At 39.5% G+C, this 281,117-nt stretch overlaps 14 protein-coding genes and 1 long non-coding RNA gene across 19 annotated transcripts; 6 read left to right on the top strand and 9 right to left on the bottom strand.

The window, feature by feature from the left end:
• Positions 1 to 3,601: 3,601 nt before the first annotated feature.
• Positions 3,602 to 35,893, bottom strand: LOC110958960 (potassium voltage-gated channel subfamily H member 5-like). Its single transcript, XM_022205699.2, is given in 13 exon segments — positions 3,602 to 7,953; positions 7,955 to 8,601; positions 13,695 to 13,891; positions 15,050 to 15,302; positions 16,899 to 17,098; positions 26,022 to 26,451; positions 27,153 to 27,245; positions 27,371 to 27,763; positions 28,156 to 28,271; positions 31,869 to 31,997; positions 32,137 to 32,243; positions 32,855 to 32,978; positions 35,779 to 35,893. Coding segments are annotated over 13 exon segments (3,210 nt in total). The 5' UTR covers positions 35,852 to 35,893; the 3' UTR covers positions 3,602 to 7,505.
• A 2,484-nt stretch (positions 35,894 to 38,377) lies between these two features.
• On the top strand, positions 38,378 to 53,212 carry LOC110958948 (sphingosine-1-phosphate phosphatase 1-like). Its single transcript, XM_022205686.2, is given in 4 exon segments — positions 38,378 to 39,329; positions 39,332 to 39,453; positions 45,387 to 45,476; positions 50,462 to 53,212. Coding segments are annotated over 4 exon segments (1,293 nt in total). The 5' UTR covers positions 38,378 to 38,800; the 3' UTR covers positions 51,014 to 53,212.
• Positions 53,213 to 54,112: 900 nt separating this feature from the next.
• abcd4 (ATP-binding cassette, sub-family D (ALD), member 4) lies at positions 54,113 to 77,052 on the top strand. Of its 2 annotated transcripts, XM_022205688.2 has the most exons (19): positions 54,113 to 54,480; positions 56,378 to 56,496; positions 56,753 to 56,880; positions 61,617 to 61,756; positions 63,077 to 63,193; positions 63,714 to 63,839; positions 64,246 to 64,296; positions 65,073 to 65,167; positions 65,848 to 65,969; positions 66,561 to 66,652; positions 66,765 to 66,854; positions 67,056 to 67,261; positions 69,135 to 69,226; positions 69,356 to 69,392; positions 74,000 to 74,049; positions 74,155 to 74,207; positions 74,284 to 74,360; positions 74,509 to 74,624; positions 76,528 to 77,052. In XM_022205688.2, the coding sequence occupies exons 1-19, from the start codon at positions 54,440 to 54,442 to the stop codon at positions 76,627 to 76,629; spliced, it is 1,854 nt and encodes a 617-aa protein (XP_022061380.2). In that variant the 5' UTR covers positions 54,113 to 54,439; the 3' UTR covers positions 76,630 to 77,052. The 2 variants fall into 2 exon arrangements, with proteins under 2 accessions (XP_022061380.2, XP_022061381.2); XM_022205689.2 differs by lacking the exon at positions 54,113 to 54,480 and having other exon boundaries at positions 56,379 to 56,496; positions 56,758 to 56,880.
• LOC110958949 (acetyl-coenzyme A synthetase 2-like, mitochondrial) lies at positions 76,941 to 106,212 on the bottom strand. The gene is made up of 14 exons (XM_022205687.2): positions 105,785 to 106,212; positions 104,068 to 104,164; positions 103,800 to 103,999; positions 101,877 to 102,052; positions 100,779 to 100,931; positions 99,208 to 99,355; positions 97,684 to 97,821; positions 94,802 to 94,894; positions 88,373 to 88,485; positions 86,453 to 86,579; positions 86,208 to 86,335; positions 77,632 to 77,695; positions 77,419 to 77,540; positions 76,941 to 77,330 (listed from the first exon to the last, which is right to left on the bottom strand). The coding sequence occupies exons 1-14, from the start codon at positions 106,089 to 106,091 to the stop codon at positions 77,166 to 77,168; spliced, it is 2,031 nt and encodes a 676-aa protein (XP_022061379.2). The 5' UTR covers positions 106,092 to 106,212; the 3' UTR covers positions 76,941 to 77,165.
• A 2,256-nt stretch (positions 106,213 to 108,468) lies between these two features.
• LOC110958959 (visual system homeobox 2-like) lies at positions 108,469 to 129,869 on the bottom strand. The gene is made up of 9 exons (XM_022205698.2): positions 129,587 to 129,869; positions 128,006 to 128,089; positions 126,363 to 126,563; positions 122,735 to 122,864; positions 117,948 to 118,545; positions 117,288 to 117,375; positions 116,051 to 116,174; positions 111,859 to 112,039; positions 108,469 to 110,281 (listed from the first exon to the last, which is right to left on the bottom strand). The coding sequence occupies exons 5-9, from the start codon at positions 118,375 to 118,377 to the stop codon at positions 109,938 to 109,940; spliced, it is 1,167 nt and encodes a 388-aa protein (XP_022061390.2). The 5' UTR covers positions 118,378 to 118,545; positions 122,735 to 122,864; positions 126,363 to 126,563; positions 128,006 to 128,089; positions 129,587 to 129,869; the 3' UTR covers positions 108,469 to 109,937.
• Positions 129,870 to 139,698: 9,829 nt separating this feature from the next.
• Positions 139,699 to 143,335, bottom strand: eif2b2 (eukaryotic translation initiation factor 2B, subunit 2 beta). The gene is made up of 8 exons (XM_022205690.2): positions 143,057 to 143,335; positions 142,122 to 142,242; positions 140,796 to 140,947; positions 140,536 to 140,699; positions 140,352 to 140,447; positions 140,143 to 140,280; positions 140,001 to 140,067; positions 139,699 to 139,895 (listed from the first exon to the last, which is right to left on the bottom strand). Exons 1-8 carry the CDS (start codon positions 143,226 to 143,228, stop codon positions 139,738 to 139,740), a joined length of 1,068 nt encoding a protein of 355 aa, XP_022061382.1. The 5' UTR covers positions 143,229 to 143,335; the 3' UTR covers positions 139,699 to 139,737.
• A 2,802-nt stretch (positions 143,336 to 146,137) lies between these two features.
• Positions 146,138 to 153,538, bottom strand: tmed10 (transmembrane p24 trafficking protein 10). Its single transcript, XM_022205691.2, has 5 exons — positions 153,298 to 153,538; positions 152,311 to 152,431; positions 151,439 to 151,512; positions 148,624 to 148,750; positions 146,138 to 147,570 (listed from the first exon to the last, which is right to left on the bottom strand). Exons 1-5 carry the CDS (start codon positions 153,481 to 153,483, stop codon positions 147,449 to 147,451), a joined length of 630 nt encoding a protein of 209 aa, XP_022061383.1. The 5' UTR covers positions 153,484 to 153,538; the 3' UTR covers positions 146,138 to 147,448.
• A 9,433-nt stretch (positions 153,539 to 162,971) lies between these two features.
• Positions 162,972 to 165,397, bottom strand: LOC110958954 (protein c-Fos-like). Its single transcript, XM_022205692.2, has 4 exons — positions 165,084 to 165,397; positions 164,531 to 164,749; positions 164,310 to 164,417; positions 162,972 to 164,194 (listed from the first exon to the last, which is right to left on the bottom strand). Exons 1-4 carry the CDS (start codon positions 165,210 to 165,212, stop codon positions 163,532 to 163,534), a joined length of 1,119 nt encoding a protein of 372 aa, XP_022061384.1. The 5' UTR covers positions 165,213 to 165,397; the 3' UTR covers positions 162,972 to 163,531.
• A 5,008-nt stretch (positions 165,398 to 170,405) lies between these two features.
• On the top strand, positions 170,406 to 173,452 carry LOC110958956 (protein c-Fos-like). Of its 2 annotated transcripts, none has more exons than XM_022205694.2 (4): positions 170,406 to 170,702; positions 171,137 to 171,331; positions 171,891 to 171,998; positions 172,148 to 173,452. In XM_022205694.2, exons 1-4 carry the CDS (start codon positions 170,574 to 170,576, stop codon positions 172,850 to 172,852), a joined length of 1,137 nt encoding a protein of 378 aa, XP_022061386.1. In that variant the 5' UTR covers positions 170,406 to 170,573; the 3' UTR covers positions 172,853 to 173,452. The 2 variants fall into 2 exon arrangements, with proteins under 2 accessions (XP_022061386.1, XP_022061387.1); XM_022205695.2 differs by lacking the exon at positions 170,406 to 170,702 and adding an exon at positions 170,719 to 171,054.
• Positions 173,453 to 175,540: 2,088 nt separating this feature from the next.
• Positions 175,541 to 186,273, bottom strand: LOC110952371 (uncharacterized). The gene is made up of 3 exons (XR_007947468.1): positions 186,183 to 186,273; positions 183,117 to 183,226; positions 175,541 to 180,361 (listed from the first exon to the last, which is right to left on the bottom strand). It is a non-coding gene; the product is annotated as an uncharacterized LOC110952371 (long non-coding RNA).
• Positions 186,274 to 186,335: 62 nt separating this feature from the next.
• On the top strand, positions 186,336 to 197,103 carry LOC110952370 (jun dimerization protein 2-like). Its single transcript, XM_022195884.2, has 5 exons — positions 186,336 to 186,483; positions 187,820 to 187,872; positions 194,936 to 195,153; positions 195,932 to 196,036; positions 196,181 to 197,103. Exons 3-5 carry the CDS (start codon positions 194,959 to 194,961, stop codon positions 196,370 to 196,372), a joined length of 492 nt encoding a protein of 163 aa, XP_022051576.1. The 5' UTR covers positions 186,336 to 186,483; positions 187,820 to 187,872; positions 194,936 to 194,958; the 3' UTR covers positions 196,373 to 197,103.
• A 4,324-nt stretch (positions 197,104 to 201,427) lies between these two features.
• LOC127530401 (leucine-rich repeat-containing protein 74A-like) lies at positions 201,428 to 207,711 on the top strand. The gene is made up of 13 exons (XM_051937060.1): positions 201,428 to 201,567; positions 201,602 to 201,806; positions 202,357 to 202,464; positions 202,626 to 202,719; positions 202,843 to 202,892; positions 203,009 to 203,090; positions 204,128 to 204,204; positions 204,300 to 204,494; positions 204,570 to 204,665; positions 204,747 to 204,875; positions 205,923 to 206,027; positions 206,174 to 206,386; positions 207,685 to 207,711. The coding sequence occupies exons 1-13, from the start codon at positions 201,428 to 201,430 to the stop codon at positions 207,709 to 207,711; spliced, it is 1,521 nt and encodes a 506-aa protein (XP_051793020.1).
• Positions 207,712 to 211,326: 3,615 nt separating this feature from the next.
• On the bottom strand, positions 211,327 to 222,957 carry LOC110952372 (dihydrolipoyllysine-residue succinyltransferase component of 2-oxoglutarate dehydrogenase complex, mitochondrial-like). The gene is made up of 15 exons (XM_022195885.2): positions 222,787 to 222,957; positions 218,239 to 218,272; positions 217,990 to 218,032; positions 217,331 to 217,395; positions 217,173 to 217,247; positions 217,035 to 217,090; positions 216,850 to 216,958; positions 214,689 to 214,838; positions 214,148 to 214,209; positions 213,951 to 214,048; positions 213,708 to 213,838; positions 213,511 to 213,584; positions 213,347 to 213,430; positions 213,087 to 213,254; positions 211,327 to 212,449 (listed from the first exon to the last, which is right to left on the bottom strand). The coding sequence occupies exons 1-15, from the start codon at positions 222,847 to 222,849 to the stop codon at positions 212,315 to 212,317; spliced, it is 1,347 nt and encodes a 448-aa protein (XP_022051577.1). The 5' UTR covers positions 222,850 to 222,957; the 3' UTR covers positions 211,327 to 212,314.
• A 108-nt stretch (positions 222,958 to 223,065) lies between these two features.
• On the top strand, positions 223,066 to 233,604 carry LOC110952375 (prospero homeobox protein 2-like). Its single transcript, XM_051960626.1, is given in 5 exon segments — positions 223,066 to 225,177; positions 226,177 to 226,278; positions 227,671 to 227,865; positions 233,283 to 233,375; positions 233,377 to 233,604. Coding segments are annotated over 5 exon segments (1,734 nt in total). The 5' UTR covers positions 223,066 to 223,926; the 3' UTR covers positions 233,470 to 233,604.
• A 259-nt stretch (positions 233,605 to 233,863) lies between these two features.
• On the bottom strand, positions 233,864 to 264,076 carry ylpm1 (YLP motif containing 1). Of its 3 annotated transcripts, XM_022195886.2 has the most exons (23): positions 263,200 to 264,076; positions 259,826 to 260,035; positions 258,899 to 258,937; positions 257,538 to 257,726; positions 256,907 to 257,421; positions 254,039 to 256,717; positions 252,941 to 253,064; positions 251,876 to 252,014; positions 251,706 to 251,795; positions 251,438 to 251,615; positions 251,306 to 251,329; positions 251,007 to 251,197; positions 250,727 to 250,881; positions 250,574 to 250,636; positions 250,271 to 250,390; positions 249,984 to 250,160; positions 249,814 to 249,897; positions 249,626 to 249,709; positions 249,460 to 249,534; positions 239,952 to 240,003; positions 237,068 to 237,189; positions 236,396 to 236,580; positions 233,864 to 235,888 (listed from the first exon to the last, which is right to left on the bottom strand). In XM_022195886.2, exons 1-22 carry the CDS (start codon positions 263,773 to 263,775, stop codon positions 236,434 to 236,436), a joined length of 6,033 nt encoding a protein of 2,010 aa, XP_022051578.1. In that variant the 5' UTR covers positions 263,776 to 264,076; the 3' UTR covers positions 233,864 to 235,888; positions 236,396 to 236,433. The 3 variants fall into 3 exon arrangements, with proteins under 3 accessions (XP_022051578.1, XP_022051579.1, XP_022051580.1); XM_022195887.2 differs by lacking the exon at positions 251,306 to 251,329; XM_022195888.2 differs by lacking the exon at positions 258,899 to 258,937.
• Between the last annotated feature and the right edge of the window lie 17,041 nt (positions 264,077 to 281,117).

The following is a 281,117-nucleotide window of genomic DNA, read 5'->3' as shown; positions in this document are numbered from 1 at the left end:
CTGTTATGTAAAACTGGTAAGCTCAACGACAGAATCCTGAGGGCAGTTAAGTGACAGATATTGTGCAAGAACAGCACTATATACAACCCTGTCAATTTCCACTTCTTAGAATGCTTACTGACAACCATCACACCTAAAATAAGAAATAATATTCTGTACTTTTCTCAGCTGTAAACCATAAACATCATAGGGTTCTGTATACTAATCAGTCTAAATCAAAATGAGTACTACCCAATAACAGTGAACAACAACAATCTGTACCATTGATGTACCCCTCATAAAGACGTTTTGAGATTTATGCGCTGTTATTTGAGTCCAGACTAAATGACAGAAATCCACAACAGCAATTTTATTTCAGGACTCTGTTATTAAATGTCAGAACAATCCATGTGACTCTAAAAACTCAACAGCTTTACAAACTCTAAGACTAAACTCTCCACAAGGATCCAAAATAAGTTTGACTTCTACATGAGAGCTTTAGTTATTTTTCATCTACTTCCTGAAACGTTTGGTCAGTAACAAAGACAAAACTAATATTCTCATCTGAACTAAAGACAGACTTTGTGATTTTTCTTCTCACATATTGTGTTGGTTGTAAATTTCCTCTTTCAATAAATACCCTCCTAACCCCCTTGGAAACCAGCGTTGTCCTGTTTTTGTGTCGCTCTTTGGCAACCCCAGACAGCCAGTCGTAATGTTTTTTGAGCAACACACCGTACTGTGACGTTTTTTACAGTGAAGGTTCTACTATGGAACCAGTTTTGACATGTTCAGTGCGTTCTTTGTGTGAAAACTCTGTTAACTTTCTGCTTCGACTTTAAACTAATTTCCTTCACTAAGCCAGCCTCTGGACTTCCAGTAAGCTGTGTTCCTATTGGGCTGTCCAGGTGGCTGCCTTGGTGTAATCAGGAACACCTGAGCAGCTCAGTGTCTTCCTGCTTTATGTCTGCAGTCAAACATTTCCTCTGCTTCTCTTCACTAAACTGTGTTTGTCTCCGTTGCTTTAGGCGTTGGCTTGCAGCTTCCAGCAGTAAAATCCTCTTTAATGTCTTTCTTGGTGTGTTTTTAGGGCTTTGTACTGGATAGTTGTCTTGGTAATGTGGTTCATTTGCCAGAGTTAGCACATGGTGCTAATGTGTGCAGTGATTAGTGGTTTGGTGCAGCTGAGTTGGTCTTTATCTTGGCTGTAGTGAGTCTTTAGAGGTTTTTGAACCACATATCATACATGACAATTTAGGTAGCATCCTATCATTTTGCGCTTTTGAACCACATAATAATCTATGGTTTTGTTTTTTTTTGCTGACATGCTATACTATGAACTCCAGGCCATACTATGTTATTCTTGAAAAGTATACTATACTTTGACATTTTCTGAACTACATCCTATACTATGGCATTATACACACAGTCCTTTGGTTACATGTTGATTTATATTCTAGATTTTTTTCTGTTTTGTTTTTTGACACCGTTGACACCCACCTGAGGGAGACACTGCCTGAGATCTCCAGGCTGCTTGGTCGTGGTCTTTCTGGCCCTGCTGGAGAACATCTTCATCATCTACATCTTCTTTTGAAGAGGCCCTCAGATGCTGCAACCTCTGACCTTAAGGAGGAACTGCTGCTTTCCCTCTGTAATGAGACATGTCCTAACTGATAAATATTTTTTTATATATTAAAATAGCTGCACTTCCTTTGTATATTTGGTCATTTCTTATGTTGCTACTGTTTCACTGCAATTATATTTCAATAATATCACTTCAAATATAGATAACTGAAAAGTAAAAAAACTGGCTCTGAAATACTCAATGAACTGATACGTCATCTAGTGTTAAACTCATTAAGAATTCTCAAATAACATAAAATGGAACTGACTGAGCTGTACTCATTAAATCGAGATCGTCAAGCCCAAATGAAAAATTAATCCATGTTCTACATTACAGACAACAGCGTCCATGAAGTGACCGGAAGTTAGCCGACCTAGCGGAAGTGTTAATGAGGTCTGCTCTGGCACGAATCATTACCGTCACACATGTAGCTTTGAAAATAAATCCTGTCCAAGACACAGAGCTGTAGCTCCGTTTCAGTGTGAGCTCTAATGTTTCTCTGTGTAACTGTGTCTGACTTCCTCTGATAAAACCCTCCTGTTCACACGGAGCTGCGGCCACAGATATATGTCAGGGTAGAGACTGCGATTTGGTAGAGTTGGAGTTTCTACCAGTAGAGTTTGCGATTGTAATCTCTACCAGTAGAAACTCCAATCCTACCAGTAGAGATGGAACTTTAAATCTGACCCCTGCCCTGACCCCTGACCCTAACCTTAACTAACCCTGACCTTTAAATCTGACCCCTGCCCTGACACCTGACCCTAACCTAAAAGTCTAACCTTAGCCCTGACAAATCTCTACTGGTAGGATTGGAGTTTCTACTGGTAGAAACTCCAATCCTACCAAATCGCAGTCTCTACCTGACATATATATCTATCTACGGATTCATAGTCTGGTCCGATGCAGTCTCGATGATGACGTTCACGAGTACGTGAGAACACAATTACGGACAGTTACGTATGAGAAACGGCCACAGTCTTCTTACCGCAAAGGTACAAAGCTGCTCCTCTTCTCCTCCGGCATCAGGAAACGTCTTCAAAGCTTCTTTAAATCCAAACGAAATACAATCAGAAGATCAAACTAACATCATTGATGCATTCAGGTGCAGTCGGACAATAAAGTTGCGTTCAGGAGCGTCGGAATCGGAAGTATCAGTAATGTAAAATTCCAACGAAAATTTTGGGGGCACACGGGGTGGCCAATCAGATCACACTGTTAACACACTGATCAGACACACAACTGATGATCTAGAAAAGAGCTCATCTGGTGCATTAGAAACAGAGTTTCATGGTTTTCAGTTTATTTTGCCTGTTTGAATTTGCAGTTTACTGTAATTCCAATTGTTTCTAATACACGGCATGAACCTTGACCAATATTCATGGTCAAATTTATTAATTGTGATGCATGAAAGGGAAAAACCTACAAGTAGCGTAATTACAGCTCTTTCCAGTCCTTAAACTCTGTTGTGACAGATTTTACACCTGGAAGTAATTTCATTCCAGGTTGTAGTCTCCTCCAGTGTTGACCCTTTAGGCATGAAGCTAATTTAGATCTTCCATGTGATATTTTACTGTTGTATTTACATGTTGATTTAGGATTAGGCTGAATTAGGCTATGTACGTAAATCACGGTGGCGGCAGCATCATGATGTGAGACATGGTGGTGGCAGCATCTTGATGTGAAGCATGGCTTAGGCATCATCATGACTTTTTATAGACATTGTACATGTTTATTGTCTGTCTCCGCTGTTGACTACTCAATAAAAGTATATTTTAGAACTAAAACTTTTTTAAATTAAGGTGTAACAACCATGCTATAATAAACGGTATAGCTCCGCAACTTTGACTCTAACACGGAAACTCTTCATGTTTACAACTACTACAATCACTCACCTGCATGAATAAAAGATAACTGTCGTTTTCATAGCTTCTAATTTACATAAAGACAGACTTTTGTGTTATGTAACAAAAGACACTAAACAACAGATGGTGAGCAGGCATCAGTTTTCATTATTCATTTCACAGTTGACAGGTTCCCTCGGACGCATGCGAGGTCATTTTTAGATCTAACGTAAAATAGATGTGCTACTCAGTCACATGCTTACATCCTTACAGTTAAGAAGAGTCGCAGTCACACAGAAAACTAACACTTTTATCCAAACATATGAAGATTCTTCTGTTTGCATCACAGAGTTTAGTGCCGTTTCATTTAGATTTGCATAGCGGTGTGTAGAAACCCACCATTTAAAATACACTGTGCTCTAAAAACATGATATGCATTACTACTATCTACACATACTGAAATAAATATTAATATTAAATAAATATACCTGAGCAAGAGGTAAACTTACATGAAGGAATATGCATTGAGTTTGTTGCAATTACCTGCTGAAATATCCTAGTTCGAGGGAAAGAAATCATTTAAGGAAGAAAAGATAACAAGTCATATTAAACTGCATTGCTATTCCTATTTTCGTGCATCGGAAGTTTAGTTTCTTAACCGTTCATAAAAGAGAAAACGACTCAAAGGAGAAAATATTATCCTCAACAGTTAAACTACAAAACAAAGAGTCGATCGTCTTTCATCTAAACAACTCTCAGTGAGGCTTTACTATTGTAAGCACGTGTAGATACCTGACAATTAATAAGTCTATGTAAGATAAAGGGAGTCACAAGTTTGATATTTGGAAATCTGTGCAATATTATAAGTTTTCTCAGAGACACCAGCAAGTGAAAGTTGTTTAACCCTTATGTGGTGCTTGGTTCTCTGGGACCCATTTTCAATATTTATTAAAGGAAAATGATGCATATATTGCATGCACATATTACATATGTGGTGTTCAAGCTTTTTTGACCTGATGGTAATAAAAAAAACAGGAATTGTGGGTGAAAGCAAATGTAAACACTGTTTAAAAAAAAAAGAGAAAAAGATCTGCTGTGTGCCATTACTCAGTCTTCTTTCTACCTGGGCCTTCTGTTATTGAGTGTGTGTCTTTCCATAAATGTACCTCGTGTTTCATAGTTTGAACAGAACCTTCTCCACCATGTTATTGCCGTCACCCATTGATCAAATTCTAACATTGTACTTTAATTGATGTAAATGGTCAATTTTAGCACATATGCTGTCTATAGTCACGAAGAAAAGTTGACATACTCTTGCAAAGGTCATGTAAGTCATGACAGTCTTGAGTTTCCGACAACTCCTGTAACTTTGTCACAAAAACAGTCATGTGATTGAATACAGCATTTGAGTGGATCCACTCATCGGCCACAAAGACTACGGTAGGAATGTCTGAGGAGCTCAGCAAAGCTCTGAAAAAAGCAAATCATTGACGTGACCAAGACAGGAATGTCCCTTGAAACTATTTCAAAGCAGCTACTGTCCTAAAATTGACTGGACGAACAATTGAAGGGTTTAGAAGCAGAGTGGTCTAACCTACTTTCTGTAGTTTTTGAGACAAATGATTTAAAATTTTGTGTTTTCATGAATGGTCTAACATTCCACTGTGACGCTATACTTGGGTTGTGGGTTAGACTACTTTGTCACTAAAATCTAGACCATAAAATATTACAAAAATGACATAAAACTCAGTTTTGTTGTGGGTAAGACCACTCTGTTTCTAACCCCCTCAACTGTTTGTAACAATGAAGTGAATGATTCAGTCGTGTCACTGCCATGATCAGGTAGAAAACACTAACTATCACCTGCTGCTGAAAGATAATTGGTCACGATGGTCAAGAATCAAAGAATCACCAAAAAGCAGATATGCAATGAATTAGAAGCTGTTGGAACACTGGTGTGTCCACAGTAAAATGTGTTTTATGCTGTGAACTGAGAGGCTACTGTGTAAGAAAAAAGCCCTTAATCCAGAAGCAGCACATTAAGGTTCCACTAAAGGTCGCTGTTGATCACATAGATGAAGAAAAGGCTTTCTGGAGGAAAGTTCTTCAGTGAGAGGAAACAAAAATTGAGCTACTTGGTGACAATGACCAGAAATCAGTTTGGAGGAGAGTGAATGATGACTAACCCAACTGTCAAGCATGGTGGAGGCAGTATTATACTATACTATATTGTGGAACTGGTGCTTTACACAAAATAAATGGAATAATGAAGAGGGAGGATTACCTCCACATTGTTCAGGAAAACCTGGAACCATCAGCCAGATGGTGGGTCTTGGACACAGTTGAGTTTCAACAAGACAATGACCCCAAGCACACATCAAACATGGCAAAGAAATGACTAAATCTGGTTAGGATTATGGTTTTAGACTGGTCTATCTAAAGTCCTGACCTAAACCCCATCAAGGACCCATAGACTGTGATGAAAAAACAAGTTCTGTCAAGAAGAGTGGTCAAAGATAGAAACAGAAGCTTGTGGTTGGCTACCAGAAGAGCCTGGTTGAGGTGAAATGACAAAAGGACATTTAACTAACTATTAGCATTGCTGTATGTACAAGGGCGTCAGTTTGTTTTTAAAAGTGGGGGGGATGGAGACCACAGCACTTTGAGAAAATGTCGAAGAACGGCGGCAAATGCTACAAGCTGGGCTCGAACTCACAATCACCACACCAAAGGCAGAGGCACAACCTGCTGAGCTATCAGTACATGCAGGTGAAATGGTCTGTGTGCCGCTATAATACTAATTCTCCCGGGCCGAAATTTGCCCCTGCATGCCTCTGGTCGGAGCTTCCACTTGGCACGGGCGCAAATTTAGCATCTGCGCGTTTTTTTTTGACCTCACGAAGGTGTGCTGCATGTCTGTGCAACTCTCGGCCAGTGCGGATGGTGCGTTCAGGAGCGTCGGAATTTTCTATACTGCTGAAAATAAACTGGGTTTACAACGGTTTACATGTGAAGAATTTGAATGTGTTGGAGACAAAATGACCCCTGACAAAAAGTGGGGGGGACACGTCCCCACCGTCCCCCCCTAAACTGACGCCTATGTGTATGTATATTTTTGACCCAGCAGATTTGGTCATATATCCAGAAAGACTGTAATAAATCTATGGAAGAACCAAAATACATGATTGTTTTAGTGACAAGATACATGTTTCAATGATTAATTGGGAACTCAAGACTGTCAGGGTATACATGGCCTTTACAAGAGTAAAGAAACCTTTGTTTATGAGAGTATATTGCTTGTAATTGACATAAGTAATTTTATATAAATTCTCATGAGTGTAGTATTTTGAAAGCCTATTTAAGTATGGTGACTAGCACCCCCGACTTTGGCATGGAAAATCAATGGTTCAAATCCCAGTCAGGGTACAGTTGTCCAATGAGGACTCTTGGGCAAAGTCCTTAGAGCTGCCCCATCTACCGACCTTATATCTACTCTCAGATGTATGTCGCTTTGGATCAAACAGTCTGCAAAATGAAAATGTAAACTGTAAATTGTATGACCCGTAAACCTTGGTGGTTAGCACCAAAAACAACACAGAAAGGTTCAAAGTAAAAGCTGCTAACTGACATAAAAAAAAAAAATTTTAAAAAAAAATCAAAGTTAAGGAAGAGAATGACAGGTTAACAAAAAATAGAAAATATACAACTTGATCTGAATGTTTTCCTCAGGCTGACATGTTTCAACAAGCACCTTCATCAGAGCATCATCATTTAGAGTTATAGTCTTACTTTGACTTCATCTAACTTCCTGGCAGCAATACTGTCTGTATTGTTTTTACTGTTCTAAGTTGTTCCTTCTCGGCGTTCTCACATGTAGAACACACAAGACCATCAGGGCGCCTCACAATCAAAAACTATTAGAAAACTCCTGGGTTTTGTCGTGCTAGTTTGACATGAGAGAACTTCTGCATGCAGTCAAGAGTTTAGCGCAGCAGGACATGCACGATGCTTCTTTAAATCAGTTTCTGTTCTTAAATAGATCCATTATTTAATCGATCAATTCAAAAAGGCCCATCGTCTGTTTTTGGTGTTTCAGGCCTTGTGGCAGTGTCTGGACTCTTCACTCTGGCTTTTGGTGAAGAAGTCGGAGGCAGCGACAGTCTTCGTTTTACCGACAGCAGCCGGAGGATTTCGCTTACTTGTGACTCGAGCAGCGACAGTCGACTGCTCAGTATCTGAATGTCTCCTTTCAGCTCCAGCTTGGCTTCATGCAGCGTCGTTTGAAGCAGCGCTTGTTCAGAAACCGGCTGCACGAAGGAGTGTTTGAGGGACACCTCGCTGTAAACCCCCAGACTGTGCTCGAACAGATTCCTCTCCAATGGGCTCTTCTCCATCGGGCTTCGCTCAAAGGAGCTTCTTGAATCTCCCGCCCGGTCGATGCGGAGGTCGCTCTTGGTGATGCCGCTGTCACAGGAGTCAGTCTTGTGCATGGCGCTGGTTTCCTCTCCTGCCCCGTTGCCCGCCCTCATTGCCTCCCAAGTCTCCACCTTCCTCCATCTCCTGGATCTTGTTGGTGGCTGCAAACAGTTCTGAGGACTGGGATCCCTTCGGCCAGCCTTCTGCTTTCGGTGTCGGCTTTTCTTGCACCACAGCAGGACGTGGAGGCTCAGCAGACGTGGCGCTCCTGAACTTTGCCCAACCTCTGCCAACTCTGGGAACACCACCTGCAGCTCCGTCTGAACCTCCACCGCTGCTCTTTGCAGGACTGTTGGCCTTCTGGTGAGGCTGACTCTCTACAGAAGGCCTCGATATCGACTCCACTGCTTCTTGTATGCTGCTTTGCTCTGACTTCTCAGCTGGTGGAGTCGTGTTGCTTCCTCCACCTCCACCTCCACCTCCTCCGTTACTGTACTGCTGCTGAGAAGCTGCAGGCTGAGTGTAAGAGTTTGATTCGGGGTGATGGTGGTGCTGTGGTTCCACCTGCACACAGTTGTGATCGAAGTAAGCTTGAGACTCCCCCGGTGTCTGGGCTTCTCTCTGCTGCCTGAACTTCTGGAACAGCTTGCGAACAGGATGGTCGTCAGGAATGGAGAGCGTCACCTCGCTCCTCTGGCGCTCCTGCTCCCGCTTCACATCGGCGATCTTTCTGAAGATTACCTGCAAGAAGGAAAGTCTGAGCATGAGGATGGTGATGTGGGAGATTCACACAAAAGTCACATCTGAACTACAGCAGCTGTACTTCACTTATTGCACACACTGCAGAGCTCTACTTGCATGAAACAGAATGCACACATATGGTATAATATGGCTTTAAGGTGTGGATAACCTTCCAGAGTTGCTATGCGTCTTAAAATATTTACGACTTGAAAGCAGCAGTGCACGAGGGAAACCGTTAATGGAGCAATAATTCGCCAATGGAGCGATATCCAGGCTCTGAGACGCACTGAAATCCCACTGAAGACAAAGCAACTAATGCTGACCAACCTCCTTGTTGCTCTAAATGAATTAAAGTTTATTTAAGGTTAGCTTAATTGAAAAAAAAAAAAACCTGCTTTTCTTTAAAAAATAAGGACATTTCTAAGTGGCCCCAAACTTTTGAACAGTCGTGTAGATTTGACTGGATGGTGTGACGATCTCACAACACATATTTAAGTTTCTTAGTTTAATCTTAACCCATAAGAACCCACGGTGACACCAGTGTAACAAGCACTTTGAGTGCCCCCGTCTCTTCCTTGCAAAGCTTTATGTCTGACCTTAACTCATTAAGTCCTTTAAGGAAAAATTGGTCTGGTTTCTTATGGGTTAATCCAAACTTGGCAGAGCTTCAGGCCAAACAGTTTGTCCCCAAAAAGCTCCAGGGGCCTTTTTATTTCCTGCACATGCAAGCAGAGATTAATACGTCACAGTAAAAGAGGGCTGGGAGTAAATTCTAAAGCTATGCAGGCATGAACAGCCTCTAAAGTCACTGATATTAATAATGGATGGTTTTATTTTCAGTGAATGCGTTTTAAGTAAGTGCCATGAATCTTTCAGCGTTCGGCCACAATTTGCCTTGAAATTGTTTAGATTCAGAGCTGCTTCTCTGGGGTGGTGTGAAAAAATCAGTACATATGATTACATAAGGCTTCTGGATGAGAGATTAAAATAACAGTATATGATTATCTTTATCATCTAAAATATTATAAAACATTATAAACCAGTTAGATTGTGTATGGACCTGTATGTTTGAGGTCATACTACATCATGAGTCTCATTAACTGCCTCAAAAGTTCATATTTCAATTCAAGCGTCTCTCAGATCTGCTGCCTCAGACGTATTCCTAATGAGCCAGTCCTGAACAAAGAACACAGCATGTACTGGAATGACTTTTGAAGGGAGACTCCATTAAGAATTAATGTAATGTTGATCTCAAAGGATAATATTGTGGCAATATAGAAGCAGCTTACTGTCAATGTTTTAATGGGATGAATATGTATGGCCCAGAGAAGCTCCATGAAATATTAATTAGAGCTTTAGTTTGAGCTGGAGAATAGTTTTGATGACTTTTTCTGATTCTCTGTAACGGCCTCTTTCTTAACTTTGTTCTAAATTCTGACTATCATTGGTGGAAACATACAGGAAGTGTCCACGTGTTGATCATTTAAGGCAGTCAGTCAGCATGGATCAGTGATGGAATTCATTCCTACTCTCTATATATCAACACAGATTTCAGCATTGTGCACGTTTCAAAAATGTTTAAAAACTATGATATTTACCCCCAAAATAACTGAAAGAAATCTCATAAAATACATTCACTTCCAATAATAAAAATATAGTTTCTAGCTATAATTTTACATGAGATCAAATATATTTTTGGCTTTTTAATGTTTAACCAAGGATATTTAAGATAGATAGAATTATTTAATTATATTTAATTTTTCTGTTTATTGTCAATATTGGTTTCTAATTATATATACACTATAAAACATTATACTCTGAAATTGTCTGGGTGACACTAAACCTTTGCACAGTAGTGTGTGTGTATACATATATTTAATCTTATATTATCTATGTACAAAATCTACATACCCATTTTTAGAATTAAAAAATGTATATTTATATTAATACTAAACCTTTTATGTAAAATCTATTTTCTTTAAAAATAGAACTTCACCGTTACAGCTTTAATGTTGTTTTACATTAGACATCTGACTTCACAGTCTTTTGTAATTTCATTGATATTCTGTATATTTTAAAAATACAATACATTAGCTTTAGTGATTTTCTTCTTTTTTCCCCACAGTTTGTGATCAATGATAACCAGACAGTGCTTTGTTTTTTTTCTGTTCTCTCCCATACAGTCGGACCTTTTCCTGTAAATGCTGATGGCCTGAAGAACATCGATTCTCATCATCGTAACCTTTAACTACATGTAAGTCAACCCTCTCTGTCCACTCACTGAGGCTCTTTTCTTTTCTCCACCATGAGATGCTGCTGCACATCATATATATATATATATATATATATATATATATATACACACACGTGGACAAAATTGTTGGTACCCCTCAGTTAAAGAAGGAAAAACCCACAATTCTCACTGACATCACTTGAAACTCACAAAAGTAACAATAAATAAAAATTTATTGAAAATTAAATAATCAAAATCAGCCATCACTTTTGAATTGTTGATTAACATAATTATTTAAAAAAACAAACTAATGAAATAGGGCTGGACAAAAATGATGGTACCCATAACTTAATATTTTGTTGCACAACCTTTTGAGGCAATCACTGCAATGAAACGATTTCTGTATTTGTCAATGAGCGTTCTGCAGCTGTCAACAGGTATTTTGGCCCACTCCTCATGAGCAAACAGCTCCAATTGTCTCAGGTTTGATGGGTGTCTTCTCCAAATGGCATGTTTCAGCTCCTTCCACATATGTTCAATGGGATTCAGATCTGGGCTCATAGAAGGCCACTTTAGAATAGTCCAACGCTTTTCTCTCAGCCATTCTTGGGTGTTTTTGGCTGTGTGTTTTGGATCGTTGTCCTGTTGGAAGACCCATGACCTGCGACTGAGACCAAGCTTTCTGACACTAGGCAGCACATTTCTCTCCAGAATGCCTTGATAGTCTTCAGATTTCATCGTACCTTGCACACTTTCAAGACACCCTGTGCCAGATGCAGCAAAGCAGCCCCAAAACATTACTGAGCCTCCTCCATGTTTCACCGTAGGGACAGTGTTCTTTTCTTCGTATGCTTGGTTTTTGAGTCTATGAACATAGAGTTGATGTGCCTTACCAAAAAGCTCCAGTTTGGTCTCATCTGTCCAAAGGACATTCTCCCAGAAGCTTTGTGGCTTGTCAACATGCATTTTTGCAAATTCCAGTCTGGCTTTTTTATGAGTTTTTTTCAGCAGTGGTGTCCTCCTTGGTCGTCTCCCATGAAGTCCACTTTGGCTCAAACAACCACGAATGGTGCGATCTGACACTGATGTACCTTGGCCTTGGAGTTCACCTTTAATTTCTTTGGAGGTTGCTCTTTGGATACAATTCCAACGATCCGTCTCTTCAATTTGTCATCAATTTTCCTCTTGCGGCCACGTCCAGGGAGGTTGGCTACTGTCCCGTGGGTCTTGAACTTCTGAATAATATGAGCCACTGTTGTCACAGGAACTTCAAGCTGTTTAGAGATGGTCTTATAGCCTTTACCTTTAAGATGTTTGTCTATCATTTTTTTTCGGATGTCCTGGGACAATTCTCTCCTTCGCTTTCTGTTGTCCATGTTCAGTGTGGTACACACCTTTTCACCAAACAGCAGGGTGACTACTTGTCTCCTTTTAAATAGGCAGACTGACTGATTATGAGTTTGGAAACACCTGTGATGTCAATTAAATGACACACCTGAGTTAATCATGTCACTCTGGTCAAATAGTTTTCAATCTTTTATAGAGGTACCATCATTTTTGTCCAGGCCTGTTTCATTAGTTTGTTTTTTTAAATAATTATGTTAATCAACAATTCAAAAGTAATGGCTGTTTTTGATTATTTAATTTTCAATAAATTTTTATTTATTGTTACTTTTGTGAGTTTCAAGTGATTTCAGTGAGAATTGTGGGTTTTTCCTTCTTTAACTGAGGGGTACCAACAATTTTGTCCACGTGTGTATATATATATATATATATATATATATATATATATATATCTCCTCTCTGCCCTCGTCTTCACCTCTAATATAAATCGCTGTCGCTGCCCTTCTTATCTTTATAACAGTCACCTTATCAGCACATTGTAAAGCCAATGAGCTCTTCTATAATTAATGCTTTGAATGCTGGCTCTCTGCATCCCATTCTTATCACTGTCAGCCTTATAAGTATCATGAACCCTCTGTATGTAATCTTGTTTGTTTTGCACATATATGCTGCATGTATGTTCAGACCGATGCATGCTGGCCTCGAGGGTTTCTTCTTCTGAGCTGCTTCTCAAAAATGAGTCTTAGTGTTTACTTCTGGGGCTCTCGACTCAATTTCAATAGTTTAATTTCATTCCAGTCGGTGCTATATAGATAAAATGTAATTGGACTGAATTAAACTATCACATATGATTACACTTTATAGCACCAAATAGGAATATTTTAAATAACAGAATGTTTTTGTATGAGATTGTGTGTGTTGAACCAAATTTGGCTTCACAGCACAAGTTTGTAAAATATTTAAATGTCATATATGTGTGAGTTAATTATTGATTTCATTGGTTTAGATGACATTCAACACCAACTACAGAGATTTGATTGGCTAAATGGCAGCTTCAAAGTGGTTACAATGTAAAGTGTTTAAACAGTTTGGACTTAGCTTTGGTTAGAAATAAACAACACAAGTTTACACAAGTTGCTGAATTAGAAATACCTCCATTTGTCTTCTACTGGATTCCAACCATTTTTACTACTTTGTTTTCATCCAAAACGTAGACCCTTTTATAAGAACAGCAGCAGAAAGTAGCTAAAGTGTGTCTACTCATACATTGTATTTAGAAATACAACTGAGGTTTGGTTAGGTTGTGATAAACTTATGGATTAAGTATTTCATTTATCAAGTAGGTTTCAATTACCTGTCTGTATTTTCTGAACTCCACCCCATTTTGCAGCTTCCTGAACTAAAATATTCAAATACATCTTTAAATAATAATTTCTTAATTTCACTTGTTTTAAGTTCAAACCAGACGATGTGTTTTACATCACCAAGTGGAAATAAAGATTTAGGTTTTTTTTACCCGTTTCCGTAGGTTACAGGTGAGGATGAGGTTGCGGGAGAACGAGTTGGCGAATGCTGTGTAAAACTCCAGAACCCTCATCAGAGCTTCTCTCCTGATGACGTGCAGATCGCAGTAAGTCAGAGCTCGGACATTGGCGCAGGCTCGAGCCAGCGTGGTTTCTTTCCAGAACACGTCTCCAAACACGTCACCTTTACCTAGATGTCAACATTTTGTGTAGAAACAGATTTTAAACAAGGGTGTCAGATTCTTTGACATAAGCGTCTAATGTGTCCGGTAGAAGTCACATTTGAGGGGTTTAGAAGCAGAGTGGTCTAACCCACAAGAAATTAAAGTTACGTATAATTTCTGGACTATTTTATAGTCTAGATTGTCGTGGCAAAGTGGTCTAAACCACAACCTAAATATAGTATTACAGTGGTGCTTCCAATGTCAGACCATTCTTGAAAACACACATACTTGAACCCATTTCTCTCCAAAACTGTAGACAATGACCAATCTGCTGCCAAACCCCTCACTTGTTTACACAGATGATGTTGGGATCTGTAGCTGCTTTGAAATGGTTCCAAGTGACTTTTATGACTTGGCCAAGTCAATGAGTTGCTTTTTCAGATCTTTGCTGAGCTCCTCAGACTTTGTGTAGTCTTTGTGGCCAATGAGTGGATTATTGGAATTAGCTCAGAGGAGTCAGCAGCTGTAATCAATGACACGACTGTTTTTGTGACAAAGATGCATGTGTTTTAAAGATTTCATCATAGCTAATTCAGAATTGCAGGAGTTGTTGGAAACTCAAGACTTTGAACCCATCCATCAGGTGACTTAGGGTGAAGACAGGGGACAGTCTATCACAGGGCTACATATACAGATGAACAATCACACTCACATTCACACCTACAGGCAATTTAGAGTCACCAATTAACCTCAGCATGTTGTTGGACTGTGGGAGGAAGCCGGGGAACCCAGAGAAAACTCACACATGAACAGGGAGAACATGCAAACTCCATGCAGAAAGACGCAAACCGGGGGATCTTCTACCTGCAAGGTGACAATGCTGACTACCAAGCCACTGTGCCTGACCAGCCCAACTTTGAACCCGTTTTTCTCAAAAACTACAGAAAGTGAGTTCAACCACTTTGTTTCTAAACCCTTCATTTGGTCTAAAACATTTGGTAAACTCTGTGAACTAGAAGTGAATACTTGTTATCACTTTATCAGTAGAAAGTGTGTTAAGGACAATATTAATGGCTTGACTAGAAAGTCTTTGCACTGAAACAACCTTTACTCCAGTTTCATCACTGCCGAAAGACTCTGATAAAACCTGGCAGGTACATTTTCATAATACTGCTCTACGTTACCTAGTATGGCGATGACCTCATCATCCTGGATGACCTCGAGTGAACCCGAGACGACGAAGCAGAGCGTGTCGACACTCTCTCCGATGTGAAAGATGAGGTCTCCGGGAGCACAGTGGGTGGTCTGAAACTCCACAGCCAGGGAGCGCAGGCAGCCATCACTGGCCAGACGAAACGCCGGGTGGTCATTGAACACCTGCCTGTTGAGGTGGACGCAGATGTCGGCTCGCATGTCTTTAGGACAAATGGAGAGAACCTGAGAGGGAAGGAGAGATTTCATAGGAAAGGCTTACCGTATCAGTGAAAGAGGTTAGGATCTTAATACAGACAACACTATATAAAAATATACTTGCAGAGATGCAAAACTTGCTGTGAGACGAGCAACCTGTCACCATAATCACTTTGTACAGGCAAAACTGCATGATCTTTAAATTCCAGATTAGAGGCCATGAATACAATGATCTGAATCTCAGACATTGGAACAAACAGAGTCTCTGATTACATCTGTTTTACTTCACAACACACATTTGCATTGCAGCAAACGAACAACTGAGATAAATACGAGCCAAAGGTAGCGTTACACCGAAGTGGTTTCAGGTAAATATATTTACAGGAACAGGTTGACTTGCTTCCTTTCATGTCGACATGTCAGCTATCAGATTAGAGCCAGCAGTTAGTTAGCTTAGCTTAGCATAGACACTGGAAACAGACACAAATAGCTGGTCAGACTGATACAGAACCTATAGAGGAACCTAGAAATACAACATTATAGGTAATCATCCTGAAAAATCTTGCTTATAAAGTACTAGCTACAAAATATAAAATATTGAAGTAGCAGGAAGGACAAGAAGGACAAAAAGTTAGAATGTAGCACAATCCAAGGTGGCGTTCAACTGGAGAATGTAAACAAAGTTGTTTTATAGCTCCGCTCTCCAACTAGTTACACATAACTAGTTCTGACGTAACGACAAAACACCGTAGGTCAAGGATGTTGTAAACCAAGGACCCCCTGTCAGGACATTTCCAAGTGACGATAAACTTCTAAACAGTAGTGTACATATAGTTTATATGCCATTTTTATACTTTTTGCACAGATTAAACAAAAAATGTAAAAGGTTTTATTAGATTTTATTACCTTTAGACAGTCAGTTTTCCCTCGTTTTAAGTGGCTTTCTATTTACCATGCAGACAGAGCATGACATCGATCTTCTCATCAAGTTCTCGGCACAAAAGCGAGTAAGCCTACGTCTCAAAATGTCAGCTATTGTTTAGGCGATTTAAAAAGCCTTGAAATCCCAGCAACTGATGATGTAATTATAGACGTACTCATCGGTTCAAGCTTTACTATCAGTTTGTGGTCACCTTGCTCTGCAGTAAATTATGACCCAGCAACAATCCCGTGATTACAGTCTCACCTTCCAGAGCAGGTGTACAAGGTTTCAGTGAACCTGACTTCATTTTGACCTTTGAAGCTGATTATTGTTGGCATCAGCCGAACGGTTTGTCAGCGACACCTTCACGTTATTTATGATTCTGTTAAAAATAAGCGTTCTTCCTTTTTGTCAACTTGGTCAGATTAACTTTGGACTTGAAACACAGGTGTACACTATACTCAGAATGCTGCAATAACTATAATAACATACAATCTTACCCAATAAAAGGTCATATAGAGGTCTGTGCGACAGTTTTGATTCTTATTATTGTGCACTTTTAACAGGCAGGCGTCCGGTGTCTTCAACTACCAATTTTGATGCTTAAACCTCTTTCTGCATAAATCATTAACACTTTAAGGTTTTCTCTCACAACCGGGACTTTAAATAAACTGTCAGTAACATGCTACCACTAAAGATACCCTATCAGTGTCGATGCCCTTCGACATGGCCCAGGTGGAGACGATGAAGTCCATGACCCTCTCGCTCAGACCTTTGGGGACCTGATAAAGCTTGAGGAAGTCGCGCACATTGTTGAGCATCTCGTGGTAGCGGTTGGTGTTGGTGTACATCTGCTGGAAGATGGTGGTGACGTTTCCAAAGATGGTTGCGTATAGAAGCGCTGAAACAGAGAGATGAAAGCAAAGTCAGGTAAAAAGTGGTTAAAAACAGACAGCTGTACTGTAATGGAGAACGAATGTACCCAACAACATGATTAGGAGGAACATATTTTACTTTTTTTAAAGGTTTTGATTTTTTAGAAGGTTTGAAATGGTTTTAGGTGAAAATTATGCTAATGGAATTTGTATTGTTATCCCGCCAATGAACAGAGATATTTGACAATCGATGTATGTTTGTCCGTCTGTCTGTCTGTCTGTCTGTTAGCAACATTACTCAAAAAGGGACAAACGGATTTGGATGAAACTTTTAGGGAAGGTCAGAAATGACACAAGGACCAAGTGATCAGATTTTAGCAGTGATGCGGTTTATAGTCTGGATCCACGGATTTGTTAAAGGTTTCTGTTTCATTGTGAGATAGCAGCACGGTGTCACTGTAACCATGACAACAAGTTGATTACAATCCTACTGCAAGTCCACCGCTGTGAACTTATCACTTGGAACAGGGTAAATCTGGACTCAGACCACATGACCATCTTTCATTGCTCCACAGTCCAATTTTTATGCTAACTAGCAACCTTTTCTTTCTGATTAGCCTCACTGATGAGTAGCTTTCTTAGAGCTACAGCCGTTTAGTCCAAATTCCTTGAGTTCCCTTCACATTGTGCATGTAGAAATGTTGTTACGTTCACTATTGAACAGCCATGAGTTCTGATGTTGATTTCCTACGATAATCTAAGAGTTTGTTCCAACCACATTTGTTTCTCAAAGATGATGGTTCTCCACTGTCCTTCAGGTTTTAATAGTGCGTTGGACAGTTCCTAACCTGATTTTAGTAGTTTCAGAAATCTCCTTAGTCGTTTTCTTTGCTTGATGCAGGTCAATAATTTGACCCTTCTGAAACAGATTAACATCTTTTCCATGAGCACAGGATGGTTGTTTAATAAATGAGAAGCTCCTCATTGCATCAGCTAGAGTTGAATAAGTTGTTTCATCACTGCAGTTATTGTCCAATGGAAGGCTTTTATCTATTTGCTCAGTTAAATCCAAGGGGCAATTCTTTTTTTTGCACAGGCAGTGTGTCATTTCTGTAATATTTTATGATCTAGACTTTAGTGACAAAGTGATCTAACCCACAACCCAAATATAGTGTTACAGTGGAATGTTAGACCATTCTTAAAAAAACACAAATCTTTGAATCCATTTTTCTCAAAAACTACGGAAAGTGCGTTAGACCACTTTGCTTCCAAACCCTTCATTTATATGTAGATGATATGATACGATACGATAAATGATGAGTCCCACTCTGCAGAAGCTGGACAGAAGAAAAATATTCCAGCATGATGACGATTAAAACACCCAGCCAAAATAACACAAGAGTTTCTAAGTAAGAAAAACTAAAAACTACAACTTGTGAGTTGCCTGACTGGAATCCAGCAGAACACTTCTGTGGTGTTTCACAGATGAAGGCAGAGCAACAAAAGCCCTCGAGCAAAGAGCAGCTGAAAAACAATTGTCTCTGAAGAATGGCACAACATTGGAATCCTCCACGCTGAGGACGATTGGCTCTGTCACCAAAAACAGAGGTGGACATGCAAGATTTGAAAACAATAAAAGGTCTGAATCTCACATTACAAATAAGATTCATATCTTGTAAAAAAAAATAAAAAATTGCAGAAATTAAATGTTAAGTTACTTGTGTATAGTATATATCTGGAATCTGTTCTTTTGAAATATTTGACAGTAGATTTCTACAATTCTTTACGGTATTTAAATCAGTAAAAACAATATGAGGTTAAAATCTCACTTTTTTGAAACATTTTTTCACAAATATTCCGTTTTGTTAAATTGAAGATATCTTGTAAAAAAAAAAAAATCACAGAAATTAAATGTTACCCTTAAAAAAAATCTAAACCTGTGCCGTATGTATCAGTAATTTGTTCTTTTGAAATATTTGACCGTAGAATTATACATTTTTTGTGGTATTTAAATCAGCAAATAAACAATAAATGGTTTGAATCTCACTTTTTTAAAAAGTTGTTTTACAAATATTCCCATTTTGTTAAATTAAAAACAATATCTTTTAAAAAGTCACAGAAATTAAATATTAAATTACACAACATTACCCTTAAAAACAATTAAAACCTGTGTGGAATATATCAGTTTTTACAGTATTTAAATCCACAGAAAAATAATAAAGGGTTTGACTCACTTTTTTTCAAACAGTTATTTATTTTAAATATCATTTGAATGAAAAATATGCATTTTTAATATAGTAAATCTTAGCTGGTTATTTTACACAAATACCTGCTTAACGTAATTATGTGAATTATCTGACAGTTAAATAAATGTATGCACTAATGCTGTGTATTCTACAGCGTGTTCTCACAGTCATTACACACTGAGAGGTCTTTATAATATAATTCATAATGCACACTTCCTCAGCGCTGTGCCGCACTGACCTCAAAGAGTCAGTCAGTATCTCTTAGTGTGAAGTTTTACCCACTCAAGGGGAAAAGCATCGTCTCCAGTCGTCACAGCAGGATCCCAGAGGTTAGGATACATATCTAACGTGATGTCTCATTGTCAATTTACTACACTGGACCCTGCAGGCAAACGCTCCCTTTCCTCTCCTTCCCCTCTCATAATTACTGTATCCGTGGAAGGAGATGTATCGGCCGGGACCGAGTGTGACGCCTCTTTGTGACGGACTGATCTCCCTGATCGAGGCACCATCAGACTAATGGGTGTTTACTTTGGGGAAGTACGAACCTTGAAGCGCGACTGTCAGTTTCTGTGTCCTCAGTGGTTTAATTGCACCACTTTACATGCTGTTTTAGAGGAACGGGCCAGAGGTCGGCGCACAGAGCCGAGTTCAGCCGGAGTTACTCCCTCTATCTGCACCGAGCGATGAAAATAACACTGCAGGCTGGAGTAAAAATAGATCTTTCTATTTTGGTGAAACAGTGCGATTTAAACGAGGATCACGTGACTTATCGTTCCACACACCACTGATGTAACTTCACAAAAACAAACTATAAAAAAAAAAAAAACTGGGATTTTTTTTCAGAGAGAGTGGATGAAAATGTTTTTATGAATTGAACTTTAGAGCTCATTTTATTGGTTAAAGTTGCTCTATATTAGCTAAAATTGATCATATTTGTTAATGTTGCTCGATATTAGTGACAGTTGCTCTAAAATTCAAATCAAAGTTGTTTTATATTCATAAATTCCTCCATTTCAGTTACAGTTGCTCTAAATAAGTTAAAATTGCTCTATACCGGCACTAAAAAGACATTATTTTTAAGCTCTCTTGAATCCTAGTCATGGCTGTACTGTAGTTTATATTGAGCCAACAATGACCAAAAATGTTACAGGAGTAAAAAGACAGAAACTGATTAAAGTTTCTCCTGTCCTGCTTTGATGGTATCTCACGTGTCTTTAATGTGTGCTGTAAGTCTGTTTTAATCTATCACACATACTGACTGAAATCCATCCATCCATCCATTCTCTATACACCGCTTTATCCTCACTAGGGTCGCTGGAGTCTATCCCAGCTGACTTGGGCGAAGGCAGGGGACATCCTGGACAGGTCGCCAGTCTGTCGCAGGGCTACATATACAGACAAACAATCACACTCACATTCACACCTACGGGCAATTTAGAGTGATCAATTAACCTCAGCATATTTTTGGACTGTGGGAGGAAGCCGGAGTACCCGGAGAAAACCCACGCATGCACAGGGAGAACATGCAAACTCCATGCAGAAAGATCCCAGGACCACCCCGGGATTTGAACCAGGGATCTTCTTGTTGCAAAAGTGCTAACCATTACCCCACTGTGCCCCCTGACTGAAATCGTAAAATTAAATTGTAATGACTAAACATATGCAAAAAGAAAAACCAAAAGGCAAATTGATCATCTCTAATGTCAGACAAACTGTTTGTTCCTAAATGCTAATGCTAAGCTACGCTAACCCACTGCTGCCTGGCCGTGGTTCCAGATATGAGGATATTAGCAGTATAACTTTAGGAAAAGGAAAGAAGCAGTTTTCCCAACAGGACAAATACTTCCTTTAAGTCTTCATTATCAGAATACTGTGTATATATAGACATTAATTCTGAAAGCATTAAAAAACTATTTCTCTACAAATTTGACATATAGAGTTTATCGTTATAATTACTGTTATTACTTTCATTTTGCAGTTGATAGAAGCATCCTTGCTCCTCATTAAATTACAGCTAGTTCTATAAATGACTATTGAAGCAGTGTGTAGTGTTACACAACCAAACTACACATGCTGAGATCTGCAGACATTTCTGAGTTACACAAGACTTTATACTTTCATCTTGAGCTAATTCACGCATTAATAACTGTAACTCAAAGCCACAGAACATGCAGAATTCAACTGTTTTCACTGCATGTGCTGAAGATTTAAATCTACCAGTTTATGAGATGAAAGCAGAAGTGTATCCCGAGTGTTTTGTATTCAGCGCAAGCCAGAACATTTATTTCTCAGTTTGAGCAGATTATTAAAAGCAGAGAAGAGCAGTAAATCATTTGAGTGTGACTGAATTAACCCGTAGACGATGCTTCTGTGATGTGATGTCCAACCTTCAGACAGACACTCACACAGCAGGCTGTGATGGGCGCCCAACATGTCACTTTTTATTATCCACTGAGCACAGTCCTGAATCCTCCACCAAGTGTTGAGGCTGCAGCTAAATTTGAATTACACGACCGGTTGGAAGACCAGGAAATGTTGTCTGTGGATTACTTTAACCCTGCTCACGATAGAGATTCATTTGTCTTAATAAATGCCAAATTCTATCATTAACAAAACAGGGTTTTAAGGGTTTGGAAGCAGAGTGGTCTAACCCACTTTCTGTAATTTTTAAGTAAAATGGGTTCAAAGTTTTGTGTTTTCAAGAATGGTCCAACATTGGAAGAGCCACTGTAAAGCTATATTTGGTTTGTGCGTTAGACCACTTTACCACTAAAATCTAGACCATAAAATATTACAGAAATTATAATAAACTCAGATTTTGGTGGGTTAGACCACTCTGCTCTTAACTCCCTTAAATGGTGGTTCGCTGTGTTTGAGCCCAATCAGAATTAGTTTTATTTAGGTTCCACTCATACATGCACAGATCCTTTTACATCGAGACTGTAAAGATGGGAGGTTCTTGATTTAAATTAATGTGAGTTTGTCAGATATAAACTCGAGACCTGACCTGAACTGGTGAGTTTCAAGAAGAGGAACAAAAACCAAAGATGCTTGCATCGACTGCAGTTTAAAAATAAAAAATAATGATGACCATTATGTCAAATTTATAGTGGAACTGTGTTTTTAAACTTTCAGAATAAATGCCTACATAAATTAAATGTTTGTTTTGTATTAAACAGATCACACTTTTCTTCAAATGTTACTTGCTCATTTCCACAAACATCAACAGTGTCTTAAAGTCGCATCTTCTTCAAAATAAAAGCTCCATAGACCTAAAAAATAAAAATCTTCATGCCATTAACTGCATCAAAATGAATTCAAGTGTGAGTTAATCACAAGACATGAACCAGAAATAAAATTATGTAGCTAAATGCTTCAAGCTCATCTAAATGTAAAACCAGCCACGTATTGATATTGTTATTCTGCATTTCTGCAGAAGATCCTCCAACATCTTCACCATATGTTTCTCCACTAGCAGCTGTTAAATAGCCAGCAGGACTGTGAGCAGCACATTATCTTGAATAGCGTGCAAGTAAGTGCATCCAGATTGTTTAATCTCCTGCAAGATTGTACTGGCGTGTTATGAACGGATGAACGAAGGAGATGAAAAAAAGCATCAAAGGACGTATGCTTTGTTTGGTGCAGAGCAGCGAGGAATTGAAAGGCTTCTATCGGCGTGCAACTGTTGTTCAGATATATTACACCTGCAGTACAAATGATGCTGCTGCATATGTTTCACCTCCTGCTGCTGTTATAAACTCAGACCTTCTGTTGTTTAGTCAAAGCCAAATATATCCACAAATGGCTCATTTACAGTCTGACTGTAAAAAAGAAATGTCAATTATTTATACGGAGCTGTTATTCAGAAACTGATCTAAATTCTGTAGCATTAACTTAATGGACATAATGACTAAAACACCACTACGAGTGAAATAACACTGGACAGTAACAGCAGCATATGTCACAGTCACTGTGGTAAAACAACCATCTTTTCTGTTAAATGGAGAAAGCACGAGCATGACTCTGATGAAGTTCTTAAAAAAAAAAAATTTATGAATCAGTGTTTCAGCTCATATCGCCTCTGTATTCGACACTATTATGAAAAGTCTAATTTTACTGAAAAATAATTTGCATTTTACAGCAGTTTTTTGTTTGTAAAATTGCATGAATTAACGCCAGCCAGTTGTTTTCAGTATTATGCCAATAATGCAAAATTCCATTTATTTTATTTCTTTAAAAAAAAAAAGACTATATTATCCATACTTTATGTTCCTATTTTATTCAATTCCATACATTAATGCAAATTGAAAAAATATACATCTGTAACTAAATATCTAACCTAAAGGTTTAGGTGCATACTATCAGTTCAGTGTTTTTCCTCATAATTTTAATGTAAATATTTTTATTTGTATATACATGTCTGCTTCTAGGTCTACTTTTTTACACTAAGCTAACATTAGCTGTTAGCTTAGTGTTTTAGCAGTCAGAACAACTCTAGCTGGGGTTAGCTGTTAGCCGTTAGCTTGGTGTTTTAGCGGTCAGACCAACTCTAGCTGGGGTTAGCTGTTAGCCGTTTGCTTGGTGTTTTAGCGGTCAGACCAACTATAGCTGGGGTTAGCTGTTAGCCGTTTGCTTGGTGTTTTAGCGGTCAGACCAACTCTAGCTGGGGTTAGCTGTTAGCTGTTAGCTTGGTGTTTTAGCGGTCAGACCAACTCTCGCTGGGTTAGCTGTTCGCTTGCTGTTGTACCGGTCAAAACAAGTTTGGTTAGCTATGGTTTGGCAAATCTTTTTTATTATGTCCAACATAATGCGTAGACTCTTGAGAGTATAAAGATGCATTTCCTCCAAGGCTGAATCTTTCGTATATATTCATTAAAGCTGCTGTCCGGAGTTTCCATTTGTTTTCAATTTATGTATCATTTTTTAACAAAGCTTAAATGTGTTAGTCTAGTTCGATACTATAATATAAAGTTAGTATAACGCGATATGAAAATTTATTCCTGAGCTCCGCCTTCCTCTCATAGACCCCCATGTTATTCCAAAAAGCGCCGATCGCTGCCGACCAATTAAGTTCGAGCTTCAGCTTTGTCATGCTGTCAATCAACAGTTACGCGCACAGCAAGCAAGCCCATGCAGAGGTGGGCGAGCTACGCACTACGCAACCGCGCACATTTGTTTTGCTTGTGGAGGAGAGAGCATCAGGGATCAGCAACTTCCAGAAAAGTTAGCAATCCCACGGCTTGTCAGGCCAAGAGACTGCAGGACGTTTTTTGGCCCGTGGTCGGGGAGCGACGCGAGCACCCCGAGCCTGACGGGGCTCGGGCATCTAAACGAAGCCGTCAGGCTTCGTTTAGATGCCCGACCTCTGGAGGAAGATGTTGGGGCGTCTGGGACATACTCTTCGTCAGAGGAGTCATGCAATTCTGAACTCTAGATAGAAATAAATAAACAATGTAACACATATACACGCGTAAATGCACTAAGTTTGATAAACAACGTCATCGAGAGGGATACACGAGTGTAATCACATATTGAAACTTTACTCGTTCGTCCTAGCAGATTCATGTTATTTATATTTTTGGTATTAGGACAAGTTAGACTCAATACAGCATTCTAATGTAATTCCTTTATTATTTACTAAATGTAGAAGAGTGGAAAACAGCAAAACAGGCAAGATGCAGCACTCTGGGCACTCCTCTCAGGTACTGCGCACGTGCACAAATAAAGGGGCGAAATCAGAGGGAGGGAGGGAGGGAGGGAGGGACCAACAGTGTTTTAGGAGATGCTGCGATTCAAACTCCGGACAGCAGCTTTAAGAGAATTAAATCTTTATCCTGAGCAGATATTATCACTTTTGCTGATGGAGCTGGAGATATTTTTGCACTTTGTCCCTAAGACATTTACTTAAGGTCTTTATTTATTTAAACAAAATTCTTTTAAGTTTGCAATTTCAATTATTTGTGAATAATTGGTCGTAAATTTTCACTTCCAAAAAAATAATACAGGGGTTTTGGAATCAATAGCGAACACTTTATAAAAGGTGTTTATCACAATAATTTGTAAAGTGAATGCATTTCAATGCAGAACTTTTATGTCTATCCAGTTACTGAAGCTGTTTTCTCCAGCAAAACATATAATAAAAATGTCTGTAAATATATTGTTTTTGCACTTTATTTGACTTGAATAAAATTTTTTTGTTTGCCAAACATTGCTTCCAGTCATTTGACCATTTTAAAAAGATATTCTTCATTGTTTACTTCACGTGGAGCTGCTGCTCTGTTGCCTTCCCCTCACATTAACTCGGGCTGTGAAGGTTGCGCTGAATGTCCATTGAAGAGGAACAACAGTGGTCACTTTGATTTAAGATGTTTTGAAAAGCTTCCCTCCCACTTTTCACTTGACAAGTTAAAGTGATAAATTTGGGTTTACAGCTTTGGCTATCTGTATTACACGTCTCTATGCGGCTTTAATGTCTTTATAATATCTTCATTTGCTGCTCAATTGACAATCACTAACACCAGCAACTGTAAATATGATGCTGTTAAACGGTTATGTAATTCCAGACCTATTAGATTTGTTATCACTTCAGCTGCAGCTTCAATGCAAAATGCATTCAAAGAAGACTTTAAAGATTCCTTCAACCTTTAGATGAATTCTTAGACGATTCTGGAACTATACTGGAGGGTGATTGAGTACTTACAGCCCACCATCATCATCGCCACAGAGAAAATCTTCTCTCCATCTGTCGTTGGAGCAATGTTGCCAAATCCGATGGTGGTGAGACTCGTCATGGTGAAGTAAAGAGAAGAAATGTACAGAGTGTCCTTGTTGGGTCCTCCTTCCCACTGGCCCGAACCGCTGGCATTGTAGCGGTAAGGAGTGCCGATGCTTATGGCCAGCTGGTAGAGCCAGCTGTCAGTCTTTATGGTGTTGGTGTTCTCATCGATGACCTCATAGTCCCCGATGCTGTACCAGATGCAGGCGAGCCAGTGGGCCACCAGGCCGAAGACGCAAACCAGCAGAACCAGGACGGCGGCTCCGTACTCCAGGTAGTGGTCCAACTTACGGGCAACTCGACCCAGACGAAGCAGACGGATCACTTTCAGGGAGCTGAAGAGGCTGCTGAGACCCTGAAGAAGGAGATGAAAATACAATTTTAGATTGCAGAGGTGACCATCTTTTAACAGTTCACAGTGAAGAAAAGTTCAGACAGCTCGGAGAGTTTGTGCTCTGACTACTTAGTTATCTGTGTTTCCTGAAAAGCTGCCACATTCATTTAAAACACATGCACCAGCCACTTAATTAGGTACACCTGTTCCATAGCTTGTTAACACAACTAACTAATCAGCCAATCACATGGCAGCAACTCAGTGCATTTATTCATGTAGACGTGGTCAAGACAACTTGCCCAAATTCAAATCAAGCATAAGAATGGGGAAGAAATGGGGTTTAAGTGACTTTAAACATATATTTTTTCCTTTCAAATAAGAAAATATCTGTAAAATAATAATATTTTTTGCTAATGTAAACACAATAAATAAAATAGTGTGATTTTATAGTTAAACATTGTAAAGAACACAAAGCTTTTTGTAAAAAAAAATATAGATTTTTGATGTGGACATTATTGATAGGTTTACATTTTTGAAAGGCTAACATGTAAGTCAATTCTTTTTTCAGTGACTTTGCTAGATATCATCTGTAATTTAGCAAACCAGGGAAAATCTGTAAAGTAACTATTAAAAAAGCCTAAAACTGTTTAAAAAATCTTTTAGTTTTACAGTGTAAAGTTAGAGTTACAGCAGCTTTATTAGAAAGACATGGATTTACTTACTGGGAGAACAGAGTCTTCGATCCGTGTGCTGTTTCTGTGGAAATTTGAAGAGTCACGAAGATGACTTGCTGAAGAGGTGTGAGTGAGGACGTCCTTCATAAATTTAAAAAAAAAAAGATGTGACGTTTGCGTGCAGTGTGCTCAGGCCATTGTAGCAAGAAATCCATCTCAAATGAAAAGAAGAAGGTTGTCTATATAAGCAGCAATAGCGTTCTCACCTCGTCCACATGTTCAAAGGCGTTGATGATGTCGTAGGGCAGGCAGGACAACAGGTCGATGACGAACCACGTCTTCATGTAGTTCATCCTGATCAGCTTGGCATCTGATATCACCTCTCCGGATGGACCCACAAAGGTGGTGTGGAAGTTGAGCACGATGTCTATGAGAAAGATGACGTCGACCACGCTGTCCACAACCAGCCAGGCCAAGTTGTTCTGCTTGGTCTTGAAGGAGACATTGTAGGGCACCATGATGGCCGTGTAGAAGGTGAGGATGAGGATGACCCAGTCCCATGTGGTCTTGAAGGTGCAGTAGTGGAGGATGATGTGTGGAGGAGTTTTAGGTGCTTCCTGTTTGTACTGAGGCAGGATGTCTGATCCCAGCTGGAGAGCCTTTAATTGAGAGAGAAGGCAAGCATAGAATCATGTATGAACTGCCTCCAGACAGACTTTAGATCTTCTACCTTTCAACCACTTTACTGGTTTAACTTTACGCCAATCAGCTACAATGTTAAAATGTTGATTTGACCTCCAAATTTCCTAGACCCCATTCTGATCCAGCATCAACAGGATGCAGTGGAACAAGTTTGATTCTCATAGGCTCCACTGCACAACTCAGAGTATCCAAAGAATCCACTGCCAATGTCCTGGTACCAGACTCCATAAGACACCCTAAGGTCCTCTGGTCCAGTCCCAGTGGTTCATAGCATTTTTGAGCACAGGTGGTTTTAATGTTGTGTTTAAGTAGATGCACAGATTCTGATTCAGACCTGGGCACTGCTCACCTCGGCCAGCCTGGACGGCTTGTGGCTAACCTCAGTCTTGTTCAGCGGAGCCAACTGCTGCACCACATTGCGATTGTTGGTCAGAGCTCGAGTCAGTCTGGCAAACTTTGTCCATCCTGACAACAGATAGAGACGACGATCATATGGAGACACACAACACAACATGGCATCCATCTTAGGCTTTTACAGACAGATAGTGGGATTTGATTTGCAGTATAATCAATTTCTTAAGTCAAGCTTCAGTTCAATATTCCATTTAATTGATTTTATACGTGATGGATTATTACCACCATGAGATACCATCAAAGGCGGGATTGTCACACAGTAAGGAAGGCAAAAGTTTCTAAATCCCCACCCTCACCCCAACTGGTCGAGGCAGATGGCTACCCTCCCTGAGCCTGGTTCTGCTGAAGGCCTTTTTTTTTGTCCTTCCTGGTAAATGGGGCATTTTTGGCTGATCCCCACTGTTATCAAGTGCTTGCTCAAAGGGAACCCAAAGGAAATTGAGGGTTTGTTAGGTTCTCTGTTTAAAATTAGTCAGATCTTTACTATGTAAAGTGCTATGAGACGACATATGTTGTGAATTGCCGCTATATAATTGACTGTCACTTTGTTGTAACATTTGATTGAACTGAATTAAAACTACAGATACAACAGTTTAAACCTGCATCAGACACAATGAGTGAGATGCATATATCTGAAATTGCAGTCTTGTCGTTTTGCTAATTGTGTTGTTTCAAATTTCAGTTAATTGTTCAGTCCTACTTCCATCCATTCTTTCACAAAAATGAAGCAAAATTGAATAGAAAAGTCTAATTTGCAATGTTACTCCATTTTTCCCATAAAGAAGTTGTAGCAAGTCGTCAGCAAAAGGTTGGAGCAAAATTCTGACAATATTACTATTAGAAGTTCCTCTCAACATGGTGACCCGCAGATAGTTTTTAAAAAAAATACTTATCAATAAATCCAGACTTAAACTGCATTTCTGTATTAAAAAGAAGTCTACAAGTACAGTTAAAGTCTCCCAAAGCTCATCTCTGTGTATCAAAGTTTTGTATTTTTAAATTTTTTTCAGTGGAAATGATCCCTTCTTGCTTCAAATGGCTTCAGACTGTGAAGATCTACCCTCTACAACTCACTGCAGCTCCAGCACACCAGCTCCAGTATGACTCTGCTCAAAAACTATGAAAAAAATTGATTAATTCAGCATGACATTTTTAAATGGGAAACCGATTCTGAAAAGATTAATGATTGGCAGGACAGGTTCCTTAGGGTTGTTAAATGTGGTTGTTTTTTTTTCTGAGACTTTCATCAGTACAGTGCAGTTTCAATATGGAATAGCTCAACCGTTTGCTCACGGTGGGTCTTCTAGCATAAAAAAAAACATCATGCGGACTTGTAAACAGGGTAAAAAACAACTGTTTGATTTACACCAGAGAGGGTCTTGCATGCATGTTGTAATAGATATAAATTCTATGTCAACTACACGATGTGGCATCTGTAAGACACAATGCACGACACGGTCCAGCAGCTCCTTCGTAATGATGGTGCTACAGCTCATGAACATGGTGTTTTAGTCTTTACTGTAATTTCCTGTCTTTTCTTGCAGTATTTTCATACATATACTTTCCCTATATGGTCTGACTGCCTCTGTTTGATGTATATAAAAGTCTCAGTGCCACATTTAACCCTCGGGGAACATCGACCCACGGAGACCAACGTTCACTGACCCGAACACACAACACCTGGACAGTTGTATGTTACACACCAGGAAACAAACGTCTGTTCAGTCACAGTCACTGTACTCCAGACTTTTGGTTGCATTTCGCCCTCCATTGTCCTTTATCCTCATGGTGGGAATTTTTGAGAGAAGTCCAAACATTTTAGTATAAAATGCAACAAATAACTAGATACAGTTGAAGACAAATTTATTTGCCCTCCGATGAAATTTTTTTTCAAAATTTTCCCAAGTGCATTTTTAACAGAGCAGAAGATTTTCAGCATAGCACTTCTAAACATAATAGTTTTGTTCAGAAAGCATAATTTGATTGTTTTTCCAAAACTTCGTTAAGGTTTCCAGCTGTCACGTGAGAAAGCATCAAGCCAAAAACAAAAGAAAGCAGTTTAGATTTGAGAAAAAGAATTGTTGATGCTTACAAAGCAGGAGAAGGGTGTACAAAGTTAGCACTGCGTTTCCAAGTGTCAATGGAAGAAATGGAGCGAGAAGTATCATCAAGAAATTCAAAAAGAGCCACATAGTACAGAACAAGTCTGGCAGAGGTAGGAAGTGAAAGATTTCAAAGATTCTGGAAAGAAAACCTGTGAGAGATGTGTCTACAGATGCTAGAACAACCACCGAAACACTAGTTAATGGCTCAGCCATGTGTCAGAGAGACCATCAGTACAGCCCTGCTCAGAAATAATGAAATAACAGTGAAATAGTTTTATTTCTGTGTGCAAAGTAAAACAATGTAAGTATCCCAAATTAAACTAGGATGTTTGGAAAAGCTGTGTAAAAAATTCCTTGATCTGTTTGTTACATCCTCTGCCAGTCATGTGGTTGGTAATAGACTTTGTAGAGCCTCTGTGTGTTGGGATGACTTGTGGAGATTATATTGTTTACAGCTGGCTGAAGACTGAGCTCCAGATCCCACCTGGCAGTCATCAGGAGTGATTGGCCTGGAGCTCCAGACCTGCTCTCAGCCCTGGTTCTCCACACCTCCCGAACCGTTGGATTGGTCCACCACCACAACTCCTCCTCCCACAAGATCCCAACTATCGCCACTCCTGTGATATAAATCTGCAACCAAACTTTCAGGCGGGGCCGCTGGGATTTAATGTAACCACTTTGCCCTGGTGCTTCTTGAGTTGTTGTGTTCTGTGTGGTCGATAGGTTCCGTAGCCACTGAGGGGTGGCTAAATGGACATTAGAGCAACTGTTAGCGTCTGCTAGTTTGATGAGGAGCAATCAGTCTTGGTGAAGACTGTAGCTCCTGCTAGCAGCCCACTAACTTGGTGAGAAGCTACTTGTGTCTTTGTATATTGTGTCTTGTTAGGAAATGTGTTTTGAGGCACCAGTTTTAGTTGGTTAATTATGTGAATTCTGCACTAATTTGTTTTAGCTTCTGTTGTTTGTGGTTGATGTTGCTACAAGGGGTCCTCAGCTTACGTCAGAATTCTGTTCCTGGCTCTTAACAGGGAATTGTAATAAAGAGTGTCAGCTTAGCTTTCAGGGAGGGCTGGTGATGGTCACACGCATGCACTAAATAATAAGATATTTGGCTGCAAGACTCAAATATGCATTAATCTCATAAAGTGTTGACACCCCTTCCATGGAGTTAAACAATGAGAATAAATGCAGACAAAAAAAAAGAATTCTGTTCCTGCGGTGCAACATAAGTCGATTTTCACTGTAAATCGAAACTCGTACTGTCCTATGCGTCCCCTGTGTATAACATTCCAATGTGGTGTACAACTGTCAAAAACAAAACTGTCTTCCTCTTATAGCGCCACGTGATGACGTATTCATCCACTCTGCTTGCCAACTAGTTTCATGTAACCAGTTCCAACATAACGATGAAACACAGGTCAAGGACGTCGTAAACTGAGGACCCCCTGTACTGTGTTTAGGCTTCGCTAAGGAGTTTAGTTGTTTTGTTTTTTTTAAGAAGGGGGCTAATAATTTTGTCTTCCACCGTAGGATGAACTCTCACCTTTGGTTGCTTCGTCCTCGATCGGCTGTTTGAAAAGCGTGATGTCCCTGAAGGTGCAGAGGAAAAGCACCACCTTGTCGTTCTCGTTTCTGATTGGGGCGACCTGCATGTAAAGCCATATCGGTGTTCCTGTAGGAAACAATACAAAATAAGAGTCGCGGACTAATAGAAAATGTAAAAGAAACAAATAGTACCAGAGTAATTATTACTTTACTCAACAGTTGATGACTTTTTTGATTAAATTATATGATTGAAAAGTGACACTCACTATTTTTGGTATAGAGAAGCACCTCGTAGAAGTTTGACTCGTAGCTGTCAAAGGTTTGTCTGATGCTGTCTATAGTCTGCTTATCCGTCAGATCACCGTACATGAAACTGCAAAGGAAAATATAATAAATAAATTAACACAACCGGAACATGGAAATCAGGACTCACATTTTCTTGAGATCACAACCAAATTTTTTATTTTATTTTTGGGACTGTCTTTGTCAAATTTGACCACTTAAATCATTTTGGATTTTAGAAAAAATCATTTCAATGCTCTAATTCAAGATCCCCAAATAAAGGAGATAAGAATCTGATAAAACTGGGTTAATGAAGGGTTTGGAAGGAGAATGGTCAAACACTCCCTCTGTCAGTTTGGAGATAAATGGGTTCATAGTTGTGTGTTTTGAAGAATGGTCTAATATTCCACTGTAAGGTTTTATTTGGATTGTGGGTTAGACCACTTTGCCACTGAAGTCTAGACCATAAAATATTACAGAAATTACACACAACTCAATTGGGATTTTTTTTGTTGTTGGTTAGACCACTCTGCTTCTAACCTCCTCAAATGATCTTTACAATTTTCATTTATTGATGCACTCAAGTTTCAGCGAAAAACATTCTTGATGCCGACACCTGAGCCATTGGACCACTAAAGCAATCCAAAGTAAAGCTGAACCCCTCCACTGCACCTTCACATCCAAGTCCAAACTGCGTCTTACTTGCATGTGCTGCTCCTGTGCATGACCTCGGCTCTGTGGTATCCAGACAGCTTGCAGAATCCATCGTTGCTGTAAACAACCGGCCACTGCACGATCTGTGCGTTTCCCAAAAGGAAGCTGGTTTCTGGGACAAAGCAAAACGACAGACATAAAAAACAAGACAGTGAGGAGCAGAACTGCACCTCTTGAGAAACCTCCCATTACAACTGTAACCTCACTGAACTTGGAATGATGTTTTAGTTATGTTGAGTTTTTACGTTAGTATCCAATGCTACTGAGCAACAAAAAAAAAAACTTGTCATATATGCATCATATATTATTTTAATTGCCACATATTTTATAATGGAAACAAAAAGCAAAAAGCATCAATAATTAAAGCAGCAGTAAACAGTGGTAATCAGATAAAATGTTTATGTTCCACCTTTAATGCAAATTAAATATTGATGAGGAGCTGAAAAAGTTCTTCAGTTTTACAGCAGTTTGAGGGAAGCTGCAGTCTTAAAACGACATTTTCTGCTAATTAAATCGCACAGTGCACACAAAAACCACCAAACTTGTGTTATCTGGAGCCTAATGCTTCAGTCTCTGATACGTTTGTGTTATAACTATAAAGTTGTACTACTGTTAAAAAGTTTGGGGTCACTTAGAAATGTTCTTATTTTTGAAAGAAAAGCAATTTTTTTCAATGAAGATAACATTAAATGAATCAGAACTACAGGCTAGACATTGTTAATGTGGTAAATGACTATTCTAGCTAGAAAATCTTTACTGGAATATCTCCATAGGGGTACAGAGGAACATTTCCAGCAACCATCACTCCTGTGTTCTAATGCTACATTGTGTTAGCTAATAGTGTTGAAAGGCTCATTGATGGTTAGAAAACCCTTGTGCAGTTACACTTAACAAAAATATAAAGGCAACACTTTTGTTTTTGCTCCCATTTTTTATGAGATGAGCTCAAAGATCTAAAACTTTTTCCACATACACGATATCACCATTTCTTTCAAACATTGTTCACAAATCTGTCTAAATCTGTGATAGTGAGCACTTCTCCTTTGCTGAGATAATCCATCCCACCTCACAGGTGTGCCATATCAAGATGCTGATTAGACACCATGATTAGTGCACAGGTGTGCCTTAGACTGCCCACAGTAAAAGGACACTCTGAAAGGGGCAGTTTTATCACACAGCACAATGCCACAGATGTGGCAAGATTTGAGAGAGCATGCAGTTGGCATGCTGACAGCAGGAATGTCAACCAGAGCTGTTGCTCATGTATTGAATGTTCATTTCTCTTCCATAAGCCGTCTCCAAAGGAGTTTCAGAGAATTTGGCAGCACATCCGACCAGCCTCACAACCCAAATACACTGTATTTGGGTTGTGGGTTAGACCACTTTGCCACTAAAATCTAGACCATAAAATATTACAGAAATGATATAGAACTCAGTTCAGATTTTTGGTGTGTTGGATCACTCTACTTCGAACCCTCTGATCAACTTGAAAATCTTCACACTGATTTCGTAGCCGTTCAGATTAGTGTCACTGAAGATATGACAATATAAAAATACATCAGTTTTTCCATGCAAATAAAGAACTTTTTGGCTTCATTCATTAAGTGTTTTTTTGTGAGTGCAGATTGTTAAACACTGCAGGGATGAAACCTACTTTGAAAAACTCTGGAAACAAACTGCTGAACAATACAAGACTGACCCAGAACCAAAGGGAACAAGAGGCTGGATGGACATCGTGTTACGTCTCAACTAGGTCGTTGTCCGGAGAGGAACAAGGACACTTTTGACATAAGAGTCTTACGTATTACCCTTATTAAGCCGTATATGAGCTGCTCTATCAAGCTGAAAAGGAAAATTATTGAGGAAATGTGAGCAGCCTGGAGGCCCTAATGAAAACTGTTTGTCTGCACGCGAGAAGTTAAGACAATAATAAATAAACCTCAGATTATTCACAGATCAGAACTGTTTAGAAGATGATGAATAATAGCTTTACATCCATTTATAGCTGCAATTAAAACCTCTCAGACTCACACGCCCATGCAGACAAGAAGAACTTTTAACAACATGACTGAAGAGGTTTGCTGAGATGTGTTGCTTTCTGAAAAATGCTCTACCCAGTGGGACACTAAACAGAGGTAAAATACCACAAAAAGCAGCTGTGTCGACATAAATAAATCACAATTATACATCCTCTTATAGAAACGGGCTGCAAATCTATTCTTTGGAAGACTGCATGCCACCATATTTACTGTCCCAATGTCTATAAGGGCTGAAATATTGCAGAAAATATAAAATAATGAATAAAATGTACCTGAAATGTCACCAAAGAGGCACCGGGCATCAAATATGGAGCTTGCTAAAATAAAAAATATTAATCTGACTCTGGCCTGTATGAAATTTTTGCAACATTTGCTGTATTTTTAATGTTATTTATGACTTTATCGTGCCATTAAAAGACTTGCATTACACTTCATTTTATTTTCTGACACACCTTACATTAAATTTCCAAGAATTATCCATCCAATAAAGTGCATTTATCCTTGAAAGAGTGGCCCTTTAATCAGCATAATTAATAATATCTGAAATTAATGGTCTTCAGTTTCACCTAATGATCAAATAGTTTCTCTTCCATAAAACCAGACTGCTGGTTTCTACAGATATTAGCAGAAAAAAAAGGCATTTCTTTCAGAATATCACAGGAACACGCTGTTACACATCTCAGCCTTATTACATAATTCATCATCTAAACACACTGTCAGGTAAAACTTACAAAACAAGTCTTTGCTGATTCAGTTTTCCATGAAAACGCACCAAAACAACATTTTGAGGCTACTTTAGCATCTACAATAACATGCATTTTATAATTAAATTGCATCACTTAATTATTATTTCCACCTGGGGTTAAAACTCACCGCTGGAGCGCCGGACGATGTTTTCCAGGAAGGTGTTCTGCGGAGCCACCAGCCCTCTCTTGCCCCCATGCATCCTGGAGGATCCGGACGGAGCTCGGTGCTGTTCGGTGTTTGGTGTCCTCTCTGCGGTCTGAGCGACGGGACCACGGGGGTCAAGCTCACAGCAACGACTCACCGAGTGTCCGGAAGGAGATTTTAGAAATAAAAGCCCCAGTGTGGCTCCAAGTGCAAAGAGATAGATAGATAGATAGATAGATAGATAGATAGATAGATAGATAGATAGATAGATAGATAGATAGAACTCAATTAATTAACTTTTTTGCAGTGAAAATTACATACAGGAATGCAAATGTACATAAAAAACTATATGTAGAATCACAGAGCCAAACACTTCCTTGTCTGTTTAATATCACTAAGGATTTCTAATTTTAGAAAAATGTTTACAATTTTATCTCTAAATTAAACGGAAATATGAATGGATGAATGAATGGAGGAATGGATGAATGAATGATGAATAAAACAAAAAATGAAAAGCCAAATTCCCCAATTATCAAATCAAAAATACAATTTTCATTTTAATGTATTTTTGCATTAGATATCTGAATTTACTGGAGTTTTTGTAATTTAAAAGATGTTTTGTCCATTTTAAATGCATTTTTAATTTTCTATCTATCTATCTATCTATCTATCTATCTATCTATCTATCTATCTATCTATCTATCTATCTATCTATCTATCTATCTATCTATCTATCTATCTATCTATCTATCTATCTATCTAATATATATTAGATGTATATATCTAATATTAGACTACCATTGTTTTCTTCAACTTCTTGTTCATTTTAAAGCCTGATACAACTAAAGGTACATTTGTTTAAACAAATATAATGATGACAACAAAAATAGCTCATAAGAATTTAATTTAAGAGCTCATATCTAGACATTTTCCATGGCTTTCTTGATAATAACCAAAATCATTTAAGTTCTTACACCAAAAGCTATGGCATTGTTCTGCCAAAAACAGCTTTTAGGATTTGATGTTTTCTTTTCTGTCTGTTTTAGTCCCGTGATCCACACAGGAGTTAGTACCTCATTGTTTAACCATTGACTCTGATTACTGCAGACATGTGCCTCTTCATGCTCTCCACCAGCTTCTGACATTGTTCTGCTGTCAGCCCATTCCTGTTGCATAAATTCAGACAAATCTGCTTTGTTTTTGGGCTTGTTTGTCTCCCTTTTACCTTTAATGATTTTCCACAGGTTTTCAGTTGGATTTAGATCTGGTGATTGAGCAAGGCATAGCTCCCATGTTCTGGGAACTATTCAGGCTTTAACTGATCTTGCCGTGTGGTAAGGGGCATTCAGTGAATGACAAAGGAGTTGTCAGTTTGTTAAACACTAATATATTTGGACAAAACATTGGACTGGAGGATAAACAATGATCAACATTTAATAAACCCAACAACTAATCAATGAATTGACAGTTAAAATAATAGTTACTGCCGTAGTCAGCTGTCGCATGTTTACAGATGACAAACAAGAGAAAAAGAAATACTTTTATTTTGTAGGAAACTCAATTGATTTCCAAGCATCATCACCAGTTATTTCCTCTTACTTCACAGACGGTGCCTGGCCTGAAATTCCTGCGGGATTTGCCTGGAGTTGGAGTTTGGGATTTATTTATATTTATTATTATTTATATAATGTAAGACAGTGAACTATTTTCCTTTCCTTTTTTATAATTGAGACTGAAAAATGTCTGAATACAAGTTTAAAAAAACTTGAGATAATATAACTTGGAGGTGCCATTTGGAATTTTATTCAGTATTAATTTGTGTATTTCTGGCTTAGTGGTGTAGAAAAATATTTACAGTTTTGTCTATTAAATTGAACGAAAATATTTGCAAAAAAAAGAAAAGAAAAAAAGACTAATTTACAAATGATCAAATCAAATAAAAAATGAAATGTTAATTTTAATTTATTTTATGAGATTTTTGAATTCATTGTAATTTTTTGTATTTTTAAATACAGTTTAAATTTAAATTTATATTCCTGTAGAATAACTTAATGTGGTTAAGTTCTGAGAAATACAAATAAGGAAAAAAAAACAACAACATTAAAGCAAACAAAAAACGTATAAATAATAATAATAATTAAATAAATAGGCTTTTCCAAAAACTCATTTTATAAATTTCACGGGACTATTATCACCTATTACCACGTCTATTTAGTTTAGGATTTATTTCGGTGCCATGTCACTTCATTCCATAGGAATATTTTTTTAAAACATTCTTTCTATTCTATTCTATTCTGTTCTATTTTTGTTTGTTTATTAAACTCTGAATTGGACCGCTTTCCAAATTCCATTTATATGGAATTCTTTTGTATTCAGTGTTGAATAAACAAATGTAAAAATGAAATGAAATAAATCCTGGAATAAGGAAATAAGGTGATATGTTAATAAATAACTGCAAAAATGTATTAAATATGTTTATTTTTTTAAAAGAAGGGAGTTTGTCAAATGACGACTTTTATTTATTTCGTTTAATTTTCTGATGCCACATTTATTCATTTCAGGATTTATTCCACAGTCATGTTCCTCCGCGTGTCCAACAGGGGGCGGAGCTCGGACATTTTCGGCATTAATGGACTAACATTAGGACACGCGAAGAAGAAGGTGGCGCCATAGAGGAAGCAGAAGAAGAAGTGGACTGAGCTGAAGAATAACGGCCTGACGCAGTTCGTGGGTGTCCGTCTGAATTAGTGCTTCAAACCGTGAAGTAATGGTTAACTGTGACGGACTTTGGATGCTGCCGAGCATAACTTCCACGCTGCTGTGCAAGGTCGGTGTTTTGAGCGCAGATATCAGGTAGTGAAGCGTCGCTCCGTCACTTTTATCCCGTCGACCGGAATGCCACGGCCGCCGAGCCGCTCCTCCGCTTAGCTTCCTCTATGATGAGCTCCGTTTACTGACGGACCAGCGCTGTGTGTTTTAAACGCCTTTTAAGCATTTTAAAGTCATGGCGAACGTCTTTCTGAAGTCGTTCGTACAGATGTGTAATTATCTCCAGGACCCCCGCCTTGTAGCGAGGTTCCAGCACTTCTGCGGCATCAGAGGGACATTCCCGGACAGAACGGCCAAGCCGGAGCCGGACAGTGGACCCTCGGAGCTGCGGAGGAGGCTCCAGAGCTCGGAGGCTGGAGTCGGGAACGGAGCAGCCGGAGTTGCCGCCGCACCGCAGGTTAACGGGATGCAGGGCGACGACACCGTCGGGCCCGACGCTCCATCAGACACCGCCAGAGCCAAACCCCTCCGGAGGAACTCCCTAACCGGGGACGGGGGTCAGGAGTTCCTGGTCCACAACAAGTTCCTCTTCTACCTGTTCACTTTCGGGACTGAGCTGGGCAACGAGATGTTCTTCATCGTCTTCTTCCCCTTCCTCTTCTGGAACATCGACGCCCTGGTCAGCCGCAGACTCATCGTGGTCTGGGCCTGGAACCTGTTCGTGGGTCAGTCCACTAAGGACATGGTGCGCTGGTCCCGGCCGGCCTCCCCCCGGTGGTGAAGGTGGAGGTCTTCTACAACTCCGAGTACAGCATGCCCTCCACCCACGCCATGACGGGCACAGCCATCCCCTTCTGTCTGTTCATGCTGACCTACGGACGGTGGCAGGTGAGCAGCTTTTCGAACGAAGCATCAGGTGTCACATGCAGGTCAAAACAAAGTCCTGAAAAGTGTGTATACTCAGGTTATGTATACTACTGTTCAAAAGTTTGGGGTCATCCAGGCAATCTAAAATTTTCCATGTAAAATCACAATTTTATCCATGTGCTAACATGGTTTTCTGATCATCAGTTAGCCTTTCAACACCATTAGCTAACACAATGTAGCATTAGAACACAGGAGTGATGGTTGCTGGAAATGCTCCTCTGTACCCCTATGGAGATTTTCCATTAAAAAGTCTGCTAGAATAGTCATTTATGACATTAACAATGTCAAGACTGTATTTCTGATTGATTTATTGTTACATTCCATGACATTTCTTAGTGACCCCAAACTTTTTAACGGTATGTATACTCACTAGGGCTGGTTTAACTGAACCTCAGACCCTCAAAGGCCCTAAATGTTCCAGGTTTGATGATTGGTCATAATGGTAGTTTGATCAGTTGATTATAATGTCCAATTTTCACAGGCTCCAGGTTCTATAATGTGAAGGTTTGCTTCTTTTCTTGGTCTGTTTTGATATTTAACAGGAGGTTATTGGGTAATAACATGAAGCTTCCACACTAAAATCAAGAATGTGTTTTCAAATACACAAATAAGGCATTATCTCCTCAAATATGCATTAAGTTGCATTTTCAAAGCAGTAATCTGAACACCACATAAAACCAGGTTTAAAGTTTTTGTTTCTTTTTTGTTAAGAATGTTAGAGGCCAAGGTTTTTACAAAAGGGGATCACTTTGTGTCCTTACTAACAGTCAGAAAAAAAAACACTTTTTTTTTGCCATGTATTGAGGCATAAGATGTTCTAAAAATCTGGCTATCAATGAAAACCTCTCTGTACAGCCTTTCAGAATATAGGCATAGACTAGGAAAGTGGAGATTTCTGACTGTCTTAAACTGTATATATTATAACTGAAATTTATATTTGCAGATACATAGGATGTAGTAAAATAAACACCTAAATGTGTATTTAAAAAAGACGTCATAGTATTGAAATAGAACAAAATGTCAAAGTTGACCAGTTCAACTTTGTGTCTGTTGTAATTCATTAAACATCCTTTGTATCTCGTATACTAAACAAACCTTCTGAATGTCAGAAATACTGATATTTTTCATCTTGTTCATGATTACAGACCACATGGTAAATGTGTCTATATTGGCACAGTTTGGTTTTAGCTGTCGCGTCAGTGGTTTTACTTCCTGTTCAGGTTCCTGTCGTCCTCCCTGTGTGACGGTCACACTTTTGCCACTATCTCATGTGATAAAGGTCCATCACATGTTGCAAATCTGTCACACAGATGATACTGAACTGGAGCAAGACTTTTAAGAAACCACTTTGCAAATCAAATCACTGTCTACCCCCAAAATTTCCCCCCCAAATTGTTCAGCCCACAAACTCGCCGGCTTCCTGCACTCCAGGGGGAGTTGACGTTTGAGATTCTGAAACGCAACAGGATGCATTAAAGGAACTGAGGGTTAGAAGGTTGCACAGCTCATTTTTAGCCACAGGAATCCTCACAGTGTTAGAAGCACAGCGTTGAACTGGAAAATACCAAATACCAAAAGTCTACACTCCTGTCCTTCATATCGCCTCGGATTTTAGAGATCTTGTCTTGACATACAGGATATGAAAACACTTTAATTACCTACAGTCTCCGATATTCAAGGGCCCCAAAAAGACACTTTTTTCCTTTCATTTTGTGTCTGTAAAGGTAAAAGGCTGCTTTAAAAACACCAGAGTGGAAGAAACACTCAGTACATGACCTAATAAAGTGTAGAAAGCATGTTTTTCTCCAGAGCCTCTCAGTGTCACGGAGGGGCAGGGGGTCAGTCTGGCCAAAGGAATGAAGAAGAAATGACTCCTTTTTAAATCCTACTTAATCCTCGGAGCCTTTTATCAGGGACGACGGCTCAGACTGAAAAATAGCAAAAACATAAAAGCGTACAAGGTTCAAGCCGACACTTGCAGCTGTTGCGCCTCAAACAAGACAACACACATTCCTCAGTTTAAGCGGACAGACCGGGTTTGCCAGAGAGGGACAGGTAAACAAAGACTGTGTTCTGCATTGTCTGAGCGGGTTAAGGAAGTAGCGATTATGACTAATGGGAGGAGAAAGTTTTGAAGTTTATTTGTGTGTGTGTGTGTGTGTGTGTGTGTGTGTGTGTGTGTGTGTGTGTGTGTGTGTGTGTGTGTGTGTGTGTGTGTGTGTGTGTGTGTGTGTGTGTGTGTGTGTGTGTCACAATCGGAGAAAGTGGGTTGGGAAGATCTGTTAAGACGGTTAAACTGTTTTCCACCACAAAGCATCACAACGTACGATGAATATAGATGGAAAGAGTACGAAATCTACATGCTTTTAATGCATGAAACATCAGTGAAAACAGGTACAGATGTGTAATAAGGCTGTGAAATATACCAATATGTGGGTCATTTCAGAATTGGAGCACATTTTACATCAAATATTAAATAATTCATGTACAAAATACTAAAACATGCAGCTGTGTAAATGTACTTTCCCTGACACCAAATCTAAAAGAACTAGAAGAAAAGAATGCTTGAAAATGTTTTTTAAATACCAAATAAGTCTGGAGTTCCCCCTAAAATGCCATTTTTCTCTTGTCCCAACCCTCTGATGACCAAATTGAATTTCAAATAAAACTGTTAAAATTAAATTTAAATCTTCTTTTTTGGTATTATTTTTTTCATTGATCTCTCTTGTAATCGTGGGGATTTTTTTAAATCAACATAATATTTTAAATAATAACTATTATGCATGCAACATGTGTCCCACAACAACACTGTTAGCATAACCTTTTTATCTGATAAAAGAAGAAGAAAACAGCGAATCACAGGAAACGCTGGAATTAACATCATCAAACAGTTTACCTAAAGAATAAGTAGAACAAAGCTATGTCCTCTCTTATATTTTTCATCTTTTCATCACATCGTCAGCCTTGATTGAATGTCTCACTCTGCCTCATATTATCAGGATCAGACTCATTCTTTGGACTGTTTTCCATCAGTCAGTTTGTCCTCTTGGTCAGCAGTGACAGCTAGCTAAATATCTAGCTTCTACTGCTGAGAAAAAGGTCACATTAGCATGGATTAGCAACCCTGTTACTGTGATCAGAGTAGGGTTAGCAAACAAGAAATAAAACATGGAATAAAAAAGGTAGCATTGATGTGTAAGCTGAGCCTATCAAGCCTTTGATAGTTTATTACCTATTGTTGATGAATATGGAGCAGAAAATTTAACAGAGAAATTTTGTTTTTCAGAAATCTTGACGCCCAAATGTCCTCCAATTCTGGAATAAATCATACAGCCTGCCCTTCACTGTGACTAAATTACACTGCATTTTTCAAACTTGGTGCCTCTTTTTTGACGAGACGTCTTCACAAATTACAGTTAATAACGACCTAATAGTTTTAGTTTGATGGTGAATAAGAGCAAAATTTTACCCCCCCCCTTCATGAATTGATAAATGCAGTAGAACCAACCCATTCTGAATTAATGACTCACTAACATCAGTGTTTGAGAGTGTTGTTTGTTTTTTCTTAACCTACAAATATGCATAACAGAAATAACATCTTTGATAAGAAGCTCTGGTCCTTCATGGTGAACCTGCCAAACACTGGGACTGACATAACCTCCCAATAGATGAAATGATCAGCAGTTTGGGAGATAAAGCGATGAACAAAGATACTGCTTCCTCGTTCATTTATTTTCTGATGAAGTCATCGACAGCGACAGATAACAGAACTGACAGGGAGGATGTGTTGTCTACTGGGGACAGAAAAGTGACACACCGAGAGGCTGGAAGAAAGAAATTCTGTCTTTACTGACTTGGATCAAGGCTTTGAACAAATACGGGCAGCTGTCTGAACTGCCTGAACCTTCTTGGTGTTATCAGGTTTCTTGCGGCGTCATGACTTTGAGGCTAAAAGAGCTGAAACTGTGGCGAAAAAGAGATTGCAAGAGGTTAAAAAAGGAGATAAGATGTAGGTCATAAACTACTTTCAAGGCAGGAGGAAGCTTCAAAGGGATCCCAGTGGTAAAAAAACAGCATTAGCTAGTTTAGATCTTTGGCTCGGAGGATGTCGGTCGGACATTCGGTCAGCAGATATCGATAGATGACTGTAGTGGTTCTGTGACCTTTGCTCTAGTGCTAAAAAGTAGCCGACATTAAACGTCTCAGCACATATTAGACGGATTTCCGTGAAATTTCATCCCCCTCAGGATAAACTATAATCAAATTTGCCAAACCCAACCTTTCACCCAGACCACAGTGTTACATTTCCAAAAACTAACACTCCCACACGCTTCAGTTGAGTCTTGTGCCGTGCAGCTCAGTGAAACCCGAGATTTGTAATCAGGATAAAAAATATCTGCTAAACACTGTTGTCATAGTGGACATGCTGATGTTTGCATTTAACTTGATGCACTGCGGTGCCAAAGTACAGACTGACAGAGCTCTGCATAGCTGGGGGCTAGGTTTGTTTTCACAGTGACCTTTGCATGAATTCTTTCAAGGTAAAAGTTTACTATCCACTCACTGCCTGCTAGTCAGAGCGGTTTCAGAAAGGAGCATTAAGGTGTTCAGATTGTTGTACATTAATTCAAATATTAATCCCCTATTGTTGCCTTGTGGTCACTCTCTGCAGGATATTAGAGAAGTATTACCCATTTATGGTGGAACAAACCTTTACAAGTAGTAGTACTTGGACAAAAAGTCGTCTTTAAAGTGGAACAAACCTTCACAAGTAGTAATACCTGAATAGAATGTAGTATTTAGGGTGGAACAAACCTTTACAACTAGTAGTACTTGGACAAAAAGTCATCTTTAAAGTGGAACAAACCTTCACAAGTAGTAATACCTGGATAGAATGTAGTATTTAGGGTGGAACAAACCTTTACAACTAGTAGTACTTGGACAAAAGGTCGTCTTTAAAGTGGAACAAACCTTCACAAGTAGTAATACCTGGATAGAATGTAGTATTTACGGTGGAACAAACCTTCAAAACTTGTAGTACTTGGACAAAAAGTCGTCTTTAAAGTGGAACAAACCTTCACAAGTAGTAATACCTGGATAGAATGTAGTATTTAGGGTGGAACAAACCTTTACAACTAGTAGTACTTGGACAAAAAGTCGTCTTTAAAGTGGAACAAACCTTCACAAGTAGTAATACCTGGATAGAATGTAGTATTTACGGTGGAACAAACCTTCAAAACTTGTAGTACTTGGACAAAAAGTCGTCTTTAAAGTGGAACAAACCTTCACAAGTAGTAATATCTGGATAGAATGTAGTATTTAGGGTGGAACAAACCTTTACAACTAGTAGTACTTGGACAAAAAGTCGTCTTTAAAGTGGAACAAACCTTCACAAGTAGTAATACCTGGATAGAATGTAGTATTTAGGGTGGAACAAACCTTTACAACTAGTAGTACTTGGACAAAAAGTCGTCTTTAAAGTGGAACAAACCTTCACAAGTAGTAATACCTGGATAGAATGTAGAGCTTACCATGGAACAAACCTTCAAAACTTGTAGTACTTGGACAGAGTGTAGTATTTGGAGTAGAACAAACCTTTTAAAACTTTTAGCACTTGGACAAAATGTAGTATTTAGGGTGGAAGAATACTTCAAAACTACTAGTGCTTGGGCAGAATGTAGTATTTTGAAGGCTGCATTAAGGTGTTCGGATTGTTTTCGATAAATTATTAATCCCCTCTTGTTGCCTTGTGGTCGCTCTCAACAGGATGTTAGAAGAGTATTACCCATCCTCAGCAAGTTTCTCTGTGTGATTTTTATTTTACGGTCTTGTGTCTTTCGAGCACCTTTCTAAAATGATGTGTGCTAACTTTTTCATGCCCTTCTCTCTTCTAGTACCCTTTCCTCTTCGGCTTCAGCGTGGCTCTTAGCTGGAGTGTCCTGGTCTGTGTCAGCCGGGTCTACATGGGAATGCATTCTGTTCTGGTAAGAAGATTTAATAATTCATATAAAATAAATGTCCTCTCACAGATATGAACTCGGCTCATAAATATAAACTGACTATTCAAATCATCTGGACTAGGGATGTCAAACATGCGGCCCTCCAGAGGGTCCAATCCGACTTTGTAAAGTGTAAAAATTACAGAGAAGACATTAAATGCAGATTGTAAATTTGTGAAACTATAAATTTAAAATAATTCCTAGCCCATGACGAGTTGTTTTCATCGTTAAATAAGATACTAGGCAGTGTTTCCTGCCGATTAAAAACAAAAAAAAAAAAAGAAATTTGAAGGAGCGGCAGCTGGGATTCAGCAGCGGAACCCCTGCTAGATTGTTCATTGTTCTTTTGCTGTTTTGTGTCTTGTTTTTGAAATTTTTTGTCTTGTTTTTATTTTTTTTGTCTTTTTTTGGTCCGACTTTTGTCTCATGTTTTTGTCGTTCTGTTTCTCATTTTTGTCGTTTTGTGCTTCTTTTTGTCTCGCTTGTTTTTTTTGTCTGATTTTTGCCATTTTGTGTTTTACTTTGTTTTTTTGTCTCATTTTTTGTCGCTTTGTAACTTTTTTGTCAAATTTTTGTCTTTTCTTGTTTTGTGTCAAGTCGTTTGTCTCATTTCGTTTCTCTCTTTGTCTTTCAGTGTCTTGTTTTTGCCATTTTGTGTCTCGTTTTTGTAATATTTTGTCTTATTTTTGGTCTTTTTTGTCTGATTTGTTGTCATTTTGATCATAAAGTAAAACACTATATCACTCAGTTCCAGACACGTGTTGCTAAATGTTTCGTGTCTTTGTAGACACTCTGTGATCTGTAAGTTGTAATGTGTAAATAATAAACTGAGGCATAATGCTGTTGAAATTTCACTTATGTTTCTTATGAAATGTCCGGTTGATGTTTTACAAAAACATAGTTCATGAAATACGAACATTTTCAGAATGTACCTTTTTGCACTAACACAAAGGAAAAATTCAGAATTGTGGTTATTTATAGGTTATTATGCTCTGATTTTCCTGTTCCTGCCCACTTGAGATGAAATTGGGCTGAATGTGGGACCTGAACTAAGATGAGTTTGACACCTCTGTCCTGGACCTTTTACCTCTTGTCGCATTTATCTTGTTCTCTTGGAAACTTTGGGGAAGTGAACTGAGCTTCTGGTGTCATTGATACTGACTTCACATGCACCTTAAATATACCTGCTGTGGTTTCTACTTTCATACAGGACAGTTCAAATAGTCTCAGGTTTCACTTTTAAAGCCACCTGCACATACTTCAGATATTTCTGAGTGGACACATTCCTGTGGGAGGAGCTGTTAGACCAGTTGTGAGCATCCAGATGCTGGACTGAGATTGGATTTGAGAATTGGCTCCAAAAGTCTGAAGTTTTCTTTTTAACTCTGCTCACCGGTGACTAAATAAATGTCACTCCAGATGGCTTGAGATAAAATTCAGGAAACCAGATAAGAGATGCTACAGTTGTGCTTTCTTTGTCTGGCTCTGTGTTACTGCCACTAACATTTATCCACATTAACACAGATGCAGACTTTTACTAAGTTTTTCTGCCTATTTTGCCACATTACAGTTGACTCAAGTAATGTGACTGCTGTTTCTCTGACACATTGAGATTCACTTCCTCTAAAAAACCCAGCAGTCTATCGCCACCTTCCTGTGCTGATTTCACATGTTTAAAAAGAAAACATAGCAACTGAATTAAAGCACGTGATAATTACGAATTTATTTGTCTTTATAGACAGAGATGGGCATTGGTGATGAGTGAGTGAAAATACTAATACCACACTGTTAAATACAGGAAAATGTCTCCAGTGATTGTTACAAATACTACAATAGTCAAGTCAAATTTATTTTTAAAGCATATTTTAAGCAACAGGAGTTGAACCAAAGTGCTGTACTGGTAGTACTTGGACAGAATGTAGTATTTAGGGTGGAACAAACCTTCAAAACTAGTAATACTTGGACAGAATGTAGTATTTAGGGTGGAACAAACCTTCAACACAAGTAATACTTGGACAGAATGTTGTATTTAGGGTGGAACAAACCTTCAAAACTAGTAGTACTTGGACAGAATGTAGTATTTAGGGTGGAACAAACCTTCAAAACTAGTAATACTTGGACAGAATGTAGTATTTAGGGTGGAACAAACCTTCAAAACTAGTAGTACTTGGACAGAATGTTGTATTTAGGGTGGAACAAACCTTCAAAACTAGTAGTACTTGGACAGAATGTAGTATTTAGGGTGGAACAAACCTTCAAAACTAGTAATACTTGGACAGAATGTAGTATTTAGGGTGGAACAAACCTTCAAAACTAGTAATACTTGGACAGAATGTTGTATTTAGGGTGGAACAAACCTTCAAAACTGGTAGTACTTGGACAGAATGTAGTATTTAGGGTGGAACAAACCTTCAAAACTAGTAATACTTGGACAGAATGTAGTATTTAGGGTGGAACAAACCTTCAAAACTAGTAATACTTGGACAGAATGTTGTATTTAGGGTGGAACAAACCTTCAAAACTGGTAGTACTTGGACAGAATGTTGTATTTAGGGTGGAACAAACCTTCAAAACTAGTAGTACTTGGACAGAATGTTGTATTTAGGGTGGAACAAACCTTCAAATCTACTAATGCTCGGACAGAATGTTGTGTTTAGGGTGGAACAAACCTTTGTAACTAGTAGTACTTGGACAGAATGTTGTGTTTTGGGTGGAACAAACCTTTGTAACTAGTAGTACTTGGACAGAATGTTGTGTTTTGGGTGGAACAAACCTTATGAAGGTTAAATAAATAGCAAACCATAACACATGAACACAGTGACTATTAAAGTATATTAATAAAAATACAAGAAACATTAACCGAGAGGTTTCTACAGTCTCAGCAGTTGCTACGTGAGCTGCTGTCTAATACTGGATATCATTAGATTATTGTTGCTCATGCATTAATGTAAAAGCAGCATTTTACTGTTGAATCAAAAAAAAGAAACGTACGTTGTTTTTTTTAGCCATTTACATCCCCATAAATGGATGTTGTTGGCTTGGTTTATTTCTCCCAGTGTTAGTTTGAAATGGAGGAAATTGAGGGCGTGTTCTTGTTTTTATGCCAAACTGCTGTGCTTTCGATAAACGTAACAAACCCACCTTTTACCGATTGGCTAGAAGGTCTTAGGGACTTGGAAAAGATGTTTAGATCATTCCTGACTGCGTACTGCCGTAGTTTCAGGATATTTCCACGCTTGTGTAATATAGTAACACATGTAACTGACCCCTTTTGATAACACACATAGGAACTTAAAATTTATGATTCCAAGAATGTTGGATGAGCGCAGAGCCGATAAACAATTGAAACCAGCAGATAAGGTTAGATTAGAGTGACTTTCAGCTGGTGACCTTCAGCTCTTATCGGGTGATACTGTTTATGTGGTGCATCCTCCAATAGTAACACCTGTTCACCAGTCAGCCGATGGCGTGATTACTAGGAACTTTTTTAACCTACCAGGAAAACTGCAGCTCAAGTGGTGGAAAGTGTCGTCTGGCACCTCCTTGTGGGCAGCAGCAAACAAAGGCTTATCTTCTTGTTTGTTTGTTTGATGTAGAAACTGTTGCTAAAAGAGTTTGTGCTCAACTTTTATTATCGACAATGCTAGAGTACATAAAGCAGGGGTGTCAAACGCGCGGCCCAAAACCGGCCCACCAGAGGGACGGCATTAACGATCAGAAGACATTAACTGCAAATTGTAAAACTGTAAATTTACAAATAATTAGACCATGACGAGTTCTTTTGATCGTGAAGTAAAATGCTAGATTGTTCATTGTTCTTTTGTTGTTCTGTGTCTCATTTTTGTCATTTTGTCTTGTTTTTTTCTCTTTTTGTTGTCCAACTTTTGTCATTTGTTTCATGTTTTTGTCGTTTTGTTTCTCGTTTTTGTCTCGTTTGTGCTTTTTGTCTTTATTTTTGTCGTTTTGTGTCTTGCTTTGTTCATTGTTTTGCGTTTCCTTTTTATCTCGCTTGTGGTGTTTGTCTACTTTTTTGTCACTTTTGGTCTCGTTTGTGTCATTTGTGTAACTTTTTGTCTCTTTTTTTGTCGCTTTAACTTTTTTTGCCTAATTTTTTGTTTCGGTTTATGTCGTTTATCTCATTTTTTCATTTTGTGTCTCGTTTTTGTTGTATTTTCTTTTTTTTTGTCTGACTTTTGTCGTTTTGGTCATAAAGTACAATACTGCATCATTCACCTCCAGATAGCTGTGACTAAATGTTTTGTTTCTTTGTAGACACTCTCTGATCTGTAGGTTGTAATGTGTAAATGATAAACTGAGGGATAATGTTGCTGGAATTGAACTTATTTTTCTTAATAAATTTCAGGTTGTTCATGATGTTTTGTAAAAATATATTTCTTTATATGTGAACATTTTCAGAACGTACATTTTTATTGCACTAAAACAAAGGGATTATCTGGAGTTGTGTTATTTGTCGGTTTTTATGCTCTGATTTACTGGTCACTTGAGATCAAATTGGGCTGAATGTGGCCCCTGAACTAAAATGAGTTTGACACCTTTTTGACACAGAGCATCATCAGCTGAAAATGTGTTTTGTGAGAGTGAAAGTAAATCAAAGAAAGTTCTTTGTCTTTACTTAATGCTACTTGAACTGGGTTTTGTTGCATTTCTACTTCTGGTTTAAAACATTTTATTCGGGAAATAAAACTCAGACAGAAACATAAAAACTCAAACTACCAGACTAGAAAACAGTTTTTCATTTAGTTTCATCTTCATTGGGGGAAAAAAATGCATTTCTTTCAAAAATAAGGACATTTTTAAGTGACCCCAAACTTTTCAACAGTAGTGTATTTATATCTTTAGAGTATTTTATCTGTATGTGGTTTGCCTTTTTCTGTTAGTCTTTTCTAATCACCAATTGAAATTTCCTCAGGTGAAGACATAATGACAGTAAAGATTCTTGGTTCTTGCAGGAGGTGATCACCGGCTTCCTGTACACCCTCCTCATTCTCGCCTTCTTCCAGCCAATCCTGGGCAAGATCGACAACTACTACATGACGGACCACTACGCCCCGCTAGTGATTATCGTGTCACACGTGAGCCTGGGACTCGTGGCTTTCTCTCTGGATTCTTGGAGCACCTCTCGGGGCGACACGGCTCAGGCTCTGGGCACCGGGGCCGGAGCCGCTCTGGGCACCCACGCGAACTATCAGCTGGGGCTCCTGCTGGACGCGCCGCTGTCCTCGCTTCCTCTGACGTTGCCCCCGCTGGGCGTCGGCATGGTGCTGCGCTCCCTGCTGCGCTTCTTCATCGGGGTCGCCGTCATCCTCGTCACGAGAATGGTCATGAAAGCGGCGACTATTCCGTTCCTGTGCCGACTGTTCGGGCTGCCCTCGGACGACGTGAGGCAGGCGAGGCAGCACATGAGAGTCGAGCTGCCGTACCGTTACATCGTCTACAGTGTTGTGGGTTTTGTTTGTGTCAGCTTTGTGCCTCTCCTCTTTAGGATCTTAAACCTCGCCTAAGTGTTGTGTGCAAACTGTCATGTCCTGCTGACGTGTAAACCGACGTGGTGAAGGCCGACGGCGCTCGGAAACGCGCTGCTTGTTTTGACACAAGACGAAGACTCGGTTTCTGCATGATAGAAGCAGTTTTAAAGGATATATCCGATGATATTATATATTTTTAAATTTAGTAAATCCCATCAGAAGACCAAATCTAACAGTGAACTGATCTTAACCCTCCTGTTGTCCTCATTTACGGACACCAAAAATATTATTTCCTTGTCTGAAAAAAATTCCCGAAATTTCTGAAAGTTTGCAAAACCTTCAGGAAGAAAATTCCAATAATTCCTTAAAAGTTTCCCTTAAGTTTTATTTTTTTTAAATCCCCCAAATTTGGCAAGAAAATGAGTAGAAATCTTCCAAAAAACCTAAAAACATCTAAAGTGATTACATGCATGTCAGTAAAACTTCTATTATTTTCTTTAAGAACATTCACATAAAAATCAACCAAAATCCAGCGAAATTCGCTGGATTTTGGTTGATTTTTATGTGAATGTTCTTAAAGAAATGTTTTTAACATTCAAAGATTTCCCCAAAATGTTGAAAATGTGGACATCAGAAGTTTCACTGTGAATTTTGTTTTTTTCCCCCCCACATTTTCAAACTTTAAACCGGGTCAGTTTTGACCTGCAGGACAACATGAGGGTTAATTATTGTTTCTGTTGCCAAAGCCTGATGTAGCTTATCCAAAAACTATTTAAAAACAAATAAATGAGCAGCACTGGGTCATCAGAAGTCTAATTTATTTCAGCCAAATCCCACATAGGCAATTGTGCTGCTATGAATGCATCACAAGTGTTTATACATCCATCCATCCATTCTCTCTATACACCACTTTTTCCTCACTAGGGTTGCGGGGGGTGCTGGAACCTATCCCAGCTATTTTTTGGACTGTGGGAGGAAGCCCACGCATGCACAGGGAGAACATGCAAACTCCATGCAGAAAGCTCCCAGGCCCACCCCGGAATTCGAACCGGGGATCTTCTTGCTGCAAGGCGAAAGTGCTAACCACTACTCCACTGTGCAGCCCACAAGTGTTTAGTATGTATTAATCTGTGGCTAAAAAAAAAAAAGTTCAGTGCACTCTTTTGGATAAAAACTATGGTGCCCACCTGTTTTTAGAAACGTCTTTTCTTTTTATAGATAAATGAAAGTATTTATTTGCGTCCAGTTTTAAAGATCTGACAGCTTCAAGCAGAGCGCTGGAGGTTGGAGAAGTATTAAAACAGATCATGGCGTTGTCGGTTTTGGCCTTTTCATGGGATTTCTTGACCGAACACATCGAGTATCGCCTGCCTTATCTTTTTAGATCCACCTGTGGTCGACACATTTAAGTGTTAAACTGGAACTCTGCGGATATTAAATCTATCGGATGTACTGTATTGATGCTTGTATTCATCAATAAGGAATTTATTGTACATTTTCATCAGATTATACAGTAACATGTCATTGAGGAGTTTCATGCTCTAAAAATAAACCAAGTCGCTTCACTTCTCATCTGTTGCCGTGTTTAAATCGAAAGCAGCCTGGAAGCAATAAAAATACTCAAAGTATTTAAGGTGTCAGGATAGTTGAGGACCTTTATTTAAATGCTGAAGACGTTTGTAACTTGAAGCAGGTCTGTTGTGTCGTGGCTGTTTTCTACATTACCATAGTCAGCATTATCTTGTCGCCTCTCTTTTGTATATTTTCTTGTGCCACAAAATTGTTAATTTGTAATTTTGGCCCAAATGTAAGTTAAGTGCTCTGTGGAAATGGTCTTTTGAAGGTAGGGAATTAAGAAAAACAAGTATTTTTGATAAATTATTTTACCATTGTAACGAGCTGAATTGTCGCTCTAGAAGAAAAGATCTGAATACATATTGTTTGTATTTTATTACTATGAATTCCAGAGACGTCACAGCGTTCCTGACAGTGTGTAAAAACATTAGAACTTGTCCGATTGTTGTAACTGTTTGTAATCTGTTGTATTGTTTTGAAAATTATTAACTGAATTATTGAAGTCGGAGTGTTAACGGCCCAACTTATGAACATCATGAGAACTTCTAGGGCTATTTATAGGTCTGCTATTGCCATCAATTATCCCATCTTTTTTTTCTGTTATGCAAGAACTGTGCGATTAAAAACATATGGAAACAAAAAAATAAAATGTTAACAAAACTGTTGCTCTGTGTTTTTTGCAAGGAAATATCACAGAGAATAATTCACTGATTAGTTTGTGTTCTGATTTATGTACAATATCAGTCTAAAGTTTGGACACACCTTCTCATTCAATGTTGTTTTCTTTATTTTTTGTAGATACATTGTAGATGCATACAGAAGACATCCAAACTCTGAAGCAAGATTGATGGAATTATGTAGCAAACAAACAATTGTGAAATAACTCTAAATATGTTTTATATTTTGGCCTTCTCTCAGTGAGCTTCACGAGGTAGTCACCTGAAATGGTTTTCACTTCACAGGTGTCCCTTGTTGAGGTTAATTCGTGGAATTTCTTGCCTTCTTTATGAAGTTGGGACCGTCAGTTGTGTTGTACAGAAGTCAGGTTGACAACTGTTAGAATCCATATTATGGCAAGAACCAATCAGCTCAGTAAAAATAAACAGCAGTCCATCATTACTTTAAGAACTGAAGGTCAGTCAGTCCGGAAAATTTCAAAATCTTTGAATGTATCCCTAAGTGCAGTTGCAAAAACCATCAAGCACTACAACGAAACATGAGGACCACCCCAGGAAAGGAAGACCAAGAGTCACCCCTGCTGCTGAGGATAAGTTCATCTGAGTCACCAGCCTCAGAAATAAGTTAACAGCAGCTCGGATTAGAGCCCAGATAAATGCCACACAGAGTTCTAATTTGTTCAGAGGAGACTGAACCAATCAGGCCTTTATGGTCAAATAGCTACTAAGAAAAAGCAACAAGCAGAAGAGGTTTTTTAGAGAGAAGAAACACCAGGAATGGACATTAGACCAGTGGAAATCTGCGCTTTTGGTCTGAGGCCGGATTTGAGGTTTTTGGTTTATTTTGAAAAACGGGGCTTTTATTTTTGAAAGCCGAGCGTAACCGGAAAACCCGTGAGTTAGTAGTTTTACTGTCGCAGACCAAAACGTTCAACTGCTGGCGGTGACAGAGCAGCGAAACAGGAGGACAGGACACGATGCTGGATTTATTCAACATTTAAACCACTTAATGCAGCTTTAAACGAGATGTTATTTCAGCTAAACTAGCTAAAACTCCGTTGCTAACCGGGAAAGCTGTCGACCTGCTGGTGACTCTTTGAGTTAGTTAGAGCGAAGCCTGCTAGCTTACCCTGCTGGATGACATTAGCTTACATGAAATATAAACAAACAACTAAGTTTTACTAAGGGGGAACATTAATCTCCCGAGCAGATGCCTCTTCCGGAGAAGTCAAACAGCAGAGGGACGAAAAGGTGAAACTGACGCTCACAAACACATAAACTTGTAAAATCCCAGTAGCAACCAGTACAGTAGGAGTTTCTGTAGGTTTACTGCCAATAAAAGTTAAGTAGATGTTTGCTGGTAACTGTGGTTATAATAACATGATACCTAAACAGATACTGGATTGTACTGCATGTGCTTAAAAGTTTGTGAAACCTGTAGATTTTTAAATATTTTCTGCATAAATATGACCATCAGATTTCATACAAACCCTAAAAGTTGATTTTGATTCAGATATTTATTTCGAATATGTACAGAGTTAGAATAATTTAGGAGGTTTTCTCAGTCTCATCTACAGATTTTACTCTTTGCAGCATCATTTTTTAGACATTTTGCAACATTTGATCATTTTGGCTTAATTTTCAAGTTATTTTGGAGACATATTGACTATTTTAGGACACGTTTCAAGTCATTTGACGGCCATTTTTGAGATATTTTGCAAAATTTTTGTCATTTTATTAAAATTTCACATTATTCTGGAGACATTTTGCGTCTTTTTGGACACATTTCAAGAAATTTGAGGACAATTTCTGTCATTTTGGCAACACTTTTTAGTAATATTAATGTTTTTTTGTAATTCTAGCAAAGTTTTAGTTGTTTTAGGCATTTTGGAGATCAATTCAGGTTTTCTTAATATGTCATTAACAGGCTTTACTTTTTGCAGGAGCAGTATTCTGTCTATACTGTGCTTCCTATACAAATTTTTGAGTCATTTTGCAAAATGTTTGTCATTTTAGCAAAATTCCCTGTTATTCTAGAGACATTTTGAGTCTTTTTGGACACATTTCGAGTAATTTGAAGACAATTTTTGTTATTTTGGCAACATTTTTGAGTAATATTAACAAATTTTTGTAATTCTTGCAAAGTTTTAAATAGTTTTTGGGCAATATTTGAGTCATTTTATACTAGTTACAGTCATTCTGGAGATCTTCTTAGTCTGCCATCAGCATGTTTTACTTCTCTGCAGCAACATTTATTTTAGAAAAATGCAAAATTTGATCATTTTGGCTCAGTTTTCAAGTTATTTTGGAGACATTCTGACTATTCTAGGGCACGTTTCAAGTCATGTGAGAACCATTTTTGAGATTTTTTCAAAATTTGTGTCGTTTTAGTAAAATTTTCACATTATTCCGAAGACATTTTAAGTGTTTTTGGACACGTTCCAATAAATTTGAGGACAACTTTGGAGTCATTTTAGCAACATTTTTGAGTAATATTAATGCATTTTTGGAATTCTGGCAAAGTTTTAAGTTGTTTTAGGCAATGTTTGAGTCCTTTTGGAGATCATTTTACATGCATTTTTGTATTTTTCTGCATAAATATGACCATTATATATTAATGCAAACCCTGAGAGTTGATGAAGAGAATGAGACAAAAATATTGTCCTGTTATCCTATCATATAGCTGGCATCAGCAGATCTGTGTTTTCTCACAGATTTTATTTTCAGTAACAATCACTCATCAGTAGCTGCACAATAAACTTTCACACACTGTATTGGCAGTTTTGTCTTTAAACTTTATGCATTGATGTTACGGTGTAAGAACGTGTACTAATGCAAAAAAAGATGTAAAAAATCATCATAAATTCAGGGTGTTTGAATGCATTCATGCAGCTCATGACATGAGAAGAGAGTCAGGTGTGACAAACATTAGGCAGAATTTTAAAAACTGTTATTTAAGTTAACGCATTCTGTGCTTATTTTTAGTCACTCTGAGGTCAATTTGCTTTCTTTGTACTCTTTGCAAAGTGTTCAGTAAGCCTCCAACTGGACTGAAAATCACTGAGGCGACTCCTTTTCTTCTTCTCCGGTGTGTAGAATAAATTAGAACACACTTTCATCTCTTGCTGTCTTTTTCTCCATATCTCAGGCTACAACTAGACTGGAGGTTTGTCCAGAGGTTCTGCAGCATCCAGAAGGTTCTGTTCCCATCATGGAGCAGTCAGAGTGTCTTGATGTTTGGTACGCTGCTTTGCGTCACTCTGACAGGTAATGGCTGCAAACACTCTTCATACAATAGGGGAAATACCAAAGCAAAAAGAGGAATTAAATTGCTGCAACCAAACTCGCTTTGAGCTTCACGTCTCTCGTCAGATCTCATTGTGATTAGAATTTAAACGCTGCACTTCTTGGTGACCTTTAGCTCAGAGTGTTGCCTCATTTCCCCCTCATGTGGTTTTACAAGTTTCTGTTTGAACTGTCTCCTTACAGAGCAATGTGCTAACACGTCTTTTTCTACCATCAGAGCAGCTGATCATTTACCAAGTGGGCATCCTCCCCAGTCACTTCTACAATGTGCTGGGAGACAAAAACTACTCCGGCTTCAAGAATCTGTTGGGCACGGCCATGGTGCTGATTGTGGTCAACTCCACGGTAAGTCGATGTCACAACTCAGCCTGGTCATTTTTCAAACAAAATAAGATCATATACACGGATCTCAATTTTACAACTTTGCTGAATGTGGAAATTTTTAAATAAGTTTTACTCTCCGTGCATGTCCACACTCAGCTGAAGTGCTGCTCAACAACCTTCAGAATTGTCTATATTTTTGCATAAATGTGGTCTAAAACATTACCAGATTTTCATAAAAGTCCTACAAGTAGATAAAGAGACCCAAATTAAACCATCCATCGCTTTAAATGTTAGACCGTTCTTGAAAACACAAAACTTTGAATCCATTTTTCTCTAAAACTACAGCAAATGGGTTAGACCACTCTGCTTCCAAACCCTTCAGCTGTATAGATGACTATGGGATCTATAGTTGATTTGAAATGACTGTGAGTGACTTTCCTGATCTTTGCTGAGCTCCTCAGTCTTTGTGGCTGATGGGTGGATCAAGTTGGCCTTAATTAAATTAGCTCAGAGGAGTCAGCAACCGTGGTCAATCACATGACTGCTTTTGTGACAATGATGCATGTGTTTTAAAGATTTCATCATAGAAAATTCTGAATGATAGGATGGATCCATCCATCATCTACACACCACTTAATCCTCTGTAGGGGCTGGAGTCTATCCCAGCTGACTTAGGGTGAAATCAGGGGACACTCTGGACAGATCACCAGTCTGTCATAGGACTACACACAGACAAACAATCACACTCACATTCACACCTACAGACAATTTAGAGTAACCAATTAACCTCAGCATGTTTTTGGACTGTGGGAGGAAGCTGGAGAACCTGGAGGAACCCACTCATGCACAGGGAGAACATGCAGACTCCATGCAGAAAGATCAGGGGCCTCATTTATAAAACATTGCGTAGGATCCATACTAAAGTTTGCATACGCCGAAAATACGAAAAGGGCGTATGCCCCTCGCCCCTGATTTATAAAACTTTGCGTAAGCACAGCTGCATGCAATTTCTTGATAAATCACACACCAGCTGGAAGATTGCACAGGTGGATCCACCTCACATTCCGCCCACAACACACCCACATTTTACCATGAATGGTCAATGCAAAGTAACTCATGAATGTATCTGTATATAAATAAGCTGCTGATCCACGGCATTCACGCAGCGCCGGCCGGCAGTCTTTTCACTGCTGTGCGTCAGGATGAATGAGTCATGTGTTGACCCAGGCCACCCTGCCACTAAATTTGTTATGATCATGTCCGATGTACAAATAATTTGCACACTGATTGAATGTGCATTTTTTCGGTTCACATAGAGAAATTCATCTTCACTCGGGAGTTGTGGTGTGAAGCATGTGTGCCTGCGTGCCTGTACAGGGCTGATTAATGGTTGGACGCTCATCCCATTCGGCCGCATATGGATAAATAAACAAAATTCTTTACTTTTTTTTTTTGCCTTTTTACTGTGAGAGTTGCAGTGAAGAGTGACAGGAAATGGGGAGAAGAGTAGGGGGAAGACATGCATAAAAGTGCCGCGGGCAGGAACCGAACCCGAGCCACTGCATCGGAGACCACCCCTACAAATGGATGAGCCATACAGGCGCCGGGTGATCAGTAAACAAAATTATTTAATAAAGATCACCGCACCGGCCCCAGATACCGGCCCTTCAGTCAAACGACCGAATGAAATAACGTTCAATCAGCTCCTGTTAATATATGAACATAGTTCTGCAAATACAGTCGTCGGCCGAATGGCGCACTATATGAACAACTACAACAATGAGGGTTTATGATTATCCGGCTCTACAAGTCTAATATGTGATAAGAATAAAGGTTTGAGATCAATCTGGTTTTAATTCATCACTTCACCCTCCGGCACTGCCGTTCCCTCCGTCTCCAAAATGTGCTTAAGCAAGCATCAAAGTTGGCGCACCGGTGCGCACATTCTCACGCCAAGTTTTTTTTAGAAATCACAACGAACACAGCGTACGCCACTTTCTACACAAAGTTTGTGATTTACGCCCTGTTTTGTACGTAAAGAAGCATCAAGAATCAAGGTTGGTGCGCCGGTGCGCACATTCTCACGCCAAGTTTGTTTTTATAAATCACAACCTTTGCGTAGAAAGTGGCATACGCCACTTTCTAGCCCTGTTTTGTGCGTACGCAAGCTTTATAAATGAGGCCCCAGGACGTGAACCGGGATCTTCTATCTTCAAGGCGACGGTGCTAACCACCAATCCACTCTGCAGCCCCAAATTTAAACCATTGAGACAAAAAAATCACATTTAATTTTGCATGGAATCCTTTAATAATGCATATCTGTGAGCAGCAAAAGTATGTGAATCTGCATGATTCACTCATAGTTTAAAGGTGAATCGGAGTCACATGTCTCCAGTCAATAAGATGACAGTCAGGAGTGAGTGGGCGCTCTGTTCTGTTTAAAGAGCAAAGGTCTAAGTCTGCATCATGGCACAAACAAAGGAGATTTCTGAAGACCTCAAGAAAACAGATGTTGATGTTTGTGTAACCGGTGACTTCTCTTTTCTGCCTTGTATTCTGAGTAACTCAGCCGATATGATATGTAGAACTTTTTTTGGAGACGATCTCCGTTTATTACAGCCCTTTGCAGTCGATAAAAAAGACCCACAAAATCCTCCGTCACACAACGCTTGTATTCCTACAGGAATTAAACTATATTAGAATGGCAAAGTAAACGTATAAGTAGAATTGTATAACATTAAAAACACAAATTACAGCTGCACAACTTCTCTCAGAACACATAAACAAAAGGGGAGATGTAAAGCGGGAAAAAGTAAAGTACAGGATGGCGTGGGGTGGTTAAAAGTGTATGTAAGGGTACAAGGACCCCCCCCCCCCCCCTATAATTGTGTAATTATAGCAATAAACATAATAACAAAAGAGCAATAAACTGAAATACATATGGTTTATTATATTTTATTAATGCCATAATGCATATGTGTTTAATCCACAACCACACCACTGTTACACTTGTCAGGTTAGAAAAGATAACAAAATCCTCTCTAAAGACTTTGGACTCCACCAGTCTACAGTAGGACTGTGTACAAATGGAGGAAAATTAACACCTCAAGATCTTTACTTCATACAGTGCAAAAGAAAAGCATTTCACCAGAAGTTAAGATACGAAATCGCTAAATTTGTGCAAGAAAAATGTGGAAACAGTCCGTCAGCGAAGAGTTAAGATGTAGGTCCATATCTCATTGTGTTAAGACATTCCATAAATTTCCCAAAAAAAGACGACTGAGACTAATGGCTAATCACAAAGAGAGACTAAATTAAACTAGAGCAGACTGAGAAGCACAGAAATAAAAGCCAAGCTGAGTGCCAAGGGCTACTGGACAAATGTTATGAGACAAAACACAACTTTTTGGTTTAAATGAGAAGCGTTGTGTTTGGAGAAAGGAGAACACTACATTCCTGTACGTTTGTTGCATTTTGGGAGTCATTGAACGATCAATTCTGAGTTATACCAGAGAAGTTTAAAGAAAAAAGTGATAAGACCCTGAGTCCAGTGGCGTCAATAGGCCTATTTTAGGGGGCTTCAGGGTGGGCCTGGGATCTTTCTGCATGGAGTTTGCATGTTCTCCCTGTGCATGCGTGGGTTTTCTCCGGGTACTCCAGCTTCCTCCCACAGTCCAAAAATATGCTGAGGTTAATTGGTTACTCTAAATTGTCCGTAGGTGTGAATGTGAGTGTGATTGTGTGTCTGTATATGTAGCCCTGTGACAGACTGGTGACCTGTCCAGGGTGTCCCCTGCCATGGCCTGAGTCAGCTGGGATAGACTCCAGCACCCCCCTTGACCCTAGTGAGGATAAAGCGGTGTATAGAGAATGGATGGATGGATGTTCATGTCCATCTAATCATTATTTGGTTCTGTACAGCTGTTCTATACAGAGCAATGGGCTAAAATCTACCCCAGGGCTGATTCTGCAAACATAAAGTTACAGTTACTGGTGTAAGTTTTTCAATATTTATTAGTAGTCTTCAATAAATAAATGACCAAATGTAATATTTTTGTCTTATTTGTTTCTCTTTTTCTACTTTTTTGGACATTTGGTGAAAATTTGATCATGTTTTATATCCCATTAGTACAAAAATATGGCAAATTCTGAAGGCATCACAAACTTTGAAGCACCACTGTTCTCCTCTTATCACTTTGCCTTGTGTACAGCTCGCCTTCTAATCAGTCATTCATCAAAAATATTGATCATTTTTGAAACTGTTGTTGACAACGTTGCAGCAGTGTTGTTCTTACTGTCATTAAGACAAAATGATTTATTGTAAATACAATGTACAACAGTGCTTTTGTCACATTGTATCTAGATTCTGACAGATGTGCTCTTAAACAATCTAAATCCAAATAAGTTAAACACACGGTTAACTTATATTTTACTGCGTCACGTTTGTTCTGGATTGCTGTTATAATCTGAGCCACTTTACAAGGTCAGCCTGACATGTTCATTTTATAGCTTCACACACTTGACCTGACCTCTTCTGTGTTCTTGGATTTTGAACCTTCAAAACTGCAGCGTGTCGCAGTAAAAAGAGTTTCTCTGAGGAACTCGACGTTCTGCGTTCAGTTTATTTCACCACGTTGCTTTTTTAAATCGACATCTTCCTCAGAAATTTGCCGTTTACTGTCTTGCTGCTGCTGCTTTGTGTCTCTAATACGCAGTTTCTTCCTCCCTCTTTGTGTTTCTATATTTCTTTCTCACAGCTGAAAAGTGTTGACCAGTACATTTGCAATCAGATGTATGTTAGCTGGAGAAAGACGCTGACTGAGAGCCTCCATTCGGCCTATTTCCAGGGCAGAGTCTATTACACACTCAATGTACTCAGAGAGGACATAGACAACCCGTAAGCAAACATGATTTTCTAATTTGTAATCTTTCTCTTTTTTTGAATGTTGACACAAATGATATTACAGTTTCTATGTATTTATTGTGTTTAAGTGTACAAATGCAGAATGCACAGGGGCCACATTCAGCCCAATTTAATCTCAAATGGCCGGTAAAATCACAGCATAATAACCTATAAATAACCACAACTCCAAATTTTTCTGTTGTTTTAGTGCAAAAAAGTTCACATTTAAGGGATTATCTTTTTTTTTTTACAAAGCCTTATGAAGTTTCTTCAGAAAAATGAATTCAATTTCAACCACATTATGCCTCAGTTTATCATTTACACATTACAACTTGCAGATCAGTGTCTACAAATGTGCAAAACATTATTATATGAATGATATATTGTTTTACTTTGTGATTAAAATGACAAAAGTCAGACAAAAAAGACAAAAAATAACAAATGCAAAACTAAATGTTACATAAAAGACACGCAAAACGACCAAAAGTGAGACAAACAACAAGAAACAAAACAATATAGAGATAAAAAATGCACAGCGACAAAAAAAAGGACAGTTGACAAAAATTTAGATAAATGACACAAAGACAAAAATTGTCAAAAGTGAGAAACAAAGTGACAAAAAACAGACAACACAAGCGAGGAAAAAAACAACAAAACGACAAAAACGCTGCACAAAACAACAAATAAAGTAAAACACAAAATGACAAAAATCAGACAAAAAACACAAGTGAGACAGAAAGGAGACGACAAAAACGAGAAACAAAATGACAAAAATCAGACAAAAAACAACAAAAACACGCAAAATATTACAAAAATGACAAAAGCGAGAAACAAAGTGACAAAAATGAAGCAAATGACAAAAATCAGACAAAAAACAGCAAAAACAAGACAAAATATTACAAAAATGAGACACAAAATGACAAAAGGGAGAAACAAAGTGACAAAAAAAATAAAACAAATGACAAAAATCAGACCAAAAAAAAGCAAAAACCGACAAAAACAAGGCAAAAATATTACTGAAATGACACACAAATTGACTAAAGAACAATGAGCGATCTAATATTTTATTTTATGATCAAAACAGCTTGTCATGATTTAGAAATTATTTTAACTTTGCAGCTTTACAGATTTACAGTTTGCAGTTAGTGGAGTTTTTGCACTGTACAAAGTCATGCTGCGGGCCGGATTGGACCCTCTGGTGAGCCAATTTTGACCCGCGGATCGCATGTTTGACACCCCTGCTTTAGAGTATGTAATATAACTAAAAAGTGGAGTAGTTGATTGTCTTTGTGTTTGTCTGTGTGCTGCCTGCAGAGACCAGCGGATCAGTCAGGATGCAGAGAGGCTGTGCAAGCAGATGAGCACGATGGCGAGTCGCTTGATCGTCTCTCCGTTTACTCTGACTTATTACACCTATCACTGCTTTCAGAGGTGAGCTGGTTGTCCGGCAACATGTGATGAACTTTAACACGTCCCAGCTTGACGACATGAACGGAGGACTCTGAAAACTGAAGATAAAGCATCATCAGAGACATACAGTATAGAGTAGGATGATGCTCCGTCGAGGTGTCACGCTTTTACAGACACATTTTCCAATGTTTGTGCTTTAGGGAAGCACTGATACTTTAAAACTCTTCCATTTTACACACATTTATTCCTTTAGCTCTTTGTCTGTATGAGAATAAAGAGGCCTCTTGTCTTTATGGAAATCAGGAAAACAGGAAGGCCACACAGTTCCTATGTGACCGTTCCAACTCAAAAGGTTTGCTCTAACTCTGCTGGAGTCTAAAAAAATGTATCAAATTTTAGCATCAACTGTAGCAGCTGTCGCTCTGTATTGTATTACTGTGTACATTGAAGTGTTTCATTTAATTGAAATTCATTTGTAGTGTTACTGTATTTTAATTCCTTATGTAACAAACTCTGAATCATCTTTGTGTTTGCTTTGCAGCACCGGCTGGATCGGTCCTCTGAGTATCTTTGGTTATTTCGTGGTCGGGACCGTTGCCAATAAAACCCTCATGGGACCGATTGTGTCGACTCTGTTTGAGCAAGAAAAACTGGAGGGAGACTTCAGGTGAGTGCAGCACATGTACATACGGTGTGTCGAGTGATACAAACACACAAATGTCACACGGACTGCCGTAAATGGTCGCGTTTCCCTCAGACTTTAAGACTTTTAGTTTCTGAGAGTTTAGCCGTTTTTTCCAACTTTGTTTGTTATTAATCTTTCCAGTGTTTACTGTCAAGGAAACCAGTCCTTTGTCAAGAGGAAGTGCCTGGAGACTTTGGCGCAATGCCTTTAGCCTTCTAAATAACACAGGATATGCGTCAGCTCGCAGTTTAGTCATTTCCTCAAGAAGAATCTGTCACTTGTTAAACATTGTGTGGTTGTATCGATGGGAAAGAAGTTTGAGTTTAAATCTTGCACTGTTTGAAAGTGAAAACACATTTTGAATGAAGTATTTTTTTCTTACACTCAGATTCAAGCACATGCAAATCCGTGTCAATGCAGAGTCTGCAGCCTTTTACAGGTGAGGAACAAGATCCACTGTCTTTACTCGGAACAAGTTTGTATTTTTTCACTAACATTTTTATTTATTTTTATACAAATACACAAACCAACAAAGAAAAACAAACAAAGCAACTGAACAGAGCAGCAGCAGAGAATCTACATCATGATTTTCCTCTTGCTCCCAACGTTTCCATTTTGAGTCCTGTATTCTGAACATTTAGTCCATTTTTTGTCCATTTGTGCTTCCTGTAGTCTCAGTTTGTGAGTTTGTTTTTCTATTATGCAAATTTCCTCAATAATTTTCAACCTTTGGTCTTTTGTTGATGGTCCTGTTTTCCCCCCATTATGACTTGTTTACATGCCACTACCAGCATTTTCACTAAATATCCACCATTTCCCAACACAGTCTCTTCAGAGAAATTGCAAAGATAAAGCACACTGCAGCTCAAAGGGATCTTATAACCCATTATTTGTTCCCAAAACACAGTTATTTTCTGACATTTCCATAAAACGTGAGTGATCAGCATCACATTCTCCACACTCTGGCCCACATTTCTGTCGATGTAACATTTTATTTTTCATCTTTGGTATAATAAAAAAGCGTACAGGAAGAAGTTTTTATCCTTTGTTTTACAATATCATGAGCTTTATAACATAAGCAGAGGTTGCTGCACTGGTCAGGTTAGAGAGTTTACATATTCATAGAAAGCTTCAACAGAAACTCCACATTCCTGTAGCTAAAACACTGTTTGACTTGTCCAGATAATCACAAAAAACAGCTGTCTCTGCTTTTAGAGCTGGTAAAGTGGAGCACATGAGGACGGACAGAAGACTGCAGACTCTGCTTCAGACGCAAAAACGTCTCATAAACAAGGAGCTGTGGCTTTATAGTAAGAAAACCTCGACACGCATCGACACTTCTGCATTGATCAGCCACAACATTAACACTTCATGGATCGTGCTTGTACCAGTACAGAAATCTGATCGAATCCACATTAAACCCATCGAAGCGCAGAGGTTGGTCTACAGTGGTCCACATGCAAAGAAGCTCACTAAAATCTTTTTTTTTTTCACATTTTAACACAGAAAATAATAGTTTTACCAATCACAAAAACAGATCCATCTCTTCAAAACATAATTTTTTAAAATTTGTGAAATCATTATTTTTTATGTTAAAATGTAAAAAAAAAAAAAGATTTTATTTTTTCTTATTTATTTTTATTTATTGTACATATTTTTTTAAATTAAACAATGTAATCTTTTTCACATTTTAACAGAAAATAATGGTTTTACAAATTAAAAATTAGGTTTTAAAGAGATGGATCTGGTTTAATGTGGTCTAAATGCAATAAAAAACAGTGAAATCCCCCCTTTTATTGTTTTTTTTTTTCCATTCTCACAAACAGAATAACAGTTTTACTGAAAGGTTAAATCATCTTCCATCTCGTCTAGTTCGTTCACGTTTTCCCGTCGGTGGTTTTAATGTTGTGGCTGATCGGTGTATATTAATCATTGACCATCCTGTTTCTCTAAACTTCTACACTGAGACCTCTGACTGCCTTTCTCTTAGTTGGGGTGAACACCTTCGACTACCTCGGAGGTTTTCTCAGCTACATCATCATCTCCATTCCCATCTTTACTGGTGTTTATGATGGTCTGACTCCTGGTGAACTCAGTGCACTCATCAGTAAGGTACGCATGTTTTGTTCTTTCTCTTTTCTTACTGAAATACACCTCTTTCTTTACATATAAAAGGTACATCTGTTTAAAATGTTGCCTGGCAGGTTTGAGCTTTGATTTTCATACAGAGGTGACAAACAAACAGAATCAAAAAAACATCATCATACAAGCTAGACATGAAATTACAAACATAAAATGATAGTATATTAACCTAAATGCATGTATAGTATGTGCTTATGTTAGGTTTTTACTCAGAGTTTCGCTGAAAGATGAAATCTGTCACAGAATAGCTGCCAAAATTAGAATTTTTGTTCCTGTTTTACCCACTAGGTGGCATCAAAGGTCTTTTTCTCCTGACAAATGACAAAACTCAGAGTGCAAAAGCCTGTTGTTAGACAGATATTTAACTTCTTAAGGTCTTCTGAGGTATTATTAAGCTTCACAACTCCACAATTTATACACAGACAGGTCTGTTTAGTATTGATTTTATGCTGCCCGGTGTAGTCCGTGTTGTTTTGCATTCAGACGCTCCTTTATTTTAAAATGATCTCGCCTCTTATTTCCTCTGTGCTCGGTGTTCTCCCTCTCCCTGTTCATATTCAGAATGCCTTTGTGTGCATCTACTTGATAAATGGCTTCACGCAGCTAATAGACCTGTCAACGACTCTGTCAGATGTGGCCGGATACACCCACAGGTATCAGGCTGCATGCTTAAATTCACCTCCGGGAGGACAAATGATGACAGCCGGGTTTGTGCATGCCATCCACCTTTCTATCACCGGCTCTGTGTGTGTGTGTTGTGGCCAGGATCGGGGAGCTGAGGGAGGTGATGGATGACATCCTACGCAAGCAGTGCAACTACGACCCTGCGTCAGGGGAAAGCTACGACTTTGACAGGTTTGTGTGAGCACTTTCACATCAATCTCTGCTGCAGGGAAACGTACAGTGAAGCTGATTTAGGCTGCATGTTAAGAGAATTCATTAAATTACATTCAGCAGAAAGACAGCAAAGAGCAAGAGGGTTGTAAATGAGGATGTTTATACCAAAGTCTTTCATCCTCTGCGTGTTTTTTTTATGTATGTTATCTCTCCACACAGTGACTTTAACATCCACGGAGGCCCTACAGACACTGCCTTCATCCTGGACGGTCTTTCCTACAAATCTCCTTATTCAGATCAGCTGCTGGTGGAAGATCTGAGTCTGAAAATCAGCCAGGGAACTCATCTTCTGGTGGTGGGGAACACGGGCACCGGCAAGACGTCACTGCTGAGAGTCCTTAACCGTCTGTGGGAGGCCGACAGCGGTGAGAAAGCAGCAGCACTGTTCCCTTCAAAAGAGTCGATTTGATGTGAATTCACAAATGACAGGACAGGCCTAATCAAAAGACCCCAGACAAAATGGAATTTTGGCGTTTTTTAACATAGAAAACATGTAAAGAGAAAAGATACGTGTCCACAGTATCCAAACGAACAATTTAGAAGAAAAAACTGAGAAAAGGCCCAAACACTGTGGGGTTCCCTTAAAACAGGGGTGTCAAACTCATTTTAGTTCAGGGGCCACATTCAGCCCAATTTGATCTCAAGTGACCAGTAAATCAGAGCATAATGACCTATAAATAACTACAACTCTGAATTTTTCCTTTGTTAAAATAAAGTACATTCTGAAAATGTTCACATTTAAGGAATTATCTTTTACAAAACACCATCAGCAACCTGAAAGTTCTATAGAAAAATAAGTTCAATTTCAGCAATATTAAACCTCAGTTTATCATTTACACATCACAACTTACAGATCAGAGTGTTTACAACGACACAAAACATTCAGTCACAGGTATCTGGAACTGAATGATACGGTATTTTATTTAATGATCAAAACCACAAAAGTTGGGGAAAAAAAGACGACAATATATTACAAAAACGAGACACAAAATGACAAAAAAATGAGACAAACGACACGAAACAAAATAAGAGACAAAAAAAATAGACTAAAGTTACAAAGCGACAAAAAAATTGACAAATGATGCAAAAATGAGAAAAGAGAGACACAAAATGACCAATAAGTAGACAAACAGCACAAGCGAGGCAAAAAGGAAACGCACAATGACAAAAATGAGTCACAAATGACAAAAACGTGAGACAAACGACAAAAGTCAGACAAAAACTCAAAACAAGATAAAATATGACAAAAATGAAACACAAAAGAACAATGAGCGGTCTAGTATTTTACTCTATGATGTAGAAATGATTTTAAATTTACAGTTTTACAAAATTACAATTTGCAGTTAATGTCCATCCATCCATTCTCTATACACTGCTTTATCCTCATTAGGGTCGTGGGGGGTGCTGGAGTCTATCCCAGCTGACTCAGGTGAAGGCAGGGGACACCCTGGACAGGTCACCAGTCTGTCACAGGGCTACATATACAGACACACAATCACACTCACATTCACACCTACCTGCCTAACCTCAGCATATTTTTGGACTGTGGGAGGAAGCCGGAGTACCCGGAGAAAACCCACGCATGCACAGGGAGAACATGCAAACTCCATGCAGAAAGATCCCAGGCTCACCAATTTGCAGTTAATGTCTTCTCTGTAATTTTTACACTTTGTAAAATCATCCCATGGGCCAGACTGGACCCTCTGGGGGCCGGTTTTGGACCACAGACCGCACGTTTGACACCCCTGCCCTAAAAGATTTTTCTAAATTTTTAAGAGAACCTGCAGCTTGTAAAAGTTGGATGTAATTTTCCCCCCTTCTTCTATTGTTTTTTTTTTTGGTTAAATACAAATTTAAATCACAGACTACATCATAAACAGAGAAGAAGACACAGGAATGTCTCCCCACAGAGCACAAACACACATAAACATACTGGCCCAAAAGAGATATAAAGTATTTTGTTGGTTTCCTGGTTTGAGTACAACACTGAAGTGTCCATTTTACAGATGCAGTTCCTAGGAAATCTGTGCTGTAGCTCTTTTTTGTATAAGTTCTCTCATGAGACGAGGTTTGAGAAGAGATCTCTTTATACAGCAGCAATCAGTTTTCCATGACAAAAACATCAGAAATTTAATCCATGAGGAAAAATAAAGAAAGCTGACCTTACTTGTAAATTGTATGCATATGAGTAGCTTCACATCTGGCCATCTCTGTATATTTTTCAACTGTTTTTCTCAGGTTTTGTCCAGATGACAACATGTTTCGGGCCCAGAGGAACCCTCTTCCTGCCTCAGAAGCCCTATCTGACTGATGGGACTCTACGTGAACAGGTTCCTTTTATACCGTTTCTCTACAAAGCCTGCAACTTGTCTAAATACGCAGACAGCTCCATAACTGCTAAAATCTACTAAGACATAAAAGACCAACTGGGCATTTACTGGAACTTTTCTTTCCATTAGGTGATCTACCCACTGAAAGATATTTACCCTGAATCAGGTATTGTATTTATTAACAGTTAACAGAATATATCAATTAGTTGTTTTTATTTGATAGATTATACATGGTTTGTCCAAAAAAAAAGTCACACTAATATTTCACTGGACTGCTCTTACCTTCGTATGGCACTCATTCGCTGTGGCATCGTTTCGATAAGCTTCTGCAGTGTCACAGCATTTATTTCTGTCCAGAGATGCATTAATTTTCTACCAAGATCTTATATTGATGATGGTAGAGTCAGACTAAGTCTTCTCCAGCTCATGAATCCTGGCATCATCACCTTGGAACTTGTCCATGCCATCAGGGAAGAAAAACTCCACTGATGTAAAGACCTGGGGCCTCATTTATAAAACATTGCGTAGGATCCATACTAAAAGTTTGCGTACGCCGAAAATCTGAAATAGACGTATGGCCTTCGCCCCTGATTTATAAAACTGCGTACGCACAGCTGCACGCAATTTCTTGATAAATCGCACACCAGCTGGAAGATTGCACAGGTGGATCCACCTCACATTCCGCCCTCAACACACCCACATTTTACCATGAATGGTCAATGCAAAGTAACTCATGAATGTGTCTGTATATAAATAAGCTGCTGATCCACGGCATTTTGCAGCGCCGGCCTGCAGTCTTTTCACTGCTGTGCGTCAGGATGAATGAGTCATGTGTTGACCCAGACCACCCTGCCACTAAATTTGTTATGATCATGTCCGATGTACAAATAATTTGTACACTGATTGAATGTACATTTTTTCGGTTCACATAGACAAATTCATCTTCACTCGGAGCCCTTACAGCAGCATGAGTGCAGTCAGTTACGCCGATTACATTTGGGAAACCGGACATTGCTGCAAATTGCCGTTTAATGTTGGCCTGTTCACCCACAGTGTAAGGAAACCTGATGTATTGACTGGTCATGTTTATAATGTCATCCAAAACAGCTGGCATTATTGCACTGAGGGATGGTTGTGATATCCCAGACCTAAAGGACATCATTTAACTGTATATCAGACCCAGATAGGATTTAGACAACAAATTGTCGGTCAGTATAGCCTTCTTTAACCCTTGCCTCAGGTTAAATCAGGACCAGCTCTCCGTTTAAAGGGTTAGATTCTATCTGCCTATTAGTATTCCACCTAATAGGTTTCAGCAGAATAATTAAGCTGGTGTCAAGGAATACTCGCCTAGGTCCTAACTGTCTTCTTCCAAACGTCTTACCCCTCTTACTCCAATAAATACTCTCTTACTAAGCAGCCCTCCTAAGTAGTAGAATTGATTTATTGACCACGTTTGTTAACGACAGCTTTCCTCTTAAAACTGTGGCACTTGTTGATATTCCTAGGTTCGTTTTAGAGGTTTGGATAACTAACCTCAGGGGTAATGTTTAAATAACTAGTTGGATTAAAGTAACCTTTAAGAACCATTAGATTTAATGCACACAATCAGCTTAACTTTTTACCACTATGCAGAATAGGTGAATCATAATCATTTCATTAGACTTCTCTTTAAATGCAATATAGAGTTTTATTAAGCAATTATTAGCAGGGGCACAGCATTAATTCATGATTAAACAATTTAATTATTTCTGATTATTTCTTACTAAACTAAACTAAACTAAACTAAGCTGAGCGTACCTAAGAATCTTCTCTAATTAGTAAATTTAGGAGAGAGAGCGGACAGCGCGGCCAAGCTGTCACGCCCGGTCTTGACCTGCGTTTGGTTGAGCCACTCGATCGACCAGCAGACTCGGTACGAAGTCTTCTTTGTGGATGGAGGGTGTTCTTCATAGGCAGGGGGAGTGGAGAGGTCCCGAAAGCCAATCGTTGGTCTGGCAGTTATCTTTAGTAGCAGCTGGAACACAAGTGCGGGCGTCTCAGCTGTCTTCTCAGTCGGATGGTGGTGGTGGAAAGCCCCCGTCTCATCAGGCTGTGGTGGGTCACTGGGTCCTCCAGCCCCTGGAGTGGAGCAGCCCTCTGCTGCTGCCTCCTGTGCCTCTCTGGATGCCATGGGTGCTTGCCTCTCTTCATCTCTTTGGACAACTGCAGACCTCTCAGGACTCTCCTTTCAGCAGAGTGTGGTCCTCGCTTGTTGAACAAAGTCAGAAAAAGACTTTGCCTCCAACGATGTTCTCAGCGAACTCTGGAGCCTAAGTCCCGCGTTGTCTTCACGTCTCTTGGGCAAAAAGGTCCGGTGTCGATTCTTCAGAACTCTGGCGATGCTCCCCGGCAGCTCCGGCAAGCAGCATCTCTTGCAGCTCCGGCGAGCAGCATCTCCCCCCTCCAGGGGAGAACTCCGAATTCAGTGTCTTTGACTCTGGGTTTTATACCCTAGCTCGACTTCAGCTTAGCACATACACATTTCTACACACAATTCTAACTAGTAGGTACGCCCAATTAAGTAATTCATAGGTTTAAGACACAACCTTCTTCCTATTACACATACATCAGTTACACAGAAATCATGTTTTTCCAGCAAGTACACAGCATCCACCTTCCGTTGTTAACACACACACACATTGCTTGAGACATGTTGCCAAGACCATATTTGGCCACAGAACTTCCTCATTGTCCTCCTTTCTGCAGTGTCATGGTGACTTCTGCTTTTTGCCCTGCACACAGCTCAGAACAGCACAGATTACTTCCATTCAAACCTCATTTAGTTACACTGAATCACTTTTTAAATCATTCTTCTTAGCATGATCAAATAACTTATTTTAAATCATTCTCTTCTATAGCAATCATCATTTCCAGAATATATATCAGCCTATTAAAATCATTCTTGCATCAAGCATAAGCATAATCATGTGGTTAACTTATATAGTTTCTCATTTTAACTTTTCATTGGTTTGCTTAAAGCTTTTATTTAGGTGGTGGTTGCTCCTGGGATCTCAAATAACTAGGCCCCACTTGACAAAATGTGACCTCATATATTCTTCATATAAAACACATACCTGTTGGCCAATTCCCGCTGGAAGGAGCCGGTGTCGCCAGAAACCCCCGAGTCGTCAGCTCCTGTGTCTGTACTGGGATGGCGGGTTTCGGCGGGTGGGTCGGTCTAAGACGGCCCAGTTCAGCACATAGATCCAAGAGTACTGCTCTAGGGAATCTGAATCGGCTTATTAGCCAGTCATCGTCATGGGCAAATCCCCGTGATCTCTAAAATCTCTCTCCATTCTTAACGTGATCTTCCAGCAATGCCAGCACATCCATTGTGCCACATTATGCACGGCTGTCACCCGCTATTTATCCGCTTGATCAGCGATTGGACTAATTGTCACAGGCCTTTTCCAAATTAGTAATCAATCAGTGCCACTCACCGCTCTATATCATTTGAAGATGGAAGTTTGATATATGAACATAGTTCTGCAAATACAGTTGTAGGCCGAATGGCGCACTATATGAACAACTACAACAATGAGGGTTTATGATTATCCGGCTCTACAAGTCTAATATGTGATAACAATAAAGGTTTGAGATCAATCTGGTTTCAATTCATCACTTCACCCTCCGGCACTGCCGTTCCCTCTGTCTCCAAAATGTGCTTAAGCAAACATCAAAGTTGGTGCACCGGTGCGCACATTCTCACGCCAAGGTTGTTTTTAGAAATCACAACCTTTGCGTAGAATACGCCACTTTCTAGCCCTGTTTTGTGCGTACGCAAGCTTTATAAATGAGGCCCCTGGTCCTTCAGTATCTTCAGGTATCAGCTGACCTCATTCTTTGGGAACATAACGTTGCTGAACCTGACCAACCGCAGATCATAACCCTAACCCCCACAGGCTGGTAGACACTAAACATCACTTCATCTGCCTCTCTTCTTACCCTGATGCCCCCATCACTTTGGAACAGGGTAAATCTGGACTCATCAGACCACGTGACCTTCTTTAAGTGCTCCAGAGTGCAATCTTTATGCTATCTAGCGAACTGAAGCCTTTTTTTCTGATTATTCTCACTGATCAGTGGTTTTCTTAGAGATACAGCTGTTTTGTCCTAATCCTTTGAATTCCCTTCATGTGGAAATGCTCTTACTTTCACTATTAAACATAGCTGTGGGTTCTACTGTTGATTTCCTACGATCATCTAAGAGTTTGTTCTGACCACATTTGTTCCTGGAAGATGATGGTTCACTACTATCCTTCAGGTTTTAATAATGCGTTGGACGGTTCTTAAACTGATTTTAGTCGTTTCAGAAATCTCCTTAGCTGTTTTCTTTGCTTGATGCAGGCCAATAATTTGACCCCTCAGACAGATTAACATCCTTTCCATGACCACAGGATGGTTTAAGAAATCAGAAGCTCCTCGGTGCATCAGCTAGGGTTAAATAAGTTGCTGCAGCTGAAACACATTCATCACTGCAGGAATTATCCAATGGAAGGGTCTTTTCTCATCTATTTGCTTTGTTAAATCCAGGTGGTGACTTTTTTTTTTGGACAGGCAATGTATGATTATAACATATTGTGCACTTCTGGGGTCATTTGGACTTTGAGAACATTTACATTTAATCTTAACTTTCACTGAAGAATGTTGTGTTGACACCACCTCATGGAATCCCTAAAATACTGAATAAATTGAGTGAATGATATTCATCATGTGCGTCTCCTTTTTCAGGGTCAGTGGATGATGACAGAATTATACATTTCCTGGAACTAGCCGGAGTGGTGGGTAATATAATCATGCGGCAGTATGCTTTAAAATGAAACATGAATTGTTTTTTCACCTTGAATGTTATTAAAGTTGCACTGAATCCGACATGATGCTTTCAGTCCAGTCTCCTGAAGCGGACCGGTGGACTGGATGAAAAAGTGGACTGGAACTGGTAGGAGCGAAAAGAAACAACTTTTACAGTCACACACAGCTTCCTCTGAATGAACTGAATGTGATTTTCTCTGCAGGTATGACGTTCTGTCTCCGGGTGAAATGCAGCGTCTCTGCTTCGCACGGCTCTTTTACCTGCAGCCCAAATATGCAGGTGAGTTCCTCTGGATCTCTGTTATTGTTTACTAAGGGATCTAAGGAATCCAGACCTTTAATGATTCTGATTGGACAGCAACGTTTTACCACTTAGGTTTGAAACATTTGTATTATAGTCTACAACTTCCTGGTGTTTTGAATTGTAGTTTTAGATGAGGCCACCAGCGCTCTGACCGAGGAGGCGGAGGCACAGCTGTACCGGACCTGTAAACAGCTGGGCATGACGTTGATCAGTCTGGGACACCGTAGCAGCCTGGAGAAGGTAGGTTGAACCTGGGACTGCTTGGAAGGAAGGGTTTCAATATCTACCCTTCAGCATCAAAACCTGTAGCTACTAGAGAAGACGTTTAGATGTTGGACATGCTCTCACAGCTATAGATGTCAGTAAAATATGGATTAGATTCTACAGAGTTGAGCCCAAAAGGACAGCGGTCGTTTCAGAGTCAATAAGTTTCTGTTTGTCTGTTCTTTTGTTTTAACACTTACACTGATCGGGCATAACATTATGATCACCGACAGCTGAAGTGAAGAACACTGATGATCTCTTCATCATGGTCCCTGTTAGTGGGGTTGGATATATTAGGCACCAAATGAACATTTTGTCCTCCAAGTGCACATAGTTGCAAGCAAACAAACTACTAAAAAATGCCAAAAATTATCCAAATTTTGTCAAAAAAAGTAACAAAAATTAATTCAAATTGACTAAAACTTGTCAAAAATTCCTAAAATTTGTCCAAAATGTGTCCCAAATGAGTAAAACTTGTCCAAAAAGCATAAATGTCCTGAATGACCCAAAATTAGTCCAGAATGTACAAAGAAGAAAGACGGTGCAAAAATAACATGTCCTTATGTGCACTGTTCTGCTTCGAGCTGCACACATCATTACTAAACTAGGCTCAGAATGTGTCTAAGATAACAAGTCTTGTCAACATTTACCCAAAAATAGTCCAAAATGACTAGAACTTACCTAAAATTTGTCTAAATTGTGTCTGAAATTCAGTGAAATCTATTGAAAATTACTTGTTTATTCAAAATTGATCCAAAATGACAGAAAAATGTCTAAAATGACTCGTGTCTAAAATAGTCAGATTGTGTCCCTTATCCGAATCCTACAGCATTCTCTCAGTGACTTAAAATTAATCTAAAATGGCATATCTTGTCAAAAATATTTTTCTAAATGTCCTAAATGACTAAAACTTATCCAGAATCAATAACCATTTGTCCAAAATGACTCAAAATTCACATGGATGGCCGGGTGCGTCGCTTACCTGTGGAACACATGGTTCCAGGATGCACTATGGGAAGAAGGCAAGCCAGAGGCAGTATAATGATTTGGACAATGTTCTGCTGGGAAACCTTGGGTCCTGCCATCCATGTCAGGGTTCTCACCAGGATTTTTTTACAGCGTAACGGCAGGTCCTCCCGCTCGCGCAATAGCCTTCATTAAATCTCGCGAGCAGCCGGCCCAGATGTCAGCCAACCGTGATTTAGGTCACTATTCACCATACATGGCATCACGGTAACAACCGAGACATGCTAATTGTAACCCCGAGATTGGAAGCGACTCTTAATTTTAGACGGGAACGGGTCAATCGACAGCAAAGTACAGCTGAGGTGGGGAGACATAAATTAACCTGGACAGGCACCCAGTCGATAAAAACAAACGCACATGGCGTTATCTGTCAAAATAACAGCGTAGCGGCCCTAATGACAGCGTGATCTTTTAAACTGACAGCGTGACGGCCCGTTACGCTGAAATGCGCTGGTGAGAACCCTGCATGTGGATGTTACTGCGACACGTACCTCCTACCTAAGTGTTGTTTCAGACCATTCAGGAATTGCTTGAGGAGCACAACATCCAGTTTGAGGTGTTGACTTGGTCTCCAAATTCCCCATATCTCAATCCCATAGAGCATCTGTGGGATGTTCTGGACGAACAAGTCCGATCCATGGAGGCCTCACCTCACAATTTCCAGGACTTAGAGGATCTGCTGCTAACATCTTGGTGCCAGATTGCACAGCATACCTTCAGGGGCCTAGTGGAGCCCAGGCCTCGATGGCTCAGGACTGTTTAGGCAGCATAAAGGGTCATAATGTTGTGCGTCCTCTTGCTTTGTTCTCCAGCTCTACAAAGCACATTGACTCTTGTTTTCTCTCCTTCACAGTATCATGATGTCCAGTTGAAGCTCTGTGGAGAAGGCCGGTGGGAGTTAACGAAGTTAAAAGAAGCCAGCGGGAGTCTCAGTCAAAGCGAGGACGAGTTCTGATCCGTCTTCTCTTTAAAGCATCAATGTTCATATTACTAAATTTACCGGCATTCAAGTGCTCTTAATCGAGGTACTTTAAGCCCAGTTGCACGGTTGAAGGGAAACGTACATGTGCAGTTTTGTCTGTATTTATAAGTCCAAAGGTGGTTTGAGAGGACAGCATTTTATCTCTTTCTTGAGTAAAATTCAGTGGGAATGCAGCATTTTTTCAAACAAGTTAATGGTCTGATTGAGACAGAAATCAAACTAAATGTTATGTAAATCTTGTGTGCATTTATGAGATTGCAGGTATTATGTTTACAGTCACTATGTGGCATTAAAACACGTTCTTTTAATAATTCCAAGAGTGGGGTACATCTGAAGCAATACAATCAGTTGTAAAGAGTTGATGATTTCATTAAAAAAATCTACAAATAAAAACTACATTTTTTGGTCTTAAAAATCATCTTTGGTGGGGAGGCACAAGTGTGGTTCATTGAAATGGAGAACAACAAAAGATGCTCACAGGAATGTTTTTAGAACATACGTAGCTATGGTCATTTACTTAAGAGCTCACGATGACCCTGAATAATCTCCTGAACTGCCGCCGGATCGTCCAGCGTGCTCAGGTCACCCAGACTGTCCAAGTCCAGTTCCACAACTTTGCGTAGAACCCGTCGCATTATCTTTCCCGAGCGCGTTTTTGGCAGTCGCTGGACAAACTGTGAGAAGAACCAAAAAAAAAAATTATAAAGTAACTCAATGAAGTCGTTCTTAAACATCAGTTTGCCAAATAGGAGGCAGAATTACCTGGATGAAGTCTGGACAAGCATGCTTGGCAATTTTTTCGGATACGATGTCGTTTAGCTGCCTGGACAAATCCGCCTCCTCTACATCTACATTCTTCTTAAGCACTACGAAGGCGAACACACCTGACAGTGCAAAAGAGACAAATTTTTATTCATCCTCGTCAACTACAAAATGTGGGAAACATGTTTTTTTGAAAAGTTGACCCAGAATTACCTTGTCCTTTGATGTCATGTGAGTATCCTATGACAGCAGATTCAGCCACTGCAGGACACTGATTCTGTGACAGAAGTAACCATCAGGATCATTCGAACACTTTGCAGTTTAACTTGAGTTTTGGAAAAAGGATCAAAAACATGAATGATTACTTTATTAATTACAATACTTTTTATAAAAAGGTGTCATAAAGGAGACCTTTTTCATCATGACTTTTTATCTAGTGTCACAATAATGTCAAACGTTACACATTTAGCTTAACTCCAAGTAAACGAGTTTTTACTCCTTTCACGAGTGGGACTTTAGGTTTCTGAGAACATCCTTGAAATACTTTTGTTTTAAGTAACAAGCACAGGGTTTTTCTCCACTACAGGTGCTGACTTTTCACCAAACCAAGACAATGACCTAGTCAGTGATGCAGCAGCAATATGGCAGCTGGCTTAAGTTACAAACATGTCGTCCAAAGTATGACAGAAATGTCATAGTTTAGTATTTTGTCCAAATTCTCACTAAAATGACAGTGTGTCGTCCAAATTGTTACTAAAATGTGTTAGTTTACTATGTCGTTCAAAATGTCAACAAAACATCATAGTTTAGTATGTCGTCCAAAATGTGACAAAAACGTCATAGTTGAGTATGTCGTCCAAAATGTGACAAAATCGTCATAGTTTAGTATGTCGTCCAAAATGTGACAAAAACGTCACAGTTCAGTATGTTGTCCAAAACATGACAAAAATATCGTAGTTTAGCATGTCGTCCAAAATGTGAGAAAAACATCATAGTTTAGTATGTCGTCCAAAATGTGACAAAAACGTCATAGTTTCGTATGTGGTCCAGAAAGTCACAAAAACGTCATAGTTTCGTATGTGGTCCAAAATATGACAAAAACGTCATAGTTGAGTATGTTGTCCAAAATGTCAAGAAAACGTCTTAGGTTAGTATGTGGTCTAAGATGTCACAAAAACATCATAGTTTAGTATGTCATCCACAAAATAACAAAATCGTCATAGTTTAGTATGTGGTCTAAGATGTCACAAAAACATCATAGTTTAGTATGTCATCCACAAAATAACAAAATCGTCATAGTTTAGTATGTCGTCAAAAGTGTCACAAAAACGTCACAGTTTAGTATGTGGTCCAAATTATTACAAAATTGTCATAGTTTAGTATGGCGTCCAAAATGTCACAAAAACATCATAGTTTAGTATGTCGTCCAAAATGTGACAAAAACATCATAGTTTAGTATGTGGTCCAAAAAGTCACAAAAACGTCATAGTTTCGTACGTGGTCCAAAATGTCACAAAAACATCATAGTTTAGTATGTCGACCAAAATGTGACAAAAACGTCATAGTTTAGTATGTGGTCCAAAAAGTCACAAAAACGTCATAGTTTCGTACGTGGTCCAAAATGTCACAAAAACGTCATAGTTTAGTATGTCGTCCAAAATGTGACAAAAACGTCATAGTTTAGTATGTAGTCCAAAAAGTCACAAAAACGTCATAGTTTCGTACGTGGTCCAAAATGTCACAAAAACGTCATAGTTTAGTATGTCGTCCAAAATGTGACAAAATGTCACAGTATAGTATGTCGACCAAAATGTCACAAAAACGACATAGTTTAGTATGTGGTCCAAAATGTGACAAAAACGTCATAGTTTAGTATGTCTTCCAAAATGTGACAAAAACATCATAGTTCAGTATGTTGTCCAAAATGTGTCAAAACGTCATACTTTAGTATGTCGTCAAAAATGTGAGAAAAACGTCAGTTTAGGATGTCGTCCACAAAATAACAAAATCGTCATAGTTTAGTATGTCGTCAAAATGTGACAAAAACGTGACAGTTAAGGACGACCGTATAGCTCATCGGGTTAAGCGGGCGACACATGTACCCCTGTACATGGGTTTCTGACGCAGCGGCGCGGGTTTGATTCCTGCTCGTGGGCCTTTGCTGCATGTCTTCCAACCACTCTTCTTCTCCCCTGTTTACTGTCTACCTTCACTGTCACTATCTCAGAAAGGCAAAAAATAAAATAATAAAAAAGTTACAGTTTAGTATGTCATCCCAAATATGACAAAATCGATATAGTTTAGTATATCGTTCAAAATGACACAAAAACGTCATAGGTTAGTATGTCGTCCAAAATGTGACAAAAACTTCATAGTACGTCGTCCAAAATGTCACAAAAACATCATACTTTAGAATGTCATCAAAAATGTGAGAAAAACACCACAGTTTAGCATGTCGTCCACAAAATGACAAAATCGTCATAGTTTAGTATATCGTTCAAAATGACACAAAAACGTCGTAGGTTAGTATGTCGTCCAAAATGTCAATAAAACATCTTAGGTTCGTATGTGGTCTAAGATGTCACAAAAACCTCAGTTTAGTATGTCGTCCACAAAATAACAAAATTGTCATAGTTTAGTATGTCGTCCAAAATGTGACAAAACATCATAGTTTGGTATGTGGTCCAAAATGTCACAAAAACGTCATAGTTTAGTATGTTGTCCACAAAATAACAAAATCATCATAGTTTCGTATGTTGTCCAAAATGTCACAAAAACATCATAGTTTAGTATGTCGTCAAAAACATGCCAGTTAGCAGTGCCCACATAGCTCATTGGGTTAAGCGGGATATTCACGTACCCCTGTACATGGGTCCCCGACACAGAGACCCGGGTTCGAGTCCTGCTCACGGCCCTTTGCTGCATGTCTTCCAACCACTCTTCTTTCCTGTCTACCTTCACTGTCACAATCTCATAAATGCAAAAAACAAAATATATTCTTTAAAAAAAGTCATAGTTTAGTATGTGGTCCAAAATGTCACAAAAACGTCATTGTTCAGTATGTCATCAAAAATGTGACAAAAACTTCATAGTTTAGTATATCGTCCATAATATGACAAAATCGTCATAGTTTAGTATCTGGTCCAAAATGTCACAAAAATGTCATACTTTAGTATGTCGTCAAAAAGGTGGTAGTTAGTGACGCCTGTATAGCTCACCGGGTTAAGCTGCGATCTATGTACCCCTGTACACGGCTCCCCGACGCAGTGACCCGGGTTCGATTCCCGCTTGCGGCCCTTTGCTGCATGTCTTCCTACCACTCTTATTTACTGTCTACCTTCACTGTCATGATCTCATAAATGCAAAAAACAAACATCTAAAAAAAAAAAAAAAAAAAAAAGTCATAGTTTAGTATGTGGTCCAAAATATGACAAAATCGTCATTGTTTAGTATGTCGTCCAAAATGTCACAAAAACGTCATCGTTTAGTATGTGGTCATAATTATGACAAAATCGTCATAGTTTAGTATGTTGTCCATAATAATGACAAAATGGTCATAGTTTAGTATGTCGTCCAAAACGTCACAAAAACGTCATAGCTTAGTATGTCGTCAAAAATGTGACAAAAACATCATAGTTTAGTATGTCGTAAAAATGTGACAAAAACGTCATAGTTTAGTATGTGGTCCAAATTATTACAAAATCGTCATAGTTTAGTATGTCGTCCATAATATGACAAAAAATTCATAGTTTAGTATGTCGTCCAAAATGTCGCAAAATCGTCATTGTTTAGTATGTGGTCCAAAATGTCGAAAAAAATTCATAGTTTAGTATGTCGTCCAAAATGTCACAAAAACTTCATAGTTTAGTATGTCGTACAAAATGTCACAAAAACGTCGTAGTTTAGTATGTCGTCAAAAATGTGGCAAAGACGTCATCGTTAGTATGTAGTCCAAAAAGTCACAAAAACGTCATAGTTTCGTACGTGGTCCAAAATGTGACAAAAACATCATAGCTTAGTATGTCAACCAAAATGTGACAAAAACGACATAGTTTAGTATGTGGTCCAAAATATGACAAAAACATCATAGTTTAGTATGTCGTCCAAAATGTGACAAAAGCATCATAGTTCAGTATGTTGTCCAAAATGTGACAAAACATCATACTTTAGTATGTCGTCAAAAATTTGACAAAAACATCATAGTTTAGTATGTCGTCCATAATATGACAAAATCGTCATAGTTTAGTATGTGCTCCAAAAAGTCACAAAAACGTCATAGTTGTGTATGTCGTCCAAAATGTAACTAAAACGTCATAGTTTAGTATGTCGTCCAAATTATTACAAAATCGTCATAGTTTAGTATGTCGACCAACATGTGACAAAAACATCATAGTTTAGTATGTCGTCCAAAATGTCACAAAAACGTCATCGTTTAGTATGTGGTCATAATTATGACAAAATCGTCATAGTTTAGTATGTTGTCCATAATAATGACAAAATGGTCATAGTTTAGTATGTCGTCCAAAACGTCACAAAAACGTCATAGCTTAGTATGTCGTCAAAAATGTGACAAAAACATCATAGTTTAGTATGTCGTAAAAATGTGACAAAAACGTCATAGGTTAGTATGTGGTCCAAATTATTACAAAATCGTCATAGTTTAGTATGTCGTCCATAATATGACAAAATCGTCATAGTTTAGTATGTCGTCCAAAATGTCACAAAATCGTCATAGTTTAGTATGTCGTCCAAAATGTGAGAAAAACGTCATAGGTTAGTATGTCGTCCAAAATGTCACAAAAATATCATAGTTTAGTATGTCGTCAAAATGTGACAAAAACGCAATAGTTAGGGGCGCCCGTATAGCTCTTTGGGTTAAGCGGGCGACTGTGTACAGGGGTACATAGGTCTCCGACGCAGCGGCCCGGGTTCGATTCCTGCTCGTGGCCCTTTGCTACATATCTTCCAACCACTCTTCTTCTCCTGTCTACCGTCACTGTCACTATTTCATAAAGGCAAAAAATAAAACATTTTATAAAAAACCGTCATAGTTAACCATGTCGTCCAAAATGTCACAAAAACATCATAGTTTAGTATGTCATCCAAAATGTGAGAAAATCGTCATAGTTTAGTATGTGCTCCAAAAAGTCACAAAAACGTCATAGTTTCGTATGTCGTCCAAAATGTAACTAAAACGTCATAGTTTAGTATGTCGTCCAAATTATTACAAAATCGTCATAGTTTAGTATGTCGACCAACATGTGACAAAAACCTCATAGTTTAGTATGTCGACCAACATGTGACAAAACATCATAGTTTAGTATGTCGACCAACATGTGACAAAAACATCATAGTTTAGTATGTCGTCCAAAATGTCACAAAAACGTCATCGTTTAGTATGTGGTCATAATTATGACAAAATCGTCATAGTTTAGTATGTTGTCCATAATAATGACAAAATGGTCATAGTTTAGTATGTCGTCCAAAACGTCACAAAAACGTCATAGCTTAGTATGTCGTCAAAAATGTGACAAAAACATCATAGTTTAGTATGTCGTAAAAATGTGACAAAACGTCATAGGTTAGTATGTGGTCCAAATTATTACAAAATCGTCATAGTTTAGTATGTCGTCCATAATATGACAAAATCGTCATAGTTTAGTATGTCGTCCAAAATGTGAGAAAAACGTCATAGGTTAGTATGTCGTCCAAAATGTCACAAAAATGTCATAGTTTAGTATGTCGTCAAAATGTGACAAAAACGCAATAGTTAGGGGCGCCCGTATAGCTCTTTGGGTTAAGCGGGCGACTGTGTACAGGGGTACATAGGTCTCCGACGCAGCGGCCCGGGTTCGATTCCTGCTCGTGGCCCTTTGCTGCATATCTTCCAACCACTCTTCTTCTCCTGTCTACCGTCACTGTCACTATTTCATAAAGGCAAAAAATAAAACATTTTATAAAAAAACGTCATAGTTAACCATGTCGTCCAAAATGTCACAAAAACATCATAGTTTAGTATGTCATCCAAAATGTGAGAAAATCGTCATAGTTTAGTATGTGGTCCAAAAAGTCACAAAAACATCATAGTTACCTCCACCAAGGAGGTTATGTGACACCCGGCGTTTGTGTGTCTGTCTGTCTGTTAGCTCGATAACTCAAAAACGCCTGAAATTTTGAGGGGATGTAGACTATAGTAAAAGGAAGAGCTCATTTAATTTTGGTGGCAATCCGGAAAGGATCCTGAATTCTGGATCTCTTTGAATTTTTAAGTATGTTTTAGTATGTGGTCTGAAATATGACAAAAACATCATAGGTTAACATGTCGTCCAACAAACTAGAGCAAGGTATCCAGATAGCTCAACTGGTTAAGGCGGTGATTTGTAAACAGAACTGTGTCAGAGACGAAGGTTTGATTCCAGCTCATGATCCTTTACTGCATGGGTTTCCTGTTTTCCCCTCTATCCTTGGCGGAGGTCTGCACTCTCTGAGTGCTTTTCTAGTTTAGTATGTCGTCAAAAATGTGAGAAAAACGTCATAGGTTAGTATGTCGTCCAAAATGTCAATAAAACGTCTTCGGTTAGTATGTGGTCTAAGATGTCATAAAAACCTCATAGTTTAGTCTGTCATCCACGAAATAACAAAATCGTCATAGTTTAGTATGTGGTCCAAAAAGTCACAAAAAGGTCATAGTTTAGTATGTTGTACAAAATGTCACAAAAAGGTCATAGTTTAGTATGTCGTACAAAATGTCACAAAAACGTCATAGTTTAGTATGTCGTACAAAATGTCACAAAAACGTCATAGTTTAGTATGTGGTCCAAAATATGACAAAATCGTCATAGGCTAGTTTGTCATCCAAAATGTCACTAAAACGTCATAGTTTAGTATGTTCTCCAAAATGTGACAAAAACGTCATACTTTAGTGTGTCGTCCAAAAAATGGCAAAGTCATCATAGTTTAGTATGTGGTCCAAAATGTCACTAAAACGTCATAGGTTAGTATGTCATCCAAACTCTTCTAACTTAAAACACGTTGTCTTATATCAAGTTACAATGCACTTAATTCTGGATTAAACTTGTTAAACAAGGCTGTTCCGTGTCCTCTTAAACGCTAATGCACTTTTGTCAAAAACACTGCAATTAATATTTATCAAATTCAGCTGTACTTGTCTAAATCAAGTGATATACACTCACCAGCCACTTTATTAGGTACACCTGTTCAATACCTTGTTAACACAAATGGCTAATCAGCCAATCTCATGGCTGCAACTTAATGCATTTATTCATGTAGACGTGGTCAAGACAACCTGCTGAAGTTTAAACCAAGCATCAGAATGGGGAAGAAAGGGGATTTAATTGACTTTGAATGTGGCATGATTGTTGGTCTGAGTATTTCCCAAACTGTGGATCTATTGAGATTTTCACCCACAACCATCTCTAAGGTTTCCAGAGAATGGTCCCAAAAAGAGAAAATATTCAGTGAGCAGCAGCTGTGTGGACCAAAATGCCTTGTTGATGTGAGAGGTCAGAGGAGAATGGGCAGACTGGTTGGAGATGATAGAAAGACAACAGGAACTCAAATAAGCACTGGTTACAACCAAGGAATGCAGAATACCATCTCTGAACACTCAACACGTCTAACCTTGAAGAAGAAGATACAATTGGCACAGATACACCAAAACTGGACAATAGAAGATATGAAAAACATTGCCTGGTCTGATGAGTCTCCATTTGAGCTGCAACATTCAGATGGTCAGAATTTGGCATAAACAACATGAAAGCATGGATCCATCCTGCCTTGTATCACAGGTTTGTGCTGCTGCTGGTGGTTTTTCCCTGTTAAGTGTGTTTTTCTTGCCACTGTCTCCTTTGGGCTTGCTCTGGGGGTCAGGCATATGGGTTCTGTAAAGCGTCTTGAGACAATTTGACTGTAATTGGCGCTATACAAACTAGACAAACCCTCAGTAGATGGCAGAACCACGCCCATGCATGATACTCTGTATCAATTTTGTTCATCCTATGTATATCCCTTCCAACTTGATCTTCTGACCTCTAACTCCACAACAGAGCAGGGGACCTTAGACTGATCTTCAGTGCCAAGTTTGATTATCCTGACTTCAGCACTTGCAGAGATATCTGACCAGACACACACACACACACACACACACACACACACACACACACAAAAGCGAATGCAGTAACCCCGCTGACGTATGTCAGGCGTGGTTAATAAAATTGAATTAATGATGTGGGGGATATTTTCTTGGCACACTTTGGGCCCCTTAATACCAACTGATCATGGTTTAATCTCCACAGACTGCCTGAGTGTTGCTGCTAACCATGTCCATCCCTTTATGACCACAGTGGACCATCTTCTGATGGATACTTCCAGCAGGATAATGCTCCATGTCACAAAGCTCAAATCATCTACAACTGGTTTCTTGAACATGACAATGAGTTCTCTGTACTCCAATGTCCTCCACAGTCACCAGATCTCAATCCAATAGAACCTTTGGGATGTGGTGGAACAGGAGATTGGCATCATGGATGTTCAGCCGACAAATCTGCAGCAACTGTGTGATGCTATCATGTCAATATGGATCAAAATCTCTGAGGAATGTTTTTAACACCTTGTTGCAAGTATGACACCAAGAATTAAGGCAGTTCTGAAGGCAAAAGGAGGTCCAACCTTTTCATTGCGAGGTGTATCTAATAAAGTGGTCAGTGCTTGTATATCTGAATTGAGAATCTTATTTTAACAAAACCTTTAGGTTTATTAGTTGTTCTCACCACTGCATCCTCGATCTCTGCTGTTCCGATCCTGTGACCGCTTACGTTAATAACATCATCGAGGCGTCCTGTGATCTGGTAGTAACCCTCCACAGAGCGATAGGCACCATCACCGGTGAAGAAATAACCTGCAGCATTTCAGCAGATAGTTATTCAAAAACTGCTATTTTTACAAGGATTTTAAAAAACGAATTAAGAAAACACTGAAAACGTGTGCTGCTTTTCCTGAATGCATCGTACTGTACCAGGATAAGGCTGACAGTAGGTCTCGATGAATCTCTGGTGGTCGTTGTGAATTGTTCTGGCCATACCAGGCCAAGGCTGGGCCAGACACAGAGCTCCTGATGTGTCATTTCCACTGATCACTTTGCCCTGGAGGAATTAAAACAGTGATAAATGTTAATCCAGAGAACAGAAACATGGTCATTTAGACAGGATGATACATTAATTACATTAATATCACCCCTGGTTCTGATGCATTATCGATACACTTAACAGCTACTCCAGGTACTCATTGATGATTGTCCTGTTATCCATCGAACATCACAGAACTGCTGTGTAGTGAAGCCATCATTATCATGGGAGACATATTGTGAGTCACTAGAGCTGTGTTTTTATATAACTATCAAGTGAATTTAAACTTCTCCATTCACTGCTTTGGAATGAAAAATGAGAAAAGTCTCTAGAGATTGTTTTCAATTAACTAAGCTGTCTTTAATGCCAGCTGGTATCAGACATGTTTCAGGCTGTCTGGAGACAAAGACAATGAAGTCATGCAAGTTAAACATTAACTTATTAGAAAAGGGTGTTTCTGGGATGCCCAAGTAGCTCAACGGGTACAGGGGCTGGTCCTCAACGCAGCATGTCTTTCCCCCACTCTTCTCCTGTCTATCTCTACTGCACGTATCTAATAAAGGGTAAAAAAAAAAAGAGGCCAAAAACAAAAAAACCTTAAAAATGAAAAAGGTGCTTCCATTCCTCATAAAACGCATTTACTCTTTTTAGTCAAAAAACACCTCAGATAAGCGAGAGCTTATCTAATTTTGCCATAAAGACAAGTATTATTCTGTGCATGCTGTGCGATCACTGTTTACCTGATAACAGTAATGCAAAACGTATAAAATATTCTTTGGTGACAGAAAAAAAAAAGGCACAGCGTTGGAAACCCTGTGAACGCAACAACCATGAAAAGATTGTATTTAACATTGCAAAAGTAACTTTGTGCAAAAAAAGAAGAAAAATCTACGTAAAAATGCATCTTAAAAGAGAATTTCCTATTTCAGTGACGGGACTATAGCACAAATATTGACCAAACTGTCAAAATGAGGTCATCCTTGTATTGTGATTTCATTGGCAACCCAGATTCTTCCTTGTCCTACCCAGGAATTAGCCCAATTCTCAAACCCTGTGAGCATTTACAACTCCATCTTCATTCCAGATGTCAACCATATACAGTACCTAACGCTTGTTTTTAACCTGCACTGATTAAAGCCTGTGGATTAACTTACTAGAAAACACAAAGGCACATTCAGAAACATTTATCCATTCATCATCTATACACCACTTAATCCTCATTAGGGGACACCCTGGACAGGTAACAGTCTATCACAGAACTACACATAGAGACAGACAATCACACTCACACCTACGGACAATTTAGAATCACCAATTAACCTCAGCACGTTTTTGGACCGTGGGGTGAAGTACCCAGGGAAAAACCACACATGCACGAGGAGAACATGCAAACTCCACGCAGAAAGATCCCTGGAAGGCCGGGATGCAAACCGGGGATCTTCGAGCTGCAAGATGAAACCACTAAACCACTGTGAAGCCCCCAACAACATTCGATTTTTGAAAAAACTGTGTGCATTTCAGTTGCGAGGGAGGAAAAGAGATCAGCTCAGACACACCACTCCAACTGTCTGTCCAATCTGTGCATGGCTAAAGCAGCCTCAATAGCAACAGAACAGTGTGACAGATTTCTAACAGGGAGTTTGGCACGCACAGAGCTGGACTGACGGCTGGGAGCGGGGTGGGTATCAAAAGTGACACAGCTGGTGACGGTTTCATAATCCTAATCTGAGCCTCTCCTCCAGCCTGCTCTCAGCCGTCCATTTGCCGGCGTGGCACGCTACGCCCACGCACACACCCACGAGTTTACACACCTCAGTGTCCATCAGCACCGGCTTAATGCCAAAGAAGGGTCTCATGGCCATCCCTGGGACAATCTCTGCGTCTGGGTCGGACGGCTTCGGAGCGATGCAGATACCACCGGTCTCTGCAAAACAAGACGAGAGCACACTTGTTAGAGGATAAAGGGGATGTTGCTGTATCCTTTTTGCATTCTAAACAGCTACTATAAAGTCTAAAATCAACAATGTTTGAATAAATGTTCTACACTTTATCTCTGGCATCTGTGGTAAATATCTTTATAAATGTGACACTACAGGTCAAACATCTGGAAGCAACTTAAAGTTTCTGTTCACAATGCCCATCTTGAAACCCAGTGTGAAGTCTCTGGATTTTGGGATGTATTTACTGCAGGATCAGACTTTGCTTTCATTGATATGCACCATTTTCCTCCATTTACCTTTTGATGGAACCAGATAATCACTGAATAAATGTTAAAAGAAAAGAAGGGCTTAGTTTTAGAGTTGAGAAGATTTGCAAGAGTCGCAACTTCAGTTCAAAAGTGGGAGAAAAAAATATAGCACAGTTTGCATTATTCACTTCAGCTCTTTGGCTTTTGAGAGTTTGCAAACAAAAGTCACAATAAATTTCAACTGTGTCCATATCTCTATACTTAACTACCACAGAAATGTCTAAAAAGAAACAGCTGAGCAAAGAAACAAGCGTACAGATACAAATACCTGATAATTATAGTAAAAATCTATTCTGATGAGTGACTCTATATAACAATCATGTTTATTTTGTTGTACCAATGAAACCATGATTTTTTTTATTTGTACAAATTTGATCTTGCTTCCAAATTTTTATTGTTTCATTTTACCTATAACAGCCTGAAAAAGCTGGAAACAGTCATTTTTAACCACAGGTTACACTAGCAGCAATAAAAATTGAATTTCTGAGAGACTGATTATAGCTTATAGCTATTATAGCGATATAACGTCACACAGAACAAGGGATGTGGTCTCACAGGGATCCATGTACAAGCATAGTCTACTGTTAGAAGAATTACACTTAGAATGATTATACTTATGAGGTTGTCAATGAGTGACTATGAAGAAATAAGGACGACCATCAGCATTCGAAGTTGTGACCATGCATGTGTTCGGAAGTAACAACAAGAACAAAGCTGACTTGTTCCTATAGTCAGCTGACTCGCTCTTATGATAAGATCATGCAAGTAAGACATTTTCTGTCTTTGTATTGTTCTGAAATCTTATGACTAACGCATGATGACTCCTCTGTACCGTATGATTTTATGAGAAGGAAATAAAAGGACAAGGAGAGAGGCAGGCTCTCCAGAGTTTGTGAGGCTGTAGCGATGCATACTGCAGAGCTGTAGTCTCTATCTCTGTCCTTGTGTGCAAGTAAAAGACCGGAGCTTGTGAGTGCTGTCCTTTCTTCCTGAGCTGTTTGTGTCTTCTTCAGGTTTGAACCTAACATCTACATATAGCACAAAACGACTCGGGGAATGATCCAAAATGACAGAACGTGTCACCAAGTGCAACAGTTTGGTGAAATGATGAGGTTCAAGTAGGTTTTTGAGAAGAACTGAGCTCTCTTTGAATAAGCTTTATCAGACTGCCATCTTATTACTTATTGACAGTAAGAATTTAACCGAGACGTTCTCGGTCTCCTGTCGTTTCCAGTGTACAGCGTATGTTTTCGTAGAGCCCAATAATTTATCAGAACTGTTGAGTGTAAACAAACCAGCATGATGTGGGAACTTATCTATTGAATGGAGGTGAAAACATTCGGTCTCGTCTTAAAGAATGGATGTGTCAGAGCGATCGGGTTTGTTGTGCTAAAAAGAGCTGACAAAATAATGATGCCCTGAAGGAAAAAAATGACACCAGCAGATCAGACCTGCTAACTGCTCTGATTTTTCATTTGTAGTGTTCACCGACTGTATGCCTCCATTTAAGTTCAATCTGTTGTGTCTGTATCAGCCATCAGTCATGTTAAAGTATGCGACCATTCAAAAGTTTGGGGTTATCCAGACAATTTCACACTTTAATTCCTGTGCTAACAAAACTGCACAAGGGTTTTCTAATCATCAATGAGCCTTTCAACAGCATTAGCTAACACAATGTAGCATTAGAACACAGGAGTGATGGTTGCTGGAAATGTTCCTCTGTACCCCTATGGAGATATTCCATTAAAAAAAAAAATCAAAGCAACTGCCTCCCAACCAGCAGACAGCAAGCCACCATTTTCCCCAAACCAGCAGAACTAGATAATCTTCTGCCTGCCTCAGTGATATTAAATCTAAAAATCCAACACACTCATGCACTCTGTTACACAGAAAGCTTCATTTCCTGACTAAAAATACAAGAAAACTGCAAATAAATCATTTCTGATGCAGATCTCTGTGAAGAATGTTTTCCAGAATGCTTCTTTCACCTCAAGAAAATCTAAGCTCCAAGTCCTTTTAGTTACCTACTGATTAACATAAGGTCATGGAGGCATTTATTTCTTCCTGTAATGTCAGAGCTCCCTTCACCAACCCAACTGGTGCCGCTGTCTGAATTTAAACTGACACTAATGGATATGAGCATATTAATTAATGCCGTACTAGCCAGCGCCGCCTGGCCTTCATCCAAATCACATCAAGAATTTATTGACCTATGCTCCCGCAGCAGTGGATGGTTATTCCCAAGTAATGTCTGGTGTCCAAAGGTGATTGGGCCTTTGCCATTCGACTCCAGTGAGATCAGACATCCTCGGTGTCTTTTAAATCCCTTATAAAACATTCTTTTATAGGAAAGAATGCATGAATATTTAATACATTGCAGGATTGTCTCATCGTTTTTGCTCTTTTACGATATTCATAAGGATTACTACAAAGACAAAACAATAAAATCTACTTTTTGTTCTCATTTGGCAAGAACCAAATGAGAAATGAAGAAAGAAGAAAGTGAACGACAACACTTTTCGAACTCAGCAGAATAAAAATCTCATTGCTGCAGATCAGACTGTGGAATTACAGCCATACTAAGTAAATTAAATGCAATTAGGTCTGCGTGGTTCTGGTAATCCTGCTGCTGGTGTTGGTGGCAGCAGTGGTGGAAACAGCAGAGGGGACCCGTTATAAAGTAGGACACAACAGATGATCCCACAATAGCATTAGCCACCAGCATCCTGTTCCCATCAACTGTAGCTGTGAGACCTGCAGACCAAAGTCCCTCCCACAAATGATTTAAAATTAATAAACAAGCTTATTAGCTCTCTTGCATGGGGATGCTACTCTTGTACATCTGCCTGTTTAATATGAAATGAGGAAGTGAAACAGGAAGCTCATCTGAATGAGGTTTTGCAACTGTGAGCAGGTTTGCAGTTATCATGCTAAGCTACGCAGCTGCTTGCTATGCTTCAGTCCTGGCATGTCGACAGTAGAATAGTGTGAGAATTTTCACTAATAGATATCACTATTACACTTCAACAGCTTATTAGTTGCGTTATTTGCATTACATATTTACGCTTAAAGATGCAAATGTGGTGCTTTCTAGCTAAAAATGTGCTAGTTCGCCCACATTCCCAGTACAGACATCTAAAAATTTAATAAAGCCAGACTGAAAATTCTTCTTGTTGACATTTTAAAGTGAAAGTTTTTTACAGATAGGATTTTGGATATTTCTTTTTGTCACACCATCCATCAGAAAATACATTCAACAGCCAGAAAAGCAAAAAAGTTAAATAAAATTCAGGGTACAAGTGATAAATGAACAAACTCCTCTGCACATACCGTCAGAATATAGATGGGAATAAAAGCGCAAAGGTGCTGAGAAAACAGCATTTGAAGATGTGTTGAAAAAAGTATTTTAGCTTTTATTTTGAAATCACAATTAAAGGGAAAATGTACATTAAAAGATAGCACCATGAATGTCTCTACTTGATTACTTAAAGACAATTATTTTTTTTATAAAAAAGCAATGTTTAAACTTGGAAATGAGGAATCATCTCATTAAATATTTATTCAGTTGCATACATGTCCCATAAACACGTAAAATAAACACCTAATTTTGGATGTTTTTGTTCCACTAGTCTGAAAGAAAACATGCTATGGAAGCAAAATAAACGAAACCTCCACATTAACTAGTGTGTGAAGTAATGGTTTCACTGTAGTGTCTCATTATGTACATAATAAACTACACTAGACCATTTCTTTTCCATCATTTGTGCTGATTAAAGCTGCTTTTATCCTCCCACCGCCGTTGGATGACCCAACACGGAGGCCGGATGCCAACAGCGGATCAAAACCTTTTTCTCTCTCTTTAAACAGGCTACTTGCTTCCAGATCAACCAAATGGTATTTATGAATAATGCCACTTAGTCCTAATTGAAAACACTGGTCCAGGAAAATAACATAACATAATCCTTTTTACTGAAGTAGGGTATTTGGGTCATATCTGTGTCTGTAATTCTCAAGCTCATGCTGCTGGGATGTTTAATTATCATGAATTAATTATAGACTTTTGCCATGTGTATGGTAATTACCACGGCTCTGCTGCGTTCGCTCGTTACTCAATCTAATTTGGAGGGACTGAGGATGAAACGCATAGTGTCAATCCGATCCTGTTTTCATTCGCAAAATTGACGTTATTAGCAAAATCTGCTGATTTCCAACATGTTGTCATTATGTCCCATCATAAGCTACATTCACGGTTATTTTTGGAGTCACTGTAGGAGGTTATCACAGAGTCAAGGACAAGTTTTCTGCTACACCAGTAGAATTACTGTAACTAGAAAATTTTAGAAGAAAGAGTGTGCCATTGCAGCTTTTGCTGGTGAATTTGTCCCGCTATAGTTATACATAAGGTACAATATACACCCAGATAATTTCATGTTTTTTTTAAAACTCACTTTTATTCATGTGCTAACATAACTGCACAAGGGTTTTCTAATCATCAATGAACCTTTCAACACCATTAGCTAACACAGTGTAGTGAGATTTGGTTCATCTCTCTGGTTTCTTGTGCCGTTTTTGAACTGATTAACTCTGAGAGGAAAACATCTGGATCCATTCTGGAGTCCAGAGGGAAAATCGCCCGTGCTTTTTGCATGCATACACCCGCAGCCACATGCACATGTGCATGAAAGTACAGTTACAAAGGTTACATAACAGTGTCATAGTTGGAGGGGTGGAGCCGACTGCTCTCCCCTTTAAGATGTTTTAGTGCTTGCAGACGTGGCTGTTTGTGGAAGAGTTCATGAACTTAACTTCCCTTTTGTGGAGGGAGTGTAAAGGTGCAAACCAGCGACTGAAACAAGGCTTTACGACTCGGAGCATGAGAAAAAAAAACAAACATGATCCAATAAAATGACTTATCTAAACCATTTCTTCTCCCTCAAGGAGGATGATAAACTTTAGTGCATTTATGAAGGTCATTGTCTAGAACAAGTATTTAGCTATCACTTATCATTTAATAGTTTTTCAACACTGAATCACGGTCAGTTCATCTGGCATTGTTGAGCAGAAGGTCAAACCTATATCCCCCTTTTCCACTTCGTGGAGGCGGGGGATAAAAAAGTTTCTACAAGGTCATATAAATTAATTATTAATGATGAGTGGTTAATGGTTGCACAAGCATTCACACCCTTCAAAGTGACTCCACTGAGTCAACACAGGTGCTAGAAGTCACATAGCTGATGAAATGGAGATCATCTGAGTGCCGTGAATGTGTCTCAGTGATTATATTAACACCTTTATCTAGAAGGTCCAGTCCCTGGTGAATCAGTGCTCTGAATAGAACTACACCTTTAAAACAAAAGAGCAAGAAACTCTGAAAACATTGTTGAAAAAGTCAAGGAACAGAAGAAAATGTCCAAGTCATAGAATATCTGTTAGCATTCAGTGAAATCCATATTTAAGAAATGGAAAGAATGTGGTGAGGTGACCATGCAAGAAAATGAGGGAGGCCACCAAGAGTCCATGACTCCTCTGAAGGAGTTACAAGAAAGGGACTAGTGAGGGAGGCCACCAGGGCACATAGGACACCGCTAAATGAGTATAACTGTCTTGGTGGGCTCCTTCACTGGTCTCTTTCCTTTACAGTCACTTGAGACACCTTCTCTGCACTCAGATTATCCATTTCACTAAGTTTATTTGCAAAAACAGATAACTCCATTTTATACATTTTCAAAAAATGTATTTTTTTTATTGTTTACTTGAGATAATAATCATCACAATAATAATTTATTTTTTTCTCTATTTTGTCATGTATTTTTCTACTGAGTCATATCCACTCAACTTCAGTTGGATTGATATTATCTCAAGTAAACAATAAAGAAAAAGTTTCTGAATAGTCAATGCTGAAACGCAGTTAAAGGAGGATGAATAAATCCCATCTGTTGGGATAACTGAACTGACATTGGTTTAAAATAGACACCACACTTGGGACAGTTACCTGTTTGCCACCAGGTGTCCACCACAGGACAGCGTTCCTCCCCCACCACTCTGTAGTACCACTCCCAGGCTTCTGTGTTGATCGGCTCCCCAACTGCAGACAGACATGGACAACTTTAATCACATATTGGTGTTATGGTTTGTCCATTTTTATTAGTCCAGTGTGTATCTTTATACATACACTATCAAAAGTTTAAGGTCACTTAGAAATGTCCTTATTTTTGACAGAAAAGCATTTTTAGTCAATGAGGATAACATTAAATTAATCATAAATCCAGTGTAGACATTGTTAATGTGGTAAATGACTATTCTAGCTGGAAACGGCTGATTTTTAATGGAATATCTCCATAGGGGTACAGAGGAACATTTCCTGGAAAACAGGTGTGAGTGTTTTCTACGTTTGTATGCTGGACGTTGCTTTGGACACAGACTGCTCAGACATGCTGCTTGACTTTGAGTAAATATGCGACACGTGTGTCCTCGCAGTAAAGGAATTCGTCTCATAGCTGTCCACTCCAGGACACAAACACTTCACTCATTAGAGGTCAGTCTTTCCTGTGACTTTGTACTCTGACCCGCAGCTGATTAAGGATATTTATGCCAAACACGTTGGACTCAGCTGACTATTGGCCTGGTCCATTATTGTTAAACATTACAGCATAAATGGTGGGAAGCTCTCTCTTAATTAAACACACAAAAAACTTAAATAAAAAAGTTTTATAATTTGAGTTACTCTAAATTTTGATGCAAAGATTTATGTATTTTTCTGTTGTAAAGCACGTGTAAGACAACAACCATTGCGTCAAAGTACCCTCAGGTAAAAAGGATTACGACAAAGTAACCCAATAAGTGTAAATGTTGTAAATTAAAGTCTCATTTATGGTGTGATCTTACCAGAGTAATTTACATATGAGGGCTTAAATCCATCAAAAGTTACATGAAATGCTACTTTACCTACCATGGTACCCAATATTGTTATTAATTATTATGGAGAATAATCTACTTGATGTATACCAGATCCAAATATTGATCATGAATCCCCTTGATTAATAATAATCAGTACCAGAAATGACCATGTAGGTTGGCCCCTAACAGAAATAAATCAACTCTCTGATAAAATAAATGATCATAATTATTTGGTAATTGTATTAATGTAATACCCAAATATGCAATAAAACTGATTTAAGGAGAAAATTAATGTGAGAGGTGTAACGGAGACAAATGTCCTTTTTAGTCTATCGACTTTAAAAGCTGTATTCATGTGCAATTGAAGTGGATGGAAACTGCACTGGAAAGTAGTTCCAGAGAAAGGAAGTAATTGTTTACTACAGTAGAGGCAGCATCTTTAAAGTTATTGTTGCATCCAAGACTGGATTTGTGTGGTCTAACCCATTTTCTGTAGTTTGAGAAAAATGGGCTCAAAGTTTTGTTTTGAAGAACGGTCTAACATCCCACTGTAACGCTATATTTAGGTTGTGGGTTAGACCACTTTGCCACCAACATGTATACCATAAAATACTACAGAAATTATATAAATCTCAGTTTGGATTTTTGTGGGTTAGACCACTCTGCTTCTTACCCTGTCAAATAATAGGAAAAGATATGGATATGAAATGTCTGTATTAATATGTTCTAACCATTTTGACCAGTACTTAAAACATTTATCAGCATCATCTAAAGGAGAAAAGATCAGTTTGTCAATATTATACATTTCCTCTGTGATTGCTATCCACTCTCCTTTGGCTGCTGGTGCCTTGTCTATCCATTTCTTAGTTACTGCTTTCAGAAGATACTTATGCTGAAATTGTTCGGTGTTCGGAAATGTTAGGAGAAATCAACACCTGATTTCTACTGAAGCTTCTATCATGACCATGACAGATAATTGTTTGGTATAAGTACCAAAACTATAATCAGTTTCAAACCCATTTCCAGTCTGCGTGAATGGGCGCAATTTATTACTGGATCGTGGACCAGTAAACTAATTTTTTACTGGACCGAAACAGTTTTTACTGGACCGAATATTTTATGCACAAATGTACCAAAAGCTGTTGTATAATTAAATTTTAATAATTGTTATACAAATTTACTACTTTATTATGTTTGCAGGTATGTATGAAACCATGGGCGAAGAGAAATTACCGTTTTTATATAGAATAAACCATACAAAATTAACTATTGGATAAAGAAAAGCACTCATTTGAGATCAAAACATAAATCATGTACTCAACCATGCTAGAAGTATTATAAATCACAGAACAATGTGGCTGGGTCAAGCAGAGCGACCTTGTAGAAGTGAAATGAGGTGTGGTTTATTTATTTTCTGTTTATATCATGTGTTTTTATCGTGTCATATCGCTGTTCACACGAGAGCCTCTCTGAGGAGCAGCCCTCCCCATCCGGGCTGCGCTGCGTTTGCTGTGTGCTTTGACTTTCGGAGCAAGACAGCGGCGCTTCATTCCGTTGCGCCTCGCGATCGCATTATGTGGAACTTCGGGGTTACAGGAAAAAAATTACACCGGACATGAGACCAGTAATGTAGTAAGTTTTACCGGACTTTTGGTACACAAATCGGATTTGACCAATGGTCCGACGTCATTGGCGCACACTGCATTTCTTTTACTACCTCTTTCCAATAGGATTGTATAGCTGTTGAATTCTATGACATGTAAAACTGATCATTAATAATCCTCTCCAATGGCCAGACCTGGAGGTGGTGGACCGTATTTCACACGTTTACCCGTCCATCCTCTATTTGGTTTAAAGCTCAGTGTTTCTTGGAAGACTGTTTCTGCAACACGCGACTTAAAAAGCAGAGCCGACCAACGCTATGTGAATAAGGTGGCCCCAAACTCAGACCATCTTTGAGCATCATATTTCACATACCAGAGCCCAGAGTTTTGAGGGAGGAGCGGTCGTATTTGTTCACCCACTCGTTTCCAAACCTGAGCAGCAGGCGGATGGCTGTGGGGGCCCCGTAAAACTGGTTGATCTGAAGCCTCTCCACCATGTCCCAGTACCTCCCTGTGAACAAGGAAATATGCTTAAACTGCAGCGGTTCAAATTGTTGAGAGATTACTAAAGATCTTGAATCAGATATTAGAGATGAGGCCTTACAAGTAAAGACTTTTTATAACAAGGCTGAGGTGCAGACACTGACAGTATGATGAGTGTTGTCGTGGCTTGTGTGTTTACAGAAGCTGCTAATTTTAGTGTGGAAAGTATGAACAAGCTCAACTGTAAACAGTTATTCATAGACAGAGACAAAAGCATGCGGAGCTCGTGGGGAAAAAAAAGAATACCAAGAAGGTGTTTCGTGTGCCGACATGCTATAAATGGAACGTGAAAGTTTCATTAAAAATCTTAAGAGTGTGACTACAAAAATACCACTGGAGGAATTTAAAATTGCTCTTAGCTGAATAGATGAACATCTGGAGGATTTACAATGCAAGATTAATTTTCTTTGTTATGAAACCGTGACCCGGTTCAATGCACACTAGAAACAAATACAACTACAAAAGCTCTCAGAGAGCACAGTACTCCTCCAAGGCTGCTCATTCCCCCATATGGCATTGTCAGAAATTATTCCAATTTAGAGTCATGTCATCATCATTTTTATAGCACATTCAAGACAACAGACCTAGACTACTTTCTAACAGACAAATGAGAATATTTACAAATGTACCCGATTGATTTACATTACATAACTAGAAAGGCACTCAGAGTACAGAACTCCTCCAAAGCTGCTCATTGTCCCATATGTCAGTCAGAAATGCAGCATTTTTCTTTTTAAGAAATGCAGCGTTTGTCTGTTTATTAGTTATTGATGATCAGAAATCACAACAGCATAGAATGTGGCCATTTAATATAGATGTACCCATGAACAAAATGACTTTGCGCTGAGAACAGGCATGTAGTGTTCACTTGTTGTCATAGTTACAGTGATGCTGTGCTATCTCTCAATGATGCAGAAATCTTTAACAAATCCATGGATCCAGACTATAAGCTGCATCACTGCCAAAATCTAATCACTTGGTCCTTGTTTAATTTCTGACCTTCCCTGAGAATTTCATCAAAATCTGTTAGTCCGTTGTTGAGTAATGTTGGTAAGAGACGGACAAACAGACAGACGGACAAACTAACGCCGATCGTCACATAACTCCACCATTCCTTGGCTGAGTGACAATAGCCTCTTTGTTCCAGAAATTACTTTTTGCCCTAAATCTGCACTCTGTTTATTTCCAGTGGTGCTTTAATTCAGGTCAAGTCAAAATTTTCATCTTCACGATCAGAAATAAATCCCACGTTTGCCTTGGCTATTTTGTAACTACCTATTCAGCTATGAGGTGACATGAAGCATCAGTTTATCGTTCTTAAGATCCTATCACACCGCTGGTGTTCTCACAGTACCTGGGTCGGGGTAAATAGGAGTGCTCTCAAACAGGACAGTGGTTCCCCCGTTCGCCAAAGGTCCATAAATGGCATAACTGTGTCCTGTTATCCAACCGATGTCCGCCATGCAACCGAACACATCTCCATCATGGTAGTTGAAGACATACTGTGGGATGAAAGAGAAGATGGATGAGATGAATGTCACTGAAGTAATGTTTCAGAAATCGATTAATGCTATTTTGTTTTAAAGAGCCCCATATTAAGCTAATTTACGAGCTCATCATTTTATTTGTGAGGTCTAGTAGAATAAGTTTACATGCTTTAATGTTCATTAACTATTACTCATACTGTACATTGCAGGCAAAATCTAATCACTTGATCCTTGTGTCACTTCTGACCTTCCCTGAAAATTTCATTGAAATCTTAGTCCATTTTTGAGTAATGCTGCTAACAGAGAGACAGAGAGACAGACAGAAAAACGACAAACGTACCCTGATCGTCACAGAACTCCGCCACATTCCTTGGCGGAGGTATAATGTAGCCCGTAAGGTTAAGGGTTACCTTACAAATTGAAAAAGTCAGATTTAGCTTTTGCAAAAGCAACTGTAGCTATAAAACAAACGGTGGACTATGAGGGAGCTGCTCATCTTTGGGCCAAATTAGCCTTCTAGCTAGGTGTGCAAATGTGCTGCACTGTGATGTAGATACACTACAGTTCAAAAATCTGGGGTCAATCAGACAATTTCATGTTTTCCATGAAAACTCACAATTTTATCCATGTGCTAACATAACTGCACAAGGGTTTTCTAATCATCAATGAGCCTTTCAACAGCATTAGCTAACACAATGTAGCATTAGAACACAGGAGTGATGGTTGCTGGAAATGTTCCTCTGTACCCCTATGGAGATATTCCATTAATAACTAGCCGTTTCCAGCTAGAATAATCATTTACCACATCAACAATGTCTAGACTGGATTTCTGATTAATTTACTTTTATCTTCATTGGAAAAAAAACCTCCTTTTCTTTCAAAAATAAGGACATTTCTATGTGACCCCAAACTTAACAGTAGTGTACGTCATGGAAGAAAATCCTGGATCACAAACAAGGCATTTCAGGCCGGTTTGGAGCAGTGTTTTTAGTGGGAGATGTCAACTGCAATCAGCATGGACTTTGGGCTTTGTAACTTTTATAGTCTCGTGCAGTACATTGGAAAAAACACTTAGGTTTGTTTGGTTTTCTTTACAACAGTCACTTGGTCAAGGGGATTTTGAAAATGATGACTGGCTGGCTTGTATTTTTTACAGGCACAAATAAAGCAGCTATATAAACACACTAAAGGGAAAGGAACAACCCAAAAGCACAATTTTGGCTCTTTAAACCTGAGCAGTGAAAAATACATTTAGAACTACATTTATTGCGTTGCAGTAAATACAACACGTATCATTTTTCTGAAAATTCTTATGTAATCTGCTGTGATCGGACTCAGATTTTCTCTACAGCTGGTCTGAATCTGGATTATGGATCACATTTTGGTCGTCCAAGCAACTATAAATTGTGCGATATGAAAATGAGAACGTCATGTTTACCCTGTGTGTGAACGCAGCGTACAGCAGATAGCCGGCCTGAGTGTGGACCAGGCCTTTGGGCTTCCCTGTGCTGCCTGACGTGTAAAGCAGGAACAAGGTGTCTTCACTGTTCATGGCAGCTGGTTCACAAACCACGTCCTCTTTCAGCATCTCCTGCACAACACAGTGGATTAGCATAACGTAGATGGACAACACATGTAATATACACCGATCAGGCTTCACATTATGACCACTTAATGTTGTGTTGGTCCCTCTTATGTGATCAAAAATGCTCTGAACGTTTGGACCTGGACCAGAGGACCTCTCAGGGTGTCCTATGGGGTTTGGACCAGGACGTTGGCAGTGGATCCTTTGGGTTCTCTGGGTTGTGTAGTGGGGTCTCTGGGAATCCAACTTGCATCCTGTTGTTGCTTAATCAGAATGGGGTCTAGGAAGTTTAGAGGTCAAATCAACATCTTGGGTGATTGTCATGATCCCCAAGATGTTCCTGATTGATGTTTTTGTGATGTGGTGGGGTGCATTTTCCTGTGGTGAAATTTAGGATTTACATTTGCATGAAGGAGTGTGTTTGTTCTGGGACAACATATATTTTGAAGTCTAATTCTGATCAACATGGATGTCAAAATCCAAGGTTTTCCAGCAGAACGGCACATAGTACCAATATGATCAATGTTATTCACTTCCCCCATCAGTGGTCATAATGTTGTGGCTGATCGGTGTAAGTATGAAAGACATAACAAATAAAACTAACATTTTTGAAAGCACAGAAGCACTAACTGATAGAACAATTTAAGTACAGAGAAGAAGCTGTTTCGATCTTACTCAACAGATTGTATCATGTTCAAACCTCCATTGATGCGCGACACGATGACTAACAGCAGAGACGTTATAACGGACTAAGCCCATAATGTTAGTAATACATTAGATTGTTCAGTCAGCTTCCATTTCCAGAGTTAAGAACGAGCTTTCAGAGGTCAATTTGATTATCTGAGAAGCTGAACAAGTCATTAAAAGACACAATTTGGGGTAATTTATTGAGAAAAACATGCTTGTGTTAAGAGTTTTACAAAGGTTTTGATTGGCTCTCTGCTGCCTCACCTCCTCCATGGCGATGTCTCTGGCTGTCATAGCAACCGGATTGCCTGTTCTCATGGCAACAAACACCTGCTGTACTGTTGGACAGCTCTGGACCGCTGTGTCCACCGTCTTCTTCAGCTCTAAGATCTTACCCCCTCTGACACCCTGGTTCACGGTGATGACGGTGCTGGACTGAGCTGCAAATGTGAAGCAGACAAACAAATGTAACTATTTAACTGTCACTAAAGTTTTCTTGCCTTTTAACTCAACTTTATATCACTCTGTGTCAATCTGATTTTGTAAACGCTGGGTAACTGTGGTGGAGAGCTTCACAAACATTTGCTCTGATCAATATTTGGACATCAGAAACTAATAAAACTATTTTTTATAATATGAAAGGTATATCATTCATGGGTTCTCCAGCCTGCATGTTTACTGCAATTCAGGATCTTATCAGTGTTGTTTCCAGAAGCTTTAATTCATTGTTTGGCCACAAACAGAAGAAGCTAAATGCACCCACACTGTCATAACATAAAATAGCTCACTATTTACACAACCAGCAGCCTCCTTCATTTTCAAATCATGTTTCTGTTCACCTTAGTCCATTTCACACCTTTGTCCTTTAATCCAACAGCATCTTAAAGTTCTTCATGTCTCAGAGCATCTCGGTAATTATTCCACAGAAGAAATCTGACGAGGTAGGACCTGGTTACATTTTTTTTCCTTTTCGTCATGGCAATTCAAGGAAGGCTTTTTCCACTTTTCAGTACCAATATCTTTTTTCTTTTTCTTTTTTAAATCCACACATTCAGTTAGAACATGCAAACTCCACACAGAAAGATCCCAGGAAGGCCAGGACACAAACTAGGGCTCTTCTACACTACAGGCCAAAAGTTTGGAAGCAACATCTACAGTAATTTGTACAAAAAAAGATCATAGTTTCAATTGTATATTTTGTAAAAAAATAAATAAATAAATAAAGAGTCATTCATCAGAATAGATTTTTACTGTAATTATCAGGTATTTGTCTCTTGCTTCTTTACTCAGCTGTTTCTTTCTAGACATTTCTGCAGGCACATTTGTGTGCAAACTCTCAAAATCCAAAGAACTAAAGTGAATAATGCAAACTGTGATTTTTTTAAAACTTTTGTACTGAAGTTGTGACTCTTGTAAATCTTCTCAACACTAAAACTAAGCCCTTCTTTTTTTTATCAACATCTATTCAGCAATTTTCTGGTAACATCAATGTACACTACCATTCAAAAGTTTTAGGTCACTTAGAAATGTTCTTTTTTTGAAAGAAAAGCATTTTTTAAAAATGAAGATAACATTGAATTAATCAGAAATGTAGTCTAGACATTGTTAATGTGGCAAATGACTATTCTAGCTGAAACGGCTGATTTTTAATGGAATATCTCCATAGGGGTACAGAGGAACATTTCCAGCAACCATCACTCCTGTGTTCTAATGCTACATTGTGTTAGCTAATGTTGAAAGGCTAATGATGGTTAGAAAACCCTTGTGCAGTTATGTTAGCACATGAATTAAAGTGTGAAATTGTCTGGATAACCCCAAACTTTTGAATGGTAGCATACTTTAACATGTGCAGTTATGTTAACACATGGATAAAAGTGAGTTTTCATGGAAAACATGAAATTGTCTGGGTGACCCCAAACTTTTGAACAGTAGTGTATATTGAAAGGCAAACTCAAGAAAATGGTGCACATCAGTGAAAGCAAAGTCTGATCATGCAGTAAATGCATCCCAAAATCCACAGAATTCATGCAGGTTTTTAAGAAAGACATTGTGACCAGAAACTTGAAGTTGCTTCCAAACTTTTGGCCTGTGGCTGCGAGGCGACAGCGCTAAACACCAAGCTACTGTGCAGCCCTCATGTAATCCATTGTTGACATAAGCTGCAGCTTTGAAATGGAAATCTCTCACCGTCTCTGATTCTGTCTGCGAGAGCTTCTGCACTAAAGCCTGCAAACACCACGTTGTGGGTGGCGCCGATGCGAGCGCAGGCCAACATGGAGGCCACAGCCAGAGGGCAGGCGGGCATGTAGATGGTGACACAATCCCCCTTCTTCACTCCGTGCCGCCGCAGCAGGTTGCCCACGCGACACGTCATCTCCAGCAGCTCCCTGCAGAAACACCAATGAGCTACAATGCTTCAATATCAACACAAAAACACCGAGCCTGAGCCGCTCACCTGTAGGTGTACCTGACCTCTGTGCCCTTCTCATCTCGCTCCCAGATCAGAGCCACTCTGTCAGGACAGGTGTGGACGTGTCGGTCCAGGCAGTTCACTGCACGAGGAGATAAACAGAAATGCTTCAGTCAGGAACAGATAACTTCGATCATGTTGCTAAAATGCAACGTTCTGCTGGGAAACCTTGAGTCCTGACATTCATGTGGATGATTGACATGTACCACCCCCCTAAACACTGCAGGTCGACCAACCCCCTCTTCTTTTGATAGAGCAATATTTAATTATTGGAGGCAAAAAAAACTAGTAAAGATTTTCCATGTGTCCAGACTTTAAGGACACCCTGTATTGTAGGCTAGTCAACATGAGACCAGAAAGAGACAGTGCGTCCTTTGTTGCCTCATAAAAAAGTGAAAGCAGAGATGTCATGTCAAGGTGTTGAGGAGCAGGAAGAGGGAGAACCAGAGGAGTTAGAGGAGGTTGGAGAGGAGGAAATGAAAGTCAGATATCTTCCAGAGGATGAGGATAAGGAAAATATGCAGGGTCAAAGAGAGGAACAACCAGAGGGAAAACAAGGGGATCAGTGGGATCAAGTGCCATCAGGTTTGTCATGTACAAAGTGTGTTTATATATTTGCAATTTGCAAATCAGTGTCATGAAAATTTATAGTACTGTGTCCATAAAATGTTTCTTTCTGCTGTAAATGCTTTTTTTTGTGCGTTACACTGATATATGAATCTTGGGTTAAAATAATAAACAAATGGCTGCATTTTAAAACACATGCATGTGGTACATGCTGGATTAAGTAATAGCTATAAACTGTGTTTACTGTGCATCTTTCCACAGACGTTAGCAAGTCCAGGAACGATGTACGACTCCTCCCTATATAATCCAGACCGGCCTTGGATCTTATCGTATTTGAGGACCAGTTTGCCAGTCAGCCCAACCGCCACATCCTGTTGCTGCAGTGATAGTGGATTCTGAATGGCAGGAAACCAAACCACTGATGTTACACATTTCAACACCGGCCCTGAAAACCTCATTGTTTCAGATGATGCATTTTTGTAAAAATAAAACAAACGTTGAAGTCATTTTGGGCAAATTCAGTGTCATTCTGGATCATTTTTAATCATTTGAAAGAAATTCTAACTGATTTTCTATAATTTTCCCCTCCTTTTAGACTATTTTCATGTCATTCTGAACAAACGTTTGTCATTTTAGATCATTGTTGGAAACATTGCTGTAATTCTGGATCATTTTCAAGTGATTTTGGACACATTTTGAATCCTTTTTGAAGCATCTTTAACAATAAGGGTTTGGCCTAACTCACTTAGTGTAGATTGAGGAAAATGGGTTCAAAGTTTTGTGTTTTGTAGAATGGTCTGACATTGGCGGAGCCACTGTAACACTATATTTTGGTTGATACTAAAATCTAGACCATAATATGACACAAATTATGAAAAACTAAGTTGAGGGTTTTGTATAGTAAGATCTTTCACTTATAAAGTAAAAATATAAGTTTTTAGTGCTTAAATATCATTGTTGTCGTTAATGTTCCCTGTGACTAAATACTGAACATTCCTTGTCTAGAACCACCACTATCTATCCAAACGGTGCCGTGAACGCACCATGAGTGGCACTGCTGTTTGGACGCGATGACAGGAAGTGATTAGCGAAGTGATGCTTTCACTTTCTATGAACAAACAATAGATGTTCTCACCGGACACATTCAGCTTTCCTCCCTCGAACCAGCGGATCCTGCCGCGGCTCAGGTCGCAGTCCTGCACGGCGGTGAAAGGACGGATCCAGCTCAGTCTGTGACGCGCCACGGCGGCCCAGAAGCTCTCACTGCTGGAGACGGAGAACTCCTGCAGCCCCGAGCGACCCGACACTCCTCCAAAGCCGGCAGACTCCGGCATGAACGCCGCCGTGTTGCATCTCCGGAGCCCCAGAACCCGGAGAGGAGACGCCAAGACGCGTAAAGACGTAGCGACGCTCCTCGAGGGGCATCCGCAGCGCAGCCACATCCCGTCAGAAACACTCAGAAACACGTTTACAGAACATTTCAATAAAAGTTCACACTGTTGAGCTGTTTGGGAAATTACCCGGCTCGACTTCAGTAACGAGGAAAACTTCGAAACTCCGGAGAGGAAGGGCTTGACGAGTGATGCGTTAAAGGGCGGTTACGAACCAAATGCGCCGACACTTTTTGTTTTTTCTTGGAGAGCTGCGGCAAGAGGCAGGATTAGAAAAATGCACAAATAAGGTTTATTAAAAAGCTCCTCCAGACGTTTTAAGATATACAAATCTTTATGATAAATGTAATATTTCAAAGTTTAACTGATCTTAAAGCAAAACAAAATCAAACAAACATGAATACACAAATATCGATTATTTAAAATGTCATCTGTTGCTTATTTACATCTAAAATGAAGAGTTAGAGTCCGATTAGACGTTTTAAGGCGTACACTGTAAAAATGTTGCAGTTTTACTGATATTTTAGAGTTTTTCTCGGTTAAATTGCTGAGAATATCTAATAAATTCACAGAAAAAATAAATAGTTTACATTTTAGCGCTTAAAAATGACCAAAAAACATAAAGTTATTTTGACAACATTTCACATCAGAATTACACATTTTTTTACTGCGTTTAAATCAACAAGAGAGATTATAAATTTCCAAATATTTGCTGTTATTTGAAAATAAAAATATATTCAGGAAAAAATAACTTTCATCTTACAGATTTCCTGTTTTGCTAAATTAGTGATAATATCTTTAAAAAAAAGAAAAAGTTTTTCATTCACATCTGAGCCATAAAACATCAGGTTAAAACTGTAAACGGATCTCTCCACATTAAAAATGTGTATTTTTAAACATCACAATTTGTTCTTTTAAAGCTTAAGACTGTAAATTAATAACATTTAATGTATTTCAAGCCTCTAACAATATTCTTTCCCAGATAGTGTCATCTCCAAAGTTTTCTTACAGTGAAGGGTCTAGAAATAATGTTTTATGAATAATAATTTGTGGCTAATATACTAACATACTTTCATTAATTTGTTATAAAATCTTGAAATCTCCTCATTTGAAGAAAAAATATGACTCTGAAACACTAATAGACAAAAGCTGGCGTGTCTGGAATATTTTAAAGCGACAATTGATGGACTTTCTTTTCTGCATCTTTACTGTAGTTCATAATTATTATTATAAATGTTGTTACCAGAGGCTTTAATTCATCTTTGGCCACCTGTGGGAAGCAGAAAAAGCTGGATTCTCCAACCCTCACGCTGAGGGCATCAGAAAAAATACAGATAAGTTGCACCAAAACTGTCAAAAACAACAGCCACTTGTTCACTTCTTTTATTTCTGCTGCTGTTATAAGCCTAAACTAACCTGTTTTTTTGCATTTGTCTCAGCATGTTTTAAAGGAGTCCTGTGGGGTGATTTTAACAGCTGTCATTCCAGTTTTTAAACATCTGGATTTAGGATTAATAAACTGGTAAAATACCTGGATTTGCCAACCTAACAGCACCAAAAGCCTCATCTTATACAGACTGTCTTGTTAAACTTGCTTTTGCAGTTTTTCCTGCCAGTATTGACCGTTTTATGGCAGGAAGGGTGAGTAAATAAAACTAAACCCGCTATCTAGCAAACTGAAGCCTTTTTTCTGATTAGCCTCACTGATCAGTGGTTATCTCAGAGCTGCAGCTGCTTAGTCCCAATCCTTTGAGTTCCCTCCTCATTGCTTGGTGGAAACGCTCTTATTTTCACTATTAAACATAGCTGTGATTTGTACAGTTGATTTCCTACCATCATCTGAGAGTTTGTTCCTCAAAGATGATGATTCAGCTTCATCATCCTTCAGGTTTTAGTCATTTCAGAAATCTCCTTGGCTGTTTTCTTTGCTTGATGGCCAATAATTTGACCCTTCTGAGACAGATTAACATCCTTTCCATGACCACAGGATGTTTTTTAAGAAATGAGAAGCTCCTCACTGCATCAGCTAGGATTAAATAAGTTGCTGCAGCTGAAACATATTCATCACTGCAGTAATTATCCAAAGGAAGGCTCTTACCTATTTGCTTCGTTAAATCCAGGTGGTGACTTCTTTTTGGACAGGCCTTATCTTGACTAAAAACTCTCATAATCTCATCTAAAAGCAGGTTTTGTGGAGCACAAACTAACTGAGCATTTAAAGCAGTGATTATCATTCAGGTGTGATTACATTTACTATAAATGTAAAGATAAATTACAGTTTCAGTTCAATTAGTTCCTTCAGAATATGTGGTGTTGGTTCAATGTCAGATCTACAGATACAAAAGATATATTTTAAAATCTGCATTTCCCCACATTTCAGCATTTATCTTAGAATATCTAACATCACAGTGAGGCGACAAGTCAAACATTCAGGCTGATTTTAAATATCAGTATAACCTTTAATTAGACTACAGTTACATTTATACAGAGACAAACATAATCGGTGTTTTCTATACATCATAGTACAGGAATGACTAACGGGCATTTTCAGTATGTACAGCGGAATTGTTTGTACACCCAGAAGAAACCGTTTTAACTTCTTTTTCACAGGATTTGTAGTCGTACCAGTGAGAGTCTCCGGTTTATAATCTATCAGACGTCAAAAAAACTTCTCAGTAGCAGATTAAAATCCAGTTCTCCACTTCTCTGCTCCATCCATCTGTAATAAAGGTGTTTCTTTTATTGCGTACAAAAGCTGCCATGTCACAGTTAACTCTGCATCTTAAAGAAAATAAATATATTTGTATATATTCTAACGCAGCTCCATGTCAGAACATCCGTTTCTGTGCTTGAGCTTCCTCCCTGACAGGGTTAAGTTTTGGTCGACTTTACACTACCGTTCAAAAGTTTGGGGTCACCCAGATAGCAACAACAGCATTAGCTAACACAATGTAGCATTAGAGCACAGAGTGGTGGTTGCTGGAAATGTTCCTCTGCACCCCTATGGAGATATTCCAGTAAAAATCAGCTGTTTCCAGATAGAATAGTCATTTACCACGTGACCCCTTAGATGCATAAGTGAATAAAAAATTACTCAGTGAGGTCATTTTCTTTCAATATCTTTGTAATGAAACATTTTTATCATTTCATTTTCCACCTAAAAACATGTTTTTGATATGATTCCTTTTAAATTTGTAAGTTATTTTTGATTTTTTTAAATAAATTGTGATATTTGTACTATTAGCCCAGCCTCTTTATCACTGATAATATCATACAAGAGGTGATGCACAAACTTGGAGGGACAGAGAGCAGCAACAGCTGGAGGAAAAGAGTAGAAAAATGTCAGTGCTGACATTCATCTACTGCTGCTTTGTGTGATATTCTTCTTTTTCCAATTATAAAAATGTTAAAAATCGGCTACAAAGTGAAAAATAAACACATTTCAAGCATCAAATGTTTCTTGTATGGACAAAAAAATGATAGTTATTCTTAACTGAAATGACAAAAATGGCATAAAAACACATTGATTCATAAGATGAGTCATTTTAACCCACTTATGGAAGAATGTAGGGTCCAATCAGTGTAAGGGTTAACAATGACTAGACTGTATTTCTGATGAATTTAATGTTATCTTCATTGAAAAAAAAAATCTTTCAATAATAAGGACATTTCGTAACCCCAAACTGTTGAACTTTCGTGTATTTCTTCGATCAAACAGGCAGAAACGATGTGATCAGTCGAGTTGATGAACTAAAGAAACCTTTTTGTTTACAGTTGTGATTGCAGTTTAGATGCATGTATTAAGGTTCAACTCAACCAATAAGACAAAACTCCTGCCTGAGAGAAATGTTCAAAACTACGTCCTGCAGGTGTTTTCTCCATCAGTCTGTTTTCCTTTCAGTTGCCCTCCTCCTTGTCTGCCATCTCCTGCTCCGTCTCCTGATCCTCGGCCTCATTTTTGTGCGTCGTTTTGTCAGAAACTGTCCCGAGCATTTTGGCGTTGTGCTCCTGCGCCTTCGCTCGCAGCGCAGCGATACTGTTCTCCCTCAGCTCCTCCTTCGAAATCGGCGAGTTTGTGTCTTTGCTCTGCTTCTGCTTCTCCTCCTCCATCGCTTTGTCCACCGTTTTCTCCTGTAGTGCTGCTGGTGGTGGAGGAGGAGGAGGAGGAGGAGGTGGAGGAGTCAGGCTGCTGGCTTTTCCTGGAGACGGGTGTGTGGTTTCAACAGACTTCTTATGCATCCCTGCATGAAAAAGCAGTTTTCATTTAATAGGATGATGTATATTAGGGGTGTCAAACATAAGGTCGGTGGGACAAAACCGGCTGCTAGAGGGTCCAATCCGGCCCACAGGATGAATGTGCAGAGGTGAAAATGAATCCTTACTGTGAAAGGATGTTGTTAAAATTCCACTTATTTTGCTTGAAAAATTTCAGGTTCCTCATGATGTTTTGTAAAACGATAGTTCATGTGAACATTGTCAGAATGTATGAGTGGAAATTTAGAGTCCTTAAGTAATCACTATGCTGACCCACCTGAGATCAAATGTGTCCTCTGAACTAAAAAGACTTTGACACTCCTGATGTATATAATATAATAATTTGGTGATTTCAAGTGATTTTATCCTTTAAAAAAAAACGACATTTAAGTGAAATTTCCTCAAATACTCAGTGTTTGACATTGGAAGAGTGTAGAAGAGAATGAGGAGGTATAGATTGGGGAATCCAGCAGCTCTTATTCAATTAGACTCACCTAATTGATTTAAACTAATCAATTGACACGAGGCGCGGGAGGAGATTTGCTCTAATCTGTCCTGATGAAGTGGGATTATCGCTGCATTGACGGCTACATTTTAATGACATGCTGATGCCTTTATTGGCTCCTGATGTGAGTCAGGCTTAACACTCAGAATCCAGCTTAGAAGAAAACCCAGAAAACTCTTCAGTTCTTGCACCATTGTTGAAAAAAGAGGCTTATTTTCTAACATTTTAGCCACGTGGTTTGGATGCTTCAGCTTTAGTTTACCGCCGTGCAGAATTTTTCAGCCAAATGAGGAAAATGTGAGAAAAAGAAATACTTTTTAGAAGCTCCTTTGTACAGAATGGGTTAAGCTGTGGGTTTTAACCCTCCTGTTGTCCTCATTTACAGGCACCAAAACATATTGCTTCCTTGTCTGAAAAAAATCCTGCAAAAAAATTCCCCAAATTTCAGAAAATTTGCAAAACCTTCAGGAAGAAAATTCTAATAATTCTTAAAAACTTTTATTTAAAAAAAATCCCCCAAATTTAGCAAAAAAAAGTTCTTGTAAATATTTTCCAAAATAATGAGTAAAAATCTTTTTAAAAAGTCCTAAAAATATCTAAAATGATTACATACATCAATAAATTTTCTAATATTTTCTTAAGAACGTTCACATCCATTGCTGGATTTTGGTGATTTTTTGTGAAGGTTTTTAACAAACATTTTTAACATTTATTTTTTTCCCCCAATCAAAAATGTTCAAAAATTTCCCAAAAATGTTGAAAATGTGGACATCAGAAGTTTCACTGGGAAAATATTTTTTTCCCCACATTTTCAAACTTTAAAACGGGTCAGTTTTGACCTGCAGGACGACACAAGGATTAAGACACTATGTTTGTTTTTAACCCTTAGTGACAAAGCATGATTTATCATAAGTCATCTGGGTTGAAATCTCAGGAAAGATGTGAGAAAGGAGTTTATTCTGTCGCGCAGAGGAGACTAAAATGGCAGATGAGGGCTCTTTTTCTAACAGCAGAGTTTTAATATATTATTTTTAATGTAATATCTAATCTTTTGCTCACCCAGTAGCCAGGGAGCGTAGGAGTCCGTGATGCCGTCCTTGGCTGACTTGAGGATGGACTCTGGCAGGGGGATGGAGTGTCGGACCATCGCTCCGTACAGACCGTACTCTGCCATCACGCTGCTGCGACCCCAACACTTCTCCCTCTTCCTCCACTTTGCTCTGCGGTTCTGAAACCACACCTGAAAACAAGAAGGTCACACAATGAGTCCAGTTAAATTCTGACTGGAGCAAAACATCACTGCTATCTCTGCTTCAGTTTGACACTAGGAAACTGTTCTAAAAAGCATCACTTTATTAGGTACACCTGTTCAACTGCTTGTTAACACAAATAGCTAATCAGCCAATCACATGGCTGCAACTTTAGGCATGTAGATGTGGTCAAGATGACCTGCTGAAGTTCAAACTGAGCATCAGAATGGGAAAGAATTTAAGTGACTTTGAACGTGTCATGGTTGTTGGTCTGAGTGTTTCACAAACTGCTGATCTACTGAGATTTTCACACACAACCATCTCTAGGGTTTACAGAGAATGGTCCAAAAAGAGAAACTATCCAGTGAGCAGCAGTTGTGTGGACCAACATGCCTTGTTGATGTGAGCGGTCAGAGGAGAATGGACAGACTGGTTGGAGATGATAGAAAGACAACAGGAACGCAAATAAGCACTGGTTACAACCAAGGAATGCAGAATACCATCTCTGAACACACAACACGTCCAACCTTGAAGAAGATGGACTACAGCAGCAGAAGAACACACCGAGTGTCACTGCTGTCAGCTAAGAACAGGAAACTGAGGATACAATTGACACAGGTTCACCAAAATTAGACAACAGAAGATTAGAAAAACGTTGCCTGGTCTGATGAGTCTCCATTTCAGCTGCAACATTCAGATGATCAGAATTTGGTGTAAACATCATGAAAACATGGATCCATCCTGCCTTGTATCAACAGTTCAGACTGCTGGTGGTGTAATGGTGTGGGGGATATTTTCTTGTCACACTTTGGGCCCCTTAATACCAACTGATCATGGTTTAAACTCCACAGACTACCTGAGTGTTGTTGCTAACCATGTCCATCCCTTTATGACCACAGTGGACCATCTTCTGATGGAAACTTCCAGCAGGATAATGCTCCATGTCACAAAGCTCACATCATCTCAAACTGGTTTCTTGAACATGACAATGAGTTCTCTGTACTCCAATGTCCTCCACAGTCACCAGGTCTCAATCCAATAGAACCTTTGGGATGTGGAGGAACAGGAGATTATCATCATGGATGTTCAGCCGACAAATCTGCAGAAACTGTGTGATGCTATCATGTCAATATGGAGCAAAATCTGTGAGGAATGTATGTCATTTCCTTTTAATGCAGTGCATGATGGGAGACGTTGTTGGTTATCGGCTGTACTCCGCTGCTCCTGGTGCATTGTGGGAAACTCAGAGAGACTATAGACTGAACCTGAACGGTCAGGACAACTTTGTAAAGTGCACAAGACATTGACTGCAGATTTTAAATTTGTAAATTTAAAATAATTTCTAGACCATGACAAGTTGTTTTGACCATAAAGTAAAATACCAGATTGCTCATTATTCTTTTATCGTTTTGTGTCTCATATTTTGTCTTGTTTTTGTTGGTTTTTGTCTGATTTTTGTGCCATTTTGTTTCCTTTTTGTATCGTTTGTCGTTTGTCTATTTCTTTGTCATTTTGTTTCACACATTTGTCAGTTAGTGTCTCGTTTTTGTAATATTTTGTCTTGTTTTTGTTGGTTTTTGTCAGACTTTTGTTGTTTTGATCACACTACATTGTTCACTTCCAGATGACTGAATGTTCTGTGTTTTTATAAACACTCTGATCTGTAAGTTGTAATGCATAAATGATGAACTGAGGCATAATACTGTTGAAATTAAACTCGTTTTTCTTAAGAATATACTTTTTTGCACTAAAACAAAGGGAAAAACTTGGAGTTGTGGTTATTTATAGGTTATTATGCTGTGATTTCACTGTAAGTATGAGTTTGACACCCCTGACCTGTGTGTTATGAAACCGCATCTTTTTTAACTCTTCAATTTCAAGTACTAGAATGTAAATATCAGAGGAATAATGACATCTGCTGGTTGCTTATATGGAAGTCTGTTGTTTTTAAGCTTATTTCCATTAATCTGCTCGCTCACATCCATCTGGTGGCGCCTCAGAATGTGAACACTGTGCAAAATAAGCGCTTAATATTTCCCTCATTGCTTCGTCTGTAGAATATATCGTCTTCCATCGGTTGTCTGAGCAGCATTTCTCCTGCTTCTGGCTCCTGGAGTGCCTGAATTGATTTCCAGCAAAGCCCAGACCTTGTAATGGTCTCGGCACGCTTGTGAATATGGATGAGGAAAACAGGGAAAAATGAGCATCCTAAAATGGCCGAGGAGGCAGGATGAGATTGTGTGTGTGTGTGTGTGTGTGTGTGTGTGTGTGTGTGTGTGTGTGTGTGTGTGTGTGTGTGTGTGTGTGTGTGTGTGTGTGTGTGTGTGTGTGTGTGTGTGTGTGTGTGTGTGTGTGTGTGTGTGCTTTGCAGACCTGGAATTAAAAACGATCAAAGCCGGGGCCTGGAAAGCTATTCAGGTAGATCTGACGATAACCTCCATCTCATAAAAAGATGGGCCCCAGATGAGCAATCATGCTTTTTGACAGCAGCAGCAGCGTGTGTGTATGCGTGTGCGTGTGCGTGTGTGTGTGTGTGTGTGTGTGCATGTGTGGTGACCCGAGGGGGCCGCAGAGGCTGATTGAAAAATAAGTTAATTTCCAGTCCTGGTCGATGGGAGACAGGCGCTCAAATATCACGGGAAATTAAAACGCTCCGAGCAGCCAGGAGCGGCCCTCTGCTCAGCTGCTGACCTCCGCTAATTAATTCCTGTGTAGTTATCGTTTCATTTTCGGGCACCTTCTCCCAGAGACGGTCGGTGGAAGTTCTCCTCTATTAACTAATTACAGTGCTGAGGGCGAATTGGCTGCTAATGTGGAAAAGCACTGAGGAGGACGTCTTTATGTGCATCAAAAAAAAAGTCATTTCACCTTCGACCTGATGCTCACACACAGCAGGGAATCTCTGCATTATATCCTCCCTCATTTCAGCAGGTGTATAGGTGATAAATGCATCTATTTGATTCAGAATTGAAGATGTGGGTCATTCCAGAATTGGAGGACGTTTGGGCTTCAAAGGATTTGAGAAATAAATCTTCTCTTGTACAGTTTTCTGCTCCATAATTATCAATAATAGGTAATAAACTATCAAAGACTTGATTGGCTCCATTCCATGTTTTCTGTGTTGTTTGCTAACCCTACTCTAATCACAGTAACACGGTTGCTAATCCATGCTAATGTGATCTTTTTCTCAGCAGTAGAAGCTAGATATTTAGCTAGCTGTTACTGCTGACCAAGAGGACAAACTGACTGATGGAAAACAGTCAAAAGAATGAGTCTGATCCTGATAATATGAGGTAGAGTGAGACATTCAATCAAGGCTGACAATGTGATGAAAATATGAAAAATAGAAGAGAGGATATAGCTTTATCTACTCATTCTTTTGGAAAATTGTTTGATGATGCTGACGATACAAACAAGACACAAAATGAGAGAAACGGGACACAAAACGTCAAAAATGAGACACAAAATGAGAAAAATGAGACAAAAATGACAAAATGAGACACAAAATGACAAAAAAATGAGACAAATCGACAGAAACTAGGCATAAATTGACAAAAACAAGATACAAAATGACAAAAACGAGACACAAAGCTGCAAAAACATCACCAATAGGGTTGTTGTGGTACATGTTCCATGCATAATAATTATTATTTAAAATATTGTGTTGATTAAAAAAATGTTCCCATAATTACAAGAGACATCAATGAAAAAATAATGCTCAAAAAAAGGAGATTTAAATTTCATTTGAACTGTTTAATTTGAGATTCAGTTTGGCCATCAGAGGGGTGGGACAAGAGAAAAATGACATTTTAGGGGGAACTATCTGATATTCTTAAAATCATTTTCAAACATTCTTTTCTCCTAGTTTTTTAGATTTGGTCTCAGGAGAAGAACATTTACACAACAACTGCATGCTTTACTATTTTGGATTATTTGAAATTTATGGGATGTAAAATATCCTCCAACCCTGGAATCCTCTTTACTTCTGCATGAACTCTCACCTGTATCCTGTCCTCTGGCAGCTCGGTCTTCATGGACAGCATCTCTCTGGCGTAAACGTCTGGATAGTGAGCTTCATTAAAAGCTTTCTCCAGCTCCTCCAGCTGAAAGGATGTGAAGATGGTTCTGCACCAGAACAAATGAGAGGTCAGGAGGATGAATGAGCTTCAGATGCTGTTCACCGTAGCCTGAAAATCACATCTTTAGCTGCATTTTTAAACATTTATGAAGGCAATAACAAACACAGCTTCACATATTTTATATTAATGGGCTTTTATTGTACATACAAACTATTTCTGCACCTTTTTACATAAATATCAGCATCTTTGGCACCTTATTTCTATTTCTGTGACTAATATAACATGTGTAGGGGATCGATAAAACATCTATCTATCTATCTATGATTGCATTCATCTTGTGTTTTCTATTTATTTTCCTCTTTATTTTTACTAATCATCACAATTTATCCAATCTAAAGGCAATTTAGGATGTTTTAAATGATATTTTGTCCTTTTCTAATACTCTATTTCATGCAAAGACAAACTCTTTCTGCAATTTTTCTGCAATGATTCGCATTTGTGGCACCTTATTTCTATTTCTCTGACTAACATAACATATATGTCTATTCATTTCGTGTGTTATTTTTATTCATCATCTCAATTTATGCAATCCAAAGGCATTTTTCTAAAAAATATAATGCCACATAAACATGACTCAGATTGAAAATAGTCAGTTTTTTCCCATTTATGTTCAGTTTAGGTACCATAAAATAAAGGAAGTCTTCATTTTCCACTACACCAGACTCTACAATCTGGTAAAATCAGATTTCTTCTTTCCCTTCTCAGGAAACAAATACTATTTTACAAATTGAATAAAGCTACTGGAACATGACAGCATTAATTTCTGTTTGTCACAAATTAAAAAATAAGAAAAAGGAGAGAAATAAACTTTTTCTTTCTTCACATTCATGTTCTGAACGAAAAAAATAACATTTTGGAATTAAAGCAAGAAAAATCACAGTAATCCTGTCTGTTTTTCTCTGACAAATTCCAGTCTGACACCATATTAAATATAATAAAACCACACAGTCTCTATTTAGGGCAGATTAAATGGGATTAAACGCTCCTTTGTTTAGGATGCAGCGATTGCGTAAAAGGCCCAACAGGTCTGTCATCATTTTACAACAAAAAATCATCTGTATAATAATTACACAATTTATTTTATCGTCTGTGTTTTTACCTGTGTCGTCTTTTCTTCCTCTTCTTGCTCTGATTCATGGAGGATTTGGAGAATTTTTGGTCGCCGGAGGAGCTCAGATCATCGGAATCTGCGAGGAAACATCGATGGAATAAAAAAAAATCTGAACATATGAGAATATCTGCAGCTCTAGATTCAAAATATTTAATATATTAATGATAAATATTAAGATGGAGACAATGAAAGAATGCCAAAACAATTACACCTTTCTCAGTACTGTTCTTTCTGGATTTAAAATGTTTTTTTTTTCATTGTTGCGCACAGATTCGTTCAAAAATTAAAACCTAAAAATGACGCTTATATTCTTCTAATTTTTAGATTCTCTTCAATAGATTTGGATTAAAATAACATAAAATAAAACACGAAGGCTCCTGTTCTTGCCGTGTTTAATCTGTTTTTGCATTTTTGCTTAAGATAAATGAAAAACACTTTCTATCTACTTTGCGTAATTTTACTTTTAATCAGACACTTGCACTTTTTGTCTGTTTGAGCGCAAGAAATTATTTCGTTCCAGGTCTCCTGAATGAATAAATCAACCACAAATGGGAGTAATACTCTACATTAAAATATTCTGCTGACTGGGAAATAATCAGCTGCATCAGAATCCTGAATAAACGAGTTAAAAGGTGTTTTTTTTCTCACCGGAGCTGGCGGAGTGTTGCGCATCCATCTGTGCGTCCATGTGCGCCGTCCTGTGAAGCGGCTGCAGGTGCACATTCTGCGCCTCTGACAGCACCTCCAGAAAAGCGGGCTGGCTGTAAAACGAGTGTATTCCCTCCGGTCCCAGTAAACCCATACCGACCCCGAGCCCGCCGTGGCCCAGAGCGGAGCGGGCCGCCAGGACGTGCGCTCTGTGCGGCAGAGCCTCCAGCGGCCGCCTCGGCGCCGCCGGAGGCTCCTTGTTGAGGCCGAGCAGCTCCTGGATGCCGAAGCCGGTGCGCCGCTGCACGGTGGGGGCCATCTTCCAGCCCGGGGACGGCTGCTGGGGCCCGGCGTGGTTCACGGTGGTCTGCGAGGCTGATTTCTGTTTGTTCTCGGTGTCTGAAAGCACAGCTCCCTCCTTCCCCGTCATGGCGGCGGGATTCCACTTTTTCTTTCCAAAGAGATTAAAAGCTGGAGTCCCCGGTGCGCTGAGCAGAGATGCTCCTCTTTATCAGTGCGCTCTCCTCCGCTGCGCTTTTTATCCGGCAGGCAACAGGCGGCAGCCAATCACAGGAGGGGCCATGACAGCTCCACGAAGCTTTGTTAGATAAAGCAGCTCAGTGTGACAAAATAACCACAACACCTGTATTTCTGAGGGCAAAGGGCTCAAGATATGGATGGATTTGCTTTAATTTTTTCGGAAATAAGTCAGATTTTGTGACCATCAACCAGCAGGAACCACAAAAATGTTCATTAATAGAGATTCACGTTCGTATCAGAGTTTAGAACATTATATGAAAGACATGTGGCAACTTTCTCGTATTGTTTTGGGTGGATTTAAAGCTAAAGTTTCTAAAATTAGGTTTTTAAAAACGAATAAGTGAAAGAACTTGGCTTGACTTTCACTGAAACTCTCCACGTTTGTGTCGCTGCTCATCTGATCCTGGAGTCAAACAGATCCAACCAGCCGGAAAAACCCCTCAAGTCGAGGAAATCAGCTTAATTTGCAGCACGTTTGCTCGCATTCAAACTGTTAAAATTTAGCAGTTGCGCAGTTTAGACCCATTTACCTCTAAATCACCAAAAAGTCAATGTGTAAAACAGAAACCGAAACCCGAGAAAGCAAAGCAATTTGGATGAAACTGTTTATAAAATAGATTATTTGACTTTAAGGCTTCTATCAGTCATATTGTGTAAGGACTATAACTAATTCTAGTTAAGAATGAGTTAAATCACTTAATAACTGATATTTAAAGGTCTTTTGGTTCAAATGTGGTTGGATTTTATAGCCATAAAATGTACACGTATGTGTATACGTGCGTGAAATGTACATTTTTACTTTTTTTGTGCGCGTAAAATACACAAAAAAGTCTAATTTGGAGGCCAGGAAATTGCTCCTATGTCCTAAAATTCTAATTCCACTCACCAAAAATGCACCCATTAATTGACCTAATAATATATAAATATAATTAAATCAGTTGCTCAGCTCTGCACGTTCACCCTTTGTGCCGTTAAAAATATGGACACATTTTCACCAACACAAAAAAAAACAGCTTTCAGGGGTCAAATTTAAGAAGCAACATCTAAATGAGTTAATTAATCAGTTCAGCTTCTTATTTGAAGTGATTGATCCGTTAGCAGACTCCAGCTTCACCCCAACGTCCCACATACCCTCCCCTCATTTGCATATTCTAATTAGGTTTGCGCACTAAATGTTTTGTCTTTGCTCGCAGTCTGCGCATCTGTTGATCGGTTATTAAGCTTTTTTTTTTATTCTTTGACTGGCCCCATGATAAAGAATACAATGTCCCAGTTCGGGGTATTTAGGACACCCCAGGGTGGCAATTAAATCCGAGACAAACAGGGGTCAAACCGGTGCGCAGCAGCAACACATTTATTTACCTCCTGAGTGTCTTTTCTGGCTTGAGGTCTGATATCAGAGGTACAAAGAAGAAGAAAAGAAAGAAAACTGTGACACGGACTGAAAGGTTACACAATGTTTCAGTGAGTTAATCCGATTCTGAAAGTGAGAGCAAACGGAAAAGACATTCAGGACGTCGGGGGAAATCATGTGCAGCTTCCGTTCATTCATCACAGAATAAACCTCAGCTCAAATTCAAAGCCACCGAATTGTGAAATGAGGTGAGAATACTTTCATTTTCCCTCGTTTTTTTTCTCTCTCTCCTCCTCCCTCCTCCTCGAACCTAATCTTCCCTAATCAGCTATTATTCAATTATTGCGCGCTTCCAATCGTTCGGAGATAATTTGAGGCACACTTTTTGGACATCTGGACAGATAATTGCGCAGAGGAGACTTTATGGAGATGAGTGGACGCGCCGGGTGGAAGCGGAGATGCTGCTGCTTTGTCAGTGAAGGCCGATGAATAAATAAATAAGTAAGGTGGCTCCCGTGGGACGGTTTGGCACCCGTGCGTCACGCTGTCAGCGGCGGCCGAACAGATCCAGTGAAATCGGTGATATGATCTAGAGATGTGGCATCAACCCGTTCAAGTCAATTACTGGCACACATGCGGCTTGTGCGCGTCACGGTTTTCTAAGATTCGTTCACCTCCGGAGGCCTAGAGGTGAAATAAATGCTCAATTTTAGCGGCAAAATAAAATAGAAGTCAAATAACGCTATAAAAACATGAAATCTGGCACGATCAATTGATATGTATACAGTCTGAGACACAATCACTTATTTTATGTGCTCAAAAAAGAATAAACGTTGGAGATTAAAATGGCACCGAAGAGGAAGGCAGAACAGAGCAACTGAAATCACCTTCAGCATCTGAGGAGGAGCTATTAGAGAGACATTTCATTAGAGGTGAATGAAGAGATCAATGCCATACCAATAGCCATGCTAATGAGGTTTCTATAGCACACACACTGCAGACATGTGGAGGACCTAAACCAATCACATCCCTCCAGCAGCAGCATCAGGATGCAGCCAGAAAACAGCTGTTGCATCATTAGCCGCCTGGAAAGCTCATCTCTGTTCAGAGAAGAAGAAAACCATCCCGATAGTCAGGAAAAACTTAAAAGATTTAGAAAAATATTTTAAAAAGCAGCTTGTTTTTGATTTTTGAAGCCTCGACTATGAGTCAAACAAAACGCACACTTAAAAACAGGACTTAAAGATACACAGCTGTGCTCATATGTTTACATATCCTGGCAGAATTTGTAAATATAATCACCATTTTATTAACCCTTAGATGCATATGAGGCTGTTTTCTTGCAATATCTTCATAATGGGAAGTTTTTATCATTTCATATCCCAGCTGTTCCTCAAAAACATGTCTTTGATATTATTCCCTTTATTTTTTTAAGTTACCCTTAATACTTTTCAAGAAATTGTGACGTTTGTATTGCTACCCCAAGCTCTTTATCACTGAAAACATCGTACAAGAGGGGATGCACAAAGTTGGAGGGAAAGAGTGGAAAAATGTCAACAAAATGGATGTTTGTATTCCTCTGATGACTATTGAAGACCCTCCACATGGACAGCAGCTGTGCCTGATCAGGAGCTGATTGAGCCACACCTGGGATCAAGCGGCTCACCCAACATTAAACCTCCCTCATTTCCAGCGTCTGGTTCTCTGACAGGAGCTGCTTCCTTCAGGAGCTCCAGCAGCCTGGTTCTGGTTTGCAGTCTTTAAGTGCACCATTGCTGCCTTGGTTGGCATTAGAAATAAAACTTTTTGTTTTTTTAGTTGCCACCCCGTTTCACCCTAAAGTGAAAAATGTAAACTTTGATTTCTGTTTTTACTTTTGCTCTGAAGTTGTGACTCTTGCAAATCTTCTCAACTCTAAACGAAGCCTTTTCTTTTGTTAGTATTTGTTCATCAATTGTCTGGCAACATCAATGTATACCTGAAGGTAAATGATTCATATAAATGAAAGCAACATCCTCATCCCATAGTCTATAGAATTCACTCTAGTTTTTGTTACTTTTTATCTTTTTAAGACAGATATTGTGAACAGAAACTTGAAGTTGCTTCCAAATGTTAGTCTTTTCGTGTATGTCTTCATTCATTTGGCTCTACAGTTATAAAACTGTTGTAAGTCTTTAAGGTTTGTTTTAAAGATTAAACCTGTAGAGCAGAACTGCAATATTCTGCTCAATGGAAATGTTCTTTAAAAGCAGAGGTTTGATTCAGGTCAAACTGAACCTTCATGCTGAATGCAGAGTCACCAGACAATTTCCTGTTTACCATGAAAACCCACAATTATATCCATGTGCTAACATAACTGTACAAGGGTTTTCTAATCATCAATTAGCATGATTAGCTAACACAATGTAGCATTAGAACACAGGAGTGATGGTTGCTGGAAATGTTCCTCTGTACCCCTATGGAGATATTCCATTAAAAATCAGCCGTTTCCAGCTAGAATAGTCATTCACCACATTAACAATGTCTAGACTGGATTTCTGATTCATTTAATGTTGTCTTCACTGAAAAAAAATGCCTTTCTTTCAAAAATAAGGACATTTCTAAAAGACCCCAAACTTTTGAACGGTAGTTTAAATCTGTACTCAATGTGCTGCAAAAAAAGCTCAATAAATTCAGAAAAACAACATGAGACTGACATGTTGTGGTGGAATACTAAACTAGACGTCCAAATTCATGAGTAGTTCAACACTTTAATACTCATAAATGCGACTTTAAAGTCATTATAGAATGTTTTACTAATTAAGCTCACTGATATTTCATTCAGCTTGAATATAAAAAAGAGTCTGGGTCGGTCCTGTTCTGCCAGAGTTTCTGAACCACGCTCACCTCTTACCGTCTGATCTACCTTTGTCTTTGTTCGAGGCTCCACAAATGGCTCTTCTAATCTAGCTAATTGCCGTTTCCCAGGGCTCGGCGTTTAGGAAGAAGAGCTGGGTCACCAAACAGCCGTTGATCAAAACATCCTATTAGGGTGGAAGAAACAAAAAAAAGCTCTCACAACCCGAAACAATGTGCCACCGGTGATTCAACAGTTTGCTCTGTGGCCACAAAGCATTAATTAGGGCAATAACTTCATGCTATTGCCGTTCTATAGTCTCCATTTCTGTATGAGTGCATCTATTCGTGCTCTGAAGTTTGCCGGGGACTCTGACTTGCCGAGTGTGCCGCATTCCCCTGTTGCATGTGCAGATGTGTTTTTGGAGAACGTAATGAGGAGAACGCTCTGGGAAACGTGGGAGAGTGGCCCCCCGGCAGACAAACCTTCTTGACAAAATAATATTCCTCTTTGTAGCGGCTGCTAACAGGGATTGACATATTTACTCGGGCCCATTTCTTGTCTAATTAGCACACTTCCACGGCGGACAGGAGCTAGTGGTTAGGCAGGAGAAGGGAACCGGACAGGCAACACAAAAAGGGGCCCCCGGTTTCAGCGTAATTAGGTGAGACAATGCCCCTGACTGTTTTGAGCCATGGCAGCGGCTCAGAGCTGGGGCCAAGCCGGCGAGCGGACGCCCCGTGAGGTGCAGCTCCCCGAGACCTTAATAAGCCCCTAATTGTCTTTTTTGATTCACATGGGCAGCACCAGCAGACATGAAGACAGCCTATTCCTGGTCTCCTGCAGAGAGCTTGGTCTCCGTCCAGAGGAAAGGGGACGAATCGGAGTTTCCTCTAATAAAAGAGCTTTTACTGTTTGGCCCCCAAAAACTCCAGACAACTCGCCTAAACGTCTTGTGACAGCGTCCAAGATCTGGAGGCCGAGGCAGGAGGTCATGAACTTCAGCAGCTATTCATGTCGTCATGAAGTCCAATCAAACTGACTTTTAGATATTTAGTTGTTTGGAAGTAAGATCAATCATTGGTGTGCTTTGCAACAAAATAGACATGATTATAAAGAGTCACTCATCAGAATAGATATTTACTGTAATTATCAAGTATTTGTATCTGTAATCTTGTTTCTTTACTCAGCTGTTTCTTTCTAGACATTTCTATGGACACAGTTGAGATTTATTGAGGATTTTAGAATAAAAGCCAAAGACCTAAAGTGAGTAATGCAAACTGGGATTTGTTTTTGTTGTTTTTTTGTTTGTTTTTACTTTTGCACTGAAGTTGTGACTCTTGCAAATCTTCTCAACTCTAAAACTAAACCCTTCTTTTCTTTTGTTAACATTTATTCAGCAATTACCTGATGGTATCAATGTATACCTGAAGGTAAATGGAGCAAAATGGTTGATTGTTTGGTTGATGGTTGATTTTTTGTGAATGTTCTTAAAATATTAGAAGTTTTACTGATATATATATAAATATAAGGATTTTTATTGGAAGTTTTTTACTCATTTTTTTGAAAATATTTACAAGAATTTTCTTGCCAAATTTGGGGGATTTTTAAAAAAAATAAAACTTTTAACCCTGGTGTCGTCCTGTGGGTCAAGTTGACCCGTTTTAAAGTTTAAAGAAGTGGGGGAAAAAATATATTTTTACAGTGAAAACTTCCACATTTTCAATGTTTTTGGGAAATTTTTGAATATTTTTTGGTGGAAAAAAGAAATGTTAAAAAAATATGTTTCTTTAAGAACATTAACATAAAAATCTCCCAAAATCCTGTGAAATTCGGTGGATTTTGGGTGATTTTTATGTGAATGTTCTCAAAGAAAATATTAATTTTACTGATTTAAGTAATCACTTTAGATATTTTAAGGATTTTTTTTGGAAGATTTTTACTCATTTTTAAAAAATATTAGATTTTTAAAAATTTCTTCCCAAATTTGGGGATTTAACATATATATATATATATATACATACACAAAAGAAAATGTTAAGGGAAACTTTTAAGGGATTTTTAGAATTTTCTTTCTGAAGATTTTGCAAATTGTTATAAATTTAGGGAATTTTTTTTGCTGAAGTTTTGGATTTTTTCAGACAAGGAAACAACACTTTTTGGTGCCCGTAAATGAGGACAACAGGTTAAATTTCTTAGCTAAATCAGACCTCCAACTTTCTGCCTTGTTTGTCCCATTTTATCCAGCCTTGCATTTATTTGTCAGATTCACTTTCTCTTTCTTTGCAGCTAATGAAAAGCGTGGATTAGGAGCAGCTGGACTCTACAGGCTGCATTTCAACACTGCAGGATGAGTCTGTTTAACCACACACACTCTGACTGCTCCATATGTTCCCGGACACTTCTGATGGCAGGTGGTTCTCAGAAGATTCCATATTTCATAACTCCCTCTCTGTCCCCGACATCCCCCTGCAGTCACGGCTCGGCTCAGAGGCACGTCAGTTTGATGTGCCCTCGCTCCCTTAATTAGCTGTCAATTAGTGCAAATGAATCAACTCTTCGCCTAATTAAGCAATGCCACCAGGCAGCTCCCATCCACAGGCCATTGTGTGAGCAGCATGAGAAAAGCACAGCTAGCAAACTCGCTTTGGATCACGAGTGCAACTTAACGATCACACTGACAAGCCGTGTTCATCGAGCTGAGTGTGTGTGTGTGTGTGTGTGTGTGTGTGTGTGTGTGTGTGTGTGTGTGTGTGTGTAGGGGCTGTATACGTGCACAGAAAGGAGTGTACACTACAGGACAGAGGTTTGGAAGCAAGATCAGATTTGTAGTAAAAAACAGATCTACAGCTTCATTGGTGCAACAAAATAAACATGATTATAAAGTGGTCGGCCATGTAAACTGACGGAGCACATTGTGCCAAGAGGTGGCCAACTTTCTGCAGAGTCAGTCGCTACAGACCTTCAAACTTCATGTGGCCTTCAGATTAGCTCAAGAACAGTGTGCAGAGAGCCTCATGGAATGGGTTTCCATGGCCGAGCAGCTGAATCCAAGCCATGCATCACCAAGTGCAATGCAAAGCATCAGATACAGTGATGTAAAGCACACCGCCACTGGACTCTAGAGCAGTGGAGACTTCTCTCTGGAGTGATCAATCGCACTTCTCCAGCTGGCAATCTGATGGACCAGTCTGGGTTCGGCGGTTGCCAGGAGAACCATACTTGTCAGACTGCATTGTGCCAAGTGTAAAGTTTGGTGGAGGGGGGATTGTGGTGTGGGCTTGTTGTTCAGGAGCTGGGCTTGGCCCCTTAGTTCCAGTGAAAGGAACTCTGAATGCTTCAGCATACCAAGACATTTTGGACAATTTCATGCTCCCAACTTTGTGGGAACAGTTTGGAACTGGCCCCTTCCTCTTCCAACATGACTGTACACCAGTGCGCAAAGCAAGGTCCATAAAGACATGGATGACAGAGTCTGGTGTGGATGAACTGGACTGGCCTTGATGTGACAAATATGCTTAAAATATTTCGGTTTTTATTACTTTTACCTTTTTAAGAAAGACATTGTGAGCAGAAACTTGAAGTTGCTTCCAAACTTTTGGCCTGTGGCAGATATTAAATTCTTGTGGATTCATCTTTGACATTTGAAAAGCTGATTTGAAGGTATAATATTATGACCACCTACCTAATATTGTGTTGGTCCACCTTATGTGGTCCAAATTGGTCTGAACCATTGGGCCTGGACCAGAGGACCTCTCAGGGGGTCCTATGGGGTCTGGACCAGGACGTTGGCAGTGGATCCTTTGGGTTTCTGGGTTGTCCAGTGGGGCCTCTGGGAATCCAACTTGTTCCACTGCATCCTGTTGATGTTTGATCAGAATGGGGTCTAGGAAGTTCAGAGGTCAAATCAACATCTTGGGTGATTGTCATGTTCCTCAAGATGTTCCTGATTGTTTGGTGTTGTGGTGGGGTGTATTTTCCTGCAGTGACATTTGCATGAAGGAGTGTGTTTGTTCTGTGTTTATTTTGGTGTCTAACTCTCATCAACACGGACGCCAAAACCCAAGGTTTTCCAGCAGAACACCACACAGTACCAACATGACAGATGTTATTCACTTCACATGTCAGTGGATTTACTTATATGATCGCTGTATGAATTAAATAAATAACATAGTGATCGAGTTACTTTTTATAAAAAAATCAAATCATTTCTTCTGGATATTTTTTATGTGCAAAATGCAAAGTGTTTGTCCAAATTTCCTATCTTTATCCCACTTTTAGATCTATATCCCTTTGCACACAGATACTGTAAAAACACGCTGTCACATGAGCACTTAGCTCTACATTTAGGTCTTAAAAACATCTGATCTTTTAATCCCCCAAATATCTCTTAGTTTCATGTCTGTTTCAAACAGCTAAACTGTGGATTTAGACTTTATGCAAGGCCACTGCAGGAGGACATTAAAAGTCATTTCTTGTTTTTTAACCCTTCTGTCGTCCTTCAATTCAAATTGACCCGTTTTAAAGTTTTAAAAATGTGGGAAAAAAAATATTTTCATAGTGAAAACTTCCACATTTTCATAATTTTTTTAAGGAAATTTTTAAATATTTTTTTTGCTGGGAAAAAAAAAAAGTTTAAGAACATTCACAAAAAATCAACCAAAATCCAGTGAATTTTGCTGTCAAATTTGGGGATTTTTTTATTTAAAAAAGTAAAACTTTTGAGGGAAACTTTTCAGGAATTTTCTTCCAGAAGATTTTGCAAATCTTTATAAATTTGGGGATTTTTTTTCTGAATTTTTGGACTTTTTCAGACAAAGCAACAACTTTTTTTGGTAAGGGCAACATGAGGGTTAAATGAGAAACGGAGACGTGAACATGTGAATCTCCGGTTGAAGACTGGATGCTTTGAGTGTACACATTTTTTTTTTCTTTCTCTCACTGACATAACTAAAATACTGACCTGAGGGGTCACGCTTTTAGATTATTTGCTAAACGTTCTGTTAGTCTAGTTTTAGGGTTCACATTATTATTAAAACGTATTAAACACACCGTGGTGTTCTGTATCTTGCAGCCTTAAATTCATGAATATTAATTTCAATTTCAGACTGCGTACTTCATTTACAGTCGGAGCAGAAACGTAATCTGTTTAAACATCTGTTCCCTTTACTCTTCAGGCAAGAAAATGTTTTTTCCTCTGACACACGTGTTCATAAACACTACAGGCCAAAAGTCTGAAAGCAACTGCAAGTTTCTGTTCTCAATGTCTTTCTTAAAAAGGTAAAAATAATTTAAAAAAAACAGTATGAATTATATGGATGTACTTACTGCATGATCACACTTTGCTTTCATTGATGTGCACCATGTTCCTCCATTTATCTTCAGGTATACACTGATGTTAGCAGACAATCACTGAATAAATGTTAACAAAAGAAAAGAAGGCCTTAGTTTTAGAGTTGGGAAGATTTACAAGAGTCACAACTTCAGTGCAAAAGTAAAAAGAAATAAATCACAGTTTGTATTACTCACTTTAGCTCTTTGGTTTTTGAGAGTATGGAGACTAAAATCCCAATAAATCTCAACTGTGTCTCTATAACTACCATAGAAATGTCTAGAAAGAAACAACTGAGTAAAGAAACAAGAATACAGATACAAATACCTGATAATTATCGTAAAAATCTATTCTGATGAGTGACTATTTGTATAATAATCATGTTTATTTTGTTGCAAAGTACACCAGTGAAACTATGTCCTTTTAGCCTGTTGTGTACATGTTTAACTTGGCTAACTAAAGTTTATACATCAGCTTTAATTTAAGTTCACAGGTCATTAAATCTAGTCATTTGGAAAGCGTGCAGTCCGACTAAGAAACTGAAAATTAAATATTTTAAGTTGTCCAGTATTGACTTCGTATGACTTCTTTCATAGATTTGATGTTTAATTATGTTTTTATGCAAGTTTCATTGAAGTTTAGCAGGACATTTCTCACATTTTCAGAGAAACGGGGTTGTTATGGAATAAATTAATTCAAAATAAAGGTTTCTTTTCATATTTATTTTTGTCCAAACATTCAATTTAATTAATTGACAAGCTTTGTTTTACTTTTCTACGGTTTTAAATTATTTAGCACGTGTTGCTAATGTCCCTTTTGTGTAACCAAATTAGTTTCCTCTGTTGTTCTTCTCCACAGTAAAATGTAAATAAGTCATGAATCCTAAATTTGCACCAGAAGTAAGAGATTTATTTCTTAGATTTGATGTTTGTTTATGTTTTGATGCAAATTTTATTGAAGTTTAGCAGGACATTTCTCAAATTTTCAGAAACACAGGGTTATTAATGTCCTAAATTAATTCAAAATAAGCTTCAAGAAACTGATTTTTATTATTTTGTTTACAGTTATATTAATCACTATATCAAATTGGATCTGAAATGCAGAAATCTGCCCAATAAAATAGCAAACATGTATAAATTCTTACCAACAGAGCTGGTAAAAACCCTAAATTTGCACCAGAAATAGAGTCCACAGTGGAGTCTTTAAGCCAAATGTGACAGAAAAAACACATATTAACCCAAATACACCACAGACGATCTATAAATTGTTGCTTTTAGGCCTTCATTGCGTCTGCATGTGATCATGTTTAATCTCTGGGATGTTCACCGGTTAGAGGCCTGTGAACAGTGCATCCATGCTTCCTGTCTCTCCTCCAGCAGCCACTCTGGACCATTACAGGCTTTAATTGTTATTTAATGGATTAAACATTCATCCTTCCTATGCAAAACCCCCCCGAGGGCTCCATGACAGCATCGCCGTGTTCACACAGCTAAACATCCCCCATCAACACACACACAACACACACTCCACGACGCTCATTTGACGGCAGTGTTTGTGCTTAAAATTCAATTACCCACTTATTGATAGCTCTCTGGGGTGCTAAAGAAGTGGCCACGGTGCTGCCGGAGGTGTGGATGATTTCCCAGGAGGCCTCGGTCTCCTCCAAGCATCTCCAGCTGGATCTATTTCACGGCTTTACTCATCAGCAGCAGACACAGATGGAGCACAAGCAGTCGTCATACACCTGCACACACCAGCACACACACAAAACACACACAAAACCCGAGCAATTTATTATTGTACGTGCCAACGCTGCAACATTTTTTGGGATCTGAATGGTTTTTCGAGGGAAAAACTCAGATAGCCATGAGAAAAGTGTGTTTTTGTGAAAAATAAGCACATTTCATACATCAAATGACATGTTTTGTACACTTTTAGAGCTGCCAGTTCCAGATTTGATTCATTAATTAATAATTTTGTTGCCAAGATGTGACAAAATCATGAAAATGGGCGACGTCCCAGTTCAAAATTCTAAGATGTTCAATTTAAAATTATGTTGGGTTACATTGTTTTTTAGCTTTATATTGTGTTGATTTGCAAATAAATTAAGATTTATCCATTTGTTTTCATTGTATTTTGCTTCACTTTTCTGTTGAAAGTGGTTTTATTATTGTTATCTTGACCTATTTTTCACACTGCAAAATCTGTTTGTTTCGATAAGAAATGCACAGATGGTGTTTTAATTCGAACAATGGCTCTTTTACAATATATTCATGTTCATCAGTGAGCTATGAGCAGCTGAATGGAATCCAGCCATCAGTCATTTATTTTAGAACCGTTAAAATGACATTTATTCTCAGGATTCTGATAATAAAAGTTGTTTAGAGGCTAAGAAAAATCTTCCAGTTTTGGTTTTTATTGCTTTAAGAGTAACAAATCATACTTTATTTACAGTCGCTGTGGAAACGTAAACTGTGAACTGACACAAAATGAGAAAAACAAGACAAAATGACAAAAATGAGACACAAAATGAGAAAAATGAGACGCAAAATGAGAAGAATGAGACACAAGATGAGAAAGATGAGACAAAACGACAAAAATGAGACACAAAATGAGAAAAATGAGACACAAAATGAGAAGAATGAGACACAAAATGAGAAAGAAGAGACAAAACAACAAAAATGAGACACAAAATGAGAAAAAGGAGACACAAAATGAGAAAGACGAGACAAAATGACAAAAATGAGACACAAAATGAGAAGAATGAGACACAAAATGAGAAAGACGAGACAAAACGACAAAAATTAGACAAAATGAGAAAAATGAGACACAAAATGAGAAAGATGAGACAAAACGACAAAAATGAGACACAAAATGAGAAAAAGGAGACACAAAATGAGAAATACGAGACAAAACGAGAAAAATTAGACACAAAATGAGAAAACTGAAGCACAAAATGAGAAACATTAGACACAAAAGACAAAAACAAGACACAAAACAACAAAAATGAGACAGAAAACGCAAAAAGCAAGACACAAAAGACAAAAATGAGATACAAAATGACAAAAATGAGACTCAAAATTAGAAAAATGAGACACAAAAAACAAAAACTGGACACAAAATGACAAAAATTTGGTCTCAGGACAAGTAAATTTACACAACAACTGCATGTTTTAGTATTTTGTGCATGGATTTTTTTTTTTTTAATTTGATGGGTGAGACGTAAAATGTCCTTCAGTTCTGGACTTAAACAGCTAAATGGAATCCAGCCATCATTCATTAATTTTACACCTGTTAAAAAATTACATTTACTCTTGGGTTTCTGATGCTAAAAGCTGTTTGGAGGCTGAGAAATGTCTTCCAGTGATGGTTTTCACTACAAATCCCCACTCGGAGCCACAGGTAGTGTCCCACAGGTTAGCCACGCGTCTCAGAGTCCCCCGAGACCTCCAGGGGCCCCACAGAAACCCCTTGGCTTGCCGCTGGCCTCGTTCACCGCTAATTACAACACTCATCTCTGCTGTCCCATGAGACGCCTCCACACTGATGACAACGCTCCACAGTTTGCATCACCAGGCAACAGCTGGGGCTGCTGGCTCAATACCCAGAGGGGGCTGAAGGAGTAATGACGATGTGTTTGTGTGTCGGGAGGGCGGCAGCTGATGCATTCATTCACACAAGCAGGGAGGGGTTTTGTTGCTACTTTTTTCCGGCAGGCGCGTCCCAAATTCATGTATTAATTGCTGGTGTTTAACCTGCTATATTTCTGCTCTGGGTGAGGAAAACGTGTGAAACGTGACACCATGACGAAACCCAAATATAGTGTTTCAGTGGCGCAGGGAATGTTAGACCATTCTTCAAAACACAAAACTTTGAAGCCATTTTTCTCAAAAACTACAGAAAGTGGGTTAGACCACTCTGCCTCCAAACCCTTATCATCCAAGATGCTTCGAAAAACGATCAAAATTTGTTCAAAATGTGTCCAAAATGGCTTGAAAATGATCCAGAAGTACAGAAAATTTTCCATAAATGATCTAAAATGACAAAAATTTGTTTAGAATTACATGAAATAGTCTAAACTGACTGGAAAATTATACAAAATCAGTCAGGATTTCTCTCAAACTATCAAAAATGATCCAAAATTGCAGAAAATTTGTCCAGGATAGTTTAGATTTTAGTGTCAAAGTGGTCTAACCCACAACCCAAATGTAGCGTTACAGTGGCGTTTCCAATGTCAGACCATTCTTAAACACAAAACTTTGAGCCCATGTTTCTCAAAAACTACAGAAAATGGGTCAGACCACTCTGCTACCAAACCCTTCAAGAATCACCACCTTCAGATCTGAAAGCTGGTTAACTGGTCAGTTCATCTAAAACGTCTTAAGTGTTTTCAGTTGTATCAAGTCAGTGACTGATCCAACAAGAAATTAATAAAGAGGATTGTTGCGTATTTCTAAAATTATTTTAAAGGTTTCTTTTCATATTTATGACCAGATTTATTTTGTCTAACCATTTAGTTTTTATGAATTGAAACTGTTTTACTTTTCTACGGTTCTAAGTTATATAGCTTGTGTTGCTAACCTCTGTTTAGTGGAACCAAACTAGTTTCCTCTGTTGTTCTTTTCCACAGCAAAATGTAAAAATGCAATGAATCCTGTATTATTTATTCATTTAGTTGGCTGACAGGTCGTCAGTTGTATTAATTACTATTTTAAATTGGATTGACCTTTGGCCGAAGGTACCCTGGTTTCCTTGTTTTTACACTGATGAGCAACCTTGTACATGCTGTTCGTTATGGCCAAAAACAAAGCACCACTCGGGTTCAGATCGGGCAGCAACACGAAATCGCAGAGAGATGACCCTCTCGTTCTCCAGGGAGAACTCCAACAAAGCGGTGCTCAGTCAGGGCTCTTGAGTATACCCACATCAGCCCATTGCCCCTCACCCTGGGCAACTTTGGAAAATTAGAGCCCAACCCCTCTCCAGGATTTTGGTTCCAGAACTTTTGCTGTGCGTGGAGGTGAGCCCAACTATATCTAACCGGTAACTCTTCCCTTCCCGCACCAGCTCAGGCTTCTTAGCCACAAGTGAGGTGACGCTCCCAGAGCTAGTCTACACCACCAGGGGGCAGTGCGTCGAGACGCCCCATCCTGCCTACTGCCTGGTAGACATTGCACCTGACCCTGATTTCCAGCTATGCAAGTGGTGGGCCTACCGGGTGGCGGGTCCATGTTACTTTTTTGGGCTGTGCCCGACCAAGCCCTACAGAACCCCAAGGCTCGGCCACCAGATGCTCCCTGTCAAGCCCCCCCCTCTAGACTTGACTTCAGTGGAAGGCACCGGTATCCCTAACCTGGGCGAGGTAGCAGCTTCTCCACGTTGTGCTGTCACTGGGGTCTTCTGAATTGCTCTTTGTCTGGTCTCTCCCCCTGGATCAATTTGCCCTGGGAGAACCTACCAGGCGATACTGAATCAGACAACACAGCTTCCAGGATCATAGAGACACTCAAACCCCTCCACCACGATAAGGTGACAATTTGACGGGGATTCGGTAGTGACCAAAAAAAAAAGAGATGGCGGATACAAGCTGCTAAAATGAGCTTCCTCTGCAGGGTGGCTGGGCTCAGCCTTAGAGAAGGGATGAGAAGCTCAGACATCCAGAGGGAGCTCAGAGCAGATCCACTGCCCCTTCCCGTCCAAAAGAGCCAGTTGAGGTGGTTGGACATCTGATTCGGATGCCTCTGGGGAGTCTTCTTTGGAGGTTTTCCGAACATGTCCACCTTGGAGGAGATTTGGCCTAGACCCAGAACTCACTGGAGGGATTATATATCTCGTCTGGCCTGGGAACGCCTCGGGATCCCCTAGGAAGAGCTGGAAAATGTTGCTGGGTGGAAGGACGTCTGGAATGACCTGCTTCGCCTACTGCCTCCGCCACCCAGCCCTGGATAAGAAAAAGAAAATGGATGGACGGATGGATGGATGGAAGGAATTGGATTTTTAACAGCAGAGCTGCGAAAAACCCTAAATTTGCACCAGCAATCGTGTCCACAGTGGTGACAGAAAACACACATATTAACCCAAATACACAACAGACAATCTATGAATTGCTGCTCTTCGGCCTTCATTGTGTCTGCATGTGATCATGTTTAATTGCTGGTAATGTAACACCATAACACAAAAGCATGATGTCTAAAGTCAGATATACAATGCCGCACAATCCAACACGATCAGAAAATAAAGATGAATCTTGTTGTCCTTTGATGTGACAGGGTCAGACTACAAGCCTACACGTCCCCACGGGTGGCTGTGGATCGATGAGCTCCACAGATACTGTACCGCTCCGGCGGTGATTGCAGTGACTGTTCATTAGCAGGGCGCCGGGCTTTAATGGCCTGCACGCTTCTGTCAGCCGTAAATCTCCGGACTCCACCCAGGTTTGCTCCCCTGTCTCATCAAAAGGGCTGTGAAGAATGAAGTCAGTGTGATGAAAAAGAGAATGAGATTTATCTTTTCCCTCCTCCTCCTCCTGCTCCTCCTGTACCGAGACGAGCTCAGAAGCGCGGAGAAATGACGAGTGGGACTCAGCCAAGACACACCCATAAATGTGATGATGGCGCTGGATGTGTTTGAGATGCTGATGAGGCCGTTGGACAAAGACGCCGTTTCAACGTCCCTGTTCTGTCTCTGACGCTCGGTGATGAGGTTGTGAGCTCAATGCAGAACAGAAACAGACCTTTTTCACAGCAGATGTAGCAGGAAAAGCGAAAGTATTGCTGATAATACTAATGATGACAAGTGTCCCGGTAAACATCGAGCTCTGGGAACGTTCTGCAAAGTTCTAGCGATGCAGTATTTCTTTTAGTACCCAGAAAGCAACACTGTATATATATTTTCCAAAGGTTGTATTGAGAGCGTCATTCCTTTGGTGTCCACGTTAAAGCAGACGATGTGGCCACTAATCAAGAATTACACGAAGGGGATTTCTTTAACGTAGTGGACTGCACAAGCCAAGTCTCCTGCAACTATATGGAAGGATGACACTTGTGGGTTTCTTTTCTTTACACTATTTTGTATCACTTTACCATTCAAATCAAATGCTTAACGGAAAGACATGACAAAGCGACCTAGTGACAACTTCATTTAGCAAAAATAAAAGGATATTTGATGAAAAACACTGTTTATGATACCACTTCCTGCATCAAAATGAAGGAACTGACTACACTCTTCGACTCATTGTGTAAAATTTATAGAAGAACATTCTACAATGTGTGACCTCAACCACATCCCCTACACTATAGGCCAAAAGTTTGGAAACAAGATCAAATTTGTACAAAGAAAAAACACAGTTTGCAATGAAAAAAACATGATTATTATATAAAGAGTCACTCATCAGAATAGATTTTTTTTACTATAATTATCTGGCATTTGTATCTGTACTCTTGTTTCTTTACTCAGCTGTTTCTTTCTAGATATTTCTATGGACACAGTTGAGATTTATTGGGATTTTTGTAACAGAACTCTCAAAATTCAAAGAGCTAAAGTGAATAATGAAAATTGTGATTCATTTTTCTTTTTTACTGAAATCTTCTCAGCTCTAAAACTAAGCCCTTCTTTTCTTTTGTTAACATTTATTCAGCAGTTGTCTGGTAACATCAATGTAAGCTAAGTGGAGGAAAATGGTGCATATCAATGAAAGCAAAGTCTGATCATGCAGTAAATCCATCTTAAAATCCATAGAATTCATATTGGTTTTCATTATTTTTACTTAAACGGACTAACAGACTTGGACGAAATTTTCAGGGAAGGTCAGAAATGACACAAGGACCAAGTGATTAGATTTTGACAGTGATGCAGCTTATAGTCTGGATCCACGAATTTGGCTTTTCTTACCTTGACTTGGCAAAAATATTTTCCATGAAAAGGTCAATCTGTGAGAGGAGTTCCCTGGTTGTGGGCAAACAGAAATATCTCCTCAAGTGCCACATTTAGAGGATTCACAGGTGACAGTCAGGTGACCAGAGAAGTGATCGCTGGACAGGTGGGGAAATACAGGGCCTGAAATGGTAAGAAAAATACAAGTTTTATTATTAAACTGCAAAACACGGTACAAAAGCAGACTCCTGCACACTGTCTTACTTGCAATCACTAATTTATTGATGCAACATTTGGGTATTAGACCTTCATTAGGCAAATGTTTGCATTTCAAAGCCTGTTTTCTGTCTCTGACACTCAGTGATGGTGTTGTGAGCTCAATACAGAAGAGAAACATGGAACTGAAGCACAAAGACCTGAAGCTGCCCTGACAATATGCCTATTTCACAACAGGAAAAGCAAAATTTGCCTGATGAATGTGTGTGGGAGTCTGTTTTTAGCTGTTGGACGCACTCTTCACTCTCTGACACACGTGCCTCATGAAACAGATGTGACAGAAGTTTCCTTGAGGTATCATTAAGCTGCCATCATGACACCGAAACCAACTCAACAAGAAGTTTCAGTCTAGTCCTTCCTCTCATACGCAGCCTTAACATCGACTGTGTGACTAAAAGTATGTCTGTCTCTTATTACAACACTCATTTCCATAGACTGCCATTCAGAAGTTTGGGGTCACTTAGAAATATCCATGAAGATAACATTAAATGAATTAGAAATCCAGTCTAGACATTGTTAATGTGGTAAATGACTATTCTAGCTGCAAACGGCTGATTTTTAATGGAATATCTCCATAGGGGTAGAGAGGAACATTTCCAGCAACCATCACTCCTGTGTTCTAATGCTACATTGTGTTAGCTAATGCTGTTGAAAGGCTCATTGATGATTAGAAAACCCTTGTGCAGTTATGTTAGTACATGGATAAAAGTGTGAGTTTTCATGGAAAACATGAAATTGTCTGGATGACCCCAAACTTCTGAACAGTATATCAGAGGTTTGCTCTTTCTGTCCTGCTGAATCAGTTTTAAAGTAAATAAATGTGAGTAATAATAATAAAAAAAACATTCTAAAGTTTGTTTAATGCTAGTAGGAGTCTTTAGGTTTGTCTGAGTGAGTCTGGTTTCAAATGCCAACTTTGTGTTACAACCTGTGACACCGTTTGTCTGTTGGACTGACTTAAAATCTGCTGTTTTCCTGATATAATCTCAGTGAAGTTGCTCAGAAACAAATTTTTTTAAAAAAATGCTAAATTTAGAGTCAGATTGAGCCCAAAAATCCCCCCTCTGGGACATTTAGTTTACTTTGGGCAGCCTCCGAGTGTTTTTTCCTGTCAAACACTGAACATTATGGGAAAGTGAGACCAGACAGGCTGCACTGTTGATCATGTTTCTAGTTCTTGGTCTTTCCTAATGCACAAAATGTTGAATAGTCCTGACGTGCTGATTGACAGTTCGATGATGTCATGGTCTGTCCAGTGAGCGTGGCTCATTGGAGAGTGAAGACATTACTGCTGCCCTATTCACGCTGACCTTTTTTTTTTTTTTTTTTTTCTTTTTCCGGAGTTCCATGTCATGAAATTTAGGTCAGAGAACAATACGCTCTCTCTGCTAGACCGTAGCAGGGAGCCAGAACCCTTCACATGCTTCCCTCTGACCCTCAACCCAAACCCCCACATCCAACCAGTCCACACAACACTACAGTTGACAGGAGCATTAAAGAAAAAAAAAACATTCAGTGGGTTTTGCTTTGTAGATCCGTTTCTACTGCATTTTTAAATTAAGCAGAGCGGGCCATCTGGTGGTAAGATAATACAATTACTTTCTATCTAGTTATACACCGATCAGCCACAACATTATGACCACTGACAGGTTAAGTGAATTGATCCTGTTGGTACTATGTGGTGTTCTGCTGGAAAACCTTGGATTTTGGCATCCATGTTGATGAGACTTAGACACTCAAATAAACGTTGTCCCAGAACAATCAAACTCGCAAATGGAAATCCTAAATGTCACTGGCCTACCCCTGCAGGAAAATACACTCCACCACATCGCAAAAACAACAAACAATCAAGAACATCTTGAGGAGCAGCACAAACATTTGTCAGCAGTTTGAGCAGGAGAAGGTGAGCTTCAGAGTAGAAATGAGAAGGAAACCGTCTTGACCCGTGTGCTGAGGTCCTGTACCAAGAGTTTGAGCAGGTTGTGAAGAGTCTGTAGTTCTTTGGTCTGAAAGCACCAGAAGAGTCGACTCATTAAAGGAGAAAACGGGAGATATTGTTGGTTCTTCTGTTGCTCTGCAGTTTCCTTAGACTGAATATTAAGTTTTTATTTTAAATGATTTCCCGTGTGAGTCAATTTTCCGTTGGATTTGGTTCACTTTTGACCCAGTTTGTGCATCAAAGGGTTAACAACATAAAGGCGACCAGCACAATATTAGGCAGGTGGTCATAATGTTGTGCTTGATCGGTGTACGTTCCGCTATTTAAACGGAACTGTTGAACCCTCCAAATGCTAAAGATGAATCCACAAGATTTTAATATCCACTACAGGCGAAACATTTGGAAGCAACGTCAAGTTTCTGTTCTCAATGTCTGTCTAATAAAGGTAAAATATAAACCGAATTATTTTCAGCATATTTGTCACATCAAATATGTTTTCTATGGGGCTAAAGGGGCAAACTTCTTAGACCTCATTCTGATCAATCATCAACAGAATGCAGTGGAATAAGTTTGATTCCCAGAGAGCCCACTGTACAATCCAGAATACCCAAAAGATTGGCTACACACTTTTTTGTGTGAAGCCAAAAAAGATCTGTCTTCATCGTTGTGTTGCATTTTAAAAGCTTGTCACCTTGTGTAAGATTTTCATCTTTAAAGCAACTAAAACTTCTAGACAAATGTAGTGCAGTGGAAGTATATAGTAGGACAAAATGGAAATACTCACGTAAATCAACATTGTGGAGTAAATATACTTACATTCCATAACTGGATTTGGGTCGACAATGGATTTTCCTTCTTGTGTGATGATCTCATCTCAGTCCCTATTAGAAGCTCTCTGATTGGTTCTTTTGTCTCCAGGTACAGCGGTGCACCTGTGAACCAGCTGCAGGGAGGCTGAGAATCATTTATTATATACATAATATATATATATATATATATATATATATATATAATACTGCTGCTGGTCTGAAGGTGGAGACAAACTAAAAGTAAAGTTAAACTAAAACTAGAAAGATGAAAACTGCCATGTTATTGTTGATCAGTGTTTTGTGGCAGTAGAACTACAGCAACACATCAAATTAAGAAAGTAAATTCCATTCACATCATTTCCTGTAATCTTGCTGTGAAAAAACAGTTAGCCACAGGTGATAAGTCATTATTTTAAAACATGTATAAACGATATGCGATTTGATTTGATCAGAATCTGTCTGCAGCAGTCAACAATACAGCTGAAACTACATGCAGCCACTAATATGTCTGCTGATGCCACCCAGATGGCCTCACAAGTAAATTATTATTCATATTAAACATTAGGTTCATGTGGAATAAAGTGGTGAACACTTTGATTTCTCCATTCACCGTAAGGCATTTTCATTTGCAGATATCAATATTTAACCTCATGGAAATCGTTCAGCATTTTGCAAGACTTCTGTGTGGAATTTGTGTACCTAACTATACTTATTTTAATTGAATTTCAGGAAGGAAAGGCTCAGGTACTGAAAATGATACCTCATCAGAAGGTGGCACAAATGACGCTGCATCAACCATTAAATGTTATTTATTATTTGTTAAATACATTCGTTAAAGTTCGTGGTCCTCTGGATGGTAAAGTTCGCTCATCAGTCGGTAGATGTACGACGGTGCGTGTCCTCCGATGTTGGAGATGAACAGCGTGATGAGTTCAGGAGGGACATAGTCAAACACTGGACAGTGTGCATTCACCTTGGAGAGGATCTCACCTGAAATATAAATGCTAAACTGTGACTTCTTCAAACCATGAACCTGAGGATGTTACTCTGAAAAAGAGGAACGTTTTTAACATGGAGACTTGCTGGGAATGTTACCTTCAGTGAAAGGCAGCACCTCGTGTGGAGAGACAAACTTGTGGAAGGTGTCCTCTTCATTTGGAAACTAGATAAGAAATAGTTTTGTCATCTGCTGTCAGAATAATTGACAGAATTCTGACAGACTGGAGGGTTTTCTTACCTGCGGAGAGAGCTTGAACATTGGAGCACAAACAATCAGAGGAGTTGAGTGATGCTTGGCTGCCAGAGCTAAAGTGTGCGTCCCGTTGACGGCCCTCAGCCCTCCGTTAGCCAGAACTGTCTGCGTACCGATGATGACCTGCAAAGACCCACAAGTTAATCCACATGTTGCGACGTGACCATTTCACAGTCTCCTCTGGTATTAAATACCTTATTAACACGAGACATGACAGCAAATATGGCGGCGTCTGTGATCACAGTTGTTTCGATGCCATCTTTGGAGAGACTTGTGGCCATTTCATGTCCCTGTTGGGAGGCGAAAAAAGCAGATAAGAAGCAGTTTGTTTCTTAAATGTTTTCCCCACAGAAACACGGAAACAGTCTGATGAGCGACCTGGCAGAAAGGAGCACACTCGGCGACAATGACGTGGAACTTGCGTTTGCGTGCGGCGTCTTTGAGGAAGGCTTCCACGGTGCGCGAGCGGCCGATCGTCATGATGACCTCATTGGAGTGGATGTGCTCCAGGGCCTGCATGGAGATGTTATCGGTTGTTCCCTCTGAAAGGTGACATGGTGAAGGAAGACAAAACAGCTTTTTAGTAAGAATGGTCAAAATCCAAGTTGCATGACTTTAAGTACTGAATACAAACCTACCCAGCTCCGTGAGCAACTCATTGATGACCTCAATGACGTTCGCTTTGAGGGAAACGAAATGCTGCCTGAAGTTCTCCTCACTCAGTCCTCCAGAGGTCAGCAGCTTGTGGAGAGACTCCTGCTGGTCTGCCTCTTCACTGCTACCTCGAGATCTAAAGGAAAAACATAAGAACAAAATCTGATAAAAAAGGAGGAATTGTGCAAAATCAAGTCATTTGGCAAAAGCAAATTTTTGTATGGACGCAGTGTGATGGAAAAGGAGTGTTCTAATGCTACATTGTGTTAGGTAATGGTGTTGAAAGGCTCATTGATGATTAGAAAACCCTTGTGCAGTTATGTTAGCACATGAATAAATGTGTGAGTTTTCATGGAAAACATGAAGTTATCTGGGTGACCCAAACTTTTGAACGTTAGTGTATGTTCGATGAAAAGAAAATGTTTCAACCTTGATTCTTCAGTGTTTATAGGCTGTAACTTGAGAAAAATAACCAATCACATTAGTGGGCACTGTTCTCCAAACCACAAAGTCATGACAACAAACAGTAACACATTTTAAACCAAATTAATGCAATTAAACAGGACTTGGTTTTCTTAAATGACAATACTAATAATCAGTCAAAAAGATGAATGTCAGATCTGACAATGGGTCAGGCTGAGCACAGGTCAACCCAGATTGTACAAACTTAACTGAAAGGTTTAATGCTTTAAGGGATGCAACAAATCCACCTTAAAATGGCCTCAGTCAAGACGAGGGCTTGGAACTAGGCCCGAATATTCTCTGACTACTGCTGTGGTTGAAGAGACAGACACTCCAGATCCTTCAGCTTTTTGCTTTGATTACTTTTTAAGGTTTTATTTATATGCAATGAACAAAACCTAAGAGCACTACAGCACATATAAGAAAGAAGATAAAAGAAGATAACACAAAATAATAAACAAAAAAGAAAGACTGACTGCACCACATTTGTAAGTTTCCAGCGATTCTTTACCTTACGGACCTATAATTTCCTCTTAGAGTTTCCAATAAAAATGTGTAACTAGTACAAAATAATTTCCAGCTCGTTAATCTTTTAAAAAGACATTTTTGGGCTGTGGACATTTTAAAAAGACATTTAAAAATGTCTTTATTATGAAAGAAGCATCTGCTGTCAAGTCTATATGTTGGTAGCTCAGAAGACTTCTCTGTGTCTGTGTTTAGATCAAATAAACACACATCTGCAGTTACAATAATAATATGAACTTTTGTAATCAAAGACCTTAAACCTTTATGGTGCGGTGCTTATTTGTAACAGGCACCATTCTCTTTCCTCCCTGACGTCTTCTCACCTGGCGTATTCCTCTCTGATGATCTTCAGCACTCGTCTGACCATGTTACCAACGGTGGTCTCAGAGGGCTGAGCGGCAATCATCCTGCGCCCCTCTTTCCGGATTATTTCCATCAGGTCGCCTGAAATGGAAAACATTGTTATGAGAAAAGGATATCTGCAAGTTAAACTTGTAACTCAGTTGAATCCAATTTCATTTTTCAATTAAATTTGAATCAGTTTTATTTATCGAGCGCCAACTTACAACAGATGTCATCTCAATGGTGGAGGACCAGACAAAGTCACAGAAAGGAAAAGTTTGGGGTCACCCAGACAATTTCAAGTTTTCCAAGAAAACTCACACTTTTATTCATGTGCTAACATAACTGCACAAGGGTTTTCTAATCATCAATGAGCCTTTCAACAGCATTAGCTAACACAATGTAGCATTAGAACACAGGAGTGATGGTTGCTGGAAATGTTCCTCTGTACCCCTATGGAGATATTCCATTAGAAAATCAGCTGTTTCGAGCTAGAATAGTCATTTGCCACATTAACAATGTCTAGACTGCATTTCTGATTCATTTAATGTTATCTTCATTGAAAAAAACTGCTTTTCTTTCAAAAATAAGGACATTTCTAAGTGAGCCCAAACTTTTGAACAGCAGTGTAATCGAACACACACACTATTGTGGAAAAAAAATGACAACCGGGGTTTAAAAAAAGGACATTTTCCTTTCTATATTTAAATGTTCAGGCTCATTCTAAAACTACCAACTGCCCTAGTCAAATCCCTCTAAGTTAGCACCAAACTATTACCAGACTTTTGCCAGCTGTTGCAGTTAAAAAAAGGTTTGGGGGAAGTCAACATTGTTCAACAACACTGACAGCTTTTATAGTAGTTAGCTGCACAGCTGTAATATCTGAGTTCACTGTAAACTGAGCAACATTCAGTACCTGCGCTGCTCCACCGAGCCTGGGCTGTGATTCTGCGGAGCAGGGCTGTCGTTTCTCGGGCTGTTTCCGCAGAGCCCCGCAGAGGCCCTGTCCCGCTCCCACCGCGCTTCAGGTCGGACAGAAACGCTTCGACTCGCTCCGTCAGGTCTGTTTCTTTGTAAGGGCCCGGCATTGTTGATATAAAACACGGCGTGCTGTCAAAGCAAGGTTGAGCTGACAGAATATTTCTACCATGCAAATATTTAGACGCGGAAGTGTTTTCAAAAGTACATCCGGGTCATCGTGACTGTGCTCTCTTCTGATTGGTGGAGCGCTTCATGAGCTGTTGCGTCAGCATTGCAGACTTTTATACACGTTAGCAACAAGCTACTGTTAGCAAATGAGTTGAATTTGAGGTGTTTTAATCTACTTAAGCTTCAATTAAATAATTATAAACTATATCATCCGTGAAAGTGGCAATTACCATTAATATATTAAATGTTTTACTAAAAAAATAAAAAATAAAAACAGTCTGAACTGACAGGTGTATTGCCAAAAACTAAGTTCAAAAAGTGGTCTCTGTCCATAAAAGGCTGGTGTTGTGCCAAAATGTGATATTTTGCACTATTTTACCTGCACTGTGTCCTAATTCACTTGTCTACACTGATTAAATCGCTTTAGAGGAGCAGTTAAACTCATATAATGCAGTTTTCCACTTGCCAAAAAGCAACTAAAGAGCTTACACTGTGACTTAAATGTTACTAATGCATCACAATGACTTGATTTCATGAGGATTAAAATTGAAAAACTAGCCCATAGGATAACTGAAGTATGGATAATTTCTTTCTGATACACATAAACCCAGTCTGTAAGACAAGTCCAAAAACTAGCCTAAACACAATTTTCATTGCTGAATAAGCTGTCGATTATCTTCTGGATTACTCAACTCATTGTTTGGTTGAAAAAATGTCAGAAAATGGTGAAAAACGTTTTTGTTTTTGTCCACAGCCCAAAAATGTTCAGTTTACTGTCATAGAAGAAGATGGAAACAAGAAAATGTTCAAATTTAAGGAACTTACAATCACAGGATTTAACTTTTTTTTGTTTAAAAAATGTCCAATTATCAAAATAGTTGTTTTTCTCTATATTTCAATAATTTCATTGTTGCAGTTATAGTACAATCCTAAATGTTAGGCCTGATTATGCCATAAACATTGCTTCGGTCCGAATTTTTCTGTTTTACAAAGCCAAACCTTTACTCGGTTGTAATATTGAATTATTAGTCTTATTCACTTGTTCTTTAAGTCCATAACTGTGCTCAGAACCATGACACAGCCCAGATGTTGAGTTGTGTTAGCTTGATATGATACTTAAATTAACTGATGACGAACTAGGCTTGAAACCAAAATAAACTGTCTTCCTATTACTGTTTGCCCTTTTGCCTGGTGCTTTAGGGCTTTGAACTCTCATAAAGAGCCTTTGAAATGTGAGAAGGGTGAAGTGGAGGTTTGGTTGATCTTGACTCTTTGACACATTGCGCAGCAGCTGCCTCATAAATCAAATGCTCTGGAATATTGCTTTATTTGGCTTCTTGGAGTTGATTTGAAGCATTGCTTTGTTGAGCTTGACTCTTCATTTGCATATACATTGCCCGTCCACACTAACCTTTCATTGGACTGCCTTTAGCTCTGAGAACGACACATATTCTCCATGGTATCGTTTTGACAAGCTTCTGCAATGTCACAGTATTCATTTCCTGCCAACATCTTGTAGTGATGATGGGAGAGTCGGACCACTGCGTTACCAGGATACTTTATGTGGCGAGTCTTCAGAGATGGCAAGTCACTAAACTTAGATTAGAAGGTGCCCTCTTAATAGGATTTAGTTGTATTGACAAAATAGTCTTAGTGTAACGCTAAAATGAAGCAATGACGACCAGTAAGAAGATGGGAGCCTCAGTGGTTATCAAACTACCATTTTCCTCAATTACTTAACATTTTGGACCTCCATACCCAACAACTTTATCTTAAAAACAGGATGGAACAAAGGGAGTTGGTTCAGTCTGTCACAATCAGCTAATTTTATATTCAGCACAGGAGATGATGCTAATGCTGCTGGTGTCCTCCAAGAGTCAATCCGTGTTGGTCAAAACCGGCCTTGAATCTAAACTAATTATGACAGATTATATGTCTAGTAGCTACAGTCTCTGGAGTCTTCCATCAGTCACTAACAAAACTATTTCTTTAATCCACAAGCATTTTATTGTTCCAAAACAGCAGATGAATGATACCCAAGAAAGTTCTGTGAACTAATAACGTAGCTTACTTACCTTCTGAGGACAGTAAGGAGGTCTATAATGTGGCATGAAAACAGCCAGAGGAAGGTTATATCCTCTAGTTCCTCTTGCTATGAAGGTTTAATGTACATATTGGAAGTTTCTTTGGACAAAAACATCCACTGAATGAAGGTAACGACTCCAGTCTCTCCTCATACACACCATTTAAAAAGCTGGAACGGTCTACATCAAACAGAAAAAACTGCTTGGTATCTATAGAACAAGCTGATCATCAACTGTTCATCAACAGCATACTTGTAAACATTTTCACCAATGTGACCAGCCAATCAATATAGTTGGAATATTTGTTCATATTTCACATTAACTGGCTACAGTGGGCCATTTTCTCCTTAAGAAATTTCAGTCTAGGGTTTTGCCTGCATAAAGAGATTTTTGGCACCTACAAAACAGTTTTAATCAGCAAAGGAAAATCTGTAGTGTCAAAATGTTAATGAGAGTTTAAAAAAAGAAAAAAAAAGTAGTTTTGTGAATCGGGGTTTCATTTACTCAAGCATAGTAGACATTTCTGTTTATCAAATGGTCAAAAATTACAGGGAAATGCACAGATATCTGTCAAATAAGGTAACACTGACTCATTTCCTTTACTGTACACAGAACGATCATTGTTATTTTTCTGCAGTCACCCCTCAAAGGCCGTTTTCTGAGCCAGGAAAAACCCTGTATGTCTGTGCGCAGGAAAAATGCCTTCCAAAACCCACACATTGGCCTTTCAAGTGGGAAACGCATACGTTAGACTACAAAATAACTAATGTAAATCCATCCAATATTTTATTGAATAAAAGCCCAACACAAATTTACAAAATTTGTCAGTCAACATAAAAATCATTGACCGCGCGTGATGCGCATGTTCATTGTTAAAAATGTACCCATGACAGATGCCTCAATTAACCCTGGTCAAAAACAATCTGAATATCTGCAGCCGCCCACATTCTCACGGAACCCAAAGCCTCGTAAACATTTCTAATGAAAGAAGCACGCTGGATGGATCTGTAAGTATTGTAATTGGGAAGTGATACTTTGAAAACTTCAAAAGAATAACTAAACTTACCAGTGTAAAGAAAAAGTTCGTATGACTGAAAGGACATTTCAGAAACAGTTTGGATCGCCTCACATTTCCTGCCAAAACATCCGTTGAACTCTGACAAGAGAAACTTGCACAAATATATATAAATTGCATCATAGAAATCAGGTGGGTGGTTTAGTCATAGCCATATACATATGCTGTTGCAAATTCCTTCCTTAAAACAATGTTTTTGGCTTCTGTCTGCTTTTGATTGGTGACATTAATGTTCCAAAAACAAAACAAGAACGTGCAAGAGCTTATAGAAGTGACCTAATTTACAACTAAGAGAATATCACTCTGACAACTCACAACACCCCCCCCCCAAAAAAAATACCATTAGAAGCAACTAAGTGGCAATTACAATATGAAAACAAACTAAAGACACAGATAAATTTAGCTACCAAACATGTATGCAAATTAAGTGACAAAACACAGAAGTTCTGTGGTTGCCGAATGTCTTGTCAAAGTAACAACAGACCACGTTTTCAAAGAGCCTTCACTTGATAAAAGGGCACCAAGGATCTAGTTTGCTTGGCATGGCAGAGGATGTGTGTATCAACAGAAGGGCAGAAGACATTCGCTCATGGCACATCCATTCAAACTGAGCTCAAAATCAAACGTCACTGTTCAACTGACTGAAGGAACAAGTTCTTATTCAGTAAGCAGCAACATTCCAAACAGTGCAGACAGAAATGTGTCGCGTGGAGACAGACGCTAAAACACCTCCCATGTCTCACGGTGCATTTCTCCCTGCAGCGCTTTGCATGTTTCAAACCACTAAATAAGCAGGTGAATCTTTTTGTTTTTTCAGAGGGCAACCTTGGTACTTTTTCTCTCTTTCTCTCACAGCCTTGAAAACTAGATTTTGAGCCCCTCAACCCCACTTGCTGTTGTTTGCTGAAGCTAGTCCAAGGAGGGTGGATGTTGGGATGTGTTGGCTGACCGGCAGGCAGCTTCCCTCGAGGTAAGGAGCCAGGCGGAGGGGAGTGTCGCTCTACTCGATCAGCTTCTTTGCCTTGAAGAAGCGCCGCAAGTAGAAGACCTGCCATGTGGCCAGTCCGATGAGACAACACATGGAGAATATGCTGAAGTACAACACGCGTGTGTTGGTGGATTCTGGGAAAAAAACAAAACCAAGACAGTTATCCAATAAGTAACCAATACCAGCTTTACTTTTATTCCCTTCCATGTTTTCTAGGAAAACAAAGCATCTACTTTCAGTGAGCAATTACAGTCTGATCAGCTGTTTATCTACACTGAAGGCCAGAAGTTTAAAGGCAACTTTAAGTTTCAAAACTGACCCATTTTAGTTTAAAAATGGTGAAAATATATATATTTTCAAAGTGAAACTTCTGATGTCCACATTTTCAACACTTTTGGGAAATCTTTGAACATTTTTTGGTGGAAAAAAAGAAATGTTAAGAATGTTCTTAAAGAACATATAAGTTTTACTGATATATATGTAATCACTTAAGATATTTTAAGGATTTTTTTGGAAGATGTTTTCTAATTTATGGAAATATTAACGAAATTTCTTGCCAAATTTGGAGGATTTTTTTAAAATAAAACTTTTAAGGAATTACTGGAATTTTCTTCCTGACGTTTTTGCAAATTTTCAGAAATTTGGGGAATTTTTTTTTTGCTGAATGTTGGATTTTTTTCAGAAAAGGAAATAATATTTTTTGGTGCCCGTAAATGAGGACAACAGGAGGGTTAAAAGGGGAAAACTAATACAAATTAATTAATATGCACCATTTTCCTTCATTTATCTTTAAGTATACATTGATGTTACCAATTGTTGAATAAATGCTACCAAGAGAAAAGAAGGGCTTAGTTTTAGAGTTGGGAAGATACACAGGAGTCACAACTTCAGTGCAAAAGTTAAAAAAAGCAAATCACAGTTTGCATTATTCACTTGAGCTCTTTGGCTTTTGAGAGTTTACACACAAAAATCCCACTAAATCTCAACTGTGTCCATAGAAATGTCTAGAAAGAAACAGAGTAAAGAAACAAGAGCACAGACACAAATACCTGATCATTATAGTAATAATCTATTTTAATAATATGTTTATTTTATTGCAAAGTGCACCAATGAAACCTGTGATCTTTTTGTACATATTCAATCTCGCTTCCAAACATTTAGCCTGTAGTGCATGCGCTGTGTTGTACCATTGGTGTCCCTCATCTCCTCTTCTCTCTTCTTCATATAAGCGAAGTCGTTCACGATGGACTCTGACAGGTCTTCCAGTCGCCTCAGCTCAACCTCAAGAGGCTTCAGTTTCTCCACCTTGGCGATCTGGAGGACAAAATAGAATCTAATTAAACCACCGTCAAGTGATACCCGAGGATCAAACGGCAGAGAAAGTAGTTCTCCCCTTGAAGCAGCGTCATTAAACACTTTGCCCAGCAGGTGTCGCTCTTAAGCTGTGTGTGCGGCTCACAATTAAGGTGTGTTTGAACAAAGTGTGCCTGCCAGTGCATGCCTGAGAACTTTCCTGTTTGAGCTCTGGTGTGAACATAACAGCTGCATCTGAGATGGTGGGGCTTGATGTGTAAAAGAAAACAAACACAGGCGTGGCAGGTTTGTGGTAGAAGCACAGAACGTACCAACCACAGCGTAGTTGTAATATCAATGTACGACGTGTGCAAACGGGACAGAGTGAACAAATTAAAGAGATTGATCTGATGATTGGTGCAACCGTTGTGTTGCTGGAAACTGTCCTTCACTATATGCAGCAGGACATTTATTCATTCAACCTTTACTTAACCCTCGTGTCATCCTGCGGGTCAAAATTGACCTGCTCTAAGTTTGAAAATGTGAGGGAAATTAAAATATTTTCACAGTGAAACTTCTGATGTCCACATTTTCAAAATTTTGGGAAATCTTTGAACATTTGTTTTGGTGGAAAAAGAAATGTTAAACATGTTTCTTTAAGAACATTTACAAAAAAAAAAATCAACCAAAATCCAGCAAAATTCCGTCGGTTTTGGTTGAGTTTTTTGTGAATGTTCCAAAAGCAAATATTAAGTTTTACTGATGTATATGGAATCACTTTAGATATTTTTACTCATTTTTTGAAATATTTTTACTCATTTTTTGAAAATATTTACAAGAATTTCTTGCCAAATTTGGGGGATTTTTTTTAAATAAAACTTTTCAGAGAAACTTAAGGAATTATTGGAATTTTATTCCTGAAGGTTTTTGCAAATTTTCAGAAATTTGGGGAAATGTTTGGATTTTTTTCAGACAAGAAAACAGTATTTTTGGCGCCCTTACATGAGGACAACAGGTGGGTTAACTTAGGCAAATATGGACACAAAAAATGAAGATAAAACAATTATTATTGCTATTTTTTTTTAATTATTGTGAAATTAGGATCTTTCTCAGAGATACTGTGATGCTATTGAGACTAAGCTTGTTGAGATACATGAGATACTATTACAAGCCTGACTGACACACAACAAGGAGGATGAATTTATAAAACCACTGGACACAGTTTAACCTCTGGGTTGGTTTCACTGCATATCATATATCCTAAATTGCAGCCCTTTTTTATTTACGAACTGCATTATTTCAATTTTGCATCTGAAATCAATTATTTATTCAGGCCTACTTCCAACAACAATGTCTCTGTGGTCTCTGTGTGTGCCATTTCATGCCAGCCACAATAATTAACTTCATGGTCTGTGCAGTTTTCACCACACTGGACAGGTCAGCAAATCTGTTTAATCGGTAGGTTAACTGTTCATGTTTGCAACTGTCGTTACAACCTGCCTGAAATCGACCAAAACAACAAAGCATCTCATTTTCCTTCAGTTCAACTCAAATGAACCAAACTAAAGCCTTAAAGGTGTTCAGCAAACCCAGACTTAGACATTTTGCCCATTAGAGGCTTGAATAACGATTCAAATCGGCATGAGATGTCGTTGCGTCACACAATCAAAGAACAAATGCTCTGGATACCTCAGCTTGCATCTGCCAAGTACACATTCTCAAGTATTGTGTAACAGCCAGGGAATCATTTCAGCAAATCAAATACCACCGCACCCTCTACCGAACAGCTTGCAAACGTGTTCACAGTAACGCATGCATCGACGTAGGAGAATACAAGTGAAGGCAAGGGCAACTTCAGCTCCACCCTCCTGCCCACAGACAGGAATGCCCACTCGAGCTCCCCCCTGAACATCCACCAACACACTCACCCAGAACAGAGTGTAATGTTTGTGCAGCGTGTGTGGGCAGGGAGGTGATTCTCAGCTCCCAGGACTTTATCACTTATTATTAAGAGTTACCCGAGGCAGCCAGAGTTAGTGCTAATCCATTCTCCGGGGGAATACTAAGTAATGTGATGATGCACTGTGAATACGTCTCCATGTAGGAAAATACTGAATGATGCAGAGGAAAAGAACCTCCTCCACAGGTTTTTAGATTTTCTGTATTGAGATAACTTGACGTCATTATCAGTGGTGAGAAAAGGAATCCACTTATAAGGACTAAATGTGGCACAAAAATAAGTGAGTGGACCTGATTTGTAATTTCAGGCAACTTTTTAATGTCACTGATGTGACTATTAATCAAAATCTTTATGTCAGTCTTAAGCAACAACTACAGGGAATGTTTTTTGATGTCTTTGGCGTCTCTTGAATCTATCTCAAAGAGAATTTGATAAATGAGGGCAGTCATTCAGACTAGAGGTGTTCTTCTACATTCAACCAAGTGGGTCAATCTGAAGTTTCTCCAGAACTGGAGAACTGTATTTAGGACATCGGGGTACCAGCTAACACTTCCATCACACTGAAGAATACTTTCATGAAAATAAATACGCACCTGTCTAATTTTTCCAAACTAGTACAGTGAAAGCACTGTAAGCTGTAAAATCCCTGCTGCATGACCCATGTCCTACATCCACTGACCTACAAGACATTCCTTATCTACAGGATGTTGATTGTTCCACGACAGCAAACAAGCGTTTCAGACTCTTACCTCTTCATAGTTTTTGGCCTCAACGCCATGCTTCATGTCCAGGTTGACCAGCTGGTCAGGCACCCTTCCAGTTCCTGATTAAAAGAGAGGAAATTTCACCGTCATATAGAAAGTGAGACGGAACATTTAAAATTGTGGTCACACACTGCGGTATGTAAATCGAGTACCTTTCCATTACTGCAGAGACCCTCATTTGCATGTCTGCAGAGAAACTTCTCACTGTCACTGCATTTATGTTTTTGTTTGATTGTACACTACTGTTCTAAAACACTTAGAAGTGTCCTAATTTTTGAAAGAAAAGCCTTTTTTTTTAATGAAGATCCCATTCAATTAATCAAAAACGCAGTCCAGACATTGTTAATGTGGTAAATGACTATTCTAGCTGCAAACGGCTGATTTTTAATGGAATATCTCCATAGGGGTACAGAGGAACATTTCCAGCAACCATCACTCCTGTGTTCTAATGCTACATTGTGTTAGCTAATGGTGTTGAAAGGCTCATTGATGATTAGAAAACCCTTGTGCAGTTATGTTAGCACATGGATAAAAGTGTGCATTTTCATGGAAAACATGAAATTGCCTGGGTGACCTCAAACTTTTGAATGGTAGTGAAAATCAACACAAAAATATTACTTTCTGTTCATCTTCAAATCCACACTTCATTCCTATCACAGCAATAAAATATATTGATTTTATTTCTAAAGAAAGTGACTTAAAACATTCATAAACTCTGACACTGAAACCTAATTGTATGTGGATAACAACAGCTGAAGAAACTGCTCCTGGACTGAATACATTTGGTTAATGTGTCTTGAACTAACTGATCATTTTGTGTCTGTGAGCTGCCAAGCTGTGAGGGTTTAATCCCTTACCCATGGGTGACTTGCTCTCGAAGCAAACCTCAAACATGTCATAGTCCTCCGTGGTGAATGCAAACTTTCCTTTTGTTGCATCTTCCTTGGAGTAAAGAGTGTGGCTGGAGGAGTCTGTGATCTACAAATTGAAAGAAGCAATGTAATGAATATAATTTTAGGTCATTTTGGGTGAAAAACATCAAATATTTTCTGAATCATGCATCTCAAATTAGGTTTTAATGTTTTAAAATCAATTTTAACATACGGTAACCTAATTGAAATAAAAGACGATATTGCAGATGAAAACAGATGAAGCATCACATTTGTCTGCAGTGTTTGCAGTGGCAGCTGTTAGAATATTAGTACTGTGAAACCTAATAAGGAATATATTAAATGAAGATGCAGCGGGTCAACAACAATGTAAAAGCAGACATTCTTTTCTGGTGCATGAAGAAAACACTCAGCTCTACCTGTTCATTTAAATAACATCATACACCAGCTGTGTTTGCCATGAAGAAGCTAACATGCTAACGTGGCTAGCTTGTGTCAGCCAGCTGAATGGACGCTAAGACTGACGTGTAACAGCAGCGCAGCACAGACGTTGACACTGATGGGATTATTACACCTATTAAAACACATTGATTTACAAATAAACCCATACACTCGGTGATACAAGAGGTACTGACTGGTGTTTGAATAATCTGAGTGTATGTCAAGACACAAATTACGCCAAAATAGTCTCAATGAGAACGTTAGCAAGCACTGACGTGAGCTAGCTAGCTAATTAGCTACTGAAACCAGGAAGCCGAGTTTTTCGGGGCCTAGGTTAGCTTCAGTGCTAACAACATTTCTCACACATTTCAGCCAAACTCCAGACAGTTTAAACAACCAGCCGTGGTTTCACTGCGCCTCACTTCACCTTAGACGTGGACAGAGTGAAGCCATTTCGGCCTCACATACACACTCAGTTTGGTTATGTGCGGCTAGCCGGAAGCCTGTGCTCACCTTCAGGTTAGTTTTCGTGTTCGCCTGTTCGCTAATTTCATACTCCCCCGTCACCAGCACGTCTTTGTGGATCTCCTCCCGTAAACACTTTCTGGAGTTGACCGGTAAAAAGAATGAAATTGAAAACACCGATTCAAAAAGAACCGGTAGCAACAGCAGCGCAGTGACTCGAGCCATGACTACCATCAACCAACCGACCAACCAGCCCGTGCCAGCCCACCAGCTTAACACCGAGTTCCAGCTCACACTGCCGGCCTCGCTGAGCGCTTCAGCGCCGCCGCCGACTCGGAGGAGAACTAATGACCCGGTTACCGAGACCTGGCGGTGGGGTCAAAGAGTGTTCACATAAACATTGTTGGACGGATTAGAACAATTTTAGAAACACAAAGAAAGTGTACACAGCATTAGGTTGATGTTTTAAAGTTGTGGCTCATTTGTCATACACTATAAAAGGTACCATTTAGTTAAATGCATAATTACACGTAAAATCTAACTTTTTAAAGTTGCAAACATTATTTTTTATGCTTTGGTTTGGCACAATAGTGCTGGTAATTATGTCAACTAAATATTTATGTGTAACTTAAACTCATAGCTATTTCTGTGTTGCTTGCCTTGCAACTAAATTTAATTAATGTCTTTTCATTGTAAGTCCCCTCCACCGTCTACCAAACATGTCCGGACACTTTCAGACAGCAGCAATTTCGGAAATATTTCCAACTGCAGTACTCCTCCTGGACAGGAGACTGAACAAACGCCAGTCCAAGATTTTTCTAAAACACATTTCAGTTAACTGGAAAACAAAAGAACAACTAGGCTTTAGAAAGAAAAAAACACCCACACCAAATTCCTAAAATGATATTGTGTGCTTGCAAAACTAACTATAATAAAGTTAGTATATCAAGTAAACATCTTTAGTTTGAGCCTTGTGTTTATTGAGAGTGGGAGGTCTACAGCACTGAGTCAGCTGCTCTCACAAGGTGTTGTTTTTGCATTGCAATAATTATTCAGAACTTCTTTAAAAAAATCATCTCTCTCCATGATATTTTAAAGGACAACACTGGAACTTATGCAAACTGACAACAAGCAAACATACCCTGAAACCGAAAACTGAACAGAGGAACATTTCCAGCAACCATCACTCCTGTGTTTTAATGTGTTGAAAGGCTCATTGATGATTAGAAAACTTTTGTACAGTTATGTTAGCACATGAATAAAAGTGTGAATTTTCACGGAAAACAAGAAATTGCCTGGGTGACCCCAAACCTTTGAGTGTTCATGTACTTAACAAATGTTTTTAACATGCATCATTTATGAAAAACAAGTGAATTATCCTCATTGAACCATGATTTGTGAGAGGTAAAGAACACAAATACACCAAATATTTATAGAAGTGATTAGTAATGGAGTTAAAAATGACATATAAACAGTGTTTCTTGTCAAACTGACCCAGAAACATTATTGCTGTTCCTCAGAAACTAACTTATCAGGAGGGTAAATGAGGCCAACTTGCGGCTCCTTGCTGGCAAACTTTTACTGAGTGACGAAGTGTTGCAGAGATGTGCAGCTAGTTGGGCCGTTCAGAGTATCAGGAAATAAAATACAGTGAGTAAGAGTCATTTTCAGGACTTCCCTGGCGTAGACTCGATGTGTTTGAGCACGTGGACCAGCAACACTAGCGTCAGAGGGGGATGAGTGGGAGAATCACTGAGCAAGCTGGCTATTGTTGGACCGACCAACACAGTTTCCAGCGTAAAATGTGGAAGGGATTTCTCTACTGTGGTAATTCCAGATCAGATTTTTTCACATCGTTTATCATATTTGTATTTACACATGAAGACTAATCCGATAAGTTGTTTGCAAGGGGAACACATTGCCGTTTGCACGCATTTAAGCATCATGCCCCCCTCCAAGGAGAGTTTCTATTTCAGAAAGGCTTCAAGCTATCCTAGCAGAGTCCTGGAAAGATCAAATGCTCTGAAGTAGGATGCCAACTGTGCAAACCCACCTTTAACCTTGACGTTTTGGGGATGATGGCAGCTTAAAGAAGTGCTCAGGAGAGGAAATGGAAGGGACCAAGACAAAGGGGAGCGCCATAGTACAGTGCAATAGATGGTGAATACAGCACCTGCTTATTTCCTAGTTGGTGTTGGTGCTCTCACTTCTAAACCTCCTGTGATGTGCGTCATCCATTAGTGTTTCTCAGGATGACGACAGCACCTTCTTCTGTCTCTGAGTTTGGCTGGTTGGCTGCTAGTTAATATATTTTGAAAATCCGCAGTGTAACTTTGAATATTTGTAAGAAAAAAATAAGCTAATCTCAGAATAAAATGCTACATTTTCCTAATCTTGTTCATGCACTTGGCCTGTGTAGGACCCCTAATATTTGACTGCCTCTTGATGGATGACATTTATTTTAATATGGTGGTAGACTCTTATACTATCTGTTGCCAATCAGCTGTTACAAAAGACTGAAACTACTTTACCCAAGTAGAAACACTGACATATTTCACCCTAGTGCAACATCAGTGTATGCAAACTTGTGCATTATGAGCATTTTACATGTACAAGAATGCATGCAACATCAGTATTTTTTACTCCCGGAAGAGTCTGTGTAATACCAGAGCTTTCCTACGTATGCTAACAGAATAATCCTGTGCAATGTCGTAGCTTTCAACATCCACTGGAACTTGTGCAAGATCTGAATTTCTACATACGGACAAATCCGTACAATGTCAACAGTATGTACACTACTGTTCAAAAGTTTGGGGTCATCCAGGCAATCTAATGTTTTCCATGAAAACTCAAACTTTTATTCATGTGCTAACATAACTGCACAAGGGTTTTCTAATCATCAATGAGCCTTTCAGCAGCATTAGCTAACACAATGTAGCATTAGAACAGGAGTGATGGTTGCTGGAAATGTTCCTCTGTACCCCTATGGAGATATTCCATTAAAAATCATCTGTTTCCAGCTAGAATAGTCATTTAACACATTAACAATGTCTAGACTGGATTTCTGATTGATTTAATGCTATCATCATTGAAAAAAACAGCTTTTCTTTCATAAATAAGGACATTTCTAAGTGACTCCAAACTTTTGAACGGTATTGTATTTTTATTTCTTTACATCAAACCAGATGTCCCTGCGTAGATGCCTCCTCCTATAGTCTGTGAGCAAGCCCTGATTGCAAAATTTAGACCTTTTCAGTGACTAATGTTAATTTCAAAATGATCCTTAATCCCTTAAGTTCAGTGACTTTGTGTAAATACTACTGACCCATTTCTGGGTTGACTAAATATGCAAGAGAAGCTTTACATGTCACTGTTTGTAGCACAGGACTTCTATCTTCTGCTGGAGGGGGCGGCATTAAAAGTTTTTTTGGGGGGTGAGGGGCATAAATGAAGCATATATTCACCTCCAGCATGGCGGGGGTTTAAATGATGAGTGGCGGAGAAGGAGTGGGAAGATGCATGTGTTGTGTTATGTGATTTTGTTACATATTGGTGGTAAAATATACCTTCTTATGCTTATAAATCTCACTAATTAAGACACCTCTTATGCAACATAGACATTTCCTCTGATTATTAATGTGCACAGATGTACTGTACATATTTAACAGCCCTTCTGGTGCTAATAGACTCATAGAAACCTCTGAGGAGGGCATAATTTACCAAAGCACAAAAAATAGTTTAAAAAATGAATAGAATCTGCTTCATCTCTACTGCTACAGCTTCATCCTGCAGTGCAGTGAGACCCACAGCAGATTAATCAGGATTTTTCACAGCAATCCTAGATATAAGATGGTGACTTCTTGTCTTCTAAATGTTCCCAATTAGCTTATTGATCTTAATGTTTTAATGAAAAACGCTTCGCAGTAATTGCATAATATTCCATCCAGCATATGATTGGTAAATCCGGATTATGAAACAGACATATCATACCTGGTGTTGGTTAGGGTATTTTGAAAATCCCAAAAGCTATTATTTTTCTGTCAGCAGCTCAGGGATTACCCAATTATATATGATAGAGCTGTCCAGTTTCCAGGGAAACATCCTTGTTACTGATCCCATGAGACGAGCCGGGGACACGCTGCTGAGTGGGGAGTCTGGCGCTAGGTGAACAGTAATTATTGGACAGAGAAATCCCTCCAGTATTGTAGCTTAGTGCGTCAAATAACCTCCAAGAATAGCATGTTACACACTGCTCCGTGCTGCTGGGCTTTTAGGCTAGAGAGGAAATTCACGAAACTGTATGTGCGTCATTTACCTGAATAATTACATTTTTCCATGCTTTCTTAAATGTGAATGTCACACTTGGTCATTCAAATGATGTGAATTTGAACCCTACAGTACATTTTGGGGGATATTTGTTATGGATTAAACATTTCAAGGAGGGATATGTAGCCTGGAATTCACTTGGAAAGTCCTTCGGTAATCTCACTATTGATTTACTAACCTTTTTATTACCTCTGGGCACAGTTTCAGAATTACATGTCAGGCCTACGTTGCAGAATCGAACACTTCCTTAAAAGAACACGTCTGCTGACGCAAGTGTCTACACACCCTTCCACTAACTGCTGTCATTTTGTGAGTTATGGTTGTTATCACTTCCAGATAGTGAAAATACAAACACGGAGCAGACATATACTAATAACAGCCACAATCTAGACTGAGCGTTGATTGTCACACGCTGTCATCGATTAACTCACCAACATGTGTCACAGAAACTTGTAATTATGGATTGTCTGCATTGTAAAACCAAAATCATGGGAGTAAAAGAGTCATTCCAGAATTGGAGGGCATTTGGGCTTCAGAATTTTTGAGAAATTCACCTTCTCTTTTACAATCAAAGGCTTGATTGGCTCAGCTTCCACATCAATGGTACCATTTTTATTCCATGTTTTACTGGTTTGATAACCCTACTTCAATCACAGTAACACAGTAATCCATGCTAATGTGATCTTTTTCTCAGCAGTAGAAGCTAGATATTTAGCTAGCTGTTACTGCTGACCAAGACGACAAACTGACTGATGGAAAACAGTCAAAAGAATTAGTCTGATGCTGATAATATGAGGCAGAGTGAGACATTCAATCAAGGCTGACAATGTTATGAAAACATGAAAAATAGAAGAGAGGACATAGCTTTGCTCTACCCATTCTCCTGAAAACTGTTTGATGACAAAAACAAGACACAAAATGTCAAAAACTAGACACGAAACGACAGAATCGCAACTGAAAATGACAAAAACAAGACATGAAATGACAAAAACGAGACACAAAATGAGAAAAACGACACATAAAATCATATAAACGAGACACAAAATGACAAAAATGAGACAAAATGACAAAAACGAGACATAAAACGATAAAAACATCATCAACAGGGCTGTTGTAGGACACACGTTCCATGTGTAATAACTATTATGTAAAATATTATGTTGATTAAAAAATTCTCCACGATTACAAGAAACATCAACGGAAAAATAATACAATAAAGGAAATTTAAATATAATTTGAGATTGAGATTCAATTTGGTCATCAGGGGGGTGGGGCAAGAGAAAAATGGCATTTTAGGGGGAACTGCAGACTTATTTGGTATTTTGTAAATATTTTCAAACATTCTTTTCACCTATGTTTGTTTTTTTGTAGATTTGATCTCAGGACAAGTACATTCAAACAAGAAGTGCATGCTTTAGTATTTTGCACATGGATTATTTGAAATTTGGTGGGTGGGAGGTAAAATGTCCTCCAATCCTGGAATGACCCAAAACAAAGACGTCAGAAGCGGACGTAAAACTGAGCTTGCTTTGTCACTCGTTTCAATAAAAGTCTAATTCGGTGTCAGTGTAAATGCACAACTTTGCCGCTCTCAGAGGAAGAAATGCTGTATCTATGGTTGCTCAAAGCTCTCAGCTAAAGAAGGTATCAGGGGAAGGGTTTCTGTGAACATGGAGCCGAGCCAAACGGAGCTCTTGTTGTCGTGGCATGTAGGCGAACTCGGCTGTTTCATCATCGCTGTGCTCACAATTACGCCGAGGCAGGGATCTCTGTCTGTCTCCCTCCCTGCCATCCTTTTATACTCATCATTTTCTCCCTTCCTCATCCTCATCCTCTTCCTCCTCCTCCTCCTCCTGCCTTGCTCTTGCTCTCACTTTTCCTCCTGCCTTTCTATCAGGCGTACGCTGCCTGGTTCCTCCCCTGGGTTGCAGCACCGACGCAGGTTGGCGTCATAGCGGGCTAATTTTACTGCTGTTGATGCTGATGTTAAAAGAAGCAATAGGCACCTGCTATTTCTGCCGCTACCCCATCTCCCTGGGCCCTGCACAGAGGTATTAATAGATGGAGTTATTAGGCGCTGCATGGTCGCACATTGAGGCTTTGTTGAGGGGAAGACAAAAAAGAGGTTCTGCTTTAAGTGCAAAGGAACACAGATACCCAGAATTCAGCTGTTACGCAACAGCACTGCCAGGGCAAAACAAGACACTCCTTTCTGCAAAGAGTGAATCAAAGAAGTACGGCTTTGCAAGTTCAGTTCTTTAAAGCGTGTCTTTTAATTTACTTTGGAGGAGGAGGAGGCCGTACAGGAAGCAGAGTGCCAACTTGTGTCCTGTTGCACAAAAGGGTGTGACCGCACTGGAAGGGCTCAAACGTCACAGCTTAGTTAACTATTGTGCGACGGTAGTCTTCCACAGAGCACGTCCCTCACACACCCAGATCATTTCCAGGGTAAAGGTGTTGGGCAACCTGCTCGCTGATGATGATTCTGAACGTGATGATATGCTGATTCAAGGTGAAACAGGCAAGTCAGGTGAAATATCGACAAGAACAACGGAAGGATGAGGAAAGGTTTGATGACAAACTGTGAAACAATAAGGCGTTGCACAAGTGGAATAATTTCTTTACAAAGCCGCTAATGGGGACATAAAGTCGTGGAAAAATTCTATTACTTCTACTAAACCCAGCAGAAGAGTAACAAAAGATCACCCTGCCAGATTTATTAGAAATGGAATTAATCACCAACTGTCGTGTTAGTAATTTAATGAATTCACAAATCGGTCTTAAGAGAACAGCTACAGTGGGCCTGTTAGAGCTACAACTAGAGATTATTACTCCAACAAGGAATGATGGAGATATGTGACAATTGGCGTACGTTTGTCTGCCTGTTTGTCTGTTAGCAACATTATTCAAAAACGGACTAACAAATTTGGATGAAATTTTCAGGGAAGGTCAGAAATAACACAAGGACCAAGAGATTAGATTTTAGCAGTGATGCAGCTTATAGTCTGGATCCACAGATTTGTTAAAGATTTCTGTATCAGTGCGAGATAGCGGGGGCAGCACAGTAGCTTGGTGGTTAGCACTTTTGCAGCTAGCAGATCCCCGGGTTGTGTACCCAGCCTACGGGGATCTTTCTGCATGAAGTTTGTATGTTCTCCCTGTGCATGTGTGGGTTTTCTCCGGGTTCTCTGGCTTCCTCCCACAGTCCAAAAATATGCTGAGGTTAATTGGTAACTCTAAATTTGCCATAGGTGTGAATGTGAGTGTGATTGTTTGTCTCTATCTGTAGCTCTGTGACAGACTGTTACCTATCCAGGTGTCTCCTGCCTTCACCCTAGGTTAGCTGGGATAGACTCGAGCCCCCGTAACCCTAATGAGGATTAAAAGGTGTACAGACTATTAATGGATGGTGAGATAGCAGCCTAGCATCACTGTATGACAACAAGTAAACACTACGTACATGATTGTGATCCTACTACAAATCCAACACTGTGGACTTATCAGGACTTACAGTATCGATCGTAAATCATACAAGAAACAACAACAATTGTGGGGGTGTTTTCGAATCCCATCAATTCCTGCTGCCTGCTACATATTTAGGTCATGCGATTCAGGATCCCTACATAACGTACACATGCATAACACACACCTGTGCTCAGTGCAAGGTCATTTTGTTTGTGGGTACATCTATATTAAAAGCCATATTCTATGTTGTCGTGATTTCAGTCACAAATCTTTCACGATTTCTGCCATCGGAAATAATATAACTGAGCAGCCTTGGAGGAGTCTGCGCTCTCTGAGTGCTTCTCTTGTTTAAATATAGGTTGATTATTTTCTGGCAATCAACATTTTTTGGACACATTATGAGGAAAAAGACCCTGGAACATATTGTCACAAACCAAAGAACTAATGTGAAGAGAGGCCGAGGCGGATGCGGAATGAAAATGATAGACGGACTGCCACCATAGAGACACATGCAACGGCAACAGTCACAACTCAGAAAGTAAAAGACCAGATTAGATGGACAGAAATGATTGCCTACGCAGAATGCCATGGCACTTGATTTATTGATTGATTGATTTTCTGGATATTTTTGAGCAGTTGTTTGGTCTCTAAAGTGTCAGGAAGTGGTGCAAAATATCGATCAGTTTTCTCAAAACCGATAATGATTTGCCAAATGTCTTGTTTTGTCCAAATAAATTCAGTTTAATGGCAAAAAGGAGTAAAGAAACCAGAAAAAATCACATTTAATAGGCTGGACTCATAGAATTTAGATAATTTTTCTTTAAAAGGAACTTCCAATACCCTACAGAGGATAAATTGGTGTACAGAAAATGGATGGATGGAAGTACTTATAGTAATAATTCTAAGAGTTGCCAATTTATATGACAACTAATTGTTTTTTTTTTTTTTGATTAACTGGTGCAGTTCTATAGATCCTTGCAGGCCTTCTATTGGAAAAAGACAGTCTGCCTGATGTGTAAATCACATTTCTCGACCATCGTCTTTAGAATCGGGTGACCTTTTCATCTAGCAGGACATTTGGATGCAGTGTTGGCAGCTGTTAATATCGAGCCCTGCTGCTCCAGAAGGTGCATTCAGAGAGCTGGAACAGGCAGAATAAAAATACCACTTTGCAGACAGCCACTTTACACCTCATGTCCACTTGTCTGCAAGCGCTCCATTTGCACTAAGTCGAAACTGCTGTCTGTCTGCACCTCTATGAATTATTTCTCATTCCCCCTCTTTTTTTTTGGTTGTTTCTTGCATTGTGCTGGAGCTAACTCAGATGCGTCTGTGGGAGGTGATATTTGGGCGATTTCAGATCTTCCGAGGGAACAGAATAAATTACCAGACGGATCTTGCTGCCATTTCTCTTGTGTAACTATGCGGCTGTCGCGCAAAAAAAAGAGATGTGAAAATTTGAATCTCGTCGAAAGCAAAGCAGCAGATTTCCCCGTTTTCACGTCAAGATTCAGACCGACGTCCTCTGCAGGGAGACGGACGTGTTTTAAGCAGAGAAAGGTGTCTCTCTGTTCGACTTTCTTGCTGCCAGCGGCGGCACTTTCTTCAGCATGGACTTCTAAATTTGGGCACGGAAATGAAACGTCATCGCGCACGGCTTTGCAAATTAAAAAAAAAATGGAAAGAACGCACTGACGTAGGGAGCCCTGACGTATAGTTAACCTTGGCAACAGACGGAACAATAAATAGAGCCAGTGGAGGTGCAGGGAAAAATACTGCTATCCCTTATACAGGCTAATTTTAGACATTATTTTAATTGTCTTTTGAGACAGTCTGTGCTAACACTGCAGCTGCTTCTGGCTGAAACTGAGAACATAGATGTAAATGTGTGTGTGGAAAAGTGAGCCACAAATGCAACCAAGACGAGTGACTGAATTTAAATATCACTATCTTTTTTATTTACATATCATACAAACAAACATTCATCTTTACTCTCTGTGTAAAAAAATAAATTTCATAAATTAAAACCACTAATGTTTTCACAGAAAACTTCATACTGGGGGGTATAGACCACTCAGACCATGGTTAAGACAAAGCACGTCAGTTGTTTTTTGTTTTTTTCTTCACAAACAGTTTCACAATTACTCTCACATTCCATTAACCAGAAAACAAACTGGATAAATAATAACTATTGCTCTGAGCACACATCAATATACAACAAGTTGTGTTATCTAGCACCTTGAAATCATATAGGAACTCATAAAACGACTAGGTGGTATTAGTTGAAACATGCTCTTTTTTTCTTCTTTTTTTTTCTTAAACTTGCTACATTGGTGTAATATAGGCAAGTACAGATGAAGGCAGATAAAATTATAAATAGTTTGCTTCCTGGTACAAGTCCATTCCATAGCCCTGTGATCTGCACATCTATCTCTTACATCAAGACAACAATGTGCTTGGTAGGAAGAAATGATTGTTTGTGGAAGAGTCTTTAGAGGGCCAGCAGGGTGGGTGAGCTGAGGGAGTCGGAGGACTGGTCGTTGCTGCTGCTTCCTCTCCTGTGGGCGATGCCGCAGGTGGGGAAGGTCTCCGCCTCGGGGAAGGAGAACACAAACGAGGACGTGTAGGTGGAGCAGGCCGGGGTGCAGGTCACCACTGGCGTGCACAGGGGCTCCAAGTCAGTGCCGTTGGAGGCAGCGTGAAGCGGCTCCCAGTCCTGACTCGTGTACAGGGAGTTGGACAGGTCCACCTCCGGCACCGACCTCGCCGTCTCCATTTCCGTCTTCGCCAGCAGGTCCAGAGACTCCTCCAGAACGGAGGCCTCCAGGTCGGACATCTTGACCGAGCTGGAGACGGTGGCGGTGGAGAGGACGGGGCTGGAGCTGGAGAAGATGGAGTTGGAGGTGGAGGTGAAGGCGGGCTGGCTGGTGGTCATGGTGGTGGTCTGCTGATGGGAGGACACGGCGGTGGAGGAGGAGAGGCAGGGGTGTGCGGCTGAGATGGTGACCATGGGGAAGTCCGTGTCCAGCTCCGATGGGATTTTGCAGATGGGCTGGTGCGCGGCCAGGATGAACTCCAGCCTCTCCTTCTCCTTCAGCAGATTGGCAATATCATTCTGCAGGCTGGACTTCTCATCCTCCAGCTGATCGGTTTCCTGCAAGCGGAGAGGAACGGAGGAAGTGGCATTAAGTTGGCTGTTCTAACGCTGCTATTAGCTCTGGCAGTAAATACATCCTGATGAATGATGGTAAATCTGGTGGGATACTTACAGCTTGCAGAGTGTCGGTAAGCTCTCGCCTCCTGTTGCGGCATTTAGCTGCTGCCTGCTTGTTCCTCTCTCTGCGAATTCTCTTCTTTTCTTCCTCCTCAGGTGTTATCTGCACATGGAAGGAAAAGAAAGGTTCAGACTCCAGCTCTGTGACATACCATAAAAATATGGATTTCTGCTTGTTATGTAACACTTTGAGGGACATGAGCAGATTGTATTTACCTGTTCAGCTCTGCCTCTCTTTGGAGCCCTGGATGCTGCAGACTTCATGGCTGGTCTGGAGTAGGCAGGGCTGGGGCTGGAGCTGTAGGGGGGAGCTCTGTGAGAAGGGGCCACCGAGGAGATCAAAGGCTGGACCATCCACTGCAGGTCTGGGCTGGTGGAGATGGCCGTGACGGTGGGGATGAAGGAGGCACTTGCTGCTGTCAGGTCAGTGAAATCCTGGAGAAATGAAGGAAAGGGGATTTGTCAGGACACTTTCAGGACTGGCGGAGGATTTATAAAAAGCTGGACGGTTTAAAAATATCCTTATGATGTCAACCATGACGTTACACTCTCTCTATGGAGTTTCCAGGTGGATGAATGAAGATTGCCCTGCAGTGTGTGGTGTGCAGTGCAAGTCAGCAGGATGTTTCAGCCTTTTATTTATCATCTAACTTTATGTTTAAGCTTTAATCTGATGCATTTCAACAAGTTATCCACAAAGAAAAAGTGAAACAGGCTATCAAGAGCTGGGTTAAAGTAAAGATTTGATAACATTTATAAGTGGACGTACCTGAGACTGGGGTGATCCCAAGCTGGAGTAAGACCCCGCTGGGGACGGGTAGTATCCGTCAGCAGAGGGTGAAGCGGTGCTGCAGCGGGAGGAAGAGTCGCACTCCGTGTTGAAAGTAGTGAACATCATCGTTCCCAATAGAAAAAAACAAGTAAAATCAAGCAGAAAGATCCAGACAAAGTCTACCGATGGGGGATGTCAAGTTCGAAGTGAGGAAATCCCTTTAAGTAGGCTTGTGGTAAACTCTTTAAAGCGCTGCTCCTGGTTTGTTTCCTCTTGTCGTTGCTCTGCTACTGAAAGTTAAACTGCCAACTCTGAGCGGTCGGAGTGCCTTTATAGCCGCGCTGCAGGTCGGATGACGTCTCCGAAGCGGTAGCACCGCCCCGGGAAGCGATAACAACCAAAACACCGACATAACAACGCGATAATAAACCCACTACTGCTCCAACTTTCCTCAAATACACCTAAAACACAACACAAAATGTCTCATTTTAAGTACAAACAGGGAAAAATCACCGTTTAAACTGTTATTCTTAAGGCAACCCTCAAGAAATGGAATATTCCAGAAACGGGATCCCCGATACGTCATTTCCCAAATATGGTGCATCCTGTAAAAGGGGCGGACCTTGCTGGGAAATACACCATCCGAGATTGGCCGATGGTGACATGACGTTACGTTATAAACAAACACAGAGCCTGTTGTGAAAACCCAAGAACTAGGAGAATGGTCAGCAGAAGTGCGACCTACACGGCAAAGCCAGCAGATAAAATTAATTCTGAAATCAGTGCATCAGACTAACGTATTAAAACACCCACTTCTGCTCTGTTTCAGCAGATCATTTACACAGGTCACTGATTTATTTTATTTTATTTACATCAGCAATCTTAAGTCACAGGAACACTGAATATATGTATTTTTTATTTAACCTAATGCACTAAGTAGTGTACTGCAGACATAATGCTGTGGTGGACCACATAAAAAACAAAATACATTTACATTTTAACGAGCTGTAGTACCAGAAAATTTTGGATTGTCATTGTTAGAAATCTTTGAGCTTTGAGGTTTTAATTTGGCCCATTTTTATTCACTAAATGCCATCAAATGCAGCATATTGAAGCAGCTTATATTGCAGCAATACTAATAAATAGACAGATAAGACTAACACAAAAACATACACACCGTTCAAAAGTTTGTTGTCACCCAGACAATTTCCTGTTTTTCATGAAAACTCACACTTTTATCCATGTGCTAACATAACTGCACAAGGGTTTTCTAATCATCAATGAGCCTTTCAACACGTTAGCTAACACAATGTAGCATTAGAACACAGGAGTGATGGTTGCTGGAAATGTTCCTCTGTACCCCTATGGAGATATTCCATTAAAAATTTCCAGCGAGAATATTCATTTATCACATTAACAATGTCTACACTTTATTTCTAATTAATTAAATGCCATCTTCATTGAAAAAATGCTTCTTTTTAAAAAAAATAATCACATTTAAATGACCCCAAACTTTTGAACGGCAGTGTATACACAAACAAATTGTGTAAATGTGCTATGCAACTCTGCTGGTGTTATTTAGAGATTATCTTTTTTGTCTATCTGAGATGCAAAGCAATTAGTTTAACGGCAAAGGATTGTGCAGAACATACAATCCAGAACACTTCTATGTAAACAGTTCAGGAACACCAGGAGTGCATGTCAGAACAAATGTGGTTGCGTCTGTCTGTCACCCTGAGGCGGTGCTTGTACCTTTGTGTGCGATCCAATTGAGGGTGTGTTTGCTTGCAGAGTAACCGGTTTACTGTGTGTATTTTTCCACAACAGCATGTTCGCAAAAGGTCTTCCCCTGATTGTGGTAAGAAAAGGGAATCCTCTGAGCTTCTCACACAATGAGTTAAAGTGAAACCCACAACTGCAGCTTTGACGTTTGCACTCAGTGCAGTTTAACTCAGTGTCAATGCACGTTTCACTCACACGAGCACTTCAATCAAGAGTATTTGATGCTGTTTTTCTGTTTGTTAGCAGTTAATGGAAAAGTAGGAGTATAATTAGGAACGATATTGCAATTTTTCACAAGTAAGCAACATTTTAAGGTCAGTTTTGTTACTAATTTGAGATTTACAAATGGGAAAACATGTCAGATTTATATCAGTAAATTCATACAGTCACAATAGTTCCATTTTCCTCTTTTTCTTTACTTTCTGAAGAGTCTTTGAATGCCTCTTTTTTATTTAGCAGCGCCCTACAAAAGAGCACAGTCTGCAGTCTGTGCTGCTGATGAAATATAACCGGAATGAAACTGGTTGATGAAGACACAAAGCCTTAAAAACGGTGTTATTGTGTCAAAGTGCATCAATCCAGGTTAAAAGGACTCGGGCTTTGTTTCCCGCGCTCGTGTTTTGTTGAACATTCCTGGTCGCCCTGGCAACGCCCGGCCCCTTCGCGGCAGTGACGTTGTCCGCTTCGCATGGCAACGAAGATCGTGTGTATTGTCAAGAGCAACCACTCTGATCGTAAACAGAAACCAAAGCACCCCGCATACCAGACGTCGTTACGTCAGCTGGGACGACAGTTTCGGGAAACGGCGGCGGAGTGAGAGCTCTGTCTGCGTTTCGCTCTCTGTCTGTCTGCGGTGTCTGACACCGGACACCGACCGAGCCGGTTACCGTGTGGCTTGTTTGACTGGTTAGCAGGAACAGCAGCTTCCTGATCGATAAACCGCGCTGACCCAGACTGACCTAAGAGTCATTTTTGCGCATTTTTGAAACGAGAACAAAGATGGGTTGATAGTGCACGACCTGCTTGTCATTTAGTTGATAAAAGTATAAAAAAAAATACATTAATAATCATATTAATTCATGCAAATATTCTTAAATTTGTGTTCTTGGTATCCTTGTGTCCTGTTTTTTATGTATATTGCGTATATGGTCTGTATACCTCACTTCTTTAATTTGTAGTTGTGTTTTCTTACTTTTCTTGTGGTCACTTTGCAGCTGTGAGTTTGCAAATTTTCCCTTGTGGGACTGAAAAAGGATATTCTATTCTGTTCCATTCTATTCTATTCTGTTGGCTTGCAGCAACTCTCAGGAGTGCAATTTATGAATGCTATCACCACATATTGAGGAGAAAAAGTTGTTATCCAAGCAGGAAGTTGTGCCCACTTGCACAAAACGATCCCAACTTTAGTCTAACTTTCTGCTCCTGTTTCTGTTTATTTCTTTTCATAACACTCTAGAAAAACTCTAATCTAATCTATTGTCTGGCCTGATTTCCATAAACTTTGGATGCTGATGTCACTCAGAATAAAAATAACTCCGTGCACGTTCACGCTCAACTTGCTCTGATGAAAACAAGTCTGGGAGCTGTCATGATGAGAGGTGTGTGATGTTCTGCCTAACCTCTGAACCCTTCTGATCTCGCGTGGGGCGGACCAGACCCTGAATAGGCTCCAGGCAGCCTCCTATAGAGACGTGCCGGTAAATGAGGCCTGAGGGGGGCGTGACTGCCGGGAAGCAGCCGGGAGGGGAGCATGGGAGAGCCCCCCTCTCACCATCCATCACTTTCATTCCGGTGGCCATGTGAGGTCATCTGGAGCCTAAATATAGCGGCTCATACAAAAAGCTTTTCTTATAGGAGCTCAGATTCACCACTGGTGCTGATAGATTGCATCAAGTCTGTGCCTAAAAGCAAAAACTGTACAGGGAAATCTGCACTCAATAGGACTTTAACTCAGTTGGTATCACTTCACATTCCAGCTGTTCCTCAAAAATCATGATTTAGATATAATTCCATTTAGAATTTGAAGTTGCCTTTTACACTTTTTAAGAAATTTAAGATTTGTATCACTACCCCAAATGACCTGCATGCATTTCCAAGAGAATTTCATAGAAACAAGTGATTCTTATCAGTTGTGGCTGTCAGGAATATATTTACTGTGGACCAAACACACACTGTCAGAAGATTATTATAAACAGAGCAGGAACAGCTGGAGGAAACGAGAGGGAAAATGTCAACAAAATGGATGTTGACATTCTTCTAGTGCTGCTCTGTGCAATGTTCTTCTTTTTCAATCATCAAAATGTTTAAATGTGTTATAAAGTGAAAAATTAACACATTTCAAACATGAAAGCATTCTTGTGTGGACCAAAATACAATAAAAACAACAATAAAATGGATTATTCTTAACAAAAATAACAAAAAAATGGTATAAAAACACATTGATTCTCACTTTTGAACCACTTATTGAAGAGTGCAGGGTCAAATCACTCCTGCATCTAAAAGTTAAGTAAAACAATACTTGCAATTAATCAAATTCTTGAATATTTAAGCAACATATCCACATGTAACGACTGTTTTCACGCGCAAATAAACTTGGCACAAGTGCAGACTGGCCCTCCTCCTTAACAACGCCTCTATTGGTATTCAGGGTCCCATTAATGACGCCGTTACCGGCTGCGACACATGACGGCCGGAACCTTTGAGCGCATGTTTCACTTTTCTTTTGTGGCTGAGTGAGTGGGCCACACACAGTCAAGCGTCCGTCTGCGCGCTCCCCGTGCGCCACAGCGCGCCCCCAGCTCTCCGGAAGCTCCATATATGGCGCGACCGGTCCATTCGGCGATTGGCTGCTTTACTCCGGTCGACGGCTCTTGTTGCTGGAGCTGTCTCTGCTCATATGCAGAGACAGGTGAACGGCGGGGTGATATATGGATGAGTTAGCGGCTTCTAAATAATCAGTCAGCGTGCTGGAGGCTCCGTGCAAACTCGTTAAATCAGACTGGATTCCACCACTCTGGTCCAAATAGAAGTTATTGCATCAGCATTGATCTCATATTGGACATGTGGAGGGGTGTAGAAAAAAAAAAACTAATAAAAACATCAAATGTGCAGCTTTAAACACATTTTAGCAGACTATGTTACATTCCTATCACCTATAATGGAATCTGGCGTTTAGGAGGCAAATATAAAAAAGGAACATGTTGGGAACATATGAAGGCAGAACGGGGACATAATGTATATGATGCAGATGCTGCATACATCAAATGACGTAGTTCATTCATGGCGACGGGCACCTTTCGCAAGCGGGGGTGTCACATTACACATACTCGCTATTATTTTGACATTTGGCTAAATAAAACGAGCCAAAATTAAATATTTGCTCCCGTATGCTGTTCGGGCATCTCATGGATTTAAAATGTGAATTATAAAATCACCTCTTTGCCTTATTTTCCCCACCACGTCTCCCTCTGTGGAATGGTTCAGTCTCACCACACAGATTTCATTCATAAAATTCCAGCTCACTATAAAAGGCGGGCCTCTCCACTATATCTGCACAGTTACCATTTATGAGGCTGGCAAATGGGATATAAGTAGGCGTGCAGGCATCCGTTTTTATTTTAGTTATTTAGAATAGATAGACGATCATATCCTTTTATGCAGTTGTTTTAATTTTTTTAATTCTATATATAGCTATATTTTTAAAACATGCATCCAGACTCCAGCACTGAGTTCGACTCTTCGTCCAGCTGTAGCACAGCATCGCCTGGCGGGGACACCCCTGGGTGCAGCCAGCATCCTCCTGACTTGCTTTCATCATCAGTGGACAGCGCCAAGGTACAAGCGGATCTGACAACCATCATCATAAAAAAAAAAAATCATGCATCATCATGGAGGAAGCATCCCTCAAATTCCTCTCATTTTCCAGTAAATGCCACAGAGAGCTTTGTTTTCTGGAGAGGATTCTGTAGGAACACATCTGCACAGTGTGTGTGGGGATAAATGACTGCAGATGGATGCTTTGTGATGCACTTTACAGACTGCTGGACGTCGTGACCTTTCATTTTTGATCATGATGTGACGACGTGGCAGATGATTTTCTGATAGATTTGTACACAGTGTTCATCCACTGTTTTTGTGTCATCCCCTTCTGCCAGATGATTGATGTGGCATTTAAACGCTGCTAAAGGTCAGCCAATAACAGCTGCTCATTCATCAGATATTGCTGTTTGACCGCTTGCATATGCACGTCTCTCTCTGTTTTTTCTCAGGATGCAGCAGAATCCTTTGTTCCGACCGTGACTGCCATCTCAACATCCCCGGAGCTCAGGTGGATGGTGCAGCCGGCGGTCCTCACATCTGTCTCCCCGCCGTCCGGCCGCGCAAAGACCAAATCTCCGTCGTCTTCCCCGGCAGGTGCGAGGAACAAGGCGAAAGCTGGCAGCAGGAAAGGGCAGAAGGAGCAGGTAGGCGAGGAGAGTATGGGATACTGTAATGTCAGCTTCAGGCAATGCTTAATCAATCAATAGTCGGTTAATCAAGCAATCAGTCAATGCTGAGCTCCAGTATCTTCCCCCCAACCCCTCCTCCACTTAATGCCAAGCTATCGCGATATTTTGACAAGCGCGAGGCTGCAATTAGCCGTTTTACCATTAAAATACAATTAAGCCGGCGATAGGAGCAGTGCGAATACATATCTGCGGGGAGCAACACGTTCCATTGTGTTTAATTAGTGCAGCAGAGTAATTACAGCTGGAGGAACACAGCGCTGTTTATGAATGCGGGAAAGGCAATGGCATGAAACGCGCGTTCACGTGACTGGCTAGACCGTGCCAGTGGTGCAGCATTTTAACGCCTGAACTGAAAGTCTGCACAGGCTGGATCAGTATTCCCAGCATACACTGCAAAGACGATTTATTTCTCTCTTTGTTTTTGGCAAGTGAAATGGTGTTGAAGAGCCAACTGTCAATATGGGAAGACTTAGCGGGGTTCAAATAGGCTATTTCTGATTGATTTTTATTTTAGCCTTCCAAAGAGGAAGAGGAAAGGAGGAGGATCAGGAGGGAGAGGAACAAAATTGCTGCAGCAAAGTGTCGTAACAGACGGAAGGAGCTGATAGACACCCTTCAAGCTGTAAGTAGAATGAAATCATGAATACGTGCATGTCATTAAAGATCACAGGAGCAGAGCAGGGATGTCTGCAGAGCACCAGAGGCTCCTCATGCTTTCCTGCTTTGCTCGTGCCAAGTACTTTCTCCTGATTCTGTCACTCTTCACCTCAGGAAACCGATACGCTGGAGGAAGAGAAGTCTGCCCTCCAGACGGAGATAGCAAACCTGCTGAAGGAGAAGGAGCGACTGGAGCACGTCTTGGCTTCCCACAAACCATCCTGCAAACTCCCTGCGAATGAAGATAATGACAGGGAGGGGGACGGCGAAGATGATGTTAACGCCATACTGCAGGATCCTCCGGCCTCCCCACAGCTGCTGTCCATCTTAGAGAATGGAAAAAGCCCAGAGAGCAGCAACACGGTGATCGGAGAGGCCTCCATTGGTCAAGACATGGACAGTGAGCCTTGCAGTCCTGCCGCAGCCATCTTGGGGAACTCCAACATCCTCCTGTGTTCCAGTGCAGAAGAGGAGGCTCTGGAGGACTTGAAAGGAGACGACCTGGATGACTTGGTGCCCAGCCTGGAGATGGCAGTGACGTCCGAGACGGCAGCATCCGTTCCTGACATAGACCTAAGCGGCCCTTTCTGCCTCTCAGACTGGGAAACACTATACAAGTCTGTGGCGAACGACCTTGAATCTTTGAGCACGCCAGTCATGTCTTCCAGTCCCACTTGTAGCAATTACCGCACAGTGTTTTCCTTTAATTACTCTGAGATTGATTCCTTGGCTGAAGGCTGCGAGAGCCTCAAAGGCAGCCTCGGTGCATCTGAGTTAATGAAAGATAGTCTTAACTCTCCAACACTTCTGGCCTTGTGAATGCAAAGAAGTTATGCAACAATACTGTATTTGTATTCGAACCAGTCAGCAAGCTAGGATCTCTCTCGAATAATCTTTTGTAGTGTGAGTTTTGATGTTGTGTAAACCTGAACATCAAAGGTTGTGTAGACAACATGTTTTTTTGTGACTGTGACAGGGTTGAATTCTTCCATACTGTTGTTACAGCCGTCTGAGACGAGACTTTGTGCTGGTAGCAAAAAATGCATGCAAATACAAGTCATCTGTAATCCAAGAAGAGGTGGTATCCTGTGTTTTTTAAAAGAAAAAAAATCCACACTTGACGTAAAGTTATATCATGCTCAATAGGTTAATGTAACGTAATGCTGTTGATCAAGTTGTGTTGTAACAAGTGAACAATAGAGGGTTACTAATATGTAGCGTATAGGTGTCACATCTTGCTGTAAGGTGTCCCCTGACCTGACTTGACATTTGCTTTTGAGTTTTTCCATGAAAAAACAAGCTCATGCCATGTATTTTATCGAGATGTATTTTATGACATAGTTTATTTTTTTACTTATCAAAAATGATGCAAGATGCAAAAGTTAAATAACGCTGGAAATAAAATAAGATGACCACTAATCATTTCTTGCAGTTCTTGTCATTCATGCAGGAATATATAGTTAAATAAACAGTCTTGCCAAAGGCTGTTATGGAGATAAGCTACAATAAGCTAAGCTAAGCTAACATAAGATAAGATAGGAAAAGATAAGCCAAGCCAAGCTTCAAACAGACGAGATAGAATAAAATAAGATAAACTAACATAAGATAAGCTGCAATATGATAGGCTAACATGAGGTAACATAAAGATAAGCTAACAAATGATAAGTTATGATAAGCTAAGCTAATATAAGCCAACATAAGATAAGCTGCAATATGATAAGGTAACATAAAATAAGCTAACATAAGATAACATGAAATAAGATAAGCTAACATAAGATAATGTGAAATAAGTTAACATAAGAAAAGCTAAGCTAACAAGATAAAAATAGGGAAAGATAAGCTTCAAAGAGATAAGCTAGCAAAAAAATAAGATAAGCTAAGAAAAGAAAAGCTAAGTAAACATAAGACAAGATAGGAAAAGATAAGCTAAGACAAGGTTCAAAGAGATAAGTTAACATAAAAAAGTTAAGCTAACATAAGGTAAGATTCACTACGATAAGCTAAGCTAGAATAAGCTTACATAAGATAAGCTAACATTAGGAAAGCTAAATTCACATAAGATAAGCTATGATAAAATAAGCTAGCATAAGATAAGCTGCAATATGACAGGAAAATATATGCTTATTTAAGATCTGCTAAGATAAGTTAAGCTAACATAAAACAAGGAACACAAGACTAGCTACGATATGATAAGCTAACATAACTTACACAAGCTAAGATAGAATGTTACTCAACCTGAAGGAAATTTTCGTGTCAGATATTGCAATAAAATACATTACGGTGAGAATAAATGCAGTGCCAAACAGAATGGAAATAAAATAAAAGTATGACACATTAGCAAATACAGAAATAGGAAAGCTAAAATACAACTAGAACAGAATACTTAATGACACTGACACAGGCAATGAGGCACATAAGGAAATTCTACAGAAGATACTGAAACTGATGTTGTACATATTACTTTGAGAGTAATACTCCAAATTACATAGATAATATTGGAACATATAATATTCTCAGAGTGCTCAGAAAAGGAGGTCATTTGAATCTTTGAATGCAAACTACATAAACAAATGAGGCTCAATAACATGAGATGCTTCCTCACCTGCTGCAAGGTCATGAAAAAAACAAACAGCATTTAAGCCAAAATCGATATGAAAGGCTAAAAAAATGTGAATTTGAACATCTATAAGTTCACAAGTTCCATGTGCTGATTGTGTGATGTGATGTCTTTAGAAAACTCATTGGGAGGGAACAGGGTGAACCTGGAGAATATTATTTTCAGCTCGGGCTATAAAGATGTCAGTGCGCCTATTTTTGGCTCCAGGATTACATAAAGTGCCGCCGTTGGGGGCTGAATCGTGTCTAGAAGGAGCAGCGCAAACAGCGCGTTAATTATTAATTCATAGCTCGTTCTGCGCTTCACTATTGTCACGGTCAAGGGAAGCCGATTCCACAGCGACGCAGTGTGTGCGTGCTATGCGTGACGTCAACACGCCGCCGCAGCCGACGTCGCCGTATCGTTTCACTTCCTCTTGGCCATATATGGGTAACTGCAGTTGTTTTGCTTCCATGGCAACGGGGTGTCACATTTCGGGGCCAGTTCCCGAAAAGAGCCGAAGCGGCAGCGAAGTCTGTTCTCAACAATTACAGAAGCGGGGCGTCACGTGTCTGCTGATAATTGGGTCCGGTAAGCGATTTAACGGAGCCAAAGTGTTTACCGGAACTTCACAGAGGGGATTGAACGACCGCAGCCCGTTCGGAACGAGCAAATGGATCAGTAGATGCACCTAATGTGATGGCGTTTTATTAATTTATGCAGACATACATTGGACGTTATACAACATATGTGGTGTGCGTGTTCTGGATGAACGTGAGAGGAGAGCTGCAGTCTGCGCAGCCAGCAGTAGAGGAGGCTAAAGAGCGGGCAAAAAACCAGCAGAGCTTCCCTTTAAATGAGTGGCGCCACAGAAAAACCGACACTGACAAATAACTGAATCAACAATAGAATAGAAGACAAACACTTTATTGATCCCCATAAGGAAATTCTGATGTTCCAGCAGCATACAGAAACAGTAAAGTGACCACCACCACAGTAGAAAATTATTAAATATTATATAAATATAGAAAAATATGCTAAGCTACAAAATGCACGATAAGATGTAAAATATACTGTGAATAAAAATCTCCAAATCTACATCTGTAGTTGTTATCAGGGTCACCAGTAGTGGAGGAAGAAGATACTACATTATGCAATGCAAAAATACTCATTTGCAAGTAAAAGTCCTGCATGCAAAATCACACATATAAAAATTTGGGTTTAGGCTCAAAGGAAAATTTCAGATTTTTTTTCAGATATATTATTATATATGATGTATATATTATATACATCATTATATTACAAACATTGTAAACATGGGGCTGAATGGGTCTGAACATGCTCACATCATCTTTAAAAGAAGCTCCAGTCAGCCTGAATAACTGAAAACACCTCAGGGGTAAGTACTAACTTGAAGTAGACTTCTGAGGAGATCTTTTACTTTTCTATAACACTTAATCAACCTACAGAGTGAAATATTAAACTTTTCATTGTCTAATTTGACTCCAGGCACCAGAATCAAGAAGCAATAAATATACACAATGCATTTATTTGATAGCTGACAGCATAAAGTACTTATCGTTCCAAAATAAAAGCTCTCATTCATGTGTAGAATTTCAGAATTAGCTGATATATACTTCAGAATGATATATATTCAATTAATAGATTTTAATTATTGATGTTTTTGTGTAGTTTCAGTGTAATGCCTGTGTGTAGCTGGTAAAAATGAGTTTAATTACCCTGTATGCTAATTAGTAGTTATATATAATACATCATACTTTAGGAGTTCATTCTATTTTTAATTAAAGTACCGAGAGACAAAAGCTTTAACATAACTGTAGTGGAGTAAAAAGTGCACTTGCCTCTGAAATTGTCCTTCTAAATGTACTTGCTATACCAATATGAAATAGTAAATATACCCAATATAGTCATATATTCTTGTTTTCATGTTATATTTCTCTAGTTCATGCTACTTTGTTCATTAAGTTCATGACATTTTAAAAGAAAATAATGTATTTTTGTGGTTTAGCAGCACGTTGCTATGCAGATTCTGATTTTCCATAGAAAACTGTAAATATAAATATATTTTATTTCGAAATAAATAAAATATAACTCCATTTTGACCAGCTGAAACATTAAAATTCTACTTACACACCACAATAAATCAGTATTAATAATAGTCAGATGAGCTGCAATTATTTATCCATATCAAGTCTATTGCAAATAATTTTATTTGATCATTAAAAAAATCGTCATTTTCGTTGATATTTTTTTACTTGAGTAACATTCTGAATGGTGTCACTTCTAGCTAAAAATGATTTGGTGTTTATGATGCCGTTTCTGCTTTTTCTAAGTCAGACTAAGACAAGAAATCATCTTAAAATAAAACTTCTGTGCCCTCTCGTCCCGTATAGTAAGGATGTGGTTTGAGGTTTGGTTGTGAACAGCTTTGTGATATTTTACAGACTAAACTCAGTCTGTGGAGGTGAGAAGTAGCCGACTGATTGGACGCTGAGCTTTAAGGACAGACAGTGACTCAGAAGACATCAGAACTGCTGTCAGTCAGTCCATCATCGGTCTGAAATAGCCGTCCAGCAGCAGCACATCATGCCATTGATTAAAAGCAGTTGCAGTGAGGGGAATGAGTCTGGAATCCTGGAATCTAAATTTTATTTTCACCTGCGATTATGGACGTTATTAGCATTAATAAATGACTGTTCAACAGAGCGTAATAAGTTGGTATCTAAAACAAAAATAGAGCCTCAAGGCAGACAGACTGGTTTGATATTGACTTGTAAAACAGCTGACAAGCTGAGCTCATAAAGTGGCATGTATATTATATGTATTCAATTTGACATGCTTTTGAGCTGATTGTACTGCACAACGTTTAGGGAGTAATAACTTGAAATGTGATTCATTTACTGCAGCGGTTTGATCAGCTTCAGCATCAAGTAATATCAGACCAGCTGAATAATCTAAACTGAGTTATTATCTAAGATTACTTTCTGTATTAATCACTAATCTTGTGATTTAAGCTTTAACACTGCAGCTTTACATTATGTATACATTAGGATTAAGTTCCTAAATGTTCATTTTACTACTTTTACAGCACAACAAAGCGACTGTATCGCTAGCTGTAAACTAATTCACGTTAATTCTCCAGTTAAATCATGAATCAAATGACAATTCTCCAGCTTTGTAATATTGTAATACAGTAAAACTCCTGCAAAAACTGTGGTCTTAAACCCTCACACAGCAAATACAGTATGACGATGGGGGATGAAATGAAGGGTTTGGAAGCAGAGTGGTCGCACTTTCTGTAGTTGTTGAGAAAAATGGATTCAAAGTTTTGTGTTTTCAATATGTTAACTTGAACCATATGTGTTTGTTGTAAATCAATCTGCATAGCAAAGTGCTGCTATAGCACAAAAACATCATTTTCTTTCAAAAATGTCATGAACCTAATGTACAAAGTAGCATAAAATAGAGATACATAACATGAAAACAAGAATATATGAGTATAATGGGTATATTTACTATTTAGTATTGGTATACAATTTTGAACATTTCAGAGACATGTTCACTTTTTACTCCACTGCAGTTATTTTAAAGCTTTTGTTAAATGCATCGAATGTATTTTTTGCATCTTGATTCTGATGCCTAGAGTCAAATTAGATAAAGAAAAGTTCAATATTTCACTCCATAGGTTGACGAAGACGCATTAGTTGTTATAAAAATGTAAACGATCTCCAAAGGCAGTGCATACCCCTGAGGTCATTTCAGTTATTCCGGCTGACTGGAGCTTCTTTCACAGACGATAGAGTGTTCAGACCCATTCAGCCCCACGTTTGTGTGAAAACAGGGCTGCTTTAATCTTATTATTTCATGACGTCTGAGGACCTCACATCATTCCCATCATAACTCTTCCCAATCTCAAACTTCAAAATTCTTACAAACAATTTGAAGCTACTTTTAATTTACTTGAGTATTTCCATTTTGTGCTACTTTGTACTTCCATGTTTTCAAGAATGGCCTAACATTCCACTTTAACGCTGTATTTGGGTTGTGGGTTAGACCACTTTGCCACTGAACTCTAGATCATAAAATGTAACAGAAATTATATAAAACTCAGTTCAGATTCTTTGTGGGTTAGACCATTCTGCTTCTAACCCCCTCATTTCATTCTGCAAGTTTTCAGTCATTTTAAACAATTTTCACTTCATTCTGAACAAATTTAAGTATTTTTTTTTTACAATTCCGGAGTCATTTTGTACATTTTGAAGTCAATTTGGGAAAAGTTTTGTCATTTCTGACAATTTTACTGTAATTTTGGATGATTTTCAAGTCATTTTAGACCAATTTTGAGTCATTTCGGATGATTCTTAAAGCATCTTGAACTAAATTCTGTATCATTCTGCAAATTTTCAGTCATTCTGGATCATTTTTAATCATCTGAGAGAAATTCTGACTGATGTTGGATCATTTTCCAGTCATTTCAGACTATTTTCATGTCATTCTAAAGAATTTTTCATCGTTTTAAATCATCTCTGGAAAAATTCCTGTAATTCTCAATCATTTTGAAGTCATTTTTGACACATTTTGAATGATTTTGGATCACGTTTGAAGCATTTTAGATAAGAGTGATCTAACCCACTTTCTGTAGTTTTTGAGAAAAAATGGGTTCAAAGTTTATTGTTTTCAAGAATGGTCTAATATTGGAAGCGTCACTGTAACACTATATTTAGATTGTGGGTTAGACCACTTTGCCACTAAAATCTAGACCATAAAATATTACAGAAATGATATAAAACTCAGTTCAGGGTTTTTTTTCTGCTTCTAAACCCCTCATTTACACCTCTGTTTTTTCCTCCTCTGATTTCACAGCATGCTTTCAGGGATGAAGGCCCTTCAGTGAGTGCAGCTTGTTTTTAATTGGGCGTGAATTAGGAACTAGCCCTTGGGTTTCATTGTAACCACTATTATGATGACTTGAACCAGTATGTGCTTGTTGTACACTTATTATATTGGATTGCAAAACCGCAAACTTGTTAGTTTTTTGTACTTTGCTAAGCCTCCGTGCTACAGTTTGTTAATCTTCTTTATAGGTTTGTGTGCTTTCATGTGCTTTTCCCTTATCTGTACAGCATGTTGAGCTCATATGAATTACAGGATGAGATGACTTCCAGCGACATCAACACTCCGTAATATGTCCCACGTCGCCCACATGTTTGCAGATCTCAGTCTTTCTATTATTTGTCCTGTTGCTCACCGTTTCCACCTCTGTTATCGCACACACCTTCTGACCAATCTGTTTCCTGCTTGCTGCGATATTCCCGAGGAAGTGCTATATTTACGGGGATAAATCAATGTCATACGGATTCGGGAACGCTGGGTCACCTGACATGAGTAACGCTGCAGAGAGGGAGCAGAGATGGTGCTGATGTCTAATTCCGACTGCAGATTCAGCGATGCAGTAGGAAGATTTGATTTTCTTTACAAGTGACTCACCTGTCGACACGATCAAACCATCGCTGGCACGCATGAAACTGCAACGATTTGAGCTGTTTGCGCGGAAGAATGTTCTTTTTATAGACTCTGATTCCACATGGTGCCGTGGATGAGCGTCAAATGGTGAATCCGTGTCTCGCTAATGCAGTAACGCCGGGAGCTTTTACTCGAATGGAAACAGGAGCAGCGGGGGGAAGAGGAGCGCTGGCATGATAGCTGACGGCCTGTTGTCGTAAGAGGGAGATAAAGATGAAGAAGGAGAAGGCTTAAAGTCAGCGCCAGTTGGTGCAATAAGAGATGGATTTGATTTCTGTGAATAGAGTGCAAGGTAGTCTGCTAAAAAATCACAATCCAGTCTATTAAAGCGTCATGTATGTGATGAGAAAGGAGGATGTTGTATTTTGAAAATGTACAGTTTGTTTTAATGCACTGTTTGGATTCATTATGTGGAATACTTATGTGACGCTCACTGAATGAACGGTGACAAAAGGAGAACTTCCATTTACTTCACTGTTGTCAGAAAATGGGAAATAGGATTCTGTAGTAACACAGTATTTCTAAATTGGACACCCAAAGTGGCAAAATGCAGGACTTCTGTCCTAGAGTTTTAAATAACCATTTTTGCACATCAATGGACGTATTTTTTGTCTGCGACTGTCTGAGATAAATGGGAAATGATGGAGGAAAAAAGGAAGGAAGGGAATTAAGCAGAGCATTGGTAAAAATAAAGTTTGTATATAATGTCTGCAGTGTGTGGGGGGGTGATGAGTCAGGTCTGTGTCTGGAGGTGTCTGGTTCGTTGGGTATTTCCCAAAGATGTGGTGCTGGATAATATTACGATCAAACACGTTTTAATCAAGCTGAAGAAGATAAGAACTGACTCATTTACATCTTGTAAAATGAGCCACCGGGATCGCAAAGCTGTTGTTAAACATCCCTCTCGAAAATGATTAAAAACACAGAAGAGAAAAACCACAATACCTCGTTATGCAAAAAAAAAAGAGAAGTGACTTTGTTTTTACGTTGGCTACTGACGCCCACGAAGCAAGAACTCTGCACAAGTTTGGCAAAGCTGCAAAACCACAAACTGCATTCACTCTCCATTCATCATGTTGGCAGCTGCTGGAAAGTGCACCCAAGATTGTGTAAAGCAAAGCAAAGACTCTGTGGAGGATAGAAAAATAAAGATCTTGATAGGTGCTGTGCTTAATGCTGAGAAATGGTTCTGAACTTTCAAGCAGGGGAATAACTGTGCACTTTCAGGTCCTGATTTTCAACAACAACAGGTCATTTCTTGTTACATGCTCTCGACTAACATGCTCCACATACTTGGTCTGTACATCAGACTGGTGTGTTTTTTCTTAGTGTCATTATCATAGCTTATTGTTCTTGGCTGGGACGATTCCCTCTTAAAGGCTTAAAGTGCCAAATGGGCCTGCACCATGTGTGTTCATGCACTGAGTGACATCTCTGGCTGCCGCCCTGCAGGCACAGAGGAACTCAGTCTGAAAGACTACACCTGCGAAAGGGGGAAAACCTCCGCCTCATCCTAAACCGTGAACCCTCCCGTTTTGTGAAATCTGTCTGCTTGTTAGTTCAGTTCTGCTTTATTAACTCCAAACGTCTCCGCTGAAATTTGTCATCTATGTTAAGAGCGACCGTGACGCACAGTCGGCCCGACCTCCCCTCAGATGCGAGACATAAATCACGGCCGAACCAAATTAGAATCTAAAAAAAGGAACAGAGTGGGGTATTTTGGTGAGCCTCTAATAACTCAGCTGCTTGTTCTAGGTGGAACAGTTGAGTTGGCATCGTGTAAAACCCATCTGAGCCTCAGATAATGGTAACGATAAAACCTGACGTGCAGTAAAAGGCACCGTAGAGAACGATTGCTTAATTGTTTCTGCTGCAATAAAATGAAATTTACTTGCAATTTGAGGACTTAAAAACACCCTGAGGTTGACATTGTTTAGAGGTGACACTGCAGCTCAGCTGTGGAGACGGTAACTAATTAACCCTTGTGTTGTCTTAGGGTCAAAATGACCCGCCAACTGTGTTTAACAGAAGAGAAAATCCTCTGAATGACCTTCTTTTAACTTGAATTTGATGACTTTTCTGAAAGTGACGCCACCATTATAAAATGTAAAACACTGTCTACTGAAGCCATGAGTGCAGCTTTTAGTTTTCAGTAACCAGCGGGTCGTAGATCTGAATTTTTTGGACATTCGGGAGGTAAAACTGTAAAACAAATACTGTGTGCTGCACATGTCCATGCACGCACACTAGCATACTGCCCTACATAACCTAATAGGAGTTTAATATCTTCTTTATGTTTCTGTTTTGCATCTGTTGTTGCACCTTGTGGGTGGGAGCAATGATTCAAATGATGTGAGGAGACTTGTATTTTGTAGTTGAGTTTTTGTAGTTGAATTCCATTGTACAGTATATAGTGAAGTGGTGGTGTTTCCCTTCAAAAAATGCATTTAAAGCTACTTTCTGCACATTTCTGGTACTTTCTCAGGATATACAAGTAATATCTCTGGCGAAACAAATATTGTTTACAGCTGTGCAGCACTTTTATCAACAATAATCGTGATAATAAACCTCGACTTTAGTAAAGAACACAGCTATAACGTGTGATGTGATAAAAACAAGTGGTGTCCACTGATTAAATACAGTCTTTCTGCTCTCTGAAGAGCGAAAACTCAGACATTCACAAAGTGTGAGATTCATGACAGGTTGTTTCTTCATGTAAAGTAGATTTTGGGTGAAAAAAATTCAGTGAAACTGCTTTATTTTAGAGGCTCAGTGGAGGAGGTTCATTTTTTACGCTTAGAACGAGGGGAGTGTGCAGGATGTGACAGTTAAGGTGAAGATTTTGGTGCAATTTATCTGTTAAAAGTAACTGTTAAAAGATGGACACTTTACCATTGTATCAGCAGAAGTTATTCCCAGTTCTTCCAGATTCAAACAGGGTACCTTGAATGTTAAACTTTGCCTCTGTAAGTGCAGTCCAGGGTGATGTAGTTATCGTTGCCCACACTAGAGGGAAGCAGGAGGAGGCGTCCACATTGTTCTTCTGGAACTTTCTGGAAACACAAAGAGAAACACTTGAGACAGGCATGTGTGCATAGGTTTGTTCTGTTTTATGAATCAAGTCACAGCTTAATTAAGTAGTGATTAAAGAAAATAAAACGAGGCTTTTAGAGCAGCTAAAGCTACTCGTGCAAATACCCTGCAGGATTTACTGCATTACTCTGGCATCCGACTTCCTCCCTGAGACCAGCTGAGACAGAAAGATTTCAGCTCTGTGCTGAATTTGTCTGAGGAAAGATCTGCTGGGTGTTACTTCCAGGATTATTAACACGAATAAAGGCTGGAGGGAGACAAATCTGTGCAAACATCACAGGGCTGGATGAGTTTGAGGTAAAAGGTGAGAAACAAGGTGGAATGAGCGTAAAGAAAATACACCATGACGGATGTTAAACTAACATTTATTCAGTTGCATAATTGTATTTTCTTTCTTTGCAAGAAAAACCACAGTAGCACTCAGTGTAACCGGTTAAAAAATGGGAAGTGATGACTCTTCCTTTTGTTGGAAAAATGACCTTAAATATCCCCTCCAAGCATGTTTGAAAATGCATCAAACTGGATTTCCAGTTTTCTTCTAGTATTCATACCTATAAAAGTCACAAATGAAACCTCTTGCATACTATCATATAAAAAAACAGCTGTGAATATGCAAATATTTTTCATTATTATGAGAGTTTAACCACTATCTCCTTGACTTCAGGCCTCAAATACCCACTGACCTGAGCTTCCAAACTAGGTGGAACGTCACAAATCCTGTTTAAAACCAGATTTGAGAGTAGCACAAAGAAACTTTCCATTTACAGCAAGAAGTTTACATTTACTATTTAGAGTGAAGATTAAACATCAAGTAAAGCAACAGTTGGAATTCAAGGCTACATGCATCTTTATAAGCTAACTACACGACTCGGAACGATACAGTAAGTGTTTAATCAGTTTGTTTTTGTTACTTGCAGGCTATAGGCTTTTTATTAGCGCTTAGCAGTCAGAAGCCGCTATAGGTGTTTATACACACAGTTCCCTGTAAGAGGCTAAATGGCTAATTTACTTCTTCTAAAGTTTTAAACCCATTTAAAGTGCACACATTTTTAAAATCCGGCTCTAATCCACATCCTTAACACTTCACAGGCAGCCTGTTCCGACATATTTACATGTAATTTCACTCTAATAAAGAAAAGGAATAATAGCATAAGTAAAGCATACAAGATCCAGTATCAGCTGCACATTTTTTGAGTTTCCGGTTGCTTCTTTCTTGTGAAATACTTTTGCATTTTTAACCAAAGGTATTTTTTTTGTTTTGCTTTTTGGGGGTCTATGTACAACATTAAAAACAAGTATCACTATTTGATGCACTATACAAATGTTAGCTTAAAGTTCATTATAATTTGCAGTTTCTTGATAAGTCACAGTAAAATATAGCTTCACTTTGCATTAGTCCGGCCTCTATAAATGCCTCAAATTAAACTTTGTTTCTCTTTGCTTTTCTTTTCTCACCCTCATCTGACTCACCTGACTGCAGGTACAAACCTGCCATTTCTGCTGCGCAACTCACAATCTGAAAATGGCAAGTTCAGCCAAGAACTTTGATCTGAATCATGCAATGAGGCAGACCAGCCTGGTTCTTTCAGTGAATTAGTCATGTTGATGACAGTGCTTGCACTCATGCATGTAAAAGTTCCACCACCTCGTCCCTATTTTTTGCAGGGGCACCATTGCTACATCCTGGGCTTAGATTCACAAAAACAACCATTGTGATTCATTTAGAGAAATACAACTAGCCAGAGCTTTTCTCCCTCTCTATAGCAGAAAGATAATGAGGTGCAGTCAGACCATTCTACAGATAAGTTTGGCTATCTGTCACTACCCTCACCCCGATTGGTTAAGGCAGATGACCACTCTCTCTGAGTCTGGTTCTACTAAAGGTATCTCTTCCTATTTTCACCAAAGTGCTTGCGTAAAGGCAATTTGTAGGTTCTGTTTGTTTTTTTCATTATCATATAATCGTGTAAGATCTTGACCTTGGCTTGTGTTGTGAACTGACTCTATATGAATATAACTGATTGTAAAAATCCCTCTTTGATTGAACTACTCAGCTTGTGTGCATAACTTCTGAACAGAATTATTTGCTGATCTGTTACAGTTTTATTCACATTTCTTGCCCCTACTGACTAAAACAATTTAAGATTTTATTGAAGGCTATAAATAACCCACTGGTTTGACTGACTTGTTTTGTTTCTGGCACACCTCACCTGCTGTAAACACCTGTAGCTAAAACTGGCACAGCGTGTTTACTGTCATAATTTTATCTATTCATTATTGATTATCGATTTAGATAAACTGTTTTTGACTGTTACTGATTCAAAGAAATATAAACTAGCTAGAGTGTTTTAAATTCTCTGCCATAGCAGAATGATAATGAGGTGTAGTTAGACCACTCTAAAGATAGGTTTGGCTATGCGAGACTACTCTCACCCCGACTGGTGGAGGCAGATGGCTGCCTTCTCTAAGCCTGGTCCGGAGATTTCTCTTCTGATTTTCACCAAAGTCCTTGTGTAAAGGGATTTTGTAGGATTTGTTTGGGGTTTATTCTTCATAATATAATCATATAAGGTCCTGATGTGAATTGACACAGTAAATATAAGTGAATTAAAAAAATACCCTCTCTGGATGAATGAATGAACTCATGTGCATAACCTGAGGAGAAAAGTTTTTCTTTACAGCTATATTCAAATTTCCTGCCTCTACTGACATACTTTCTTGAAAAAAATCTAGCTTCAATTTAATATTTTATTTCAGTATATAAATAACCCACTATTTTTACTGATCTGCTTTATTTCTGGCACACCACACCTACCGTCAAATAGCTAAACACCTGTAACTACAACTAGCACAGTGTGTTTACTGTCAACATTTTATTTATTGACCCGTTTATTATGGCTGTGAGGGTGTATTTACCCGCTGTGGATCTCCGTCAGTGTCTCAGGCTGAAACTTTCCTGCAGTCTGTGTATGTTTTTCTCGGTTGCTATGGGTGGAGCAAACAAAGCCGTGTGTCTTGGGCCCTCCTCTCGCATTATTTTCATCCATGCTTACGTCTGGGGCAGCAGTTCCGCATTCCTGAGCCCTCACAGCCCAGCTCGGTACTTAAACGGGGCTGATGCAACGACCTCACTTAGTCCCAAAAACCTACATCCGAATCCCTACTCCAACAACCGTCCCACCATTACTGCGGATTTTGTTTTTTGGACGCACAACAGGTAAGTGTGTGTGTAGCCGCCGCCGCTCCCCTCCGCCTTTGCTTTAATTTTGTGTGCTAATAGTCAGCTAAATTTGCATATATTTATCGCACTTTTATCGCCGCATATTTAACATTTCTCTCGGCGTTTGAGCTCCAGTGCTGTGTTTGCTGATAACGCCTTTCAAAGACGTCTTGCCGGCTCAGCTTCCCCGAAAAGTGTGGTGTTTTTCCCCCCGCAGTTTTTAAAGTTTTCCGAGCCGCAAATTGCGTTGCCGCCGCCGCGACCGTTAACTCCGCTGCCGTTGTTGTCGTAGCAACTGTCGCTAGTTATTTACGGAGCCGTCAGCTAAACTACACTTCGTACGTGTGTCAGGGGGGTATTTTCATCTCGGGATTCTTCCTTTTCGGTGTTTGCTCAACTCACTAACTGTCGGTTAGCCGTGTGAAGGCTGTTATGTAACGCAGCACACACACGCCGCCGCACACTGTGGCTTTCGGAGGAGTCGAGCGCTAAGCTAGGATGCTAAGTGTTGCTGCAGCAGCCTGTCACCGAGTCTGCAGGGCTTTAACCATCCCAAACATCCAACTTTGCCGTGTTACTGCTGCACATTTAGGACATTAGCCAGCTCGTCCAGTCCATCTGCCTCTCATATTACCACTTTGCATACAGGTGCAAGAGAGATAAGCGTGCTGAGAGTGGCAAATCTGCAAAATTACTGCACAAATAATATGCATTTAAGGCAGATAGCAAGCCGACAGTGGCAAATCTGCAAAATTATTTGCAAAAATAGTGCCAGTCATAATCATGTTATTTTTTCTTTATTTTGTGATTTAGTTCTTGCAAAAAACTGGTGATCACACTTGGAAAGACCGCTGTGATGTCTTTAAAGTGCTTGTTTTGTCACCTTAACCCCAAAGATATTCAGTCTACAGTGACATAAAGCTGTAATAAATGCAATTAGGAAAAGCAAAAATGCATTTAAGAGAGTGGTTGGTGCCTTTACTTGATAATTCACTTTGGGGCTGCAGCTAATGATGATCTGCTGATTATTTTCTTGGTTAATCGCTCAGTTGTTTGGTGTATAAGATGGCAGCACATGGGAAAAAATGCCATCAGTGTTGTTGTTTTGTCCCACAACTCAAAGATATTTAGTTTACTGTCACAGAGGAATAAAGAAACCAGAAAGTATTCAGGCTTGAAAAGCTGAAATCACAGAATTTTTAACATTTTTTAAGTAATCAAAACAGATGGCAATTAGTTTCAGCTGTTGCAGTTGTCAATATATTTCATTTCTGAACTAATGACAATTTCTGCTGTGATAAGTAGTAATAAATGTCTCATTAACTCTCCACAGCGTCCAAACAAAGTTGCATCATTGACAGAAGACGACTGACAAGTTTTCTCTGAGTAAGTATCATGCATTTAAAACTGATTTTGATGGCTGTGTGAGATCACCTGCAGCTGCACATGCAAAAAAAGAAGCAAAACTTCTCTTGGCGTAGCTAATTCACCTTGAAACACAACTAATGTAAATGAAGTGTGAAGTTTCCTTGGCAGCGTGCGGGTGCAGATTATTGCTAATCTTTGCTTTGGCCCATCACACTGCGTGTTTAAGTGTATTTTTCTGGATCCTGGATGAGGGAAACTTGTGTGAATGTGAATTTGCATACTAGCAGATAGACAGGCTCCAGTGTTGAATTATTCTTTTTATCGCTACAGCAACTTTCCGGGTGCCGGTGAGATGAGGCGGTAAATAACATCCTCTTGTCTGCTTTAGAATCTTTCCAGATACTCTTAACTGTGTAACATTAACTAAATCTAGGCTAGTTTCTTATCCTCCCTTGTTGGCGTGAAAGCTAAAGGCCAATCACGGAATGGGAAACATGATTGGTAGGGATGGACTGCGTGTGCTGAGGGGGGATTTGTCACTTTCAAGTTCACGGGTTCAGCGTTTTCCTATAGAGCGAGTGCATGCCCTTCAGCTGGTGCAGTGCATGCTGGTTACAAATATATGCCACGCAGGGGAAACTATTTTGGCGTGCTCTTTATATACGTTTCCTTTGTGTCTGGCATCTGTGTTTGTGTGCGTCTAAGTGAATGAGCGTGTGTTACAGAGGGGTTTAAATGCCCCAGTGCCTGCCCGGGCACATCAGTGGGATGGTTTCCGCATAAATGGAATGCTGCAGTGGATTAATGGGGAAGGGCTGGCGAGCCGACAAGCAGCGCAGGGCCGTCAGGGCTGAGAGGCTGGACGTGGGCGCACAGGGTTTATTTTAAGTAGAAATGCCTTCCAGTGTGTCTCCGGAGAGCTAGAATTGCCAAGCTGCACCCCAGTACGCTGAATAGACAGCAGACGCATTGCAGGCGAGCGAGCCAACTATGCAACAGCCAGACTCAGTGGTACTAGTACTAATGCTGGGGGAGCAGCTATTCACTGCTGTGGGTATCACATTATCAGTATCACATTGTAGTCCCCATAAGCCTTTCCACATGCTTTGTAAAAACAGCGTGTTAGGACCAGACTAGATGTACGCCGTGGAAGCAAACACCCCAAAGTCCAAAGGTGTAACTGAGAGAAGGGGCACTAGAGCCAGTGATTTTATGAAAAGAGGTGCGTTTTTAAAGAGGGCCTGTACACAGTTATGATTTCCAGATTTCCTGCATTTCTTTTGGAAGCGTAGCCACATTTCTGTGTTTGCATAAAAAACACTCCTGTCGCTAAATGTTGCCCGAAACACTGACCTTTTAGCTCGCAGCCTTTGAGAGAAACAGAAGGAATGAACACTTAGAAAAAGTGCTGAGACCGGAGCTTGTTTAATCACTCCGGCGTCTGCACTGCACAAGTGTCCGCTTGACGTGGGGCCGATGAGGAAATGTCAGAGGACAAAGTATGAAATGGCATTTAAGTGACAACCGCACGTTACATAATGACAGCGATTGCTTCAACAGACAGCGTTAAATCTAATTTTCACCGCTCGGTTGGCCAATAGCTTGTTATCAGGGATTGCACACAACTTGCCTGGGATTTGTCATAGGAGTGAAGCCCATACATCTGAAAAAGGCTTTTGTCTGCATTTTGTATTTTGATTCATTTAATCCACGTCTGAGCCAAGCCAAAGCTCTGTGCCACGCGGAGTCTAATCTTGACTTGCGATGTGGAGAGAAATAGTAACATTCTAATAATTCAAGCAGGACCACCCAGATGCAGAATATAGCTGTGTGACTGTCTGAATGGCACCGAGCAAGCCGAGCAGGAATCCAGCCAACGATCACACACCAACGTCTGAATGAAGGCAGCCACACACTTCAGGCTTTGTGCATATCCGCAGGTGTTTAGTGTTTGGATTTGTCGGAAACATTTTTCATTCTTAGGCAGAAATAAAATGCAGTAGTTAAACTTTCCTCCCTTGTGAAATTTCACCATGAACAAAAGATAACCCCTCCATGCACCGAGACGCACACTGTGACGGGAAGTTGAGCGTTGCCCAGCGCCGCTCCAGCTGAGGATCTCATCATCACTGATAGCTCTGCAAAGTTTAATGTTCATAATTGCGTTGGATTGCTTTGAAAAGGTTAAATTGTCGTCACTTTGGGAATTTGGAAAGCTTCCTTTTATCTGCGGCTGTTATTTAGCCCGTAACGACGTCCAACAAAGAAACGAAAGCTGAAATGAAAAGAGATCCTATTTTCTGTTGTGATAATCACTTCCACTCCCACACATGATCGCCCTGGAGTTCTCTGGTCAGAGATGACACCAGCATGGTCAGAGCAGCAGCGTCTGCTCTGTTTCCGTGCCTGTGTCTTGTCTTGTTCCTCCAATGAAAATATAATGAGGGCTTGGAGGAATGTTGATACTGTATATTTGGACTGTCCTGTCCTCGAGGAGAGCCGGTGCCAAATTCCCTGGTTTCCTCAGAGGGTTGCGAAAGGCTGTAACTCAACACACAGTCTGACTGAGTGCAGACGGTAATGATGATCGCCGAGACCTTGGCCGGAGATTGAGAGAGTGTGCCTTGGCCAGAGCCTTCGTGCTCATTGCTCCTTTTTTTTTTTCAGCGCTTATGTGGAGCTGTAGAAGCTGTTTGCAGGAGTTTTGCAAGATGCTGGTGTGTGGCCCGTGCAATGCCTTATTAATCTAAAATTAGACTTTAATAAAGCATGCTGACAAATAGTGGTCGAACAGCGTCTTGGAACGTGTGCGCGTCTTTACCGTAACGCCACGATCCAGTGATTTAAAGCCCAGCATTGTGGCAGCACCAGAATTTCACATTGTGTTTCGGGCAAAGGTGAATTAGCAAGCAAATACTTTTAACTCCAGCTTTCAGTCTCAGGAGTTATTGCTCTGGTGGAGGCAACTGTATGTAAAGGTAATGAGGAGCTTTTGAAAGCCCCTGTAAGCCCCCCTCTCACTCTTCTCCTTCACCATGTCTATAAGGAATGAGGATAATAGGGCCTCCAGTCGTGCTGCTGGCTAATGGTAAGGGGCTGAATTCCTCAGTGCTGCTAATTGCTCTCAGGAAATGGACGCATTTGGTCGAGCTGAAGACAGATAGAGTATGTGAGCAAAGAAACCAGAGAATTAAACTTATATATAGGACACACTGCCTGCACGTTTCCACATAGGAACCCCTCACATGCACCCTCTGGCATGCTCTCTTCACACACACCTCCCGCTAACCACGACTCACATGCAGTCAGATTAGTTTTGGGCCGACGCCAGAACCTGCGTAGAGCTCGCTCCTATATTTCATAACTAATACATGACATTTCCTGCTCCCCGCCCTTGGCTTCAGCTCGTCTCCTCTCGGCTAGCCCCCGAGAGCTAGCGGTGCCCGCACTGCTGCTGCCGGGGCTGTGTAGGTGTCTTTGTTTGAGGCCAGTGTGGGCCTAAAAGCTGTGGCACTGGCTTTTCTGCTCGACTGCAAAAGCACAGTAACGGCGTTGCATCATCAAACGCTGACCACTAATCCTCGGCTGCAGGCTGCCGCTGACAGAAAAAAAAGAGAGAAAAATACCCCTCTTTTGAAAAATGTAAAATTCACTTTGACTCATGCATTTGGGCATAATTACACCCTGCTAGACATGCATCAGCAAACTTTCCCTGTGTTGTACAGATGAGTTTTTTTTGAAGAGTTTCATGTCTCAAGGCTTGAATGGCTGTTGAATTTGCAAGGGGGATTTACAGACACTTGTGTGGCGGCTTGAAGAACACGGAACAAATTAAACACAACAAACTCTCCGCTCAACTTAAAAGCCAGGTTTAAGTTGCGAGTGTGACGCGTCAGGAGCCTGTTACGTGTCGCAGTTTACAGCAGCTCTAAATCATCTGGAGTGGCGTGTAACTCACTTTTATGTCTCGTAATTGATAGGTATCTCGCTTCACGCACCATTTCACCGTTGTTTTGGAGGCCGCTGGCGAAACTACCTCTGTGGGATTTTGATTTGTGACATCTGATGTTAAGCAGACAAACATCTATGTAAATAAACTGAACTGCATCCATGTCTATGTGCGTGTCTCAACAAGCCATACCGAGGAATGGGGGCTTTCCTTGCAACGTCTGACAGAGCAGGATTCAGTTACAGCGTTGCATACGAGCCAGTCTAGTAGACAAAATAAGATTATTGTTGAAGTGACTTTTTTCTGCGTCTGTTCCCTTTGACGACTTGTGTTTGTCCAGGTTGGAGCCTAATTCCAGTCTGTAAACTCGTCCCGAGCGTCTGGCCAGCATGGATATTGGCGTCCATTTTGGCTCTGAAAGCCATTTGCTCAGTCCCTCCTAATGGGTGCTTCAGTTCCTGTGGCTGTTCTCTCGGCCCAGGGGTTACTTTGGATTGCAAATTTTAAATTCCATCACAGCTCCTGAAGCCGGAGTGAGAAAACACATATCACAGTGTTTGGACTGAAATCTCCTGCTCATGTTGGCCTGATTTCTGACTTCATATAGTAAGACAGAAACAATTAAAGCTCTGGTCCGAGAAGGCCTGAGCACCGTCCACTCTTGCTACACCTCTCCCCGGAGTTGGAGAGAGAAGGAATTTTGTCCGAGAGAGATTTTTCACCAGGGCTGTCTTGTTCCTTTCCTCTCCAGCAAAAACAACAGACCGCTGCCAAGTGCAGTGTAAATGGGAGTATACATACAGTGGGAGAAGGGGAGGGAGGGGATTTAAGTAATAAAACGCCTCATGAGACACTGGCTCCACACACCAGCTTGTCCTTGGAGTGAATAAACGATGACTGAAGGTGGCGGAGAACAAGTCGAGGGGAGTGTGAAGAGTGCTGGATCTTTCTTAAACATACCGTAAAGATCTAAATTTGAAGCTAAATGTGACGTGTGATGATTAATAATGTAGGCTAGGCAGTATGTGAGATGTACGTCAAAATCATTCTGCACCAAAGCAGCTCTGTTATTACTCTTTGGTATTGATTTGGGTTCCGCCATGCACGACAGTAAACCCTCCAGCGACTGTGAAAACACTTTGGGACCAGCCCATAAGCAGGGTGGAGTACATTAGAATAGAGTTACATAACGCTGCTTTTTTCATTACCTCCTCTACGGCCTTTGTAAGAGAGCGAGCCTTCTTTCAGCCCTGCAAGAAGGAGGAAAAAAAGAAGTCGCAAAGACAGAAAAACTTGGTCTAACTGTCAGCCAGTCACCCACCAGCAAAGTCAGCTGTTTTTTTTGCAGCACCTCACAATACGCGTCTTTGTTGGTTCCATATGAGAGGGGCTTTGTTCGGGTCTGCGGCCGACCTGTAGAGGTTCAGCTGCAGCCGAACGCTCAGGAGGCGAATGTGAGTGAAGCCGTTAATATCATCTGTCTTTTTTAAAAGTCCTCATAGCTTCAGGTTTGGAGGGTAATCCTATCCGGCGGCGACGAGCCAAAGTTACAGAGTTGTTACAAATGAGATCCACCCAGTGTTGTCTCTACTCCATGTAACATCTATTTACCTTCCTGTTTCTTTTATTTTACTGCATTTATTTTCCTACAATTTCTTCCCTGGTCTCGCTCTGCTTCTCCTCAGAGATCGCAGGGATGGGCAGGGTTGAGTCGGTTCATGTTACGGCGCTCTCATCTGTAACATTTGTTTTTTATTTGGCCATCAGAAGCTTTCCAACTCTCGGCCTTACAGTAATTAGAGAGACGTCTTAATTCTCCAGCCACTTCCTTTATGCCTGCACAGCTTCTCCCCCTCTTCTCCTCTGCTCCCCGTCCCTCATTCCTCCCTGATTACATTAAAAAGCGGTGCGGTCGAACCCTCTAAACTGCCCTAAATTGTTGAAAGAGGGTGGTGATGGAATGCGTGAGTGTTACCCGCTCCGGTTTGACACGAACGCTTTTGATATCCTTTGAATCCCCTTTGCAAAAACTGAATGAAACGTTCGACACCAAAACCGCTCGGTAAATTTATCAGAAGCACAAGCCAGCTCTCGGTTTATGTGATCCTACAGAAGGCTTTCATGGCTTCCCTTTGCATGTGTAGCTACAGAGATGAGTGTGTCGCTGCTGACAGCGTGAAGTTTGTTTTTTTTCCCTTTTTGCCGGTTGCTGACTAAGAAGATAACACAGCTGTCAGAGCTGTCAACTTTGAATGCATTCTTGGAAACGGCAACCTATATTTACAGAGATATTTGATGACAAGAGCAGAAGACGGTAAATCATCTTTTTTTTAGGGAGGAATGCCAAAACTGTAACATCATGATAAAGACAAAAAATGCTTTCAGATTGCTGCCATATGATGAATGTAAATCTAGAGCGTATTTTATCAGCAAAGTGCAAGAATGCAACACAAATCTATACAGAATAACCCATTAATTAAAAAAAAAGATCTGTATAGAACTGTGGCACACTAGATCTAACATTTTTTAACCCTCATGTCATCCTGTGGGTCAAATTGACCCATTTTAAATTTGAAAATGTGGAAAAAAAATATTTCACAGTGAAACTTCTGATGTCCACATTTTCAACATTTTTGGGAAATTTTTGAAAATTTTTTGCTGGAAAAGATGTGAAAAAGAAGTTTTGCTGATATATATGTAATCACGTTAGATATTTTTAGGTTTTTTTGGGAAGATTTTTAGTAATTTTTTGAAAATATTTGCAAGAATTTTCTTGCCAAGTTTGGGGATTTTTAAAAAATAAAACTTTCAAGGAATTATTAGAATTTTCCTCCTGCAAGTTTTGCAAATTTTCAGAAATTTGGAGAATTTTTTTGCTGAATTTTTGGATTTTTTTCAGACAAGTAAACAATATTTTTTAGTGCCCATAAATGAGGACAACAGGAGGGTTAAACAAGTGGAACTGGCGTTTTATTGGTTGAGTTTTCATGCTAGAAGGGAACTTAAAAGTATTTCAAAGAAGTGTCTAAAAAGAAAAGAAACTGCACTGAATTTTCATTGTCAGCGAGTTCTTTCTAGGCCTGATTCTCTCGTCCTAATGGCCTCCTCTCTTCCTCTTTTCTCTCTCCTCAGCGGCGGTGGTGGCCGAGTCGGACATGATGCCGGGACAGATACCTGACCCTTCGCTGGCGGCGGGCTCCCTGCCCAGCCTCGGCCCGCTGGCGGGCATCTCGGCCACCACACTGACTGATCAACTCAAGCTGGCCGACTTCCGCCAGCTGGGCACCATGCTGTCCCCGCTGCATTTCCTGGGGAGGCTGGGGAAGAGGCCGCTGGCCATCAAGACGGAGGTGAGGAGGAAGAAAAAAGAGAAGGGGGTGTGAAAGTTGCGTGTTCAGGATGTTTAATGCTTCCTATCGAGGCAGATTGGATCATTTTCTGCTCATAGTTGTCATTAAAGAACACAATAATTCTATTTTTGGTTGTATAATGTTCATATCTCTGCTCCATATTTGCTCTTTTGTATATATTTTGGTTGTATTTATTTTTTAATCTGTTTAAATATTGTTTTATATGATTTATCTTTTAATGCTGCTAATAGAGAGAGGGCCAAACTGGCTTTCATTGTTCTTGTAACAGTGACAATAAAAGCCTATTCTGTTCTGTTCTTTAATAATACACAGCAGCTATCCTTATTTCCAGACTATAAGCTGCTACTTTTTTCACACGCTTTAATTAAAAGTTAACAAATCTTTCTGTGTAAATATCTGCAGCTTATAGACAAGTGCAGCTTCTATATGTACAAAATGTTTTTTCTTTTTAAATGTAGTGGGTGCAGCTTATACTCAGATGTGCTCAATAGTCAATAATAGAATAGAACATTATGGTATTCTGATTTATGTTTGCAATCTGAATGGACTGAAATAATGAGAGAGCTGTTTAGAGTGATAAAAATGACTTTATATTCAGGAACTCCATAAAATATAAATGTTCTGATAGCAGACATTATATATCCATGTTTCCTTTACTTATTAAAAGGATTTAATATGGACTGAAGAGTAAAATGAGGTTTTTTTCCCTAGTACATTGAGTGCCTGTTTTTATATTAATACCACATTTTATTTTCAGATGGATGAGGATGAAGAAAGGAGGAAACGGAGACGAGAAAAAAACAAGGTGGCCGCAGCGCGATGCCGAAACAAAAAGAAGGAACGGACTGACTTCCTTCAAAGGGTGAGTTCATGACTCAGCGCTGCATGTTTATGGGCAGAAGAGGCCCAGAATAAGCTGACTGCAGCAAACCTGAACTGCTAAATCATGTTTAGACCGTTTAGCTTGATTGACAGCTCTGAAATCTAAACCAACGTCTCCTTCCAGGAATCCGAGCGTCTGGAGATGGTGAACTCAGAGCTGAAGGCCCAGATCGAGGAGCTCCGTCTGGAGAGGCAGCAGCTGATGGTGATGCTCAACCTCCACCGGCCCACCTGCATCGTGAGGACCGACAGCGTCAAAACACCCGACAGCGAGGTCAACCCTCTGCTGGAGCAGCTGTCCGCCGAAACCAAGTGAAAGTGGGACGACGGGGACGCGAAGTCCCTGAAAGCCCGAACTAGCATCGCCGCGGCTGCCGTTTAAACGCAAAACATAACTGGCAATAGATTTCTAAATAAGCACTTGAGCTCCGAGCTGGAGACTTTTGGAGACTCTGCCCAAAGATCTGAGGTTGTGGGGCTTCCTCAGCACTGCTACATGAGCTGGCTCTGTCCATTGGAAGACTGGAAACCCCCAGTTTCATCTCCACATTAAGTGTTGTCGTCGACACCCGCTGTGCCTCGTTGTTACTGCAACCATCTCTACGTAAAAGGGACCAACGGAAGCAGCAGAGTACGACAGGAACACCGCTGAGGACTCACACTAATATCAATATGGTGCTCTGTTACAAAAGCCCTGAGCAGACTGTGTGGCATTGTTTCAACACAGACACCCACAAAGGCTTAGTGTTCTGCAGTTTTCCTATGTATGCTAGTTGACATATACAGGTGTAGAGTTTTTAGGATACAATATTCAATACGAATACACCAGACGGAGCAGTGTTTTCTTGTTTTTTTATGTTGATTTCTATACCCTGCCTCGACGATGGCAGTTACCGGTTGATCCGATTTGTGGTGACGCTGGCGTCATGAAAAGCACATATACACAAAATGTTTACACCCTTATTTTTTTGGACTTGTTGTGTGTCCATTATTGTACTTGTTTTATACTGCTTTGTATACATAAACATATATGAAATGCTCGTTTAATCACTTGATGTGATTTTGTCTTCTTCGGTCTCTCCGTCTGTCATGTTGCGCTGTCAAACAGCTGTGAAAACAAGCAGAAATCTCTTCAGCTGAGCAGTGTTTCGCTGTCTGTTCTGCACCTGTATCTATGTATGAACTCTGATACCCTGAATAGATTAAATTTTATTTTCTAACTACAAGAAAGACACCGACATTGCTTTCTCACACACGCAGCTTCGTGGGCATTTACTCCGGTGAAATGAATCCTCGCGTTTGTTCCTTCCAGTCATGACACTCGAGCTATCAAGTGACAGAAGTTGTGCAATCGTGTTTGCTTCAGCTGAGGCATATTGCCAAAATCAGGGCTTTACTTTCATTTGCACAACTCTGAAAAGGTCATTCATGCTTTTATTTCTCTCGGGCTGACTACTGTAGCTGCCTTTGTTCGAGGCTCGGCAAGAGAAACAACTCCCATCTGCTGACAGAACAGACAGTTGCTGACAGCGTTCTGACTCCACCACAGATCACTGGCAGCCTCTGCATTTGTTACTGTCCTTTAAGAAAAGGCCTTTGCCTCAGTGAAATTAAACTTTCTATTTAGCCTTATAACTTTAGCACAACAAAGAGCATTTTATGTAATATTTTTAGTTGGCGGAAGTCGACAGAATTACAGATCTTCTATGACACTTATTGTCATTTTAATACAGATGGCAGGAAAAATTTACCTTTAATATGAATCTGTCCTAAAGAATACCTTCATCTTTGCTTAATATCTACACTACAGGCCAAAGGTTTAGAAGCAAGATTGAATTTGTACAAAACATTATCATAGATTGCAATAAAATTAGCATGATTATTATATGAACAGTCACTCATCAGAATAGATCTCTACTATAATTATCAGGTATTTGTATCTGTACTCTTGTTTCTTTGCTCAGCTGTTTCTTTCTAGACATTTCTATGGACACAGCTGAGATTTGTTGGGATTTGTGTATGCAAACTCTCAAAAGCCAAAGAGCTAAAGTGAATAATGCTTCCTCAGCTCTAAAACTAAGCCCTTCTCTTCTTTTGTTAACATTTATTCAGAAATTGTGCAGGAACATCAGTGCATGCTTAAAGGTAAACGGAGGAAATTGGTGCACATCAATGAAAGCAAAGTCTGATCATGCAGTAAATACATCCCAGAATCCATAGAATTCATGCTGGTTTTTAAGAAAGACATTGTGAACAGAAACTTGAAGTTGCTTCCAAACTTTCGGCCCATAGTGTAAATGGAGAAAAAAAAACCACTTTTGCAGGAACTTGTAATTAGTATATTCAGTCAGTATTCCTGGATTAATTAATGCATCATGATTTGTTTGTTTGATAAAATACATTTAACATAAACAAAACTTGCTACAACTCTCTCCATCTGCTAACAAAGTGAAGCACTTGGAGAGTGCAGCAGTCCGCCAAGGCTGCTCAGTCGTATCATTTCTGACAGCTGAAATCATTAAAAAAATTTGTGGCAGAAATCACGGCACTATAGAATGTTTCCATTTACCATAGATGTACCCACAAACAAAATAACCTTGCACTGAGCACAGGAGTGTTATGCATGTTTCTGTTATGTACGGATACCGAGTCCTGTGACCTCAATATGTAGCGGCTGACGGGAATTGATGGGACTCAGAAACATCCCCACAATTAAATCAGTTGTTCCTTGGATCATTTCTGACGGATAAGTCCTGATAAGTCCGCAGCGGGTTAGTAGTAGGATCACAATCATGTGATTGTCAGTAGATAGCTGTGCCACTATCTTGCAGTTACACAGAAATCTTAAACAAATCCATGGATCCAGACTATAAGCTGCATGACTACCAAAATCATTTGGCTCTTGTGTCATTTCTGATCTTCCCTGAAAATTTCATCCAAATCTGTTAGTCCATTTTTGAGTAAAGTTGCTAACAGACAGACCAACCAACACGAATCATCACATAATTTTGCTGTTCCTTGGTGAAGTAATTACATTAATATTTAAAAGGGGAAAAAAAGTTTTTTTTTTTTAATTTGAATGTGAAGAAAAGACTATACTGCAATGCTAAAATAACCAAAAACTTCCATACTGTATGTACAGTTAATACCCATGCCAAATTTTCATTTATAGGGAGTTTTTATTTTACCAATAGGTTCCTTTTGGCTGGAAATGAAACACAAAAGATGGCTATACACAGCGTAAGAGCGGTTAATGGTGAATTTTAATCATTTCTCTTTCTCTGTACCCAGTAAAGCCCTTATTTGCCACTACAGCAATACTCTTATTATTGCTAACAAGCTGTTCAAATGTCTCATTTTGGATTTGAGCCCAGGTTTTTGAGGTTGGACGGCTTCCTCGTCATTCTGATTTTCAGTTCCCTCCACAGACTTTGGATGGGACTCTGACTCTCTGTTTTCTGTCTACCATTTCTTCACCAATTTGGCTGTACATTGTCTTGCTGGAAGGGCTGGTGCTGCCCAAGGACAGGTTTTTCTGGACACTGCAGAAATGATGTCTTCACTGTTGGCTGAAAAACCTCCCTAAAGCATTACAGCAACGTGATTAACCGTGGGGATGATCTTATCCTCGTCCACGTCCAAACAACTCCATTTTCATCCCACCCGACCGCAGACTTGATTAGCAGAAGCTTTCTTCTTTATCCAGGTGAGCAAAGGCCAGGCAAGGCTTTGTGCATCTGTCTTAGAGAAGTGAAGTCATTCTCGATGCAGCGAACGTACTGAGATGCTGACTTGCTCAGATTCATCAGGACAGTTTGGAGGTGATCCTGGATACTTCCTGGCTTATTGCACTCCCGTTCTTGCCTCCCTACCATGCTCTTTGGGATTTTTTTACAGTGTGGAACACCTTGTACTTTTTGGTAAAGATTTGCACTGTGGCAACTAGCACTTGGAAACTGTTGAATTCTGGTTTTCAGCTTTGCTCAGAGTTGTAAGCAGCCACAGTGTGCAGCTTTCTCTCAGTGTTGGCCCTAAATAAGCTCACCAATCTAAGCTCACCAATCTCTCTTATATGCAGTCGACTACTCTGTGACTACTATATTAACTATTCTCCAGGTGTAATATGTTAGAAAGCCGCAGAACGTGGCATTAATTACCAAAAAGGACCATTTGGAACCATATAAAAGCTGCATTTTCTCTGTAATCTGTGTCACATTCAGGACTCTGAGTAATTCTAGCAGGCATTTTCAGTAAAACCTTTAAAACAAAAAAAAATATAGAAAAAACATTGATCATTTTACATTCCTCACCCAATTTCACACCATCCTTTGTCCCTCGTGTTTGTCATTTCCAACCAGAAGAAGCCAGGAGTTTAGTTAAAAAAAAAAAAATTTGGCATGGGTATGAATAATTTTGGGCTCAGTTGTATGTCTGTTTACAGTCAGCGGCTCCATCTAGTGTGTACATTCATGAACTACATTAAATCAATGTATTTACAGGAATATATTTCGATCTTGATTTATTTCAGCCACCGTCAAAAACTAGAGAATGAAAAATAAATGTAAAAAAACAACAAAAATGTTGCTTGTGCCGTTACTGATTTTTTCCGAGAACCTGAACGTCTCAGACAACGGTTAATCACCTTAAATTGACAAAACTTGCACAGGTAGGCGACTTTTCTCCTTTCCCCTCTACTCCGAGCAATATAATCGGGGTTTTAACATGCTTGGGCGTAAATTATGGAAGGTAATATTTGTTTTAAATAGAGAAAACGAACTCGTTTTTTCGTAGTCCCCTCAACAGCCGCTCGTTTCACAAAGTCGGGTGCTAGAATTAGCATAAAGCTAAACTAGCAACTTCCGTCTCCGTTAGCTGAGAAATATGGCAAATATTCTTTAAGCCAGGAGTTAAACGGCTCTATTTCTAGAAAGAGATGTTGTATCTGAATGGTTTTAATCTCATTTTAAAAAGATAAAATAGAGTAAAAATATTCCTCTCACCTTCATTTCTTTGGGGGAAATTTCAAAGCCAGATATTTCATATTTAATAAGCTTAATAAATGCACATATTCTCATTTCAACAAAGGAGAGCTGGAGAGATCTAACAATAATATCCATCAACTCTCAGACTAAATGCCCTGCAACCCGCATTCAGACAGTTGTATTACCATTGTCATTCATTTAAGGAACCAGGAAAAGTTATTTGAAGGGGATAATTTACTTTCTGTACCTTTTGGTAATTTGGGTGAAGTAAGATTTAAATATTATACTGTGTATAAACTGTGCTAATGGTGTAACTAATGTGTTTATGCTTCTAATGTAGCTGTCAGGCTAACAACCAGCTAATCTCACTTGTCTGGTCTTGTGGTGTAATGGATGAGCTGGAGGAGAAGAAGGAGCCTCCTGGTCAGTCTGTCCAGTCTACTGAAGACCAGAAGAAGTCCACCCAGGACCAGGATGGGGGCAGCAGTGATGAATGGGACACTGACCTGGAAACAGATGGTATAGTTCAGTGACCAGACAGATCCATGACAGTGGAAATAAAGTCTTCAACACCCTCCCATTTTCCGTCTAGGTCCGACCACTCGCACCCAGAGCTTGTCCCGTACAGAGCTGTACCTGCAGGCCTGTCGGCAGGCAAGAACCGTCCCTGTTTCCTCCTTCATCCGTAATTTGGATAAAACCGATCTAAACTTGAACCATTATGGAATGGGACCCCAGGGGGTTAAAGCTTTGGCCAGAGCTCTGGAAGTATGCCATTCACTTTCATATTCACTTTAATCACACAAATAATGCAATTTAAAGCACATAACATACACATGCCTGTGCTCAACACAAGGTCATTTTGTTTGTGTCTTTAATAAATGGACACATTCTATGTTGCTGTGATTTCTGATCATCAATAACTAATAAATAAATGCTGCATTTCTGACAATGCCATATGGGGGAATGACCAGTCTTGGTGGAGTACTTCACTCTCTCCATACTTTTCTAGTTGATTATTGTAAAACATTCACTTTTAAGTTAAAAATTATCCCTAAGTTTTTGTAGATCCTCAGCCCAAATTTTAAATCCAATTCAGAGAAAAATAAGCCATTTTAGCGATAATAGCAGTCCGTAGTTGCTTTTTTTAAAAAAAAAGAAAAATCCATGACATGAATTGGAAGGGTTACTTACGTTGGTGTGGATCAGGTCAGTTCATTAACGGTAAACCTAGAGAGAGAAATGTAGAGACAAAGATGACTTCTCAAATGTTCAGCATCTTCTGCCATTTGTTTCATGAGTTTCTTTCTTTCTTCAGAATGACACCGTTATCACCCACCTGGAGCTGGAGGACAACTCACTTGGGGCAGAAGGAATACGCCATCTGGTGGAGATGCTTGACCAGAACGCCACCATTCAGAGTCTAGTAACCGTTCCTAAACTGTCACACTGAATACTTCAGTTCCTCACCAAAGTCGTGCTCATCCGCTTTGAGCTGCAAAAGGAATTGTGACTTGTCAAGATAATTAATTGTATTTCGATTACACTAATGCTTGTTTTTCTGTCTCAAAAATGACTTCACTTCAGAATCTTTCCAACAACCAGCTGGGCTACAAAGGAGCTAAAATCATCTCCAAGTTTCAGTCAAACAATTATGATCTCAAATACATCAAACTCTCAGGTGCTCATTTAACCTCTCATTTTTTAATGTGCCATTCTGTGTATCAAGGCAATAAAGTGGAAAATAAGAGGACAAGTGGGCTTTAAAAAATAGTAATAAATAAATCTCCCCTTGTTCTCCGAGATAACGGCTTTGATGCTTCTGCTGCTAAATGTTTAGCGGATGCTTTAAGGGTGAGTCCAAAGTGCTGAATATGGAGTATTTGAGCTCCTGCGCACTTCCTGTGTTCACATAATGAATCAAGACATGTGTCAGAAACTTCCACATTTTCTTCTTCCTTATCTAATAGGGTGACTACGTGGTCAAAGAGCTGGACCTCAGTCACAACAAATTCTGTGAACAAGGAGGAAAACACCTGGGCCATATGTTAGGTACAGCAGTTCATTTCTGACGCCACATTGTTGGAATGAACACACAGATGTAAACTCTAAACATGAAGCCGATGCAAACAACCACAACACACAGAGTCCAAATCAAATTCTCCTTGGTTTCTTTGTTAAATATAAACTTTAATGATGCTACAGCTATTGTATTTTTCAAAATAGTAAGAGAAAGGTAAAGGTTGTGCAGACTTTATTAACCCTCGTGTCGTCCTGCGGGTCAAAATTGACCCGTTTTAAAGTTTGAAAATGTGGGGGAAAAAAATATTTTCACAGTGAAACTTCTGATGCCCACATTTTCAACATTTTTGGGAAATTTTTGAACATTTTTTGGTGGGGGAAAAAAAAATGTTAAAAATGTTTAAGAACATTCACAAAAAAATCAACCAAAATCCAGCGAATTTTGGTTGATTTTTTTTGTGAATGTTCTTAAAGAAATTATTAGAAGTTTTACTGATATATCTGTAATCACTTTAGATATTTTTAGAATTTTCTGGAAGATTTTTACTCATTTTCTGAAAATATTTACAAGAATTTTCTTACAACATTTGGGAGATTTTTCTAAATAAAACTTTTAAGGGAAACTTTAAAGGAATTATTGGAATTTTATTCCTGAATGTTTTTGCAAACTTTCAGAAATTTGGTGAATTTTTTCAGACAATGAAACAATATTTTTTGGTGCCCATGAATGAAGACAACAGGAGGGTTAAGTCGTAGGATTTTCACTGGTGAGAACCCAGATAGGATTTTAAATGTTGTTAAAATTACGCAGGTTTGAGGAGTGTAGAAAGTGTTTAAGAGCATACCTAGGAGATATTTATAAGAGCGTGAGGAAGGTTAATAACAGTGTGGGTTTATAAAGCTTTAAATACATATAAATAATAAAATAAATATGTTCACTACTTCACGTTTTTTCGTCTGTTGTGGGTGGTTCTGGAACCTTAACCCCGTGATAGACGAGGGACCACTGTATTTCTTAGAAGAAATAAAACGTGTGACTGTTTAAAGTTGTTTCTTCTTCCTCAAAGAAACCAATGCAGGTATCGAAGAGTTGAATCTGAGCTGGAGTCTGCACAGTGTGGTGGATCTGTGTGCCGGTCTGGAGGTAAAACAGCGTAACACACTCAGGCACAAGCATCCAGCGCATATTCAACACCGCCTCCTATCACAGCTGTTTGTCTCTCGTTTCCCTTTTCTCAGCTCAACCTGACTCTGAAGCGGCTCTACCTGACGCACAACAAATTTGGCCACAGCCAGGCGAAGTCACTGGGCCAAGCGCTGAAAGTCAACAGCACACTTGTGTTGCTGGACCTGAGCGATAACCTGATAGACGACGAGGCTGTGACGCCGCTCTGCCAGGGCCTCGCCTCCAACATCACCCTCGTAGTTCTCAAGGTAAGTGAACTAAAAGGTGATTGAAAAGCTGAACCTCAGACAGTAGATCTGCTCGTGTTCTGTTTTTTTTTTCAGCTGTCCAATAACCCCGTGACAAACCTCGGAGCGACGACGCTGCTCAAAACTGTTGTCAACAACACGGAATCAGCACTGAAGGACGTTGATATTTCTGTAAGTGCAATGTCATAGTTTTGCTTGTATTTCTGCCTCTGTGCCATGAAGGTAAATGTACATGTGCGTGTGTGAGTGCAGGGGGTGTTTGTGCACGAGGCCTTCATTGAGCTGCTGCAAAAAGCCCGTCAGGGGCGTCCTGCTCTGAATGTCCAGTACGGCGTCATGGACTTCGTCACCAGGAACTTATCTGCCCTCCCCATCTTCAAGGTCAGTCCTCGAGAAAAGAGAGAAAACTGGTGATGAGAATACTGAGAAAAGTTCACACTAAAAAGTTGTGTCCAGTTTTCTAAATAACTACAGATAGAGATACATGTGCATTCTTATAATAATATATATACACTACCAGTTAAAAGTTTGGGGTCACCCAGACTATTTCATGTTTTCCATGACACTTTTATAAATACACTAACATAACTGCACAAGGGGTTTCTAATCCTCAATGAGCCTTTCAACAGCATTAGCTAACTCAATGTAGTATTAGAACACAGGAGTGATGGTTGCTGGAAATGTTCCTCTGTACCCCTATGGAGATATTCCACTAAGAATCAGCCGTTTCCAGCTAGAATACTCATTTAGCACATTAACAATGTCTAGACTGGACTTTGGATTCATTTAATGTTATCTTCATTGAAAAAAAACTGCTTTTCTTTAAAAAATAAGGACATTTCTAAGTGACCCCAAACGTCTGAACGGTGGTGTATATATATATATATATATTTATATATATATATATATATATTTTTAGAAAGCACTTTTCAAGCTTAACCACAAGCGGCATTTGAAGGTCAGGAATGTGCAGAAAATTTTAAATTAAAATCAGAGCCACGTGTAAACCCCTACTGTACAACATATGACATTTGTCAGAATATAACAACGTAATGATCAATGGTGTGGAGCCAAATGGAAGTGCAAATACTCACAGAGCTGATTTCATATAAAACAGGTCAAATGAAAGCACAGGTCATAAACCACATCTATAAACAATACAAGATGCAAATGAAGATGATGGTGAAAGTCAGACGAGTTCATATGAAGCAAAAACAACAATTAAAGAGCAAACTCTGAAATTTGAAAGATAAAAATGCTGGACTGCTGGATTTAAAGCAAGCACAATACAATTTGTGATCACATTAAAATAAACTAAATATGAACAATTCAATCAAATAAAAAGCAAATATAATATTTTCATTTAGTGCCAGTGAAGCTTCAGCAATGTTTTTCTAAATGTGAAACATAATCTGGATTCTTTCCCAGAAATTCCTTGAAGAGCAAAATTTGAGCATCACGGATTTCTTCAAAACTTTGGACAAAGACGGAACAATGAAGGTTCCCACCTCTGTCTTCAGGAGAGCCGTAATGGTCAGGATAACAACTTCTTACACTGGTTGCACAATGTATTAATACACCAAATACAGCAAACGTGTGAGAGAAAATGACCTAAGAATGCTGCAGTTTTACTGTTGCATGAATGAGCGATGGAGTAAATGAAGTTGTCACATGTGCAGGAAGCAAACCTACCTCTGGATCAGCGTCAGCGAGCATATCTGGTCCGGCAGTTTGACAAGATCATCACAGGAACCATAGCCTACAGGTCAGTCTGGCAGTTGGATCAACAGAATAATCAGGGTTTTCTTGTTTGTCAGGACAGAGCACATCATTTACAAGCGTTTTCATTTGGATGTAATTTAGTTGAAGCCATCACCTGCTGTGAAGATTTTGTCAACGCAAAGCAACTTCATCATTCATGGTTGTGTCCAAATGAGCTGGAAACATCCGTCCATTATCTATGCACCGCTTAATCTTTTTCCTAATAGACTCATGATCTGTAATATTCAAGTGCAATACATCTGATTACTGTTACTTTAAGTTCATTTTCTGTTCATCTGTTTATTATTAGTCTACAGTTTACATTTTGTACTTGTGTTATTTTATTTTTTTCTAGACACTTCTTTTAGACACTTTCTATTCTTGTTCTTTATTTGTATTTTACTTATAACCACTATGTAATTGTATATATGCCACTAACCTTTGTTTATTGTATTGTTCTTTGGCAAAACAATTTCCTCTGGGATGAATACCGTTGATCTTATCTTCATTGGGGTCACGGGGGGCTGGAGTCTGTCCCAGCTGACATGAAGGCAGGTCACCAGTCTGTCACAGGGCTACATATGGAGACAAACAATCACACTCACATTCTCACCTACGGACAATTTAGAGTTACCAATTAACCTCAGCATGTTTTTGGACTGTGGGAGGAAGCCAGAGAACCTACGCTGCACAGGGAGAACATGCAAACTCCATGCAGAAAGATCCCAGGTCGGGGATCTTGTATCTGTGAGGCGACAGCGCTAACCACTAACCAATGTGCAGCCCCTGCATAAAAACAGAAGAGACATATTCAAGCAGAGGTTTATACTTGATTTTGTCCTTAAGATGTCAGTAGTGTGGCTTTAAAAAAACAGCAGCTCTCACAAAAGCACAATTTCACGTTTCTAAAATCTAATAATGGAAATGCACCAACCTGGAGGTATTGTGCTCCGCTGACAGGTGTATCCTAACAGCAGCTTCCTCTGACGTCAGCCGCCCTCCCTTCCTCCCTCTGTCGGTCTTAGCCCAGCTCTCATCTGTCCAATCCAGTGTGAGCACTTGAACCTCTGACACCAACCAGCTGCACAGACCTCGGCGCTGTCAGCTGTCTGGGCCACGGGGTCCTCCGCCTCATTCTCTCCGTCCAAAACAATCTTCTGGTATGACAACAGAACAAGAGGTAGAAGAAAAAGAGAGCTGGCGTCCATATCAAAGGACCGAGGGGAGAGGAAGAATAGGGCCAGATGCAAGCTAGTTGTTTCCCCACACTGGGTGGATTTGAATGAAATGGCCTGCAAAGGAAACGGCACGCTTATGAATATACATGTGCAGCTTTACTTATGCAGGCCCCGCGGAGTACGGTTATAAAAGGTGTGCTGCTGAATTGTCTCAAGGTGTGATATCCAGCAGCACAGTTGATTTCTGTCAGGTGGGTCCAGCGGTAACCACAGAGTAGACAATGAATCACGTGTAAACAGCTTCACGTGACACTGAGGGAAGACAAACACCCCATTTAAAGCAACAAAACCAGCTCAGTTTTATGAATTTATGTCCTCCAGCTTCATATGACTATCGCATATGCAAACACAGACCTAATAATGGGACTAATCAGATGCACGTGTTGCTGCTGTGGAAAACATCTGGCTCAATATGCAGTGATAGCTTAGCTGTAAAATAAATGTAAAGCTCTAGTTAACAGTAAAGACATTTTATTTGCTGCTACGGTTTGAGGTGCAGGAAATGAGCTACAGTCTCTAATAAGATTCTACCTGACAGTTGCTGCTTCTTTCACCTTCATCTTCTCTTCCTGAATCCTCCAGGTAGATGGTCTTCTTCAAGTCTGGAGATCGTCCACATGCTGCTTTTAGAGTTTGACAATCCTCTACATGACAGTCTTTGTAATGTTGACATAACCGTCTTCCATCAACTCTCTGACAAAAAGCCCTGTAACCTGCATTCAGAAAATGGTTTTATCATTCATTAAAGGAACATGGAAAACTTTTATGGCGTTTGTAAATATGTGCCACGTTGGTAAAACTGGTCAGAGTGAAATGAAGCAACATCTTCTTACCCTGAAAGCCTCAATCAGACACAAAAGCTCATATTTTTTGACCCATATGACATTTTTTCCCTCAAAAAGATACATTTAGCCAGTGGAAAAACCCCAAACTCAGCTGATGAACTGCACGATATGATTAGTAGTTAAATTACAGCAATGTTTATTATATTTTACAAACTTACCTGCAGACAGCTATGGGCATTACAAATCGTCTACTTGATAATAATACATGGTGGATTCCTTTTAAAATAAATACTCAGAATGCACCAAAATACAAGCAGGGAGAGACGGACAACAAACACAGGACTGTGTTGACTTGATGAGTAAAGTTGCACCATGAAGGCAAAACTGCAACAAATGCAACAGTTCAAAGATTTGATACCAGACAAAAATGGAATTAGAGTTAAAACAGCTTTTTAAACATGCAATAACCAGAAAACATAAAGCTAAAAATCAAGCCCACATGCAGCATCTGCTTTACTACACAGTCGCAAAATTATGATGCGATTCGTACTCGACTCACTGATCGTCTTAATTTAACTGAAACTAATGAGGTTATTTGATACTTTTCTGTCAACATCTGATTATACAAACGGACATAAAAAATACTGTGTAGTTGTGATTGTAGTTTATTCTGTTTGCGGCTGCAGTCGAGAAGAAAGGTACCAAACATATTTATCTTATTTAGCACAAATTTAAAGTCTTTTGGGAAAGGTTTCAAGTCATTTTGGACCATCTTTATCTCAGTTTGTACAACTTTGGAGTATTTCAGGACAAGTTTCAAGTCTTTGATGACACTCATTTTAGACTGTCATCTTATTCAGGACACATTTTTAGTCAATTTGGACAAATTTCAAAAAGTTTCACACAAGATTCAAGCCATCTTTGGTGAAACGTCGACCAAGGTCTGTATTTTAGTAGAAACACGGATCCATCCATATATATATATATATATATATATATATACACAATTACAGGAACTTTATGGAGACACTATACCAGCCTGGATTGGAGTCTTTGTACTTTTTTTTTTTTTTTTTTTTACCATTTTCAAGGACCAATAATTATTTATTGTTGCAATTTTGTGACAAATATTGAATCATTTTGGGCAAATTTAAGTCTTTTGGAACTTAAATTTTGAAAAAAAAACCTTCGTAATGTATAACTTTGATGCACAGACATCAGTTTTTAGAGGTTTAACCAGCAACAAAACAACTGAAAACAACTGAAACCGCACAACACAGCGGGATGACAAGACGGCAGCTAGGACCAGTTTGTACATGAACACAAGACATTTGATAGAACGTGTGAGGACAAAAAGATTCTACGATACTACGCTGAGGTTTTAGGCAGTAAAAGTGAAGTGAGGTTGCTTTCAAAAATAGTAGCTTTCATTTATCGGTAAACAAACTGCAGTAAAGTGGGAAAAACTGAAATCAAATCAGCATTTAGTGCAACCACACTTTGCCTTGTTCCTCTGTAATTTGATGCTGTTTTATCCCAGAGATCACGTGTGGGATCCGAACCATCTCTTGGAAAACTCCTCCGTCTTCTTCTTGTCACCACGTTCAGTTCAGGACCAATCCAATCCGGTCTTCCCTGATGGGTAAGAAAGGAAAACTCGCAGAAAGCTATACTTTCTACCTAAAAAAAAAATCAGATTTATGTTGTTCTCAGCCAAACATTCAGGAATAAAAAAACACAAATGGACAAATTTAGCCATCACAAGTCCTTTAAACTCAAAACAGACTTTTTCAAGTGGATCTCAATCCAATTCTTTATATACTGGCACTGATGTAAGTAGCTTATTTAACAGACAGGAAAAAATAACAGAATAATTTAGGTAAATTATCTCTCTGATGTGGCCTAATGAAAACAAACAGCTTGCTGCCAATTCCTAATAGGCCATCTTTCATGTGGAGGGACACAAAGACTTAAAACCTCACATCTTATTGAGCTGTCCAATTGGAAATTCACAGATTTGGCCAAATTTCGCAAACAAAAAACCTGCCAGCAAACCCTTCAGATATCTATGCACCCACTGGCGTACGCTGCCAATTAGCATGATCTCGAAAGCGCTAATGGAATCTTGAGCGGTAATAAAAGTAAATAATTAAATTAAAGGAGCCCTCGTGTCATTGTTTGCCGTATCCAGGCCCATTAGAACCTCCAGTATTCTCATGGTAATCTAATGTTTGGGCGTTTTGTGCTCGCATAATGAATTCTGTGTTTTTCCTCCAAACAGTGTTGTTCAGACATTTGTGTAGGTGCTGGCAGAGAAACAAAGACGTACGTTATGAGCCATTGTCCCCCCTCTACGATTATTAAAGTAAACAGAAATGCTGAAGAGGTATCGCACACAGCTGCACGCACTCGAGCCTGCGTTTGTGAAGTGGGAGAAAGGGCCAAGCAACCCTCAAGACTTTGTCAGAGACGATCCCATTATCTGGAGCTTCTCGAGGGCCGAGCGTGGAGGCCGGGCTAATGAGGCTTTGAAGATCCACGGTTGGCACACGACAAAGTCGTCCGCGGGCAGAGAATTCGGGGAGCAAAACAGGCTTGGCACGAGATGAAATGTTTCGGCCAAGATCGGCGATGAAGACGTCGCGGCTTTTATTTTGCCGTCGTCGCATTTCCGAGTCCTTCTCCAAAAGACAAAGAGCCGCTCTCAGGGGATGAATGTCGAGGTGAAATGGGCAGTTTGTCTGCCGCAGCGTCCTCTTGGAATTACGTAAACAAAGACGCGACTAATACGCTCATTATCGATTAACGTGCTGGAGAGTCGGTCAGATGATTGTTTGATTAGCAGGAATGACAAATTTGAACGTCTCCTTTTGGTGAGGTTTGGTTTAAGATGAATCAAAGCGGGTAGACTTTAATTTTTTGGAGGTGGCTCATAAATATTTCAGCATTTTTGTAGGAAACAGAACCTAAATTACTGATAACAAGGCAATACAGCAAATCTGCACAAATCTACTAATAAATCTAGGAAAAGGACAACCATCGGACAAATTTCACTATGTAAAACTCTTAAGATGTTTAATATTTCATGTATAAGAATGCAAATCTGTTCCAAAATCGAAGCTCAACGTAAAAACCTGCTGGCAAATTGTGCGTTTTGAACATTACTCTCGACATATCGCCTTCAAAGCAAACTAAAAACCAACAGTGCATGATTGTTTTGTGCAGTTTCTGCTAATGAATAATGCAAAAAGCTGAAATCTGATGACTGCTCAGAATCTGTAGCCTTGACAAAAACAAAAACGATAAGTGCAAAGCAGGAATATAACTGAACTGAGTCACATCCAAGCACAACAGCGGACACTGATTTAAAGGCATGGCACCGGTAGACACATGTTCCATGCAAAAACCTAGTTTCCTGGTTACTGACTCGTGTTTCCAGACTGTTTCTAGCAGCAGCAGCAAACCGAGGAAATCTTTGAAACCCGTGCTACCATCAAACATCTTGAACTAATCTGAATTAGCTCCGTTTGGCCCCGCTGTGGAAAGAGTGGCTAACGAGCAGCGGAGAAAGTTACGCAACCGACAGCTTTCTGGAAAAGCCGTTTTTTTGTTTTACCATTACACAACTGTGACAAGAATACAGCGATTGTTCATCTCCTGCTTCATGTGTCCGCACATCTGAGCAGCACAGGGACATAATAACACACCCGTATGTACGTTATGCTGCAGGATAATCTATATGACATGCTGTAATGTGAACTGTCGACTAAATTCCAAAGCAGCAAAGCAATTATCTTGACTCAGCCCAGGTTGTTGCTCATACTTCAGATTCCTCTCTGTAGGTAATAGCATGCATTTAAGGTTCTCTAGTGTTGAAACACAGCTCCAGTTACCTCCCGTAGTTGGACTGAGCAGTTACAAATAACAACAGTGGCTGTATAGGCAATTTTGTGTAATTTGTGCGTCTTCTGTGACTTGGAGTTCATTTTATGCAGCTGAATATCTTTAAATAAAGAGTAACGTGGTGCTGGAAACATCACATGTCCAGGAGCAGCACTCGAGGATCTTCCACCGCCGCTTTGATCTTGCGTAGGAAGGTGGTCGCTTCTCTGCCGTCGATGAGTCGGTGGTCGTATGTCAGCGCCACGTACATCATGGGTCGGATCTCGACCTGTTATATCAGAAAATAGTCAGAGTGTGTGACATCTGGAAACAAGAAAAGCATGACGAGAGCGCAGTACTCCTCCAAGGCTGCTCATTCCCCCATATGGCATTGTCAGAAATGCAGCATTTCTTTATTAGTTATTGATGATCAGAAATCACAATGATATAACTGTACCCACAAACAATGTACGGACACAGAATCAGGTGATCTAAATATGTAGGGGGCGGCGGGAATCGATGGAACTCTGGAACACCCCCACAATTTAAACACCCTCTGCAAACACCCCTCTGTCAACAGTGCATTGTTTAGATGGTGGCATTGGAGAGATACAAGACTGTCAGCGTTTTAAGTCCACAAAGTTACTTAGGAATGACAAACACTGGTCCTTTTAAATGGAAAGAACGATGGAGAATGAAGGGACTCCATTATCCAGGAACACACTATAAAATAGGCTGTTTATGAGACTTTGCAGAGAGCGTGCTTGGAGCTAAACTCTGCATTTTCATTATCTGCTTTCAAGGCATCTAATACATTAAAGCAATCAAACACTTTTCGTACTTCTACAGATGAAACCTCCATCACCAGTAGATATTAGATAAGCTGTCATTATTTCTTTAGAATCACTATCTCTGAACACTCTCACCTTTCCATTGATGGCCACAGGCCTGTCGAAGATGCCGTGCATGCCCAGGATGGCGGACTGCGGGGGGTTAATGATGGGTGTGCCGAACATGGAGCCAAACACACCGCCGTTACTGATGGTGAACGTACCTCCATCCATATCCTCAACAGCCAATGCATTGTTACGAGCCTGAGCAACGAAACACAATAAAACCTTGAACAGTGTGCTTTAAAATCCAGACTGTTGATGTATTTCTCCTGTTGCATGAAGATTCTTTTTACCTTTTCCCCCAGCACATTAATGGCTTTCTCAATGTCAGCAAAGTTCATGGTCTGAACATCACGGACCACCGGTACAACAAGCCCCTGTTTATGACAAGAACACACTGCTTAATCATACGTTTTACCCACAATTTAGTAGCAAAAATTCGAGGCAGAAGTCGTACCTTTGGAGTTGCCACGGCAACACTAACATCTACGTAATCTCTGTAGATGATCTCTTTGGTTGTGTCGTCAATAACTGCAGTAAAAACATTCTGTCAGTAAAGCTTGAGGGAACAACAGGTTTATCTGGTATATTTGGGGCTCACTGACAAAAGGCAGCTTAATGTCAGAATAAACACTTGTGAAGATGTTTTCTTACCGGCATTGACAGCAGGTTGGTCGGCCAGAGCGTGTGCAGCAGCCTTCACAAACGCAGACATGAAACCCAGTTTGATGTTGTGCTTTTTTAGGAAAGCATCCTTATGGAGTTTCCTCATCTCCTGAATGTTGCTGAGACATAATTGAGGACATTAGAGATAAAATTGTGACGCCTTATGAAGTGAATATTCTGCTCTTTTGCAGTCAGGCTCCTTGATGAAGACAGCTGGACTAATCTTCTCACCTCATGTCCACCTCGTTGAAGGTGGTCAGCATGGCGCAGGTGTTCTGAGCCTCCTTCAGTCTCTGAGCGATCCTCAGCCTCATGCGGTTCATCTTCACCTGAAAGGAGAGCAAACCGCCTGTGAATATTTTTACATTTTTTCGCTGGTTGCTGAGTGAAGCTGAATTACTTCTAGTACAGATGAGCAGATGTGATACCCTGTTTTCTCCTCTGGATCCTGCTGCTGGAGGAGCTGCAGCCGTGGGTTTGACAGCAGAAACTACATGAGGAGAGAGGGCACGACAGGATGTGAAAAATGTATCCATCCATTATCTACACACTGCTTTATCCTCATTAGGGTCACAGGGGGCTGGAGTCTATCACCCCTGACTTATGGTGAAGGCAGGAGACACAGAGCTACATATAGAGACAAACAATCAGACTCACATTCACACCTACAGAGAATTTAGAATCACCAGTTAACCTCAGCGTGTTTTCGGTCTGTGGGAGGAAGCCAGAGAACCTGGAGAAAACCCACACATGCACAGGGAGAACATGCAAACTCCATGCAGAAAGATCCCAGGAAGACCGGGACACGAACCGGGGATCTAACACCTTGTTGAATGTGTGCCACCAGGAAATTAGGCAATTCTGAAGGCAAAAGGAGGTCCAACCTTTTACTAGCAAGGTGTAGCTAATAAAGTGGACACTAACTGTACACTGAATAAGTGAATGAATAAACACAGTGAAGTAACCCACCAGGTTTGGCTTGGACCGGCTGTGGTGGCACTGGAGGTGTGGCAGTCGGAGCTGGAGGAGGAGAAGGAGGAGGAGGAGGAGGAGGGGTGGCAGCTGCTGCAGGTGGAGGATCTGCAGCTGGAGACGGAGCAGGTTTGGCAGCGGCAGCAGCTGAGAAAAAAGAGGTAAAGACAGAAAAACGGAGTTAGTTTGGAGCTACAGATTCATCAAATGCACAGTTAAGTTTCAGAGTGGTCATAATTTCACTAATTATAAATAAATGTGTTTTCATCTAATTGAAAAATTCTTACAGAGTATGTAGCACAATATAACAGTAATATAAAATTTAAAACACGGTGAACAAAAACAAAGCTTAGCTCCACACTGAACCACAGAGCGCAGTATACTGATACACACCTAGAAATGAAGTTGTTATATTTGATAATACTAATTACACATGTTTGAGTACAGAATTGTATCTATAACAACATATCAAATGTTCCTAATTTAAAGCAAATGACTAAATTCATTCAGGTAACAGTGATACTTCTGATCAGCTTGTCCTGTATCGCAACACTTTAGATCAGGGCTGTCAAACTCATTGTACACTGACAGTCATTAAAAACTTTGAGACCATATTTTTCAACATAATTTTTATTTTGAAGCCTGAAACTGGATTTTCTTCATATGAATCATTTGTTTAGCATATTGGCATACAGAAACAAAAATCTAAAGTTTCAAGAATGATTTCAAAATAAAGAATTTCACAAAAGAAAACAGCACCTGCCAAACACAAAGTCAGTACGGCCTCCATTTGCTTTGATGCAGGCAGCAATCCGTCGGCGCATGCTTTGGACCAGGCTTCTGATTGTGGGTTGGGAACAGCCCATACGCCTGGCTACATCACTGTAGCTCAAAGCGGCCTCCACCATACCAGTGCCCGGAGACGTTGTTCATGTGATAGACGTGGCATGATGCTGTTCACTGGACTAACAGTGGTGGCCTTTTTGGGCCTTTGTATAGGCCTTCAGAACCCATTCTCACATTGTGCAGATACTCACTGAGTATTGCTTGGTGTGTATTTGGTTCACTTTTGCAAAGTGACCAACCCATGTGCAATGAATCATGACAAAATGACAACTCATCATTATCTCAACTACCAGGGCACGAGATCATCAGTAAATCCACAATGAATAATTACAACCCCCCTACAAGTAGAATTCTGTGTACATTTCTACCTCATTGACTGTCAGTATAGTTCAGGTTCCACATTCAGCCCAACTTAATCTCAAGTGGACCGAACCAATGAAATTACAGCATAATAACTGATAAATAACTTCAAATTTTAAACTAAAATTAAACTTCGCACTGTTTTTAAACTAAAACAGTGCGAAAAAAGTACATTCTTAAAATGTTTACTTTTTTCCCAAAACATTATGAACAACCTGAAATTTCTTAAGAAAAATTAATTCAATTTCAACATTATTCCTCAGTTTATCATTTCCACATTACAACTCACAGATCACAGTGTGTCTGCAAAGGAACACAACATTTAGTCACAGATATCCAGACCTGAATAATGTAGTATTTTACCTTACAATTGATCACAACGACAAAAGTCAGACAAAAAAAACCCCAAAAACAACGAAACATTACAAAAATAAGATGCAAAATAAAAGTGAGACACAAAATGACAAAAAATGAGACAAACGACAAAAACGAGACAAAAAAACTAAACACAAATGAGATCAAAAATGACAAAAGCGAGAAACAAAACAACAAAAAAGTGGACAAAGAAAACAAGACAATGTAAACAATACACAAAACAATGAATAAAGCAGAAAATGACAAAAGACGAAAAACACGAGCAGGACAAAAAGGAGACAAAATGACAAAGAATGAGACAAATAACAAAAGCCAGACAAAAACAAACAAAATATTATGAAAATGAGACACAAAATGACAAAAACATGAGACAAGTAACAGAAGTCAGCCAAAGAAGACAAAAAACAACAAAAAAGAAAAAAACACTACAAATTCTAGAAATTATTTAAAATTTATAGTTTTACAAATGTCAAATTACAAAGTCGCCCCGCGGACCACATTGAAAAAAATGATTAAAATGTATATTTGACACCCCGGCTTGAAACAAACAGGATGATGACAATAAACGTAAACAAACCTCCTTTCCGGAGCTTGAAGAGAGGCGTTCCTCCTTCTACTTTCCCTCCATCAGGAACCAGCAGCTCCTCGATGACTCCAGCAGCTGGAGCTGGGACCTGAACCGACGTCTGGAAACACAGAATCACTTTGTTAAATCAGCGCTTCTGTAGCATCTTTGAGGTCGATTAGATCAACTGTTTATACCTTGTCAGTCTCAATTTCACAAACCACTTCATCTTCTGACACCGAATCGCCCACAGCTGGAAAAACATCCGACACCCTGCTGTTACTGAGCAGTTAAATCACTGTGGACATCATTACACCTGTGATCTGAATACGAACCTTTCTCCCACCTCACATCTCCTTCTGTAACTGATTCTGCAAATGCTGGAGTTTTGACTGTAACCACTTCATCCCCTGTACACAAACAACAACAACAACATTACTGTAAGTTAAACCCTTTTTTTTAACACAATACTGAGGGTTGTTGCGGTACACACTGTGAGCGGCAGACGTCCTGAAGTATCTGATGTGGTAGACGTTCGCCGAAGACGGAAACTCACATCTAGATTTCAACACAAACAACAACTTTACAAGTCTGTTCTCTTTGTTGTGTTTAATTCACATAAAATCGATTAATCGACCGATCATTTCAGAACTAAATTATTTTAACAGCACACAGAATTCTGATTAATTTGCACACGTTTCCTAATATTTAATGTGCGGCTTGAACAAGCAAGAGTCGCTGAGGGACTGAGGTTGGGCCTGTTTGCCACTAAACAAAAGAATTCGCTGAGATTTTCAAAGAATAAATACAACCTTTTATTAAAGCAAAAAGAAAATTAATGATAACGTGCACAAAGTCGTAATTAAAGGGATCAAAGAAAAACAGCGGCCCAGCTCACACCCTCTCTCCCTTCAAACAATGAACAAAGTCAAGTAAGGTGAACATATCTGCTGAATTATCCCCACATGACCCACTATCATAAAATAGCATCATAACCAAACAAATTAATACGCCTATTAACCCTATAATAAAACAGCAATTCATTCATGGCTCCTACATAAAGCTCAGTTCAGAAAACATGAGGAAAAGAGGACAGTTGTGCTGCACTGGAGAATTCTCCAGATGAACTTTAAAGACAGATCAGAAACTTACGGCTGAGACTTCCTGTAAAGCAGCCGGCTGCACACTGAGTGACCTTAAAAGACAGAAAGGAGAAAATCAGCTTCAACTCCTGCTCCTCCCGAACATTAAAAACCTGAGCGGAGTCGTCTGAATGCTGCCGTTGAACACTCGTTTGCTCCTCAGACGTCTCAGCCTTTCAGCCCACTCTGTTCTTTATTCAGTGAAGTAAGAACAGCCGGGGTCAAATAAACCAAATAAATCGATTAGAAGAACACATACCTGACGCAGACTGTCGGACCAACACGCTACCGGCCTGAAAATATAAAAAAATAAACATCTTACTTTGCTGTTCGCTTTATGTAAAGTGTTAAACACACACAGAGCATGAGTGTTAAACAGATTCCTTACTGAATTATGCAGACAGAAATAAAAGAAGAAACAGAATAATGTTTATTTTAAAACGGGGGTCAAACATGCGGACGACTTTGTAAAGTGTAAAAATTACAGAAAAGCCATTAACTGTATATTTTAAATAATTTCCAGACTATAAAAAGTTGTTTTGATCATAAAGTAAAATATTAAAACTGTTCTTTTGTCATTTTGTGTCTCACTTATTTTATAATATTTTGTCTCGTTTCTTTGTCTGACTTTTATCGTTGGTTTCATGTTTTTGTTGTTTTGTGTCATTTTTTTCTCATCTGTGTCCATTTTTTGTCGCTTTGTAACTTTTGTCATTTTTTTCCCTCCTTTTTGTGTTTTGTTTTTCTAATCTTTGTCATTTTCAAAGTGACAAAAAAATGGACAAACGACAAGTGAGACAAAAAGTCACAAAATGACAAAAATGAAATGAAAAACAATGAATAAAGCAAAACACAAAATGACAAAAAACAAGAAAAAAACACAAGTGAGACAAAAACGAAACAAAACGATATGAGAAAAAACGACAAAAAAAGACAAAAAACAGAACGAAACGTTACAAAAACAAGGCCCAAAAAGACAAAAGAACAAAAAGAAATCTAGTATTTTACATCATGTTCAGAACAAATTGTCATGGTCTAGAAATTATTTTAAATTTATAGTTTTACAAAGTCACAGTTCATGTCTTCTCTGTAATCTTTACAAAGTGGTCTCATGGGCCGGACTGGACCCTCTGGAGGGCCGGTTTTGGCCCGCGGGCCGCATGTTTGACACCCTTTAAGAGATAATGCAGATGTGCCGTTTTCAAAAGTAAATATTATATATTTAAAGTCACACAAAGACAAAATAATCCGCTCACAACAGCAGCTGTGTGGTTTGCTACTTTAGGTAGTAATCAGTCATTTCCTGAAGGGAAACCTCGCATGAATCAAAGAGGAAACTGTTCATGTACACGACTAATCTCTAAAATACATCCTAACCGTGCACACAACTACAACCTTTCACCTTGTTCTGTCATGATGTAGGGAGATCAACAACATCAGCACCTTTAAAAACGTTATTTTCCTTCATCAGCTTCTCCCCGTTGGAAACGATGTCTCATAAACGTATGGACACTTAACATTCAGTTAAACCGGTAGATTTTCCAGCGCTGACAGAACAGGCTGCTCTAAAGTTTTACGTTATGACTCATATGTGTTTTATTCTAAGGGAGGGGCTTCCACAAGAGAGGCCCGTCTAGCTGTGGTGGAGACCAGAAGCTAAAGCGACTGACGTGGAAGCAGAGGAGGGAGGAGTGCTCAGAGAAGAACTGAAGCCTCCACAACACGTCCAACATGAGCAGACAAGGAGGCGCCAAACAAAAGGTCTGAAACTGAGGGTATTACCTGTGTGCCCTGAAAAATGTAAAAACTAGAGGTGAAAATGAATCCTCACTGTGAAAATATTCAGAGACACTGAATATAATGTGAGTCAGCGGCTTCAGAACGACAGAATTTGGTTTGATGGAACTTTATTGTTGATCCACTGAGACAACTCTAATGCATGTTTTATGTAGGAATTTTATACATTTAAAAGGCAGGAGGATAGCTGAACCTTCTTTAATTGTTCCCACTTTAGTTTTTGGCGGCCATTTTTACTACTCAGATGTGGAAATGAATGGAAATGTAAAATAATTTCAGATCTTGACAAGCTGCTTTAATCATGAAGTAAAATACTATATGGCTCATGGTTCTTTTTTGTCTCATTTTTGTCATATTTTGTTGTTTTTTTGGTTTGACTTTGTCTCATGTTTTTATCATTTTGTGTCTTGCTTTGTGTTTTCCGCCTTATTTTTGTCATTTTGTCTTTCGCTTTATTCTTTGTTTTGTCCATCTTTTTTGTCGTACTGTGTCGTTTGTCTTGCTCGTGTTGTTCGTCCACTCTTTTGTCATTTTGTTTTTTGCTTTTGTCATTCTTGATCTCATTTGTATTTTTATTTTTTTTGGCTTGCTTGTGTCGTGTGTCCATTTCCCCCCCCGATTCTTTGTTTCTTTTTTTGTTGTTTGTCTAATTTTTTGTCACTTTGTGTCATTTTCGTAATTTTGTCGTTTTTGCTGTTTAGATCATAAAGTAAACTATTTCATCATTCAGTTCCAGATACCTGTGACGAAATGTTTGTATCTTTGTAGACACCCTGTGATCTGTAAATTGTAATGTCTAAATGACAAACGGAGGCATAATGTTTTTGAAACTGAACTTATTTTTCTTAAGAAATTTCCATTTTTTTCATAATGTTTTGTAAAGATACTTCATTAAATGTGAACATTTTCAGAATGTATTTTTTTGGGAAATACTTGGCGTTATTAATAGGTTATCATGCTTTTATTTTACCGGTCCGGCCCACATGAGATCAAATTGTTCTGCCTGTGGCCTCTGAACTAAAGTGACTTTGACCCCTCTGATGTAGATCATGTTTCAGGTTGGTTTGCTGCTTAAAGCATTGAAAAGGTTGCTGGTCTTATCAGGGCAAAGCTATGTTATTCCTGCACATACACGTCTGGCATGGTGAGGGCTATTTCTATCAGCTCAGCCTCACAACTACCGCACCATAATTTACTAACGTTCTCCTGTCAGGACGGTCGCTTTAGAGAGGAAAACAAGCTAGCAGGGGACACAGTTTGTTAGCATGTTAACTTGAGAAGCTGTTAAGTCTAAAGTTCACCCAGGTGTGAGTTCTATTAACAGTCCTGAGATTGAACTGCATATTCAACAGACTGTCAATGAGCTGAAGGTGTCTGAAGTTAGCTTCACATTCACAGCTTCTGCTTTAGGAGTTAAGGGGAAAAGTTAAGGGAAAATTAACTTACAGCGTTGAGGAGCTGATTTTGTTATTTAAATCACATCTTAATGATTTTTTTAGACGTTCCTCCAACACCTTTACACTGTCTGAAACCCACTTCTAATTCTACTTATACAATAAAGGGACATTTTGCAGCTTTTTGTGCATCTGGTCCACATCACACCAGGTCTAAACTTAACCCACTGTACACAGTCACATTAAATCTGGACTAGATTGTCCTTTCCAAGCTAAATAATTAATTCTCAGATTTGTAAAAGCGTTGTTCTGTTCGTCAAAATGCTGCTGCTTCCATTACATATGAACCACTTACACCAAACCGCTAAAATAAAAGGGTCATTAAAGGCAACATGTGAATGAAGTCCTCATCTGACCTCCTCAGGATCAGCTGACTGTGAATGAACAATTAACTTCAGTGTGTTTAATGAAGCCGTACAAAGCTTCACCATCATACTATCAACTTTTTTGCAACTTTCTGGCACTTTAAGTGTGAAGGCGGTTCAAAATGTTGTGCTTTTAATCCTCACAGCATTTTTGAGCTTTAATAATGTCATACGTTAAAGATATTAAATCCTCAGGGCTGAAAAACACACTTCACTCAGAGTAGAAAATGTGTTTTAAAGCCTCTTTAAGTTCCGTAGGACCATCAAATTTAGATGTGACCAGTTTATATATCGGGATTTTGGATGTGGAGCCGGTCTAATATAGTCTATATGTGGAAAGAATGCAGTCTAATCTTGCACTATAGCCATTTATCAAACAAAATAAAATGACTTACAAATCATGGATTTTGTTTTAAAGCCTCTGTAGGACAGTCTAGTCCACATTTGACCAGTGACAGTGATTTTAGATCTGGACCTTGTTTGACACAATTTACAAGAAAAAAACAACAGTGGAATATCTCTTTTTTGCCTTTTCATGAACAGAATGAAAGGTTTCACAAGTAAGAGACAATGATTTTAAGATTTTTAAGCTTATGTGGGACAACCTGCTCCACATGTGATGAGTTTATATCATGATTTTGGATCTGGAGGATGTTTAATGTGATCTACCAGTGAAAACAAGCAGCAAAACATTGTTTTGTTTTGTTTTTTGCACGATGTAAAGCGAACACAAGGTTTCATAGATTAGAGACTGTGTTTTAACACTCTTCAACCTCTGTAAGAATATCTAGTCCTGACTTAACCAGTGAATATGTGGTGGTTTTGGGTATTGGCTGGTCTAACATCACCTATATACAAACAACAAACAAACCGCAGTGTTTTTATTTGCATCTACACAAACACAAGGCTTAGCAATGTGAAAGTGGGTTTCAGACAGCATTAAAGTTTAACCTAATACATTTAACACGGTTTTGCGTCATTACAGCCTGGAAAAAATATAAAAAATGTGAGTGAAGTTTCCCTTAACTTTCTCCTGAACTGTCAACTAAAAAGCTACGAATCAGAAGCATACTTCGGCACCATTGTCCGTCTTGTAGCAGCGGCCCAGCTCCGGCGGCTAACAGCTAGCTGAGTTCTAATGTCTCCCAGAGGCTCTAACACAGTCTAATGTTGCCGTTTCTTTGCTCCTACCTGGTTTGCCGCTGACAGGGAACGTCCAAGTGTCCGGTAAACACACGGGGAACGGGATAACATCGCGCTGGCTGTCGGCTGTCTGCGGCTGAAGCGAAGCTACGGAAGCCCGCAGCGACCAGCAGTGGGAGCTGCCCGACCGGGAGGAACCACTGCGGCTCGACGACAGGGGGGTCCGCTGTACCAAACAGCGGGGAGTGAGGCTGTAAATTAATCATACTTTACCCCACCATGAAATAAAAACCTTTAGAAGTTCCAACTACAGCAAAAATAAACACGTTTTTTGGCTTATATAATAACATAGTAAAATTTAACATCAACAGGACTGTACCATTACCTACATTTGGCAGCAAACTTCTATTACTGTAGCCAGACATTTGAAATTAATTAAAACTAACATGCACACAATCTTCATTTCAGAATAAAAGATAAAAAAAATATTAATTTTCTAACACTGCTAATTAATACATATTCACTTATTCCTCACTTTGTGTGTCACATTTAAATAATATATTTAATGTTATGTGACCACACCTCTTGTTTTCTGAAGGAGCTCTCAGCTGAACCTCTACAAATAACTGATCCTCCTCCTGCAGCATCCTCTGGACCTTTCAGGAAGCCAGCAGGTAGGTTGCCATCTGTTTATACCGCATCTGGATGCTTATTTTTAATCATTTCAATAATCTGTAGGGTTTCTTTTGCCGTTTTACTGAAAATCAAGTCTAAATTTTTGAACTTAACATGAGAAAACTAAGACAATTGCAAGGATATCTACAGCAGTGTATAGAACACTTACAAAAAATTAGATTATTTTATTTAAGATGCTTTTGTGGGGTTTTAATCCTTAACATTTAAATCACTCATGTAAATTCATATCAAAAATAACATTTAATATTTAAATTTATGAGATTAATTCATAGGATTTATTTATTTTTCTGCCTTAAATGAGCTTTACGAGTGACTGATTTGACTTTAAAGAACTGTGAATGCAACTAAATCTGTCAAGTAGTCAATCAGATGTATGTAAAATTCAGCACAAATTAAAATAAATCAAACTATCAATATTTGCACAAAATGTATTTTTTTGTTAATTAATGACAGTATTTTTTCCACTTTTGCCCTTTTTTAAACCTAGCCAGAATGAATCAAAGTGTCTGGAGCAAAGGCATGTTCTCCTCCAGCAGCATTTGCCTGGATGGCTGCACTGCAGAACACCTTTCCTCGTTTCAGCCGTCACATTCAGAGGCATTAAGTGTTTCCACGACTTTCCACAGAGACAGCAAGACCATGAAAACACTACCCGACAGTTCGTATTACAGCAGCGGAGACACAGCTTCTGGTCTGATCTGTTCATCCAGAGACGACACCGCTGGACATTTACCCAACTCCTACCTCCACCCGGACTGGAACCTGAACAGCGGTCGCCAGGCAAAGCGAGCCAGAGTGGAAAATATCATCAAAGGTATGACCGGCTCTCCTGGTTTGTGCTGCTCAGGTGTGACAACAGATCAGGACTGTGTGCAGGAAGAAGAAACCATTGAAGAGCTGCCTTTAAATCTGAAACACTTGGACAGAAGTGGATCGAGTCAAAGTCGGGCAGCAAGAAAACAGAACCTCAGACAGCTCAGGACAAGATTCAATCACACGGATGAAGGAAGTGAAACAACAGACAGCAGCAAAGAGGAGAAATATCCCAGAGATTCTCCTGAAACATCTCCAAGTGATGCGTTCACTGACCCGTACTGTGAGTTTGAAAATAGAAAGCATCAAGGGTGGAAGAAGGTGAAGCTCATGAGCTACTTTCAGTCCAAACCAGAGCGGATAAAGCTGATGGCGGATGTTTTAAAGCATGAACTGTCCAGAGCTGTGAGCAGAAGCGTGGACTCAATTTTCACAAGCATGCCACTACTCCAGACTAATGATGTGGAGAATGTAGAGACTGATACTGATCTTCAGTCGTCGACTTGTAGAGATAGTAAACTTCCTTGCTGTGGGGCTACAGAGGTGCCAGATGTTCAGACAGAAGCTTTATCTCTGGTTGTGCGGAAGCCGAATGTGGAAACATCCAACAAGTTTGTCCTCCAGTCCAGGCTGAAACCTCACCATCATCCCAAATCTCCGAACACCTTCAGCCACGACTCAGCTCGGCGTGAGGATCAAGTCTCAGAGAAGAACCACAGATGTTTGCCGGAAGTTGTTCAGTCGAAGTTTGAGGCGTTTGATGCTCATTGGAACTCGGTCAAAGTGAGATCGAAGGTCAACTCCAGATCGGTGAGAAGTCCACAGATTCACACTGTGTCCGTGGATCCGATGCTTCTGGAGAGTCTGTGTCTTCCTCATGTCAAGACTGAGTCGGATAGTCTGGTGAAGAACAACCTGTGCATGCTGAATGTATCCTTCACACATTTCTACAGTTTTGTTTAGCAGACGATTTTGAGTGAAGCGACGTACACTACTGTTCAGAAGTTTAGGGTCCCTCAGAAATGTCCTTATTTTTGAAAGAAAGGTATTTTTTTCAATGCAGATAACATTAAATTAGACAGAAATCCAGTTTAGACATTGTTAATGTGGTAAATGACTATTCTAGCTGGAAACGGCTGATTTTTAATGGAATATCTCCATCGGGGTACAAAGGAACATTTCCAGCAACCATCACTCCTGTGTTCTAATGCTACATTGTGTTAGCTAATGCTGTTGAAAGGCTCATTGATGATTAGAAAACCCTTGTGCAGTTATGTTAGCACATGGATAAAAGTGTGAGTTTTCATGGAAAACATGGAATTGTCTGGGTGACCCCAAACTTTTGAAAAGTAGTGTACATCTTAGAGTAGATCCAACACAAGCAAGAATCTAGTCTGGAGAAAACAACCTGGATAAGAGCCATAAAATGAGTTCAAATGTGATAATAGCTCCCTTGGTGATAGGAATTTTTAAATATCTTTTTTGCAGTTTGTCAAGTGTAAAGGTCTTCAGTAAACAGTTGGGTCTTTTTGTTTTTTTAAAGATTGAGACAGACCTGAACAGACTTTAGTAACTTGTTCCACCATCGGCTAACCTTTAAGTAGAACTCAGAAGTTGCAGAAAAACTGGTATTTTTTTGATTACTGCAGCTGCCTTTAGACATCAGAATGAATTCTAATCTGCTTGTTTGAAGTTCAGATAACAACCCTCTGGTCATCTCCCTCGGCATTTGCCATAAAATGGCTTTGCATGTTTTCAAAAAGGCAACAACTCTGCATCTGAAAGAATCCAATAAGTGCTCCATTTGATTTCTATCACCAGTCCCGACTTGTAGTGGTTTCTTCAAGAAAGAAATGTCTTAAGAGGCGTCAGACTGTTCCGTTATACATGGACGATGTGCGTTTTATCCTTAACACTGGTGTGTTTTAGGAGGGTCTGACCACAAACCATCTGAAGAAAGCAAAGCTCATGTTCTTCTACACTCGCTACCCGAGCTCACTGGTGCTGAAGATGTGTTTCCACGACGTACAGGTGAGAAAATAGGTGCAAATTATACGTACCATTTTATCATGCTATTTTTATTCACTGAATATTAACTGTAAGGTATTCTTTACTGTGAATCTACAGATTTGTAGTATTTTTTGTGGTGTTATTGAAGTTATTTTGTATGTCGGCAGCACTGGTGTTGCTTTTCATTCTGAGGAAAAATCTCAAACATAATATTCACGTGTCTGTAATGGACTGATTCAATTTCATGGCCAAAATTATCGGACTTTTCTGTATCTTCTGCAATTAGTCTCACCATCAGTATCATCATGAAGTGCAATATTTTTGTTTGCTTTCAATTACAGTTTACGTTTTGTACTTATTTTAATTTCTTTTTAACACTATCCCTTGGCATCCACTAGACACTTTGCATTCTCGTTTTTTTTTTTTTTGTTTCTATTTAATTACTGACCTCTTTGAAATTGTGCACATTTCACTAACCTTTTTTATTGTACTCTGACCAAACAATTTCCACCGGAATGAAAACGGTAGATCTTATCTGAATGCGCTACATGCTCCACTGTCTTTTAGTTAATTAAAGCTTTTTTTTTCAAAACACAGAGAGGTTCTATTAAGATCAACAACATTATATCATCTTTAAGCCTGTTATTCTCAAAACACACTGAAAAGCATGTTATCTTACAAAAAAATACTTAAAATACTGTGTGTAAAATGTGTAATGTGTAAAAATAGAGAAGATTTTCAACTTTTTGGTGCCGTTTCGTCCAGAAAATTAAGAAGATCTCAGCGTAAAATCAAGACTTTTTAAATTTAAAATCCCTCGATTTTACACCTCATTGTAAAATTCGCTAAAAATAAAGCCGAGGCTATACAAATTCTGTAAAAAATTTTGCGTCCTTCAGCACAATCAAGAAGTTCGGACTGATTTAAGTACAACCAACAGTCAGCATCATTTGGCTGAATTAGGCTGAACTGCAGACTGTGTTTGTACGAGCAAATAGGAAACAAATATGGAAGCAAAACAGTAAAATATCTACAATATGTAACGCCAATATCTTTTTCTTCCCCCTCAGTATTGGTAACATCTAAGGGCACTTTGAAAATGTTGTAAATAATCAAAAAAATCAAGTTTTGTTTCTTATTTTTCTTGTTACACAAAAGACAGTTTTGAGTTCTCTCTTCTACTCATGGTTGTGTTGTTTCCATAGAGGTGCAGGACTTTTATATTGCAGAGAAAAATGAGCCCACACTGAGTAAAAATGTGACAGAAGCAAAAGAAAAAGCCAAAAGAACCACAACACAGTGACGTGTGAAAATACAGTTTATTCATTTCCAAAGTGTTTATTCACCCACCGTGAAGACAAATGAGAGCGATTCAAACGAGCCTACCTTCACTCACCTGTTGTCCTGTCTCAGTTCACGCGCTGCATCACCTCCCAGCTCATCAAGTGGTTCAGTAACTTCAGAGAGTTCTACTACATCCAGATGGAGAAGTTCGCCCGTCACGCTCTGATGGAGGGGGTGGTGGACGTCCAGCGTCTGGCTGTGGGCAGAGAATCAGAACTTTTCAGAGCTCTCAACATGCACTACAACAAGGCCAATGACTTCCAGGTGAGAAGAAACACACTTCTACTGCTTTATGGTGAAAGTACCAAACACTGGTAGCTTGTTTGGAAGCAGAGATGCTGAACTGTCACTCAGATGTTTGTCTGGTATGTTATTTGCTTTTAGTGTCAGTTTTAATCACATGTGGCATGAAAACATGAATCTGTTCTTGGATTTCTTAAGTCTTAAAGCAAATATCTGCAGCTCCTCTTTAGTTACTGTTATTATTTTAAAGATTTTTAAAGGGCAATTATAAGATTTGTTGAACAGAAATGATCCTAATGTTTTGCAGGTTTATTCACACATCTATACTACAGTTTAAATGTTTGAGGTCACTTAGAAATGTCCTTATTTTTGAAAGAAAACCATTTTTTTTTCAATGAAGATAACATTAAATGAATCATAAATCCAGTGTAGACATTATTAATGTGGTAAATGACTATTCTAGCAGGAAACAGCTGATTTTTAATGAAATATCTCCATAGGGGTACAGAGGAACATTTCCAGCAACCATCACTCCTGTGTTCTAATGCTACATTGTGTTAGCTAATGCTGTTGAAAGGCTCATTGAGGATTAGAAAACCCTTGTCCAGTTATGTTAGCACATGGATAAAAGTGTGAGTTTATATGGAAACATGAAAAAGTCTGGGTGATCCCAAACTTTTCAACGGTAGTGTACATTCTTCTTTGGATGAAAAAATGCATTTTTGAGGCCCTAAAACTACTAGAAAACACGTGAAAATTTGCACACACACACACATCAGGACCGGCTAGCAATTTGATATTTGAAGGGGAATACTCACTAGGGTTATAACTTTTTGAACTTTTTTTCCAAAATAAAAGTCCTGCATCATGATTGGATGAACTTTTTGGTATAATTGAAGAAAACAAACTCCATTTTCAACACTTTTAAAAAGTCCCCCCGAAACAAAAAAGTATTAAATACACATTACAGCCAATGATATGAAAAGCGAAACCATGCTAAGTTATCACAAGGGCCATTACAAGTCAATATGACTGATAATGGATCAATGATAAGTTGTACTGCCATCATAATATACTGGAGTATCAGTTTCTATTCTTCACTTTATAAGCCATGTCATTGGCTGTAATGTGTATTTAATACTTTTTTGTTTCGGGGGGACTTTTTTTAAAGAGTGTTGAAAATGGAGTTTGGTTTCTTCAATTATACCAAAAAGTTCATCCAATCATGATGCAGGACTTTGATTTTGGAAAAAAAAAGTTCAAAAAGTTATAACCCTAATACACACGTATGTGGCAAAATGGCTCATTAGCTCGCCCTGAAATATTCTGAAAATTCAGCCCCTGAACCACGTTTCGCCTCCAGCTCTGACATTTGGTACACATCTGTAACACATCAGGACGCACAAATATCCAAAACTTAACAGGAAGTCGGCTATTTCGAACTATAAGTAATATTTTGGACCAATTTTTGCACATTTTTCAACAGGGTGACCGCAAATTTGGCCAGGATGTACACGAAGTATGGGTGATCAAAAGTTAGTAAATTGTTCCACAAATGTCTGAGGGTGTGGAAATGGCGGCCCCCAGAATTGTGATGTTTCGCCATGAAACAGGAAGTGCTGTCTAACTAGCCTCTACATGTTCCAGTCTGCCTCCAACTTTACATGTGTGATCAGACTCTAGCCCTGATGACACGCATAGGTTCGACCAGCCGTGAATCACACTGTGGACTCACTGATGATGTGAAAACCCAAAATCTATCAGATCACCCTGTAACAGTTTTAATATTCAGTGTACTTACAAGTGCTATACTGTAATAAAACAGCAGCAAGAAGGGGACTGAAGATGAGTTATTAAGAACTTAATATGATAATAAATGGGGAAAGAGTAAAAGACTTCATAATGAACAGACATTTAATCAGGCTTCGTTTAGTGTAGAAGTTATGTCAAAGGACTTTTATTTTGTACCATTCTTCATACGGTGTCTAATCATTAAATAATTTCCATTTTTGTTTAAAACTTGTGTTTATGGTGATCCTTCTATTAATATGCCATACAGATTTTCAAATTAAAAGAAATCCCATGGCTATCACATTACCAGTTTTAATTTAAATTGAATAACAGACTGCCTGTTTGAAATCTGGTCCATCTATTTAAAATATGTAATAAAAAAACTGAAAAAGTAATTAAGTGATGAATTATCATTTTTAATTTGCAAAAGTATAAAAAAGAAAATTTGCCTCATTTACAGATAGACAACTTTTCAATTAACTATAAATCACATTGACATTTTATGAATATTATCTCCAAAACTGAAGCTGTGACAAATATTTGAACTTTACACAAATAAAAAATGAAACTTTAAAATTAATTTAACAGAAACTGCTACAGTTGTGCTCATATGTTTATATACCCTGGCAGAATTGGTGAAATATGTACCATTCTTTACTGAAAACATGAACGATCAGAGCAAACAATAAATTTGTCTGACCATTAACCCTAAATGAAAGAAAAGTTTTTCTATGATCAAATCCATCCATCCATTATCTATACATCATTTAATCCTCATAAGGATCATGGGGGAGCTGGAGTCTATCCCAGCTGACTTAAGGTGAAGGCAGAGAACATCTGGACAGGTAACCAGTCCATCACAGGGCTACATATAGAGACAAACACATTCACACCGATGGAAAGGCTAATATTTCACAAATACTGCCAGATTACATAAACTTATAAGCACATTTGTAACAGTTTCTGCTAAATTTATTTTATAGTGTCATTTTTTATTTGTGTAAAGTTCAAATATTTATCACAGCTTCAGCTTTGCAGATAAAATTCAGAAAAAAAAGTCACTTCATATGATTTTTAATCATTTGCAAAGTCGCAATTTATCCGTAAATGAGGCATTTTTTTCTTTTTTATATTTTTGCAGATAAAGGAAATTCATCACTCAATTTTTCAGTTTTTTATTATATACTTTAACATGATATACCTTATAGTCAGTAAAATTTGAGGGACACAGCTATGCCATTTCTGTATTTTGAAACGTGAAAAAAAATAGATTTTTATTAGGTTTATTGCACTTTAAAGAAATTTATTGTAGTAGTTAAGACTTAAGTCAATAGATATTCTTAAAACTTGGGGTATAAGGGTTATGTTGATGTAAAGCAAATAAAAATACTCCAAAAAATGGCACTACAGTATATAAAAACGTAAGAATATGTCCTGGCAGAAACAGGCAAAAGGTGAATGCATCAGTGGATAAAAAGAAATATAACGGCTGCTCTTCAGGATATAGTGGAAAAAATCCATTCAAACGTGAGTTATTAAAGGACTTTTAGGTACTCGGAGTGCATCGCACTTCTCTTCCTTTCGCTATGTCCTGGCAGACTTGCACAACAGTAGGTCTTATAGGGTCGATCACTTCTGAACAAAAAAATGTTTTTCTGAAATCATTCTGCCACAATCAGTGGTTTTCAGGGAAGGTTGATATGTTTTTCTGCAGAGACGTTCATTATAAGATTAAAACCAACTCCAGGCCATTTTATCTCACCAGATTTTATTTGCTAAAAGTTTAGAAGACAACGCCGCAAGAGAAGATTCACCTGCTCTCATTGGAAAAGGAACACATAACCAGGTCCCTTGAGGATTTCTATTTTGCAACGGTTTAAGGCCTTTTTTTGTCATGATCCATGAACTCACAACATCTCAATGTTGTAGTCGCTCACAAACTGTTAGTGCTGGTTACTAACAAAATCTGTTGGTACATTTTTAGCCCTATACGAACTGTAGATGCTCTGTATGTTGGTGAGGGATTTAATACCTTTTGCCGTATGATTAATGCAAATCCTGCAGCTTAACAAGAAGATGTTTGTGCTGGGAAACGTGAAATGAACGGGGCTGAATAGGTGTGTGTGCACATAAATGCAGCACAGTGCATGAGACTAGCAGGAGCATGTATACAAAGTTTGCAGGGCATTGGACCTTGTGTTTCTTGGTTTGATGGTCAGCCTTTTAGGTGAGCCACCTTCAGACACCTTTTGGTCCGTGTCTTCAACTTGAAAACATTTTCTGAGAAGCCGTTTGTGCACAGTCATCCAATGTGTTAGCTAGTAAATGTTTCCAGAGCTGCTGATGCTGCTGAACAAAGCGCCAAAATGAAGGAGGTTTGGATTTACATTTTTTTTCTTAAAATTCACCAAAATAAATAATAATTAGCATTATCAATTAGTAACTGATAACACAAATGAAGCACAGCGGCCATTTGGTACATGCTGATCTTAGTTTCATGGGAAATCCACTGGAACGCTGTCTCAATTTATCCTGGCTTGTCTAAAGCACATGAGCACTGACTGGCGGTCATTAAGCACCAGAGAAGACTTTGTCCATGGTGCCTCTTTGCTAGCTAAATCCCCACAATGCTCTTTGCTGGCCAACATGAGGGATCAACCCGATACTTGAACCAGATACTACGGTTAATCCACAATACATTAAGGATGTGTTTTAATAGGAAAATGGGATTGGAGTGGCACATATTAAATATGTGACTCAGATTGGTTCAGGGGCCCAAAAAGAGATGGCAAACAAAACATAAATATATATATATATATATATATATATATATAAATGAAACAACTCACATTTTTTCAGGGTATCCCTAATATTATTTAATTTGTTTTTCTCCACAACCCTCTGCAGAAATTATCTTGTGTCTACAGATGGAAAACCACTGGTTTCCACCACATTACTAATCTTTAGTGCAAAATAAAGCAGGTTGTAATCTCCCCAACACATAAATTTTAACACAAAGCTGTTTGACATTATGAAAACACTAAAAAAAAAACCCGTGAAGGTTCATACTGAAAGTTAGAAAAACTTACAATGGTATAGGGAATCGTGTGGAACAAATTTAATCTTGATAACTTAAACTGGTTTAACATTGTTTACAAATATACCACAGCCTCTTTGCTAAGTGTTTGTTACTTACCTGGATTTGCAGGTTGGATTCTGATTATCTACACTACCGTTCAAAAGTTTGGGGTCACCCAGACAATTTCATGTTTTCATGAAAACTCTCACTTTAATCCATGTGCTAACATAACTGCACAAGGGTTTTCTAATCATCAATGAGCCTTTCAACAGCATTAGCTACACAATGTAGCATTAGAACACAGGAGTGATGGTTGCTGGAATGTTCCTCTGTACCCCTATGGAGATATTCCATTAAAGATCAACTGTTTCCAGCTATAATAGTCATTTACCACATTAACAATCTCTAGAGTATATTTCTGAATAATTTAATTGTCAATCTTCATTGAGCTTTTCTTTCAAAAAATAAGGACATTTCTAAGTGACTCCAAACCTTCGAACGACAGTGTATATAAAACACAATCTACTAAGTTGACTGAGTGAATAAAATGTAAAAGGTCCTAAATAAGATTTCATGTGGATTCACAGGTTCTGAGAGATTCCTGGAAGTTGCTGAGATTACACTGAGAGAGTTTTACGTTGCCATTTCAATGGGGAAGGATCGAGAATCCGTCCTGGAAGAAAGCGATCTACAAGGTGATCTGTAAACTGGACAGCGACGTACCAGCGGAGTTCAAAAGCCAACACGCTGGATAAGAACCAGCAGAAGGCATCATGTGCCACAGCCGTTACTGTCTCAATGTGGACTTGCTCATTTCTTGGTCAGCAAACTGCTTCGTCTTCATGTAAACACAACATTGTAAAACAGCTGAGCCATCTGTTTAGTGAAGGACAGGCCTCAACATCTTTAATCTCCATCAATGTGCCAGACTGTTGGCAGTGGAGTCTTAATATCTGTCAGACATCAGCTGTTATTATTGCCTCATTGGGGTGGTTTGATGTAATATGTATTTTGCTATATGAAACACATAACAATAATACATATTATGCAGGATTTTACCAGTGAAATGTTCTCTGGTCTCAGAGAACATATTTTCTGATTTTTTTTTGGTGGATATTTTTCTGTAATAAGGACAAAATGAGGTCCACGCCAAGTCAAAAGAAATGTTTAATGTTCAACAACAGAGTTCGTTAATGATAAATGTATTTACAGGATATATACAAACAGAATTCCTGAAACTCTCAAGATGCTTCTTTCTCTCTTCCATACTCACCATATGGATCCATCCATTCATTTTCCAATGGTACACTGTAAGACTTGTTGTCCATTGGGAAAATTCAAAATCGTCTTCATCAGGAGTGATGTGTTTGGTTACAACTTGCTTTGTCTTCAGGTAGTCCGGTAACACTCTCATCAAACTTCCTGATGTATGAAAATTCTGTGCGCCTGGATCCAATGGTGCAAAGTTGGCAAATGTAAAATTGAAAACACATGCATTTATTGTCGCAGATTAACCTCAATCACGCTGGGCTCACTTCAGAATGTAGTCTAACCCCATTAATATTCTCTGCTTTCTTATTTTCATTAGCCGGTCCATTCTTAACAAGAGGACAGGAGATAATATTTTACTTTAATGATGTACAATTCTACAAATTCATTAGCAGATTTTACTCAAAGTGACGTACACCTGAGAGTAGATACAACACAAGAAGGATCTAATCAGGAAAAAACAACCTGAATGAGAGCCATAAAACAAGTTCAGGTGTGGGACCTCGGTGTGGGAGGTTGTTTTTTTGTTTCTTTTCAGTCTGTCAAGCGAAAAGGTGTTCAGTGAAGAGCTGTTTTTTAGTCTTTTCTTAAAGACTGAAAAGAGACTCTGCAGAATAAACAGACTTTGGTAACTCGTTCCACTGCCGGGAACCACAGAGGAGAAGAGTCAAACTATTATGGTGGTTGGATCAGGCGCCTTTTGTTGGAACAAGTGTAGACCTGAATGAGAGAGTTCAGGTAGGAGGGAGCCGTTTTCATTCTAGTTTTGAATTTTATGCAGGCAGTAAACTGGAAGCCAGTGAAGCGATCTGAACAGCGGGGTAACATGAGCCGTTTTTGGCTGGCTGGAAACCAGATGTGCTGCTGCATATGATTTAGGTCAACAGCATCCACCATTGAGGAGATACACAGTCTAGTAGAAGGGTAGACAGATTATCTTAGCACCACAGTTGTCCTACATTGGCACACCAAAGTATGTCACTACACAAAAACTACACAGTGGTAGCAAATATTCTATGTAAAAACACCCTTTATCAGTTGCAGATTGTCCACAAATCAATTTGCAGCTAGTGAAGTTAAATAATGGATTGATCTGGTGAAGGGTTTAGTTCAGGCAACTGGACCTATTCTTGTGATCTTGATCTCTTGTGATCTCTTCAGAACTCAAGAAGCCACTCGGATGAGAGGTGAAACGTCTTCAAGATCACAAGAATAAGTCCAGTTGCCTGAACTAAACCCTTCACCTTAAGATGACCTGGACGACTGAGAACCTTCACAGACAATGGATTGATCTATTATTTAACAGGCTTGTGTCCAACTCTGGACACAAGGCACAAGTTGAGGCAAAAACCAAGGCTTGTGACTAGTCTGACTTGAAATTGGGCTTAAAGCTTCCTCTTCACTGCGATTATTTCTCGGCGGTGTCTAAAACCATTCTAAGAAGTTATACACACACATTTAAAACAAATTATGTGTTTTGCCACCAAAATTTGTCTTGATTTATGAAATTCTGGTGCGAATTCACCAAGTCAACAAAAATGTTGCGTTACCATTCAGTCTCTATATGTCTAAAGCAGCCACATACAGCTTCCACTGACAAGTCCAATAAGAAGCTTCTATTTTTGTCAAAGTTTTATTGTTTCCAACTATGCATGAATAAACAGCACTACAGGTACACAGTACATGAAGTAGGAACAGTATAAAACAGCAACAGACAGAGTGGGATGCGTGACCAGAAGCAGCACAGAACTATAAACTACAAAATTCATGGTGAATATCCAGAGAACAAAGAAAGAATTGATATCGTATCCGTCTTAAAACATTAACTGAGAAGAAGAGTTGGTGGAATAACCTCAGTGGATGCTTCACCACCAATAAGCTTCAGTGATTTCACATTCTGGACACCTGTGGAAAGAAAAAGATTTCACTGGTCAATTTGTCACATTTGTGTTAGGTTTCAACACAAGTTTATCTTTTGCAATGATAATTACTGTCATTTTTTTCATTTGTTCATGAATTTAAGCTGTTTAATTTCTTATTTTATACATACTGCTAACTGTATGTGGATTAGTACAAATGTTTCACTGGATAAAACTATGCGCTGGAAATGGTAAAAAAGAGGTTTATTTTGAAGAAGCTTAGGTGAAAGACTGCTGGACTAGCCAAATATTTTGTGAAATGATTTTCCATATTCCCGCTCTTTTTACAATTTCACTTGCATTTACCAATATTTAAGGGCACGTCGTAAAAATCTGCTTGAAATGTGACCCGATCAGACATATTTCAAATGACAGAATTCAAGACAGTTGTTCACATCAGACACGATCACTCTTCTAACTTTTAACAGCCACAAAGTGCATCTGCAGCCTTCTGACAACATCGTACCACAAAAAAAGAAAGTAACATACATACCTTTAAATGAGCTGGAAAAAAAGTCTAACATTTTCTTCTTAGAAATACTTGGTGCGGTTGAGAGCTCTTTGTGCCAGCTGGCCGCTCTCGTCTGTGATCCTTTCCCAGTCCGTTTGACCCACCACAAAACCAATAGCTCGCTTTCGATCTGCATCCTTTTGCTCTTCAAGATCAGCCCATCGAACCTGAGCAAAAAGGAGAACGAACAGGGCGTCTTGTTATGAGCAAGAAATAGATGAATGACAATCTTTTGGGATAATTTCATTCATCATTTAGTAGGGCTGAACAGCAATTTCTGGGCTCTGGATATTTGGGTCCAATTAATGACGAATAGCCGAATATTCGGTTCGTTGGAATTTCGGATTTTCGAGAACTTTGATCTGGCTTCTCAGGATGTTCATCATCGGAGTCCAACAACATTAGCATAGCATTAGCACTTACATCTCCGTCTTTGGCTTTTGTCTTCTGTTTACTAACCTGGGTGAAGTGAAGTGTGACATCAACATTGGCAGGTCCGTGTGACACAGAGGACGCATAACGATCGAATATTCGAATATTCAGTTCCAGCCCTATCATTTAGTATGATAAAAGTTGTACTGCCCAGCTGGAATAAAGAAACCCTGGAGTGGCTGTATACAAAATGTAGTATTTTCTCCCAGCATGTTAATTTACCCTTTTCTTCCCCGGTTCAGACATGCGTGTGGCATAGTCGTCCGGCAGCTGAAGGTAGTCCTCCAGGCCTGCCATGTCTTCACGCTTCCTCTTCCCTCCACCGCTCAGACCGTCCAGCTTGTCTGTATAAAGGGAAGATTGCTGTTCAGGTCACCTCTGCCCACCCATTAAAACTTTAATCTCAACATCTGAGCATTCACCTATCTATGAAAAAAACACTGGTCAATCTGTGTTTTCTGTTTTAGCAATCTTTTATACAGATTATGTGGCATCTTATTTTAAAGGTCCCATATTGTGCCATGTTTTTAGAGCCGAAACGATTCCTTGAGTTATTCGAGTAATTTCATTACAAAATTTCCTTGAGGTAAAATTCTCTGAATGGAGGGTTCACTTAATCCACTACATGCTAGACTCCAGGGGCCTCATTTATAAAGCTTGTGTACGCACAAAACAGGACTAGAAAGTGGCGTACGCCGTTTTCTACGCAAAGGTTGTGATTTATAAAAACAAACTTGGCGTGAGAATGTGCGCACCGATGCGCCAACTTTGATGTTTGCTTAAGCACATTATGGAGACGGAGGGAACGGCAGTGCCGGAGGGTGAAGTGATGAATTGAAACCAGATTGATCTCAAACCTTTATTGTTATCACATATTAGACTTGTAGAGCCGGATAATCATAAACCCTCATTGTTGTAGTTGTTCATATAGTGCGCCGTTCGGCCTACGACTGTATTTGCAGAACTATGTTCATATATCAAACTTCCATCTTCAAATGATATAGAGCGGTGAGTGGCACTGATTGATTACTAATTTGGAAAAGGCCTGTGACAATCAGTCCAATCGCTGATCAAGCGGATAAATAGCGGGTGACAGCCGTGCATAATGTGGCACAATGGATGTGCTGGCATTGCTGGAAGATCACGTTAAGAATGGAGAGAGATTTTAGAGATCACGGGGATTTGCCCATGACGATGACTGGCTAATAAGCCGATTCAGATTCCCTAGAGCAGTACTCTTGGATCTATGTGCTGAACTGGGCCGTCTTAGACAGACCCACCCGCCGAAACCCGCCATCCCGGTACAGACACAGGAGCTGACGACTCGGGGGTTTCTGGCGACACCGGCTCCTTCCAGCGGGAATTGGCTGACAGGTATGTGTTTTATATGAAGAATATATGAGGTTACATTTGTTGTCTAAATCCTATCTGGGTCTGATATACAGTTAGATGATGTCCTTTAGGTCTGGGATATCACAACCATCCCTCAGTGCAATAATGCCAGCTGTTTTGGATGACATTATAAACATGACCAGTCAATACATCAGGTTTCCTTACACTGTGGGTGAACAGGCCAACATTAAACGGCAATTTGCAGCAATGTCCGGTTTCCCAAATGTAATCGGCGTAACTGACTGCACTCATGTTGCTGTAAGGGCTCCGAGTGAAAATGAAGTTGTCTATGTGAACCGAAAAAATGTACATTCAATCAGTGTACAAATTATTTGTACATCGGACATGATCATAACAAATTTAGTGGCAGGGTGGTCTGGGTCAACACATGACTCATTCATCCTGACGCACAGCAGTGAAAAGACTGCAGGCCGGCGCTGCAAAATGCCGTGGATCAGCAGCTTATTTATATACAGACACATTCATGAGTTACTTTGCATTGACCATTCATGGTAAAATGTGGGTGTGTTGTGGGCGGAATGTGAGGTGGATCCACCTGTGCAATCTTCCAGCTGGTGTGTGATTTATCAAGAAATTGCGTGCAGCTGTGCGTACGCACAGTTTTATAAATCAGGGGCGAAGGGCATACGTCTATTTCAGATTTTCGGCATACGCAAACTTTTAGTATGGATCCTACGCAATGTTTTATAAATGAGGCTCCAGGTCACTAATTGGTGGACGGTGGCCGAAGTCCCGACCCAGAATTCACTCCATATGGACCGAAAATCAAAAATTATGATGGGATGCTTCTATTTTAACAGACACAGCTTTTCTGGTGTTTACAGCATTTATCAGATCAGAGGCTGAACTACAAAGACAGTTTAACATAGTCTTTCTTTGTGGGAGTTGGCTGGACAAAAACTAAAACCTCAGTCAGAGTTAACAGGTAAGAAGATGGTTTTCAACTTTCTTTGTTAACTCAGACTTTCTGCTTTAAACTCGTCACACAAACAGGCTGTTTCTCTGTCTGTAGGTTTAAATCCTGTCCATGTTCCTCTCAGGAAGAGGACTCTCTATGTCATGTCTTTGACCAGCAGCTGACAAAGACTTAAAAGATTATTTTGCTTTAAACTCTCTGTCAGCGATAATGTGGCAGGAAAATATCCCAGAGCTCACAGCAAAGCCGTTGTTTTTAACTTGTGTATGTTGAGGTTCTTTTAAAATCAGTAGTTCAGCGGTGCAGAGCTGCCGGCAGTTACTCATTCAGAATGGGCAGCAGTAGAGCACTGTTAAGAAGGTAAGTCTAAATGGTTTGTAAATCGCTTAGTTGAGGAGGCCAGGGGAATTTTAGTACTAAACACAACTTTAAAATTACACACCAAAGTTTATCAAAAGCATAAAACATAGAAAAAATGGATTTTGAACATATGGGACCTTTAAAACACGTGTTCTCAAGTCAAAGACAAAAAGTTTTACTTGAGTATGTTAAATTTGAAGCATCTCCTAATTTACAATCACAACATGAACAATGACATCTGACAAAGTGATATAAGTCCACTTTTTCACAGACGTGGCTGTAAAATACATGATTGGATTAAACCAGTACACATCTACAATCATGAACAGAAACTGACTTGAGCTGCACTGTTCTGGTGTAGAAGCCTTTTTACTACAGGGGTAAAAGCTTAGGCTACTAAGAAAACAGATTACCTACCAAGTTTGGCCTCGGATGTGTCCATCTCCCATTTGCTTTTTGGAATGTAGCCCTATATTAAAGAAACACTGCAATGGTTAAATGTCTGGTTGACACAGGGAGAAGGGGAGGGTAGAGAAAGCAGGGAAAGGGGCTGAAAAGAGAGGAAACTGGTTTATCAGAGATTACAAGACAAGCAACAAGCACAACTGTAGAATGAATCTGCATGAGGAATCATTTAGTCGAGACACAGTATTTTGTTAACACTGGCATGCAGACATTTTTCATATGGTGTTACTGCAAGTTCAGACAAACTGGTGTGTTTGAACTAAAATCTTTTTTAGGTAAAGAAAATGACAAACGGGCAATAGCTGTGATCTGCTTTCAGAACACAAACCCTTTAAGAATGCTTTGTATAAAAATAAAGCAAGCAGACTTCTATCTGCTCGGTATAAAAAAACAAACAAACACACAAAACAGTTAAAAGGTAAATCAGTTTGTGTGTCATCAACATGTATTTTCTTTTGAAATCTTTTTAGTTCCAGACACTGAAAATGCAACGTTACAGAGGGCAAAGATGTAGTGTTGCTTCTTGTAAACGGGTTGCAAATCAAAGAAAAGATTGTGAAAGGAATGCAGTAATTGTATGTACACTACCTGTGAAAAGTTCAGACACACCTTCTCATTTAATGGTTTTTCTTTATTTTCATGATTGTAGCTTCTCACTGAGAGAATGCCAAGAGTGTGCAAAGCAGCATTCAACGCAAAGGAATCTAAAATCTAAAACGTATTTAGAGTTATTTCAAACTTCTTTGTTTGCTACATAATTCCATGTGTTCATTCATAGTTTTGATGCCTTCAGTGAGAATCTACGCTGTAAATAGTCCTGAAAATAAAGAAAAACTATTAAATGAGAAGGTGTGGCCAAAGTTTTGACTGATAGTGTGTGGCATCACTCTTTTCAGTCACAAATCCCAGCTGCTGATGGGGTAGCTTCTTTTTTTTTTTTTTTTTAACATTATCTGGTAAACCTGAAAGGAGGTATTTTTCTAAAGCCCATGATGTTGGACAGTACAGTGAACCCTCGTTTATGCGGGGTTACGTTCCAAAAAGAACCCGCGATAGGTGAAATCCATGAAGTAGTCAGCTTTATTTTTTACAGTTATTATATAATACTGCACTTGGGGGAGCGCTGCAACTGCAACCAGGTGGATACCGCGGCGGTACTCTTGCCTCAGAGAGCGGGCCGGCTGAATCAACTGGAGCAGTCGGGGGTGGGGAAGGCTCGCGCCTGCGCTCTTCTCCTGGGGAGCGCGGCTGCAGTGGCCAGAGACGGCGGGGGAAAAGAATAAGGCTGCTCCGTCGGCTCCGTCTTTCAGGGTGTCTCACTACATGGAGACCAAGGAGAGAAATGACCCAGTGCTCCACAGCAGGCAGCGCTGGCCTGTATGGCAGAGGAGACGAGGCGCGGAGACTGTTCACGTTGGTCAGTCCCTTAGCCAATCAGGATGCAGAACACAATGAACTGTTTAAAAAAAGCATAAAAAACTGCACTAAAAAAAATCCGTGAAACAGCGAAGCCGTGAAAGGTGAACCGCGTTATAGCGAGGGTTCACTGTACATCGATTTAAAAGAAGAACAAAGGAGTATCATCTTACAGCTGGGTGGATGTTCATTTAAGACAATAAGCTTTACTGATGAAATGAAACTTTGGTCAAACATTAAAGACTAAAGAACCTCTTCACCTCTAAACATGTAAGGCTGATTGCAAACTCAGACCATCCCTCAACAACTCTTAAAAATATTAAGATTTAAATCATGATTTTTAGGCTCAGTAAGAACCTGACGCATCAGGTCAATGCATCTTTTAGGTCAAAGTTAGGTTTGTATCAACACTGTTTGCAAACTGTTTTTCACTCTTTACTCATTTTTTAACTGTGTTCTTTTACAGTCTGAAACTTTAACCTATAACCTAAAATATTTAGAGAGAAGAAAGAGTATTGCATTAAGCACATTTGCAAGTCCAGTGGCAAATGACGCATCACAAAATATGATTCATGTTTCACTACATTTTTTTAATAATTATTTTGTCGGAAAATGAAAAGTAAAGCCATTTGAGCCAGTGGACAATTTGATTTTTCTAACCTTATAAATTCTAAAACATAAAGAACAGACAGCTTTTTAAAATCATCTTATTACAGATCAAAACAATCAACTTATTGCTTCTAAATGTAATAAACAACAGTGAGCACGCATGTCAGCGTTTACTATACAGCTGTATCTAAACGCGGACATCCGCGCTGCATCATGCATACATAATATATGCACGATTCAGCATCGACGTCCGTCCGTGTTCTGCGCTCCGGTCGGACGCTGATTTCTGTTGCATCACTTCAGGTTTTGATGACGTATCGTGCTCAGACGATTCGTCGACGCGTCATTAGTTGCAGCCCTACCCCACAGTATTAAAGCCTGAACTTATAAGGCCTCTTTTGGGGGAAAGTGACTTTCCTTGATACCAGCAATTACAATCTTCTATATCAGGTGGTGCTGAGCACAGAGAAAGCCTCAAAATCATTACTGACATGAGGATACTTCGAGACGTATACACCTTCACTGTTTGTTGGTATTGGCACAGCTGATCACAAAATTCTTTTAAATACACTACGGGATCACAGAGTTCCTTTTTGCAATGAGCAATCATTTCTACAAAACCTCCAAAACGTTCCATTTGGTTTTCCAAAGATTGATTTTTGAGTCACTTTTTGTTCTTCATTCCGGTGTTGTCATCAGGACATGTCATTGAGTCTTCTGATGACACAAGACCAAATGATTCTGCTTTTACAGTATTTTACAAATCATTGTCTGGATTTCGCAAAAACCTTTTTTTTTTCAGCTCAACCAAGATGAAAAGGAAAGTTTAGTCATTGGTTCAAAAGCTCAGAAGACAACATTTAAACTTTCATGGATTACCTCAGATCAAGAAGAAAAATAAACCTCGGTTTGGGATTCCAGTAAGAGGAATTTTAAATTTTGTTTGTTTTTATGATCTCATTAATTCTACTAAAGTGAGATAATTTATTTCCATCAGTGACAGAAAAACAGATGCACGCTTTTATAATCAAACAGGTTTGAAGACTTTAATTCTCTACTATCTGGTTGGAACAACAACAAATCTCTTTGGACTTGTTCTTGTTCTTAGTGTTTTTACTTTTCAACTTTATTGCTTGGTGTTTTTGCACATCCACTTTGATATCTACGTTGTGCTGTCATGAAACTGTAACTCAGTGTTATATGGTATTTTTATATTGTCTAGTACAGGTAACCTTAGTGTTGTTTGTCAGTGACTCAGTGTTGTTTTGTAATGTTATTTGAGGACAGGTCACTCTTGAGAATGAGAACCCATGGTTCAATGAAATTACCTGTATAAATACAGGTTAAATAAAATAAAATAAAAAAACCACTATAAATCAGCTGCAGCTGACTGAGAACTCTGTGGACCAAGTGTTTGACCAGGATCAGACGGAGAGAACGCGTCACACACATTAATTAACTACCAGTTTCCACATAAATTACTTATTTTATCTTATCATTGAGTTATCAGTCATCTCTGAAGCCCTATGAACTACAACCTATATAAAAGATGTCATGCAAATAGAGTTTGACTGATCATATTTACTTTATATGTGTAGTTTATCAGATAAAAAAGAAATAAGCAACAAACAAGAACAACAAAAATACACGGTTGAAAATTAAACTTCCAGCAGGAGCTGCTCAGATTAAACCGAAATCCAGCCTCTCTGAATTTCAGATTTTAAAATACAAATCTATGCTAAAAGGTTTTTGATGTCTACAAGGCTTTCTTTCTTTCATTTTGTTGAGTTGATTTCTGTGGCAACAATGAGCTAAGATATGCTACAAAAGGCCAATAAAGGCAGGAAATGGAAGACTTCCTACAAAGAAATGTGGAGGTGTACTCTACAGGATTTTTTTGTTTGTTAACAAGAAGATTTACGAGAGTCACACAGTTTTGGAAAAGTTCGGCACCGAAGTCAACACAAGTACAACCATCACGGGGATGTATCTGTACTGAGTTCAATGTGGAAGAAAAGAGGAGGAGACATGTTAACATGAAAATCAACTACACAAACACAGTTGTATGGTTGGTTCTAAACTGTTCAGCAATCTGCAGCTCAATGGATTCAGTGAACTCATCTCTCTTTTAAAGCAGGGGTGTCAAACTCATTTTAGTTCAGTTCACATTCTGCCTAATTTGATTTCAAGTGGGCTGGACCAGTAAAATCAGAGCATAAACTCCTAATTTTTCCCTTTTTTTTTGTGCAAAAAAGTACATTTTGGAAATGTTCACATTTAAAGACCTATCTTTTATCAAATGTAATGGGGAACCTGAAATTTCTTCGGAAAAATAAGTGAAATTTCAACAATATTTAGCCTCAGTTTATCATTTGTGCATTACAACTTCTGATCAAGGCACAAAATATTTAGTCACAGGTATCGGGAACTAAATATAGCATTTTACAACTAGTAAATTATTTTAAATTTCCCTTCAGTTCCACATTTGTGTCGTAATCCTGACAACATGTCACACAACCTAAAGTGGGAGCTGTTAAGTTAAAGGTTCAGTTATCCCCCTGCCTTGTAAATGTATAAAATCTATACATAAAAAATGCATGAAAGTTGTGGTAGTGCATCAACAGTAGGGTTTCATCAAATCAAACTCAGTCATACTGAAGCTGATGACTCACTTTATACTGCGCCAAGTTCAGTGTATCTAAATATTTTCACTGTAAGAATTCATTTTTAATTGTGATTTTTACATTTTGCAAAGCGGGCTGGACTGGACCCTCTGGCGGGCCAGTTTTGGCCTGCAGGCCTTATGTTTGACACCCCTATTTTAAAGTAAACTGACAACATTGGCAACATTCACAGTATTATTTTTGCTGAATAACAACGGAAAACATTGCTTGTGCTGCCAGTCAGATTATTGGAACATTTATCTTCTGCCAAAACTATTCCAGTGGACCAAACACATACAACATGGAAAGCACTCCCACATTAATGAACTAATTAGTCTCATAGTTCTCATAGGGACAGATGTTTCTATGGCTGGTTCAAATTGTTGTAAAACTTATTTGTCAACAATTTGAGCCACTTTTAAAATGAATTTTCTCCTCTTTGTGTGCGTTTCTTGGCAATCAAGCACCTTTTACTTTGAACGGTTGTTGAGAAACAGCATTTTTTTTGAAAACTTAAAATGAAATTTTCATTCTTTCATTTTTGATGGCTTTTAGATGTATTTCAGAGGTGTTGGATTGATGAATCTTGATAAAACCTTTATTTCTACATCATCATTCCCACCGAAAAAAGTAAACGATGACAAAAATGAATTCATGCCTTCTGTAGTAAGTGATTGAGTGCTTGTATAACAGTTGATCTGAGGTGTCAGTAAATATTTAAAAGTACAAATAATGTAATAAGCTCATCACAGCTGGTCTTAATGGAATTTGTTTGGATAATGTAGGTTGTGACAAGTTTCTATGTGAATTCAAATTCAATGTAAAAAGCATGAGTTTGGTGTGAACAAAGACACATTGCAAATTAATGCATCTTGCAACTGCCTTGAGTAAAAAAAAGTAAATAATGTATAATATTCGCTGATTTGCTCATCCTCAATTTCTCCTGGTGTTGATGAGCACAGATAAACAGAGAAATGATGCATTATTTATTTACTTTTTTTACATAATACTTTTTTTTAAATTACCTGGATATTAGAAACTGTAAGTAAACAGTTCAGTCTTCAAAGTCTCACCCGGTATGGTTTAATTGCAGAACCAACATTGTACAGTAGGAGTTTGGCGTAAGGTTCGGCTTGTCGTACTTCAGCCTCATAATTACACCAAAGTCTAAATGAAACTGCATTTCGCAACAGGCCGTTTAAACAATGATTATAGCAGTTTTACATTTAATTCATATCATAGAAAACTGTGCAATTTAATCTTTTAATCTAATAAATAACCTAAATCAGGGACTCAGTGGTGAAGGTGCAACAACACAAAGCTATTGACTATATCACACCAAAATTTGGGGTTGAAATGACGTACGGTTTCTGTAGAAACTGGAGAAATACACATTTAGTTTATGTAACAGCCTTAAGGTTTAACTTAAATTGTAGATTGGTGTAAAAATGAGCCCCAGTGTTGGTTTCAATCACTCAGAGTTGGATCACTGCGGGCCTAAAAACTATTACAAGGTTCGTACTAATTAATCTCTGTTATATATAATTTTTTGTTTACCGTATTTTCCGCACTATAAGGCGCACTTAAAAGCCTTTAATTTCCTCAAAAATAGATGGTGTGCCTTTTAACCCAGTGCGTCTTATGTGTGCACCGAGTTCCAAAATCTGACTGTCGAACCAATTCCCGCTGACATAGGGAAGTAATACGTACACTACACACGCTGGCAGTGATAAACCTATTAGAGACATTACATAAAGTTACGTACAGTACCGACGATTGTCCGAGCTTTCACGGAAGCCGACATCATTGCTGGCATCGTCCTGCTCAGGTGGCGGTCGACCCTCCGGACGACACGGTTGTAGTGATAGGTCTCTATGTGCCATAGGAACTACCGGACTGTAAGGTGTAAAGGGGGAACATAATAAAGGACGGACGAGTGACACACAACCTGTGTATGAGTGTTTGTCCTGGTGGCTATCCTGCGGGGTTAATATTGTACCTGAAAACAAGAGAACAACGGTCATTTCTCCAAGCCACACCGTCTGTCCGTTCACCCTAGCAAGCCACGCTTCGCGGCCCCGACCAGGCCACACTCGTCCCATCTGGGCTACCTGGTTGATCCTGCCAGTAGCATATGCTTGTCTCAAAGATTAAGCCATGCAAGTCTAAGTACACACGGCCGGTACAGTGAAACTGCGAATGGCTCATTCAATCGGTTATGGTTCCTCCGGCATTATTGCTGAGCAGCCACCTGGAAACGAGACTGACTCCGACAATGACAAGAGTGAACCCGGCATGTTTGATGTCGATATTGCCCAGCTGTTCAATTCAGATACAGAAGATGAGGACTTTAATGGATGTGTGACAAAAGATTGATCAAAAAATAATGTGAGTGTATTTTTAAATACGTAGTAGAATAAAGTTCAACCAAACTCACTCTTTTTCTTCCGTTTCCTTGTTTTAGCATGCGCCCAATAACACGGGGCACCTTATATATGGCTTAAGTACAGAAATCAACCCCGTAATTGAGACGGCGCCTTACATTCGGATGCGCCTTATGGTGCGGAAAATACAGTACTTAAAAAGAACAAAAGAGCTTCGTTGGACTATTAAAGCAAAGACAGCGTGCTGCACTAAGCTCTTCAACAAGTTCATGTGCATATCTTTGACTTAAAGATGAAGAACTAACATGTCCAGGGTCCAATTTCAAAGTAAGGAACTTTATGTTGGTGTCTTAAAATGATTTCCAGTGTTTGAATTGCAAGGCTTTGTGATTTCCAACGGTTTATAATTTCTCGTATGTCATTCAGAAACAGGCTGATACCATTATTAGTACTGCAAAGATTTGACTGAGCTTTGACTATTATGTCAATATGGAGCAAAATCTCTGAGGAATTTTTTCAACATTTTGTTGAAAGTATGCCACCAAGAATTAAGGCAGTTCTGAAGGCAAAAGGGGGTCCAAGCTTTTACTAGCAAGGTGGACCTAATAAAGTGGCCAGTGAGTGTATATTTTGCTCTTTAATTTGAAAGACATTCGACTCGAGATTTCTCTGTCAAAGACACTTACAGCTTAAATGATAAAAATGTCTCTATAAACACAAAACCTTGAAAAGCAAGTAAGAAAGTAAACAACATCATTTTTACTCTTCTGGTTGTTTTGTAATCGCCTGAATTTTTCTCAGCTGTTCGGTTTAATCATGAGCTTCTTGAATTCCTCATGGGGTTGATTCCACTGTCAGACGTACTACAGTAATATACAATATAATACAGAGTTTTTAACAATCTTTCACTGCAACCTACTGAATATTATTAGTGTGTATAATGTTCACTTTACCAATAACAGCAAAGGTTAAAAAAAATCATCAGAAATGATGAAAGACAATGCTGACCTCACCTACATGAAAATATTTTAGCCAACAAAGAAATTTAAAAGAATTTATTTCTTTTTGAAATCTCAGAATTTTTAAGTTTGTGGTGATGAGATTATATGTCAGACCGTTCCTCACAAGACCCTTTAAAACAAATTTCCAACCGGCTCGTTTCCATTTCATTTCAAATTTTTTGTTTAAAGCTTTTTACTTTGTTTCAATATCTTTTTTTCTGATAATGAAAGAAAATCTCAATCAGTCTCATTGAAATGATGCAACTGATGTGAAAACATTTTTCCAGCCATTTCAGCTTTAAAACATTTACTTAAAAAATGAAAAACTGTTGAGGCAAAGATGAAACTTATTACAAAGTCATTCAGTCACGGACATCTGTGCCAAAACTAAAACAAATAAACAGGAAGACTGCTCCTTTTGTTGATAATGCTGCTTAACTGCAATTTTGTGATTAAAAAAGTAGGCTTGTTTTGAAATGTATTTTTTTGTTTTATGTTGCCATTTCCTGTGATAAATGAAGTTTTATTTTGAAAGGTCAGTAAACATGCATAGCGAATTGAAAGGTAAACAGTACACAGTGTGATGGTAAAGAGTACGGAGAGAGAAAGATGATAAAGAAAGAATTTAGCGCCACTTCAAAGTGGCAACAAGGTACGGTAATTGTATATTCTGAACTTTATTGTTTAAAGGAAATATGGGCAAGCTAATGTGATATTTCCGTGTTTTATTTTTGTTCTATGTGGATCTACGTTGGTCTAACTTGGACTTGCAAAACTGCAAATTGGTTTTTGACCTGCAGTCTCAAAAAAAGACATTCGACCTTCATCCTGGCTTTCACTAATTTCGACCGGTACGCTACACTCAGTATTCCTCCGCTGTTTTTGATGGCATTGCCTTGATCTGCAATACTACTGTAAAGAACATTACTTTTCAACCAGTACATGTCCTTTAACTCACACATAAACAAGCCTCTAGGGCAGTCTTCTTTCATCTGTGCAATGAAATAAAATATAAAGTAAGAACCTCCTGTCTCGTGAAAGTTGTCAGGTTTCTCTCCATAACATTGTACAGTTTTACTCTGAAATACCAAATATCATGATTTGGCATGAGATTAAGAGAACTGACCTTCACTCTGGTCTTTACTGTAAAATCTACTAACTACTAGGATAGACTACCAAAATATGACTTTCTATGAGTTTCACCTGTTTTGTCAACTTTAGTGCTGTTAAAATTGACCTGATCAACACAACAAAGAGAACGATTTAAAAAGTATTCATGGCTGCTGTAGAATTACAGGAGAAACTTTGAGTCAATAATGGGAAACAATTAAGTGAAAATGAGGTCTGACGGCTATGTGACTATAAATTTAAGCTTTTCATGTCCTACCATATCCCCCTCTTCTTCCTCTTCTCTCTTGGGCTCCTGGGGCTCGTCATCAGGATTGAAGTCTTCCATTTCAACCTAAAAAAAAAACAATCGCATGTTGATTTAGCTCTGTTTCAAGTTAATTAATTGTAATATTTGGCCAACTTTCAACCGTTAAAGACCTCACCTCCTCTATAGCAGCATCCTGAAGCAGGGACCGGACATCCAAGCGCACCATATGTCGTGGCGAAGACTCCCAGTTGTTGGACATCTGTGTGCAGAATGTTCCATTCAGAAGTGTATGAGCTTTAATGGACAACACTTATTACAATCAATTTACTCTGTATTTGAGATGAGATAACTCATCTAACAGACCTTCAGTATATCCTTCAGCGTGCGTCCATGGACATTCCTCTTTGCGCAAGTCTGAGTGTCTGCCGTGATTTCAGCCAGATACACCTTGAAACCAGAGAAACAGAACCCTTTTTAGCACGGGGAAGATTGGAAGTTTCTTTCTGACTCATGACTTCATGAACACAACTCACCTCAAAGCCTTTAGTTTTAGCCGCACTCCAGAACTGATCAAAGTGTTTAACCCTGTCATTAATAGTGTCTAAAATGATGAAGGGGAAAAAGCCGTCATCCAGGGTTTTCTTAAAAGTTTTAAGCATGCTGTTCCGGTAGGTATCCTCCATCTCTGGCTCATACTCGTACTCAAGACCCTGCAAAACAAGTTTTTGCATCACATCGTTTAGAATGTTCAGTCTAATTTTGAACATCGTTTATAATGCTCGCTATAATAATCTGCCAGTTTATTCTAAATGATACCCACCTTGGTTTTGACTCTCTTGCCAGTGTCTGGGTCTTTCTCAACTTTCTCAACCTCCGTCATGAAATAGTCATCCAAAACAAGGACTCTTGGAGGTGCACCACCACAATCCACTTCCTTGTCCTTAATATTCAACAAGATTTGAAGGTAGTTTTTGTACTTTTATTTGCTTTGTTACAAGAGAAACGTTTGAAGGACACATAAACAAAGCCTATGAATCCTTGTCTTATTTTTTATGTATATTTATCTTTAAGTTCAGCTGGATAAACGTGTAACAACATGATTTGCCAATATGACTCCACTCACCCGTATGAGCTTTGCAACGTGACTCTTTCCACTCCCTGGAAGTCCTCTCATTATGATGACAATCTGTTAAAATACAAAACTTAAATGAGTACTTGATAATAGACAACTTTATTGTTAGATAAATTAATATTGCAGCATTGGAGTAATTGGTACCCGTTCAGGCCGAGACATTCTGCCAGGAGGTTTAAGGATATCGTCGATGTTCTTGATTTCTGGCTTCTTCTCGACTTTTGGAGGCGGCTGTGGTGGAGGTGGGAGAGGTGGTGCAGTCTGAGGCCCTCTTTCCTCTGGAAAACTTCTTCTATCCACTGCACAAAATTATGTGCAATTCAGATGTTACTCTAACCCCACAAATACCATCAGCATTTAGACAAAGTTCATTTCGTCACATGTAATATTTGCTTTTTTAACAGATATGGTGTGTATAACATACTGTAAGGTGAGGAACTATGGCCGAAACGATCAGGCCCACTGCGGTCAAGTCCAGCGCGTTCATACGGAGGTCTATCGTAGGCAGGCCTTCCATAATGTTCATCTGGATCACGGCTGCCACTTCGGTCCCTCTCTCGAACATCCCGGTCTCTCTCTCGGTATCCTGAGCGGAGAGGAGGCGCCAGTGGAGATCTACAGGAGGAATCGCATTATTAAGTACCAATTTTCTTCAACTGAAGTTCTTGTTTCACACCAACACACTCGACTAATCACAATGCAAGGCACAATGTGATGTAGTACCTTTCTTCAACCATGGCCTGTGTGCTTGAATCAAAAACAGACAAATAGAAAAACCATATTACATATTACAAGCACCATATGTTCCCATAGGTAGGAAACAAAGCTATCAGACGCACTGACGAAGAGCCTTACCTGTCATCTCTATCTCTTGGGGTTGGGTAGCGCTCCCTCTCAAATCTTTCTCTTTCATATTCAGGCTTTTCTCTGTATAATTCTCTCTCTCTGCTGTACTCCCGGCGGTCCATGTAGGGGTCCAATCGCCTTTCATAGTACGGGTCTCTGCTGTAAGGATCTCTGAGACGAAGAGGTTCTGGAAGAATAAAAAACGGGGTCAAGCATCCATGGATGGAAAACTGCAAAAGCAAGTTAAGCTAGTTCCTATTACAATACTGAAACTAACCTTTTTCATAGCCTCGGTCTGATGTCATTGGATCAGGCCTCAACACAATTCTCTCACCATAAGAGATCCGCTCAACAGTGGTTCCCGGCTCTAAAAAAATTAAGTGGTAATCAATGGCAGTCACAGACAACATCAGAATCTGTTGAAATGATAAATGATGATGGTCATACCGTGCCCATGCCCATAATCAACAGTCTTTGGAATCATTGGAGGTATGGATGCAGAAGGGAGAGATGGATGGTAATTTGTTGTAGGTTTGCTTTCCCAAGGCACAGGTTCAGTTGCAGTTGTCTGTGCTGCACTCATACCCTGAGGATGACACATTCGATATCACCACAACATAGCAGTAAAATACACAACTGCAAAATTGTTGTTAATAAAGTTTGTAAAAATTCTGCGTTACGAAAGTAAAAGGTCTACAAGAGCCACATCACCCAAACTTGTCCTACTAACCCCCAATTTCCACATAAAGCGAAAGCGCCGCGCCACGCAGCGGAGCGGAGCGAAGTGCCGCTGTCTTGCTCCGAAAGTCAAAGCACACTGGAAGCGCAGCGCAGTGGCACGCTGTCCGGAGGGGGAGGGCTGCTCCCCGGAGAGGTTCTCATGTGAATAGTGATATCACACGATAACAACACATGATATACACAGAAAATAAATAAACCACACCTCATTTCGCTTCTACAAGGTAGCTCTGCTCGTCCCAGCCACATTGCTCTGTGATTTATCGTACTTCTAGCATGGTTGAGTACATGATTTATGTTTTGATCTCAAATGAGTGCTTTTCTTTATCCAATAGTTAATTTTTTATGGTTTATTCTATATAAAAAAAACGGTAATTTCCGCGTTTACTAAGTTCTTTAAAAGACGTAAAAACAACATATAGGAAAAAATTTACGTCCAAGAGGTCGTGCATTGTGTTTTATTTTGAAAGTTCCGGTTTAACTTTCTGTCTGGTGCTTTCTCAACGACAGTGAATTTACGAGGTTTTGGCGGCGCAGAAAATAGACCTGAAGCGAATCTCCAGCGCCGTGGAGCGCGCCGGCGCTTCAGCGAGCTGGCGCTCCACAGTGCGTGCAGTGGAAATTGTCTGATAGAAGAGAATGGGTTCTAAGTGCTGCACAGTACGATTCAGGAGCGCGGCGCGGCACTTTCGCGTTATGTGGAAATTGGGGGTTAAACCAACGCCCTCTACTACCAATAAAATACAAATTAAAGTGTTAGTAATTGTCCTTTACCTTCAGAACATTCCTGACGTCTTGTGGGATCTCCAAATTAAGAAGACCAGTAGGCAGTTCTGGCAGAATATCAGTTGTCGCAGGCTGAGATTCAGTACCAGGCGTCTTTGCCTCCTGCAATTCTCTGTAGCCATAATATAATGAAAGTTAAATTCAGTAAAAAAGTGCCCCAAAACTGTGTAACCAAACAGTAAAGTAGGTAGTATACTAGCAAAACTAGCAGAGTTAAAACAAAAATGTAACAGGCAGTACAGCTGAATTATTCAAAAATGTATATAAATGTGATTATTTTTTTAACTAGGCAAATTACAACATTTAAATTTGGGTGGCCAGATTTTAAATGTCTCATTTTATTTAGAATATTAATGAATAATCTTAATCGACCAATATGCTGCTGATAATTAAAACAATTAAAAATATATTAACCTATGAGGCTGAAGATGAGGGTCATGGGAGTAAGAAAATGTATTGTACATTAGCTGTAGTACCTGGTTGGACCACCAGGTGATTTACTGTTAAATGCTCATTTGGTGTGTTTAATACTGTAGCCACCCGAGGAGAAAGTTGCTCGGACTATGGTCAGTTCCATCATGACAAGTACAAAAAGTCATGGTAATGCTAATGTTCAAATCCAAATTGTTAAATGAGTTGTTGCGTCTAGTTTGAATTTTGATTGTTGTGGATCGGTGAGGTGGATTCCACATTTGTCTGGCCCAGAGCATTGCAGAGGTTTAGCTAGAAACAAGCCACCATGGCAGAATTGTATGGCAGTCCAGAGTTTCCGACCAATGCACATGTGCCCATAATAAACTCATTATTACCTGGATAATATTCCAGCTGCCACGTGACACAATGAACATGGGAAGTGCTTGGCAAAATGAAATATTAATCTCAGGATTTTCTTATGCCAATCATTGAATAGCTGTTGATGTCAAGTTACCATTAATTGATATATACGATGCTGTTCAAAACACCGGATGTTTACTTTATCCAGTAAGCTAACAAGCTAATTTGCAGCTAACAGTAAGTGTCAGTGCTAAAAAATGGCTCATTCCTAACGTATAATGTGTTGATCAGTAATCAAAGTACAGAAATTACCTTATTAGTTTAAGCTCTTGAGCAGCTTTCAGGATGATCTCATGCTGACGCTGGGATAGGGCAAGAACATTTGCTCCTGGTCCTTGGGGCGCTGGTTCAGCTGAGCTTTCAGGCAAATTTGTGACAGGTGCAGCAGGTGGTGCATGTGGCAAATCTAAAGGACGTTCTTCTCTAGGCTCCTCATAGCGAGCTCTGGGATCTTGATAGTCAGGAGGATACCTTCTATCTGGTGGCGGAGGAAGCCTGGAAGGCCTTTCCCAGTCTGAAGGAACTGGGTATGGGGATTCGTCCAGTCGGTATGGTGGCTCATCTCTGTATTCACGAATCCTGAGTTCTCCTCGTCCCCTGTCATGCTCTTCATATGAATACTGATGACCTCTTTCTCTTTCCTCTTGCCAACGGCCATCCCTAAAGGGCTCTTGTGGTGGCATGTGGGGAGGGTAGTCCCTCTCAGGAGGAGGACGTTCTCTGTCCCACTCAGACTCATAGTATTTACCATCATGATAGTCATCAGAAGGATAGTCCTCTTGTAGCCGCCAGCGATACCCATCTTCCCCATGATCATAATCCACAGCGTAACCCTCGTTATATCCTTCTTCATACTCCTCATGTCTTGGACCTGGTCGCCACATCCCCCGTGCCATTCCTCGACCCATAGGTCTCCTCCTTATTCCTCCTCTGTCCATTAGCTCATGTGGAGGTGGTGGAGGGCCTCTGGCATGTGGTGGTTGCCAACCTACTTCTTGCTCCCTTCCTTCATCATAAAATGGCTCTTCCGTAGGATCCATCCTTTCATGAGGCGGTGGTGGTACACGACGTCTGCCTCTTCCTGCCTCCGGATGCACTGGATGGCCATGAGGGTCGTGGCCATGGTACATAGGGTGCATTGATGGATCCATTTTGGTCTCATCAGTGTCCATTCCATGGCCTAATGCCTCATGATCTATTGGTCCATGTGGAGGGTGAGGGAGACGGCCGTGTCCTGGATGCATGAAACCAGGGTGGCCACGTGGGGGACGACCCCGGCCTGGTGGAAATGGGGGTCTCATACCTCTCATTGGAGGTCTCCTTTCTCTCCAGTAAGGGTCTCCCTCCTCCGAGTACTCAGCTGACTCTGGCTCCTCCCAATGTCTGTCCATTGGCTCTCCTCTTCCCATGGGCGCTCCTCCTCTTCCTACAGATGGACCTCCTCTTCCCATAGGGGGCCCTCCTCTACCCATAGGTGGTCCTCCCCTACCCATGGGTGGCCCTCCTCGCCCCATAGGTGGTCCCCCTCTACCCATGGGTGGACCTCCTCTTCCCATAGGTGGTCCCCCTCTACCCATAGGCGGCCCTCCTCTTCCCATGGGATGACCACCTCTACCTACAGGTGGACCTCCTCTCATCATTGGGGGTCCACCTCTCATCATTGGGTGTCCACCCCTACCGATGTGGAGCCCTCCTATTGGTTCTTCATAATACTCTTCCTCTGGGAAGTGATGTTCTTCTGGCATCCACATTTCTTCAGGGGGAGCCTCTGATTCCTCACCGCCAAACTCCTCATATGAAGGGTCTTCCCAGTGATAGTCTTCTTGCTCTTCTGGCATCCCCATGTTCTCTTCAGTTCCCTCATAGTCATAAGGCATTTCTCCTATCTTCTCCCCAACAGGCCCAGTGTTTGATCCCCCAAACTCTCCACCGGCCCTTAACCCACGTCCACGACCATGTACTTGGGCAGGCATGGGAGGCTGGCCTCGCCCCCTACTAGGGGTAGGCCTTAGAGGCTCTGGTCGTGACTGCACCTGGCCAGGACCTTGTGGCTCTGGTTTGATTCCAGAAGGTTTTGGAATCATTGGTGGCTTGCTGCTTGACACTGGCCCATCCGGTTTGGGAGGATTTTGTGCAGGACTTTTTGAGACCACATTGGAAGTAGCAGCTACAGAAGGTTTGCTATTAACAGGTTTGGCTTTTTCACTATTATCAGAAGTGTTTTTGCTATCTGATTCCAGAGGTGTAGCGCTTGTTTTTAATGTCTGAGGAATGGGGTCACTTTGGACAAAAAAGCCCTCATTTACAAGCAAGTTGTCATCTGTCATGTCTTCAGTATTGGTCTTATTAATGGGTTCTAATTCACCTTTTTCTTTTTCAGACTGTGAATGAGCTGTTGACTTCCCCTGGGTCTTGGACTCTACACTAGCAGGCTGCTGACTGCCTTGTTCTGTCTTAGGTTGGGGACCTTGCTGTGGCACAGGTGGACGTTCAAAACGAGGTGAAGGGCCAGGGTGCCTTGTAGTCTCAAACCGAGGCTGCTGACCAAATCGAGGTTGGTCAAATCTGGGGGGTCCATCAAAGCGTTGCCTTGGTTGGTCAAATCTGGGGGGACCATCGAACCGATTCCTAGGTGTGTCAAATCGAGTGGGACCCTCAAAACGCTGCTGTGGCTGGTCAAACCGAGCAGGTCCATCAAAGCGTTGCTGTGGCTGGTCAAACCGAGCAGGGCCATCAAAGCGCTGCTGTGGTTTGTCAAACCTTGGAGGGCCATCAAAGCGCTGCTGTGGTTTGTCAAACCTTGGAGGACCTTCAAAGCGCTGCTGTGGTTTGTCAAATCTCTGGGGACCATCAAAACGCTGCTGTGGTTGGTCGAACCTTGGGGGAGCATCAAAACCTTGCTGCGGCTGGTCAAATCTGGGGTTGTTTGGCCTGTAACCAGGAAAACAATTGAAAAGGTAAAAACACAATGAATGATAGAGCCACATTCTGAAAGGATAAACATTCATTGTGAAAATGAAATACTATAATCTGAATTCAAATACTAGTAGGTAATTTTATGAAACTTTTTCTGTAAAGGTCATACTAAATGTAACAACATACAAAATGATTCCAACTGACCGTGGACCTCTAATGCTGTTGAAGCTTGTTGGCTGAACAACTGGGGGACCTGGAGGTCTGACTCCAGTGCCAGTAGGGCCACTTGGTCGCACAGTGGGTCCAGCAGGTGATTCTGAATGTGTCCCAAAGCCAGTAGGCTGTGAACCTTGAGGCCTCGGTCCACTAGCACCTGGGGACTGCTGTACACCTGGATTTACTGATTGCTGCTGCCTTTGCATGTCCTGTCCAGGGTACTGGCCAAACTGTCCCATCATCCCACTGTTGTACTGGCTTGAGGAAAATGGCACCACGGCAGTAAGAGTTGCCACTCTTTCTTGCAGGTGGGCGTTGGTGGCGTTCATTTGCTCCTGCCACTGTTTCCACTGGTGCTCATAGTCCTGCAGTTGGTCTTTGTGGGGATAGGTCTGGAACTGTTCATACCACAAGACGAAGCAGTGATCCCAGTCTTGGAATAAAGGGATGAACTGCTGTTGCTGCATTTCATAGTGCCTCAGCTGCATTTCAGCAGACATTGACTGCAACGAAGGACATTAAGAGATGATACTCTTATTTATTGTCTATCTTACATATCAAACAAAGAAATTACAGAGACATTACATGTAACCTTAACACTTCTTGGTCAATTAACTACCTGTAGGTTTGCAGGTTGTTGAATCAGCTGTTGATATTTTTCCAAGATCTGCTGAAGCTTTTCATGTTGTTGCATGAGAGCCTGGTATTGTAAGCCTGCTCTCTGCTGCTGCACCTGCTGCCACTGTGCTGCTGCAGCCTGTAACTGCTGGAGGCGGGCAGCTTCTTCTGGATCTTTTGGGACTTCAGGCTTTAAACAGGAACAAGGCAATATTACAGCAAAGCACACTGTAACTCATAAAGAATATCTTCTTCATAGCTCTGTGTTTTTTGTAAAGAAAAAGGTGGAAATATTTTAAGATGGATCCAAGGCACTGCCAAGAACACAAACAAGCACACAATAACTAATAGGCAACTCTTTGAGAACTGGTCATATTGTTTAAATGTTTTGGCAATATATGGGGCAGTTATTATTAATTGGGAGGCTCATTACAAATACCACCACAATTACACTGGGCAAGACGGATGAATGTGCTTGATCCTGTGCATGACGAAATTTCACACAATAATTGGGCTAAAATTTGGGATGGGTATCGGTTTTACCAACACAATGACTCTCATAGATACAGTTTATTATATCTTTTAGTTCGTTTTTAACAGTAAAACACTAAACAAATTCAGAACAGAACTACCACTGCTTGAAATGTACTCTTTCACTCTGAAATACTAATCAACAAAACTGAATGAAGGTCTTTTTCTTTGACTGCAATTTTACTCAGTTGTATACAGATAAATCTAAGAAATTAGTACCTCTACCACTGCCAAGATTGAGTTAGAGAAAGGGTGAGAAAAAAGGAAGAGTTTGTCTGCATCCCCTAACTAACTCAATCTACCCTCCTCTAAGCACTCTGAAAACAAAACAGAATTTCTGAATTACAGATCAGATGATGCTCTGACCATTTTAGATTTGATTTACAAACATGCCCACAATCAGATGGGTAACAGTAAATTTTAATCATCATTGTTCGTCTAGTTTAGTAAACTCTGTATGTGGTCTGCTGGCATACATAATTTACCTGGGGTATGCTACCGATGAACTATGGAGCTAAGCAGTTAAAAACTGTACCTTTCTCCACTTTTGTGTGATGCACTTTTGCTAGATTGATCATGTTTTTTGCTCTTCCCTGCAAAAAACACTTGACAACCGTTGGCTCTAGTAAACTGGCTCTGTGTGCCCCTGAAATCTATTTTCTTACTCCTGCCTGTACCGACAGCAGAACCGATAACATCAGCGCTTACTGATTCCGCAGTGTTTAAAAATTTAACTGATGGGGGCCTGTTTAGTACCAGGTTTCAGTACCCATCTCGAGGTAAAACATGTTGGGACATGGTAAAAATGGGAGAAACAGGAATGTGACTTACTGTGTCTGTAAATGTAGGTGACTTTCCTACATTTTCACTCTGTAAATTCATGCAAACAATATAAAGAATGTTTAGATCCAGTGACAATCTGGATTTGTTGTGTTCTTAAAGGCTATTAAATCAAGCACAACTACTTTCAAATTCAAATGAAAGTAATTTCCCTCTGTCTCGGCAGACTAAATGGCTAAAAAACACAAGTATAGATAATATATATGCATTTTGTAATTATTTCCTGAATGAGTGCTCGCAGAGATACATTCACAATAAAATAGGCCAATAAAAATTCTCATTAACTCACAGAAATGATAAAATAGTCTCAATTGCTACTTTTTCCTCAAAAACCGACCATACAGCCTTTGAGTACACACAAACTTTGAATTTACAAAGAAAAAAGCGACATGTGACATTCGGCATAACTGTGCAAAACACCTCAAAGGTGATTTTCTATCAAGAAATAGCATCTTCAAAGAATTATTACTTGATTTAGCCTTTTGTTGTGTAACATTGGCACATAGAGCAGAAAAACTGGACAAAAAAAGATCAGACTAAAGCATCTTCTTAATTATTGTTGCTTGTACCAACATGGCAGCAACATTACCCATAATGCAACTAACAACAGTTTGTTTGGAGAACCTGGCATGTTATGATCATAGCAGCTAATGTTGCTAATGTTCAGATCATTGTAACGCCACAGCCAAAGTTTTTTTTTTTCACGCTCAGGAATGTAGTTTTCAGGCCCCGGCCAAGGTCGATGCAAGTCATATCACTCCAACAGTTTAACAGACTTTGCAGAGCTGGTGCAACAAAAGGCTTGTTCAACTGCTCTCTTAAGCAGTTGAATTCCTCAAAACTGTCATATTTCAATGTGTAAAATCTATGCATTCCTCCTAAGCGTACACATTGTTGCAACATTTTAGAAATGCTTACCCGTGCTTCTTCGGGTGGTGGAGGTGGTGCTGGGGGTTCTTCTTTAGGAGGCGGTGGAGGAGGTGCATTTTTTGGTGGTTCTGATGGTGGGAGAGGAGCTGCTGTTTGGCCTGCAGAACCATCACCACCCTTCTGATTCTGTTTGGCTTTCTCTTGCTTCAATTTCTGGAGATTCTGAAGATGCTGTTTGTACCACAGCTGTTGTTGCTCCTGGCAGAAACGATTACAAGGACGTATGTCAGATAAAACACATGAGAAACCTTGTTTCTTTTCCAAATACTCTACAGGCCAGAAGTCTGAAAGCAACCTCAAGTTTCTGTTCACAACGTCTTTCATAAAAAGGTAAAAATAAGAAAATCCAATAAGAATTCTATGGATTTTGGGATGTATTTACTGCATGATCAGACTTTGCTTTCATTGATGTGCACCATTTTCCTCAATGTACCTTTCGGTATGCATTTGATGTTAACAATTGATGAATAAATGTGAACAAAAGAAAAGAAGGGCTTAATTTTAGAGTTGAGGAGATTTACAAGAGTCAAAACTACAGTGCAAAAGCAGTGCTCGATTTCGACGGTCGTCAGGTCGCCGCGAGCACCGGGAATCATGGGAGGTTGATGACATCAAACAAAGTGGCTGCCTCCATGAAGAAAACATGATAGGCGGTTCAGCTCGATCGAGCGCTCGATTTTGACGGTCATTTGCGACTAAAAACGTCGCAAATGGCGACCTGGCAACCGTCTAAATCGAGCGCTGAAAAGTAAAAAACAAATCACAGTTTGCATTTATTCTTTAGCTTTTTGAGAGTTTGGATACAAAAACCCCAATAAATCTCAACTGCGAAATGTCTTGAAAGAAACGGCTGAGTAAAGAAACAAGAGTACAAACACCTGATCACTATAGTAAAAATCTATTCTGAGCGACTTGTTATATAATAATCACGTTTATTTTGTTGCAAAGTACACCAATGAAACTATGATCTTTTTTTTGTCCATCTCTGATCTTGCTTCCAAACTTTTGGCCTGTAATGTACATGATAACTGTAAGATTATCTGTTAATCAAACACAACATTGAGGGTCATTGTCTTAAAAATTTGGCAATACTGAAACTCTGTGTTTGTATTGAGAATTCCTTCTTCTCACTTTCACACTGAGTGTTTATGGAATCTTGCTTTACCCTTATTAACTCCCCATTCTCTGTGCAATGTTATGCGATGACTTTGACTGTTCTACATTTCCAATCTTTGTTAGATTCTGAATTTTCAGAGTAACTGAATCAAAAAAAATTCTAAAGAGAAACCTGCTCAAATTTTACTTTTTAATAAACTATACATATTGTAAACTCTACTGAGGAACAGTAAAAAGTTCAGATTTGATTTTACAGTGACCACATTAGACATATACAATACCAAGTTACACTTATAACTTTGAGCATTAGCTTGTTCCATGATTAATTCAACACAAATAGCATAAAAGGTTATCACATTTTAAACGAAATAAAAAGAAGTTGAGATCACAGCATAATGATACACAAAGGAAAACTGTAATTTGCCACTTTCGTCAAAGGCAGTCTTGAATTTTGTTGGAATCTCTTGTAATTAGAGTCTTGCTTGTTCCAGCTTGCTTTACTTTAATAACTGCTTGCTGCTCATGGAAGATGTCTTGTTGGCATTGGCATGAGCCTCAGATATCCAGCTGCACTGAAACCGAATCTGCACAAGTTAATGCCATAGTGTACCTCGACAAGTTTAAAACTCAAGGTACGGCAGCAAAATTTCTTGTGTCCGGAAGAAAGACCAAAATTCATTCCGTGGACAAATCAGATTTTTGAAAACAAAAGCCTATAGAAGAAAAATACACAAAGAAACGTGTTTGTTCAATCTGGTGCAATCAACGTTGGTTCAGGACCACCTCAAACCCACTGAAAAACATTGGTGACATTTAAAGAAAGAATAACAGCGATGTGGACGTTTATAGCTTAACATTTAGAATGTTAAAATTGTAAATGAGAGAAATGGCTGTGTGGCTTCATGATGTTTACTGGACATCATGAAGCCACAGGTTAATATTATTATTAAACACTGACTCAAGGGGAGGATGAATAATTATGCATATGAGGCTTTTGGAGACATTTTAGAGCAGGGCTGTCAAACTCGTTTTAGTTCAGGGGCCACATTGAGCCCAATTTAATCATAAGTGGGCCAGACCTGCAAAATCATAACAAAATAACCAAAAAATAACTTGGACTCCCAATTTTTCTCTTTGTTTTAGCACAAAACAGTGCATTCTGAAAATGTTCATATTCAATGAACTGTCTTTTTTACAGAACAGTATGACCAATATGAATTTTTAAAAAGAAAAATGAGTGAAATTTCAACAGTATTATGCCTCAGTTTATCATTTACACATTACAACTTACAGATCACGGCGTGTCTATAAAGACACAAAACATTTAATTGGTGGTATCTGGAACTGAACAATATCATATTTTACACCTTGCAAAGACCTAGGAATCATTCTAAATTTACCTGGCTTATAAATGTATTAGATACGCATAAAAGTTGTCTCAGCGCATCAAGAATAGGGTTAGACCAAACTCACATTATATCGCACAATGTTTACTGCCTTTAAATGTTTTCACAGTCAGTATTCATTTTCACCTCTGTAATTTTTACACTTTACAAAGTCATCCTGAAGGCCGGATTGGACCCTCTGGAGGGCCAGTTTTGGCCTGCGAGTCTTATGTTTCACACCCCTGTTTAGGAGAGTTAAACTTAATTTTGAATGGTAACATCAACAAGTCAATCAGTGTGAATTGGTAAAATGTTTTTGATTGGAAGAACTCAAAAAAAGACAATAAAGGGAAGCAACTACAGTAAAAAAAAGAGAGAAAAGTAAGCGCACTGGAAATTGTTTTTATTCTCCGTTTGCACACCTAACCCTTTATGTATGATATGCAACCAAACCCCATACTGTTTGAAATGAAGGGAATAAAGAGGAAAAGCGGCTCTTCTTTTCATTACATCCTGCCACTGGGGTTCTCTTGTGAAGAATAGGAAAGACCACAGCTCTAGCTGTTTCAGTAAATCTTGAACACAAAACAGCATAGTAATTGTTGATGTAAAGAGATTAATATTACACAGTAGGCATTTCTCCACTCCTCTTTTACATCCATGCTCCCGATGGTGACTGCACATTAATTTTATGAATTAACTTCCCAAGAATGACAAATCCTGGCAATGAACGGGATACTGATAGAAAAGAGGGCAAAGAAAAGAAACCCACGAGTGAGCAGGTTTGTGCCATGTGGCTGCAGGTAGAGCACTGCTAAACATTTCTAAAGTGATGAGAGCACCAAAACAAGCAGACATTACCTGCAGAGGTAAGGACTTGTCGCCCTCTGTCGTGGATGGCTCCTTCTTGGGGGTCTCTTTAGGTTTGGCAGCACCGTTGCTCTCCGGAGGCTTTGGCTGGGGCTCTGGAGGGGGAGGAGCCGGCTTGGTCTCGGCGGAGTGCGGTTGTGGTGGAGGCGGAGGAGGCTGCTGGTGTCCCCCCTGTGTGGGAGCAGGAGGGACCCTCCCCGGCTGAGTCTCGTCTTGCTTGAAGTAAGGTTGAGCTGCTGCACTGCTGTCGAACTGTCCCGATCCTTCTGAATGCCACGGCGACCCCGGAAACCCACCCGACAGTCCGCCACCGAACGCAGCAGCATTGTTGCCGTGATGAAGCACTGACTGGAGCTGCTTCTGGTGCAGCATCTGCAGCTGCTGCATCTGCTGGAGGTGCTGCTCCTGCAGGCTGGAGAACAGCGACCCTCCGCCGGACGGGGCGTCGAATCCGCCGAACCCCACGGCAGGTTGCCCGGGGTTGCCTGTAGTCGGCTGCTTACGAGGCCCAGGCCCTCCATAGTTCTGTGCCTGAGGTCCGCTGTAGTTCCCCCAGGAGGGATACATTCTTAAAAACAAAGAGGCGCTCGGCCTTCCTGCTCACATACAGCCGGTCGAGGCCGGAGCGGCTAACGAAGCTAACTGCTAACTTGCGGTTAATTAAAACGACGGCTACATTTTCATTCCGCCTTTCAGTCACGTGAAATAAAATAGTGGCTACCACAAAAGTTACTTTTATCCTGTGAAGGAAAAAGTTTACGTTTATCCTTGTGAAAAGATGTTATTAAACGGTGAGACACTTCAGTCGCTGAATGGATGATGGACAGACAAGGCACACCGCTGCTGGCGGAAATACGTCACGCGTTATGTGACCTCCACATCCGGCGGCGCTCACAAGTTTTTTTTTTTCTTTTTTAATTGTTTTGTTTTGGGATTTTTCTTTATTAAATTAAGCATTGTTTAACAACAAATAGGCACCAATTATGTCATACGATTCAACTAGTCCAAACAGCAAGAACAAGAAAAAAAGAAAAAAGACAATAAATTTATATAAAATACGACAGTTTAAAATAAATTATCTTCACAGGGGTTAATCAATATATAACATGAGAATCTTAGTCTTAAGGCACTTCTATTTTCCAATTTTCTTAAGAAGTAAAAGAAAAGTTTCAAATCATTTTTAAAAGCAATAAAATTCAGAGCAATCTTTAAAAAATTTACATTTGTGTAAATAAAATTTACCAATTATCATTATATTATTACACATAAATTCCAAACTTTGTTTTGCATAAAGAGTAAATAAAGTATCTTTATCTTATCTTATCTTATCTTTAAGAGACCAAACTTAATACAGCTGTATTCAAAGACAAGTATACCATTCTTTGATAGCAACCATTCATGGATTCTGTCTTAAAACTTCCTCACAATAGTACAGGGGTAGAAAAGATGTTCTTGAGTTTCAATATTTTCCTGACAAAATGTGCATGTTTTATTATCCAGATTAAATCTCATTCCTAAAAATTCTCTACACAGATAAACATCATAAATTGTTTTGAAATGAACTTCTTTCATTTTAGGTAATAAAAGAAAAGACAAATATCTGATTCTGACTTTGATAGTGGGCTGCACAGCGGTGCAGTGGTTAGCACTTTTGCCTTGCAGTGAGAAGATCCCGGTTCGAATCCCGGGGTGGGCCTGGGATCTTTCTGCATGGAGTTTGCATGTTCTCCCTGTGCATGCGTGGGTTTTCTCCGGGTACTCCGGCTTCCTCCCACAGTCCAAAAATATGCTGAGTTTAATTGATCACTCTAAATTGCCCGTAGGTGTGAATGTGAGTGTGATTGTTCATCTGTATATGTAGCCCTGTGACAGACTGGCGACCTGTCCAGGGTGTCCCCTGCCTTCGCTCAAGTCAGCTGGGATAGGCTCCAGCACCCCCCGCGACCCTAGTGAGGATAAAGCAGTGTATAGAGGATGGATGACTTTGGTAGTGCCAGTCTTTGAAAATGTTGGAAATAAAACTTTCTTTCAAGAGGAAAACATCCTTTTGTTACTAGTAATCTCAAAATGTTGTCATTACATTTAATGTCTGTGGCGCTGACAAGTTTGTCATGACACAGACGAGGTTAAAACAAATACAAATGCTTTATTATTATGAACTTTTGTCAGTCTGTTTTTAGTTGCTGATAAACTTGATTTTTTTGTGTTTGATAAATATATTTAATGAGATTTTTTATTGAGATTAATTATTTTTAAAGGGAAAACATGTTTGTGCATACACATTAGCATTGCTGTTGTGGTCGCTTATGTTGTCTTTTGTAAAATTATTGTCCTATAAAGTACTAAAAAGTATCTACTGTGACACTTCATTGGGCCTGCTAATATCCACTGGATCATGCTTATGGAGTGAATAAACTATGCAGTTTCTTTACTTCAGTAAAAGCATCAATCTAAAATGGTCTGTATTTATATAGCGCTTTTACTATACCTGCAAGGTACCCAAAGTGCTTTGCAAGACATGTCACATTCACAAACTGATGGCGGAAGCTGCCATGCAAGGCACTAACCATGACCCATCAGGATCAGTTAGGTTAGGTGTATTGCTCGACATGAGCACAACGGACTGAGGATCGAATCGGCAACCTTTCGGTTGCAAGACGGCCACTCTATCCACTGAACCATGCCACCCCTACTACTAAATACTAAATAAAGATTTTGCTTGAAAAATTCTACTTAAGTAAAAGCATTTGCAGCAAAGTGGAGTTCCATCTATCCATTCTACACCGCTTAATCCTCACTAGATCAGATCACAGAGGTACCACTGCCCCCCGTTCCCCCACCTAAGATCCGCCACTGATAGACTCACAATCTGTATTATAATTGTTCAAGTGCAATAATTCTCGTGCAATACATCTGTTTACTTCCAGTTCATTCTCTGTTCATCTTTCTTGTTATTAGTATTAGTATGCAGTTTACATCTTGCACATGTGTTATCTTATTTTATTTATTTTTCACTTGTATTCTTATTTTTTCTAGACACTTTACACACTTAAGTCACTTCACACAAGCACTTTCAGACACTTTGCATTTTGTACTTTGTATTCTTTGTTACTTCTATTTTACTACTAATCTATGTGTAATTGTGTATATTCCACTACCCTTTGTTTATTGTATTGTACTCTGGCAAAATAGTTTCCTCGGGGATGAAAGAATTAGATCTTATCTCTTGTTATGTTATCTTATCTTATCTGAATTGTGATTTCTAAGTCTGAAGCAAAACATGGATGGAAACCGCTGGTTTAACTGTTAATGTGTTGTATTTTCATAGCTTTGTGTCATCCACTATGTAACTAAATACAAGGAGCTAAAGCTGTCAGATAAATGTAGTGGAGTAGAAAGTACAATGATTCCCTTTGAGATGTGATGGAATGGAGCTATAAAGTACTTGAGCAAATATACTTAATTAGTTTACATGAAGATGCAACACACAAACCAGGACTTTAAATAATATAAAATAATGTATATTCGTTAGATCTTGTTCAGAGATGATTTCTGACCACTTAAGGAAGATTTTACAGCGGTTCAAAGCAAATACAGCTTTGATTATCACAACTGTGATGGTAGGTTTGTGATTTCACCACAAGAGGGAGACATGTACAAGCATATTTCTATCAGACAAGAAACAATGATAGCAAAAAAATTCAAAGAGAAAAGGAAAGGAGTCTCATATAACCAAACTGAGCCTGATAATAATAATATAATAATAATAATGATAATAATAATAATAATAATAATAATAATAATAATAATAATAATACATTCACTGTATTCGTTTCAATAAAATATGATTATTCAAACATTTCATAGACATGGCAAATTGTTGCAATTCCATATGAAGTAATTTAACATAGCTTAAATCAACAAAAACAATTAACTATTACTAATATTGTTCTATACTTTACAATAGAATTTTTTGGAAAGAGTAATGCTTAACAAATAAATAGAAAACAATTAATTGAAAATAGCCTCTTTTTTGTTTATTTTAAAAGATAGGCCCCGGATGTGTGTTGATGGAGTCTACAGTGAGTTTTCAGAGACTCTGCAACCAACTGTGTGAGTTCAGGGTGTGTGTATAGGTTTTTTCTTTGGCAACAAAGCGGGTGGGACTGGAGACAGCGCGGTGGGAGGTAAAAGACCAGCGACTTTAGGTTGCCCTTGAGGTCTGATACACATAAGAGTGTTTCTTTCCTTAAGATCACCAGTAAATCTGTATTAATTTTGACCAGAACCACTTAAAAAGAATCGTTAAAGCGGATTAATCAAGCCGGTCCTGTTTAATGTCTCCCGTTAATTAGTTTGTCAGCAGTGTTTTAATATCGCCTAATGACTTCATATTTCACTGATGACATTCAAGGGGTGTTAAAAGAGGGGAAATGGCCCATTCAGGATTCAGTTCTTTCGCTTAAGACGCCCTCAGTGAATAAGACAAGGTCACGGAGGCCTAGTCTTTAGGGAGAGATACATTATCAGGGGATGGGGGTGGGAGAAATCCCATAGAGGAAGCTCTCTTCCCTCTAAAACAGCATGACGGGCACAATGTGATACAGTTCTGTCTTAGAACAATACATTGCACAGGGAATTCATGATACAGCTTAGGGCAGCCACACTGTATAGAATAGCAGGATAGCCCCACAGTGTACAATAATACTGACACTGGGGACTGATGCCTGCTGCTTTTTGGATTTACGGTGTGTCAATAACAACAGTTTATTAAGCATTTATATAAACATGAGAGAAAAACCACCGTCCAATATCAGAAGTTTGGCCTTTTCCATCTTCATCAGCACTTTCCAAAGCTCTCCAAACAAGAACAAAGAAATCAGAAATCGTAAAGTTGTAGCTCCCAGTATTGAGGACACGGCATTTTCTCTGTGATGAAAATCCTATGTTAAACAAAATGCTCAATGGAGGCTAATGGATCCCGAACAAGTCCATGCACTGCTTCCAAAATGCTTTGTTTGACAAATCAATTTTCCCATAACCCGGTGAGGAGAAAAGTGATGTGGATTGATCGCCCCCCTGACTTTGTTTCCAGAATATTGCTTGATGGCTGGATAGATTAATTGGTATGACATTTGAAAGCCTTCTCTTGACTGTCAGCATCCAGGCCTCCGTACGCCAATCGAAACTCGGTCTAATTGTTTCCTCTATAATACCTCAATTCACAAATTAGAGACGGCGCCTCTATAAACTATTACCAATGTAAGACCCCGCACAGCACCGCGCTGCTCAGTCAGACGTGGGTTTGAATAAGGGGTGATGTTGCGCTGATAAGATAGAGTGCATTAAAGGGCATCACCCAAGCTGCTGCGCCAGCACATCATCCTCTCGGCACGGTGGATCTGAAATATACAAATCAGATCCCAGCAGCTGCTCGAGTAAACAACCTCTGGACTCATCAATCTATAGCAACTCATACGATGTGAGTCTTTGTTAGGAACCTAATCTGAATTAGGACTATTACAGTGAGGAACGCAAAGGGAAACTCATCTAAATCAGTGACCTTGAGAACATTGATTGTGTGGACGTGTGGCTCCCAGATTTGCTATGTAAATGTATTTTAATGTGTTTGTTCTTGTGCATCTCAGATCAGCTGTCCTCTTTATAATATGGCTTTGTGACAGGTGACATTTGGAACTGTCACAGTAGGAAAAATAAGGCGTAAAACACTGAAATAGTGACAGCTGAATTCCATTTAGCTGCTTCAGTTTCAAGGTCTTGAGTCACTGTTCATGTCATCGTGTTGAAAGATTATTTTATAAATATGTTTAAGCATGCGTAACCGTACACCGTGATGGAAAACATGATCCACAGCACAGATTTTGAACTACTGGGTCATCGCAGAATTCGAAGATATTTGGGCCTCCAAATTTTCGAAAAATAAACCTTCTCTTTTACGGTTTCTGCTCCATATTCATCAATAATAGGTAATAAACTATCAAAGGCTCGATTGACTCAGCTTACACATCAGTGATACCATTTTTATTCCATGTTTTATTTGTTGTTTGCTAACCCTACTCTAATCGCAGTAACTGGGTTGCTAATCCATGCTAACGTTAGCTTTTTCTCAGCAGTAGAAGCTAGATGCACTATATTGCCAAAAAGTATTCACTCACCTGCCTTGACACGCATATGAACATAAATGACATCCCATTCCTAATCCATAGGGTTCAGTATGACATTGGTCCACTCTTTGCAACTATAACAGCTTCAACTCTTCTGGGAAGGCTGTCCACAAGATTTTTTAAGTGGGTTTATGGGACTTTTTGACCATTCTTCCAGAGGCTCATTTGTGTTGTTGGACCAGAAGGCCTGGCTCTCAGTCTCCGCTCTAATTCATCCCAAAGGTGTTCTATCGGGCTGAGGTCAGGACTCTGTGCAGGCCAGTCCAGTTCATCCACACCAGACTCTGTCATTCATGTCTTTATGGACCTTGCTTTGTGCACTGGTGCACAGTTATGTTTGAAGGGGAAGGGGCCAGCTTAAAAACTGTTCCCACAAAGTTGGGAGCATAGAATTGTCCAAAATGTCTTGGTATGCTGAAGCATTCAGAGTTCCTTTCACTGGAACTAAGGGGCTAAGCCCAGCTCCTGAAGAACAAGCCCACACCATAATCCCCCCTCCACCAAACTTTACGCTTGGCACAGTGCAGTCCGACAAGTATGGTTCTCCTGGCAACCGCCGAACCCAGACTGGTCCATCAGATTGCCAGCTGGAGAAGTGTGATTGGTCACTCCAGAGAAGGCGTCTCCACTGCTCTAGAGTCCAGTAGTGGCGTGCTTTACACCACTTGATCCCACACTTTGTATTGCATTGGTGATGTACGGCTTGGATGCAGCTGCTCGGCCATGGAAACCCATTCCATGAAGCTCTCTGCTGAAGCTCTGTTCTTGAGCTAATCTGAAGGCCACATGAAGTTTGAAGGTCTGTAGTGATTGACTCTGCAGAAAGTTGGCCACCTCTTGGCACTACGCGTCATGTCACGACTGGATTTGTTGCACAGGTGGCATCCTATCAGAGTTCAACGCTGGAATTCACTGAGCTCCTGAGAGTGACCCATTCTTTCACTAATGTTTTTAAAGCAGTCTGCATGCCTCGGTGCTTGATTTTATACACCTGTGGCCATGGAAGTGATTGGAACACCTGATTCTGATTATTTGGATGGGTGAGCCAATACGTTTGGCTATATATTGTATTTAGTTAGCCCGTTACTGCTGACCAAAAGGACAAACTGACTGATGGAAAAAAGGACATAGCTTTGCTCGACCCATTACTTTGGAAAACTGTCTGATGATGTGATTCACTGTTTTCTTCTTCTTCTACCAGCTAAAAACGTTATGCTAAAAGGGGTTGCTCTGAGACAGGCACACAGCAATTACTACTCAAAATGTTATGCTGATTTTAAAAAATGTTCCCACAATTACAAGAGACATCAATTAAAAAAAACACACACACACAAAAAAAGGAGATTTAAATGTCTTTTGAACAGTTTTATTTGAGATTCAGTTTGGTCATCATGAGGGTGAGACAAGAGAAAAGTGATATTTTAGGGGGAACTCCAGACTTAGTTGGTATTTTTAAAAACATTTTCAAACATTCTTTTCTATTGTTTTTTTTTTTTTTTAAAAACGATTTGGCCTTACGACAAGTAAACTTACACAACAACTGCATGTCTTAATATTTTGTACATTTTTTTTTAATTTGATGAATGGGACATTAAATGTCCTCCAATTCTGGAATGACCCTATTCATAAAATATACAAACAGGAGATAATGTTTTTTGGGATCACCATTTGTTTAAGTAGTAAAGTTTTCTATGGATGAAACAGTAACTTCTGTTACATGTTAAAGTTCTAGCAGCAATCTAAGCACTTGTATTAAATTCAAACCCATCAACTGTTAGAAATGCAGCACGAAGGCGAAGTTTACTTCATATTATGTTGCTGTGTCTTTGAGTTTGTTGTATATTCTGTAATTTATTGTCGTTAGATGGCTCAAAAAACAAAGGAGAAAAATGAACAACTTAATCTAGAAGCAAAGCTGAGGTTGTGCTTTTTTCATTAAGGGAATCAGGCATTAACTCACAGCTAAAGATTAAAGCTACAGTCTCTGATACTAAAGCCAGATTATTTTGGAGTAAAAAAAAAGATGGAGACAATACTAAAAGCATCAATAGTCTGTTATTTTTCTCTATAAAAAGGAGCAAATTTCTCTAAATCAAACAAGACCATAGTTGGCTCTAGTATCTGCCCGCCACGTTTCATCGCCATTTATTTATCATTCACAATGACTAATTGCCTGACTTGACTTCAATTTTGTGGGCCGGTCTCCTCACACAGCGAGCTGCTCAGACGCCCTCCTCCCTATCACCCCATCACACCCACTCGCCTTTGAAAAACTGTAATTGAATGAGTTTATGTCGTCAAATTGATTAATCATATTAATTTGTACTTATTAGTGGGATGGTTGAAAGCGATGACAATTAGATTAATGAAATTAGTTAATTCTTCCTGCCCACGCCATACTCCCAACTATAACGAACCAAAAAAAAGCATTGAAAAGGGAGACTGTTATGACAAAATTGGCAATCAAGATTTGGCTGCTAATTGAATGTCTGCTTTTATTAATGATGAGGTTTATAAAAAGACCTTGAGAAAGGAATATTAATTGATTAATCAAAGTGTTTCAAATTAAGCGGGGAGTTTACAAAGCAGAGTTCCGAATATTTTCCCTCATATTTGATTGTGAGTCTGTTTTTTGTTACCTGTTTGAAAAACAGCAAAGTGTTCATATAAGAGTTCATAGCTGCAGTTTTTTTTTTGTGGAAAAAAGTTGTGGAAGCAACGTCAAGTTTCTGTTCACAACGTCAACGAATTCTGTATGATCAGATTTTGCTTTCACTCATATGTACCATTTTCCTCCATTTCCCTTTAGGTATACATTGATGTTACCAGATAATTGATGAATAAATGTTAACAGTTCTGCCCAGTAAGTGCCATTCTGCCATCTTCGGTAAGGGAATTATTTTAACTTCTTTCCAGATAGTGGGATATATACCATGCATTAAACATCTATTTAAGATGTAACATATAGGGCCAGAAATGTGGGCAGCTGCAAGATGCAGAACCTTACTGTCCAGCATGTCGGTGCCTATTGAGCAGCGCTCCGGGGGGCCTTCAACATCTTCCTGACCACACTCTCCTCCACACTTTTAAACTGAGAAGTGCAAGTCTTACTAAACATTATGCCATTTGCTATTAGTTCAAAAGCATTGGAATCTGTGTTGTTCATATTGTGCCTAAATACCCCTACCCTGTTGATGAAAAAATTATTAAAAATAATTAGCAATGTCAAGTGGTTTAGTTCAGAACCTGCCCTCTGACTCTACAAAAGAAGCTCTGCCAGTTGCCTTTCTCCCCATTATCTCATTTATTGTTCTCCAAAGTTCTCTGTTATCTTGCTTTGCAAAGTTTACTCTATACGTATAATATTCTTTTTTATTATTCTATTCAGTTTCACAACTTTATTCCGCAATTGACAATATCTCAATCTATTCTCAACTGAACCAGACTTTACCAACATGGATTTGGCTTCATCTCTTTTGTTCATGAGGTCTTTCAAAGACTCATTCAACCATGGAGCAGGTCTACATTTAACTGTACACTTCCTCATTAGAGCATGATTATCAACAATTTTCACAAAGATGTTCATCAATATATGTAAGGAGGTAGAAGAATGCACCTCAGTCCAGTTTATATTCCTAACATCTTCCAAAAAACGGTCAGGCGTAAATTTCTTGTACATTCTCTTATGTATAATTTCGACCTCACATTTAGGGATCTTAGTCTTCCTGCTGATTGCAATCAGGTTATGGTCACTGAATCCCACCGGCTGAGAGACTGATTTAGAGCAACGTTCAGGAGTATTAGTATAAATATGGTCAATACAAGTGACAGGTGTATGGCCTACACTATTAGTAAAAACTCTTGTTGGTCTAGAAATCATCTGTGACAGGTTACAAGCATTGACTAATGATACCATCTTCTTTTTCATTGGGCACTGATTTACAAGCCAGTCAATATTCATATCTCCAAGTAAAAACATTTCCCCATTCACATCTGCAACTCTGTCAATCCACTCACACAAGTCATCCAAATACTGACTGTTGGTTCCAGGATGCCTATAACAGCAACATATTAAAATTGGCTTTAGGTGAGGAAGATTTACTCTGACCCATAACAGTTCCAGATTATTAGGCATGAATTCAGCCCAGTGTTGCAGGAAAATCTTTTTTTTATGTATATTGCTATGCCCCCCCCCTGTTTATTTCTGTCACTCCTAAAAATATTATAGCCGTCAATGGATACCTCAGCATCAGGGACAGTAGCATCCAGGTGGGTCACTGACACAGCCAAGATGTGAATGGTGTGTTCTTGAGTCAGACAGTTAAGCTCATGTACCTTCTTTTTTACACTACAGACATTTAGAAGGGACATCACATGCAGACATATTGAACTTCATGATTAATGATATGACTTTACATCACTGAAGTTAATCCGCAACATGATACTCAACTGTTTACAAAGGTTATGGAGAGTGATGGGCTTAGAATGTCTGTACTCTGAAGAACAGTGAATCGTCATCACTGGTATTTGTCCTGTTCGTTGTTGTCTCTGATAACCAGCACTTTTGCCTCCTCTGGTGTTCCTTTGAGTTTTATAAAAATCTAGTTAGCTGTCCACGTTGATTGGATTTTGTTTTGTTTCCTCAGCAAACGGGGCTGTCTTGCGATATCTTAGTTTTTCTTTGTCAGATGTTCATTGATGTACACATTGGTTCCCCTGGATTGTACTTGTATTTATATACAATCCAGACCAAACGTGGGGAAGCCAGATTAAATTTATGCCAAAAAAAATTATCACGGGTTCACTGGTACAGCAAGAGAAACATGATTATGATTTGAAGGATCCCTCATCATCAGAATGCATCTTTACAAAGACCTCACAGGGCACTGGGATGCTGTGGCGCCCCCCATGCCCACGCTGTGCCGCTCCATCCTGACACCTGCTGGCTCTCAAAATCATTACAGGAAAAAGTTAAATTTAATAAAACAATTTTTAAAATTTAAGTCTAATAATGTATAATAAAATAACTTATGACATATTATATATATGAGTTCTATTAGTATATTTGTTTAAAACATGTTACAGTGGGTACCGGAGGCTCAGATGCAGGAAATGAACGAGTAGACAGATTTGCAACAAGAACAAATTTATTCACAGAACCAGGAAGAATACAGAACTACAACCGGAACCAGAACTAGCTGTACAACTCAGGGTGAACTCGGGGAACCAACCTAGGAGCCTCTAGAGACAGGGAAGACCAATAACAAAACAAACCCAAAAGCTAAGCTTAACCCACTGTTGGTAACACCAAGGCAGGAGAACAAAATAACAAGGGAAATCTAACTAACAAAAACTAAGCAACCAGAACTCTGCACTAAAACCCAAAAGCTCAACCCAAACTGCTCTTGACTACAGAGAGCTAACACAGCCGCTATGCTAACCTAGGAAGACCCAGCCAGAACCCACAGAGGACCAGGAGCAAACCAAGGAGCCGGAGGAGTCAGGTAACCAAAAGCAAGCAGAGGTCAGCATGGAGGGACAAAGACAGCCCGGCAGCAAACAACGACTGACGACGGTTCTTATAGGACGCCAGGACCTGATTAGCTGGCCTCCACCTGCACACGATCTGCTGATGACAGATGACACACACCTGGACTCCTCATCAGCACGGCACACACCTGCAAAGAGAGAGAGAGCAAAGCCGAGGGAGGAGAGAGCCCTGCCACAGCTCAGCCTAAGCTGTGGCTGTAACAAAACATGTGACTCTGCATGTTTTAACACCTTATTTTGCAAAGAAATTAACACATTCTTGCCATCTGCAGATTGCACTTTAAAGAAAAGAGCCTTTATTTGTCACGTAGAGATAAAACGGAATAAAACGTTCCCTCTCCAGACTTTACAGTAGAGCCTGGACATTGCCTGATCTCAGACCAGCTCTGTGTCCCAGCAGGACCATACATTCATCATGCCTGTTTGCCTGTAGTAGGAAAACAAAATATATGTAAATATAAGTAAACGGAGTGTGAGATCTCCCTGGTCGATAGAGTGCTTTGAATTTCATTATGCAACAAGCTGTCCGGCCGTTATAAACGAGGCCCGTGAAAAAGAAGTGATCGCTGGATGTGATAAAGATGAAATGTAATAGTTTACGCCACCATGAATCTGATTGTAACGTCCACACTATTAGAAAGGCCGATAAGAGCATTTATGACTATTTGCTTGGTGTCATAAAGGGAAGTGGGCTGTTTGATTAATACGAGCAGCTGGCCGGCTCCAGGTTCAGCACATTCTGATGTCGCATATAACTTACAGAGGTGGTAATGGGCCGGTTTATATACTAAAATGTGATCTGTCACACATGTGAGATAAGCAGAATTATGACTAACACATTCTGCATTTCCCCAAGTGCTGCGTTTGATATGCACGCTGTGTAAATGTGGATGAGTAATGCTTTTGTTTTCACCAAAGAAATATTCACTCGGGTGACAAGATGCTATCTGCTAATGTGGTTTATACAAAACTGTAAAACTGGTTGGTTTCCTCATTCAAAAAAACATATAAATCTTGCTCAGATGTACACTGCAGGGATGGATTATACTGAGACTTCACCCATTCAATCAGTGTATCAGCTCAGCAGTTTTTCTTTTACACCAGGGCTCCAGACTAACTTTTTTTGCTAGGGGCACAGTGGCCCCTAACTTAAAATTTTAGGAGCGCAACCAGAAAATTTAGGGGAGCACACCAAAATCGACTTGCAAAGTAAATGTTCACATTTCCTCTCATTTTAACTGTATTACTGATAAATACTTGCACAATAAATGCAGAAACTATGTTTTCAATTCACATTTCACTTGCAGCACTTGACACAACATAAGAATATCACTCAGAGAGTGCAGTACTCCATCAAGGCTGATTGGTTGATGTATAATTTCTAACGGATGAAATCTGTAATAAAAAAGACCTTGTGCTGAGTACAGGCATGTGTTATGCATGTGCATGTTATGTATTTATACCGAATCACGTGTAAATTACTCTTATAAAGGTCTGTTGATCAGTTCGTCAATTTTGGAAAGCCTTTGTTTTGCTAGTGTTAAAATAACCCTTCCATTCAGGCTTTTATTTTGAAGACGTATTTTTTTTAATGCTACAGGCTTTTATTTCGTGACCAATTCAGCGGCACAGGAAATGTTTCTCTAAGGAGAGGTTTCTTGACATGACGAAGACGCTGCAGAAAAGTCAGAAAATTCACGTAAAGACGAAAGAAAACGGTTCCACGCTGTTGCTGTCTAGCAAAGGATGTGTCTAAACTTAGAAGCAGCTGGAATGGAGACAAGAAAGGAGTGAAGGACAGAAAGGTGAATTTGTGTTCAAAATAAGGCTGAACGTAAGTGAAGGCTTTGTGAAACATCAGAGCTTCACCATCATTCGCCCCCGCTCTCACTCTCGTTCGCCTTCTTCTTCTTTGGTGTTCGTCTCCTTTCTTCTTCTTTTGGAGTTAATGTCGGTTGGTAAACCAGCTCATTTGCGCATTACTGTCTACTGGGCTGAAGTGTGGAGCAGAAGTTTGTCAGCAACAAAAAATACTCAATAGTAATTTAAAAAAAAAGAATCAGCAAATTTACTGGTCATATATGCGCGAGTAGATGAAAAATTTACTCGCGACCATTTAGTCGCAGTCTGGAGCCCTGTTTTACATGCTTTTTTTTTCAGCAGTCTTGCCAGTGAAACAAACCAGTTACGGTTTAAGCTCCGTTGAATTTACCTCTGGATTAATAAAGTATCTATCTATCTATCTATCTATCTATCTGCAAATACTGTTGCACCTCAATTGTTTTTGCTGCGACCCATCCAGATTTCCACAACAGTTCCAACGACACATCTAAAAATCTGTCATGAGTGAACTGACAGCCATCGATGTTCGACTTGATCAGATGCTGCCGCTCCAATCGGAGGCCATCAGTGGTCAAAGCTTCCTCCTCGGCAGGATCCATCGTCTCTATTTACAGTCCATCCTCTTCAAACTGCGTTATTGATCTTGGCCTAGGTCACGGAGGTTTGGCATGAAGGTGGGGTGGGGTGGGGACGCAGAGGAGGAAGCTTCCCCTGGGTGTCTCCAGCGCCAGCTTCCTCTTCTTTAGCATTTGACCCTGCTCTTGGCTTTACTGCTCAATGCAGCAGCCTTATTTTCAGCACATAGTCGATGGCTGCCAATATTTAGAACGAAGTCCCGTCGCTGCTCTTCAACAGAAGCTTAGAAATACTGTAAACAAACACACCTGATCTGCGTGAGGCCAAAGGTTTGGAGGTTCATTTTTATGTCATTCCTTTTCTCCATTTTCAGGTGATTAAAAAAAACAGCAGTTTGCATTATGAACTCCTGCTTTCCACACTGTGCCAGGTGTTCTGTACCTCCACACTTGCCGCTCAGCTGTGGGCTTTTTCTCACGCTTGCTGTTGTTATTTTACTCTCCAGTCCATTAGCGACGCTGCTGCCATGAGCCGGGCCGATAAACCATCTGGCCGGGCTCCTGAAACAGATAGCAGCCTCTTAATGGAGTGAAAAAGTAAAAGCAATTAATGTCACATTAGCACATCACTAATAAGGCCTGCCCTCCAGTATGTTGCAGTGAGAATAATTGGTCGGTTCAGAAGGAGATGCGACTCTGCTGGAGCCCTGAACAAGGTCTTATTGGGAGAATTAATGTCTGCAAACAAATAAGCCACTTTCAGGTCAGCTGCTGGTGATGCAACGTCAATATCAAGTGTTTTATGTGACACATAATCACTTTGTGAATAGATCTAGCTCTTGTGTTAGTTTTTTTTGTTATGTGGCAGCAGCACTTGGCCATATGGAACATGAAAACTGCCAAGATTCAAGTCCTCGAGTTTTATGTTGGGGCGCCAAGCAGCAAGTTCTAATAATGTCGTAAAGAAAACATTTTAATCTAATGCTCATAGAATGTTTTAAAGATGTTTCTCATTTCAAATAATGTTCCCATGAGCTTAAAAGTGGACTAGGACAGAACATTTTGAACATTTAGAGGATGTAACAAGATCCAACATTCAAATAATGTTTTCAAGACGTTCTCAGATGACAAAAACTTTGTATAAAACGTCCCGGTAATGTGACATATTAGCAAAGAAAAGAACATTTTGACTGTTATAGTCTGAGGATGTTGATGTTGGGAAAGTTCTTTGATAAAATGTTCTCACAATGTTGCATGATAACAAAGGAAAAGTGTTTTCAATGCAGCATTTAAAAAACTGGTTTCAGAACATTGTCTTTAAATAGAAGAAACAGTCTGGGAACTAAAATCAAAACAAAGAAAGAACGTCTTCAATGAAACATGTAAAAAATGGTTTGAGAACATTGCCCTTAAATAGAAGAAACATTCTGGGAACTAAAATCAAAACAAAAGAAGAATGTTTCCAATGCAACAATTTAAAAAAATGTCTGACAACATTGCCCTTAAGTAACACTTAAGAAACATTTGGTGAACTAAAATCAAAACTTTTCACTGAAAACAAGACTAGAACTTTACAGAAGAAAAAACTAATTCTGTCCTATGGAGCATTGATGTGTGTCGAAATTTTGTTACGGCTAAAATACCAAGATCCAAGTCCTCAGGTTTCATTTTTCCGCAATATTCTGTGATACCAAAGAGAACAGTCTCAAGGCAACATTCAGGAAATATTGCCCTTTCACATTCTGGGAAATAAAATCAAAATGCCGCCAAATAAAATCCCGCCGAAAACATTTCTAGAACTTGACGGAAAAAGCAGAAAAAATGTGTCAAAATGAACGGTACTTCCTGTTCTGTCCTCTATAACAAACATAGCACCTTTGAGTCCTGGTGACTCTCTGATTCCCACATCGTCGTCGTGACCTCGCTCACTTTAAGCTCTCGTCTTTGAACTCTAATTCGAACTTCACACAGCCTCATCTCCAGAGCTTTCCTCAAAACAAAACATGCCCTCTCTGGCTCCAATAAGATTTGAGGGCTTTTAAGATTTGGCTTAATTGTTGTCTTTTCCAGTGTTTAATTACAAAAAACACCAGAGCGCCGTCATCGCTGCCGTCTAATTCCACCATGTTCCGCTAATTATGTTGTGTCAATGGAGGTTTTTCTGTTACACTCATTAACGTAGCGGTGACACTGGCCTTAATTGGATAAGAGGCCATTAAGTCACTTTTCTTTGATTAAAATGACTGCTTCCTTACAAACATCGACCCCAACACCAACCGGTTCAAAGCTCATGAAACATTAGCTTCAGCTTTGGCTACGGTAAATATAATTTCACTTCAGATAATATTCTGATCAACCCAAAGTGACTCCTTCCCCACACGTGTCACTTCCTGCTGCATTGTCTTGTTGCAGATTTTTAATAAGGATCAGTGTGGAGAGAAGAGAAGCGCCGCAAACCTCCAAAATGTCAGACACTGCGGTATCATCACTCACAGTAAATGGCCTTCTTCCTACAATTTCTACCTTTTTTCTTTTGTGTTGTGAACCTCCTGGGTTTTGGTGCACAGCAGTGATGCTCCGAACTGATATGCAAATGTTTGATGCACTGAAGGAGCGACAAACTGCAGGTCTTTGCTCCGTGCAGTTTGAATAAAACGCACAAAATGAAGCAGAATTGTCAGTTTCTTGGTACACATCCACCTCGAGCACACCTCCGTTTAAGGAGGCGGAAAACAGACCACCGCTTTCCAATCTGCAGCGGCCCTGTTCCCACACATGCCCTCAATTACCCTATGAGCGCCACATGTGCAACATCATTAATAAGATCCACTAATAATGGCGGCGAGCTCCATTGGCCGTGAGTGAGATTTGACTAATTACTGTAATTGTATTGGAGTCATGCTCATTAAATATGAAAATTGTGTTCTGTGAAATGAATGGGGTTTCATGATCACTCTTGTATGGACAGGCGAGAAATAAATTAGAGAACAGTTTCTCGTTGCACAATTAACTACAGCGCAGACAGCTACCTGCCACACCCCCCGGCCTGCTAATGCAATGTGTGTGTTCATGTGTGTGTGTGTCTGTGTGTGCTTTCATGGATGTTTGCCAATTTGCCATTACTTGTTGCTTATGATTCTCCTTTTATACATACTGTACGCATGACCTGCTTGCCCAGGAAAATGTGAATATTTCCCAGAGCATATAATTGCAATTGTAATGATTTTCTGTGGAGAAGTTTCTCAGACAGCTTTTAATTCATCCCCCCCCCCCCCCCCCCCCCCCCCCCGTTTTATTCGATATTACTGGTAGCTTTTGTACTGCCTACATGTTCGACACCTCAAACACATATATTTGATTGTTTTTGAGATCTGTGAGCAAAAATCAACGCGTGCACTACCGTTAAAAAGTTTGGGATCACTGGGAAATGTCATTTTTGAAAGAAAAGCAGTTTTTTTTCAATAAAAATTACATGAAATTAATCAGAATCTGCTTTGCTAGGTTTAGGAAAATATCATGCTTCACTGTAAAACTGATCCTTTTGCAACTTGGACAGAAGCTTGGTTAGGTTTAGTCATCAAAACTACTTGGAAAGGTTCAGCAAAATATCATTCTTTGGATTAAAGTATGACCCGTGCACAACATGTTTGAAGCTTCTCTTCCACTTTTTGGGTTTCAAAGATCATAATTCCCATCCTATCTAACACACTACCGTTCGACAGTTTGGGCTTACGTAGAAATGTCCTTATTTTTGAAA

The sequence above is a fragment of the Acanthochromis polyacanthus genome, chromosome 16 (genome assembly GCF_021347895.1).
Source record: "Acanthochromis polyacanthus isolate Apoly-LR-REF ecotype Palm Island chromosome 16, KAUST_Apoly_ChrSc, whole genome shotgun sequence".
NCBI classification, from domain to species: Eukaryota; Metazoa; Chordata; class Actinopteri; family Pomacentridae; genus Acanthochromis; species Acanthochromis polyacanthus.
The sequence above is the reverse complement of the archived record's forward strand: the minus strand, read 5'-3'. Positions and strand labels throughout refer to the sequence as shown.

Excerpts from the sequence above, each read along its gene's own strand:
- ylpm1 (XM_022195886.2), bottom strand. The coding sequence starts at position 263,775 with ATGTATCCCTCCTGGGGGAACTACAGCGGACCTCAGGCACAGAACTAT. Across the intron at positions 249,535-249,625 it reads AGGATGCTGCTATAGAGGAG|GTTGAAATGGAAGACTTCAA; the intron begins GTGAGGTCTTTA and ends TTTTTTTTTTAG. Across the intron at positions 240,004-249,459 it reads AGGAAGAAGAGGGGGATATG|GGCTACATTCCAAAAAGCAA; the intron begins GTAGGACATGAA and ends TCTTTAATATAG.
- LOC110958956 (XM_022205694.2), top strand. The coding sequence starts at position 170,574 with ATGCATCCAGACTCCAGCACTGAGTTCGACTCTTCGTCCAGCTGTAGC. Across the intron at positions 170,703-171,136 it reads CATCAGTGGACAGCGCCAAG|GATGCAGCAGAATCCTTTGT; the intron begins GTACAAGCGGAT and ends GTTTTTTCTCAG. Across the intron at positions 171,332-171,890 it reads GGAAAGGGCAGAAGGAGCAG|CCTTCCAAAGAGGAAGAGGA; the intron begins GTAGGCGAGGAG and ends TTTTTATTTTAG.
- LOC110952372 (XM_022195885.2), bottom strand. The coding sequence starts at position 222,849 with ATGTTATCCCGTTCCCCGTGTGTTTACCGGACACTTGGACGTTCCCTG. Across the intron at positions 218,033-218,238 it reads GGTCCGACAGTCTGCGTCAG|GTCACTCAGTGTGCAGCCGG; the intron begins GTATGTGTTCTT and ends CTGTCTTTTAAG. Across the intron at positions 213,585-213,707 it reads CCAACCTGCTGTCAATGCCG|TTATTGACGACACAACCAAA; the intron begins GTAAGAAAACAT and ends TTTTTACTGCAG.
- tmed10 (XM_022205691.2), bottom strand. The coding sequence starts at position 153,483 with ATGGTAGTCATGGCTCGAGTCACTGCGCTGCTGTTGCTACCGGTTCTT. Across the intron at positions 152,432-153,297 it reads ACACGAAAACTAACCTGAAG|ATCACAGACTCCTCCAGCCA; the intron begins GTGAGCACAGGC and ends TTCAATTTGTAG. Across the intron at positions 147,571-148,623 it reads GGAGATGAGGGACACCAATG|AATCCACCAACACACGCGTG; the intron begins GTACAACACAGC and ends TTTTTTTCCCAG.
- LOC110952370 (XM_022195884.2), top strand. The coding sequence starts at position 194,959 with ATGATGCCGGGACAGATACCTGACCCTTCGCTGGCGGCGGGCTCCCTG. Across the intron at positions 195,154-195,931 it reads CGCTGGCCATCAAGACGGAG|ATGGATGAGGATGAAGAAAG; the intron begins GTGAGGAGGAAG and ends TTTTATTTTCAG. Across the intron at positions 196,037-196,180 it reads GGACTGACTTCCTTCAAAGG|GAATCCGAGCGTCTGGAGAT; the intron begins GTGAGTTCATGA and ends GTCTCCTTCCAG.
- eif2b2 (XM_022205690.2), bottom strand. The coding sequence starts at position 143,228 with ATGCCGGGCCCTTACAAAGAAACAGACCTGACGGAGCGAGTCGAAGCG. Across the intron at positions 140,448-140,535 it reads AGTGTGCTCCTTTCTGCCAG|GGACATGAAATGGCCACAAG; the intron begins GTCGCTCATCAG and ends GCCTCCCAACAG. Across the intron at positions 140,068-140,142 it reads TGTTCAAGCTCTCTCCGCAG|TTTCCAAATGAAGAGGACAC; the intron begins GTAAGAAAACCC and ends TTTCTTATCTAG.
- LOC110958954 (XM_022205692.2), bottom strand. The coding sequence starts at position 165,212 with ATGATGTTCACTACTTTCAACACGGAGTGCGACTCTTCCTCCCGCTGC. Across the intron at positions 164,750-165,083 it reads TGGGATCACCCCAGTCTCAG|GATTTCACTGACCTGACAGC; the intron begins GTACGTCCACTT and ends TCATTTCTCCAG. Across the intron at positions 164,195-164,309 it reads TTACCGACACTCTGCAAGCT|GAAACCGATCAGCTGGAGGA; the intron begins GTAAGTATCCCA and ends CTCCGCTTGCAG.
- LOC127530401 (XM_051937060.1), top strand. The coding sequence starts at position 201,428 with ATGGATGAGCTGGAGGAGAAGAAGGAGCCTCCTGGTCAGTCTGTCCAG. Across the intron at positions 203,091-204,127 it reads ACACCTGGGCCATATGTTAG|AAACCAATGCAGGTATCGAA; the intron begins GTACAGCAGTTC and ends TCTTCCTCAAAG. Across the intron at positions 204,495-204,569 it reads TCACCCTCGTAGTTCTCAAG|CTGTCCAATAACCCCGTGAC; the intron begins GTAAGTGAACTA and ends TTTTTTTTTCAG.
- abcd4 (XM_022205688.2), top strand. The coding sequence starts at position 54,440 with ATGCCTCTTCCGGAGAAGTCAAACAGCAGAGGGACGAAAAG. Across the intron at positions 56,881-61,616 it reads TGATTGTGGTCAACTCCACG|CTGAAAAGTGTTGACCAGTA; the intron begins GTAAGTCGATGT and ends TCTTTCTCACAG. Across the intron at positions 64,297-65,072 it reads GAGTCTGCAGCCTTTTACAG|AGCTGGTAAAGTGGAGCACA; the intron begins GTGAGGAACAAG and ends CTCTGCTTTTAG.
- LOC110958949 (XM_022205687.2), bottom strand. The coding sequence starts at position 106,091 with ATGTGGCTGCGCTGCGGATGCCCCTCGAGGAGCGTCGCTACGTCTTTA. Across the intron at positions 104,000-104,067 it reads GAGGTCAGGTACACCTACAG|GGAGCTGCTGGAGATGACGT; the intron begins GTGAGCGGCTCA and ends GTGTTTCTGCAG. Across the intron at positions 86,336-86,452 it reads CTACTGTCAGCCTTATCCTG|GTTATTTCTTCACCGGTGAT; the intron begins GTACAGTACGAT and ends GAAATGCTGCAG.
- LOC110958959 (XM_022205698.2), bottom strand. The coding sequence starts at position 118,377 with ATGACGGGGAAGGAGGGAGCTGTGCTTTCAGACACCGAGAACAAACAG. Across the intron at positions 117,376-117,947 it reads GCAACACTCCGCCAGCTCCG|ATTCCGATGATCTGAGCTCC; the intron begins GTGAGAAAAAAA and ends GTTTCCTCGCAG. Across the intron at positions 112,040-116,050 it reads TGCCAGAGGACAGGATACAG|GTGTGGTTTCAGAACCGCAG; the intron begins GTGAGAGTTCAT and ends TCTTGTTTTCAG.